The 288,358-nt window shown below is 40.8% G+C and overlaps 1 pseudogene; it reads left to right on the top strand.

The window, feature by feature from the left end:
* The first annotated feature begins 60,141 nt into the window (after positions 1-60,141).
* Positions 60,142-199,064, top strand: LOC148043644 (uncharacterized; annotated as a pseudogene).
* The last annotated feature ends 89,294 nt before the right edge of the window (positions 199,065-288,358 follow it).

The following is a 288,358-nucleotide window of genomic DNA, read 5'->3' as shown; positions in this document are numbered from 1 at the left end:
TCATAGGCCTTTCAGGCCTCTCTAAGCGGTTTACAGAGAGTCAGCATATTGCCCCCAACAATCTGGGTCCTCATTTTACCCACCTCGGAAGGATGGAAGGCTGAGTCAACCCTGAGCCGGTGAGATTTGAACCGCTGAACTGCTGATCTAGCAGTAGCCTGCAGTGCTGCATTTAACCACTGCGCCACCTTGGCACAAAATATATATCATTGCGCTGTTGTCCATTAGCAGCATATTGTCAGCCAGCCTTGGGGAAATACCAAGCTTTATATGGCGGTTGAGCACTGCATTTCCAAAAGTGTGCAATCTGGTTGGAGGTGATACATTAGAATTCTTAAAGAGACAAAAATATATTAATCATTTTCAAGGTAAAGTGAACTAATATTAGTCCTTACTCTCCCTAAGCCTAAGAAAAGAAGCACGGGAGTGGGAGTCCAACCCAGTGGTAGAATTACAATTGTTTTACTACTGGTTCTGTGAGTGTGACATGGCTTGGTAGGTGTGGCTTAGTGGGCATGGCAGGGAAAGGATACTGTAAAATCTCCATTCCCACCCCACTTCCTCCCAATCAGCTGGGACTCGGGAGGCAGAGAATAGATGGGGGCAGGGCCAGTCAGAGGTAGTATTTACTGGATCTCCAAATTACTCAAAATTTCCACTGGAAAGAGAATTCTAATAAGTTGGGGGTTTTGACCCCCTGTTTTAGACAGCTATTACTTAATTGTTTTTTCTTTTGTATTCCTATAAAAGTGCATGATGCCTTTGCTGTGTTTGGAAAATTTCTAGTATACATACTATACACATTTCAACATGTATTCCAAAAGATGTCATATGCTTTGTTTTTTGGGGCATGATTATTCATGTTTACCAGGCAATCACTTGTGTTAAATTAAATGGGGTTTCATTCTCTCTTTATAGTTCTTGTTCACTGGGATTAGATGCAAAAATTAAATCCTTTTAAGACAGATGTTGAGTTAGGAGAACACAAGAAAATACAGTTGACATCTTGTTACTTCTCTCTCCAATTTTGGAATTTTCCATATTTACAATATACTGAACTTTCCATCTCCTTTCCCCTTTCCCCTTGTTCTTGAGAAATTTTAGGGACAGTTCTATAATTACACAGCAGTTGTTGTTTCATGCTATTCATAGTCTCTTGAATATATAATCTCACAGTAATTAATTTCAAAGGGGTAGCCTGTGGGTCAGTTGCAGCAAAACCCACAAGTCCAGTGATAGATTAAGGGCTACTAAGATTAGTAGAGCAGAATGTTTTGTGGAGTAGATGTTGTGAAATAAATGAAGCATCATTTTCAATTGAGAAGTATCCTACGAGATACATGAATATAGAGGAAAAATTGTTAACAAAAGTGCACACATTTTTTCCCATTTTCAGGTTCAGCCACATATAAATGTATATACACCCACATATAACAGACCTGGGCTAGATATGCAATGTATATAGCTAAAAATGGACAAGTACTTTTAGATGAACCACAGTGGTGCAGTGGTTAGAGTGCAGTACTGCAGGCTACTTCTGCTGCCTGCAGGCTGCCTGCAATTTGGCATTTCAAATCTCACCAGGCTCAAGGTTCACTCATCCTTCCAACCTTCTAAGGTGGGTTAAATGAGGACCTAGATTGTTAGGGGCAATACGCTGACTCTGTAAACTGCTTAGAGACCGCAGTAAAGCACTGTAAAGCAGTATATAAGTAAATGCTATTGCTAGATATATAAATGATAATTTTCAATTTTTGCTTTCAATTTTAATCAAATTAATGATTAAATAATTAAATCCTAAAAATAAGTATTAATCATACATTTTTTTTCCTGTGATCTCGTTTAAAAATTTGTTCCTTGAACAAAAACTTTATATAATTTGTCTAGGTTATATAACTGAAATAGTCTCTATAAGTAGCAGTCAAATTGAAATTTGTCTCATCTGCTCAAGCTAGCAGCCATGGATCCAAAGTATTGGGAAATTCAACAAATCAATTAGCTTTCCCCTTCCCTCTTCTATTTTCCCTTGTCTTCAGCATATCAGAAACACATTTTTTTGCCTCTGTTGTGTATCTTTTTTGACCTAGGAGAGTCTTAGCAAGGGAACGTATAAAGGAAGTTGCTGTTTGGAATTACACAGTACTTGTGAGACAAATAGACATAGACAAGAAGACAAATATTCTCATGACCCGCAAGAAAAGTAACAAGTCGGTGTTCCTGCTTGAGGAGTTTTGCAATGGGGTGCTTTGCAATGCTCTTCAACATTGATATAAATGATTCAAACATGAAGGTAGAAGTGATGCTCATTCAATTGCACAAAACTGAAGCAAGGATTTTATTAACACTTTAGAGGACCAGCTTTAAGTTCAAAAAGGTCTAGACTGACTAAAATATTGAGTCTATTCAGCAAAGCTGTTCATGGCAAGACATATACGGTTCTGCATTTACGTAGGAAATACTAGATACTCAGTGCAGAATAGGTAGTCTCTGAATAGGAAGTAATTCTTGGAAGAATCTATGTGTCTTTGTAGAACACAGAATAAATATGAGCCAGCAGGGAGCCATAGAGTGTAAGGAAGATGATTCTGATAGAGGTATTTACACGAAATATTGCCAAGGCAAAGAAGCAAAGCTTGCAGACTAAATTGTATGAAGAATGGTTAAAGAAAATAGGTTATATTTAGCCTAACAAAGAGAAGTTGGAGGAAATACAAACAGGAAGCAGATCAGTTTCAACTTTATTGTAGGCTAATTAGGTTATTTTGAGGTGAGTTGGGTGGCAAACAAATTTAATAAATAAATACATTAACAGAATCTTGAAAATACAAATCTCTCACCATCTCTATTTGCATTCTGATATGTTAGGAAGGATCCTTCCTGAGTTTCTTTCTCTGAATGTTATGCAGCTGTGGGATCCCCATTCTTATCTGATAATTCCTTAGAGATCATCTCTTTTGTGTCTCCCAAGATCACCCCCTCCCCATACTGTTACAGGTCTTGACAATTTGTTCAACAACATTCAAAGTTATAGTGATGCTGAACAAATGGTACTTACGCCCAGTCCCTGATTGCAGTGCTCCTATGGCAATGGTGGGTTTCAAATTTTTTAAGAACCTCTTCTGTAGGTGTGACCTGCTTTGTGGGAGTGGCTTGCTGGCCATGTTACCGGATGGGAGTGACTTGCCATCCATGTGACTGGGTGGGCATGGCCAACTTGTAAAAACTCGCTTAACAACGCTCTTGCATAGCAACCAAAATGTTGGCTCAGAAACTCTGGCATTTGAAGCACGCAAGTCTTAAAGCTGTCAAGTTACAAGACCCTTGCACCCCTAAAGCTTTAGAAAAAAAACCCAGGGGTGTTCAAACCTGACAGCTTTAAGACTTGTGGACTTCAACTCCCAGAATTCCTCCTCTTCATCTTGATGATGTGCAGATGGGCGGGGGGAGGGAGCTGGAACCAGTTCTAAACAGCACTGTAGATTTGTAGAACCTCTTCTATAGAAGAGGTTAGAACTGGCAGGAACCCACCCCTGCCCTATGGTCACATAATCAAAATTTGGGTGCTTGGTGGCCTGCCCACCTTTCTTCCCACCTCTGACTTTTTGGCCACCTGCACTCTGCAGCCCATTTTGTACTTTGCTCCTATTTCTTCAGCTGACCTTTACTGATTTCTTGTTCACACTGGAGTGGTCTTTTGCAAGGCAGCTGCTAGTCATGTGACATTTTCTTCCTGAAGTTACTTGCGATGGCTTCTTCCAAAGACCTGGAAAAGAAGGCCTTATGTAGCCAAAAGCTGTTTTGCAAAGACTGGGTCAGGCATGCGGCAAGCAAATTCAAAATCATGCAATTCTGAGTGTGCTTGCTGCCCAACAAGACAAGATGCAGGGTAGCCAAAGGGCAGAGCAGGGGATCAGGTTGTTGAGGAGAGTGTAAGAGGAGGCAATCCATTATTTTGAAAGAACTAAAACTTGGGGCTGGGAGAAACAAGTCAGGAATAGAAAATGCTTGGATTGCCACCACTGATCAATGCAGACACCAGCTTATGATCACATCACTTAATAATGGAAATTCTAGTTCTAGTTGCTGACATAAACTAAGGACCACTTGTATATGAATGGCTGTTACAGAGAAGATGATTTTTTTTATGCTACCTGAGAATAAGATAATGGGTTGAAGCTTTATTCAGTGAAGTACAAAGCTGAAATAACAATTGTAATTGTGCAAATATTGAATGTTGGACAACCTACATCAGGGAGTCATGTGTGTTTCACCATTGGAGATCTTCAAGCAAAGGTTGGATGGCCACAGGCCTAATCTGAGGATTCCTTCCCTGGGTCATGCCAAAAGATGTCTGTCTCTTCTTACCCTATGATTGACTAATTCTAAAAATGTATGTATTCTTTGCATTATGTAGAGAATAGAGGAAATGGTCCTGAAGCACAAGAGGAAGACTACTTATGAAGGCAATGGTTACATAAAAGACAATTAAGAAAATAATATGAGTAAATGTGTCAGATAAGCCCATCCCAAGTTCACACAAAGATAAAGGGAAAGAGGGGGAAGCACAATAAAAATTACAAGATTTTTTTTTACTGTAGCATTATAATAAAAGTTGCATTGACCCTGATGGCTTTGGTTTCCTAGTTTGGTCCCTTTGAAAGGCTGACCCATTAACTGGTCCTTTGGTATTTATTAGTCTCTGGGTTTTTGTAAACCATAAACTCAACAATGCATGGTGAGCATAGAGTTTTTGCAAAGAAGGCAAAATGTTAATTTCTGAAGAAACATTAAATGTTGATAGGAATATTAATGATTTTAAAAACAAAGCAAACAGAAGCCCAAGCTAAATGAAATTTACCTTTCTGAACTAAGAGATATCAGAAAAAAAATCTCAATTTGCATGGTATCATGGTTCTTGTTAAAAGAAAAGTACTTTATTAGTTTAGTCTATTTGCTTTTAAAAGTGAATACATTATTTAACATAAACAATATGGCAAAGCATCATATTGGGATGAAGCTTTTAAATAAAATCCTTGCTTATAATTTTCTTTAGTATTCTCCACACGTGTGAAAAACCTTTAAAATATTTCTATATTATTTTCCATTTCATCTTTCTCCAGATTGATTTTTCACACAATTTTTCTTCCTTATCTTAATCATGGCGTTACAAATTAGAACTATGAAAAATAAATATCTCCCTTGTTTATAGAACAATTGCCATGTAATACCTGTGGGACTATTTACAATGGCTAAACAAAGTGAAAAGCAAACAATCAAACAAACAAATAATCCAGATTTCATTCCATAATTGGAAGTAGCCAGAGCAACAGTTATGTACATAAATTGTAGTCCAGCAGCAAATATATATAGTAATGAAAACCCTTAACTTATTAAGTTAACTTCATCCTATATTTAGAATTGGTATACAAGCAGAAATCTTTCTGAAAATCTTTTCCATAGGACAGAGAGATTTTACTCTAAAATATAAGTTATCATTTCTCAATAAAATTCTGATGTTTGCAATTTTTTTCTCAGGCTCATCTAAACTTCAGCTGTGCAATCAATTTCTCTTTGGGAAAAAGCTTCAAGATTTCTAGAAATGTCGTAAGAATTTTTCTTTTAAATCATTTAAAAGTTGTTGAACTTCATACTTAGAAAGATTTATCTTGCTAATTCTTTCAGATTGTTGTTTTAATGCTATTATTGTACCAAGCCACAAAGATGGGGTTGCTGAAAAATCTAAAATTCTAAATGGATATTGAGTAAATGCAAATATACACTTACAAAAATTTAACAGCGCAGCATAGGTCATCAAGAAGTAGTAGGTTCTACCAGAACGGTTAATTAGCAATAACAAGGGCTCCATATCTTAAACATTAGATATTAGAGGGTTAATTTCTCTGTAAAATAAGCTATAGGTTAGTCTGAATTTTAGATCACTATCCTAATCCCAAAGTTAAAAGGAATATTATACATTACTGTTTAAAATACTGTCATTTCTCTTTAAAGATCAGCAATCTTTTTACTGTAAATTGCAAATATTCAATTAAACTCCAACATGTTATTCTAATGTATATTAGCTATTCTGATGTGCTATTCTAATGTCACTACTAAGAATCTCAAGATTGTAGCTATTTATTTCTTGGCTACATTCCATTTTGAAAGTTATATTGCTTTAACTTAATACTCGGGATTTAATTATATACAATACAGACAGTCCCTGGGTTAAGAACAACTTCCATTTCTTACCTCTGTCTTTAACACAAATTTGTATGTAAGTCAGTACTTGTACTTGTACTTACAAACAGAATGCCTAGTATAAAATGGTGGATGGTGTTGTCCTTCCTTGAGCTGACGAAACACTGAAGCAATGCTTTCAGGAACTGCTAAAATCTGGCTATATATTAAAAACATGTGGTTTCAGCGGTTCCTGAAAGTATTGTGCCACTTCAGCATTTTGTCCACTTGAGCAAGGACAACATATCCATCATGTTTGGTAATATAGATGTTTTTAACCTGTGGATTGCCTATATTGATCTCAATTTTCTGGGAAAAATTTGCATGGTTATGAATTTATTATGAATTACTTCCTTTATATGGATGCAAAGCAGATACTTTGTATGCATTAGATTCTTGATACTATTAAACATTAAATATTCTGTTTTCTCAATTGGGAGGAACAGTTCAGGAACAATTGTATTTTATATATCTATATCATCAATCTGTCTTATATCTTAATGACTACACTGAGGTTGAGTATAGTGTAAGGCTAGGCGTTAAGATATTGGAATTAGCTCTAGAAAACCAAATTACAATCTCCAGATCTCAACAGGTAACTTCAGAGCTGTCAATTACTTTCTGTTCCACCCTTATCAAAGGTTTGTTGTTAGGGGATAAAATTATGTGGGTACAACCATATATGCCATTTGAGCTTCCAAAGGGAAACACAAGAGAATTAAATGCAATAATTAAAAGAATATGCATTGGGTTTGATATAAACTGTTTCCCCTTTTAAGGTTTAATGAGTAATATTTGAAACCACATTCACCAATCTAGCCTTCTGCTGCCTTCTGAAATGTTGAATGCTAACAATTTTTTTGCTCCTTTTGGAAACATCTCACTTGATTAGAAATTCTTTTGACAATTTCCCAGTTTAATTCAGCATTGATGTATTCAAAGCACATGCCTATTAAAATAACCAAGTATGTGTACTATTCTGTATAAAGATGATTCTGTTTATAACAAATGAAAATAAATACTGAACAACAGCAAAAACCTAGTAGTAAGACAATACTGAAGATCCAGTCTCTTCACTGTGATCAGACTTAAAATAGAATAAAGTTCTTCAAAACAAAATGGGTAAAATGGAGAGAGAAAATAGGTGTTACTTCCTGCAACAATGTTAATTGACTCAAGATTGAAATTAAAATGTGTTTATGGAATTCCAAAGTCCAGTTCAGGTTTTTTCAGTGTTTCAAGGTTTTTAGGATGATCTTCCAAAACCAACTATATAAATTTATATCATCCAACTTACATCATTTCTTACTTAAATCAGAAGTCATTTGTGGAGGTGGAAATTTGGAACAGCTGGGGTAGTCATAAAATAAATGAAACTAAAATTGCTCATTCATATGCAGCTTTTCATCTTGCCCTGTGAAATTACAATTTCTGAAAATCAAATTACTCAGTGATAAATCCCATTAATACTGAAATATTTGGAATGTGTACAATGGCAAAAAATATGACTGAGAGTAAAATAAAAAAGTACATCAGATATACTGTATGTTTAAGATTTAGGGCATAGACATCGACAATAATCCTTCTAAGAATATGCTTTTCAGCACTAGATTTTGGTTATGGTGAGTTGATTCTGACCATATCATTCTTTAAGGTCTTATAGAGGGTGGACATACTGTGTACAGTTGTGTTTCCTAGTCCCACTGCATCTTTACATTAGATCTCTTCTAATGGGAGAGGGGCTGTGGAGAAAGAAATTTTTTTAAGAGAAATCTAACAGTGTAAGAAAAGGAGAAAGGTAAAAGAAATAGAGAAAAATAGAAAAGAAAGATTAAAAAATACTAATCAGTAGTTTCTGATATTCCTTACAGCAACTTTATAGTTATAAATGTACTTTTCTTTAAAATTACAAGTTACTATCTTCTTTTCTGTCTAATAATCAAAACTATAAATCAGGGAACTATAAAGTGAACTATAAGTTCTCCTTTTTCTGTTTTCCACACAAACACACAAAATCCATGAAGTGGTGTCCATTGAGCAATAAATGTAGATATTGTCCTATCTCTAATCAAAGAAATCAGTGTAGTAATCTCTGAAAATTCCATCATAGTCACCATCTCTTCTTCCCTTGTAGGTATTGCCTTATAGGTATCTTTCTACCTTAACTTCAAAAGAAAGATCTCTGGTATCAATTCTTTATTAATCTTTAAAATCCTTAAAATCCTCAAATTAATGTATATACTTGAATTCAATTTTTCAGCTTTTATTTACACCCACCAAGCATGATTAAATGTTCCTTCTTGTTCACATTTTCAGCATAAATTTGAAATCTCTTTATACATTCTAGACAATATCTCTGATGAAATACTGTATACCAACAGTAATTCTCTTTAAGATTATAAATTGTATATATTTAAGTGCTTTCAATCAATTGTTCCATCTCTATATTATAACCAAAAGTTTAGCCCACCTTTTCACAAGTTTATTCAATTTAACATTTTCATCATCATTTCTCTATAAGTCTATTTCAAATAGGTTTCAAATAGACTACACTATAGTATTTCAATATTAAAATATTTAGAACCATAAACTCTCTTCTACCTTAAACCTTTAAACTGTAATAAGAAAACTATTGGCAACTTTATCCCTCTGATATCATTTTTTCTCTTGAATTTATTTTGTACTAGCCGATAACCCAGCGTTGCCCAGGAATTTATAGATGTCGAAGCATTTGTCTGACAGGGAGCCATTGAGAGGGACCTGTCTTCCCCCTATTCCCATGGCCATTATCCCTGCCCTCTCCCTTCTCCCTCCCATGTGCTCCTCTTTCCTGCCCTTTCTATGATCCTATCACATTGCCCCAAATCTATCAGGCGCTTCCCCATTGGTGCACTGGAGGGTGAATGCCATGGCTAGCTTTCCAGAGGAAGCTGCGAAGGAACTGACATCACAAACAATTGCTGCTCTAAGACACTGCACTCTTTCTCCTTAACGGGCCAGGCATTCCAGAGTTATACTGGAACACACACACACACACACACACACACACACACAAACACACACACACACCAGGACTAACTCCCCAGTATTTTTTTCCAGAATGATCCAGTCATCTGTGTACCAAGTTTGGTTGAAATTGCTCGAGGCGCTCCACAGTTATGCTGATACATACATACGTACATACATACATACAGCCCGTGTCTGTGCCTTCATTCTAACAATATAATTTTTGAAATTCAAATTAATCTTGACTTTATCATACCACAGATACTCATGCCATCCAAATCCCAAATCATATTCTTCTAACTCCAAAAGCCTTGTACTTCTCAGTAGCACACCTCTTATTTCCAAACCATACAGTAAGCTGCCAAGTACAATTTCAAATTTTGTAAAGTCAATCCAACTCTTACTTTGCATCTTGAACATCTTATATTTAACCTGTGGTTTTCTTTTCCTGATGCACAAATTTAGATATATCATTTTCTCCTTCTTTAAATGTTACATCAGTTGTCAAAACAGGTATTGTCTGAAACAAAACTTCATTCTAGGCAAGGTCTTCTCAATGGCTGCATCTAAATTGTAATACTCCCTGTATCCTTTTAAATTGTTTTTTTTTCACTTGTAAACCTGATTAGGAGAGTCCTTGCTTTCCTGAGAACATCTATTTTATTGGTGGTTTTATTGGTTGCCACGCTCCATGGTCTGAATTTGTTATGACATCCTTTCCTTTCCCCTGTAATTTTTGTTATAAGCTGTGTTGTTTTAGTTAGAGGTTCTGAATTGTGGGTTATACATGAAAAGGCAACAGAAGCTTTTAAAAGGGTGCATATGAAACATTGCTGAGCAACAATCTTGCTAGAATATTCAAGCAGAAAGATGCTCACTTATTGTTAACCTCAGTTGAAAGATCTACCTTTGAATGTGCATCTCTAATTGTTAGGTTAGAGACTACAGGGGAGTACCTGATTGTCAAGATTTTGAACTTTAGAACAGCAGCATATTTTAGGAGATATATTGTTCAAATATGAGCTCTATTCGGAAAATGTTTAAAGATAGAAAGTCTGTCAAAATAGACTCCAGTTTATTTAAAATTATTGCAAATTGTTATTTATTGCTATTCTATCATGCATTTTCTTTGACAGCTCATGACAGTTACATACAAATCTTCTTCAACTGAACCTTCTCACATCCATTTGTACAGATGACTCTGAATATACAGATAAACCCCCAAGTAGCTTCAACAACTTTCAAAGCTCTAACAACTCACCCTAAGATTGCTAACAACCAAATGACTGCAATGAATTTAAATCCTTCCATTTGCCACCAGTCAATTAGCATTAAAAAACTTCTTGGATGAGAAGCGAAATGTTTTCAAAGGCAAGAAAGGCAAGAAAGGCAAGAAAGGAAAACCAAGAATGTCCAGTGGCCTTTTGGGAAAAAAGCACCTTTCAGACAACCATGACCTGGATGATTGGGAATATCCTTAGACACCTTTCATGGTGTTAATTTAAATATTCCTTAGGGTTAGGATGAGGCAATCAGTCATAAAAAGTTAACAAACAAATAAACTTCTGCTTGTTTTGGTCATGGGGCAACTGAACAATGCAGATATAAACCATGAGAGTACTTGAAATGGAACATCAGGAATCTCAGGTCTGCTTGTAAACTCATATAGAATAGTATGAATTTATTTTAGAATAAACAGGATAAGTCAAATTTTATTTTATCAATTTCCAAAACTCTTTTTCAACACACAGAAACAAGAATCATTTCAGGACCTGAAAAATAATTGTGCCCACTCACTTCTGCCTAATATGTGGGTATATCTAGCATAGAAAATAAAAGAGGAGAGAAAGGATTGTTAGAAGGAAAGGGTAATAGAAAAAGAGAGAAACCAGGGGAACAATCAAAGTCCACCAGTTTTTTATGTGTATCATGTATCATATATATCATGCTAAAAGAGATGGGGCTTAATCAGATTAATTTGTTTTTATTTCCCTTTGTGAATAGTACTAAGAAGGCATGTTTGCTTCTGGCTTCAACCAAGACATGAAGCTTCCTGTAGATTATATATCATTCATAACTTATTAGTTATCAGTTTCCAAACCTCGGATAACTAACCTTCAATAGTTTAATGAACTGGATGTCTTTTAGCTTTTTTATATAAGACATGTCACTGAAAGCAATTGATTAATAAAACTGATAAAGTGAATGCCTTTAATAAAAAAGCCAAATACATGATGCTCAGTAAGGTTGACTGTAACAAAAACAGAAAATAAAACTGACAATAAAAAACCCCAAATCAAAAGTAAAAGTGAGTGGGGGTGAGAAAAGAAAGATTAACAGAGCAGATCAATCAAATCCTCTGAAGAGATTTGGGGTGGTTCAATTTGTTGTTTTTGTTACTTTATCACATAATAATACTGACTGTATTTAAATATTGTGGGTGTGAAGAAGAATAACATAGATGATAGCAAGCAGATAGATCATTTAATTTATTTTCCAATTACGGATGACATGTTGATATAGAAATATGTAAATGATGTATTATTTTTATGATCTGTTTACAGCTGGGTTCATTGTTATAATAAATAAATATATTAACTCATTAGATTGATATGAAAGGCCTGATATGAAACTAACAATATGTCTTTATTTCACACCTTTGTTTCTTCCTACACTTATCAACTTTATGTTCATTTAAAACAAACAAAAATAATTTGGAGGTTTGTAATTTTTGGCAATATCTTAAGTATAAAGGAAAGGAAATATAGAGAACAATCCATAGCTTAATCACTGTAAATTGGTATAACCTTAGTCCAGTCAATTCTAGTCTTAGAATATTATAGAAATGGCTCTCATAGAGGTTACAGCATAATGAGATTGCTTGGTTTTGGAAGGAGCAGAGTGTTTAACCATAGCTTTAGTATGTTGGACCAATATTTTAGTCTGTGCAATTTCTCCTTCTCTATAAAAAAAGAAACAAAAATGGGACTTTGGTATGGTGGCTAAGGCATCATCTGGAAACCAGAAGACTGTGAGGCACAAAGCCAGCTAGGTGACTTTGGGCAAGTCACTCACTCTCAGGCCTATATAGAAGGCAGTGGGAAATCACTTCTGAAAAACCTTGCAATTGAAAGGAAAGTTAAAAAAACTATAAAATTAAATTAAAGGGAAAGTAAGGGGAAGGAGAAAGTTAAATTCAGAAGAGACTGTATCTTTCAATCATTTGATAACCAACATAATCATTTTTCACTTTTTCTTTAGTTACAAGGCAGTAATGAAGGGTTTACTCACTCACTCCTTTTTTTGCTTGCATCTTCAGTTGAAGTGGGAAATAAGATGGGATAACTAAACTCTTAAGTGAACAGATTTCCATATGAGAAATGCAACAAACGAGGGTATAGATACATGACAATTGGACAAATAATCTGAAGTCTCCCAGAGATCTCAGCCACTTTTTCTATTTACTCAGAGTGGAATTTCCATAAAGTTATCAAACACTAACAGTAAGCAGAGGACATTTTGACAATTTTCATTTTCTTTTCATCAGAAATACGCTTCTTTCCACAGGTTCTTAACTCCCTGAAGAAAGAATAGGGTCAAAAGAGAGAATTGATGACATTTGCATTTATTCACTTCTGAATGCTAGATTAGCTTTCTGCAGAGGCTGAAGCCCTTTCATCTACAAGATGCAAATTCTAGCTTCAACCTTTTATGTTTTAATTAAAATATTTAACAAAACTCTTAGTTGAAAAATTTGGACATAAGTCAAATGTTAAAATAATGATGACGATGATGATGATGATGATGATGATGATGATGATGATGTAATAAAATCAAGAATGGAGAGTTGGCAGAACAAAGCACTGCATGGCCAATTTCTGGAAAAAATAAAAGATAAAGTGGACAGTGAACAAACTTGGTTATGGTTAACAACAGGTACATTAAAGAAAGAAACAGAGTCACTAATCCTGGCTGCGCAAGAACAAGCTATCCGCACAAATGCCATTAAGGCCAAAATCGAAAAATCCTCTGATGATGCCAAATGCAGACTTTGCAAAGAAGCTGATGAAACTGTTGATCACATCCTCAGCTGCTGTAAAAAAATTGCGCAGACTGATTATAAATTGCAGCACAATTCAGTAGCACAAATGATCAACTGGAATTTGTGCAAAAATTTTAATATTAAAACAGCAACAAACTGGTGGGAACATCAGCCTGAAAAAGTCACCGAAAATCAGATCACTCACTCACTCACTCGACGCCTCTTCACCCAACGTGGGTATAGGCGACTTCCATGGAAACCTATGGCGATCCATGGAAGCTGTTTCGGCTGGATATACCCAAGGGGACGCCAGTCCCAAGGGTCGAAAATCAGATGCTCAAGATCTTGTGGGATTTCCGTATACAAACAGACAAAATACTGGCACATAATACACCAGACATCACACTGGTTGAGAAAAATAAGGTCACAATCATAGACATCGCAATACCAGGGGATAGCAGGGTCGCCGAGAAGGAACATGAAAAAATAGCAAAATACCAGGACTTAAAAATTGAAATTCAACGACTATGGCACAAACCAGCAGTGGTAATTCCAGTGGTAATTGGCACATTGGGTGCTATTCCAAAAGCACTGGAATTACATTTAAAACAGTTAAAAATTGACAAAATCACCATCAGTCAAATGCAAAAAGCCGCACTGCTTGGATCTGCACGCATATTACAAAAATACGTTATGACGTCCTAGGCCCCTGGGTGCGGCCTGACTAGTAACCAATGCCAAATCCGGCGAAACAACTGGCCGCTGTGATAAATTGTATAATAATAATAATAACAACAACAACAACAACTATAGTCTGCCAATTGACATAATTTGGTAGGTTAAATCGATCTATTTCCTACCTCTGAAATTAACATTGTAACATTTCCTACCTCTTGAACTCAAGAATGTTAAAAAAACATGATAATGAACAGACACATTGCAAAAAGCCACTACTATAAAATTGCATATATAGTTTTTTTTTAAGAGAAAAGGCAATTTGTTTAACACAATGCTATTTTCTATAACTGACAAAAGTTAAACCAGCAGTTTTCCAGAAGAAAGCAGTTCTATTTGTTGTCACTATTGGTTAAATTTAAAATAGGTTTCCTAAAGCGGAAATTATCCAAAGTAATGTATTAATCATGTCCACTTGTCATTTACTAAGACAGGAGCAACTTGCAAGTGCAGTGTTTCCATTAAATACAATAATAGAAGTGATCCTCTATGGTCAATGAAACCAGAGTGTGCAAAACAAGGGTTCTAAACTGCCAAATATGTAAATACTGAATCACTCAGGGATTTGTAATAGCTTATTGTAGTAGCTTAGTTGCCTATGCAAGATGCACTGTGAATTGCAACCTTAATATTAAAGATTTTAAAAAGATGGATTGGCAAGTATAGAAACATATGTTATATGATTACTACATGTGCAGAATTGTCAGAGGCTGTATGACTGGTAGCAGAGGAACGTCTACATTCACAGAAGACTTCAACCTAAAAAAATAAAACCAAAGATGGCACATGTTTATTATATGCCATATCAGCAGATTGTCTGAACAATGTTTTTTTTCACTCCCCTTACCACCTTCACAAATATTTCAGTGGCTGTTTATTGCACAAAGTAATTTTTATGCAAATGTCAGTTTCTATAAGCATTCAAGGGAGGTAACACACAATACACTGTTACATAGTTGTCGTTGTTTCAGAATACAATTCTTGTCAACTCCAAAGTAAATGTTTACTAATTTCAACAAAAAATATTGTTCAATTTAGCATCCCAGGATGTGATTAAGCATTTTTTTAAAGGGTTTGTGGTGTTTTGACAAAATGAAATGCCATCTACTGGAAAGCCAGTCATGAATATTTATGAAAGAAAAATATACTGACAGGCTCATAAAACTTAAAAAATAAACCTTTACACGTGGCAAAACATATTTCTTGCTGGGAAAAATATGACCATACCACCAAAATGCCTTATTTTTTTCTAATTAGTTTTTATTTAATTTATTAAAAAACAATACAAATATCTTTGCATGTTTGAAGCCACTTTCTTTGTTATTTATTGACTGGGATTTGTATGAGGAAATACCATCAGACATCGTATAACAGATATTGTGCAGACATACATAGACATTTTGACTGGTAATTTCCAGACAGGAGGTTCCCTTCTCAACATACTTATTTTCTTTGTGCTGGCACTAGAGTTTGGTGTGAAAGGACCACAATTCTGATTTGCCTTCTTGCTTAATCATCTACATACTTATTAAGAGTGTCCTACACATTGTCCTAATATAACACATTCACATAAACATATACCTTTGAGTCAGGCATGACTCTTGGAAACCAAATGCAATATTTATAGAAGTGCCATTTTTTCCTAGGACTAAGAGGAAATAACTGGGGCAAACAACTTGGCTTCCATACCAAAGGCAGGACTAAAACTCAGTTTCCCTGTCTCTTGTCTAGCACCTTAACTTCTACTTAACGTTTTACTGAAATGTATTCAGTAGTAAACAGCAGCTTTTGCAGTGGCAGGAGGTACTGGTGGTAATAGGCAATAGGCAAAGTAATGAACATCAGTCTTGAACTTTTTGTACGTGCACAATAGGAATATATAAAACAAGTGGAGTTTGCATTATAATGCCAAGTCTGTCATTTTCCATGCAGAGATCTCCAAACTGTTAGCAAGTTTCTTGATAAACCATATTTATTTGTCCAAAATTTAGTTCCATGTATCCTCAGATAACTGATAACCATACAAACAGAGCCAGATGGACATATCTAAATTTGTATGGCAGAGTTAAAAACCCAAAAGTTAAATATTAGGCATTATAAGATATAAAAGAAAGATAAGGATTGACTTTACCTGATATGAAATTGTATTTTGTAGCTTGCTGTTTGTTTGTTTGTTTGAATGCAAGATTGGATGCTGCTGAAAAATAGAAGGCTCTTGAAGTTAGAAGAACAGGACCTGAGATTTGGACAGCATGGATATTTCTGGCATGACAGTTTAGATGTTAAACATCATTAGGTTATAGATCCCATTTTGAAAATGTGGAATAGACACAAACTCTGAAAACACTCTCAAAGTTTTTTTGGAGATGAGAAATATTAGGCGAACACAAGTAGCTTATCATAAGGTACTAGGATTTTGTCAAAGGAAATGCAAAATAAAATCAAGATAACTGGTGACTATAGCTAATGGGTTTCTATGTACAATTATTAAGAAGATTTAAAGTAGACAACTTAGTTTATATTTTTTGAACATTGTAACATTGAGTTTAAAATAGAAGTGTGTACAGATAATGAATATGTAATTGCTAAAATATACATGTTTCTACTGAAATTTAAAACAAAAGAACAAATGAAAGAAATACGATAAAGGCAACTAAAATTTGGTTATTATATATGTGATTGAAAGCATTGAAATTTACACCATGTTATAATCTTCAAGAGATTTTTTCTAACATGATATATTGTTGGTATACATCACCAGAGAAATTGTCTAGACTGTATAAAGCCACTTCAAATTTATTTGAAAATGTGGAACAAGAAGGAACATTTTTATCATACTTGGTGGACATTTCAAAAAGTTAGAAATTTATGGATTCAAATAACACCCTAATTCAGAAAATTTAAAAATTAATATACATCTGAGACTAGAAATGTTTATTTTGGGATTGATGGACAGTTAGAAAGAGTCAAGCAACTTTTGTACATGATAACTGCAATGAAATGTTTGTATGCAAAAAGATGCAAAGGTCTGGCATAAAAGGAATGGTGTGTGTCTGTTTGTGTGTGTGTGTGGGGTGAATATAATGGAACTAAGAGGCATGAAAAAATTAATGTTTTGGTTAGATAAGTATTATATTAATTAGTGACTGGAAATCCCTGATAGAGCTTTTGCTGAAAAAAGAAAAGAAACATGAACTTGTGATTTATGGGTTTAACTATCAGACAGGATTGCTTATGGAAGAAGGAATTTATGATATAACTAGAGAAGGAGGATAAAATCAAAATGCATTTATAACCACTGACAAAACCCCTTCTTTTTCTTTTTTTCTTTTCTCTCTTACTGTTCTTTACTTTTTTTGTTTCACTTCTAATACTTTTATCTTATTAAAATCAATAACAATATATTAAAACAAAATCAAACTAACACATAGTTCGACAGGAATCAGGGTGATTCTCCAATGAAATAGAAAAAAAAATCCCACAGCATTGTGCAACCCACCAAGCCAATTGACAATATTGGCAGATCGTGTGATGCAATTGGAGGAGACATCCACAGCCCCTTTTATGATGCCAGGGAAGATGTCTTTTGCCAGCATGCCACTCAAATAATTGATGCCAGAGGTATTGCATAATCTTGTATTAGGAGCACCCTGTTGAATTGCACAACTCACTGCAGCAACTAATAGGTATTGGATTTGTACAGGGCATTGGGAAGGAGACTCCTGCTACACTATGAAATCCATTATGATTGTACTATGCAATAGGAGTTTTTCTGCCATTATAGCATCCATCCTTCATTTTATTCCATAATGCCCAGTTAAGAATACAATTGACACTTGTGGCGGATTGGGCAGTGTCTGGTGGGGAGTGAGTAGCATGATGCAATGGAATGGAGTCAATTGATACATGAGAAGTGTGCTGCAGGAATTTCAATTTCTTGTACCCCTTTCTCTGTGCTGGTGAGCTGTTAGGCAGGTTCCTTTTAAACATGAGTCTAGTGTTCTCCTGAAAATTTTTATTTTCTCTATTTTTAAGCCATCAAAGTCAATGGTCCAATAAACAGAAGAGGGTAGGGAAGATAAACATACTGAAATAACTCCTGGGATTGCACTTTGATCAATTTTACTGCCTTGAAGGGAAAAATATTGATCTTTCAGAGAATTTTAAATGCCAAAATGTAGCTTAGATTGGGTCCTCATCACATGTGGGATCTAGGCAATTGTAGCTATTATTCTTCATCCCAAAGCTTGTCTCCTGAGGGAATGAAGTACCATTTTAAAAAAAGTCTGCATCTGATATCTCTCAAAGGTAAGACTTAGAGATTCCCACTGCATAATAGTAAATATTCCACTGGAGTTTGCAAAGGCACCCAGACAGTAGAACTAAATCAAAGTAAATGGTTAGTAAAATCTCTGTTTATGCTTATTCTACAACTTTACTTAAACACTGTGTTAAAGTATACACAGACAGTGTAATGGGGCATATTCCTTTGCAATAGCATTATCATTATTATGCTATGAGCTGCATTGTAAAATTTACCCTAGACTCTAAATGAGGCATCACTAAGAACTGAAAAAGATAATGTGTTATAACTGGATCATTAGGTTGTGAACAGGCAAGTGGTGTACCGCATATCAATCAATCTAGTCCCACTATATGTAACAGTAAAGATTTTTGTTAAACAAGGATCATAGAATTGTCAAAGAATCCAAAGAATCTCTAGTTGAATACCCTCCATAGCTTGTAGGTGGCTAAGCAAGCAGCAAAAAAATTAGAGTCTCTCATCAAAAGTATTTTCTATAAATTGTGAGAAAAAAGGAGAACTGTGACAAATATACGTCTAGGGTTAGAAACACATTTATAAAACATCAGGAATGGTTTAAAATGGTGGAGTTTTGAGAGTAATGCAAATGAAGTGCAAAATGAAGAAAAGGTTTCAGTAAAGCTGTTTTAATGGAAAATTCTTTATAATGTAGTTATCGGATTAAGTTAGAATGTTGCTGTATTCTCTTCCACTGTCCTTTTCTTTCCCTAAAATGTAGAGTTTTACAAGATTAGAATGGTGTTTCTTAGATAAAATTATAAGCATTTCTCTGAGCATTTTACAGTCAGAAATATATCTTCCTTCTCTCTACCTTTTTGAAAGTATTTAGAGAAGAAATGATCCCCCTATCCTTTTCACTTCCTTTTTTAAATTATTAAATGATGGTTTCTTGACTGGTATGGGAAAAAGTCTCCTTTCCATTCCCACCATTAATACATACAGCATATATTCAGTAGGAGGAAAAATAAAATGGAGGTTATGTGTGATCTTTAATATACAAATGTATTCCAGATAAAACATTTTCATAATGCAAAAGTCAGCAGGGTTGGAGCCAAGGTGGCGCAGTGGTTAAACGCAGCACTGCAGGCTACTGCTAGATCAGCAGTTCAGCGGTTCAAATCTCACCGGCTCAGGGTTGACTCAGCCTTCCATCCTTCCGAGGTGGGTAAAATGAGGACCCAGATTGTTGGGGGCAATATGCTGACTCTCTGTAAACCGCTTAGAGAGGCCTGAAAGGCCTATGAAGCGGTATATAAGTCTACTGCTATTGCTATTATTGCTATTTAATTTATCCTTAACAAAATAATCTTAACCCTTTTTCCATGTACTTTGAAAACTCTATATGCATGGACACTTATATTCCACATTAGAAGAAAGCATTCCCTAAACTAATTTGCATGCTGATCTCTCTGTTCAGTAGAATACATTTGCAAGAGAAGTTGTTTAATAATGGAATAAGCAGAATACATTGTATGGAGAATAAAAATAACTATGCTTATTTAATTATTAGGAAATCAGAGATGCTTCCAGCTAGGATAACATTATATGGCTATTCCCTTTAAGGCAGGGGTGTCAGCCCGCAGGACACTTATATCTGGTCCATGGGGCTACCCTGGAAACAGCAAAGAACTGGTCTACAGTGCTTCTGCCAGTGGAAACGGGTTCCTGAGCTCCGTTTTTTTGGCTGCCACCATCTCCTGTAACCATCTGCCAGTGAAAATGGAGCTTGGGAGGGCTACCATCCCGAGCTCCGCTTTCACTGGCAGAGGGTTGCAGGAGGCTGTGGTAGCCGAAAACAGAGCTTGGAAGCCTGCTTTTGCTGGCAGAGTGCTCAGGTCATCAAAGGAGCCCCTGACAGGAGTGATTTCAAACTGGCCACGCCCACCCTTGCCACCCCCCCCAGCCCACTGAGGTCAAACACAACCCTGATGCACCCCTCAATGAAATTGAGTTTGAAATCCCTTCTTTAAGGCATGTTCAAATCTCACTTCTTTTTTGGGGGGAGGGAGGGACGGTTACCTTTTCATATCTTCCAATCACTTTATTCTGTTATTTTATGACTGAAAACAGGATAAACAGTTGGAAAAACTACGCTGTTTATTGTTTGGTAGTGCTAGATTGAATTGAATTTAACATAAATCTGGAATCACCCAATGTTTCAAAAAAGCCTGGGGCTTTTTTGAGGCTTGGCAGTTGTGCAAAAGCCATTTGACTATAAGCTAAAGTATCACCATCCTAAACAAAATAAGGATTCAGAACTATATAAATCAGTAGGATTACATACATCACTCTATTTTGCAAATGCTTTATCCATAAATATTTCCCAGAAATCCTGTTTATTTTTCCTCATAGTAATTTTAGCTCTTTTACTAATTTCTAAATTTTAACATAAAAGGATAACATAAATGGACAGAAAAGTAGGATAATACATTTCAACTCTACTCTGGAAGATCTCAAAGTGAGGTATCAGGGTATGTATCTATACATAACAAAGTAAGTTGTATAAGTCTAAGTAGTTTTGACCTTCCACATTAACTATAACTATTGTTTGCCCAAATGAATGCTTAAGGTGAAAATGTGATATGCCAGTGCGTAGACAGTCAAATTATAACTATGTGCTGGCATCAGTGAAAACTATGAAAGTCTTTGGAAAGAACAACCTTTATTCCATAAACATTTCAGGGGGGATGACTGCCAGGTTGTAAAATGATACCTAAGGTACTTTCTTTGATTTCACCATGTGGAGTCTAAACTACAGAAAGTTGAGTTGTTTTGTTCATGAAGTGTTGCTCTGAGAGCTGAGCCTGGTATTAATGTCCCAATAGGCAGCTAGGGCACAACCTTTGGATACAATGAGGGTGGAAAGATTTGCTTCTAAACCAGTGTTAATTTTTTTATTATTACTGGTTCTGTGGGCGTGGCTTGGTGAGTGTGGCAGGGGAAGGATACTGCAAAATCTCCATTTCCACCCCACTCCAGGGGAAGGATACTGCAAAATCTCCATTTCTACCCCACTCCAGGGGAAGGATACTGCAAAATCTCCATTTCCACCCCACTCCAGGGGAAGGATATTGCAAAATTTCCATCCTGTCCCCACTCTGTGGCCAGCCAGAGGCAGTATTTGCCAGTTCTCTGAACTACTCAAACTTTCCGCTACCGGTTCTCCAGAACCTGCCAGAACCTGCTGAATTTCATCCCTGTTCTAAACCCAGTTTAATACACTGATCATAACATATAAACATATAAATCAGTTTCTCATGTGGGTGTTTCAAGGCCATATTCTCTATGCAGAATCTTCTTGGCTAATACAAATTGATGAAGAGACAATGTAATAGATATCCTAAGTCTAAGGTATGAAAAGGCAGGCCTTTGAGGTCATTGCCTAAACACTCTGGAATAGATGAACCTCCAGATGAGGAAGATTCTTTTTGATTGACTATAAACTCCCAATGATTACCTGGGCCAGTCCTGCCATTTTCTTGGCGAAATTCCAGAAGTAGTTTGCTATTACCCTGTTCCTAGGACTGAGGGTGGCCTAAAATTATTCAATTAGCATTGTGCCTAAGGCAGGACTAGAACTCAATGACTTCTGGTTTCAAGCCTGGGACCTTAACTATCTCACTGTACTGGCTCTATTATCTAGGAAGGCTATTACCATGATAAAAGTAAGAAAGTCAGTGCAACAGTTTTCTCTCTCTCTCTTTCCCTCTCCCCCCCCTCTCTCTTTCTTTGTTTTTGACAAACTTTGGGATATATGGTGCTATGAAAATGGGGATATCAGTTCAAATTGTACCAGGTTTTAATAGATTATTGCTATTTGATTCACAAGAAGCTTTTATTTTATTCTGTTGCAATCTTTCTCTTGTAATACTTATCAGTTTGCATAGGATGTAGCATACATCACTGATTGATGTGGGAGTGATATGGGCAATAATATTTTTAATAGAAAAAATATTATTCAAAGAACTTGAACTAACTATGGTGACAGAATTTGTCATTTAATAACTAAAAGGGAAAAACAAATCCCATCATGATTTCCAAATGTATGTTCCACAAACCTATCTAAGATTTTAAGCTGTGAAGTTCAGGTTTTCATTCATCTCAATATGGAAGACAGAAAGAAAGGGGAAAAAGACAGCTACAACTTGCCATCCAACTGTGTTCATACAAATGCCATTCATGTTAATGAGATTTTAAATTACATTTACAGCAATTACAGTAAATCAGTTTAAAACCTCTGGCTGTTTGTGATAAAGTAGCCTACCCAGACCTTTGCTGGAGAATGAATTAGTACACTATAGAAAGGACATTAAGCTCAAGTATGCTATTTTTAAAGAGAAGACAGTGTAATCAGATTATTGCTTTTTCAAAATCCAGGACACCTGAGTTGGAGAAGTATTTGTCCAATCACATGTAAAACAATTCTGAAAGGTTAAATGTCTTTTATACTTAATAACAACCGTTCTTGTTTTCACTTTCAGTAGTTCATCACAAACATTTTCAGCTAACATAAAGAGCATAGATGCTCAAATAACTTTATTTTGATTAGTGGAACAAGATATTTGAACCAGGGAGTTATTGAGGTATAGACAAAAAAAATCCTGACCTTTAAATTAATTGTAAGTGAAATCTAAAACAAGATACTGAGTTTATAGAATAATAAATTAACAGTATTGTAATAAATTATATTTCAAGATATAATTTTTAAAATATTTATGCTAATTTAAAGCTGATGGTTCATTCATGCATGGGCAAGGATAGATTGAACAAATGTAAAGATATTACTCCTCTAGACCAGTTGCTTGTACACATTCATAGATACTGTGCAAAATTATCTCCCATTATGCGGAATAAGACTTTTTTTAACTGATAGGAAGAAATTAAAATAAGACTCCTTAGGCCAGCTTGGAGCATATGGTGTCAATATAAAAATGAGTCATCATTTTTATGAAATATAAATTAAACAAACATGAATGGGATGGTAGTACAACATTTTGTGGACCACAGAGTACCATTTCTGAGACCATTGTAATTCTAGACATCTGTTAAACAAACAGTTGTAAGTCAAGGTGTACCTATAATGGTAAAGGCACCAGGCTAGAAAGAAGGAAATTGAGTTCTACTCCAGCTTTAGGCATGAACTTTGGTAGGTGCTCTTGGAAAAACTATTCTTGCTCATCCCTAGGAAGGAGGCAATCATCTCTGTAATCTTGCCAGGGAAACTGCAGAAACTAATCTGGGTATTTGCCTGAAGTCAATACTTATAAAGCCCTTCATGGTATTGGACCTGGCTACTTGAGAGACCGCCTGCTGCCAATTACCTCCAACAGACCAATTAGATCCCACAGATTAGGGCTCCTCCAAATTCCATCCACTGGCTAATGCCGACTGGTGACCACCCGGAGGAGGGCCTTCTCTGTGGCTGCTCCGGCCCTTTGGAACGAGCTCCCCATGGAGATTCGGACCCTCACCACTCCCCAGGCTTTCCGCAAAGCCCTTAAAACCTGGCTGTTCCAACAGGCCTGGGGCTAATGAGTTCTTGTCCCCGCTCGAATGGTATGGTTGTTGAGTGTTTTAAATTGTGGTATTGCTTTGTCCATGTTCTTTTTCCCCCTATTTGTATCCCCCCCCTTGACTTGGTTGTGAGCCGCCCTGAGTCCCTTCTGGGAATAGGGCGGCATAGAAATATAATAAATTCAATTCATTCAGTATCTCTATAGAAAAAGCAGCAGAACAGAACATGGAGACTAAATGTAATTGAACCATCACTACAAAGCCAAAGTTGACTAAATAGACTATATAAAAGTGTTGACAACAGATTATTGAAAATGGTTATGCAGGGGAAAATGGTTAATATAGAGAAATAGTGAGCTATGGAATATTCTGATTTTCATCTAGGTTGCTTAAACCATAGTCATATAGATTCTGGATTGAGTTGTATTATGTAAAATGTTTGATCAAGATTAAAATGACATTTTTTTATAAATCTCTGGTAACCCTTTTTGCTGATATTTTTTGCTGTTGAAAATTGGAAGTCAATTATTTAAATATTTCTATTTATTCTATTTAATATTTCTATTTTAACAAAAAATCTTTTTAACAAGGTAAAAGCAATACAAATTTTACATTTTAACAGAGTAAAAGCAATATAAACATTAGAAAATAAAGAAATAAAACAAAGAAGTATACTGAATAAGTAAGAAAGAAAATAGAAAAGGAAGGGCCTTTGCATCTTTTTGTCAGTTTACTTTGAAGCCATAAAATATCCAGTTATCTAACAGACTGCTAACAAACTATGAACTTGTTCAGTTGTTATTATCTGCATAAAATGTTTTCAATATAACTTAAAGAGAAGATTTTTTTTCTTGAGCTTACAAGGAAAGGATGTCTGTGGTGCTATATCATCTTGGTAAGTAGAGTCTGTCAACATCACTGTGTGGATGAAGGTTCTCTTGAGTCAATGATGATGATGATGATGATGATGATGATGATGATGATGATAACCCCTCCGAGGAGCTTTACCTTATCATGTATTACACACTCTAATGATCCTAAGGCATATGCTGAACAGATACAACCATATCAGACAGGTCTTAGGTGAAGGGCCAGACAAAATTTGCTCCACAACCCATACAAATATGGTGAATATGGAAAAAAAATGAAATTTATGCTGCCTGAACCTTCACCCGGATTAACAGGGTTCCGTTGGATGCTATGGCTCCTGGCATTCTGCGCAAAATGAGCTACAGGGCTCAGCTCCCTCTGCTAGGCAACCAGGGCATGGAGCTGACAAGCTACTGGAAGAAAAAGTGAAAAAGCAAAAAATCTGGACTAGGGAAGAAAAGATCTCTATTATGGAAGCGTACTATCAGTCTGAGCCAGAAAAATGTGGATTTCAAAAATGAATGTATCAGATTTGGAAGGTGAACCACACAGACCGTGATATCAGTGAACAAAGGCTAATGGACCAATGATGTGTAATTCTAAGCCACAAATTTTTCACTACAGCAGAATTAATAGGAATCAAAGAGAAAGCAACTATTGGTCTTAGTATACCAACAAAGAAGAGTAACATCAAGAATGATTTGAAGACTCAAAAGCAAACTGAGGAAGAAAGGGAGGAAGAGGATGTTGAAATGGATGAAGATAAAGAACAAGGAAGCACTGAAGAACAAACACTAACAGATATTGCTCAATTAGCTGAGAAAATAAAGCATCAAATGGAAGATGCTGAAAGAACACGCTTGCCAAAGCCGAACCAAGTGAACCAGAAAGAATTGAGAAAGGTACTAAAAAAGGTCAATGAGGCTGTGCAAACCATTAAAACCACTACATTAGCTGAAACAAACCAGCCTTCATAACGACCAAAGAATTGGGTTTGAAAATACAAAAGAACCAAAGAGGCAAGAAGAGGAAGCCTAAATGGAAAATTCGGTTGGAATTGAAGATCAAAAAAATTCGTGGAGACTTGAGCAACTTGAAGAACCTAAGGCAAGGTCAGCTAAAGAACAAGCAGATCAAAAGCAGCCTGGAAGCAAAATATGATTTGGAGAATAAAGAGATTGCGATAGTAATTGAAGAGCTGAAGCAGAGGGTTGTTGCTGTTGCTGAAAAGATTAAAAGATATGAAAACCGAGTAACTCAATTCAAGGAAAACTCATAGTTCAGAGCAAATCACCACCAGTTTTATAAGAGCTTAGAAAGTGGAGATGGAGTAACAACAAATGAAAAGTCTGATAAAGAGAAAGCTCTGAAATTCTGGAAGAATTTGTGGGAAAACAACAAGAACTACAACATAAATGCAAAATGGATCAAACAGTTTGAGGATTCTATTAAAGTGCATAAAATGGAAGATATGAAAATAACAAAATAAATGGTGCAAATACAGTCAAGAAAAGTGAAGAACTGGAGTGCACCTGGACCAGATGAGTTACATGGCTTCTGGTTAAAGGCACTTACAAGTGTGCACAAAAGATTGGCAGCCCAAATGAACCAGATCTTAAAAACACCTGAAAATGATGAATGGATGACAACTGGAAGGACGTTTTTGATCCAAAAAGATTTAAAAAAAAGGAAAGGATCCTGGAAACTATAGGCCAATCACCTGTTTGCCAACAACATACAAGCTCCTTACTGGTATCACTGCAAACCAAATTTATGGATACTTGGAAAGAAATAACTTGCTTCCTGTAGAACAGAAAGGATGCTGCAAAAATTCAAGAGGAACAAAGGACCAACTGCTAATTGACAAACTAATCCTAAAAGACAAACCAACCTGTTCATGGCTTGGATAGCCAATAAGAAAGAGTTTGATTCAGTTCTCCATAGCTGGATCAAGAAATGCCTGAAAATCTTTGGCATCAGCAGCAACATACAAAAATTCATGGAAACTTCAATGAACCTCTGGAAAACGAAGCTTATAGTTAATGAAGAAGTACTGGGTGAAATTGAAATTAAACAAGGCATTTTCCAGGGCGATTCCCTTTCACCCCTACTTTTTATACTCTCAATGCTACCACTGACAATCATTTTGAAGAAGATGAACTATGGATACAAACTTGCAAAGAAAGGACTGAAAATTTCGCACTTGGTCTACATGAATGATTTGAAGCTGTTTGATAAAACAAAAGCTGAACTGAATTTATTAATTGAAAGCACAAAAGAATTTAGCCAAGACATTGGTATGCAGTTTGGAATTGACAAATGTGCAACAATGGCAACCAAAGCAGGCAAGGTCATAGAAGATGATGGAATAGAACTTTAGAATGAAGAAATGATAAAGGCTGTAAAACCAGAAGAAGGCTACAAGTACTTGGGGATTTTAGAGGCCTCTGACTTAATGCATAATAAAGTCAAGGAATTAACTTCAGCCAAGTACGTTCGACAAATTCGCAAGATATTAAAGTCCAAATTGAGCAGAGAAACATCATAAAAGCCATAAATACCTGAGCTATATTTGTGATTCAATACTCTGCAGGAATAATTGACTGGACCCAGATGGAGGTGGACAATTTGGACAGAAAAACAAGGAAGCTTATGACAATGAATCATGCTTTGCACCCTAAAAGTGATGTTGACTGATCATATCTACCAAGAGCAGAGGATGGTTGAGGACTCCTACAAGTAAAACAGACTGTGGAAGAAGAAAAACACAGTTTGAATGATTACATCCAGAAAAGTGAAGAACCAATGATTAAGGAAGTAAATAAAGGAAGCCTTTTAAAGACAACTAAGTCAAAAGCTTGCCCCTCACCTCCCTCCAATTGACATTAACCCTCCAGCCACTTCAAACTTTTGGACCTTGCTCCTTTTGCTGGGCTCTGCAGAGGAGAAGATTAAGAACACTAAGACTTCCTCTCTCATATTAGTACAATCTTCATTTTTTATACAAACTTTGTACGAATTTTTGCACAGCTGTGCAATTTTTAACTTGTATGGGGAATGCATGTGATATATATGTGACTGAGTGAATGATCCCACATTTTTATTAACCTTATTATTATTGTATTTTGTGTTTTTTAACTGCTACGTGGGGACTACTTGGGTGAATGGATGAAAGGACTGGGATTACAGCCTGGTGCCTCCTCCACTGAGTGCTATTGTAGAAGGGGTAGGGGGGCCAAGGCCTACCTCCCGTCCTAGAATGATTGATATAAATGGCCTGCTGGAGAGAGCGGAGGCTAAGGGAGGGGGAATGGGGTCTACGGGTGCGGGGTGGGCTGGAGCATTATGGTCATGACTGGGAGGGGCAGGTATGGCGGGAACTTCAGGGCTAGCCATTACCGGGGAAGGAGGGTTCGCTACGTCACAGCAATCCCTCCTTCCGGCCCTGCTAGTTCCACTCCAGGACCAGATGGCTAGAGTTGTCAGAGCCCTGGTCTCAGGCTGTTGTTGCTAAATGCCAGGTCTGTGGTTCACAAAGCTCCCCTCATCCGGGACCTAATATTAGACGAGGGGGCAGACCTGGCATGTATTACTGAAACCTGGCTGGGCCCGGAGGGAGGAGTCCCCCTCACTGAAATGTGCCCAGAAGTGTTTCAGGTGCTTCATCAGCTGCGACCTCAGTGAAGGGGTAGGGGAGTGGCTATCATCATCTGAGGGTCATTAGTTCCTCGTAGGATCCCTGCTCCGGAGCTTGTCAGATGTGAGTCCTTGTTGGTGAAGTTGGACCTTGCAGGTCAAGTGGGTCTGTTGCTAACCTACCTTCCTCCCAACAGCGTTACAACAGCCGTCCCCTCGCTCCTCGAGTCAGTAGCCGAGTTGGCGGTAGAGTTCCCCAGGCTTATGGTGCTGGGGGATTTCAACCTGCCTTCACTCGGTGTACACTCTGATGGGGTGCAGGAGTTCATGGCTTCCATGACAGCCATGGACTTGACCCAAGTAATCCAGGGTCTGACTCACTCAGCGGGGCACACGCTTGATCTCGTATTCCTCTCGGAGCAGTGGAGACGTGATCTAGATTTGAGGGGCATTAAGATTTTGCCCTTGTCATGGTCTGATCACTTCCTACTGAGGCTTGACTTTCGGAGACCAATCCCCCACTGTAGGGAGGAGGAACCGATTAGGTTGTTCCGCCCCAGGCGCCTGATGGGAAAATCCCTATGGGATTTCAGACGGCACTTGGAAAAATACCTGACACTCTCATCCACAATCCGGTAGAGTCCTTAGTCGCTGCTTGGAATACAGCGGTGGCGGGGGCCCTTAACCGGATTACACCTTTACGGCCTCTCCGAGGTAATGGATCCAGGAGAGTTCCTTGGTTCACCGAGGAACTCCGGGAAATGAAGCGCCAAAAGAAACGCCTAGAGCATCGCTGGAGGGCCAGTAACTCCAAGTCAGACTGAGCACCGATGAGAGCCTTTATCAGGACCTATCTCGTGGCAATACAAGCAGCAAAATGTGCGCATTTTGCCACTCTTATTGCATCCACTGAATCGCGCCCAGCTGCCTTGTTTAGAACAGCCCGTTCCCTCTTGAAAGGGAGGGATGCGGACGACCCTTTACAAGGTAGAGCTGAGGAATTTGTTCAGTTTCTAATGGATAAAGTCGCTCAGATTCGGACAGATCTGAGATCAAACTCCAATTGCACGGTACCAACCAAGGTACTGGGGGAAAGTCTTGAACGAATTTTATGGAGTGAGTTTCAACTTGTCACTCCTGAAGAAGTGGACAAGGCCATGGGAGCGGTGAGTGCCTCCACCTGTATACTGGACCTGTGTCCCTCCTGGCTTGTTTCGACCAGCAGGGAAGTGACACGTGGCTGGATCCAGACGATAGTTAACACCTCTCTCCGGGAGGGGTCCTTCCCGCACCTCCTAAAAGATGCAGTAGTGAGACCCCTCCTGAAGAAACCTTCTCTGGATCCAGCCATTTTGAATAACTATCGTCCAGTCTCCAACCTCTCCTTTGTTGGGAAGGTTGTCGAGAAAGTGGTGGCCTTTCAACTCCGACAGTCCTTGGATGAAACCGATTATCTGGATTCCTTTCAGTCTGGTTTCAGGCTTGGTTACAGCATGGAAACTGCTTTGGTTGCGCTGATCTATGATCTCTGGCGAGCCAGGGGTAGGGGTCACTCTTCTATCCTTGTGCTTCTTGACCTCTCAGCAGCCTTTGATACCATCGACCATGGTATCCTACTGCGACAGTTGCGGGAGGTGGGAGTGGGAAGCACCGTCCTTCAGTGGTTCTCCTCCTACCTCTCGGACAGGTCGCAGTCGGTGTTGGTCAGTTGGCAGAGATCGACCCCTAGGCCCCTCAATTATGGGGTGCCGCAGGGTTCGGTCCTGTCCCCGCTCCTATTTAACATCTACATGAAGCCACTAGGTGAGATCATACGCCAGCACGGGATTAAATATCAATATGCGGACGATACACAATTGTATCTGTCCGCCCCGTGCCAACTCAGTGAAGCGGTAGAAGTGATGTGCCAGTGCCTGGAGGCTGTTAGGGTCTGGATGGGAACGAACAAGCTTGCGCTCAATCCCGACAAGACCGAGTGGCTATTGATAGTCCCTCCCAAAGATGGTCCAGCTATTCCATCTCTCAGCCTGGGGGGTGAAATTATACGCCCCTCAGAGAAGGTTCGCAATTTGGGAGTCCTCCTGGATCCACAGCTGACTCTAGAACATCATCTTTCGGCTGTGACCAGGGGAGCCTTTGCCCAGGTTCACCTGGTGCACCAATTGTGACCCTACCTGGACCGGGACGCCTTTCGGATAGTCACTCATGCCTTCGTCACCTCAAGACTGGACTACTGTAACACGCTCTACATGGGGCTGCCCTTGAAGAGTGTTCGAAGACTTCAGCTTGTCCAGAATGCAGCCGCGCGAGCGATTGTGGGTGCACCTCGGTACACCCACGTTACACCTATCCTCCGCGAGCTGCACTGGCTGCCCATTGGTCTCCGGACACACTTCAAGGTGCTAGTCATTACTTTTAAAGCCCTACATAGTATCAGACCTGGTTACTTGAGAGACCGCCTCCTGCCAATCACCTCCCAAAGACCTATTAGATCCCACAGACTAGGCCTCCAAATTCCATCTGCTGGCCAATGTCGGCTGGCAACTCCCCAGGGAGGGCCTTCTCTGTGGCTGCTCTGGCCCTCTGGAACGATCTCCCCGTTGAGATCTGGACCCTTACCACCCTTCTGGCCTTCCGCAAAGAAACTAAGACCTGGCTGTTCCGGCAGGCCTGGGGTTGTTGAATTTTCCAGCCCCATCTGAGATTACGACTGTATTTTAAATTGTTGTCTTTTATTTTTATTTTTGTACCCCTTCCCCTTCTGATTGTTAGCCGCCCTGAGTCTTCCGGGAATAGGGTGGCATACAAACCGAATAAAACCTTAAAAATATAAGAAAGAAGTAATTCGAGAAGTGAGCTGAAAATTGGAAAACAAAGCTATGCATAGCCAATACTTGAAAAGTATTGAAGGGAAAGCTGACCAAAAGCTAATGTCAGGCTGGTAGTTATGTTCCTTTTAGGATCTTTGGCCTGCCACACTTTTTATTATTTCACTATGCTGTTTCATTAGTGTAGTAATTGGGAGGGGGGAATAGAAAGGAGTAGAATGGTGGAATGTGTTGTTGTCATTCCTTTCTAGAAGCCAAGGTCATCTTTTGTCTCTGCACCTCTGCACCTGACAGGAACCAGCTGGGTGGAAATGCCAGCGTGGCTGAAGAAGATGGACCATGTGATGGATTTATGGGTGTGGGGATAAGCTCATGAACTTTCAACTGGGTGGAATCCCAGGAAGTTTCAGATTTGGGATTCCACAACAGTTGTCTGTCTTATTAAATTGTAACTTTAAGGAAAGCTCTGCCTTGGACTCTGATTTAATTCTGCATGATATTTGGAACACTGACAGCTAACTTGGAACTTGTTAAGATCAGGAGCACTGAAAAAAGAAACAAAAGGCTTTATTTTGGCAGCTCAAGAACAAGCCTTAGCCACAAACTGCATGAAGGCAAAAATTCAACATGTTACCACCAATAGCAAATGTCTCCTCTATAATGAGAAAGATGAGATAGTTGACCACTTGATCAGTGAGTGCAGCAAAATTTCACAAACTGACCATCTACAACGCCATGACCGCGTTGCTAAGATCATTCACTGGAAATTGTGCCAAAAATTTGGATTTGAGTATAGCAAAAACCACTGGGAACATCAGGTTCAGAAGGTTTTAGAGAATGAGAAAGTCAAGATCTTGTGGGACTTCAGAATTCAGACTGACAGGCACTTGACCCACAACACACCTGACATAACAATAGTTGAAAAGAAAAAATATAGTTCATTGACATTGCAATACCTGGAGATGCATGAATTGAAGATAAACAGCAAGAAAAAAATCACAAAGTACCAGGACTTGCAAATTGAAGTTGAGCAACTGTGGAAAAAGAAATCATGTGTTGTCCCGATTGTAATTGGAGCCCTTGGAGCAATACCTAAAGGGCTACCTCGCTATTTGGACATTTTAAATTTATCAGATTTGAACATTCTGATTCTACAAAAAAACCACCCTACTTGGAACAGCTTATATCCTCCAACGTTACCTTAACAGTTCCTAGGTCCTTGGTTAGGACTCGAGCTGTTGAGCTACCAAAGAGCCCCAAAGGCTGTGAATCTCACCAAAAATAAACATAATGATAATGATAATGATAATGATAATGATAATGATGATGATGATGATGATGATGATGATGATGATGATGATGATGATAATGATAATAATAATAATAATAATAATAATAATAATAATAATAATAATAATGTTAGACATGAAATGAAACATTTCCCTTCCAGTGGCACCAAAGAAATTTCCCTTCCAATTGGCGATGATCCCACTATCAGTAATCTTAAAAAAAATGAAATTAGGCTACCAAAAGCCAAAGAAGCTGAAAAAATTTCGCATTTATTATATATGGATGATTTGAAACTCTATGGAAAGTCAGAAATAGAAATCCAATAACTGACAAACACAGTCCGAGTATTCAGCACCGATATTTCAATGCAGTTTGGCATGGAAAAATGCACCACTGTATCCATAAAAAGGGGCAAAATCACTGCATGTGAGGGAATTGAAATGCCCAATGGCCAACTAATTAAATGCAATGAAAATGAAGCCTACAAATACTTAGGCATTCTGCAGTTGGATAACATCAAGCATGGAGAAGTAAAAATTATTGTCAGGTGAGAGTACACCAACAGAGTTAGGAAAATTTTGAAATCTAAATTGAATAGTGGAAATACAATCAAGGCCATAAATTGCCCAGGGGCAATACCAGTTATAAGATACACAGCTGGTATAGTTAACTGGACACAAGCTGATTTGGACATTTTGGACCGAAAAACCAGGAAACTAATGACAATGCATTACAGTTTACATCCACGTGGTGATACTGATAGATTGTACCTGCCCCGAAAATCAGGTGGCAGAGGATTATTACAAGTGAAGCAAATAGTTGAAGAAGAAAAACATGCACTGGCTGATTATTTAAAAGAAAGTCAAGAACATCTATTAATCGAAGTAAAGAACAAAAATCTATTGAAGGTCCAACAGACGAAACAAGAATACAGAAAAGATGTGATAAAATCAAGAATGGAGAGTTGGCAGAACAAAGCATTGCATGGCCAATTTCTGGAAAAAATAAAAGATAAAGTGGACAGTGAAAAAACTTGGTTATGGTCAACAGTAGGTACATTAAAGAAAGAAACAGAGTCACTAATCCTGGCTGAGCAAGAACAAGCTATCCACACAAATGCCATTAAGGCCAAAATCGAAAAATCCTCTGATGATGCCAAATGCAGACTTTGCAAAGAAGCTGATGAAACTGTTGATCACATACTCAGCTGCTGTAAAAAAATCGTGCAGACTGATTATAAACTGTGGCACAATTCAGTGGCACAAATGATCCATTGGAATTTGTGCAAAAATTATAATATTAAAACAGCAACAAACTGATGGGAACATAAGCCTGAAAAAGTCACTGAAAATCAGATGGTCAAGATCTTGTGGGATTTTCGCATACAAACGGACAAAATACTGGCACATAATACACCAGACATCACACTGGTTGAGAAAAATAAGGTTACAAGCAGACATTGCAATGCCAGGTGATAGCAGGGTCAACGAGAAGGAATATGAAAAAATCACAAAATACCAGGACTTAAAAATCGAAATTCAACCATTATGGCACAAACCAGCAGTGGTAATTCCAGTGGTAATTGGCACACTGGGTGCTAATCCAAAAGCACTGGAATTACATTTAAAACAGTTAAAAATTGACAAAATCACCATCAGTCAAATGCAAAAAGCCGCACTGCTTTGATCTGCACGCATATTACAAAAATACGTTACAATGTCCTAGGCCCCTGAGTGGGGCCCGACTAGTAATCAATGCCAAATCCGGTGAAACAACTGGCCGCTGTGATATAATTCTGTTTTTGCGAATAATAATGACATGAAATGAAGCATTTCCCTCCCAATGGCACCAAAGAAATTAACCTTCAAAAGATTGAAATATTCCTTACATGTTATCCTTGAAGAATTAAATTTTCTATCTCACACAGTAATATTGTATAAACAGAAAATTTCCTTAAACTCATACAAAATCTTACTAGTTCAAACAAAAAAACCTATCCATTTCAACCAATGTCACAATGCTTTCAGTGTTGTTTGATTTTATAATCATCTTAATCTAACAGTATCTACCACAGTTGCTCTTATCTCTCAACTTTTAGGTGTTTACCACAATGGATTTATAATTTCTTTAAATAATCAAGGCTCTATCTTGTGCTTGAGTGTTTTTAAATAGTATGCATCCAATTGGATCAATTTATAAACTACCATAATAATCAATCTTCATTCATTATTATCCAGTGTCATTCCCTATATTTTTGTAATTTCTTCATTTTTGTAGGATTGAATACCAGGAACTACAAACCACATATAGCAATAGCAATAGCACTACCTATTAGACTTATATACCACTTCACAGTGCTTTACAGCCTTCTCTAAGCAGTTTACAGAATCAGCATATTTCCTCCAACAACCTGGGTCCTCATTTTACCAACCTCAAAGAATAGAAGGCTGAGTCAACCTTGAGCCAGTGAGAATCAAACTGCTGGCAGAATTAGCCTTCAACACTGCATTCTAACCACTGCACCATCACAGCTCTTATATAGAAGATATAATTCTAATATAGAATTAATGAAGCAGGATTTATTCTGATTCTAAATCCATGCATTTGGTAGAAAACATTTTTAGGTTTATAAATGATTTAAAATATATTTCTCCTTCTGGTCTAAATGAATGATAGCTAATCTTTTCGGCACTAAGTGCTGAAACTGGACTGTGCATGTTTACCGGAGTGCCAGAACCCAAAGAGAGCAGCTGGCCGGTATGCATGCATGCAGCATCCAGCTGCTCTTCTGGGTTCCTTTGAGCACATGTGTGCCAGATAGCTGGCCCGGCGTGCATGTGCACCAGCCAGATGGTCTCTTTTGGGTTCTTGCATGCCAGCAAGCTGGTCTTCATGTGAAGACCAGCTGGCTGATTTGCATATGTGTGCCGGAACTCAAAGAGAGCAGTTGGCTGGAGTCAGTGATGTGCGGTGAGGTTTATGGCTGGTGAGGCACTGATGTCATCACAATCAGATTTACAAACATTAAAATCCTACAAATTATCTTATCCAATATTTGATTGGCAGCAGTTAACGGGTTATGTTTAAAATCTCATATCAGCATTCTTTACACATACTCAACTTACAACTGTTCATTTAGTGACTATTCAAAGTTACACCACTGAAAAAAGTGACTTAAGATCATTTTTCACTTATGACCATTGCAGCATTCCCATGGTCACATGATCAAAATTCAGATGCTTAGCAACTGGTTCATATTTATGATGGTTGCAGTGTCCTGGAGTCACGTGATCACTTTGTGCAACCATCTGACATTTTGCAACCTTCTGACAGTAGAAAAGCAAAGTCAATGGAGGAAGCCAGATTCACTTAACAACCATGTTAGTAACTTAACACCTGCAGTGAGTCACTTAACAACTGCAAGAAGAAAAGTCGTAGAGTGGGGCAAATTTCACTTAGCTGTCTTACTGTGCAAAATAAAATTTTAGGTTCAGTTGTGGTCATAGGTTCAGGACTACCTGTCTCCTATTAAAACACGACAAATGATCATCATGAAGTGAGGACTTGACATCTTTGATCTTTTTGCAATTGCATAAAAAATTGGGGAGAATTAATATTCTACTTCAGTTCTACTTGGAAATGAACAGCTATCAGTAATAAAGTTTAGCAGGGAATGGCATCCACTATTGAAAACATGTCATCCCCTACAATCCTGGGTAGAAGCTTTGGAATATATTGAAGGCAAGTTAAATATTAATAATTAATTTAATATATGTTGCCTGCACTGGATGTTTGCATAAGCCATTGAATAAGGAACATTTCTAATACAGACGTATATATGTTGACCTGCAAAAGTTGCTTCAGGTGAAGTTTTCTGCATATTTAGTTCAGAATGGAGGAGGAGGAGGAGAAGAGATGAAAGGCAAGGGGGGAGGAGGAATTCCTACTCTTTTCCCCAGTGTATCCTTCAGCAGTATGCTTAAAGCCCTCAATGGCAGGTAACTGTAATTCATGTCCAGGTCTGCTCAACCATCCTGCTTTGCACCCGAGGTATTATTTAGCTAGGGGTGGGTAGAAAACAATGAAGAATAAATGTGTTCCTCCTGGAGCTTGGGGGCGGGGAGCAGCCATCCCCGTTTGTTACCAAAGAAACCTCAGGTGGTTAAAAGGGAATAAGCCCAGCCTTAGCTCAGCAGAAATGACTGGATTCTATTATTAGCCCACCTCATTATAATAAAGCGTAACTTCCAACAAAATGCAGCAACCGGAGAAAAGCACCTAGGGGCGAAGAAGCTTGTCCGGGGAGAGCCACGTGCTGTTTTCGCCTTAGATTCCTCTCTTCCATGCACGCACCTTTCCTCCCGGGCTCTCTCCCGGCTACCTTGCCAGCTGCTTCTTTTGCCATGCCATTTCCCCGCTTGGCAAAAGACTTTCTTTTCCCTTCACCTTCCAGCCCGCCAAGAAGTGCCAGATCTGAGCCAATCCACCATTGCAGTTTGGCCCGGACTGCAGGGAAACCTCACTAGTGGAAAGCACTTTCTTTCGCCCGCGGTGGAGCTCAGGCATTCTGTCCTCTCCCCCAACACCCCACTGACTAACCCACCTATTTGTCGGAAGCTTTGGTAGGCTCGCATTCCCCCCTCCGTCTTCCTCCTTTTGCAATTCATGCAAGATTAACTCAACAGAGAAGACTCAATCCAAATGACAGCTGGCATTGCATTTATTAAAGAAAAAAAAAGGAAATCTGAAGGAAAAGAGGGAGTGTGGGGTGGGGGTGGGGGGCATCAGAAATGGAAAAAGAGAGGAGGAAGAGCGGGCGCGACGCTGCAGCTTTAAACAGAATGATAGAGTTGGAAGGGAAGGGACCAATGACTGCATTGGACTCATCACTTACTCTGCTGCCGCTGAGTCAAAGGAAGAACCAGCGCCCTCTACAATGAGGCAGGAGAACTGCGTGCCTCACCCACCTCTGGAATTTTTAGGTTTTTAACTCTTGCTTAAGTCTGGTAGAGCGATCATAAAACGCCTAAAAAGTCAGACTAGATGAAGCATGCAGTTCTCCTGCCTCATAGTAGAGGGCACTTTTTTAGAGGGTTTTTTAAAACAGTTAAGCAGAGACATCCACGGTGAGGCAGCAGCTAGCTAGCCTCATCTCAGCACTCACCTTTTTCCTTTTACATTTTTTTTTCACGATGGGAGTGGTGAGGCTGTGCCTCCCCTGCCTCATCTGACTGCACATCACTGGCTGGAGCGCATGCATGCCGTAACACAGAAGAGCAGCTGGCGATGAGGGCAGAGAGGGCTGTGCATGCCACCTCTGTCACAAGTGCCATAGGTTCACCATCATGGGTCTATATGGTATCAGGAAAGGGAGGATTATTAATGTAACATCTGATTATCAGAAACAGACAGCACTATAAAGTACAATGAAGAATGACACAAGTAGCACATATAAGAAAAAGTTCATTAAAAAACAAGGCATTACATTTTGTTATGTCTTTTTTGTTTTATAATACTAGTTTTATTTAGCCACTAGTATTATAATACCAGTTTTATTTATTTTTTTAGAGAAGAATACTGAGGACGGGAGCTTCAGAAGACTATACTCTCTCCAAAAGTGTATTAATGCATTGTACAGAAAACAGAATAATGAGAATCTTATTTAAATCCTCTTTAGATAGAGGAAAACCAAATGCTTATAATGGTACATAAACATGTATAGTGTTCCCATCTAAATTAAATTAATATGGGATTAATATTGGATAGATAGCAAACACAGTTCACACTAGTAATTCACATGTTCCTTAATGGCCTCCATTATTCTTTCTTCTTAATAGAAAAGCTTTATTATGAAATCCTGTGTGTCTGAGGAGAGTAATATGAGTGTAAGTGCACTTATCTTAAGTTATTGTGTGATTACTTAAGAAACATATTTAATGCTTTTTTACCCTAAGTTTACCTTTTTTAGAGAACACTATGAAACCAGTAAACAAGGTAGTCATTTTTTCTCTTTGGTTTTAATTCAATTTCATCCTGCTTAACTCCCTTTATATTAAAACTAGACTGCTCAAATTGTTGTGCCATTGTAAGCTCTAATTCATCACATTAAGAAGTTGTTCTTCCATAGTTGACTAGCATAGCTGAAATGCATGCATAAATTTAGAAGTGAATTTATTAATAAACTTAGCTTGGATCCATTGATGTTTCCTTTTCTTAGTTCTGCAAAAAAGCTAATTAATTTGATCTGACATCATTAAACATACAAATTAGAGTAGAAGAATAAAGACACAGTCCATTGCCTACTGTGACTTCTTGATTCTCAATGATTGCTTATGCAAAAAATAATCTATAATAATCCTTCCCACTATAACTGTATAGTAAGCATCCATCTCATAGAGAAAATGACCTTGATGGTATTAACAGAAAGTTAATACCAAAATGAATCTTGTTACTCTGCTTGGTTTGGGGCACATTGAAACAATGCATGCAGTCCTCCCTTTAATGTTATTAACATTTCAACAATTGTCTGACAAATTTGTTTGCAATACAAAAATTTCTACTGCATAAAAATGTTCAGATTCCTGTTCCTGACTATGACAATGTCAAAATGGTAAAATAAAGAACATAGAAAGAATGGTTGCTCGAACTGGGTATGTCTAGTCTGATGAAAAGAAGGATTAGGGGAAACATAATAGCAGTTTTCCAATATCTCAGGGGCTGCCACAAAGAAGAGGGAGTCAAGCTATTATCCAAAGCACCTGAGGCAGGACAAGAAGCAATGGGTGGAAACTGATCAAGGAGAGAAGCAACTTAGAACTAAGGAGAAATTCCCTGAAAGTTTTAACAATTAAACAGTGGAGAAACTTTTCCCCAGAAGTTGTAAATGCTCCAAAACTGGGAGTTTTTAAGAAGATGTTGGATAACCATTTGTCTGACATGGTGTAGGGTTTCCTGCTTGAGCAGGGGATTGGACTAGAAGACCTCCATGTTCCCTTCCAACTCTTTTATTCTACTCTATTCTAAATGTGTGTTGCGATGTCATGACAGAAGCTATCTGTATCATGGCATTGAATTAAATACGTTAAATACGTTTGCATTCTCACATCATGAACATATTTTATCACTTTCCTTACTCCATAGAAATTAGAAATATTCTCTATTTGATATTTCTGAAAAAATAAAGTTGAGGTACAAAATAATTGTTATATTCAATTTTCCATTTCTCTTTCTTTCAAAACTGCCTTCCATACAAAACCACCTTCCAAGTGTAAAATTCATTTTGACAAAGTGAGATACTTTGTCAGAGAGAAGATTGTGCACTTTGCTTTTATGCTTGATTTATCATTTAAGATGTATTTAACCTTTGTTCCTCTTGCCTAGGAGTCTAAGACATTTCTTCTAAAACTTTATGCTTTCAAGCGTCAATTTAACAAAGCATCTTTATTTTTTTTTTTTTTTTTTTTTTTTTTTTTTTTTTTTTTTTAAAGATTTTATTGGTAAAAAGAAAATACAACATCCATAACTTGTAACAAACAATACAACTACATTTCGAGATATTCCCATACTATCAAATCATTATAAACATCAAAGGTTAGGTATCTTTCCCTCCCTCTTTTCTTCCCTCCCCCCCTTACTTCCTTCTCCCCTGCCTTCCCTCCTTTCTTTTCTCCTTTCCTCCTTTCCTTCCCCGTCCTTTCTCTCCCTCGGTCCCCCCCTCCTTCTCACATACCTTTCCTCCTTCCCTGCCTCTTTCCCTCCTCCTTCCTTTTAATCTCCCTCCTTTCTTCCCTCCTTCCCTCCTTCCTTTCAAATCTCCTTCTCTCTTTCTTTCCCTCCCTCTTTCCCTCTTTACTACCCTCTTCTCTTCCCTCCCTCCCTCCTTCCCCAGTTTTTCCTCTTTCTCCTCCTTCTTTCTTCCCACCTTCTTTCCCTTCTCTTCTTTCTCTTCCTCCTCTTTATCCTTCCCCCCTTCTTCTGCCTTTCCTATTCCTCTCCTTTCTCCTCTCCATCCTGACTTCCCTACTGCCCTCCCTCCCTCCCTTCTAACCTTTATTACATTTGCATATTTTCCTCAGCTGAGGACAACCTGGTTTTCTTTCCCTTTCCTTGCTTGAAGAGGCAAGGATTATAGGTCCTCTCGCCTCATCTAAAATGAAGTTTGATCGCTAATTTCATGCAGGTAATTATAGCGGATTTCCTATCAGCTTTTTAAAGTTTTCCCAACATTGTAGCGTAACAAAATTGCTCGACGGTGGGTTCTCGCCCCTGATACATTTCTCCTTTCGTTTATCTCTCAGTTGTTGTATATTGTTCATTTGAGTTATTAGTTTAATCGTATTAGGTTAGTCAGCTATCTCTTTTTATGTCTAGGTCTTCACTGACTCATCAAGCCATTTGTATAGCTTCTCCCAGACTGTATAAAAGTCTGTGTCTTCTTTGTCATTAATTCGCATCGTCAGTCTGTTCATTTCTGCTAGTTCTAAAATTTTATTCATCACCATAGTGTTGGTGGGGGCATTTTCACTCTTCCAGCACTGTGCGTAAACAATCCTTGACGCTGTCAGAATATGGACTAGGAGGTATTGGTCAGATTTGCAAATTTTTTGATCTATTATTCCTAATAAGAAAGTTGAATGTAAAACACAATTAAGAATATATCTTATTTAGCTCAATGACTTAATTGCATGTAACGATATCATGTGCATGTTTATAAGATCAAGCAATTTTCTTACTGCTCGATTAAGCTGTCAATAATGTGGCATTGAGATTAAAGAGTGGTTTGCGATGAAATGATGTCGATGTAGAGATATTTTCATTGAGCAGGGCAGATATTTGCTAATAAATAGCATCCTTAAGGATCTTTGTGAAAACTTGTGGAACATAAAATTCAGAGTTAAATAAGTGTAAGGACTCAAAAATGTAACATTGCTCAGTTTCTTACTACTAACTAAAGTATATGAATGTCTTCAAGATTAGGGCTCTCTCAGATTATCAACCTATAATTTATCAAGTTATGTTTAGAAATCGAAGATCAGAGGTTTTCTATAGCTTTCCAGATATACAACTTTTTCTCTATATACACAGAAGTGATTCATCTAGCTGTTCTACTTCTGAATTTTCCTCTTAGTTTATAAAAGAAGAAAGAAAAGAAAAATGAACTCTAATAAAATAGTAAGAAAAATGTTAATAAAAGTTGCTGTCTTCTGATGCTTTTCTGTTTCTGGATTCACTCTAGTGTTGTTCAAATCATTCCTTACACTTCAATGATTACTTTCAAACATGGTCAGATCAAAGGTGTATCTACCCTTGCTTTCAATAATGGGCAGTCAGAACCTTACACTGCAGCAGGCACATTAGGTTTATAGCCAAAATCCTCCAAGTGAAAATTTATACAATTTTATTTGCAACAGTATTATCTAATATTATATTATAGTATTAGGTGCCATTAAACTCAGTGACTTCTAAAGAAAGATCTATAGAAATTAACTGCATGTTCTGGAATTAGCTTGAGAAAGAATATTTGGAAATACTTTTGGCGACAAAAATTAGTGGCAGAATTATAGCTTTGTTAAAATCTGCTACTGAAGTGAGAAGGAAGAATCTCTTTCCTTTTTTCCAAATAACATTATTAGGAATTGTACAGGTACTTAATAAACTGCACAGATACAAATTAATAAAAATTACCAAAAAAGAAAAAAGTAAAAAACAAAGTGCACAAAATAAACAATAAATAATAGAATGTCTTTCTTATATAAATTACTTTTATTTGGCTACTATAATGAGATGTATGCAGACATTATATAACTAAAATGATTGTGTGAATATTAATACCTTAATACAGTACTCTAATAACAAACTGATTATAATTAAATAATGCATAGAAGGGTTGTGTGAAGGGAAAGAGAAAAAGATATATAATTTAAGTATGTAAAATGTCATTGAAGAAAAATTTAATAAAATGGCATAAGAATTCATTTTTTAATATTCTTGTCATTATTTTTCAATTGGGTAAAAAGATCAAAGAGATGATATTCTAGATGAATGTCATTTTATCAATAGGAGCTCCTGGTGTTATTTGAAAGAGCTACATGGGCCCTTTTATAAATACTATGAATTAATCATGAATGTTGGTAAGAAGATGTTCCATCAAAGATTTGTGAAGATGGCACAAAATGTACCACAAAATGACTGAAGTGAACAGATGGAATGATATATCATTACAAAAGCACTTGATCTCTTTCTCTTTCATCTTTGAATATTATATATAATGCAACAGAAGATAGAATCACTGACAGATTACATATACTTTGTAATTTCCAAAGTGTAATCATCAGAACAGTTGTTCTGTCCGAATAATGAAACTGACTATTTGAGATGGTAGCACCATAGATTCTAAATTAGACATAGCAAAAGAGTGGGACTTACATGCTTTTCACATGGTTCCAGTCTGATTTCCTGATATAAATATAGGAATGAAATATGTTAAAAGTTTGGATATGTGTATTCACCCTGCTGAACTCATGGAACAATCTTTGTATAAAGTTCTTGAATTTCTAACTAGATATTAAAAAATGACACAGATTATAAATTAAAATTTTACAGTATCACTCATCTATAGGATGTACAGAATTTCACAAAATGAAAGATTAAAGTGTGTTTTGGACAAAAGCAACTACTCTGATGATTCCACATGCTTCATCCTCTATTTTTTGGATGATAAAGTTGTCAACTAGACTTGTCAAGAAACTTTTTGATCTCCATTTGGTGCAGAGTTTGTTTCTCAGCTGATGTAAGGATAGTTAGTCCCCCATTACTACTGTGGTGTGTTTCCTGCTCACCTCAGTTAACTGATTAGCAAAAAGACTATTTCCTCTGCTTGATTTGGTTGGCCTGTAGTGTACACTTATAGCAATATTACTTTTTATATTAACTCAAGTACATTCAATCCATTTCCTCATCGCATTCTGCTACAGCTAGATAGCAGAATGAACAATGAACAAAACTTACGTTCCTGCACAGCCCTCTAGGAATATACACAAACATACATACATGCAAACTTACATACATGCATCACATGTACTTTGGGGCATTTATCTTCCCTTAGCTGTAGACTGGAAGGTTAATAAATATGTTTCAACCAACCCATCAGACAAGATCAATGTGTTAGATTATAATACATAATCTTCAAAGAAAAGTCTTTTATACTGCAGTGGATTAACTCAGGATGCTAATAACAATAACAGAAAAAATATAGTTTTCTTGATTAACTATATTTAACATGACCATGGTTTATTGAAAATAAAACAGCTGAAGCTGAATTAAAGTATTACATCAAGGCAAAAAGAAAAGGGCATCATATTTTGCAAAGAAAATATCCTAGAATTAACATTAAGTAAAACAATAACTATAAAAATGAATCCTTAGCAACCCCTTTAGAATTTTGGAGAAGTAAACAATTATACAGTTAGTATATAAAAGAAATTGAAAATAAGACAAGACCAGAAACTGTCAATGGTTACAAACTGGCAGCATCAAAAAGGAATCAAAAGAATCATTTCTACTGCTCAGGAACATAAATCAGGATTTCAACATGTATCAATATACATACATTCATACATACATACATACATACATACATACATACATACATACATACATACATACAAACATACAAACATATGCTTACATTATCTACACTTTTGTCAATTTTGTTATGCTACAGCCTGACTCTACAGTTATTGACATTACTTTTTTATCTCATTAATCTACATTCAGTAGCCCATAATGACAAACAGAAGTTTAGAAATGCCTGTAAAGTTATGAAAAAGAAAAAAAAACCTGAAATATCACATTTGCATAAGTATTCAGACCCTTTGCAACAACACAGGAAATTTAGCTCTGGTGCTTCACGTTTCTCCTGAACGTTGACAACATGTTTCTACACCTTGAATGGAGTCGATCTATAGTAAATTAAACTGATTGGACATGATTTGGAAAGTCATAGACCTCTCTATAGAAGGTATCACAGCAGACAAAGCTGTAGCAAAGCAAAAGCCATGAAATCAAAGAAACTGCCTGCAGAGCTCAGAGACAGGATAACAAGGCACAGATCTGAAGATGTCTGTAACATTTTTTTTGCTGCACTGAAGGTTCCTAAGAGCACAGTGGTCTCCATAATCTCAAATGGAAGAAGTCTGGTGCAACCAGAACTCTTCCAAGAGTTTGTTGCCCAGTCAAACTCAGCAATTGGGGGGAGAAGAACCTTAGTAAGAAATGTGATCAAGAACCCAATGGTCACATTGTCTGAGCTCCAGAGATCCTGTGTAGAGATAGAACAAAGTTCCAGAAAGACAACCATCACTACAGCTCTCCACTGATCTGGGCTTTATGGCAGATTAGCTAGCTAGAAGCCTCTCCTTAGTGCAAAACACCTAAAAGCCCACTTGGAGCTTGCAAAAAACACCTGAAGACCTCTCAGACTGTAATGAACAAACTTAGGGTTTACATACTATTTAAAAACTATCAAGCACAAGATAGGGTGTCAATATTTAAAGAAATTATAAATCCATTGTGGTAAACATCTAAAAGTTGAGAGATGAGAGCAACTGTGGTAGATACCATTAGATTAAGATGATGTATTATTATAAAATCAAACAACACTGAATGCATTGTGACATTGGTTGAAATGGATATAGTTTTTTTTGTTTGAACTAGTAGGTTTTTGCATGAGTTTAAGGAAATATTTTTTTATACAATATTACTGTGTGAGATAGAGAATTTAATTCTTCAAGGATAACATGCAAGGATTTTTTCAATCTTTTGAATGTTTGTTTCACATTGATGTGGACAGACTCTAGTTATCAAGGTGGTATGGCATCAGAGACAGCCTTTCTTTGTAAGCTCAAGAAGAAATATCTTCTGCTTAAGTTATATTAAAAACATTCTGTAGATAATAACAATTGAACAAGTTCATAATAAGGCAGTATATAAGATAACTGGATCTGTTATGGCTTCAGAGGTCAAAAATCTGAACAGGGAAATAATTTACATGCGCCACACTAATAGTGCTTTCACTAGGTGTAATATGAACCAGTATAGTTATTAACATTTGGTGTTAGAAATAAGAAGACTAGCAATTATTAATTACTGTTTTATACATTGTTCTACATAATTTAATTAATACATACATATAAGATGGTATGGTATAAATTTTAAAAATACTTTACAGTTGATAATGATGACCGTAAAAATGTTGCTGAGCAACCAAACCATGTTTCATAGCATTGTTAATGAGAATCAGTCTGAGAAATTTTCTGGATTGGCAAAAAATCAGCAGATAAAGAATATTTGTAGGGTATTTCAAAAATTTAAAGAGAAATGGATATTCTGTGAATGAAAACTTAATAATAAATCACTATTGCTTTCTTTTCATCCATCAATATGCTTGGGCTCCATTCTTTTCTCTGAGGTTATTTCCTTTTGCTTTGTTCATTTATTTCTTCTCCAAGCTAATAATAAGTCCAATAACAGCAAGAAAGAGATGACAGTGTTTCTCTCTGTCTTTAAATCTTTGCTTCCACAATTACTCAGGCTTGTGGGGATACTGCCCTTAAGTTTAAATTCACAATCAGCAGAAAAACAGCCATTTTCCATTTGCAGCCAGCCAGAAAAAGTGATTGGTATAGGTATAAAAATCACTTTCTGCTTTATGATGTGTGGATTAATGAAAGTATTAAACCATTAAATGATAGATAAGGAAATTATTTCCACTGTAGCTTGAAAGAAATAAAACCTCTCTGTCTTAAATTAAAGAGGTTTAAAACTTCACTGGCTCATCAAATGTACATGGGCCCCAAAAGGAGGAGCACATTTATTACCATTCATGGATTACCTTAATATTTTAACATTCATCATTTTTCTGCTTCATTACAGTTACAGTTGCCATAAGCTTCAAGGAACACACTAATTTCAGAACAGAAGAAGAGTAAATATGAGTCTGGCTAATGCATTTTTATGAGGAGAAAGACAATTTACCTATTTAATTAGCATCTTGCACTATTAATTCTATTTCACTGACATTTTTGTCTTAATTGTGAGTATCATTTTCATCAGAGATTGTAATTTATGACCCTCTATACTAAGACAGAAGATGAATAGGACATATTTGTATATAAATTATTATTCCATCTCTCAGTCTGGGGGGTGAAATTATACGCCCCTCAGAGAGGGTTCGCAATTTGGGAGTCCTCCTGGATCCACAACTGACTTTAGATCACCAGTTATCGGCTGTGACCAGGGGGGTCTTTGCCCAGGTTCGCCTGGTGCACCAATTGCGATCCTATCTGGACCGGGAGGCACTTCAGATAGTCACTCACACCCTCGTGACCTCAAGACTGGACTACTGTAATGCGCTTTACATGGGGCTGCCCTTGAAAAGTGTTTGAAGACTTCAGCTAGTCCAGAATGCAGCCGCGCGAGCGATTGTGGGTGCACCTAGATACACCCACATTACACCTATCCTCCGCGAACTGCACTGGCTGTCCATTGGTCTCCGGACTTGCTTCAAGGTGCTAGTTGTTACTTATAAAGCCCTACATGGCATCGGACCTGGGTACCTGAGAGACCGCCTCCTGCCAATTACCTCCCAAAGACCAATTCGATCGCACAGGCTTGGCCTTCTCCGGGTTCCATCTGCCAGCCAATGCCGGCTGGCGACCCCCCAGGGGAAAGCCTTCTCTTTTGTTGCTTCGGCCCTCTGGAATGAGCTCCCCGTGGAGATCCGGACCCTTACTACCCTCCCAGCCTTCCGTAAAGCTACTAAGTCCTGGCTGTTCCAGCAGGCTGGGGGCTGTTAAAGCACCCAGCCCCATTTTAATTGTGACTGTTGTGGATTTTAAAATTGTTTGTATTGTCTTATTTATTCCCTCCCCTGTTTATTGTGAGCTGCCCGGAGTCCTTCAGGAGTGGGCGGCATACAAAACCAATAAACCTAAACCTAACCTAACCTATAAAGATGGAGAATTAACTGTAGCTTCCTGCACATGTCTATATGATAATTAATATTTCATCTATATTTTTCTACAAATAAAGGATAAACACAAAGATGTTTAGGGAGACAAGAAAAGGAAGCGACAAACAACTTTCAAAAGGTACATCAATGATAATATCTTAGACATCAATGAAAAAGATGATCAGAGTTTAACAAAAAGTTTCTCTCAATTTGCACGTCCATATAAGTAACAAACTTAAATTTATTAACTAATAATTCTAACTGTTGCTATTAATCAGTGTAGCCATATTTGTTATGAAACAATGGAAGTTGATTCTATACTTCAGATGATTTCACAGTTTCTCCTCACAGGACAAAGGCATTTATGAGCCTATATTAAAGAAAAAATATACCCTAAGAAAGTGCTAATGTACATATATTTCTTTTATTACCATAACACAAATAGAGACATATATACAGTATTAAACAGCAGTTTATATCGTTATATTTAGATCCCTATGTAGATAGTTCAGCAAATGGATTGGACAAGTGGCATGGGATTCTGGATACCAACAAGTACTTTGCTAAATCAAGGCATATCCATCCTCAATCTAGTATCATGTCATAGAATAGTGGATGGGGATAGTATAAAGAACTCATTTAGTTCAACCCTCAGCAATGTGAATGAAACAATTATTTGTTTAATTGGAGTGTCCACCTCTTCTTATAAACTCGTGAGATTGAGAAACCCAAAACCTCTCTTGGTAAACTATTTGACTATTATACAGATGTTACCACTAGGAAAATTTCCCTTATAATTAAATGAAATCTAGATTGGTGTATTGTTCATTCTGGTTCTAGTTTCTGTGGCAATGCAAAGTATTTGTTGACAATCTTCCCTATGGCACACTTAAATACCTGAACATTGACACCATGTTCCCCCTCAGTTTTATTTTCTCCAAACCAAGCTTCCCAAATTCCCCAAGCCTATCTTCATTGGGCAGGGCCTCAACCCCCCTGACTTTGTAAGCCTTCCTTGGATCTTGGACCTGCTGTTAGAATCATCACAGTACCTCAGCTGTAGCTTCAGCAATAACATCTCCAGAAGAATAAAGACTTCACACATGTTTTATTACTTTTTTTTTAAAAAAAAATTAAGACTAAAGACCCAAATGACCCAATACTGTTTCTACTATAGAAAATGTCTCCCCCTCCAATGTTTTGTGTCATTTAATGATAGGAACTTTTGAAATTACGTTACTGTTCAAATATTTGATATGAAATATGAAGATTGTGAATTATATTTTTTATAAAAATAATCTTTCAAATGTTGTTTTTCAAGCATGAAATCCTAAAATAAGCCAAGAAGTGGCTGAAGTCCCTCTGGATCCTGCACTGAAGTACCTCAACCCCCTATTTGCTCTAGCATGCTGGTATTTACAAAGCAACTATTGCAATCATGGGAGGCCTCTGTAGAGCTACTTCAAAGCTTTTCTGCTTGTCTCTGCTTGCCTGTATTTCCACAGACAACACTTCTGCTGGGACTGTCAGGGAAGATAAGTAGTTGTATAGGCATTCATATGTAGAGACAACAGTGGAAAGGCTTTGAAGCAGCTGTGCCAGGTATTGCTTTAATGTACTTCGCAATGCACACTTTAAGTTGATTTGCAAGGCCGTGATCTGGGGCAGTGATGATGATATAAAGAACCTTAGGCTTTCTACTATGCCAACAAGTTCTGGATTGTTTCTGAAGGGGCATGTTCAGTTTTTCCAGTTAGCAATAGCAATAGAACGTAGACTTATATACTGCTTTACAGTGCTTTACAGCGCCCTCTAAGTGGTTTACATAGTCAGCATATTGCCCCACAATAATTTGGCTCCTCATTTTATCAACCTCAGAAGGATGGAAGGCTGAGTCAACCTTGAGCCGGTGAGAATCGAGCTGCCAAATTGCTGGCAGCCAGCAGTCAGCAGAAGTAGCTTATAGTACTGCATTCTAACCACTGGCTCTTATTTGGGATTTGAATACAAACAGATGTGGATGGGTAGAGGTGGGAAATGGGACAAAAAATAGCCATGCAGGTAGATTACTATGGAATTTTTTCATCTTTGTCTTTGAACATATTTAAAACATTATAAGTCATGTAACAAAATGTTTGCTAAGCAATAGGGCAAGTTTTTGGACACACAACAACCAAAATAGCTTTCAGAAAAATACATGTGGACATGTTTGTCAGGTGAGAATGTGTAACAATTTAGCGATATGCTACTTATTATGAAACCATGTAAGCTAGTGAGAACTAGTTCAATAAGCACTATGTCCATGCAATTAGTTTTATGATCCATTTTATAATATCTTGTGTTCAGCTTCTGGTTTTTTTCCTTTCCAGTATGCAGATTGGGAGTATTCCCTGAGTTCCTTTTCTTTCTGATTTTTGATTATAGTCATCTTCCACAGTCTATTCAAACATTGCCCTTCAGCCAACATGAGGCCCAAAGTATATGTTTAATATTTAATACTTTTTGACTAAATGGGAGAAAAAAAAGAATGAAAATGTTTATTGTGATGTACTGTATATTGCTGTGCAGGGAAGTTTTATTTGAGGTTTTTTTTTAAGGAAATGTAAAGAGTGGTAACTCTTTTTGCAAAGATGTTTATTTCACTTAAAGCAAATCTCTTTTGCATCAATAAAGGCATTTGATGGGCCATTATTGACTTTTACAAATGCTACTAAAGGCATAATGTTAAGGTGATTTATCTTTTCAAGTTAATTTTTTCTGCCCAAAACACATTCAAGACTTAAGTTGGTTTACATTTTGGAATATGATGAATGCATAGAGTCAAGGAAAATGACTAAAATGTGTCTTAAAATTAATAGACACATTTTAAAGAGACTGAATGGGGAATATCCCATAAACTTATACATCCCAGATTGAAAGAAATGTGATTAAATATTGGAGTTTCATAAATGCTGCTACAGAGTGAACTATTATCTTTGAATCAATCAGAATAGAGCTGGAAAGGTCCTTAGAAGTCTTCTAGTCCAACCCCCTGCTCAAGCAGGAGACCCTATACCAGTTCAGACAAGTGACTTTCAGTCTCTTCTCTAAAACCTTCACTGATGAACAGTGGTGGGTTTCAAAAATTGTTCAAACCTACTCTGTGGGTGTGGCCTCCTTTGTAGGAGTGGCTTGCCACCCATGTGACCGGGTGGGAGTGGCTTGCCGATATGAAGATGCCGATGACACTTGTCAGAACCACCTTACATTACCTCACACACAGCACTGGCATGCATAAGAATATGATGTAAACTTGTTTTTTAAAAGGCACCTTTGGTTTGCGTTAAAACAACTTCAACACACGCAATGTTCTGATTGCACCACAAATGCAGTAGTCATCCTTACCTTTCACAGAGGCACTGAGTTTTTTTTATATATAGACTTATATACCACTTCATAGGGCTTTCAGCACTCTCTAAGCGGTTTACAGAGTCAGCATATCGCCCCCACAGTCTGGGTCTTCATTTCACCCACCTCGGAAGGATGGAAGGCTGAGTCAACCTTGAGCCGGTGAGATTTGAACTGCCGAACTGCAGATAGCAGTCAGCTGAAGTAGCCTGCAGTGCTGCATCCTAACCATGCACCACCTTGGCTCTTTTATAAATATGAGCATGATAGTGTAGAATAATCATATCCAAGGACCAGTGGTGGGTTTCAAAAATTTTTGGAACCTCTCCTGTAGGTGTGGCCTGCTTTCCAGGTCTACTGGTGGAACCTCTTCTAACCGGTCCGGTAGATTTGACGAACCGGTTCTACTGAATAGGTGCGAACTGGTAGGAACCCATCTCTGCTGATGAAGCATCCTCAACTTGATGGCAAGCTGTTTTTCTGATTAATTGCTCTCACTGTTATGAAGTTTCCCTTTAATTCCAGGTTGATTTTCTCCTTGATTAGTTTCCACCCATTGTTTTTTGCCGTCTAGTACTTTTGAAAATAAGTTCACCCCTTCTTTGTGGCAGCCCCCCAAATAACTGGAATATTGTCTCAAAAAATTAACAGCAGCAAGCCATTAATTAAAAATGTTGAGACAGCAGGAACTGGGAGACTGGTCAAGGTTGAGGGAAAACCTGTTTTGCAATGGAGGAAGCTGCTATTGTTCAATATATTTCTCAGTATTCAATTAGGGGGAATAATACATGTTTTTATTTTCTGTCCTTTTAATCCACATTTTTTCTTTGGTTTAATGTTATTGTCTAGTTTTGCTTTTGTTATTGTCTAGTTTAGTTGTTTGTGTTCCTTAATTATTTCTTTTACTTTAGATTTTGTATTTTAACCTTTTGAATAAAGTTAGAAATAAAAAAAGAAAGAAAAGAAGCTTCTTAAAACTTTGAATGAACTGGTTAATGAGAAATTCAACTTCAATCCAAGTTATCAGTAACTCATTATTTAGATTTTTTTCTACTTTGGGATAAATGTTTTCCCTGAAATGGCAAATATAATGTTTGGCTCTATTTTTCATGTCTCTTTAGGATAAGAAAGACTAAACATGTGGTGGTGGATAAGAAAAACCAAAACAAATAGCACATTACAAGAACCAAATAGCTACTGATTCCAATATGCTGACAAGCATGGAGAGAAAGAAAGTCCTCAAAATTGTTCTAGTCCTTTTAATATCAATCCAACTAAACAGCAAGCCTTGTACATTTTTCAAAAAATATATAATTCATTTGCCTTAGACATGAATAAAGTATTTCATCCTGCAAAGATACATGTGATATAGATATAGTTATTTATCAAATTAATGTCTTCTTGCCTACATGATCATTAAATATTACTGATATTTCCATCCTTTCTTCAAAGAATTCATATCAGCATTTGTGTTTTGTTATTCTTTTTTATTCTCATAATGTTGTCAGAAGTATTAGTATGAAAGAGAATTAATTAATTACAATTTTAACTATCTTGTGTAGAGACAACTTGAAAGTGTTTGTCTCTGGATTTATTCCAATAATTAATCTTTATACCTTACCATCTCTTTCAATTTTTTGGGATGAAAATGGTGTTATTAGTTACCAGTGAATAATGTAACTATAGGTTTTTAATCAGTTAGTCTTTTGTTACAACTACCAATTGCTATGACAGATCTAAATCATTCACTTACCTGCCTTATTTAGGCATTTGAAAAGCAATAATATGGAGATGTGCAACAGCATGTGTAGTTTCTTCTGCACTCTCCCAGTAATGCAGTATTAGTGCTTGGATAACTAAATCAATCAATCAGAATTGAGCTGGAAGCAGGGACGTGCACTCACTAGAGGCAGGGGAGGCGGGGCCTCACCAGTCTCCTCAGGAAAAGGAAGGAATTTTAAAGATTTTTTCTAAAATAATTAAAACCAAGCTAGTTGCTACCAGACTTCAACTCACAGTGATTTGAAGTGTACATAGTGTTTAAGTATAGGAGGAGGCTAGAGAACTCGGGGCCTCCTTTGCATAAGGGTTTTTTTGCCTTTTAAGTGTTAACCAAGGGTTGAAACCCACCCCTGGTACAAATACAATCGAGAGGACACTGTGACAAAATTGTCACAAAACACTTTTGACATTTTTAACCTAATTGTACTTAGGACTGAATCATTTTGCCAATAATGTTAATTAAATATTGCAACTTTTCAGTACCACTGTAGCATAGCAATTATACTCATAACAATCACTTCTTCATGAAATTGTGTGACTTTTCCTAGAGCTATATCTGGATTAGATGCACTCTCTATTTGATTTCTTGGAAGTTTTATGACTGTGAAAACTATTTCACTGAAAATATTAATTACAATATGCTTCTTAAAAATATTTGATATTGACATTTTAATTCAGGAATATATTATAACTTTATAATTAGAATTTTATATTCAGCTCCCATACACATACAATATGTGATGTCATAAGATAAGTTGTTTTCAAAGTGTTCCAGTTCATTCAGTAGACTGCAGGGCTGGGTTTCAACCGGTTCGCACCGGTCCCTGCGATCCGGTTGGTCGCCAAACCCGGAAGTAAGTAACTTCCGGGAATGGCGAAGCCCCCCCCCTGCGCCCGTGCGCGCCCGCACACCCGCGCCCACTCCTTACCCGGTTTTTTTGAATTTCGCGCTTTCCACGCATGCGCAGAACGTCTGCGCGATCCTCCAGGAGCACCTGGAGCATCGCGCAGACGCTAATACACATGCGCGCGCTGCGTGCATGCACACGCGAGGACGCCACGTGCGTGCGCGAGGACGCTGTGTGCGTGCGCGTGTGCGGCGCGTGCGTGCGTGAGGACGCCGCTGGCCTCGTTCCAACCAATCCGGTTGGAACGCGGCGAGAAACCCACCCCTGGTAGACTGGTAACAGTTTATTCTACAGTTGGTTAATTTATTGTGAATAGTCTATGGCATTTGTATTTAGAGAAAAACAGCACTTGTAAAACTTCTGATTTTTAATTCCCAGAGGTTAATATGGGCAGTTAAGTAACTAGCAACTTATAGCCTTTGGCCATAAGAACCTGACTTATGTAAGAAAATGTATTTCTCATACACAAGATTTACTCATTTTTGTTGATCCTGAACAGTTCATTTATCTTGCTGCAATGTATGTTACCAATGCAAATTAAGCCTTACAGCTGATTTTGTGCTGTGTACACCAAAGCTATCAAGGTGTCAGTGTTGTAGTTGTGACATTTTCTGCAAGTGCCTTCATGGGACGAGCTTGATCAGATGGACTGATGTATAAGAAAGTGGTAACATATTTAGAGTATATACTGGTATCCATACTTTATTCTCATTTATGGCAGAATAAGAAACTAAAAAATAATGGATTTTATTTAGTTCTGTAAGAAAAGAGGAAAATATTTTATTTCAATAAACACGTTAACCTTTATACAAGACTACAATTATATTTGGCTTAATATGGAATATTGGGTTTAATATGGAAAAATAAAACTCAAACTGCTCCTCAGCTAAGAAGAGAGTAGACTTGTCTGAAATGGTTTACGGTCTCCTAGTATAGAAGACCTTGAAGATCCCTTCCAGCTCTAATCTAATTGATTGATTGATTGATTAATTAATTAATTCAAGGATCAGATTTTGGGAGTAAGCCAGACAGAAGGAAAAGAATAAAGAGCAGATGATAAACCATTTTTTGAGAGTTATCATTTTATAACTGAATCTATGGACTCTTTTCTCTGCCCCTTTGGTTTCTTTTTTTTTGTGTTTATAAACAACTAACATTCTTTTCTTGACATGCCACTTTCTGCATTGTACTAATTAACCAGAAGAAATGAACATGATGACAAAGGAAGCTATATGAACATTTTATGCCATTCTCTCCTGGATGCCTTGTCAGGTCACTTACGCACTAGAGGGGATTAAGGTAATTGCAGTTGGAAGTGATTGTTAAAATCTTGCTTTTGTTATTCAAACTTGTTCCACTTCATTGTTCTTTTCATTTTATGTTTCCCTTATTCTTCCAGCAATGTCTGTTTTGAAAGCTTTGAACAACTGGTGCTTTTAACAAGCAATCTTTCAAAATCTCTATCTTGAAGGAAAATTTGATAGAACACCAAATAAGACAAGCAAGGTGAAATGGTAGCTTAGTGGTTACAAAATGAATGAAAGAAAGAAAATAATATTACACTGTGTTTGAGATGACATATAGGCAAGCTTGAGTCTGACTTTGTACACACACACATATATGTATACATATATTACTGATCACACATGCAACGTTTTATTGCAAAGGGATTAAACTGTTAATCATGTGGCATTTAGGTTCATTGTTACAATGAACTTATTTAGTTATGGAATTAATTGGATTTCAGAAGTTGTTTATATTATTCAATGTATTCATTGCTAATGTATTTAAATGACACCAGTTTCTATTCCATCTGTAGCCACAGAAGCTCATTTGGTGACTTTTAGACCATCTCACAACTGTGATGAAGACTTATAGGAAGATTGAATGCTATGTACATACCCTGAGTTTCTGAAGATGGAATACTGATACATGTGCATGTTTGTATGCTAAAAGAAGGAAATATAAAAATAATCAGATCTGTATTTGTACACCTTAAAGTTATTGTTTCTTTAAGACTCACATGATGAGTCAATTCCTTGCTGCTAGGTGGAAGGGGGAGCAAGGGATTGTAAGACAGGCTGTGATGCTGTCACAGAATGTTGGAAATGAAGATCACATGGTTGCAGCAGCAGCCCAGCCACAAAGCAGCAGCCAGTAGCTCTGAAGTAGCTATAATTTCCCCATACTTCTGGGTTTTGTTATGAACAAGGAGTCAGTATGGAAAAGAAATAGACTACAAAAGCAGAGGATTTCAACTGAGGCATATTTCAGGACAAAACAGCAAAACTTAAATCAGGATTAAAACCTATGACGTATTTGTGTAGTTGAGTTTGACTGCACAATTATTTGTGCAGTTGAGCTTGATTTTATGAAAATGTCCATGTTTCGTTCACTATTTAATTACTGAGATAACGAATCCTTTGGCTCAGGGCCCAGACAACTCACATTCAATAGAATAGCTTGGCAGCAACCCAGATAGTTCAAATGAAGCAACACAGATAATCTAAACGAACAGACACGGCTAGAATACAGACAGATTTTCTTCACTACTAATTCAAATGGTTGTTTCCTGCAAATGTCCCCTCCCAATGCCTCACCTACAAACTCTCTTGGGAAGGGCCCATCCACAACCACCTGTGCGTAATTATCTTCTATGAGTCTGCCTACAGAGTTGCTGCTTGCGTTTCTCAGCCCTTCTAAATGGAGCATCAGAGACAAACTGCCTTTGATCCTCCCCATTGCTCCATGCCTCAGGCGCCTCCTGGTGGCCAACCAACCTCTCTGATCCCTGATCTGAGTCTGAACCCTACCCAGGGTCACATCTTCCATAGCAGACTCATATGGTTCTCGCTATCCAAGTCCACCAGCAGCTCAATCCTGCTGAGCCCCAACACATGTGTATGCAGAATTGCTTTATTAACTGAATCTACCAAATACAGACAAAATTTAGATTAATGCATTTTAGATAGAATTTTCAAAAGGTAAAGTGATGTTATGGTTAATTCCAAAAACAGTTTTGAAATCTGCTCTTCTTGCTTGGAAATATAATTGTCTAAAGTCCTATTGAAAACAAAGTAAACCAAGTTAATCCATAAAAACAGCAATCCAAAATACAGACAATGCATTTATGTAGTTCAGAAAAGGAACGGAACCTGCTTTTTATTTATCAGATTTGTTTGACTTCATATTCAGCTGAAATTGAAGTCATGACACCTCAAAGTGGGAGGGAAACAAGGGAGGGAGGAATTGGGGAGAAAAATAATGATGTGATGATGAAAACATAAAAACTGCAGGTAGAAAGGCTTAAGTGTTTTTCCCAGTAGCAATTACACGAACCTGTGGGAGATGACAAATGCCATTATAAAATTAATACTTTAGTATTCTAGTTCTTCTTTCCTAGCACATCCTGTTTGTGTTACAGCTTTTCAGGTTCCTACATTAACGGCAGGAGTTCCTGCCTTTACTATTTATTTACTTGATTTATATCCACCTTTCTACATTGGCAAGTTGTCAGAGCAACTTAACACAATTTTTATTGCTCTGTAAATTATACAGGGAACTTTCTGTCTTACATCGTTTACTTCTTAATAATGGGTTTGGTAAGTTGTGTTGCAAGATCTAAGAAAAGAACTAAAATTATCTCTTTTCCTTTCCCTGGTATATGTTTTTTCATTACTATTTTTGGAACCAATACAGAAAAAGTAAGTTCTATATCTTTAAAGACTCTTTTATCATTGGAAATATGATGTTGCTGTGAGAAATGAATTAAGTTGTCTAGCTGTTTTGGGATGCATGTCTCCTTGCATGTAAGTTGTTAAGGTTTTTTCCTGGAAGGGTTAGCATTTTTGGCAAATAATACATAGCTTATTTGTGTATTTAATGCACAGATTTATTATTTGTTTTGGTACATCTGCATATATTGCATTTATTTGCTTTTATTATTTAGTTTTCCATTTTATAGTTGCAAAAGCCACATGAGTAATAATCATGGAACAGTTCATTTCATTAACTTTACCGGCAATGCTTCAGCATTAAAAAAAAACATGTGAGTAGATAAAAGTGGTTCTTTAAATACAGGTGAGCCTTATTTAGCAACTGCAATTGGAAGCAGCAACTTAGTTTTTAAGCAAAGTGAATTGCAAGTATGCCTCAATCTTACTTCAACTTACCTTTGCTTTATAAATCCCTAGTGTTTCTAACTGTAAGGAACAGTCACAAAATTATTTTTTCATCACTATTATAACTTCAAATGATTGCTCTCTAAGGTAGTCACTACATAAGAGCTAACTGTAAAGGAACACAAGTACTACTTTCTTCCTTACTGGAAAATGAATTTAGATTCCAAACAAATTTTTCACTATTTATTTTAAAATTTTGGAATATGCTCAATTAAAATTAATGCTAAGGCTTCTTTAAATTGAGGACTGTCATAAGTGTTTTGGATTTTTGCTTCGTCCAACTGTTGTCCATTTTATAATTTTCTGAGATTAGGCAGCCTAGAAGTTTTAAAAATGAAAGAATGAGTGATGTTGCTTAGGGGTGTTTACTGTTGTTGGTATAAATGTAAACAGTTATAACTTTAACATAATTTTAATGACAAAATAGGATTATTTAAAATAGTATCCATTCTCAAGAGATTTTTTTTTAAGTAAATATTTTTTAAATATATTTTTATTATTTACATATAAGTATATGGAACACAGTGTGACCATCCTGGCATTTCAACTGTCATAGAAATCAAAGTGAAAGACAAATAACACATATACTACTTACACAATGCTAGTCTTGTACAATTATGTAATTTTAAATATGTAAATATTGATAAATTGAAGTACACAGATGCATCTCTCAAGCCCTCACCCTTTTTTCTGAAAATTCATCTTGCTGCCTCTATTTTATTTCCAGGCTCTCTACAACTAATACAATTTATGGTGCAGTGTTTATATTTCAGTCTGTTTGCAGAAGGTCATTAGATTTCATAATGAAAAATATCACAGATGAACTAATTTTATGTTCCTAAATAAACACTGTTGGTGTTGGGTTAATGAGTGAACATTAGCTGCATATATACAGAAGATTGTAACCAGAATGGACTTGCAGCAGCCAATTTTACTATTTAAAGGAAAGTTTATAGAAATAACATTAGAAAATTGCGAAGTAGCAAAAATCATTACCATCAGTAAGTAGAATCAGGAGGACAGAGTAGCCTGGACAGATTAATTTGGGTGAAGGTAAAAGCAATTTTGAAGAGAAAAATATACATTCTTTTAAAACAGAACTATGGCAATTTTTTTCAATTTGTAAATGGATAAGAATGGTAAAATGGAGACCAGGTAAATGGATTATGACTAGGGTAAGGACCAGACATCCCAATTTTTGCGGGACAGTCATGATTCTGCACAATTTGTCCTGCGTCCCGCGATGTTCTTAAAAAGTCCCGATTTTTTTTTAAATCTTTACCAATGTAAAGAAGCTGCAAGGCCGTGGCAGATACAGGCTGCCAGTGGGTCTTACTGATTTTCTAGGATACACTACGTCCTCTAGGACCATCATTTCGGAGAGAATTGGGACGTGTGAGATCAACCATCTGTTGCTTTTTTCATTGCCATTATTTGGTTTCTGGCACAACCCCTCCCTCCCTCTTCTATTTCCCCTCTGCTTTCTGGTTCGATCTTAAATTAACAACACGGACATGAGGGCTTCCCCCCTTGCCACTCCGACTGCTGTTGCTGCGACCATGGAGACCTCAGACCTCCGCCTTCGCCGAGAGTCCTGCATGTCACTCTGTGCTTATAATCTCCACAGAAAGAGAAAGTGGGGGACAAAGAGAATGTGGGTAGGGAGCCTGTCCCTCTCCCCTCCGACTGGCGTCAACCCCCATCCACTTCAAACTTTAGCACCTTGTTCCAATGTGGCGCAGTGGTTAAATGCAGCACTGCAGGCTACTGCTAGATCAGCAGGTCAGCGGTTCAAATCTCACCGGCTCAGGGTTGACTCAGCCTTCCATCCTTCCGAGGTGGGTAAAATGAGGACCCAGATTGTTGGGGGCAATATGCTGACTCTCTGTAAACCGCTTAGAGAGGCCTGAAAGGCCTATGAAGCGGTATATAAGTCTACTGCTATTGCTATTGCTATTCTTTCTACTGGACTCCACAGAGGAGAAGACTCAGAGCGCAAAGACTTTGCTCTCTTACATTATTACTAACTTTATTTATTTCAAAACTGCACCAACCGCTTGGCGGTTTAAGAACTGCGTTCATCTAGTTTGCTGAGTGAAGGAGTGAATGTATGGATGGATGGCTGAGAGAATGTTCCTACATGTTTTTAAGTTAAATTTTTTATCTTGTATTATTGTATATTTTAATATTTCATTACTAGTGGGGTATGCATGCAGAGAATGTCTGGCTGGTATGCATGAGGGGATTGAGAGTGCATCCTGGAGCCCCCTCCACTGAGTGCAGAGGCAGAAGTGGATGGGGGCCCGGATCTGCCTCTCATCCCGGAGTGTATGATATGAATGGCCTGCTGGGGAGAATGGGGGCCGTGGGAGGGGAGGGGGGTCTACGGCGATGGGGACGGACTGGAGCATCCTGGTCATGTTTGGGAGAGGCAGGTACGACGGAAGTTTCAGGGCTGGCCATTACCGGGGAAGGAGGGCTCGCTATGTTACAGCGATCCCTCATTCCGGCCCTGAAAACTCAACCCAAGGACCAGGTGGCAAGAGATGTCAGGGCCCTGGTCTCAGGTTGCTGCTGATAAATGCCAGGTCTGTGATTCAGAAAGCTCCCCTCGCCCGGGACTTAATACTAGACGAGGGGGCAGATCTGGCATGTATTACTGAAACCTGGATGGGCCACGAGGGAGGAGTCCCCCTCTCAGAAATGTGCCCAGCAGGGTTTCAGGTGCTGCACCAACCACAACACCAAAGAAGGGGTGGGGGAGTGGCAGTTGTCATCTGGAAATCATTAGCACCTCGTGGGATCCCTGCTCCGGAGACTGTCGGGTGTGAATCCCTTCTGGTGAAGCTGGACCTTGGGGGTCAAGTGGCCTTGTTGTTAACGTACCTACCTCCCAGCTGCATTGCAACAGCCCTGCCTTCGCTCCTGGAGTCAGTAGCCAGACTGGCGGTTGAGTTCCCCAGACTTATAGTACTGGGGGACTTTAACCTGCCATCTCTTGGCGAAGGCTCCAATGGGGCGCAGGAGTTCATGGCTTCCATGACAGCCATGGACTTGACCCAGGTAATTCAGGGTCCGACTCATACAGCAGGACACACTCTTGACTTTGTGTTTCTCTCGGGGCAGTGGAGATGTGATCTGGAACTGAAGGGCACAAAGACATTGCCCTTGTCATGGTCAGATCACTTCCTACTGAGGCTTGATTTTCAGAAACTACTCCCCCACTGTAGGGAGGTGGAACCGATTAAATGGTTCCGCCCCAGATGCCTGATGGATCCCTTGAGATTTCAGATGGAGCTTGGGGAGATACCTGACTCCCTTGCCCACAATCCGACAGAGTCCTTGGTCACTGCTTGGAACAGAGCGGCAGCTGGGGCTCTTGATCGGATTGCACCTTTGCGGCCTCTCCATGGCAGTGGATCCAGGAGGGCCCCTTGGTTTACCGAGGAACTCTGGGAGATGAAGCACCAAAAGAGACACCTAGAGCGACGCTGGAGGGCCAGTAAATCCGAATCTGACTGAACACAATTAAGAGCCTTTATTAGGACTTATCTAGTGGCGATTCGGGCAGCAAAATGTACACATTTCTCCGCTCTCATTGTGTCCTCAGAATCCCACCCGGCCGTCCTGTTTAGGATAACCCGCTCCCTCCTGAAAGGGAGGGATGCAGGTGAACCCTTGCAGGGAAGAGCCGAGAAATTTGTTCAGTTTCTGTCGGACAAAGTTGCTCAGATTCGGACGGACCTGGACTCCACTTGGACAGTACCTGCAGAGATGCCGAGAGTGGGCCTTGATCGGATTTCTTGGAGTGAGTTCCAGCTTGTCAATCTTGAGGAAGTGGACAAGGCCATGGGAGCTGTGAGTACCTCCACCTGTTTACTGGACCTGTGTCCCTCCTGGCTGGTTTCGACCAGCAGGGAGGTTACACGAGGCTGGCTCCAGAGGATTGTTAATACCTCTCTACAGGAGAGATCTTTCCCACTGCCCTTAAAGGACGCGGTGGTAAGACCTCTCCTTAAGAAGCCTTCTCTGGATCCAGCTATTCTTAAAAATTACTGTCCAGTCTCCAACATCCCTTTTGTAGGGAAGGTTGTTGAGAAGGTAGTGGCCTTTCAACTCCAATGGACCTTGGATGAAGCAGATTATCTAGATCCCTTTCAGTCGGGTTTCAGGCCTGGTTACTCCACCGAAACTGCTTTGGTCGCGCTGACAGATGATCTCTGGCGGGCCAGGGATAGAGGACATTCCTCTATCCTGGTGCTTCTTGACCTCTCAGCAGCCTTTGATACCATCGCCCATGGTATCCTTCTGCGATGATTGGGAAAGGTGGGAGTGGGAGGCACTGTGTTACGGTGGTTCTCCTCTTACCTCTCGGATAGGTCACAGTCAGTGTTGGTTGGAGGACAGATGTCGACCCCTAGGCCCCTAAAGTATGGGGTGCCTCAAGGTTCGGTCCTGTCCCCCCTCCTATTTAACATCTACATGAAGCCGCTGGGTGAGATCATTCGTCGGCACGGGATCAAATATCACCAATACACGGACGATACCCAGTTGTATCTGTCCGCCACGTGCCAACTCAGCGAAGCGGTAGAAGTGATGTGCCAGTGCCTGGAGCTGTCAGGGTCTGGATGGGAGTTAACAAGCTGGCACTCAACCCAGACAAGACCGAGTGGCTATTGATGTTGCCCCCCAAGAACAGACCAGATATTCCATTTCTCAGCCTGGGGGGCAAAACTCTTCTTGGGTGTCCTCCTGGATTCTCAGCTGACATTAGAATACCACCTGTCAGCTGTGACCAGGGGGGCTTTTGCCCAGGTTCGCCTTGTGCACCAGTTGCGGCCCTACCTGGACCGGGAGGCACTTCAAATGGTCACTCATGCTCTCGTCACCTCTAGGCTTGATTACTGTAATGTGCTTTACGTGGGGCTGCCCCTGAAGAGTGTTTGGAGACTACAATTGGTCCAGAATACAGCCGCATGAGCAATTATGGGTGTACCTAGGTACACCCATGTTACACCTATCCTCCGCGAACTGCACTGGCTTCCCATCGGTCTCCGAACGCACTTCAAGGTGCTATTCATTACCTTTAAAGCCCTACATGGCTTAGGACCTGGATATCTACGGGACCGCCTCATGCCATATACCTCCCAATGACTCATAAGATCTCACAGGCTGGGCCTCCTTCGGGTACCGTCAACCGGGCAATGCCGGTTGGTGACTACTCGGGGGAGGTCTTTCTCTGTAGCTGCCCCAGCCCTGTGGAATGATCTACCCACAGAGATCCGGACTCTTCCCACTCTCTCGGCCTTCCGGAAAGCCATTAAAACCTGGCTGTTCCGGCAGGACTGGGGCTGTTGACCCCAAATACGGTCCAGCCCCATAGAACAGAGTGCATGGTGTTTCCGGGGTGGGACCTTGCTGATGGCGGCAGCTTAACAAGAGCCAAGGTGGCGCAATGGTTAAATGCAGCACTGCAGGCTACTGCTAGATCAGCAGGTCAGCGGTTCAAATCTCACCGGCTCAGGGTTGACTCAGCCTTCCATCCTTCCGAAGTGTGTAAAATGAGAACCCAGATTGTTGGGGGCAATATGCTGACTCTCTGTAAACCGCTTAGAGAGGGCTGAAAGCCCTATGAAGCGGTATATAAGTCTACTGCTATTGCTATTGCTATTGCCCCCAGGTTTCTGGTGGTGTTATCTGCCTAAATACCTGGTAGATACCTCATTCTTCAGGCAAAGAAGAGTGAGAGAGAGATCCAGCTGGTAAGAGCTTTTCTTTGAAGTTTGCAGCTTTTTTTTGCTGCGAATGGAAGGGGGGGGGCTGACCAAAGGCTGAATCACATCTCCGTGCCAGAACCCCAGGCTGTATTTATTATGGCGCAAAGTAAGGATCCCCCCACTTAGGACAACTTTTGATATATTTATTTGAGATTAATACAAGCAGAGTCCGTACCTGAGAATCTTATCTGCCTTTTTTTAAAAAAAATCCTAGCTTCTTTTTACAAGAGCTTCCTTCGTGCACAGGGGGTTTTTTTCTTAAAAAATAAGCTCCTAAAATGGCGATTGTGTCACATTCCTAACTATCCTGCAAAGAACAGTGAAAAAAAAAGATCAAAGGAACAGCCAGCCAGCAATCTCTTTCTAATTAGTTTCATTTCTCTGAAGAGCTTACAATACTTTTTTCTTATCAACTTTTAAAAGTTTTAAAAGACTCCTTGTTAATATAGAGACATTCCAAACAGAGATGAATATGCTGAACTGTTTCGTTACAATGCTAATCTTTTGAAACCTGCTTTGTTACAATGCTCTTTTCTGAAACCTTTTGAAAAACCTCTAAGAACAAATAAAGGGGGGACTTAATACTTTCTTTCCTCATAAGCTACACAGCGGGCCAGTAGAATTTGAATAATTGTTGAATAATTGTTTGAAGAAAGGATATAATGGCATCAAAATTAAATTCGGGGAGACCTCTTCTTAGGAGTACATCTCACACACTTGGCACAAAGTCGCAGCTTCCACCCTCTATGCCCCCTACTGGAGATCTGCTAATGAAAGAACTTTTTTTTGAAACCTTTAGAGAATTTAAAGAGCAGAACTCAAAAGCTTTCAGAGAGGAGATAAAGAAACTTAAAGCAGACTTATATGATAAGCTTGATACTAAGATTGCCAAAACAAATGATGATATGCTGGGACTTGTAACTGTATTGACAGAATATGTTTCTGGAATGGAAGATAAGCTAGAGGTTCTTGAAGAAGCCAACACTAACTTGACTTCCAAAACTGAAGTGGTGCAACAAAGAGTTGAAAACGCTGAAAAACAAATTGTTATGATACAGTACACACAGATGGAGCTTGCATTAAGAGTCAGGGGGCTGCGCGAAGATAAACAGGAGAACTTGAAGCAGATTTTTTCAGAGGCTTTTAACCGTCTGGTGGAAAGACCGGGGTCCAATTTTGACTGGCAGATCGAAAAAATTTATCGCGCTAACTCTTGGGTGGCAAAACAGAAGCAACTTCCCCAAGATGTAATCATATACTTTGCTACAAGAGAGTTCAGAAACATGATACTACAAGAGTCTTATAATACCAGGCTTCAAATTGGCGGACAGGACTTGATTGTCTTGAAAGAAATACCACCCCAAATGCTAAGAGCCAGGAGAGATTATGCTTTTCTAGTGGTAGAACTCAGAAACCGTCAGATACAGTATAGATGGGATGTGCCATTTGGTATTATAACTACATTTGATAAGCAAAAATATCATCTCAACTCTGTGTGGGAAGCCCGAGATTTCTATCCCAAGATCCTGAAGGTGGGACACCCTGAAACATCTGGATCTGGAGAAAGACCATGAGAAGGACAAGATAAACAGCAAATCACACAACTACCAGACAAAAAGCACCATTTCCTCCTTCCGGAAGGGCAAGGAGTCAGGGAACAAAGATCTAGCCGTATGACTACCAGACGAATGGGAAAACAAGGTACATTGCAACAACCTCAATAACCACCGGCCATTGACCAAGGAGTTGTGGTCTGAACTCTTTACAGAAGAGAAAGAAAATATTTCACTATCTCAATATTTTGTGACCTCTGCTATGGAAAAGAAAAATGGTATAGTTGTATACTTAAGAAAAGACATTAAGGCTGAACTAATTGAAGCAGATCCCTTTGGAAGATATATCACATTACACCTAATTCTAGAAGGGAAAAAGACTTGATGGACGACTTCGAAGTGAGAAATGTTTGGCGAGAAAGAAACGCAGAGGCATATGACTTCACCCTTTTTTCTGATGGACATCAATCCCTTTCAAGGATTGATTTTATACAAATCACTAATGATTTATTTTCTAGGGTGAAGAAGACAAAGATTGCGGCGAGGGTCCTTTCGGACCATAACCCAGTCTGGATGGAATTGGGAAAGGTAGTGCAGGCAAGAAGGTCTTGGAGGTCGAATGAGAGTTTATTTAGATATGAAAAGTATATTAATGATTGTAAAAAATTGCTATCTGAATACTTTGTTCTGAATACGAATAAGGGTACATTCATGGAATTTGTAGGGGATGCAAGTAAAGCTTATATGAGAGGAGTATTGATGAATATAAACAAAATACATAGACATAAACAAGGACAAAAATGAAAAGAATTGGAACAGGAAATTAAAAGAAAAATTTGAAATGTATCCAAATTGTGTTATAGAGGGAAGGAGGTGTCTTAACAGGAGGAGATTTAAAAGGCATTCCGGGAATTTTTTTTACAGAATTGTACAAAGGGGATAAAATTAAGGGTTTAGATATAGACAGATACTTAGATAAAGAGATAATACTCTGGGTTAGAGAAGAGTACAGGCAAAAGTTGAACCAACAAATAACCTCTGGGGAAATCCTGCAGGTAATCAAACAATTAAGATAAGGAATAATGTAAACTGCTTAAAGTTTGTGAAACGGCAAGAAGCTGAGTTCAACGTAGAGACTTTACTGACTTTTTTCTTTTCTTTTTTCTTTTTTAAAATTTTTTTCTTGGTTTTAATATACTTTAGACTGTGTTTGATAAAAAATCTATACCGTGTACAGGCTCTGGGAAGTCGGGGGGGGGAAGGGAGATGGGGTCCTAGGGGGAAGGGGGGAGGGGGGAAATATAGTATGTGCTAGATTTTAAAGTAACATGATTGCACTTGTATACTGTTGCTTTTTTAATTCTAGTGTAAAAATAGGAAGCTGAATATATTGATAGATAGTAGAAATACACCGAAGGGAGGAGCAGAAGGAAAGAAGAAAGAGGGGTAGAGAGGGTGGGAGAGAGGATCGGAGGGAGGGTGAGATGGAAGGGAGGGAGTGTATTGGGAGAGAGGAGTGATAGAGGGGGAGGGGAAGTAGGGTAGAGGGGAATGTTGTAGGGGAGAAAGGAAAGTTGGAGGGGGGTGAAAGAAAGGGTGTATGGAGGGTTGAAGTGGTATATTGGGTTTGTATTTTGGGGAGTATTGTTGACAAGGATGGCTGTGTTTATTGCTCAATGTTATATGGCCCCGGTTATGCACAGTATATATGTGACTGTATGAAATGGAAATGAAAATGAAAATAAAACATTTACATAATAGAACAGAGTGCATGGTGTGTTTTTTAAATCTATCTTTTCTTTCCTTCTATTTTATTTTTTCTTCTTGATTTATTTTGTACTGTAAGCTGGCCAGAGTCCCACTGGATTGGGCAGTATATAAATGCTATTAAACTTATAAACTTAAACTTATAACTCCATATTCGGGGAGAGACACTCGCTCCTGTGCAGCACGATCACACCGCAAGTTTTCAAAGCCACACTTTTGATTGGCTCGCAAACATCATGAGAGACGGCTTCTGAAGGAGGACAAACAGCGCTGTAGCTTCGCCTAAAGAATAGCCGTCTCTGTAGGGACGAGAATGTCACTCATCCCAATCCGTTGAGACAAATATTTAATCTCTCAGTTCGATGCTTTCGGAAAGCAGAAAGCCTAGATATTCAAGGGAAGATTTATCCTACTCACGATAGCATCGGGATTCTGCACTATAGCTCACAACGTCGCTATGCAGTAGTAAATTGAAAAGATACAATATGGAAAAACTGAGTCATTAAGCTGTAAATCCTGAACTAATATATTAAGGAGTAAGTCTTACTGAATTGCACATGGTTTTACATGTATATGCGGGGCCTCCAAAAAGAACAGGCGCGGGCACGACGGCGGGAACTTATGCAGTGCGGCTGGCATCTTTGACATGTTCAGGGACCTTGCAAGGTCCCTGGACTTGCCCAAGATGCCAGGCCTCCAAAAAGAATGGGCGCGGGTGTGAGGGCAGGGGCAGGAACTTACGTGGCGCGCCCGGTGTCTTTGACATGTTCGGGGACCTTGCAAGGCTTTTGCAAGGTCCCTGAACTTGCCCAAGATGCCAGGCCTCCAAAAAGAACGGGCGCGGGCGTGAGGATGGGGGCAGGAACTTACGCGGTGCACTCGGCATCTTTGACATGTTCGGAGACCTGCCATTCTCTGAAGTCCTTGGCCGGAGAAAGGGGGAACCTTAAGAACCCGCCGCCTTTGCTCGGCTGCATGGGGCAGGCCTGAAGTGTCGCTTTGCCCGGGCCTTGCTGCTTTTTGAGCCTCGGTCCAAGTACGGTGGCGGCAGCGGGAAGGGCATGCTGCGGGAGGATGGTGGCAGCCAAGGGAAGTGAGAATGCTGCGAAGCAGGAGTGGAAGGGAGAGAGAAATTCAGGAGAGGGTGACTTGCCAGTTAGCATCGAGCAGGCAAAAAAATCGCCCTTTTGCCCAGCAGAAAACCTGCCGGGATTGCCATGCGAAGTGTGACTTCCCAGCTCTTGCTGCTCCCAATCTGGGGTTTTTGGCTGAAGCCAGGTGTTCCGAAACGAGTTTCTCCTCCTAAAATCACTAATTGGATTGTTAATATGTAGTTAGTTAGTTGCGGCTTCCGATGATCAAGTTTGACAAAGCTCTGCTTGAAGACTCCGCAGGTTCGTTTTTGATTTTGACAGCTGAGGTGCAGTTCACTCAACATGTCAGGGTATAAGGAGTGTTATATATGCAAATGTTCCCTGTTACCAGCTCTCTGATTGGCTGGTCATTTGACAGTTGCTTTGGGTTCGAGTATAAATACCCTGCCAGTTGTAGGGACGTTTTGAATCGCTTGTCATCTCGCAATAAACATCTTACTCTCTGATTCCATGGCTCCTGCGTCTTTCCCTCACACAACACATATGTAACAAACATCATTTCCATAACTCCTTGATGATCCTTTTTGGGGGGTGGGGTGGGGGGTTGTGAATGCTTTATTTTCATGGCACCTCAGTGCAGCTCAGAAAGCAGCAAAGATCCCACTATCCCCCAACTCTTAATAGCCCCTCTTCCCATTCATGTTTCTGCTGTGCCATGGCAGTCACTGGCACAGTCTCCCACACCCTGCAGCTGTCGCCCTCCACTTGGCAATGCTCACACATTTTATGATTTTCAAACATTTTGTACATTTTTCTGTGTACAACAATAATACTTATATATTTGTTTTTTAAAAGGATCAGAAGCGGACCTTCCGTGGGAGGTTTCCTAAGCCTCCCCTGCTATTCTCCGAAGTCCTTGGGCGGAGAAAGGGGGGAACCTTAAGAACCATCACCACCGGGTGGTGTATGGCCTTAAGTTTGACAAAGCTCTGCTCGAAGACTCCGCAGGTTCATTTTTGATTTTGACAGCTGAGGTGCAATTCACTCAACATCATTTCTACAACTCCTTGATGATCCTTTTTGGGGGATGGGGTGGGGGGTTGTGAATGCTTTCTTTTCGTGGCACCTCAGTGTAGCTCAGAAAGCAGCAAGGATTCCATCCCCCACCTCCTCTTTCTCCCTCTCTTTCTCTTTTTGGGGGGAAGGAGGAAAAAGGACAAAAAGGAGAACGAGGGAGAAAGAGGAGGTGGGGGATAGTGGGATATTAAAAATTGTCCAAAAAAACTGACGATTTCCATACTACTGCTAAGAAAATTATGACACATCAATAAAATTATAGGAGCTGAGTTTAACTCAAGAGAAACTTTTCTAAAGGTAGACAGTTATATAACAATTCCACAATTCTGAAAGAACAAGCTTGTTCTATATGAAATTTAATGCTACAGCAGAATGGTGCAGTACTGCAGGCCACTTTAGCTGACTGTGATCTGCAGTTCAGCGGTTCAAATCTCACCGGCTCAAGGTCGACTCAGCCTTCCATCCTTCCGAGGTGGGTGAAATGAGGACCCGGACTGTGGGGGCAAGTTGCTGACTCAATTTGCTAAAAAAAATTGTAAACCGCTTAGAGAGGGCTGAAAGCCCTATGAAGCGGTATATAAGTCTAATAAATAAATAAATAAATAAATAAATAAATAAATAAATAAATAAATAAATAAATAAATAAATAAATAAATAAATAAATAAATAAATAAATAAATAAATAAATAAATAAATAAATAAATAAATAAATAAATAAATATTTATTATGGCATGGTTTTCATCTGCACTATATTTTTGTTGTTTTGTTGGCTGGTCCACTTGTAGCCCACTTGTCGATGGATGTCCAGAGACCCCAACATCCACCGCGGCCCTTGTTAACCCGTGCGACAACTGATGCGGTATGGAATTCTTATTTGTTTTTTTCACCATATTGTATGGGTTGGCGGGTTTTTTTTTATGGGACCAGATGCCAACCTGACCCCAACCCTCCTCCTTTCTCATCCGGGCTTGGGACCGGCAATGGTGGAGTTGTTGTTGTTGTTGTTGTTGTTGTTGTTATTATTATTATTATTATTATTAAAATAATAATTATAGTCAAATGAAAATGGATATATGATGATGGTGATATGTATGAATATTTGAGTTAAAATGCTTGAGTTAACATGAATTATGTTTGTTGACTATGGAAGAGATGCACAAAAGTCTATTTGTAACCAACTGATACATTTTCTATAGCATGTATGTTGTATTTGTTTTAAATTAAAAAATAAAAAATTTTAATTAAAAAAAAAGATACACAGTGCAAACCTGGGAATGGCAATTGTCTAGACCCCACATTCAATCATTGACATATACATTTTCTAAAATCATATATATGTTTGATATTCATTCATTTATCACATAGAAAGAGATAGACAATTATACTCACCATTGCCGTGATTCATAAAGAGATTATTTTCTCTTTATAAAGATCTTCCTGTTATTAATTGCTAGCTATATTTCAAACTCTGTGGATACTATAAAATACTATAAGAATTGAACTGTGTAGAAAATGTATGTTGTATATTGATATTATAAAGGAATACATCAAATGACAACTGTTAGCATCCCTAATCTATTAATAGAAATTTATTTTGAGATATTAGATTCTGGGTGTGTATGTTTCAAATCATTATTCAGCTCCAAATCTCAAATCTTCAGGATCAACATGTTACCAACTGTAACCAGGCTCTGCTCCAGAATTACCCAACTGCCACCAAGTCAAATTAAATAAAATATATTGTTTTCTTAAATAATTAAATTAAATTAAATTAACAGATTGCTTCTTTAAATCAAATTAAATCTAAAAATAAAACTAAAGAAAAATAAATGTGGTAAAAAAGTTGCAAGGTTAATATTTCAAATATTAATATTCATGTGAATGAAAAAAAAAGTAAGTGTTAAAATATATTTTTTTCTATCTTTTATAATTGTACACATTCATCACATCTGCAAACCATCATGAAATGAAAATAGAACTGAAATGAACTCAATGTTATTAAACAATATATTTGATTTCTCTTTGATGTACTTTTATTTTGCTTGCCACTGTATGATCATCACTGCATGTTTTAGGCCAATCTATTGCCTGAAAGAATTATTGTGCAGATGGTTAATGGATTGCTTAAGCAGGCAGCCAACCATGTAAACAAGGATTCCTATTCAGATTATTACCCTATTTCAGTAATAAAACAAAACCCTTGGAAAAATAGCTTACCAATAGTGCCAGTCTTCAAACAAAAACTCAATTTATTATCTAAAATAAATTTCATTGTCTGATATTTTCTTTTATAGTAGGAAAAAGTATTTTAAGCTGGGACTAAGTTAAGGTGACCAGACGTCCCGCTTTTGGCGGGACAACCCTGCTTTTTAATGCATTTTCCCGCGTCCCGCCCGCTTTTTTAAAAAGCACGCTTGCTTGCTGGGCTGGCTCACCGTTCTGTTCTCTATCCTACCTACCTACAAATTTAAGCCAGCCCAGCCTGCCGCTCACTGATTGGATTGGCCTGGACTCCAGCCAATCAGTGAGCTGGCTGGGATAGAAAACGCGGCGTGCTTAAAGTTTTCCATCCCAGCCAGCTCACTGATTGGCTGGAGTCCGCTTAGCATGCCGCATGAGTCCCCCGCCCATCCGTTGCCGCTCGCATGGGTGGGGTAGCATAGCGAGTGAGCAGGGAGCGAGCTCGCCTTTCCAGCTCCACTTCTGGACAAGCTGTGGGAAAACCTCTGCGAAAAGTGCCACCTGGGGCCGCCGCTTCTTCTCCGAACTCAGAGTAAGTGACAAGCGTGGCGAGTGGGGGGGTGGCGGGATCGCTGCCCGCTGCACTGCAGCTGACTCACCCCAGGCCGGGCGGGGTGGGAGGCTCTGGGCGTCCGGGTGGGAAGAGCGCAGAGAAAGGCAGAGCGGTGCTCGACGCGACTCTGCTATTTCTGCTGGAGGAGTCCCTAGATAGGGAAGGCGGGTGGCGAGGCAGAGCAAGGGAGCTCAAACGGCGGATCCCGGGCTCATATGCAGAGGGAGCTCTCCAGGCACAGGAGCGCTGGAAAAGTGCTTCGCTCATGCACCCACCGGGACGGAGCACACTCGCTCGCTCGCTCCAGCCCTGCCTGCCGGCACGACTTTGAAGTATTGGCTTGCCGCTTGCCTTCCACGTCGGCCCACGCGGAAGGCAATCCAGCCCTTTCAAAGTCATGCTGGCAGTTTAGAACTCGCCTGCCATTCAGCGAAACATCTTTCACTGAAAGTGCCGGCATGAGTTTGAAGGGCTGGCTTGCCACTTGCTTTCCACGTCAGCCCGCGCGGAAGGCAATCCAGCCCTTTCAAAGTCATGCCGGCAGTTTAGAACTCGCCCGCCATTCAGCGAAACATCTTTCGCTGAATGGCGGCTGAGGGGCACGCTAAAGTGCCGGCATGAGTTTGAAGGGCTGGCTTGCCTTCCATGTTGGTCCACATGGAAGGCAAGCCGCACTTCAAAGTCATGCCGGCAGTGGGAAGCCTTTGCCGGCCCGATACCAGCTCTGAAGTTGCTTTCCTTTCTACTAAAGCCCCTGCTCAGCAAAGCAAGTCCGGGGAAGTCCTTTGAGCCGGCTAGAAAAGGTCTGCCGTGAACTGGGAAGCTGACGCACCCCCCTCCTCTCTGCCCCCCCTCTGCAACCCTGGATACCCTCTGCCGCCATGCCTGAAGCATGGGAGCGCTCACCAGCTGGCAGAACGCCAGAGTGGAAGAGGTGGATGTCCCGTCCAATTCCCTCTACAGATACCCCCCAAAATCTGGTAAGACGGAGCAAGCGGGGGGGGAATATGCGAGAGGTTTGCGGGGAGTCCCGCATGGCATGGTTTTGTGCGTGCTCTGTACTCTGAGTTGAGGGAATGGTGAGCAGCGGCTGCAACCCCAGAGTTCGGCTAGGCGAGAACTTTAAGGCGAGCGGCGGGACGGACCCTTGCTGTCAATCTCCCCCCCTTGTGCCTTTTCGCAGCCATCCCATCGTTCTCCCACCAGTGGGGCTGCTCCTGTGATGGGGTCCCCCCCGTGGCTGCGAAGGAGTTTCCCGAGAGTTTTAGAGGGTCAGGAGTACGACCCTCATTGCAACATCGCCATTTGCAAGCTCCGGCTGCTTGGGAGGGTGGTTATTTATTTATTTTTTTCTTCTTGCTTCCGCTTTTTTGCCGGCTTGCAAGGATTGTGGTGGCGGCTTGGATGGAAATAGTGACATTCGTGGCATCGCGCTTGGGGTTAAAAACTGCTTTTTGTTCGCGGCAGCAACTGCTCTTTGAGAATTCTTGCTTGAAAAAACAGGACTTCCTCACGCGGTCCTGAATTGAGGTCCATCTCCCTCCACCCCTAATTAAAAAGCCCCTGGTAAATTCTTGCCTGTCCTGTGCCACTTTGCATGCCTGCCTGTTTAGTTGTTACTGCGCTGATTGAATTCTAAAATACCCCATCAATCTTCCGATGTAACATTTAACCATCCCCGCTGCTAATGAGAGTTCGCCCCTTCGCCCGCTGAGTTGGAGTTGGCGATGGGACGCGCGGGGTCGGTCGGTGGCTCTCTCGCTCGCTCCTCCAGCAGCAGTGGGATATGCTTGGGGAAGGGACAGCCAGAACTACCTGCCCGGATTTGTGCTCTAGCCATCGCCACCGCTTCTGCTGCTGCAGCAGCACCCATCAAAGACTCCTTCCCCTCCGCCGCCCGCATGCAGTGGGGAGTGAGCACGCGAAAGGAGAAAAAAGGAAAGGGCGACGGCTCCAGGACACAGAGACCCGTGGGAGCATCGGAGGAACCGGCGAATGTTATAGCTGCTTTTCGCTTCTCCGCCTCTTCCTGGGGATCGTGGAAGAATCTTGGTCTGGCATCATTGAGGAGAACCTGCCGCGCGCCTGTTTCGAGGCTCATCACTAGCAAATACCCACCGCTAGAAGATGGGGAGGGTAGCCTGGGTCTTCTCGGGCCAGGATCGGACCTTCCTGGCTGCCTTTGCCACTGCTGCCGCCGCCACTGCTTGGCAGGTTCTCCTCAATGATGCCAGACCAAGATTCCTCCACAATCCCCAGGAAGAGGTGGAGAAGCAGGGCGGAGAGAGAAAAGGAAGCTGCAGCCGAAGGGAGAGACGCTCGCCCTCGTGTTCAGCAAAGCAAGCCCGCTGGCGGCGCCTGTGCTGTGTTGGGAAGCGAACTGCGGGTCCCCCCCTGCCGCCGCTGCCTTCTTTACCTCTGCCTCTTCCAGAGCCCGGGGTGGCTGTCAGGGCGCTGACGGTGGAGCGGACGTGGCCAGTTTGTTACTGCTTCCAGGGATCAAGACAGACGAGGGAAGCGGCGGTGGCGGACATCGGACGTCGACAGCGACTGTAACGACCGCTCGGGTGAGGTGCAGAGGAAGAACGGAAGGTCCCTCCTGCCCGCGACGACAGCTCCAGCCATGGACGAGCAGGCTGGCCCCAACATCAATTGCAAAACTGCATTCAGCGCTTTGAGGACCTGAGGCATCTTGGGAAATGCAGTTCCCTATCAGATAGCAATAGCAGTAGACTTATATACCGCTTCATAGGCCTTTCAGGCCTCTCTAAGCGGTTTACAGAGAGTCAGCATATTGCCCCCAACAATCTGGGTCCTCATTTTACCCACCTCGGAAGGATGGAAGGCTGAGTCAACCCTGAGCCGGTGAGATTTGAACCGCTGAACTGCTGATCTAGCAGTAGCCTGCAGTGCTGCATTTAACCACTGCGCCACCTTGGCTCCATCAGAAAGAATGGAGTAGCTGCAAATTTGTAAAAACAACAGAAGATAATAACTTGGTGCTTCGCAGGTTACGAAAATCTCAAGTTTGATTTGCACACTGTTTTTTAAAGTTAGATAAAGAAATTATGCTGTGAAAGCGACTAGAAAGCCGCCCCCCTCCCCTTCCTGTATGCGAGAAAGGGAAGGAGAGGAAGGAAGGAGGGAGGGGGGAAGGAAAAGAAGGGAGGGGGTGAGAAGATGGAAGGAGAAAAGATGGATGGAAGGAGAAAGAATGGAAGGAGGAAGATGGAAGAAGAAAGGAAGAAAAAGAAGAAGGGAGGGAGAAAAGAGGGAAGGAGGTAGGAAGAAAAGGGGTAGAGAGGGAAGAGAGGGAAAGAGCAGAAAGACAAAGAGGATGAAGTTGATAGGCAAGAGGAAGGAGGAAGGAAGGAAGGAAGGAAGGAAGAAAAAGGGAGGGAGAGAGGAAAGAAGAAAAGATGGAACTAGAAAGGAAAGAAGGGAGGGAAGGAGGAAAGGGGAAGACAGGGAAAGAGCAGAAAGACAGAGAAGGTGAAGGTAGATAGGCAGAAGGAAGGAAGAAGGAAGAAATAGGAAAGGATGGAAAGAGGAAGGAACAGAAGCGAAGAGGAAGAGAGAAATGGAAAGCAGAAAGACAGAGAAGGTAGATAGGCAAAAGAAATGAAGCTGAAAGAATGGAAGGAGGACGGAAGAGAAAAGGAGGAAGGGAGTGAGTGAGGAAAGAAGAGAGGATGGAAGGAGAAAGGAAGGAAGAGAGGGAAAGAGCAGAAGACGGATAAGGTGAAGGTAGATAAGCAAGAGGAATGAAGGAAGAAGTGTGGTGTCTCGAGGAGGGGGAAAACATTTAGTGACCAAAGTTACAATGGCATTGAAAAAAGTGACTGATGACCATTTTTCACACTTAGCGACCATTGCAACCATTTTTCACACTTAGCGACCGTTGTAGAATCCTCATGGTCACATGATCAAATTTTGTTTAGCAATAGCAATAGCAGTAGACTTATATACCGCTTCATAGGCCTTTCAGGCCTCTCTAAGCGGTTTACAGAGAGTCAGCATATTGCCCCCAACAATCTGGGTCCTCATTTTACCCACCTCGGAAGGATGGAAGGCTGAGTCAACCCTGAGCCGGTGAGATTTGAACCACTGAACTGCTGATCTAGCAGTAGCCTGCAGTGCTGCATTTAACCACTGCGCCACCTTGGCTCATCTGTTTGGCAACAGATTCGTATTTATGCTGGTTTCAGTGTCCTGGGGTGACCTTTTGACAAAAAAAAAATTTTTTAATAACCCCCCCCCCCCCCCCCCGGTCAAGGGCGTCCCTTTTTTCCAATCTGAAAATCTGGTCACCTTAGACTAAGTCCTACTAAACTCAACATAACATTTCCCCCTTTTTCATTTGCCCTCTATTTATTACATCACAAGATTCAAAAGACAAGATCACTTTGTATCTGTCTGTCTGTCTGTCTGTCTCTCTGTCTCTCTCTCTGTCTCTCTCTCTCTCTCTCACACACACACACAAACACACATGCTTCTGAATAATGTTTGACAATTGCTGATAACTGAGACTCCATTCAGAACTTTATCCAAATAGAAATTGTCCAAATATCACCATTATTTACACATGCACACAGTATATATGGATCAAAGCAAAGGTAACCACCTTTTTTTAGTAAACTAAATGTTGTAAGGTCAAATAGTATTTTTCCATCATTTTGACTATTACTTTGTCCTAGCTCATAATCATAGGGAAAATATTTGCCAATTTATTCTATATTCTGTATTTTAGATGGTAGGTCAAAAAATCTTATAGTCTTTCAAGATTCCTTTAAAATACTCTGCTGTTTTTTTATATAAATATTTATCTATAAATAAGAAATGGTTTTCTTCAACTGTTGTGATGTCTAGGATATTGCATTCTAAATATCACTTCATTTGAATTCATCAGTTCCATGATTTTTTTACATGGTCACTGTCAGGGTTCTGACGGATGGCCTAGTTAAATCATGAGCTTCGAACCAAGCTTCTAATGATATCCAGTTATTTATTAGAAGCTTCATGTCGGCAGATTCCCAAATGAAGCCAGCTCTGACCCCAAGTAATTTACGGACCAATCATGACCTTGTTTCCCCCCTCTCCCTGGGATGCGTCATCAATCACATTCGGCCAACGGGACAATTTCACAGGTTGTAGAGGTCACTCCCCTCCAGCTGCTGTAAGTAACTCTGGGATACAGCCTTGAGAAAGATAAGTCTGAAATGTGCATCTGTCCACCTGTCTTTTGCTGTGCCATTTCATCTGTTTTCCATTCCCCCTTTTCCTATGGCAACTCGAGAGCAGGTCAGAGATGCTATGCAAGTTGAGTCACACTAATACTTTAGGTCATATCTATGCTATACAGCATAGTGGTGTTCTCCTCCTACTACTCTTATTCCTCCTCCTCCTGATTCACAACTGATAATAGGGAAATGCTTATTTTGAAAATAAGTAAAAATATACAGCAAGTCTTAACATATAACAGATTGTTGAATTCTTTGCTTTTATTTATGACTTTGTATGAATTATGAACAATTTGACAGAAATGTTTAAGGAGTTTAAAATTCTAATATAATAGAATTGTATTTAGGTAAAGTGCTGGACCTCTTCTTGAAGTGGGTGAAGATAATTCTATTCTGGTAAGCCTGTGTCGCTAAGTTCTGCATTATTTAATAGTTATTTTATCTATCAGTTTTATACCCAAAGTTTTCTAGCTATTCAAATTTGCACTTCAAATAAATTTGGTGCATCTGTGACTACATGAAATAGAAAATGAAATAGAATATATATTTATTCCCCTTACTCCATTTGGTTTTATTCACTTCTAATACTAAAATCAAGAGGAATAAATTAATTTGTGTCATATTTATATCTAGTATAGATTAAAAGCTAGACAGGATTTGCTGAGCTATAGATTGTTTCACCTCACAGTGGGACTCTGGCATTCTCTATCAATGATTTCCCATGAACATTTGTGGGGGGGGGGGGAAGAGACCTTCCTTGCACATAAAACTCAATTAATACCATGCTGATAACATTATTATTGAAGGCTTTCAGATATACTTTACTAAATTTAATAACACAACCATAGTTGAGAAATGGTCATCAAAGCTGAAATCCTCCTTACCAAAGTGATTATATAGTGATTGTTAAATAACCTCCAGAACTTGGCTTTTATTAACTTCAATAGCAATAGCAGTTAGACTTATATACCACTTCATAGGGCTTTCAGCCCTCTCTAAGCGGTTTACAGAGTCAGCATATCGCCCTCACAGTCTGGGTCCTCATTTCACCCACCTCGGAAGGATGGAAGGCTGAGTCAACCTTGAGCCGGTGAGATTTGAACAGCCGAACTGCAGAACTGCTGTCAGCTGAAGTAGCCTGCAGTGCTGCATTTAACCACTGCGCCACCTCGGCTCTTCAAATTGGTTGGTTGGTTGATTTTCATATAACTTGTATTAAAAGTTTTAAAAACAATAGTAAGAACTAAATTGGACTAGAAAAAATGAAGAATAGAGAACATAAAAGGTAAAAGTGCAATAAGAAATAAAAATAGAAGAAAATAGGAAAAGAAAGAGCAAGATATAAAAAAAGATATAAAGACACAAAGCAGTACTTTCCAATAGTCTTCCTAGCAGTTATAAGTACCATTATATTTTAACTTCTCTTTCTAAAATTATATCCTCTTTTTTTGTATTCTGTTTCCTTTTCTAATCATCAAAACATAAATCATAAGTTTATTCTTTCAATGTTCCTTGCCAGGATCCCACAAGAAAACTCGGTGGAAAAATTGGAAGGATAATTTGTTAGAAGTTGCTCTCACTCCCACTGCCATTTGCTCTCCCATGGTCATTCTTTTTCTTTGTCTAGGAAAAGATGTATCTCCGAAATGATAACCCACTGGGGTTGTCTAGTTTGGTATCAAAGCTAAGAATGTGCAAAAACGTGCTACTTTTGTGTAACATTACAGTAGGTCCCTTTCATATGTACTTGTGTTTTTACAACACATGAAAGAGATGGGACTTGCTTTATAATGCCAAGATGTGCTAATGTCATTTATTCCTTAACTGCTGCAAATCCTGCTGATTATAATGTAGCATTATATTTATGTTGTAGAGCCTTCTTTCTATTTATGTTGTAGAGCCTTCTTTCTATTGACTTACACTTTTTTACTACATGATATGTGGCCGCTCACTTATCTACATCATTGTTGCTCCGAAATCAAGATATATATTGCTTATATTTCATATGCACTATGATTATTCATTTTACACTTTAAATGTTTTAGTTTTATAGATTTTATCTATTATGAATTTAACTTGTCAACTTATTTTTAAAACATGGGCTCAGTTATGTGAGCAACAACTTTTTAATATTTGAAATAACATTTACAACGTGTTTCTTATTGCTGAAGGGATAGCCTTCTACTTGATATGCAGTCAATCTATGAATTGCTTGTGAAATTTTATTTTAATAACTTCATTTCTATACATAGTAAGAAAAAACAATCTGAGAAATGAAACAAAGACATTTGTTGTATTTAAATTTAGCATATTTATTTGTAAAAAATGTTAACTTTCAACATAGCCACTTCATTTTGAATTCAAAGCATGGCCTAATTTTGTAATTCACTCAATATGTCCTGCAGTTATGTTTAAGTTTATTTGTTTGCTTAGAATTTTGTCCAATAGTATTTAATTTAAATATTGAACAAATTACTTCTGTTGCATTTTACAAATTATTTCTTATATAGAAATGAGTTTATTAAAAATTAAAACATGCATATGTACACAATATTTTAACCTGTTCATTCTCGACTACTTTTTCAACTCTGATTCCATCAATTTTTCATTACTGGTACATGATAATTTTTACAGATGTTCCAGTGAATTATTTTTGTGATATGTCATTGTTTATAATCAGTTTGTGCAATCTTCTTGCACGAGGATAATTATAATTAATAGAATTATTAATTACTATGTCCATAGTAATAGAAGCAATGGGACATGATGGTTTAACATTTAAAGACACTGAGTTTGCCATCAGGAAAGTTCACAGTCCAAGTTCAAGACCCGAGCATTATGTGAGGTAGTGAGCACTTGTTTCTTGCTTCAGCACTTGCCAATCCAGCAGTTTGAAACCATATAAATGCGAGCAGATAAATAGGTACTATTTCAGTGGGAAGGTAACCACATTCTATACAACTCAGCATATAGTTATGCTGGTCACATGACCATGGAAATGTCTTTGGACAATGTTGGTCAAGAAAGGCTGAAAAATGGAGATGACCAATGGCTTCTAGAGTTGAACACAACTGGACAGGGGGAAACTTTACCCTTACCTTTATTAGCACGGAAAACCTTTACCTTTAAAAGCAAAAGCAACAACAATAGCATATCTCCTTTGTCATTTTCCTTGGGTGCACTGAAGACTGAACAAATGAACAGCTTGCTGCATTCAGGACAAAGTGGATTGATTGAGGATATGGGGGGGCTTATCAAGGTGCATGTGCCCAGGACTCCAAAATCTGGTACTGTTTCTGTATTATATGATTACAGCCCTGTTCTGGAGTGATGTAAAATATATTCTTCTTGATAGCTACAAGTCAAGCTTTACATAGCAATGGCCTGACATACTTTAGAAGCAACCTAGCCAGTGTTACTAAAATTGATCATTTGAGTACAACATAATAAAGCATTGGCTTTTGGCCACCTTCCACTAAGAATGGGCCAGAGGCCACATGGTATCCAAAATATTTTGAGGAATAGTAATGCACTATGTATTTATTGAGCATTGCTTTTCAAACATGCACAGCTGGCCCTCCTGCTTCCAATAAATTAAAATAATACACAATATGATTATTAACAGAGAAGTTTGTAAGGGAAATAATTTTAGATACAAGGACATTCAGAATCATTATATTGTCTACTGAACTACAGGTGGGCTAGGCCATTACTTTCTTAAATGTTAACCAAGGATTCTGAAAAGGTAGCAATGGAGCCATAGTATACCATCTAAACATTGGTACTGGTTATTACTGTTACACTGACTTATATGGTAAACTTATGTTATTCTGCCATTGAATCAGACTAGCCTAATATCACAATTTATAAGCAATCTTTTTAAGGTGGCTGATTCTCCAAAATTAGACCTGTAATGGAATAAATTTGTTACTTCAGCCTTTCTGAGATGATAAAGCCTTAAGGCAGTTTACCATTTTCTTTCTTCAGGTCCCTTATTATTTTAACAATTTATTATTTATTTCTTTATTTGTATGTTTCAAAAAATCTCAATCCCTTTCAGAACTTGCCACAGATCTCTTTCAAAATTTACAAGAGTAGGATTGCATTCTTTTATATTTGTTTCCAAAATGCGTAGGGATATGAACATATCAACTTCATGCTACTTGTATTTCTCAAATCTGGCAACTTTAAGTTTCATGGATTTCAACTCAGAATGAAGTTGAAGCTAGCTGGGAAGTTGTGAGAATTGAAATCCACAAATCTTAAAGTTGACAGGTTTGAGAAATAGAAATAGCAATAGCAGTTAGACTTATATACCGCTTCATAGGGCTTTCAGCCCTCTCTAAGCGGTTTACAGAGTCAACATATTGCCCCCAACAATCCGGGTCCTCATTTTACCCACCTCGGAAGGATGGAAGGCTGAGTCAACCTTGAGCCGGTAAGATTTGAACAGCCGAACTGCAGAACTGCTGTCAGCTGAAGTGGCCTGCAGTACTGCACCCTAACCACTGAGCCACCTCGGCTCTTCCACACGACTTAGAGCATTTTCTAGGTTGCTCTGGCATCTGTACAACTGCAGAAAAAGATGTAACTGCTTTGAAGAGTTTCTGATAGATATGCAATACTAAGTCTCAAAGCACATTTTCCAAATAATTTCTCAAGTGCTGCACTGCCCTATAAAATAAAAATATTCTTAGTAATCTCTGTCACATTTGTATTTTGCCTTTAAAAATCAAACATCACTTCATTTGGTAGAAAGTGTCAGCCTCCGCTTTGCTACTGCTTCGGCTGCCATTGAAACGGGGAGGGGGGACATGGTATTTGGGAAGGGACTCATTGTTGTGCTGGAGGAAGATTCTAGATTTTGAACTGTCCACCTTACTGCGCATGTGGAGGAGGAGTGTTTCCCGCCAAGGCCAACGGACCAGCGTTCCATCCTGGTGATGGCTTTCAAAGTTATCTCACACCTGACATTTGGGAGAATTATGATTGGACTGTACACAGGATGCCAAGGGGAGGGGAATGAATTATACAATATATTATTCGCTTTCGCGCCTAAATAACCAGACTTACTTTAGCTTCGCTTCTATTCATTATTAATTAGTAAAAGTACACTTGATTTCTACCAATGGAATCCTGTGGTCTTCTTTCCTGATTTTTGAATGAAGAATGGCTGACAATTTAAGCTAAGTCTCACCCCACCCGGAGCTACAACCTACCAAGGGGGGTGTCCTCACAAGAAGAAAAAGAATGTCTTTGCATGTGAGTGTTCAAGAGGAACACTTGAGACTCGTACTTGAGAGACCGCCTGCTGCCAATTACCTCCACCAAGCCGATTAGATCCCACAGAGTAGGCCTCCTCCGAATTCCATCTGCCGGCCAGTGTCGACTGGCGACTACTCAGAGGAGGGCCTTCTCTGTGGCTGCTCCGACCCTCTGGAACGAACTCCCCATGGAGATTCGCACCCTCACAACCTTCCAGGCCTTCCGCAAAGCCCTTAAAACCTGGCTGTTCCGACAGGCCTGGGGCTAAACAACCGTTGCCCCTATCTCGAATGGTATGATTGTTGCGCTTTTAAATTATGTATTGTTTTGTGTTTAGGTTTAGGTTTAGGTTTATTTGCATTTGTAGGCCGCCCTTTTCCCTGAGGGGACTCAGGGCGGCTCACAGAAAACCAGGGAAGGGGGAAATACAACATTTAAGATTACAACACATAATAAAATAATGAACAACATGCATACAACATTCGGGCGGGGTAGGAATCCTTATCCCCAGGCCTGGCGGGCGAGCCAGTTCTTCAAGGCTGTGCGGAAGGCTTGGACGGTGGAGAGGGTACGAATCTCTACGGGGAGCTCGTTCCAAAGGGTCGGGGCCACTGCTGAGAAGGCCCTCCTCCTTGTGGTTGCCAGCCGACACTGGCTGGCCGATGGAATGCGGAGGAGGCCTAATCTATGGGATCTTATAGGTCGTAGGGAGGTAATTGGCAGAAGGCGGTCTCTCAAGTATCCAGATCCACTGCCATGTAGGGCTTTATGGGTGATCAGTAGCACCTTGAAGCGCATCCGGAGATCGACAGGTAGCCAGCGCAGCTCGCGGAGGATAGGTGTAATGCGGGTGAATCGGGGTGTACCCGCAATCACTCGCGCGGACACTCGTGTTGGTGTCAAACTGTTTGTATCCCCTTTCCCTTGCTCAACTTGTGGCCGCCCTGAGTCCCCCTCGGGGAAAAGGGTGGCATACAAATGAAATAAATGAAAAAATGAATGAATGAAACTGAAGGGGCAGCGGCAGAACCATCTTTAACTGAAAGGCTGGCTGGTCTAAGGGTGGAAGAGCCTACTGTTCGTCCCCGATGGACTTTGGGTGTGGGACAAAAAGAGGAGTCGGAGGAGTTGGATGCGGGAGTCACAAGAAGTAGACAAAAAAAATCAGCGGAATGGGGTGATGCTGGGGAAGAAGATTACAAATTGTCCCACGCCATGAGGCTCCTCGAGGAAGCTTGGTCCAAACGCAAAAGCTGTGGAAGAGCAGCGGAAAGGGAGCAAGCTGAAGAGTTTGAGCAAAGGTACTCCATGCACAGGTTAAGGGCGTGTAAAGAAGCTGAGGGGGGTTGGGAGCAAGGAAACCCAGAACCAGCCTCCCCCCACTACTAGGGCCGCTCAAAGAGTGGGGGGGGGGCCCAGGCGACGCCAAATGGCAAAAGTCCCTCCCTTAACAGTAAAATATGATGGTGATCCCAAGAGTTTAGGGTTGTTTATCATACAGGTCTGGAACTATATGGAGATTTATGGTCTGGATTTAGAAACTGATGATATGAAAGTGAGGATGGTTTTACTGTCATTGGAGAAAAAAGCGGCCGAATGGATGGTGGGCCTACACCAATGTAATTCCCCTCTCCTGAGGAATTTTAATGACTTTATGGCTGCAATGAAGAGGAGGTTTGATGACCCACTGATTGAGAAACGCGGGAGGGTGAAATTTATGGTCCTGAAGCAGGGAAATAGACCGGTGGCAGATTATATTCAAGAGTTTCAACAGTTGTCAGCCTATATGAGGGGATGGTCAGAAGACGCTTTGTTGGATCTGTTCGCTGGGGGATTAAATGAAAAAATTTACCAGCAGTGCGTCAACAGACACTTTCCCCATCGGGTGACTGCTTGGCATGAACAAGCAGCAGATGTTGAGTTAGACTTGGCCAGACTTCAAGGCATGAAAGAGGGAGAAGCGGAGAAGTCGCCCCATGCCCACCGGATCAAAAATCCCCCTTCCGCGCCAGAAGTGAAGTGAAGGGAAGCTTTGCCGGCAAAGCCAAGCCTTTCACGTGCTTCCGCTGTGGAAAGGAAGGCCATCGCGCCATGAATTGCCGCGTTAAAATGGCTCAGACTGCTCCACCCCCTCCCAGAAGAGAGGAGAGAGCAAGTAAGGCCCTAAGCAAGAAGAGGGAGGCTGTGTGCGCCACTGAAAATGTCCCCCAGCAATTCCGGCCGGAGGAGGAGGGAGACATTAGCTCCAACTCGTCTGATGAATCAGATGACGACCGCATCATTGGGTGAATTCAAACAAAGGCCCCATGCTTATCCCTATTGAACTAAGGGTGCTACCTGCTGGCGAGACTGAAAAGCTTTTAGCTCTGCTGGATTCAGGCTGTTCTCGCTGTATGATAAGTCCAGCAATGGTGGAAAAACTGGGCTTGAAATTGAGGACTTTAAAAACCCCTATTGTTTTTTGCCAAATTGATGGTTCTATTGCAGGAGGGGCCCCTGCTCATTTTTCTACTGAGCCCTTAGAAATAAAGTTGGGGTCCCATCAAGAATTAATCACTTTTATTGTGGCACCTGGAATGGACCAGTCCCTTATTTTAGGACTCCCCTGGTTCGTAAATGGAACCCTCGCATTAACTGGAGGAACGGGTGGTTATGCATTCGCACTAGAGCGCCCCCTGAAAGGGAGGTTGAGACCCCAGACCCTGCTGATTCTAACCCCACTTTGGCAGCCAGAGGACAGGAGAGGATCGAAGGGGAAGAGAAAATTGGGATCTGAGAGGAGTATTTAGTGAGTATTTAGCTTTTTGCTCGGGTGTGAAGAACAAACAACCTAGCTGATAACCCGAGTTCTGTTGTAATTTGATGCCGGAGGAGTTAAGCCTGGAAAGAAGAACTTGAGAGGAGCAGGGAATGGTGATTATTAACGAGAAGCCTTCCCTGACAGCCCCAGACAGAGCAACTGTTTGGAGTAGCAGTGTGTGGCAGTGAGAGACTACGATCGGCTCCCCCCCTCTTCCCCCCCCCCCACGGAGGCACGGAGACAATACAGGCAGCTTGCAACCAAAAGAACTGCTGCGCTTTTTGTGCTTCGTTCTGAGCCCGGGGAGGTGCTGGGGAAGAAGCATACGAACGGCTCCCCCCTCTCTTCCCCTCCACAGAGACTGCGAATGGACTTCCCCTCCCCCCACGGAGGCAATACGGGCGACTTGCAGATTAACCAGGTTTGAAAAATACGGAAGGCACCTGGAGTTCCTGAGCTGACTGAGGAGGGGTTGCCTCACTGAGAGACTGCTTTGCTGAAGGGCTGAGAGGGGAACATTGAGAGCACAGAGAGGAAGATGCTGGCTTTATTGGCACGTTAACAAGCACTTTACCATCATTTACTAAGCATTAAGCACTATAACATCACTTAAGTCAGAGTTGGAAGGCTTAAACTTAATGCTCATCTGCGAGACTAAGATGGCTGTTAGACTTTTTCATCCTGAATTCAGGTGCCCCCATAGCCCTTCCAGACACCCTCCTCCCTCCCTCCTCCTCTCTCTGCAACTCAGCCCTTGTATTAACTTTATCATCATCTTCTTCAGAACCCTGTTTGGGTGGATTTCTCCCTTGATGGACTTGAAGAGTTTTTTCTACTGCCTGTTATTGACAGTGGGGAGCCTCAGTTTATCTCCCCCATTGGCCATTTGGCCCTTTTCCAGCTGGGCCTCTAAACATCTGGGCGTAGGAGGACTCCCGGTTTCACATTACTTTCTTAGACATTTGGGACTTTTTTCAGCTTTACTAGAGAGGTATGTTGAGTAGGTATGTTGAGTGCATGGGATTGCATGGGATGGTATGAATGAACTCACCTTTTACTATTAATATTGCTGTATTTGTGTTTTAACTTTTTAGTGAGGACTGTCTGTGTGAGAGTTTGGGTATGACTGATTTGGAGGACCTGGCGGGGCACGCAGGGGTCACCGGGGTGGGCGGGGGAACTACATCCACGGGAGAGGGTCGGGGCATTGCAGTCATAACAGGGAGAGGCAGATACGGCGGGGACTTTAGGGCAGGCCATTACCGGGGAAGGAGGGCTCGCTATATCACAGAGATCCCTCCTTCCGGCCCTAGGAGTCCCACTCCAAGGTCAGATGGCGTGAGCAATCAGGACCCTGGTCTCAGGCTGGTGTCACTAAATGCCACGTCTGTTGTTCATAAGGCTCCCCTCGTCCAGGACTTAATTTTAGATGAGGGGGCAGACCTGGCATGTATTACTGAGACATGGCTGGGCATGGAGGGAGGAGTCCCCCTCGTAGAGATGTGCCCAGACGGATTTCAGGTGCTTCATCAGCCGAGAGCCCAGGGAAGGGGTGGCTGTGTGGCTATTGTAGTCCAGGAGTCTTTAGTACCTCGTAGGATCCTTGCTCCGGAGCTTGTCGGGTGTGAGACCCTACTGGTGAAGCTGGACCTCAAGGGTCAAGTGGGTCTGCTGCTTACGTACCTGCCTCCCAACTGCGTTGCAGCAGCCCTCCCCTCGCTCCTCGAGTCAGTAGCCGAGCTAGCAGTTGAGTTCCCTAGACTTATAGTTCTGGGGGACTTCAACTTGCCTTCGCTCGGTGAACACTCTGATGGAGCGCAGCAGTTCATGGCTTCCATGACAGCCATGGGCTTGACTCAAGTAATTCGAGGCCCAACTCACTCAGCGGGTCACACGCTCGACCTCGTATTCCTCTCGGAGCAGTGGAGTTACGATCTTGGTCTGAGGGGTAATGAGATCATACCCCTGTCGTGGTCAGACCACTACCTACTGAGGCTAGACTTCCAGAGGCCAAACCACCACCGGAGGGAGGAGGAACCGACCAGCTGGTTCCGCCCCAAGCGACTGATGGATCCTGTTAGGTTCCAGACGGAGCTTGGGGTTATTCCTGATACCCTCACCCACAGTTCGGCGGAGACCCTCATCGCTGCCTGGCACTCAGCAGCTTCAGAGTCTCTAGACCAGATTGCGCCGCTACGGCCCCTCTGGGTCAGCGGCCCCCGGAGACCTCCTTGGTTCACTGAGGAGCTCCGGGAGGTAAAGCACCGGAGGAGACGCCTAGAGCACTCGTGGAGGTCCGATAGGTCTGAGTCGAAACGGGCACTTTTAACAGCATGCACCAAGGAGTATATTCGGACTTTAAGAACAGCAAAAAGAACATATATTGCCTCCTTGGTAGCGTCCGCCGAGTCCCGCCCAGCCGCCCTGTTTAGGATAACCCGCTCCCTCCTAAATAGGAGGGAGACGGGGGACTCCCTACAGGGTAAGGCTGAGGAGTATGTCCAGTTCTTGGCGGACAAAGTTGCCCGGTTTCGAGCGGATCTGGACTCCACCCCAGTAGATCCAGCCGAGACACAAGGAGAAGACTTGGCAAACCATCTCTGGGTTGAGTTTCAGGAAGTTGCCTCTGGGGATGTGGACAAGGCTATGCGAGCTGTGAGTGCCTCCACCTGCATACTGGACCCGTGTCCCTCCTGGCTGGTTGCCAACAGCAGTGAGGTGACACGAGGCTGGATCCAGGCGGTTGTTACCGCCTCTCTTCGGGAGGGGTGCTTCCCCACCGCGCTCAAGACAGCGGTGGTAAGACCCCTCCTGAAGAAACCATCCTTGGATCCAGCTGCTCTTAATAACTATCGTCCAGTCTCCAACCTCCCCTTTGTAGGAAAGGTTGTTGAGAAGGTGGTGGCTCTCCAGCTTCAGCGTACCTTGGAGGAAGCTAACTATCTTGACCCCTTCCAGTCTGGCTTCAGACCCGGTTACAGCACAGAAACCGCTTTGGTCGCATTGACCGATGATCTCTGGAGAGCTAGGGATGGAGGCCATGCTTCCAACCTAGTTCTCCTGGACCTCTCAGCGGCTTTCGATACCATCGACCATGGTATCCTTCTGCGATGACTGCGGGAGATAGGGGTGGGCGACACTGTTTTGCAGTGGTTCTCCTCCTATCTCTCGGACAGGTCGCAGTCAGTGTTGGTGGGGGGGCAGAGATCGTCCCTGAGGCCCCTAACTTATGGGGTGCCGCAGGGGTCGGTCCTATCCCCCCCTACTATTTAACATTTATATGAAACCGCTGGGCGAGATCATCCGAAGGCACGGGATAAAATACCACCAATATGCGGACGATACAAAGTTGTATCTGTCCACCCCGTGCCAACTCAATGAAGCGGTGGACGTGATGAGCCGGGGTCTAGAAGCCGTTAAAGACTGGATGAGAGCAAACAAGCTGATACTCAACCCAGACAAGACCGAGTGGCTGTTGTGTTTTCCTCCCCAAAATTTGACCAACATACCATCACTCAGGCTGGGGGGACAAAACTTATACCCCTCAGAAAGGGCCCGCAACTTGGGAGTCCTCCTGGACCCACAGCTGACTTTTGACCACCATCTCTCAGCTGTGACCAGGGGGGCATTTGCCCAGGTTCGCCTGGTGCGCCAGTTGCGGCCCTACCTGAATCGGGAGGCCCTCACAACAGTCACTCGAGCCCTTGTGATCTCCAGGCTGGAATACTGTAATGTGCTCTACATGGGGCTGCCCTTGAAGAGCATCCGGAGACTTCAGCTAGTCCAGAATGCGGCCGCACGAGTGATCGTGGGCGCACCACGGTTCGCCCACATAACACCGATCCTCCGTGAGCTGCACTGGCTACCTGTCGATCTCCGGGTGCACTTCAAGGTCCTACTCACCACCTATAAAGTGCTCCATGGTAGTGGATTTGAGAGACCGCCTTCTGCCAATTACCTCCCTGCGTCCCATCAGATCGCATAGAGTTGGCCTCCTCCGTATTCCATCCGCCAGTCAGTGCCGACTGGCGACTACTCGGAGGAGAGCCTTCTCTGTTGCGGCTCCAACACTATGGAACAATCTCCCCGTGGAGATTTGTACCCTCACCACCGTCCAGGCCTTCCGCACAGCCCTCAAGAACTGGCTAGCCCGTCAGGCCTGGGGATAAGTCTACTTTCGCCCCTCCCGAATGCTGAGTGAATGTTGAGTTTTACTGTTTAATTTATTTTTGTTCACATTTCTTTTGTATTGTCTTACACTCCCTTTCCTTTTTGATTGTGAGCCGCCCTGAGTCCCCTCAGGGAAAAGGGCGGCCTATAAATGTCCAATAAATGAAAAAAAATGAAAAAAATGAAGGTTGACTACTTGGGCTACCGTATCTCCCACGCAGGTGTGGAGATGGACCCTGGTAAAGTCAAAGCAGTCACCGAGTGGGAGGCCTCTCGTACACGAAGGCAGTTGCAGAAATTTTTGGGATTTGCCAATTTCTATCGCCAGTTCATCCCTTCTTTTGCTAAGATAGCTCTTCCCATTACTAACCTGTTGAAGTCTAAAGATGGGCCGAAACCCAGGCCTAGCAAGCCATTGGATTGGACCATGGAATGTCAAGCTGCCTTTGAGAAGTTAAAATGACTTTTTGCCGAGGAACTGGTCCTCAAGCACCCGGACATGGAAGCGCCATTTGTGGTTCAAGCTGATGCCAGCGACGTGGCGGTGGGGGCCATGTTGCTTCAGGCCAATAATCAACATAACTTGCAACCCTGTGCATACACCTCTCGCAAACTAACTGACACAGAGAGACGTTGGGCTATCTGGGAGAAAGAGGCATTTGCTGTTTGTTGGGCTTTGGCCACATGGCGCCATTTTCTGGAAGGCGCTAAGCACCCGTTCGAGGTGTGGACTGACCATAAGAATTTGGAAGCTTTGAGGACTGCCAGGAAACTTTCTCCTAAGCAGATGCGCTGGGCTCAGCATTTCAATCATTTTAATTTCACCCTGAAATACATTCCGGGAGGGAAGAACTTCATGGCTGATGCTTTATCCTGGCTTCCTCAGTACAACTGTTATAAGCTCAGCATGGTCCAGCCGGTCATTCCCACATCAAACCTCACTGTTCCAGTGGTTACTAGACATCAGGCACATTCTAAAGTAGAGATGTCCCAGGATTTCCTTTCCAATTTCAAGAACGCCCTTGCTCATGATGAATGGTTCCAGCAGCATATAAGCAAATGTACCATGAGGGATGACTTGCCATGGATTGGAGCGAAACTTTACGTTCCTGCATGTCTTCGTCTACTGGTTCTTCAACGAGCTCATGATTCCCGGATGGCGGGGCATTTTGGTTTCGTGAAGATGCTGCATCTCGTGAAAAGGCAGTTTTGGTGGCCTTCTTTGAAAAAGGACATTGAACTTTATGTAGCCAGTTGTCCCGTTTGTGCTGCTGCTAAACGCCCACCAGGGAAGCCATGGGGTTTATTCCAGACTGTAGCTCGCCCTGTCGCCCCATGGAAGGACATCTCTATGGACTTCATTGTCGATCTCCCTGAGAGCCAGGGGCATGCCATTATCTGGGTGGTTACTGACCTGTTCTCCAAGCAAGTCCACTTCATCCCTTGTTCCAAGATTCCATCTGCTAAGACTCTCGCTAAGATGTTCATGTCCCACATTTACCACTTACATGGGGTGCCTGACCGCATCATTTCGTATAGGGGTGTGCAGTTCACCTCCGTGTTCTGGAGGGAGTTTCTTAAGCGGATTGGCTCCGCCCAGGGCTTAAGCTCTGCCCACCACCCTCAGACTAATGGGGCTTGTGAGAGGACTAATTCTGTTCTGGAGCAATATTTACGTTGTTTCATCACTACCAGCAAGATGATTGAGTGGACTTGTTGCCACATGCGGAGGTGGCTTATAATCATTCTGTGCATAGCACCCTTTCCGGGTGGTGTATGGCCAGGATTTTGTACCTATTCCTGAGGTTCCTCGTGAGCAGCCGCAAGTCTCGTCTCTCTCTGAGTGGAGTGATCGCCTTCGGCACGTTTGGCCTTTGGCACTCCAAGCTTTGGATGCTGCGCATCGCGCACATAAGAAACAGGCTGATAAGAAACGGACTAAGCCATCTGATTACAAAGTGGGTGATCAGGTTTATCTGTCCACCAAGTTTCTTCAGACTCCCCAGAAGTCCAAAAAGTTGGCCCATTTCCTATTATCAAGGTCATCAATCCTGTTTCCGTTCGGCTGCAGCTGCCTAAACACCTCAACCGAGTCTATCCTGTTTTTCATATTAACCTCATAAAACCTGTTCGCTTTTCGTCTTTACGTCCACCTGTTCCTTCACCACCCGCCCCGCTGTTGATTGATGGTGAACAACATTTCGAGATTCGCGAAATTTTGGACTCCCGTAGACTGCGGAATCGTATTCAGTACCTGGTGGCTTGGAAGCATTTCCCCCCCTTCTCATACCGAATGGGTGGACAAGTCCCATGTCTGGGCCCCTAAATTGCTCCGTCAGTTCTATTCTGCTTATCCTGACAAACCCTAGTTTGGCCTACTTCCTGACATTTTCTCTCTCCCTCCCCTTTTTTTCCTTTTACGTTTCTTGTTGTTTGTCTGTTTGTTTGTGCTTTGTCGTTTTCCAGGTCTGACTGCCTTTTTCTGGAGGAGGGCCAGATGTCAGCCTCTGCTTTGCTACTGCTTCGGCTGCCATTGAAATGGGGAGGGGGCATGGTATTTGGGAGGGGACTCATTGTTGTGCTGGAGGAAGATTCTAGATTTTGAACTGTCCACCTTACTGCGCATGTGGAGGAGGAGTGTTTCCCACCAAGGCCAACGGACCAGCATTCCATCCAGACTTAGCTTAGCTTTGCTTCTATTCATTATTAATTAGTAAAAGTACACTTGATTTCTACCAATGGAGTCCTGTGGTCTTCTTTTCTGATTTTTGAATGAAGAAGGGCTGACAGAAAGATGAAATTCTGTTTAGCATTTTCATACGAAAGGATAGCAAGTCATGTTACTAAGACTCACATAAAATCATTCATATGTCAAAATTATCTTTGTGATTATGTTTTTTAAGAGTTCAGAGTTTGGACTCAAATAAGTACTGGATCGTGGTCTAAAATGAAAAACTTTCTTTGGAAAGGCAAAATGGGTACCCAGGTATCACACATCAGTTGCACAAGAAGATCAAGGTATGTAAAAAGAGAAGTCACCTTCTGGTTGGTGATTCAATTGTAAGGGATGTAAATTTAGGAAAGGATATGGAGGTTTTAAAAGAGTTCAGGTGTCTGCCAGGTACTACTGCCAGCAGAGACAAGAGGCGTATTCTTAAGATAGTCAAGAATGCAATTAAGCACTGTGACACTGATGCTATTATACATCTTGGCACAAATGATCTGTCCCAAAAAGATGTACATTTTGTGAAGAATGATTTCTAGAGCTTGGGGTATGAACTTAGTAGTGTAGGTTGTAGGCTTATCTTTTCAGAGGTTTTACCAGCATATAAGGAACAAAAAGCGAAGGGCCAGCATGTAGTAGAGTTTAATGTGTAGCTAAAGGAGTGGTGTAAAAGGGAAGGCTTTGGTTTTATTAGTCATGATGCCTGCAGCTGGTCCAATGAAAAACTGTACAAAAGAGAGGGTTTGCACCCTTCCAAGAAAGGGACTGAGTTACTTGGCATTAAATTCACATATTTTCTGGGTGAAACATTTAAACTGAACAGTGGGGACAGATGATTAATTGATACAGAACATTTCTGTACCCAGCAATCTAAAACTCATAGGGTTATCAGTGCATGTAGCATAGATGTTTGTGTGGATAAGATTATCACTCCTGCTGTCAAGCAAAAGCAAGCATTTAATAGTGAGTGTCATGGACTACTGTAATGCGCTCTACATGGGGCTGCCCTTGAAGAGTATTCAGAGACTTCAGCTGGTCCAGAATGCAGCTGCACGAGCGGTAGTGGGTGCACCTCGGTACACCCACATTACACCTATCCTCCGCGAGCTGCACTGGCTGCCAATTACGCTCCGTACACGCTTCAAGGTGCTAGTCATTACTTTTAAAGCCCTACATGGTATTGGACCTGGGTACTTGAGAGACCGCCTCCTGCCAATTACTTCCCTATGACCTATTAGATCCCACAGACTAGGCCTCCTCCGAATTCCATCTACCAGCCAGTGTTGGCTGGCAACTCCTCAGGGGAGGGCCTTCTCTGTGGCTGCTCCAGCCCTCTGGAACGATCTCCCCATTGAGATCAGGACCCTCACCACCCTTCTGGCTTTCCGCAAAGCCACTAAGATCTGGTTGTTCCGGCAGGCCTGGGGCTGAAGAATCTTCTGGCCCCATTCGAATGTTGCGACTGTTGTTATATTTTAATTTGTTTGTCTGTAATTGTTGTTTTTTGTAGCCCTTCCCCCATGGTTGTTCGCCGCCCTGAGTCTCTCGGGAATAGGGCGGCATACAAGTTGAATAAACCTAACCTAAACCCATGCCATGTGCATGAATCATACAAGTGGCAAGAAAATAGGGGCAGTCAGGAATAACACAGGTTATGTAGACAGTAAACACAGGATCAATCAAAATGGACTCAAATCTCTATATACCAATGCTCAGAATATGAGGAATAAACAGGGTGAATTATAAATTCAAGTAAAAGAGGGCAGATACGATATTATTGCTATTACAGAAACTTGGTGGGATGAAACCCACAAATGGAACATACAGCTAGAAGGATTTAAATTATTTAAAAGAAATAGACCAAATAAAAGAGGAGGTGGAGTTGCCCTATATATAAGAAATAACTACATCTCTACAGAAATAGAGCACAAAATGATGAGAACTATCTTGAATGCATTTGGGTCAATATTAAAGGTTGAGTGGGGGAACGACATTGCCATAGGTTTATACTAGAGGCCACCCAACCAAGCAGAGGAAGTAGATGACCTTTTTGCTAGTCAGCTAACTAAGGTATGTAGGAAGCACACCACAATAGTAATGGGAGATTTTAACTACCCTGAGATCAACTGGGAAACAAACTCTGCACCAAGTGGAAGATCCAACAGGTTCCTAACGAACCTAGCAGACAACTTTGTTTCCCAAAAAGTAGAGAAGGGAACAAGGGGATTGGCCATATTAGACTTAATTCTCACTAACAGGGAGGAAATGATAGAAGGTGTTGAAGCCACAGGACCTTGGGGGCAAGTGACCATGCAATATTGGAATTCAACATTATGCAAAAATAAGTAGTAGAACAAAGTCAAACTAGAGTCTTGGATTTTAAGAGAGCTAATTTCAATAAACTTAGAGAGAGCTTGGGAAGAATTCCATGGATGAGAATCCTCAAAGGGAAAACAACTCAAGAAGCTTGGGAAATTTTGAAAAATGAGATTACAAAAGCTCAGCCTAGCACAATACCAATGAAGAAGAAAAATAACAGCTCCCAAAAGAAACCAGCATTGCTGCATAAAGAACTCTCTGACAAATTGAAACACAAAAAAGTTAAGTATAAAAAGTGGAAAGAGGGGGACATAACTAAGGCAGAATATCAGCAAATAGCCCGAGTCTGTAAAGATGAAGTAAGGAAAGCTAAGGCTCACAGTGATGAAAGGCTTGCCACAAAAGTAAAAAAAAAAAAAAGCTTATTCTAACATGTTAAAAACAAGAAAAAGGTTAAGGAAACAATTGATCCATTGCTGGGAGAAAGTGGCAAGAAGGTGACAAGCAACTGGGAGAAAGCAGAACTATTTAACTCATGTTTTGCATCTGTCTTTACACAAAGGGATAAAACAGTACAACCTATCAAAACCAGCACCACAAAAATCAGATTAGGAACACAAATTGAAATATGGAAGAAAATGGTAAGTGAGCACCTGTCTATCCTAGATGAGTTCAAATCACCAGGACTAGACAGATTACACCCCAGGGTTCTGAAGGAACTGGCAAATGAGATCTCAGAACCACTGAACTATATCCTTCAGAGATTCTGGAGCACTGGGGAACTGCCAGAGGAGTGGAAAAGAGCTGATGTGGTTCCCATCTTCAAAAAAAGAAAAAAATAGATCCTGGAAACTATAGATCTATCAGCCTGACCTCAATACCAGGAAAGATTCTGGAAAAGATAATCAAGCAACGAATTAGCTAACACCTAGAAGTAAACAAAGTAATAGCCAAAAGCCAACATGGGTTTCTCAAAAACAGATCATGCCAGACTAATCTTATTGCATTCTTTGACAAAATGACAAAATTAGGGGACCAGAGGAATGCCATCGATATAGTTTACTTGGACTTCAGTAAGGCATTTGATAAGGTAGACCATAACCTACTACTAGATAAAGTAGAAGAATGTGGGTTGGACAGCATCACCACCAGATAGATTCGTAACTGACTGACCAACCGCACTCAAAGTGTAGTCCTCAATGGAACTGCATCTACATGGAGGGAAGTATGCAGTGGAGTACCCCAAGGCTCTGTTTTAGGCCCAGGACTCTTCAACATCTTCATCAATGATTTGGATGACGGAATACATGGGGAACTCATCAAATTTGCAGATGACACCAAGCTGGCAGGAATAGCCAACACTCCAGAAGACAGGCTTAAGATACAGAATGATCTTGACAAACTTGAACATTAGGCACTATCTAATAAAATGAAATTCAATGGTGAAAAGGTTCTACATTTAGGCAAGAAAAACAAAATGCACAGGTACAGTATAGGTGGTACCTTCCTCAATAGTAGTACCTGTGAGAGGGATCTTGGAGTCCTAGTGAACAACCATTTAAATATGAGTCAGCAGTGTGCAGCAGCTGCCAAAAAAGCCAACACAGTTCTAGGTTACATAAACAGAGGGATAGAATCAAGATCACGTGAACTGTTAATACCACTTTATAATGCCTTCGTAAGGCCACACTTAGAATACTGCATTCAGTTCTGGTCGCCACAATGTACAAAAGATGTGGAGACTCTAGAAAGAGTGCAGAGAAGAGCAACAAAGATGATTAGGGGACTGGAGACTAAAACGTATGAATGGTTGCAGGAACTGGGTATGTCTAGTTTAATGAAAAGAAGGACTAGGGGAGACATGATAGCAGTGTTCCAATATCTCAGGGGTTTCCACAAATAAGAGGGAGTCAAACTATTCTCCAAGGCACCTGAAGGTAGAACAAGAAGCAGTGGGTGGAAACTAATGAAAGAGAGAAGCAACTTAGAACTGAGGATAAATTTCCTGACAGTTAGAACAATTAATCAATGGGACAACTTGCCTCCAGAAATTGTGAATGCCCCAATACTGGAAGTCTTTAAGATGATGTTGGATAGCCATTTGTCTGGAATGGTATAGGGTTTCCTGCCTAGACAGGGAGTTGGACTAGAAGACCTCCAAGGTCCCTTCCAACTCTGCTATTGTATTGTATTATATTGTATTATATTGTATTATATTGTATTATTGTATTGTATTAGTGTATTGTATTGTATTATTATTGGACACTGTATCTACAACTGCAAAACTTTCTTCTACTATCAGGCAGCTTAATTCTTGGAATTCACCCAGCTTGTCTTTTAATGTTTTACTCTATTCTGCCTTCTGCACAAGTTTCCTTCCTTCCTTCCTTCCTTCCTTCCTTCCTTCCTTCCTTCCTTCCTTCCTTCCTTCCTTCCTTCCTTCCTTCCTTCCTTCCTTCCTTCCCTCCCTCCCTCCCTCCCTCCCCTCCCCTCCCTCCCTCCCCTCCCTCCCTCCCTCCCTCCCTCCCTTCCTTCCTTCCTTCCTTCCTTCCTTCCTTCCTTCCTTCTTATTCAAGTGGTAATTGTTACATCCCCGAGGACATGCTGCTGCATGGGCATGCACACTGGTTGTCCTCCCATTGGCTGAGCCTTAGACAGTCAGTGGCCGGGAAATTAAAACAAGGGCCATTGGCTAAGCCGTTGACAGCTGTTCTATATAAATAGCAGCCTGACAGAATGTTGTTGTTGCCGGTTCCTACTGTTGATGTTGCCTGCTAGCTGTTACTGATTAAACAGAGTCAACGTTCCTCTGCCTTGCTTCAGTCATTACCTCCCTGGAGTTCTTCAGAATAGAACAGTAATCATGAACTATTACAACAACAACAATAAATAATGTGTGATAGGTCCCTGCTTCTATGGATCTAGTGCTTAGTTCCTGTTTTTGTGCTAGTATGACCAATGTTGTTTTTTAGTCCAGTACTTTCCAGCCAGTATCAGGATTTTCCATTGTCTGCCAAACTACCACAGCTTTCTGTCAATGGTACATCCCATGCAAGGTCTTATCTTTCCATGGCACTTCCTCTGCTTAATCTCCCTTCCATGTTTGCTGCTGCTTCAGCAGTCTCTCAGCAGCCCATTTTTGAGTGACATCTTACTTGATGTATTTCTGGATGCTTTGGCTTTCATCCAGGATAGTAGTTTTGACACACATCAGATCCCACTCACCCTCTTTCTGGCTAGTGTATAGTTTCTGTGTATTTGGCTTGGGATGGAAAACTTTGTACATTGTGAGGAGCTCCTAAGTCTTCACACTGGCATTTTCCACATTCTCCTATTTCACAGGGCATCTGAAGACTGGTAGGGCATATGTGTTGATTGTGTGGATACTATTCTTCTTGTTTAACTGGCTTCTCAGGACCTGTCTTATCCTTTGTACATGGGTGTACAAATTTCCTTGGTACTTGTTTGTTGCTGTCTTCCTTGCCTCCTCTAATGGTTCCCATGTCACTGTGGGAACAAGGGATTTATAACAGGTAGGTAAGTGAACTGTCAGGGGGCTCTTTACCCAAGGACCACCACTGGCAAGGTGTATACCAGCCTGGATTCCTGGATTTTAATTTATAGGTACAAAACTTGGCTTTCTGAATCAAAGATGGAGCTGTATCTCCATGATACCCAGCCAATATTCTTCCTTCCATTTTTCTTGGCAGAAATGTGAGCTTTTGAAAATTGAACATTTTTTTTCTCTTTTTGTCATAATGATTTTTATTTGCAAATACAATTGTGTAAATCTTCATTTTCTTCCTTTGGCTTTAGAATTCCAGTCCCATATTATTTAAATAAATTCCTTGCTTTCATTTCCCCTCTATGATTTTCAATTAATATCAATTTTCTTTTTATTATAAAGTTCTTTGTTTTGGAAGACTTGCACTTATCTCCCTACCATCTGACACTTAAGTTTCTTCTATGGCAGTTTTACTTGTTTAGGTCAGGGCTTTATATTTATATTTTTAGCAGTGATACTGACTGAGCTAGCAAATACTGGAAGTATATTCACTCTTTATTAATATTTTTACATGTGATCAGTTGGAAAACCTTTTCCCAAATGGTGACCTCATTTGATATTACTAAGAATAATATTTGAAGGATATGTTTCATTTTTATACGTGTGAAATTGTATCTCATCAGATAGGCTAATGAAGCTTGTAAGTCCTCCCTGGTGCATTCTGAGGAGTTGACTGGTTTAATTCTTGACAGTCTGCATGATAAATTGTCCTTCTTTCTGATGGATAGGAATAGGAGAAATACAACTATCTCAATACAATTGTTCTAGTCCCAGTTTGAATCCCTGTTTCACTACACAGCCTTTGATTTAGGCTTCAATTGACAAGAATTATATTTTGTTATTGACATTTAACTCCATTTCCAGGATTGGTGGGAAGATGATTGGCACTGGAGCACCACCCATAATTGATGAATAAATACTACTTCTAGGACTCTATATCTAGCAACCAGGCAGGGTAATGATAGCAAGACACATAATGTAGAGCAGTGGTTCCCAAAATGGGTGGTACTGCCCCCTGGGGGTGGGGTGGGATGACAGGGGGGGCGCTAAGAGGCCAGGGGAATGGCAGGAGGTTGCTAAGAGGCAAGGGGTGGCAGGGGGCACTCGCTTGCTCATTCAGGAAGCATACAAGCATGTCAGATGGGGGGCAAAGGGGAGGCAGAGAAAGAAGAGCCTTTTGCCTGCATTTCTCCTCTGATACAACTCTGCATGTGCTGTGCATGGAGAAGAGATGCAGGACTGAACGGGGCTGTCCTTGGGTCTGCATTTCAGGGATTGGAAATTGGCACTGCATTACGCAGCAAGTCCGATGTCACTGCACAAGAGCGCACGCCTGCCTGCCTGCCTGCCTGTCATGCTTTTATAAATGGTTTTACTTCTGACTCCCTTTCCGGGGCTGAGCTACGAGCCGCCTCTGTGAGGATTGCACTGCAGCATGCCTGTGCAATGGAACCCCCCCCCAATCCCTCTTGCACCCGCTCCACAATGATGCGCCACTCTCGCCTATCTCTACCCCTCCCACCTTAGAAATGCAACACAGGTAAACATGCAGCAGGGGGGGAGAGGCTAGCCCCCATCTGCCTCCTTGCTCCATTCGTAGAGGTGGCCTTAAAAAGCGAGGAGTGGGAGGAAGGGCACTTGGGGTGGTTTGTCAAACTTTGAGTTGCAAAGTAATGTCATTGAAGGCTGAAATATAGGGGAGGTTGTGGAAAAGGGATAAGCATTTCCAACATATACTGTTTTTTAAAAAGGTAAATAAAAAAGTGCTCTAATTACTGTCTAAAGTTGGATATTGTCACATACAGGAAAAAGCAAGGCAAAACAAAATTATGATAGAACGCCCCATATTAGAAGAAAATGCAGTCTAAATGTTCCAGTATGTCAAACAAGGTGTTTTATAACCAAATGGAATCAAAACACTGCAGTTTTTAAAATAAAGTGCCCTTCCTATCTTGATATTTATGCACAGTGAGACCTTTACCACAGATAAATCTGGATAATGGCATCACTCTTATGTTGTATGAGTATATATGAGCTGCAAGGCTTGTATTTTGCCATAGTATCATCTACAGCTCCATTATTACTACTAGGGTTTTGACCAGCTGCTGGGCACCAATATATTGAGGAATACGGAAAGACTGATCACGTGGAGCAGTGTAATGAGCATTTCTAAAATGGCAGATACCACAGAGCAAAGTCTTTTTGCTTCTCTACCCCCACCCCACCCTGTTATTTTGGGGGGGAAAGGTAGCAGTGTGTGTGTGAATGATCAAGCATGTACTGTATTACACAGAATTTACTGAACAGTGAAGTAGTTACTAAATTTTACTGTGTTTACTAAGTTACTAGTTACTAAGGTTCTTGATAAATGACTATCAGACTTTGAAAACCTGGTATCACTGGATCATGTTCAACAATTTTGTTGAATTAACATTAACTAAAAATGTTTTAAAATTGGATTTTGAATAAATGTGCAACTGTTACTATCTTCCTTCCATTGTGCAAACTGCCCAGTCACATGACCCCCAGCCATGCTCACCAAGTCATGCCCACAGAACTGGTAGTAAAAAAAAATTAATTCCACCACTGGGTGGGGGTCACTGAGGATCAGTTTGTAGCACCAAGGGGGCGGTGGACTAAAAAGGTTTGGGAACCACCGGTATAGAGTTTCCTGCATGAGCAGGGGCTTGGATTGGAAGAGCCAAATCTGCCATTCTATTATTCTGTATCTAGTTCTTGTTCATCTATTCACTCTGGTGAAGGTGGGTAATGTAGTGGTCTGTTTATAATGCTATTTGCTATACAAACTACTATGAATTTATCTTTAAAGAAAACTTTTTTTATCATATTTCATGTTGAGTGTGAATATTACCAGCACAATACGCATACTGGAATATCATCTCTCATTGATATGTAGTCCATGAAGACTAAATTATTTTTTTTTAAATGAGGTTGTCACTAAGTATCATATTAGATATGAGGAAAAAAGCTGGTCTCTTTTAATTGAAAATATAATTCCTGTCACTGAAAAAGAGTGAGTGTTTTTGTATGGAAAATGCAAATTTAATGAAAAAGTAACCTCATATTTGCACCAAACAAAAATCAAGTTCAGACTTTGAATTCTTGCTCTACATCAAGGTATAAATATGAGGAATACACGTGAGTCCCTATTAGTAACCATTAGAGGGGGATAAAGCATCATTATATTGCATCATCTTAGCTAATAACATCGGCAATATTGAGCTGAATGCCAAAGTATAACCATCATGAGGGCACAAAATCACAAAGGGGATGTTCTTTCAAAATTATCATGCAGGTTCTATAGTGCTTACACCTGGTTTTCAGATTTCTTCACTGTTCTGGTGGGCGATGGAGCAGATGAAGGATATCAAGGTCTGACCATTCAAAGCAAGGTTAGCCTTAATTATAGTAAGTTGAGGGCTAGCTTTGGATATTGCAAGTAGGTCTATTGTGGAACATCCATATCTTCTTAGGCAAATCCAAAGATCTGTCACAAATTATGGTATTTGCAGCCTACGGTATGAGCCAAAAAGGGAAAATTAAGCATGCTGTCAGAAAAAGGGTTAATTAATGGGTATAATATATGTATCCTATGCCTGAGATACTTGTGCAGTAAGGAGATAATTCCTATGAATTATACTTCAAGAAATTCTTAATATGTAATTATACTATGTGAATAACATATGTGCATTTCAAACACTATAGTTTAAGTAAATTCACTTCATTTAAATTTAACCAATATTCATACCCATATGAATATTTTTTTGGCTACTAAAATATGAATTGTAAGTTCTTCAGAAATTAATGCAAACCATTAGGGAAGTACAACTTCATGCGAAGAATAAATATTCAGAAAAAAGGAAAATGGATCTTGCTTCAGATCTTCTGATTTAACTTATATTTTACTAATAGGATTACCCTGGAAATAACTACAGATTTTTTAAACTCATTCATATTGGTCAGGTGTAAATCTGATAAATGAACGGTTCATATTCTAGATCAGGGATGGCGAACCTTTTTGGGACTGAGTGCCAAAGCGCTAGTTGAGACTGCAATGTTGAAGAGGACCTGCCCAGGGGGCATGCACATGCCAGAAAATGAAATTCTGGTTTCCGGCGCACTCATGCATATTGGCCAGCAAGTATTCTGGGTACTGGCACGCATGAACACAAGATAATCAGCTGACTGCAGTGCATGCTCATGCCAGAAAATAGAAGACCAGCTTCTCAGTTTCCGGCACTTCCTCACACATGAAGGCCAGCTAATTGTCAAGTGCACATGCACCCCACAAACCCGGAAGAAGAATGGGTGATGCCGTGCATGTCAGGCAACATGGCTCTGTGTGCCACTTTGGGCACGTGTGCCATAGATTTGTCATCACAGTTCTAGATAATACTTTTTTGATACTTTTTAAAGAAAGAAGAAATACACATTTTTTTATCAACAGGAAAAAAAATTGATTACCAAGTTTTTCCTTTCTTTCATTCCATGTCTTACTATTATGACTGATGCTGTAATTTCTCCATTTCAGATTTATGCCATACTTGTGGGCAAGCAAGTAGCTCCTGTTGCAAAGGAAGAACTCTCAGCTGGACAGCAAATCAATCCTAATTAAGATCACTATGGTGATTAAGAGCTTCCTACCAGAATTTTATTAATAGTTCAGGAGATATATACACCAGAAACATTTTCAGCAAGAGAAGCTGTGGATATGTTACATCTCCTGGGAGGATTAGATGATTTTGTTAGTAATCAGAGTAATGCAGATTTCCTAGTTGGGTAATGAAATGCCTGCAAGCAAACAAGTTCAGAGAGCACCAAGGGCTCCACAGCTCAAACATTATGTGTGTGTGTGTGTGTGTGTGTGTGTGTGTGTGTGTGTGTGTGTGTATGATGTATGTATGTATATAGGCTTTTAATGTTTCCATTGTGGTTGACCATATGGAAGGTCCACATGTAGGACAAGAGGGCAGCAAGCTATTTTCTACAGTTTCTCAGCAGAGCTATCACTTCAGAGGCATGCTTTTAGAGTTAGGATTACAACAGCATTAAAGTAGTTCTGATCAATGTTTTATTATTGTTTCAGAGAGAGTAGCATGACTTCCTTTGAATTGGAGATCCTTTCTACTAACAGAATTATATTAAAATTTGGTACTGTTTGTATTCCAAACACTGTTCCATTCACTCCCAAATGGTCTACACAACATACCAGAAGGTGCCCTTTATGGTAATAGGATGTCAGCTGTTTCAATGTATATCTTGGTGGAGAGAGGGCATTGAGTAGACATTTAATTATAGTTTGACCTTAGGAAGTTAGTTAGGGTCTCCAGATGTGTCTCTATTGCTCTTAAAGCAAGCAAAATAAAACAATAAATGCTTTTGAGCCATGTTCCACAGAGACTTCCTTCATTGCTTATTCCCATCTTCTTCTCAAATGTCGATAAAAAGGTCACTTCATACTACTAGACCATCAAGTTGATTGATGGGGGGGGGGGGTAAAAAAAACCCACTCTGAAAACTTATTTACTGTTCATTAGCAGTGAAAATGCAAAAAAGAAAAGTATTCTTGTGCCATTGTCCATAGGTACTCCTTGCAGGTAATAGCGAAAGAATTATTAAATGCAATCTGGAATGCAGACAAACAATGTAATTCTATGGTTTAGACTTATTTAGAATGAATGAGACTGCCAGTTCTCATTTCTCCAACAATACTTTATGTGGATAGGCTTTTCAGGTTGAACTTGTGCTACAATCAGGATTATAGCTGAGGTGTCATTTAGATTTTGAAGGCAGGAAAGGCAACCCTGAAGGTCAAGATTTTACAGATATGAGGAGACAAGTGAAAAAGCGTTGGCTTCATTCCACACCCTTCTTTTTATTTTCTCTGGATAGCTTCCTAATTTATTTTTATGTTGCATCGTAGACATTCATTATTCTAAAGGAGGAAAACTGTCTCAAGAGTTGTGCCTGAAAAAGCATAGGACTTTTCTTGAAGGGAGTGTGTAAAGATACTTCTGATGTTGCCAGATGAAGAAAGTAGATCTAAAATAAATATTTATTATAAAAGCTAACTATATTTTCCAAACTTACAGCATGGGAATTCTCAGTGTTACTCTACATTCTTTATTTAGACAGGAGGTTATGAATTAGTTCTCATGTTGGTTGTCAGTACTATTATGTTCTTCATCCTACTTGTGTGATATATGTTCTTTGCAATTTACATTTTAATGTCATCTTTAGATATGTTGCTGGTGAAAGAAATTTTATTTTATGTTTTTAAAAAGCATAAACATTATATGCTTCACTTCTTTTTCAAGACCAATATGTAACAGTAACTGAAAAAGGAAATAGAGTCAAACTCAAGCTCTTAAAGTCAATTATTTATAATTACATTTCATAGAAAATTAACATTCACATCTTAGAAATAAATAAGCTTGCTTTGCTTGAAATTGACATTTTACACATAAAGAACACTTTATTGCTCACATACTAAGTCTCTGACTCAATTGTGGGGGGAAAAACACCAAGAAACTTTAAGAATATTAAGAATATTTCCTGAACTCAAGGGTTCCCCAAATATAACTTAGACCAGGGTGTCAAACTCAATTTCATTGAGGGTTATATTTGACCTTGGGGGTCCAGGGGGCATGGCTAGAGGAGGCATGACCAGCTCAACCTCACCGGTAGTGGCCCAAGCGTGCTGCTAGTGAAAACTGGCTCCCAAGCTCTGTTTTTGGCTGTGACGGCCTCCTGCAACCTTCTGTCAGAAAAAATGGAGCTAGAAAGTGCCACCTGTGGCCCTCACCAGTTACATTTTTGGCTGCAATGGCTTCCTGCAACCCTCTGTCACCGAAAACAGAGTTCAGGAGGACTGTGTGAGGTCCATTTCACTGGCAGAGACAGCACGGGAAGGACTTTGCTGTTTCCAGTGTGGCCCTCTGGCCCAGATCTAAGCACTGCATGGGCCAGATACAGCCCCTGGGCCTTGAATTTGACACCTCTGATTCAGACCATACAGTTGATTGATTGATTGATTGATTGATTGATATTGTGCTATAAATACATAAGCAGATAGACAAAAAAAATAAGTTGATAGCTAGCTAGATTTTATCCATGTTATTCCACATAGTCTATATTATTCCTTTTGGTGGAAAGGGGGGGGGGGATCTCTGCATTATTCCATGTTTATTCTTGTCATAGCCATACAATCATTTGTCAGCAATGTCTTGCTGTCCCCTCGTTAATTTGCTTGCCATACTAATCAATTGCCAGTTGTGATTGCCTACAGCTACCATTTTTTCAATGAGCTCTATTTTGAAGATTTAGATTTGGCACTATAGTAATAGACATAGGTTAGAACTTCTATTAAAGCCTATCTTATGGTGTTAAGGTTGGGAAAGTGCCAGTACTTTACCCTTATTGCACCTGTACATAGCCAACTCATGGCCCTGATTTTGGTGACATATGCCTCCTTGGGTAGAGGGAGCTTGGAGAACCTCCTATAGGAAAGTACAGAAGAATTTGTTCAGTATCTGTCAAAGTCACTCAGATTTCCTTGGCCCTGTTGCAGGTTTGGAGGAGATGCCTGGGAACTGTTTAAATCTCTTGGGCTTGAGGAGGTGAACAAGATCCTTAGCATTGTAGTCTCAGCCACCTGAACCTTAGATTTAACTGCCTTGTTATAGAGGTCCAGACTATGTCATGTGAGTGCATTCTGCTAGTGGTGAATTCTTAGATTGAATGGGTTGTTTCTTTATTTCTTATGGAGGCTTTGTTTGAGCCATCTCCTCAAGAAGCCATTGCTCTCCCTTTTCCCTAAAATGTGGTCTCAAAGATGGTTGCACAGCAGTTTCAAAGGACATTGGATGAAATGGATTATCTGGATCCCTTTCAGTCATGATTCAAGACTAGGTTTGGGACTGAAATTATATTGGTTGCACTTTTAGATGATCTATGGTCATAATGGCAAACCTATGGCATGTATGCCAAAAGTAGCACGTGAAACCATGTTGCCCAGCAAGCACGGCCTTGCATGTTGGTCTTCTGAATTTCTGGCCCAAATCCACATTTGACAGTCAGCTGTTCTTTGTGCACACAGAAGTGCTGAAAACTGGCCTGTGCATGCATGCCAGCCAGCTGATTGTTGGGTGCACATGCACACTACAACCCAGTGTTTGGCTTTTCTGGAGTGTGATACTTTTGCACATGTGGCAGTGCCAAAAAACAGCCTACACATGGGCCAGCCAGCTGATTGTCGGGGATGCAGATGCGCTAGAACCTGGAAGTTCAGCTTTTCCGGAGCACAATCCAATGAGTGCATGCGAGTGACATTGCCGCACAACCTTTTTGGCACTTGGTGCTGAAAATATTCACCATCATTGATCTATGACAAGGATGGAATAAAGGATGTGCATACATTCTCATTCTACTTGATCATATTGACCTTACTGATTTTTTTATACCATTAACCATGATGTCCTTCTGGATCAGATCAGAAGATTGGGAGTGGGTGGCACTGTGAGCAGACAACAGTTGTTGCTAGGAAGGCTTTGTATAGTTTCATGTTGTGGGCCAGTTGTGTTTGTTCCTATATCGGAGGGCTGTATTCACAGTCACTCATGTCCTAGTAATCTTCTGATTGGATTACTGTAATGTGCTCAATGTAGGGTTGCCCTTGAGCAGTGTCTGAAAGCTTCATCTAGTGCAAAATGCAGGGGAACAGGCAGTTTTGCATGTTTCTAGAACTGATAATCTTGCATCTCTTCTTCACAAACTGCATTAATTCAGGTCCAATGTTTTTTTTTTACTTTTAAAACCCTTCATAGGGACTGAATTAGTGGGGAAACCACCTATTCCTAATTACATTTGCCTGACCCATTAGATTCAGCAGAGGAGAGGCACTGTAGGTCCTGTTTGTTAAGCAATTATGCTTGCCAGGGTTGGAGGTGAGCCTTCTCTACCAGGGTGCCTCCCCTTATGGAACTTATTAATGTGTTACATAAATAAATGAGCCTTAAAGTCTTTCATATTGCCCTTCATATTGCCCTTCATATTTTATTTTTATCCTATAGTTCTTGCTACCTTATTTTACAATATTTTGATTCTTCTGCTCTTTGCTAGTTATGAATAACTGATGATAATACTGAGAAGACTCTTCTCACAGTTTATATTAACTGGTTTCTGTACGTTAGATTCTAATTTCTCCACTTTGGGGCCCATTTTTGTTAAATTATTTGTAGTATAGTCATGTGCCAAGAATGAATTATAATATAAAAGTTAAGAGATTTGCTCACTTATTTTATTGCCAGAATAGATTAGCGTCAATATTCCAAACTCGATTGTTGCCCAAATTTTCTTCCCAGAATTTCACATCCACTATGCAGATAATCATGCAGACTGACATTCATACTTATGGAAGACACTCACATTAGGGAAGTCTAATCTATAATTCATCAGGTTTTCTCATGGAGCAGAAATTATACAGTTTAAATAGAATACAATAACACTTACTCTGGACTAAATCTGACTGATTTCAATGAAATATATTCCTGATAATCATACTAGGATTATACTCTTGACCAATTAGAAGTCACTTTATATTTGTCATGATTAATACAATTCTACATGACTTTTAACAGTGTTCAGCAACTTGATCAATAATATTTGATAAGATAGACCATAACCTACTACTAGATAAAGTAGAAGAATGTGGGTTGGACAGCATCATCACCAGATGGATTCGTAACTGGCTGACCAACCACACTCAATGTGTAGTCCTCAATGGAACTGCATCTACATGGAGGAAAGTATGCAGTGGAGTACCCCAAGGCTCTGTTTTAGGCCCAGTACTCTTCAACACCTTCATCAATGATTTGGTGAGGGAATGAATGGGGAACTCATCCAATTTGCAGATGACACTAAGCTGGCAGGAACAGCCAACACTCCAGAAGACAGGCTTAAGATACAGAAGGATGAAAGGATGAACTCAGCTGGCCAGCATGTGCATGCATGCTGGCCAGCTGACAGGGCAGCTCCTTGCACGTGCTGACAAATGGCTCCACGTGCCACCTGTGACACGCATGCCATAGGTTCACCATCACTGGTACAGGTGGTGCCTTGCTCAATAGTAGTAACTGTGAAAGGGATCTTGGAGTCCTAGTGGACAACCATTTAAATACGAGCCAGCAGTGTGCAGCGGCTGCCAAAAAAGCCAACACAGTTCTAGGTTACATAAACAGAGGGATAGAATCAAGATCACGTGAACTGTTAATACCACTTTATAATGCCTTGGTAAGGCCACAGTTGGAATGCTACATTCAGTTTTGGTCGCCACAATGTAGAAAAGATGTGGAGACTCTAGAAAGAGTGCAGAGAAGAGCAACAAAGATGATTAGAGGACTGGAGACTAAAACAACTAAAACAGTTGCAGGAACTGGGTATGTCTAGTTTAATGAAAATAAGGACTAGGGGAGACATGATAGCAGTGTTCCAATATCTCAGGGGTTGTCACAAATAAGAGGGAGTCAAAATATTCTCCAAGGCACCTGAGGGTAGAAGCAGTGGGTGGAAACTAATCAAGGAGAAAAGCAACTTAGAACTGAGGAGAAATTTCCTGACAGTTAGAACAATTAATCAGTGGAACATCTTGCCTCCAGAAGTTGTGAATGCCCCAACACTGGAAGTCTTTAAGAAGATGTTGGATAGCCATTTGTCTGGGTTGGACTAGAAGACCTCCAAGGTCTCTTCCAACTCTGCTATTGTATTGTATTGTATAATGATTAATATAAATTTAGAATGCATAGAAAAGTGATAAACTTGGTGAGGACGTTAGGGGCTAAATCTTATGAAGAGCAATTAAAGGAGTTTGGTATGTTTGGCCTAAGGGAAAAAAAGACTTAGAGAAACATGATAGTAGGGTAGTAGAGGGAAGACAAAAATCAATGGACAGAAGCTTTAGAAGTATATTTAAACTTGAAATAAAGAGGAATTTTCTCTCTCTGAGAGAAGAGTCTACCTCCTACATAGTCTGACTGCTGTACCACTGGATGTTTGCTACATTGAGTAAAATGTATCAATAAAAATGTAAACAAAAATAGGAATTCATTTCTATTGGATGCCCTGAGGACTTTAGTCAACACTGAGGGTTGGATTGAAGGACATCCAATGTGTTTTTCAATCTTGTTTGAGATTATTTCAGATACAGATACAGAAAAGAGTGCTAAAAAGATTAATATGCACCCTATCTTCATATCTACTCAGAAGTTTTTATTCAAAAGTCAGTGTATGTAGCATTGTAGTCTTAATTTCCCTTGGAAGTGAAGGGGTAACTTTTAAGGCTTTTTGGAAAATAGTTACACTTGGTGGACAGATATTTTTCCCAAACAAATCATGTTTAACTGAAATTAATATGCAAATAGTTAATCACATCTTATTCTCATTTTCTTCATTACCGATAAATTAACATCCAGTCATTTTTCCTGCTTATTTCAGTGCTTAACCATTCACATCACCCTAGTTCTGACAAAATAGAAAGGCAATGTAATATATTACAAGGTCATAAACAACCTAGACAATCGATCATTGTTGTATACTTCTAAATAGCTATGGCTAAATAGCACCTGTAAATGCATTCCATTGGCTTGACAGAGTAATCCTAAATTATTGATGGTTGGTGGAAAGTATTCTCCTTAAGAAACTGCTGGAGACAATGTAACACTAACCATTTATTAATGAACAACGAACAACGCTGACAACGAATAAAGTAACGAACTTAACTGACAGCCTTTTATATGCGGCTGTCAAACTGTTTAACCAATAGGAAGCTCCCCCAGCTTCCTCGAGCCTGCACACGTGCCAGATTCAACAGCTTCTTTTTTTCCCCATTGATTGACAAGTCTTTCTCGAGACCTCAGAACGTAGCACTCCTTCCCCCCAGATGGAACACACATAGTCTCTGAGATATGCGGGCTTCCTGGATATCCTTTCTGATCTCCGGACTCCGTTCTGTTCCGCTGTAGCGGACGTTTGTTCTTGTCTTTCTGCTGATGTTTCCGCCTCCTCTGCAGGCTCCTCTAATGGGCCCTCCCCTTCTGGCTAGTTCAACAGGTAAGGGCTCACGTGACAAAGATATTGGGAAGGTAGACACATTGAGACTGGATGGGTAGCAGGCTGGATGCACATTGCTTTCTTCTGAAAGCGGTGGCAATGATGCAAAATTCAACGCTGGGGTAATATCATGCAGTATTAACTGTTCATTGCAGCGCCGCAGTTGATCTACGTGTCATCTCCATTGCTGGCCATCCTCTAATTGGATCCTATAAGAACACGGGCCAGTTATTTGACTTACCCGACCCAGTACCCATTTAGGATCCCCTATGCAATTTCTAGCATATACTCTTTCCCCCAATTTAAATTTCCGAGTGTGTTCTGTGAACTCTGGAGCTGCATTTGCATGATAATGTGGGTGTAACCTGTCCAAAATGGTGCGAAGACGCCGTCCCATTAATAACTCCGCTGGACTTTTACCCATTATCGGGCATGGTGTTGAATGTTATGCTAATAAATACTTATTTATTTTCTGTTCCCACGGACCTAATCCCAAACATTGCAAAGTGTCTTTAGCTGCACGGACTGCCTGTTCCGCTCTACCATTACTGGCTGGGTGATAAGGCGCTACCAATACATGTCTTCTACCAGGGGTGGTTTTCAAAAAATTTTCGAACCTACTCGGTGGGCATGGCCTCCTTTGTGGGCGTGGCTTGCCACCCATGTGACCAGATGGGAGTGGCTTGCTAATGCCGCCGCCGCTACCGCCACGGTGGCGGCTGCCACCGCCGCTAACGCTACTGCCGCTAACGCCGCCCCCCCACCCGCCTTCGGCCACGTAGTGCACGCGAGCCCACGGCTTTTGCAAGGGAAGGCCTGGAGGCCTTCCCTCACGAAAGCTAGGCCACCGCCCCCCACTTCAACCGCAATATGCGGCTGTCAAACTGTTTAACCAATAGGAAGCTCCTCCAGCTTCCTCGAGCCTGCACACGGGCCAGATTCAACCGCTTCCTTTTTTCCCCATTGATTGACAAGTCTTTCTCGAGACCTCAGAACGTAGCAGTTGGTGAAGGGCAGTTTTTGCTACCCTGTGAGTGAAACAATTATTATATTTAATTTATCTTCAGTTGGTACTAGGTAGAGGAAATTCATGAGCACAAAACACGAACAAGATTTCTTTATGTTGCTTTTTTTCCCTCCAAGATGGCGGTGCACTTAGAAGCTGCAGCTTTGAGCTCCTGATGCCACAGTAGACTTAGGCAAAAACTAGTCTATACCCGCAGGGAGTTGTTAAAGATTGGATCTTCTAGCCGACTAGATATTACCAGTGACTTCCAGCAGTCTCATAATATACCGAGTGACATAGTAAGACTGCCAGGCTCTCTATGGATCATTGTTTGGCCTAGGAGGCAGCAAAGAGAGCAAAAGCAGAAGTGGAGATGTAGAGCTGGTTTGCTAGTTTGGTTACCGAAGCAGCCTCATGGACCAGCATTACCAAACATTTTTCTAACCAACTCTAGATCCTTTGTCCACAAAACTGATGAACTTGAGCTATGGATGGCAGCGAATAATTCGTGACTGCTGTGTAATGATCATCACAGAGACCTGGCTTCATCCACTTGTACCGGATGCGTCAGTAGAGCTAATTAACTGCACCACACACCGCTTTGACAGAAACAGCAACTCTGGTAAAAGCAAAGGTGGAGGACTTTGTATTTACACACATAATAACTGGTGTACTAACAGTAGAGTTGCTTATACTCACTGTTCTGCAGATGTGGAATTCCTAACTGTCATTTGTCGGCCATTTTATTTACCTAGAGACATTTGTTATAGTTATCACTGCTGTCTATATTCCACCTTATGCAAATGTTAGTGCAGCGCTATCTAAGTTACATGACACCATCAAGAGACAGCAGCAAACTTACCCTGGGGGTGCTTTTATCATGGCTGGGGATTTTAATCAAGCCAGTCTAAAGTCTGTTCTCCCTAAGTTTGTGCAGTATGTGCAGTGTACCACCAGAGGTAAGAATACTCTAGACCTTATGTACTCAAACCTAAGACAGGCATATAGAGCAATCTCCCTTTCCCATCTAGGTACATCTGACCATATCTCTCTGCTCCTGTGCCCAAAGTATACCCTCCTTAGGAAAAGGATATGACCAGTCTTGAAAACTGTCAAAATCTGGCTGGAGGGAGCCAGTTGCAGGACTGCTTTGAGACTGCCGAGTAGAGTATATTTGAACATTTGGAGCTGCAAGAATTCACTAACCCTGTACTCTCATACATAAAAACATGCACAGACAATGTAACAGTGAATGAGCGCATCAGAGTTTACAGTAATCGTAAACCCTGGATGTCAGCAGAGGTACAATCACTTCTGAGAGCCCGAAACTCCACCTTCAAGGCAGGAAATGAAGACAAATACAATGAAGCCAGTGCAAACTTGAGAAGAGGCATTAAGGTGGCTAAACAGAAATACAAACAAAAAGTAGAGAAGTATCTGGAAGATAGGTGTGGCAGGGGCTACAACACCTAACTCAAGATAGGTGTGGCAGGGGCTACAACACCTAACCAACTATAAGGGCAATATGAAAAAAATAGCCAATGCTAATGCCCTGCTAGTAGAGGAACTAAATAGCTTCTTTACCTGCTTTGAGGTCAAAAGATCAGTCTCTGTGGCTCTAGCCCAAAGGCCCTCTGACCTCCAGCCACTCACCCTGGATGAACATCAAGTGAGAGCTGTGCTGAAGGCTGTAAATCCCAACAAAGCTGCAGGTCCAGATGGGGTGTTGGGGAAAGTGGTAAAAACCTGTGCTGACCAATTAACAGTGGTCCTGACAAGGATTTTTAACATCTCCCTGCAACAGGCTAGAGTCCCATCATGCTTGAAAGAAGCCACAATTATCCCAGTTCCAAAGAAAGCAGCCATAAAAAGCTTGAATGACTATAGACCCATTGCACTGACGTCTATAGTGATGAAGTGCTTTGGGAGACTGGTCCTACAACACTTCACGTCCTGTCTTCCACCAAATTTTGATCAACACCAATTTGCTTATAGAAGCAACAGGTTGACAGGGGACGCCATCACCACTGCTCTACATATTGCATTGAGCCACCTTGAGAAATCTGGGAATTATGTCAGAATGCTTTTTATAGACTATAGCTTGGCCTTTAACACCATCTTACCAAAAATTCTCATTGAAAAGTTGATTGACCCGAATTTCCCTCCCCTCACTTGTGAATGGATCAAAGAGTTCCTGATGGATTGTCCACAAACAGTAAGGGTTGGGTCCTTTACATCTTTCACGTTGAAGCTCTCCCCTCAGGGCTATGTGCTCAGCCCATATCTGTACTCGCTGTATACATATGACTGCATATCCTCTGATCCATGTAACATCATAATAAAGTTTTCAGACAACCCAACAATTCTGGGTCTCATAACTGGAGGGGATGAATCAGCATACATGGAAGAAGTCCAGAAGGTATCCACATGGTGCTCAAGAAACAACACATCTAAATACTAATAAGACAAAGGAGATGGTGCTAGATTTCCAGAAGCACAGAGAGGAATCTGCCTACTGTATATCGAGGGGGGCTGTGTGGAAAGGGTTTTCTCTTTAAATTTTTGGGAGTGCTTATTAGTCAAGATCTCACCTGGAAAAACAACACGTCTCTGGTGATTGGAAAGGCCCAACAGAGACTTCATTTCTTTAGAGTCCTGCGAAAAAATCAGGTGGAACAACGGCTGATGACCTCTTTCTATCGGTCCACCATAGAAAGTTGTTTACATATTGTATTACAATATGGTATGCTGGTTTAACAGCTGAGGACAGGAAGGCACTACAGAGAGTGATCAATTCGGCACAAGAAACCATTGGTTGTCTTCTGACACCACTGGATGACATCGCCAGATCTCACTGCTTTAGCAGAGTAAGGAAGATACTCAGAGATGATTCACACCTTGGTCAGTGTCTCTTTGCACTTCTACCATCAGGCAGAAGACATCAAAGTATAGTCAGCTGAACAAACAGGTTTAAAGATAATTTCTATCCTTGGGCTGTGAGACTTTTAAATACAACCACAATCACTCCATGCATATGCTAGTTTTTTTCTTTTTCTTTCTTTCTTAGTTTCTGTTATAATTTTGCATCAGTGAGGTTAAAACCAATTTTGTTGTATTTAAGTACAATGACAATAATTACTTATTTTCTGATTTGTGGTGAGATTGCAATAAGCTTCCAAGGACCTTGAAAAGATTTGTAAAATAGTATTTTACGGTGCTTGATGGTTGACATGTAATGTTATTTGATAGTAGATAGTATCTGAACAGGCTATAGTAATATTTCATATCTGTAAAGACTTCAAAGATATCATGAAATCATGAACATTGGTAACAAACTTGTGAACTTAGGTGAGTTTGTATTGGAAGTTTACTAGCATTGGTAATTTAAATGGTTGGATTTACAAATTTACGAAAAAAAATATATTCAGAAGCAAATATGTTTTTTTAAAAAATTCTACATTTTGATTCATTAAGGCCTTTTGATGAAAGTAAGTACAAAATATGGCTCAACATCCAGTTGCCTGTGAAGCTATTAGATTGGTTATATCTCTGTTATGTCACATAACAGACATAATAGACACACAAATAGAATATATACGATTGATGTGCTATATATGGATCAAAATAATCAAAGACATGTTGGTTTAGGAAGAGTTACAGTTTTGCTTCTTTATATATTTCTATCCTTCCAAATTATGTTTGGAAAATTAAAACATTGTGGAACTATTTAGAAAAAACAGACTGTCAAATAGAAAATTATGTTCATTACGCTAATAAATGGATGATCATGTGACAGCTTACATGTCTTTTCTAATTTGTTTATAAGTCATTTAAGTTATTTAAACATTTTTCTCTGTCTCTATTACTCTCAGATGTTACTGTCAAGAGTTTTGGCCTTTGGGCTGCCCTTATTTATTTATATATGTGCTCATTGAAATCTCTCAGGGCTGTGACAGTATCTTTGCAACTTCACTTAAGTTTTATTGTTGAAAAAAATTGCTCTGCTAAATTAATTCTCTGAGCTGAATAATGTCTGGTACTATAAGCAGATTATCCAGTGATGCAAGGGAGCAGACACTCATTAAATGCTTATTCTTTGGTGTTGTTATAACTAATACATTAAATATTTTACACATCATTGTCACTTTCACAGGTAAAGTTATTTGCTCACTAGTTAAACTTGGAATAGTTGATGGCTAATATCTTTTGCTGCTTGATAATAATGGGGTTGTTATCAAGGGCTAAACCATACCCTTGCACTTAACATGTATATAACATTGATGATTTTAGGATGATGGTAGAAAAGATATCTATCTGTTGTTATTCATTTGGCCTTTCTTAATTAATCTTATTTTTTCCACTATGTTCCTTTACTTTCATTACTACTGCTTGCAGATTACTTTAATTTTTAACTATTAAAGTAGTGTCATCTGTATAGCACAGGTTATTATTATACCTTCTTCCAATTCAAAAATAGAACTGATTTTCTTCCAATCCAGTTTCTTTCAATATATATATTAAGCATATAGTTTGAAGAAATAATAAGAGCATATACAATCTTGTCTCATTCCATTGCCAACATCTCCTTAATCACGTTATTCAAAAAATTGTCCATCATTTCATTTTTCTATCCACAAGGTTTTCTTAGTAACATATAAGAATTGTTGATCATGCCTTCTCCAACATACTATGAAATAATATCTTTGTCATTGCTTCTGAAGTGATCATTTGCCTCCGCCATCTTCCTATATAGGTATAACTTGACATTAGTTTCTGCTTGCTTTATTTAAGGAGATGGGATGATCTTCATGCTTTGAGTGACCTTGCTGACTGAATATTTGCAAATATTTTACAAATAACTCTAGATGGCAAAAATATCTAACACACCTTCCTCCTCCTATTTTCCCCGCAACAACAACCCTGTGAAGTGGGTTTGGCCGAAAGAAAGTGAGTGACCTAAAGTCACCCAGTTGGCTTTCATTCCTAAGGCAATACTTAAACTCATGATCTCACCTTTTCTGGCCTTGTCTAGACCAAACTGGCTTTCTCTACTCTCTTCATAAACTCCCAATATTCTTTATTTGTGTTTCCCAGGAATCTTATATACATGTAAAGGCGTAATAATCCTAATAAGATTTATGTAGAAGCAGCAGTTTTATGCAAAGTAAAAGTATTAATTTATCTAACTCAATATTGCCTATACAGAATGGCAGATTCTCTGTTTCTGTCTCTCTTTTGTCCTGTTTTCTTTTAAATTATGCTTGAAGATTCCAAGAGCTAAACTCAGGTTCACACAATCCTTCTTCAAATAGAGAATATAGATTTCCCCTCCCACTGAATTACAATTGTTCTCCTTTACTTTGTAACATCCAACTTAAATAGCCTTTAGGCTCTATTTTTTTAGCTTTTGGACCAAATACAACAGACCTATAATGAATAACTTTTATATAAATATGAATAAAATCAGGTAGTGCAACTAAAATATTTATTTAAAGTGTGTATGCCATTCCTTTCCTCATATAATTCAAGAGAACATCAATATATATTATTTTAAGTTTATTTTTTAAACTAATGGAGACTATTAGGCTTCAATATGACATGCATACATTCCTCCCTTCCACTCCATTTTTTAGTTATAGCCTGCATTATATGGCATTTATTGTGATTTTATACTGTATATTTATATGTTATAAATTCATCTCCCTCCCTCCCCCCTCTCTCTCTCTCTCTCATCTATCTATCACTTATCTAACTGTACATGTGTACAGGCCCACCCACCCACAGACACACAGACACACACACACACACAGAATTTTATTTTGCCGTTGTAAGCCAACCAGATTTGAAATGGGCAAACAAATTTAATAAACAAACAAATAAACAAGTAAATAAGTAAAATCATTGCAGAATTAGGACTCTTTCACATATGCCAGTAATAAGTAATATATTGTTTAATTTAATACTTTAGGGGCAACTTTACAAAATTCAAAAATAATAAAAATGGGACTGATGGATGCAATCTGTCAAGTTTCAGTTGAAAGTATCCGAATTCGCAATATTTTAGTCTATTGACTAAATGAAAAGTCTAAATGAAAAGACTGACAATTATGTTATGTTAATTTTGACCTGATAAATATTTTAAGACAGATACTAATTAAATCCATTTCATGCTATGGTGACTCACATCATTTTGCTTAAAATGTGGTTAATTTTTTTGACTCCCCAAGGAAAGTGTGAGATGCCTAGCTGCATTTGCAGACAGACTGCTATTGTGTACATTTAACTACTTGCCTTGGTTCTAAGTAAATATTCACACACACACACACACACACACACACACACACACACACACACGCTGGTCTAGTTGTATTTGGGTCTTTTCCTGTGTAAGATTGAGATTGTCTTGGCAATGTATTCACAACATGAATAAACGTGATGATACCTCCTGCCTACCAGACATCTGGAAACCAGTCCTAGTCAACAAATGAGCCCCACCCACCACCCAGGCCATTACAACACAAAACAACAATGGACACACAGCCAGCACCAATCAGCACCAATCTATCAATCATGATACAACTACACAGCCAATCAATCCACTTACTGAAAGCCAGCACTCCACACCCACCCACCAAGATTTATAGAAAGACGACAGCTCCAATCACATCTTACTCATACAAGCATGAAACCGAAAACACCAGCCTGAAGATGGCAAGTGAGACCCCGCCGAGACATTGCCAAGACGATCTCAATCTTACATGGGAAAAGACCTGAATACAACAAGACCAGCATACCTACACCCGTGAAAATCTACATTTTATTTACACACACACACACACACACACACACACACACACACAAACACACACAATCCTTTATATGATATACTTTAGATTTTTTTCATGCACGTTTTTTTCCACAACGTGGCTCTGCATTATCAGAATGTACCTACAGAGACAGAATTAATTCTTACTTGCTCATTCCTCCTTTCTAATAAACTTGTCAATCCTTGAGTAAGTCTTTTATTATTCATATGGACCATAAGGAATAGTTTATTATTATCTAGAGGATATTCTGTTTCTTGGATTTGGCTGAATCTGATAACTGTATAAACACCTAGCCCAATTAGGCAATATTCCTCATCATATCTATATGCAGGAATCATTGACTATTCTTAATAGCATTTTGTTTCAAAGATTTCCAAGGCTACTTATGCAGAGCTTCTCATTTCTTAACTTGCTAATTCAAAACCATGCTGAGATTGTTGTTGGTTCACTTACAACTGTCAATGCAACCTGACAGTTATTGAACTGTCAATGGGCATTGAGTTGCATGTCTAATTGATTCCAGAAAGAAAACTTTCATACCTGACTAAGCATCACAGAGTAAGGAGTAATTGGAATTCTGATGGACATGTTAAATAGGAACACCCAAAAAAAACAAAGGGCAGAATAACTAAAATATTATGTCCTCAGGTTATGACATTTATGAAAACATACATTTTCACATACTAAAACATTCTGGCTATGTTCTTGAAAGGAAATCTATGAATATGATATAATATTGATTTAGATACGTGTAATTAACTTATTTTAAATATATCATATGTATACTATATTATCTATATATACATTCTTTTAAAATTTTCCAGTTTTTGAAACAATTCTATTTTCATTTATCTTTTGTTCCATTACATTTTTGAGCAGATTTTGAGTTCTTTTCAAATATTTAGCTATGGGAATATATGTATTAATTAGGTGAGAAAGAAAATGGGGTTATATTGAAAAGATTTTAAATGAGGCAGAACCATTACAGTCTTGAGAATGAAATATCACAACCCTTGCTTCTTGGTTGAAATACTATGACCTCTGAATATGAAATGCATCTTCTAGAAGATCAAAGGCTAATTTTCTTCTTGAGGGTGACTTTCTATATTTCACCAGCCATATGACTAATACAACCAAGTTACTAATGTTGATCTTTTTCATATGGGGGCTATGTTAATTTCATATTATATTTACCATGCATTATTTAAAATATATGTAGATGTGTTTCCTATAGTTTTGAATTTTACATTTCACTGACTATAAAGTAATTTTTTGAAGCATTGTATTCAACCATTTTTATTGTTCCTAATTTGATACTCACATTAGCTAGCTGGACATAGAAATGAGTTATTTCTTTGTTAAGTTGTGCTGTATTCTCTCTTTTATTGCTCCACTTCAGTGCCATGTTGATGAAATGTGTTCAGTACAATGATATGAGATAAAGTAGGCTCAGAGCCAAAAAAGATGTCCAAGATCATAGGTGAATCAGAATATAAATCCAACCTTAGAGGTATGAAAAACATTTTCCAAGGTTAAATATTTCTAGCACAGAGTCATTGTTTTCAGTGTTTCAGGTCAGAATAAAATGCTTTATTTTGAAATGTATTGATCCATCAAGCAGAACAGTCAAAATCTGGAGGAATACAATTCCTTAAAAATGCAGCAATAAAACTTTCCGATTGGGACTGTTACTGATACAAAGTTGTTGTGACTCAGCAGTTCTGCTGAGAGTCTTTTCGGGATACAAGATTCAGTATGCAGCTGGGGCTTGTGGGAGGCAGATTTGGAGATAAAAGGACGGATGCTGCCACGCCCTAGTTGCAGGAGTCAACATACGTTCCTTCATGAGTGCCTTGGTTTGTACAACATTGCTTGTTACACTTGGATAAGTGCTTTGGTGTTTCATGTAAACCCTAATTCGTGGAGACTTTGGAAAAAGTGCATTGCTTGTAAGAGTTTTTGTTTTGCATTCTTGTCGGAGACTTGTATTTATGTTATTTTTGGGCTCGAAGCCAGTTTGAACTAAGAACTAATAAAGAAAGACTTCCTTTTAAGTTTTGTCTGCCTGCGTTTGTTAAGAGCCGTGAAGGGGGGACAGAACAGATTGACTCCTGCCTGACAAGCCTTAATCTCATTAATTATGGAGCAGCTCATGGCGGAAAATAGATTAATGGCGCAGCAAATAGCAATGTTGTCGGACCAAATTCAACAGTTGCAGAGAGCTGCAACCCCCCCCCCCAGCCAAGGAGGAAATGCCCAGTAGCCATGCCAGATAAATATGATGGGAGTCTGGCTATGTTTGCCGTGTTTCTGGGACAATGCCAGCAGTTCCTGAGCCTGAGAGCGGAGGACTTTCCCACTGACCGGATGAAGGTGGGATTCATTATCAGTTTGCTCTCAGGCATGGCTGCCCATTGGGCCACTCCCTTGTTAGTGCAGCAGAGCCTTTTGTTGGATGACTTCCAGGGCTTCTGCCAGCATTTCAAACGGATGTTTGAAGATCCGATCAAAGGGGAAACAGCTGCCAGAAGTTTGAAATCACTGCAGCAGGGGACTGGGTCATTGCAGGAATATGTGTCTGAATTCAGGCTACATAGCCAGGATTCCACATGGAATGAACCAGCTCTAATGGACACGTTCCAAGATGGATTGTCTGAGGCCTTGCAGGATGAACTGGTGAGGGTGGACAGGCCACTGACGTTGGACATGTTGGTCCACCTGTTCCTCCGGATAGACGCCCGGCTGCAGAGGCGAAAGAATAAAAAACTAGGAATAATTCAAAGCCTCAGTGACATAAAATTTACTTCAGATCACTCATATGTACTATAGGTTACCTTTATTTTTAACGTAATTCTGAGCACTTGTAATACAACCTGATTTATCCAATCATTATTTGGAAATGTATCAGAGATATTACTAATATATAAATATGCATAAAAGATGGTTATTAACATTATTGAGTGGATACTGTTTTGGATTTAGATTTGGATTTATTCGACTTGTATGCTGCCCTATTCCCAAAGGGACTCAGGGTGGCTGAACAAAAGCCAACGGGAGGGGAGAACAAATACAAAAAAGTAAGACAAAACAAGAACAGGACAATACAAACAATTTAAAAAACACAACAAGCACAACCAATTCGAGTAGGGATGGAACTCAACAACCCCAGGCCTGCTGGGCCAGCCAGGTCTTAACGGCTATATGGAAGGCCTGAAGGGTGGCGAGGGTCCGAATCTCCACAGGGAGATCATTCCAGAGGGCCGGAGCAGCCACAGAGAAGGCCCTCCTCCGGGTGGTCGACAGCCGGCACTGGCCGGTAGATGGAATTCGGAGGAGGCCTAATCTGTGGGATCTAATGGGTCTATGGGAGGTAATTGGCAGAAGGCGGTCTCTCAAGTACCCAGGTCCAATACCATGTAGGGCTTTATAACCTAGCACCTTGAAGCATATCCGGAGACCAATAGGCAGCCAGTGCAGCTCACGGAGGATTTAATAAATAGTGTAGCAATTTAGTCTAAAAATAAAGGTCAATTAACTTCAATGAGACCAAAACATAGTAACATCAGATATTATTAACATCTTGATTGTACTTAGAGAAATTGCCATAATAACAGCTTCACAATTTCTCTTCTCTGTTGAATTCCTTGTAAAGATAAGAACAGTATCTTAATCGTAGACTAAAGTTATATATTACCATTTGAACATATACTGTTCTAGAGAAAACTACAGTTCAAATAAATATATACATAATCCATATATGCTACATGCTCAAACATCTTGGTCATGTTCTCAAAATTATGAGTGCTTCTTGATCTCCTTGGTGTTCTGTGAGCTTCATAGTTTGCTTGCAGGCATTTCACTACCTGGATATCATCAGCTGCTGAGTGTGAGGTTTACTCCCTGCTTATATACTGAAGCTTCCCCTACTAGTGTTGTTAGAAGTGTGGTTTTCTCCTTGGCAATTGCTTACTTAGGATATTGTTTTTGGTTTATTTGTCTAGTGTTAATCTTAGATTATCTGGATTAGGCTGCTGGAGAGGATGTGTTCTTGTCTTTTTGTTTTTTCTTCTTCGTCTTTTTACTGTCTCTTTTGAATGGTTTGTAAATGTAATTTATCCCTATGTGTTTATTAGTGGCTGATTTGTCTGATGATACATTTCCAGGAATTCCTTAGCATTTTTGGATTGGTTTGGTCTTGTATTACTTCTTAGAAAAACTTTATAACAATCACTTAACTATCTTAATTTTCTTACAAAACTTAATTAATACTTCAAACTTGACAGATCTGTTGTGTTATTTATGATATTAAGCAACAAATGTTTCATATGAATTTTTATATAAGTAGAAAGTTTATCCCAAAATAGAATTTGTGCTAGGTTCTGAAAATAATATTTACCCAGTTTAAAGAATTAGATTAGAGTTTCACTGTGGAAGAATAAATTGCCCTGTAACAAAGAAATTCTGAAGTGCAAAATACAAGGTTTTTCTCCTTGTTAATCTGACAGTGAGATGCACAACTTAAGCACATATGAGAAGTTGCAAATGAAGAAACAGAAAATCTAAACTTCTTAGAATTGCTTGTAAGCTTGTTTGGAGGCTTCGTAGGAATAAAATGTAAAGAGAAAGCAGAGCAGGCAGTCAAAAAATGAAGGGACAGGATCTTCTAGGCTTGGCAGAAGATAGTGCTGGAGTTAGAGGTGATTAAACATGACATAAAGCAGAGGAGACGGTGCCTGAATGAGCCAGGAACTAAGCAAAGGAAGCTTGAGGCATCTGAAGATCAAAAATATTATTAATCCACTCCACTTGTATACTGGAGCCGTGCCCCTTCTGGCTGGTCTCGACCAGCAGGGAGGTGACATGTGGCTGGATCCAGATAATAGTTAACACCTCTCTCCGAGAGGGAATTTTCCCGCTCCTCCTAAAGGATGCGGTGGTGAGACCCCTCCTGAAGAAACCTTCTCTGGACCCAGCCATTTTGAGCAACTATCGTCCAGTCTCCAACCTGCCCTTTGTAGGGAAGGTTGTTGAGAAAGTGGTGGCCTCTCAACTCCGATGGTCCTTGGATGAAACCGATTATCTGGATTCCTTTCAGTCGGGTTTCAGGCCTAGTTACAACACGGAAACTGCTTTGGTTGCACTGATCGATGATCTCTGGTGAGCCAGATATAGGGCTCACCCCTCTATCCTTGTGCTCCTTGACCTCTCAGCAGCCTTCGATACCATCAACCATGGTATCCTTCTGAGACGGTTGCAGGAGGTGGGAGTGGGAGGCACCGTCCTTCAGTGGTTCTCCTCCTACCTCTTGGACAGGTCGCAGTCGGTGTTGGTTGGAGGGCAGAGGTCGACCCCAAGGCCCCTCAATTATGGGGTGCCGCAGGGTTCGGTCCTGTCCCCCCTCCTATTTAAATCTACATGAAGCCGCTGGGTGAGATCATATGCCGGCACAGGATTAAATACCATCAGTATGCAGATGATACGCAGTTGTATCTGTCCGCCCCGTGCCAACTCAGTGAAGCGGTAGAAGTGATATGCCAGTGCCTGGAGACTGTCAGGGTCTGGATGGGTATGAACAAGCTTGCACTCAATCCCGACAAGACCGAGTGGCTATTGATGTTCCCTCCCAAAGATTGGCCAAGTACTCCATCTCTCAGGCTGGGGGGTAAAATTATACGCCCCTCAGAGAGGGTTCGCAATTTGGGAGTCCTCCTGGATCTGTAGCTGACTTTAGAACACCATTTGTCGGCTGTGACCAGGGGGATCTTTGCCCAGGTTTGCCTGGTGCACCAATTGCGACCCTACCTGGATCGGGAGGCCCTTCAGATAGTCACTCACGCCCTCGTGACCTCAAGACTGGATTACTGTAATGCGCTCTACATGGGGCTGCCCTTGAAGAGTGTCCGAAGACTTCAGTTAGTTCAGAACGCAGCCGCGCGAGCGATCGTGGGTGCACCCAGGTACACCTACATTACACCTATCCTCCGCGAGCTGCACTGGCTACCTATTGGTCTCCAGACTCACTTCAAGGTGCTAGTCGTTACTTATAAAGCCCTACATGGCATCGGACCTGGGTACCTGAGAGATCCCTCCTGCCAATTACCTCCCATAGACCAATCAGATCGCACAGACTAGGCCTTTTCCAGATTCCATCTGCCAGCCAATGTTGGCTGGGGACCCCCCAGGGGAGAGCCTTCTCTGTTGCAGCTCCAGCCCTCTGGAACGAGCTCCCCATGGAGATCCGGACCCTTACTACTCTCCCGGCCTTCCGCAAAGCCACTAAGTTCTGACTGCTCCGGCAGGCCGGGGGGCTATTGAAGTATCCAGCCCCATGGTAACTATGAATGTTGTGTATTTTAAATTGTTGTTTCGTCTATTTATCCCCTTCCCCTGTTTATTGTTAGCCGCCCAGAGTCCTTCGGGAATGGGCGGCATACAAGACCAATAAACTAAACTAAACTAAACTAAAAAGAAATTGACAAAAAGTAGTAGAAAGGAGAAAACAGTCCACATTGTTTATGATAGAAAAATAAAATCAGATGGTGCAGTTACTGGAAAATTAGACAAGTGTGTTAAGAAAGAGACATAATCATAAACTGTAGTACATTAATGGTCATGCCAACAAGAACAGCTGGTAGCACCCCTAAAGTTGAGCTATAGATACAGTAAGTAAATGTGGGAGGAGAGAGGGAGGAAACAGCTAAATGTTTTGAATTATTAAAGAAAATACAGTACCAGAGGTTTGAATCTTTTAATTAAAATCTTGTTAGATTGTTTTTTAATAGAATTCTTTTAAAGGATAATTATATAGATGCTTGGTAACTATATATGCAAACCTCAGTTATTGCAGTGATTGTACATACAGCTTACACTAAACTTGTATAATAATATCATTGTATTTCACTTGTTAGCATGCATGTATGTTCAACTTGTCAGATGATGTGTGAAAGCATTCTTTGACAACTGTGTGAAAGCATTCTTTGACAAAAAATATATTGGGATAGAAAATGGATAGAGAGGTATCCTGTGAATGAAGCAGAGATGTATGTTATAAACATTCCCTTACCCATTCACTCACAAACACAAAGGTTTACAGGTAGGAAAAAAAATGTTGTATTGTTACTACGTAAATATGAATCACAGGCTAAATGGCAACAACTATACATAATAGCTGCCAAAGCAGAACCAGCAGAAATACGTAGAAAAGGATCCAAAACGATACCATGTACGTTTATTAAGTAAGTAGGTGACAGGGATCAAAGGAAAATTGCTTGCAATAACTGGAACACATATCACCATTATTGTGGAGTTCAAACATAGTAATTCTAGACTCAGCTGACAAGTGCCTTCACAATTAAAGAACACCTACAGACACAATTGAGGAAAAATACTAACAAACTTAAAGCAATTATCTGACTTAATAATAAACACATATTTTCATTATTACATATCATAATGACATATTATCCTCCCTATGATGGACAGTTTTTACACGCAAAGAGTATATATTATGACTATATAATTAGTTTTGTAGGAACAAAATATTTATAGGGCTGTGAAAATACTAGTAATGAATAAATGAGTTTTAGCTCACCTTATATTGATTATACAACACTCTTGCTAGCAGATCATCTGACAATTTGTTGCCTTCTGAGAATTTGCTTCTTTCTAATAAGGTATAGACCTTATTAGAAAGGTCTGGCAATTAGAAAGGTGTGGCCCTAGCAATAAACGTGTATTTCCTTTGGGAAGAAAACTTTTAAAGAAATCAATTATCACACAGAAAGCAATATACCTGGGAAACAAGATAAGATTTTCGCTAGGGGAGGCACTACAACTTTCTCTGCAAGATCTCATAAAAACAAAATATTCTCAAAATGGGACTGGATTAGATGGTCTTATTGTATTAAGAGAGCTATAATGACAACAAAGATTAACATTAAGGAATGTTGTGCAAGATCTTGTAAACAGCCTTACTGGCTTGAAAACTGAATTTTCTTGTGCAGGAAAATACAAAAGGGCTATTAATGATAAATTCCCAGATAAAGCTGCACAAAGTTATGAAGAAGTGTACTGGTCCAACAAAACCTTGATCAAATCACTCTTTTGAAGCAAATTTGTGGATTGAAATAGGGACCTGCTTCAGATCAATCAGATGGCTTCAAAGCCCTTAATAATATTTGAAGTGCTTTTTAAATTAGATGGATTCTCCGTTGCTTCTTGGGTTGTACAAACAATATATACTATTGTAATTTCACTTCTAATATAGAAAATGCTGGGACGGTTAAGTGATATGAGTGGCAATTTAAACTTTTTTAGAATGACAAGGACAATATTGCTTTGGGACTGAATCCCTGCTCTATCTCATTCTGTCCCCTGCCCCAAATGAAACACATGCAGATAATTTCATATGAAAACTTCATGAATGAAATCAATTTTATCTCAGATGAAATACTTGAATTATACAGTATATTCTTCAAATCTTAATATTTTTTTAATTAGATAGATAGATAGATAGATAGATAGATAGACAGACAGACAGACAGACAGACAGACAGACAGACAGACAGATAGATTGTTTATTTATATGCCGCCCTTTTCCCTGGGGGGACTCAGGGCGGCTCACAATCAAAAGGGAAGGGGGGACAGACTTTTACATATAAGACAGTACATGATTAAAAACGCAACATTCATACCATTCGGGCGGGTAACAATCTTTAGCCCCAGGCCTGACAGGATAGCCAGATTCTAAGGGCTGTGCGGAAGGACTGGAGGTTGGTGAGGGTACGAAACTCCATGGGGAGATCGTTCCATTGGGTTGGGGCTACCACCGAGAAGGCTCTCCTCCGCGTGGTGGCCAGTCGGCATTGGCCAGCAGATGGAACTCGGAGGAGGCCTAAACGATGAGATCTAATGGGTCGTATGGAGGTGATCGGCAGTAGGCGGTCTCTAAAGTACCCAGATCCACTACCATGAAGGGCTTTATAGGTGGCAAGTAGCACCTTGAAGCGTATCCGGAGATCGACAGGTAGCCAGCGCAGCTCGCGGAGGATAGGTGTTACGTGGGTGAAACGCGGTGCACCCACGATCGCTCGCGCGGCTGCATTCTGGACTAGCTGAAGTCGCCGAATACTCCTCAAGGGCAGCCCCATGTAGAGCACATTGCAGTACTCCAGCCTAGAGGTCACAAGGGCCCGAGTGACTGTTGTGAGAGCCTCCCGGTTCAGGTAGGGGCGCAACTGGTGCACCAGGCGAACCTGGGCAAATGCCCCCCTGGTCACAGCTGACAAATGGTGTTCGAAAGTCAGCTGTGGGTCCAGGAGGACTCCCAAGTTGCGAACCCTGTCTGAGGGGTATAATGTTTGACCCCCCCAGCCTGAGAGATGGAATATTTGCCAAATTGGCGGGAGGGAAACACAACAGCCACTCGGTCTTATCCGGGTTGAGTACAAGTTTGTTAGCCCTCATCCAGTCCCTAGCAGCTTCAAGTCCCTGGTTCATCACGTCCACCGCTTCATTGAGTTGGCACGGGGCGGACAGATACAGCTGGGTATCGTCCGCATATTGATGGTATTTTATCCCATGCAGCCGAATGATCTCTAATTGAATGCGGGATGACCCATATAGGTTTAATATATAGACTTGAGAACTTCACAGTTCAGCCGAGTAATTGAATATTTCAAGAGTAAAATATTCATAGTTCTCACTGAATTACAGTTTTTATTATTTATTAAAAACTTTGCCCAAAGCTTTGATCTGCAGTCATGCAACTTTATTTGTCCCCTGAAAATAGTTAGAGGATAGGCCATTTTCAGAACTGTCATTAGATTGGTACTATAGAGTCTCTGCAGATTGTACTCCACTAGGCAATTCTCATCTCCATTTCAAAAGACGTTGAGTCAACACCATCCAAAGACATTTCTGCAGTTATGTGGCCAGCATAACATTATGGAGCATTGTTACTTTCCTATCAAAGTGGTACCTATTTATCTATTCATATTTGCATGCTTTTGAACTGCTGTGTTTGCAGGACAAATTGCATGACACTCAGATCTTGAATATCCAAGTTCAAAGAGGTGATCAAGTCCAACTGACAAGCCCAGTATTTTAACCACTGAGCCATTGCACTGCCCCAATAGTAGATATGTACTACTTTATCTAAAAAAGAAAGTTTAAATAGGTACTTCCTCCTAATTTTGCTACTTGTTTCAATAATTTTCTATTATCTAGCTTTGTAAGACAAGGCAGGAAACCTGAAGTAGAGATGATGTCAAGGATGGAACCATAGTAGAATTTAGCTGATTAAGATGAGAAACAGAAAATTTAGTGAGAGTTTATTGTTTGAGATTGCTGTTGGTTAGTAGGCTTAGTGATAACTTTACTTTTCCCACTGGTTTGAATCACACTATAATTTTATGGCAGGGAAGTTCTGGAGTTTTTATGCAATTAAGTTCAATTCTATGCATGAATGTATCATCTGAACATGTGAGCAAAGAAGAACAGACCATCTCTTCTGTAAAACTGAAATACCATCTAAGCAGGAGTAATGGCAATATTTTTGGGTTTCTGTCTGTATGGTCTCTTGTGACGAGCCTAATGACAGAGAGTGGAAGTGTGACCTTCCTCCCATACTTGGGCATACCAGGGGTTGTGACTTTAAGTATATACCTCCCACCCTGGCTGGCTGATAAAGGAGTCTCTCTGTAGCTCAAATGGTTAACTCCCTGCCTGGGAGGCAATGGAGCACAGGTTCGATTCCCAAACTTGGGTATGGCTAGCTGATGAGAGCTAAATAGCTTGAAATAGATCTATACTAGTCTTCCTTTATTTATTTATCAGCATATAAATAAATTGGTCATTGCCAACCTCTACATGGAAAACTTTGAAACCCAAGCTCTAGAAAAATCTGATCACAAACCCAAACTCTGGCTCAGATATGTAGATGACACTTTCATAATCTGGCCACATGGGAAAGAACAACTGGACAACTTCCTTACACACCTCAACAGCCTACACCTCAAAATACAGTTCACCATGGAAACAGAAGTAAACAACCAACTTCCCTTCCTGGATGTCTTAGTCTACAGGAAATCTAATGGCTCCCTAGGACACACCATCTACCAGAAGAAAACACACACTAACCGCTATCTGCACGCACTCTCACACCACCACCCAGCCCAGATCAACTCCGTAGCCAAGACACTCATCTCCAGAACAAAACGCTTAGCTGATGAACAACACCTAAAAACCGAACTACACACTCTCACTAATGTATTGACATCCAATGGATTCCACGGAAATAAGATCACCAACCTAATCCAAAAAGAAACCCCCACTAAAATCCAGGACAGAGTACAAGAAAACGGAAAAGCCCTCCTCCCATTCGTAAAAGGCACCACAGACAGAATCAGCAAAATCCTCCACAAACACAACATCAAGACAGCATTCTGCACAAGCCGAAAAATATCCACCATCCTAAGAAACCCCAAAGACAAAATTGAGTTAGAAAATCAAGGAGTATATGAAATCCCATGCCCCACCTGCCCCACCACATACATTGGACAAACCAACAGAAGAATAAGTGCACGCGTTGAAGAACACAAAAACACAATCAGAAAAGAGGAACCAACTTCTTCCCTGGTCCAACACCTTAAAGCCACAGAACATAAAATTGACTTTAAAAAAACCAGAACTATTGCCAAGGCTGAACATTTAACAACAGAATAATCAGAGAAGCCATCAAAATAGAAAAACACCCACACAGCATGAACAGGCGAGACGATACCTCCTGCCTGCCAGCCATTTGGAAGCCTGCCCTTATTGATAAACGAGTCCCTAACATGAGAAATGACTATCCTTACATAAACCCCCAACCAATCAGAACACACCTCCACCCAATCAGAACACAGCCAAGCTCCCACCCAATCAGCTCAAACCCCCACTGGCAGTTAAAAGGAAGAAACAGCCGAGATCTCACATTGCTCCTGGAAGCATGAAGCTTGAAGATGACGAATGAGACTTCGTTGAAATGTTGCCAAGACACTTCTAATTTTATGCAGGACAAAACCCAAATAACCACACACACACACACACACACACACACACACACACACACACACACACACACAGAGTCCTTAGCGCTCTCTGGGCTTGCTTGTTTTCTTGCCAACATTTCATTACCCAAACTAGATAATGCAGTATCATCTGTGCTACTAAGGAGTGCTGTTTATTGTCAGTTTATATTCTAGTGCCTGCCTGTCAGTGTTGCTGGGTAAATAATACCCCAATCAAGAAACTGCCAAAGAAGCCAACAGCAAACAGCACAATCAAAGAATATCTAAGACCACTCCCACCAATACTGACAGGCAAGCCAACTGACAGCAAACAGCATTCCTTATAGCACTGATGATGGTTTGGATAATGAAATGTCTGCAAGAAAACAAGCAAGCTCAAAAACACCAAGGACCCCTCATGTCAACCCTGAGCTGCAAAAATTCTCCTTTTATTAATATACATGTATCATACATACCAGTTCTCAACCTGCACAAATGGGATACATATTTGCATAATGTTTGCATTAGATAATTATATATAGAATTGTAACTTTGCGATACATATGAAACTCTAAACTTCTGTATCAAGAGTGTCAATGGACCTTATATTATGTTTTATACAATGAAAAATCTTTATAATCAGTGGACTCCATTATGCCTGTATAGAAAATGATTGTCCAGGACACCATTTTGTTGGAGATATAAGAAGATAATGTTTCCTTAAAACATGTTTTTACAATGTTCTATATTCATTATGTTTTGGAAGAAAGTAGCAGATTATTTCAATGTGACTGAGAAAAAAGCTATTTCAAAGGATAATATACATTTGAATTACATACCCAGTACATGGAACTTGATATAAGTAAATGGATTCTGTGTGTCCTTACTATGGCCAAAAGACTGATATTCCAACATTGGAAGGATAAATGTATGGCCCTATTAACCTAATGGATTGAAGATTCAATTGCCTATAGATCTAGATTTTGTATGGATAAATATAATGAAATATGGAATTCATTGATACAAAATACAGTAGTTTAAAAAACTCATTTATACAAAATATAGTGGATTGTGCAACATGATAGTTATATAATGGTATTGAAAATGGGTGTGTATTGCATAATGTTTGTATTATAGAAATAATTGCTGGCTGTAATGATGTATTATACTTTATATTTTGTTTTTTTCTGTTGTATTTGTTCACTTATTTTTATGTGATTTTTAAATTATATATGTTATACATTTTGGTTTTTGTACCCTTTTTCTATTATTTAAAAGCAATAAAATGTATTTAAAACTGAAAATGTAATACTATTTTGAAAGACAGTTTGTATTTCCAATTAGAAAATAATATTATCAAGAAATAAGTTTCATCAAATTCATTTATTTTACTTCAAAGTGAACTGGATTGTGTAAAGCAGGGCCCCTCAGCTTCTGGTCCATGGACTGGGACTGGGCTGTGGCATGCCACAAACCAGGCCATGGAAACAAGCACTGTTCCCTCTAAGGTGCGCGGCTGCGCGGCCGCGCACATGGCAAGAAAACACCGCACAAGATTTTTCAACTCCCGCGCAGTGATTTCTACTGCCACAGGCTCCGGAAGTTGGGGAGGAGGTCCTTTGCAGGCGCTGGCCAACTGGCCCTGGACTTGTTTTGATGAGCACGGGGCGACTGATGGTAATTGTGAAGTCCCAAAGCCCCCGCCATCACCGGACTAACTGCTGCTGCCTTCTCCTCCTCTAACAGCACCGCTGGATTTGCTGCCTGGCGCTGTGGATTTGAGGAGCCTTGAGGCTATGGGAGCCAGTAGGAAGGCGGCGGAGGGGCGGGAGCAGGAAAAAAAGCCCCGATGGCTCCTCAAAAGCACGGCAGCACAGGAGGGGGCAGGAGTAACATTTAAAGTTGCATGTGGCAATCTAAGCATAGTGTCTTACATTCTCTTACAGTCCATATCAAATATTTATCCCCATCCAAGATGGATGATGGTCCTCTAGGAATAATGTATAAAATCTGTAGGAGTTGGGAGTATTATCTTAAGATGCCATCCTTTGTTTGATCTATATTGGGACTTTTAGGGTTGACAGGTTTCTACTTGATGATTAGACCCATCATTCCAACTTTGTAAGAGATGCTGGTGTTTATTATGAATGGCTTTAGGAGGTTGTTCTTGTTTTGTGGAATTTGTACCCTAACCTGCAGATCTTTAGCAATTCAAACTATTTTCTAAAAGCAGCCTTACTTGATCATATTTGTACATTGTTGTTGGCTGGTTTCAAAGAAAATACAGGAAATCATCAATTAGATGTTATTTGGTTGAATACAAGGATTTCTGATTAATACTCCAACTTCAGACCGGACTGTTTTAACTGTAACATAAGGCAATGGGTTTCTGAAACACTGCTACAGTATGGGATTCCTTAGGAAGGTAACAGGAGGAAATTATGTTACAGAGAGATTGGTATTAATATGCTCCATGATTTATTACAAAAAAAATGTTGACCTGCAAATTTGCCCAGCTGAAGGAAGAGCTATCCCACAAAGAGCAAAGTCATAGCAGAGAATTGGAAGGAATGAGGCTTGAGGTTATCCAACTAACATGGGAACTGCATCAATGTGAAATCATAATTGCTTCTTCTTTGGGTTCTACTTTAAGCTTAGAGCAACAACTAAAAATAGAGAATGAAAAAGTGGAGCAAAAGACAATAGAGCACACAAGTCAAAGCTGTCAAGTTTGAACACCTCTGGGTTTTTTTTCCTAAAGGGTTAGAGGTGCAAGGATCTTGTAACCTGACAGCTTTAAGACTTGCGCACTTCAATGCCAGAGTTCCTGAGCCAACATTTTGGTTGCTAAGCAGGAGCGTTGTTAAGTGATACTGATATTATATAACACTTTTAATTAAGCGGGTACCTTGAATAAACATAACTTTGAATTTCAAATAATATTGATTTCATTGTTGTCTTAGGTAACATCTGTGAAAAAAATTCAGGTGCTCAGGCATGAAAATGTGCCGCTCAAACACTATACTTTTCTGCTCACACTGAAAAAAAATTAGAGGGAACATTGGAAACAAGCAAAGCCCCATTTGAAGGATGCAGGCAGCACACGAAACCATTTCCTCTCTAGTCCATGGAAAAACCTCTCTCCGTGGTATCGGTTTCTGGTGCCCAAAAGGTTGGGAGATGCTGGTGTAAAGATTATGTTTCAGCTGGCTGAAGGCTGGTTATTACAGTTCCCCGTCCTTTACAATTTTCAACTTATGCAGACAGAAATGTCAAATTCAAAGTAGCTATTATTGTTGAGTGGGACCAATGCTTAATGAGATAATATCTGCTTTGCATTTGTGTAAGTTTTATTTAAATTTAACCCAGGACTGCTAATTTTTATTTGTTTATTTTTTCCCCTTTGGATCAGTCCACTCTCTTTGCTCATCCCCAGATCAGTGATGAGATCTTATCGCTTATCTTCTGGGCACTTGTATTTTTATGTTTAGCTCTTAACAAGATGCATAAGCCAGAACTTGGTCCTTGTTCATAGAAAGACTACCCATTTCTCATTTGGTCTATTCGTCAAGATGCAGCAGCCTTGCTGATAGTGATATGCTATGTATTTTTATAAACAGTTATTGGAGACCTTTCAATCTGCTTATCTGCTGAAGGGCATTAGATTTGTATGTGATGTTGCATTTGTAGTCAGAATTTGACTCAATCTCCTTAATTACACAAATAACATTCTCAGCTTTGTAAGGCTTCAGATATTCAGGATTTAGGAAATGAGTTTGAATTACTTAAATGTTGCAAATTTCTCTTCTTGAGCAGTCATGGTTTTATGCTTTTGCTTAAAGAATTGTTCAGCAAAATGTATTCCATTTCTTAGCAGAACTATAGCAGTCTATAGTTAAATATTTCATTTTCTAATTGCAAAAATATAATCTTTCCCTTGACCTGTGTATCTAACAAAAGAGGGCCACAAAGGTCACTAGAGTGGAAATGCAATTCATTTGTCATCATTTGTTATATGCTATATGAAAAGTCTTGGGAAAATCCTGTATTGCAGCAGAGCATAAACTATTTTAAATGAATAAACATTTATTTATTTACAAAATGTATGTATTTTTTATTGTAGAATATATCAGAACAGTTTACAATTATATATAATAAATATAAAGAAATGCAAACATTTATGGACACATGAATAAATCTAGCAGTGCAGTGCATTTTTTAGTTATGATTATGAGAATAAAATTTCTTTCATAATTGAAAAATGTTTATGTAACTATATTAATGTTACCCTATTTTATATTTTACCAAATGCCACCATGTATACTGAGGGTCTGGTTACAGATGGGTAATTTTACTTGAAGTTCTGTGATTCCTAGGTGGCTGATTTCATAAAGTCAGATAGTATGTAAAACGCAAAAAAAAAAATATCTTTCATATTTGTCACTTAAATAAGGGTAATGTTTTCAACAGTGCTGACTTGCCTCCAGAAGTTATGAATGCTCCAACATTAGAAGTTTTAAAGAAGATATTGGCTAACCATTTGTCTGAAGTGGTGTAGGATTTCCTGCCTAAGCAAGCAGTTGGACTAGAAGACCTCCAAGGTCCCTTCCAACTCTGTTATTCTGTTTTCTGTTTTCTGAATTTGTAAAGTATTTCTAAGTAACTTTTCTATCCAGTTCTTAGAGGATTTTGAAGTTGGATTCCACTATAAAAAAGCCGTTTCATATTCTAATCAAGAGAGAAAGAATTTAGAAAAGCTTGTTGTAAATTAGAGTCTTTTGAAACTGGGTTATCTTTAAAAATCAAATAAATAGATAAATTAGAATAAGTTCATTACGTAGCATTTTATGTTCCAACTCAGGGGTGTCAAACTCAAGGCCGCAGGCCAGATCCAGCCCATGGGGTGCTTAAATCTGGCCTGTGGGACAGGATTCCATTGATGGAAATAGCAAAGGACCAGTTTGCAGTGCCTCTGGCAGACAAAATGGGACGTGGGGGAGTCTGCATCATCCATTTTTATCCTAGACAGCCTCCTGAAGCACTTTGATGGCTAAAACAGGCTGTGCAGGATCCCTCATGCCCTGTTTTGGCTGTCAATGTGCTTTAGGATGCAGTCCAGGCTGAAAACAAACCACAAAAATGAACCCTTCCATCGAAAACAGGCTGCAAGACCCCTCTGCCAACCCATAGAAGAGACATACAATGCTGATCCAGCCCTCGAAGAAATTCAGTTTGACCCCCCTGTTCTAACTATTCAAGCCATGGACGTGCAGTCAGGAGAGGCAGGGGAGGCAGAGCCTCACCACTGTCTTCATTTAAAGAAAAAAATGTAAAAGGAAAAAGGCTGAGGTAGTTGCTGCCAGAGTCACAGTGGATGACTCTGCTTAGTGCTTAACTGTAAAAAAGCCTCTAAAAAAGTGCCGTCTACAGGGAGTGGCAGGAGAACGAGGTGCCTCATTTAATCTGACTTTATGATCACTCAAGCAGAGCTAAGCAAGGGATAAAAGCCGAAAAATTCCTTATGTAGATGAAGCACGTCGTCCTCCTGCCTCCTGTAAAGGGCATTTTTAGAGGCTTTTTAGAGGCTCTGGAAGCAGCTAGCTCAGTCTGACCTCAGAGCTCATGCCTTTTTCCTTTTACATTTTTTTCTTTTCATAATGGCAGGCAAGAGCAGAGTTGAAACCCTCTCTGAAACAGCTGGAAAAGGTGCATGTGTGGGGAGGGGGGAGGGATTCAAAAAGTTTGATTGCATGCAGAGCCACGTTGCCTTTTCAACACACACACACACACACACACACACACACACACACACACACACACACACACCTGGATAAAAGTATATAAGCCCAGCTTCACTGATTACAAGTTTGAAAAGGCAACGTGGCTCCACCTGCAATAAAAGGCTCGGATTGGAAGGCAGCAGGGGAATGGGTGGGGTATGGCAGAGGAGCTGCTTTCAAGCCATTGGAAAATATATCCAATCCAACTTCTGTGTTTGTGTTTGTTTGAGAGTGAGTGAGTGAGAAAGGGATCCAACTTCTCTGTGTGCGTGTGTCTGTTTGAGAGAGGGGGGAGGGAGAGAGGAAGGAAGGAGGGGGAGGGAGAAGAAAAAGAATGAAGGAAAACTTATTTTGCAATGGAGAAAAATGCTGCCGCTTTAAATCAGAACTGGGCATGCCTGGCTGTGGAATTCTGGGAGTTGAAGTCCACAAGTCTAAAAAAATTTGAAACACCTGTGTCAGTGCCTCACCAGTCATAAACCTCACTGCACTTCACTGATTCAAGCATACAAGCTGGAAAGATTGATAGACAAAACTCATTTAGGAGAATTGGGTTTGGTTATTCTGGAAAGTGAAAACTATTTTTTATCCTAGAAATTGAAGGCTGTGGTCCTATAGATGTTCACTTAGATCACAATCTAATCGAATGTCTTCCATTCAACAATGACTGTTCAATTTACCCAAAATATATGTCTCCTTAACTGAGGAAATCTGTTTTTCACATATTAACTCACTTCATACTCTTATTTGGTTAAACACCAAATGCCTCTAGCAAATATACTGTTAAGCCTGAAATTATATTCCTTTTAGAATTTTGGCCTGCCACACTTTCTCTTATTTCATTATGCTGTTTCATTAGTATACTTGATGGGAGGGGGGAATAGACAGGAGTGCGATTGTGGAACGTATTGTTTTCATTCTTTACTAGAAGCCAAGGTCATCCTTTGTCTCCACACCCGTATACCTGACCGGAAGAAGCTGGGTGTGGATGCCAGTGTGGAAGAAGAAGATTGGACCATGTGATGGATTGTGGGTGTGGGGACAAGATCATGAACTTTTAACTGGGTGGAATTCTGATGTCATTTCCAGTATTGGGATTAACACAGATGTGCCTAAGATGTCTGTCTTATTAAATTGGAACAAAAAGGATTGTTTTGCCTTGGACTCTGATTTAATTCTACATGATACTAGGAACGCTGACATATACTTTTTAAGGTATAATATACTGAAGGTTTTCATTTCTCTATGTAACATTTGGATTATTGCTTATGAATAAGCAAGCCTTAAAACTTCCCTTCCTATTTTCTTTAGTCCAATAGTAGAGATCAATTATTCTGTTTATTGTGAAAGTGTAGAAGTAAACCAGATTTCCTCTCAGAGTATAATTAAATTCACCATTCATTAATTCATTTCATTAATTCATTCATTAATTCATTAATTCATTCATCCATCACATTTCTACATTGCCCATCTCACCTAAGTGACTTCTGAGTCTAAGTGATCCTCGGAATTATGAACAGCTATTGAGAAGGAAAGAATGAGCTACTAAGAAAGGACTTAGGGAAGCAGTTACACAGTCCAGAGATCAGAGCAAACGTGATAGCAGAAAGGGGAAAGGAAAAGGAGTGTCCCTCTCAGAAATTTCTCTCAATTGTGACATCAGCCATAACTCTGATACAGGGGTTAAGATGTGGCTGTTATCATTGAGAAATTTCTATGATTTTCTGAGGTGCTGCTCCAGCTACAACTGGATGTGAAATCCTGTTAGTGAACCTGGGATATAAGGATCAAATGGAATTACCATATATACTCAAGTATAAGCCGAGTTTTTCAGCCCACTTTCTGGGCTGAAAAAAGCCGCCTCGGCTTATACTCGAGTCAGTGAAAAATTTGCCCGAAATGGAGGAGAAAAAGGGGCGGGGCCATGCCGCTGGGTGACGCTCGTGAATGGCCCGGCACCCCTGTGAATTTCCCCTCCCTCTGTGTCAGTTTGCCACGCAGCGCGCACCGCACCATCCCCCCTCCTCACGTTCTAATGTAATGCAGGGCTGTCTTACGATTCCCCTTCCTCCCCCTCCTGCCGCTCTGCAACGATGTCCCACCTCCTCCTTGTTATGGCAAGCAGCCACATAGCGATGTCCCACCTCCTCTGTCTGGTACAGTGATCCAATGATAGGAATCACTGTGCCGTGTGTCATAGGAGGCAGGACACCGCTCCCGCGGCTGCACGGGACATCATCATCACAGCGGGACATCAGCATCATGAGGTGTGTGAAGTATTTCATTGAATACACCGGTATCGTGTGATAATAATTTGTTATCCAGAGCAAATTTTTACAATGGCTTTGAAAAACATTATTGGTATCTATTTTTATTTTTGAAATTTACCGGTAGCTGCTGCATTTCCCACCCTAGGTTTATACTCGAGTCAATAACTTTTCCAGTTTTTTGTGGTAAAATTAGGTGCCTCGGCTTATATTTGGGTCGGCCTATACTCGAGTATATACGGTACTTCTCTTGCTGGGTATCTGCTTCCCTTCCCAAGTATCTTGACTGGCAGTGGAGTTCCCTAAATTGATGGTTCCGAGGGATTTTATCCCCATTCCTATTTAACATCTACATGAAACTGCTGAGTGACTTCATCCATCAGCACAGGATGAAATGTCATCAGTAGGTTGATGATACTCAGTTATACATTTCCACTTCTTGTCATACAAATGATACTGTCAAGATAATTCCCCACATATTAGGTCCAGAATATTATTATTCAGAATATAAATGTGCCCAATATGTCTCTGTGTGTTTGTGAATTTGCTTAAGGGTGTTTCAGTCTTTTTGTATTGGATTAACTTTGATAATAAAGTTATTTCTTTCTTTTTCTTGAATATGACTGTTAATTATAGAAGAGTTATGTATTTAATATGAATATCCTTATTCATTTATAAACAAACAAACAAACAAACAAACATGATTTTGTTACTATATCTACAAAATAAAGCATTCTTGGAAACCTTGTGGTGGCTATTTATTGAACTGGTTTCCTTCAAAGGAATGAAGCCTCACTACTTTCTCATCAGAGAGCACTGAACTTTACTTTTAGATCTTCATGAAGATGGGAGATACTTCCATTCACAGAACAAAGTCCCAAGGTATTCTTACAACTTTAACAGCAAATAGTTATATAAATAATGTCTGTATAATGCTACAGAAATATACCAAACAAATTGTGGTAGAGAGGGGAACCTCAAAATCAATTTCTGACTTTCATGACCCAATGTTTCATGGTGTGTTAGTCAGTGGAATCTAATATATGGAATGCCTTTGCTGAAAGAACATACTACCAAATGGACTATGCCCCTCATTGAAGACAATGATCCATTGGTGGATAAATCATCAGAATTTCATAAAAACATTTAGAATTGCATTTGATAATGCAGGCAGAAAAGGAATATAAAATTGGGAGATCTGCAAGCTGAAAAAAAGAAACCACAAAGTATATGGCTACATATTGGATTTCTAGGTATATGCCTGAGATGTGAGGTGGAATGATTTTCCTAATTGGTCAGTTTCAAGAAAAATGGTGAGAAAAGACACTCTGGAGAATTTAGAACAATTGTTCCAACATTAAGTGTTAATTGATGGATAATTTGAGGAGTAGAGACACAATTGAAATAATAAGAGAAAGAGGTTTTATAGCCTCTCTTAGCCTACTTCTATCCTTTAGCTTTCTCAGACTCCAGCTGTTCTGTTCTCCAGAAATATACAAATAGGAGCAGAGCAACTGAACAGAGATCTTAGTTTGTGTTTCTATTGTAGACTTTCAGAATATGTAGCTAATATTTCCATTGTTAATATACAAACCCTAGAGTCAGTTACAATGTGCTACACTTGTGGGACTGGGGGCCATTTGGCAAGCAAGTGCCCAAATTACCGCAGAATGTCATCTGCAGGAAACATTGCGAGCTTCCTTCCCAAGAATTCAGCAGAAGACTTCAGACAATTAAAAGCTTAGACAGCCAGCAGCAGGCAAGTGCATTTTATTATCCCTGAAATATTTCCATCCCCTCAGGAATAGATATACCGTATATACTCGAGTATAGGCCGACCCGATAATAAGCCGAGGCACCTAATTTTACCACAAAAAAACTGGAAAAGTTATTGACTCGAGTATAAGCCTAGGGAGGGAAATGCAGCAGCTACCGATAAATTTCAAAAATAAAAATAGATACCAATAATGCCATTGCCCATTGAATAACATATACAGCCTGCCTGTGCCCATTAAATATACAGTAGCCATTGTAAAAATTTGCTCTGCATAACAAATTATTATCACACAATACCGGTGTATTCAATGAAATACTTCACTCACCTCATGATGCTGATGTCCCGCTGTGATGATGATGTCCCGCCTCCTATGACACATGGCACAGTGATTCCTATCATTGGATCACTGTACCAGAGGAGGTGGGACATCGCTATGTGGCTGCTTGCCATAACAAGGAGGAGGTGGGACATCATTGCAGAGCAGCAGGAGGGGGGGAAGGGGAATCGTAAGATAGCCCTACATTACATTAGAACGTGAGGAGGGGGGATGGTGCGGTGCACGCTGCGCGGCAAACTGACACAGAGGGAGGGGAAACTCAGGGGCGCTGGGCCATTCACGAGCGTCACCCAGCGGCATGGCCCCACCCCTTTTTCTCCTCCATTTCAGGCAAATTTTTCACTGACTCGAGTATAAGCCGAGGCGGCTTTTTTCAGCTCAAAAAGTGGTCTGAAAAACTAGGCTTATACTTGAGTATATACAGTACACTTCTCTTTGGCTCTGATGCAACAGCCAATTTCATAGATGAGACTACATTATGTCAATTTAAATTGCCCACAGAGTATTAGAGAAACCTATGCTTGTAGAAATTATTGATGGGAATTGCTTCATACTGGTTGTATTTTGCATCATACAACTGAGAGTAAATCATCACACATAATTCTCGACACTCTATATCACAGATTTTTTTAATATATCCTTATACTATTGGGTAGCAAATAGATGGCCGACAAATCCATAATTCAGATATCTGTTAGATACAAAGGATTACTTTTTGTCCATCAGAAAGAACCAAGAACATCACTTGCAGGCATCTCATTCTCCCCCCCCCCTCTTTCTCCTGCAAAACTGTATGAATATTCCTCCTTGCCAGAAAAGTGTGCAGATCTTGTTGAAGCTCTGGAGAAAGTGGAAGCAGCTACACTAACTCTACACTGAAGGGGTGACTGTATCATCAATTTATAGTGGAGATCCCAGCTCCGTCAGCTAAGAGACATTCCAAATTTATTCAACTGTTAACCATTTTGAAGTGTTTCTGGATGACAAGAAACACTGGATATTGTTTTTGTAAATATGAATATGCTACATTGTTCTGAGACAATGAAATTTATACAGCATTCATTTAACATTACTGATACTCTATTGTTTAGAAATAAAAAATTAATATTAATATTTTTATGATTGAGAATGACAGTATTAAAAGCATAAGATTATTTGAATTCATCATCCAGAGTATAACATTAGGGGTGGGGAGGAGCCCACCACTGCATCAAGTATTTATTGTACGATAAAGGTAATATTAAAGTGATAACTTAGTGTTAAAGTCTCCATTGTACTGTTGTTAATTTTTTTTCATAAAGAAAAGAATAGATAGCAAAGCAAATTTAACAACAATTTAAATACTGAAAAATAGGAAAAATTGGTTTCGTTGATTTACAGATTTATGTATCCTTAGAAGCCGGAATTGCAAGTGATTATATTGGTCATGCTCCGTGATATATTTTTCAATTCAAACTGCTAATGTTAATCTGAAAATCCCTACATTGTATGCCACTCTCTTTTGGAATATTTTTCTGGCTGTAAATTATCATTTATGATAGGTTTATTATGCAAAAAACTTTTTGATATCTCAAGTTTTATTAGGTAAAGGATCTTAAGGCCACAAAATACTCTCTTTCTCTCCACACACATGTGTGTGCATGTGCACACACACACATAAAAGCAAGTATTTAAAAAAAATATTGAATAAATATATATGGTTCAATATTGACCAGTGGAAACCAAATACTAGGATGTGGTTTGTTTGTTTACTGTATTATGGTTAAGTGTATAAAAATGTTTATGATGACATTAGAACCATGTTGGTTGTAGGAATTTAGTTTTATATTTAATCAATGTTTTATTGCCAGAAAAGTTGAATAATTTGCAGAATAATGAAGGTAGAAGAACGAAAGTAAACAAATCTAAAAATTAATGTATGGGTAGTCCTCGACTTATGATCACAATAGAGCCCAAATTTTAGGGTGTTAAGTGAAATATTTGTTAAGTGAATTTTGCCCATTTTATGATCTTTCTAGCTATAGTTATTAAGTTAGTAACATGAGTGAATCTGGCTTCCTCATTGACTTTGCTTGTCAGAAGTTAGCCCAGGACCCTTAATAATCAGAAGCAATTCCAGCCTCGTGGGGGAGGGGCTATGAGTTACTTGCCAAGCATCCAAATTTTAATCACATGACCATAGGGCGCCTGCAACAGCCATAAGTGTGAAAAACTGTCATAAGTCACTTTTTTCAGTGCTGTTGTAACTTTGAACGGTCACTAAATGAACAGTTATAAGTCTATAGCTACCTAGAACTACTGGAAACAGGTAGCTGCATTTGGTAGAGAAAAATGAAAGAGATGAGAATGGGTGTCTATAAGAATTCACATTCTTTTAGTGGTCTGAAGTTGGATCCTCCAAGAGAAAAATAGAAGTAATTGAATGCAATGGGAATATATTACTTAAGAAGTATGTGTTTTTGTGTGTGAGAACAAGCTGCCTTGATTGAGATTGGTTTGTATTTTATTTCAAGGACACATTTTTGTCTTCCAGTTGGAATAAGAGAATGTCACATAGACAACTAGAAGGTACTTAGTTGAATCAGAATAATGTGAGCAAGGACTCCTAGGACAAGATTTCTAACTGGCAGAATTGTTAAGGTAGGGATTGCTGCCCCCGCCCCACGAAGCTGGAATTGCTTCTGATTATTAAGGGTCCTGGGCAATTCAACTTGTTGAAGAGAAGAAGAGAAGAATTGACGGAGTTGGAAAGAAGATCATCAGTGGACGGAGAGATGTGAAATGGATAACTCCAGCAAGAACATGCAGAATAATATAAATTCTGTAAATGCAGTAACTGGAAAAGGTATGAATACTACTGGTATTTAATGCTTCAATTATGAAGGAGTAAATTTAAATTATTTTAGTTCCAGACAAGATTTTAGAAAGATACTTTTAATTCTTACATTATTTTTTTCAATTTGTTAACAAAGTTGACTGTTTTCTAGAAAGAGGCAATGATTCAAAATGAAAATAAAGAGAAATGAAACAGATTGAAAAAAACAGAAGGCATAAATTTATTCTAACTATGAGCTAATTTAAGGAAGATTATAAGAATGAAACACTGGTAGATCCTCAGAACCTGGCATTTTGTGAATCAATAGCTGCAGGATTTTCTATCATGTTCTGAAATGTTATTGCCTTCCTTCAGATATGGGAACACAGAAACCACAAAAGGAATAAAAAGGGATAATGACAATTGTCAAACCAAACATTAGAAAGCCAACTCAACCCAGCCCAGCCCCAGGAGCACTACAGCCTATAGGTCTTCATAAAAAACAAAAAAAAAACCACCTAATATAAATCATGCCAGTATGATGTTCTCTACAGAAATCAATGAAAATATAAAGGCACCAATAACAATAAAATCAATTTGTGAAATGTTCCAAGGAAGAAATATAAAGTCCTTTAAATTAGGGAGCCAGTTCAGTTATTTTTTATGTATTTCTTATTTATTTCTCTCTATATAATTTTTATTGAAAACTTTATATGAATAAAACAAACATGGAAAAATGCAAAGGAGGAAGCAAATAAAAAAGTTGAAAGAAAAAGTGCAGGAAGTAAAAAATAAAGATATTTTTAAAAAGTGATATCAAAATTGTTTATAGCAGTTCAAAACTCTGGTTGTTATTTTGATCATATTTTGAGAGATCTCTTTTTATTTTTATCTAAATTTGTTTAACTTTATTTGTATTGCAGATTTTTTGCAAAACTTTCAGTCAGATCTTTCTTAACAAATTCAATAACTGAACTTATCACTAACTTTATAATATTCTTTCCCAATTCCGTAAACATATTTTATGATATCTCTGGTATAATCCCCTTTTCTGTTATTTGCTGTGTTAGTAATCCCCTCTTTCCTCATTTTTCTGCTTTCTGAAAATAGCCATTTAAAAAAAAACCCAAGTCCAAAAAAAAAAACCCAAGTCCAAAAAGGGAAAACAACAGCCAAAGGGGGACGCTTGCTTCCTTCCTTCCTTCCTTCCTTCCTTCCTTCCTTCCTTCCTTCCTTCCTTCCTTCCTTCCTTTCTTCCTTCCTTCCTTCCTTCCTTCCTTCCCTCCTTCCCTCCCTCTCTCTGCCTCCCTTTCTCATCATTTTATTTATTTAAATTAATTCATAAATGTTTTAAGCTATATCATAATCCAAATATTTAGCACACTTTTTGCTGCAGAATATTTTAAAATCATCGTACTTATTTCTTTTTATTTCCCTTTAGTAATGACCCAAGTTGTAGGAACACTCATTATGAGATTTTAGCTACTATACTCTTCTGAAAATTCTAAATAGTTACAATCTAAATATGTTTGAGAAAGTGAGATTGGACAGACACATTGTCATTGACAGGCATCTGCAGTCTTGATTTTTCTTTCTCAGCTCCCAGTATTCTACTCATAAATTGTCTGTAGTTTCCTCACGAGAAGCTGTCTTAGGGAAGCAGACAATGGAATCTCTTTGATGTCTCCTTCTCTGGAGAAGCTTCATTGATCTGGGTCGCCCAGTCACAGTTTTCTGCCTCAACATCATCCCCACTTCCTTCCTTCCTGCCTCAGCACAATCCCCACATCACTCCACCATTTTCCTCTACCTGGAAGTTGCCTTTATGTTCATTTCTAACAATTACTGTTAGCTTCTGTTTCAGCAGTTATGGCTATGTTCTATTAAAATTGTTCATGCCTTGATTTTAACCCCTGATGGATTCTTAGTTGAAATTAAACTCAGCAATTAAGTGCCTGATTCCAGCAGAAAGATTGCTCATAATTCAGATTGAGTTCCTAGAATTATTTTTCTGGATGCTCCTAAAAAAGGGAGCTTCAATCCTACAAATTGACTGTAATCTTTCTAAGATATACTGCAATGTTGGAATGATTCTAATCTCATTGAAGTAGCCTGAACTCAGATTGACTGCCAAAAAATCATTTTTAAAACTCATCTGGAACAAATTATATTTCTTCTAATAAGATTCTACTTGGAATGTAGGCTGGTATAATCTTTGCTCTTAAATCAAAGACAAAAATATGATTAAAATCTGAGTTCCTTCCAATGTTCACTTTAAATACCTTCCCAGTTTGGCCATTTTGATTGCTGATGCCAAACATATATAAATATGACAAAGATGAGAATGTATGTAGAGAGATAAAGTGTCAAAAAACTGTCCCAATAAAGTTTTGATTGTGATCTATTTTGTTGATCACTATTACATTCAGGTTAATAGAGGTGAGAATGCAGATGCTTAATTCAAGTTTACCCAACATATTTTAGATGAGTTCAACATAGAAATATAATTGTAGAAATGAAGTTGATATTATTTTAATCACATATTATGAGTAGTTTATTAATTTATGACAGCAGGAAGGGCAAATCACTCATACATATCATACTAACAAAGGGATATGTATAAAGAAGAGCCAGATTTATAAAACAGAGACATGTTTTATAATTGCTATGCTTTCTAAAGGAGAAATAAGGTAGTGAAGCAGGTGTATTATCAGATACTAAGTGTTTCCAGGACTACAAGATTATAGGCCTAGGCTCAGTAGGGGAGAAATATCACAAGCAGCCATTCCTTTTCAAAAAGGGACATTAACTCTTTGGAATCTGAAACTATTGACTAATTTTATCTTTTCAACAAATTCTATCCTTATAGTTGTTTATCGTAACACAGATTGGGAATTCTGGGATTTGCAATCAATTCACTAATCATCTGAAGAACATCTGACGGGGAGGCTTTTGGGGAAAAAACTAATTCCATATGTATCCCTTTTTTATTGTTAGTTTTTTAAAATGTTTACTAAGACAGATCTTTTAGAAAAATGGGATGAATATTACCTCTGCAGTTAACTTTTGTCCTACTTGCAGGCTATTTTTAACACAAAAAGAATATTAAGGAAGCAAAATATTACTTCTTTACAATAGGAGGGTTTTTCAGTAATCAGATTTGATCTGTGTCTTACATTCTAGTAAGAATCCTTCAATTAGGGCTTCTAAAAGAACACTATTTAAGAATATGGATGAGAAATAACATAGAGAAAGACCAGGAGAAAGCAGCCCAAGAATTAGACTTAGGCTGCCAGGACCCAACAATGATTCTGGATTATCCATCAGTATCAGGTTCCAGGAAACTCTAACCCAGACCAGCAGCTTTCTTTCCTCAGCAAAGGAAGGAAGGAAGGAAGGAAGGAAGGAAGGAAGGAAGGAAGGAAGGAAGGAAGGAAAGAAAGAAAGAAAGAAAGAAAGAAAGAAAGAAAGAAAGAAAGAAAGAAAGAAGAGAAGAGAAGAGAAGAAAGAAAGAATAATCTGAAGATAGGCATCAAAAGACTGGAAGTGTTTGGCTACATGAAGACACAACTGTATTTGGCAAGATTATTCAGGAATAAATAGTTTAAAAAGCCACACCTGATTAGGCCTAAGGCTAACTATGGTCTGATGGCTCAGGCACTGCAGGTTTTGGAAGAACCTAGACTAAGTATTGCTAACATGATCGCTAACATCCAATGACGCATATGGCGCAAGAAGAAGAAGGCTAAGTAACAGTTCCTGGAATATTAGTTTCTGACTAAAAGCTTTTGTGATCTCTCATTCCATAACTCTGGATTCCAAAACTTCTGGGGTTGATTTATATGACATTTCTCCTGTCTGCTTGTTTTTGATGTTGTCTTAGTGATCTATTTGCTTGTATGCATATGACACTTAGACTGAATTTATTGCAAGATCAACATGACAAATTTATCACAACTTTAATGTAAAAGTTTCTGATCATGAGTCCAGAACAATCTTTGAAGTTTTACATTCATAGCAGACATTTTGTTGTTTTGTCACTTGAAATGGTGTATTGTGATTCTCAGATTGCAATCATGACAAGCATATCTATCATACATCTCACATTACTATTTCTTTTGTATGCTAATCAATTCGATTTAATTTAATCAATTTTATTTATGTACAAAAGGCCTAAAAGCAAGTTACAAATATAAACTAAAGTTAGTTTTGGATAAAATAGTTTAACATGAAAAATGTTTAGTAAATAATGCATAATAGATTTAAAGCACATTAATTTGCTAATAAAAGCTTTGTTTTAAAGTTTTGCTGTCAGACATGGGAAAACTTTATTCAAGGCATCTAATTAGAAAATTATCTTCTTACTTTAAAAAACATTTTGTTTTAATGTTTTGTTCTGCTTTTAGAAAAGGCAGATCAACAATTGATCTGTTTGTATTAGCCTTCCAAGCAAGAAAATATTCTATTCATTTAAATAGAAAAGTAAATGTTTTGCCACTTTTATAGATTTTAAAGCCACTTTTGATTCTGTTAAAAGAATCAGACTTTGGGTTCCATTAGAGAATTTGGTTCCTGAGAGGTATCTAATACAAGAACTATAACAAAATGGTACATTGCAAGTGAGATATATGCTAAATAGTTCTTCACATGCTAGTCCTTACATAGAGAATATAGCATCTCCAAACAGGGAAAGGTTTAAGTATTGTATATCTTCGTTATATAAGTTTTGTATTTATTCAATAATAACTTTGATCCACCAAATTCCTGCACCAACGTACGATTTTTTAAAAAAAGAATTTCGTTTATATTTGCAATTCTTTTAAAATGTAACTTTATTTATTGTGCAATTTATGAATCTACAGCAAAATTACAAATTTTGGAAAGTTGCATTAACTATCAGGAGGTAGGCACTACGTGGCTAATGTCATATATGGGATTTATCGGATATGGATAGCTAGATGTCATTCTATGGAGTTCAAATCCTGCACCAGGAACTGAATTCATGGACCTTTGAAATTCAAGTGAGTATTCACAATATAGTAACTTTACTACATTCCAGGTTCTTGAACTCAGTACTCAGTGGTTACATGGAAGGATAAAAAGAATCTATCAGAATGATATATGCACTTTGAGGCCACACTTCAATTTTTTTAAGCAGTTAGGTACATTATGTAATATCCCAGTGGCGGGTTTCAAATTTTTTTAGAATCTCTTCTTTAGGTATGGCCTGCTTTGTGGCTTGCGGCAATGTGACCAGGTGAGAATGGCTTGCTGGCCATGTGACTGAGTGAGAGTGGCTTGGCAGTCATGTGACTGGGTGGGAGTGGCCAACGTGTAAAATGTGGTGAAACTCACTTAACAATACTCTTGCTTACCAACCAAAATGTTAGCTCAGAAACTCATTTGAAGCACGCAAGTCTTAAAGCTGTCAAGTTACAAGATCCTTGCACTCCTAACCCTTTAGGAAAAAAACCCAGGGGTGTTCAAACTTGACAGCTTTAAGACTTGTAGACTTCAACTCCCAGAATTACTCCTTTGCTCTTCATCTTGATGATGAAGGAGGGAGCTGTAACTGGTTCTAAATGGCACTGTAGATTTGTGGAACCTTTTCTATAGAAGATGTTAGAACTGGCAGGGACCCACCCCTGTAATATCCCCATCTACATAGTTTTATTTAAGTTTACTTCTTCCACCACCATTTTAGTGGTAGTCATTTCTCTATTTATGGAGAAAAATGAAAAGTGTGTGGAAATAAGGTAAAATATATGTATATGTCTATTTAAATCAGTTTGTTTAAAAATCTAGACCAAATATAATTTCCCCATACCTAATGCTTATTCAAGAGAAATGTATAATCACCCTAAGACAAATCCTGAGATTTGAACCGTGAAAGAGTTTTAGAAAAATAAATTGGGATGGAAGCCTGAAAAATAGAGCAAGAAAAATCCAATGAGCATACACAGTACAGAATGCCAAATTATTCTTGAGATAGATGGATTGATAAATGAATGCAAGCTGGAATAAGTGGATCAAGAAGATCTCCAAGATTCAAGCCTCACTTGTTTTCACAAATATTCAAAATACTTACCCAGGTAAATGAAAATCAATACCATTAAGAAAGAATACATGCAAACTAAATGTAGGCTCAGTTTTCCTCAAATAAAAACAAAATAGACACTATAGGATAGGATTAGGAATATAAGAATATTCCTGAAGAAACAAGGAGCATATCTAATCACTAATCAGTGATACTAAGGTAAAGATAAAGGTTTCACATGTCCAGTGATTTTCAACTCTAGGGATGATGCCCATCTGTTTCTTAGCCAAGAAAGTCAGCATTGTCAGAAGACATTTCTATGGTCCATAGCCAGGATCGTGACCCGACAAAAGCGTGAACGTCATAAGCGCGCCGACAACACCGCGGTGCTAAAACCGCGATGTCAAAAGCGCGCCGACAACAGCGTGCCGACAGAAGCACGATTTAATTTAAGGTAAGATTTACAGTTAGGTTTAGGGTTAGGTTTAGGGTTAGGTTTAGGGTTAGGTTTAGGGTTAGGTTTAGGGTTAGGTTTAGGTTTAGGTTTAGGGTTAGGGTTAGGGTTAGGGTTAGGGTTAGGGTTAGGGTTAGGGTTAGGGTTAGGGTTAGGGTTAGGGTTAGGGTTAGGTTTAGGGTTAGGGTTAGGGTTAGGTTTAGGGTTACGTTACAGCGCGTTTCTGTCGGCGCGCTTTTGTCGGCGCGCTTTAGGGCTAATTAGTCGCTCATTCGTCGCGCGGTTTTGTCACAGCGCTTTAGACACTGCGGTTTAGTCAGGCGCGCTTTTGTTGTGCGCGCATTTGTGGTGGAACCAGCCAGGATGACTATATGCTAAGCTCACAGAACGTGGTTATTTTCCCATCAAAGTGGTACCTATTTATTTACTTGCATTTGCATGTTTTTGACCGGCTAGGTAGGCAGGATCTGGGGCACTTATTAGTAGTGAATAGAATTTTGCTAGAATAGATCTTTGCTATTTACTTCTTCTACAATCTTTCCAGTAGACTGAGAAAAAACATGAGTCAATTTCTGTATATTACTCTGTATATAATGCTGAAGCAGCCAATTACTGTGTTACATATAAGTACCAATATTCAGTGCTTTTCAGAAAATAAATCCATTCAGATAACTATCCATTATGCTCCTTGCCATTGTTACTTCTCATCCTAAGTGTAAGTAGCTTTGCATTGTAGGACAGAACTAATATGCTTAAATAGCACTGAAACATGGTCATTAGCTCTGTATTCTGTTACGATTCTAGTCTGGAAAATAATACCCATTAAGAGTAGTACTAAAAGGGATGAAAGACAGAAACAGAAGGTGATTTTTTTGTATGAACCAGAGGAATGTAATTCTTCTAATGATTTCAATATCATTGGGGGGAAAAGGAGATAGTATTCCTAACCCAGTACACTATTCTCCAAATCAAAATCTTGAAAATTATTTTAAAAAAATATTGAAAATTTATATAAATTGGTTTCTAAAGTGTGGTTTGGATAAATTTATGATTAAATGTATTATAAATCTAGGAGGATTGTTTAGAGGCTGTAATGGTATGTTAGAGAAAAAAGCAAACTCAGTGGAAATTACAATGTGACATTGGAATATTTTAGATAAAGCAATCCATGTGATCTAACTAGCATTTAGTATTTCCTATTCAGTCAACCATACTAGCCATACTATCTGTGAGATAATGCCAGTGGAGAGAAACAATTTGGTTTACTGCGCCAGGCATTTCTGACTGATTCTTCTCCCTGTCACCACTTAAGGTCAATTCTGCTTGTTGCAAATACTGCAAGGGCATTTTCAGTAGATCAAATATGCGGAGGGGCAGCATTTTATAAGCCATGGAGGCTCAATGGTTAGAATGTAGCACTGCAGGCTACTTGTGCTGAATGCCAGCTGTCTGCAATTTGGCAGTCCAAATCTCACCAAACTCAAGGATGACTCAGCTTTCCATCCTTCTGAGGTGGGTGAAATAACTCAGATTGTTGGGGGCAATATGCCGACTTTGTAAACTGCTTAGAGAGGACTGTAAAGCACTGTAAAGCAATATATAAGTCTAAGTGCTATTGCTATGTTAGAGGTTTGTTAGTGAATGCAGCTTACATGTGAATGGGGACCTTTTACCAACACAGTCATCACATCTTTTCCACAGTGCTTTATGTTTTAGTTCAATCTCATTATCTTATGAGACTGTAAGAAAGCTTGTATTTTTATTCTATTTTAATGGGCAGCCGGGATTTTTAAAGAACTTTAGGAATCACCACTAAAGCAAAAGCAGTAATTCTGGAAGGGAATATTTCGTTGATCAGGTTTGAGAGGAGAGGGAGTTAAATCTGTTTCGTATTTGATTTCCACAATAAGGTGATTGTGAAGAAAGTGTTCCTCTCTTTCAGCACCTAGGAGAGCTCAATTTTTCAAGTGAAAATATAGTCTTAATTACATATTAGAAGTGCAGCATTGCACTTTGAAGTCAGAAAAAAAAGATAGTTTGGAAACTGTTCAAACATTTACTAACAGGCTTTCTTTTCTAAGAAAAGGATGCTTTCCCCATCAACCTTTGTTGTTTCTCTCATATCAGGCATAAATCTCCTTAAAAAATAAAAAGCATATTTTTGGGGTACATAGACATACACATGAAAAAGACCAAAATGCTAATCACTAGAAGTCGTAGAAGCAAAAACCTGTAACCTTTTCTGTTACACAATTTTCTGATTTATATACCAAATGTAAAGGGCAAGTTCAGCCAGAGAATGTTATTTAGTGGCATAGTCAACAAAAATATAATCATTAAGTTGGTAGGTTGTTAATAGAAAATATGGCTAGCATTGTTTACATCTGAAGGCATAAACTGGTTACTTTACAAAGAAAACATATATGGAAGATTAACTGAAAGCAGAGAAAATCTTGCTTTGGCTAAGTTAAAAAAAACACCATGCAAATGGTTGTAGTCCTAAAATAAGTTAGTATAAACTTTCCTGTTGAAGTCATGCCACCATCAACAGAACTGTCTCTTGATAGCTGAAATAATGCAGTGAAAATGCAACATAAAACAACATAATAATAGGACTGGTTTTCCCTTTTAGAAGAGTAGCTCTGTACAAGTTGGAGTATTAGACCTCCTTTTGCTTGGGTGAGCAAAGGAGATGATAATGTCTGAAATTTTTAATACAGATTAGCATATAGCAAATTAATTATTTTAAAAAGCAATAAAATCCAGGCTGCACTCCTTTCTTTTGCTTTGATGGGATCTCTACTTCATGTGATTTTAAAAAAGCACAATACTATTCTGAAATATTTATTTGAGTTCTAATGCAAAATTACATTTGACATTTCAGTTGGCTGACAATCTTTTGTAAAAGTTTACTGTGCTACAAGTTTAACCTAAGTAGTCAGAAGTAGGTTTTTAAATGTAATTTATTTCCAAAGAACTCCTCAAGGGGTTGCAGTTATGCCCTAATTGCAATGCTATTTTTATATAAATATACCTTTATAGTGATGTGTGCTTGTTTACAATAATATTTTCAACCACATTTATAACTATTTGGCAATAACTAAGAGAAAGATTGTATTTAAACATATCTCCTGAGGACTTATGACTATGGAATCTCCTATATTCCTTTCCTACGTCCCTATATAACTACAAATTGTCAGTATGATGCTCGTGGTGCCTCAGTGTCTGTCTCTGTGGGTGATAAGTGTGTGATGTAAACCTATCAATAGTTGTTCATCATGATCCTTTTTATTGCCTCCAACTTGCCTCCAACTTCAAAGTAAAGGCTTCTAAGTATAAATTTCCAGCAAATATCAGTAAGAGGATGCTATTAAACTCCTATTCTGTTCTTAGGCTTTTTTTATACATATGGCTAGCCATTCCTTGAGTAGGAAGATTTTTGATTTGATTTCAACAAAACTATTCTTCAGCAAAAGAAAGCATTCCTTGTGTGCACTTGTGTTAAGATGCCCTTTCAGGTTTGTTTGCATATGGAATATAATCTAGTAGAAATTCCAGTGTAATATGGATCATAATTTTGAAGGTCCTTCAAAAACTGTTTAAAAAACTAAAAAGCAAAATATTAATTCATTTACAAAGAGATTGAGTTGAATTTATACATTCAATTAAGCTAGCTAGGCTATCCATCAATGGAACTTTGAAGTTAAAATAGTGAAAACTTTCAATGCTAGTGTCAAACAGTCCTTAACTACATGAAATATATAAAGGAATTGTATGAAATCAGTCTTAAATAACTATGAAGTTAAATAGATTGCAATCAAATTATTGAACAGTCATACATTTTTAACAATATTTTTGTGATCCGAAACAGTTTTTTAAAACTAAAAATTCAAATAACTAAATGACATATTCAATCTGTTTCACTGTTGTTGAATTTTGCAGAACATCAACCCCATGCTGTCTTCTGCAGGATAAAAAAAAAGTCTGTGGAAGGCCAAGCCAATATTATTTGTGTCACATCTTTCTAGTTGCTTTTCATCTGTCTTCATAAACGTATATGCAGAGGTGAGTTAGGTTGTACTGTATATTTCAGCATCTAAGTTTGTGATCTTTTTTGATTAATTGATTGCTTCATTTATACGACTCCCTTTTGGGGGCAGATGTCAGATTGGTGTGAATCATTAAAAACTATAACTAATGTCTTAAAACCATATAATTCAAGGACCTGAAAAAATAGAAACCAAAAGAGCTATATCCATAATGGCGAAGGATCCCATCACAGGTGGCACGCAGAGCCATTTTTTAGAGCACGCCAGGCATTGCCCTTTGAGCTCCAGTGTGCATGCGCATGCTGGCCAGCTGAGTTCAGCCTTCTTTTTTGGCCATTTTTCACCTTCTGGAGGCTTCCCTTAAGACTCCGGAGGGCGAAAAACCACCCAACATACAAACTGAAAGTTTGGTAACAGACTTCCGGTTTGCACATTATACTGTTTTTTGCACTCTGGAGGCTTCAGGGAAGCCTCCTGAATGCTTCGTAGGGCAAAAAACAGCTCTACGGACAAACAGGAAGTCACTTCCGGGTTGCCCATAGGGCCGTTTTTCGCCCTCCAGAAGCTTCAGGGAAGCCTCCTGAAGGCTCCGGAGAGCGAAAAGCGGCCGTATGAGCAACCTGGAAGTTCAAGAATGGTGACTTCCGGTTTGTCCGTAAGGTCATTTTTCGCCCTCCAAAGCCTTCAGGAGGCTTCCCTGAAATCACTTCCAGGTTGCTGGTAGGGCTGTTTTTCATGCTCCAGAGGCTTCAGGAAAGCCTCCTGAAGGCTCCAGAGAGCAAAAAACAGCCCTACGGACAAACCGGAAGTCACAATTCCAAACTTCCAAGTTGCCCATAAGACTGCTTTTCGCCTCGGGAGGCTTCAGGGTAACTCCTGAAGCCTCCAGAGGGCCTCCAGAAGAGCAGGGAGTCTGTTTTCACCTTCCCCAGGATCCTAGAATGCCTCTGGAGCCTGGGGAGGGTGAAAAAGCACACCAAAAGTAGGGGGGAGTGCTGGTCATGCACGCATGTGTGCAGAGGGGTGCATGCATGCATGCTGGGGTCGCACGCATATCATTATGGCATTATAGTATAGCAATATGTGCACGTCCGCTCATGACCCGTCTGCACTCCCCACACTTTTGGCATGCGATCCAAAAAAGGTTAGCCATCACTGAGCTATATAAACACATAAAGTGCTGAGAAAATAACTCAACCAATGAGTCATATCATTCCCACACCCTGTGTCTGGTGGGAAAAAGGCCTTTAATGGCTGTCGAGATCAGGGGCAGCTGGATCTCACAGGGAATGCTGCTTCAAATAGTCAGAACAGCAACAATTAAATATGTGATAAAATATGAAAAATGTGATAAAAATATTAATGTCAGAAGCTGTGTAAAGGAAGAAGAGGATAATTTAATTTTTGAATGGTTGTTAAAAATTCTAGTACATCAGGCATAAGAGCTCTTCAGAAATATATACGGGAATATTATGGCAATCTACAAAATAAAAGCAGAAAAGACCTCAAAAATCACAGAGCATTTTCCAGAAAATATGAAATAACTTCTTTCAGCATATTTTCAAAGAATCATTAAGATTCAGTTTGAATATGTTAGAATTAAATTTAGTGCTCCAAGATTTTGGTTAATGGGTGATAGAAACTAAGGTATGAAGAAAAAAATCTAATTTCTTGACAGATTTTTGACAGACATCCTAAAAAAAAGAAGAATAGTGAAGTGATAGTTGTACTACTTGTCCTGTATCATTAACTGGTTATTTATTAATATATAGAAACACACACAAACACACACACACACACACACACACACATATATACATACATACATATACATATACATGTACATGTACATGTACATGTACATACACATACACATACACATACACATACACATACACATACACATACACATACACATACACATACACATACACATACACATACACATACACATACACATACATTAAGGTGACCAGATTTTCAGATTGGTAAAGAGGGACACCATTGACGGGGGGGGGGGGGGGCTTGATTAAAAAAATTATATTTTGTCAAAAGGTCACCCCAGGACACTGAAACCAGCATAATATGAATCTGTTGCCAAACAAAATTTTGATCACGTGACCATGAGGATGCTGCAACAGTCGCTAAGTGTGAAAAATGGTCACAACGGTCACTAAGTGTGAAAAATGTTCATCAGTCACTTTTTTCAATGCCATTGTAACTTTGGTCACTAAATGTTTTCCCCCTCCTCGAGACACCTCACTTCTTCCTTCATTCCTCTTGCTTATCTACCTTCACCTTATCCGTCTTCTGCTCTTTCCCTCTCTTCCTTCCTTCCTTCTTCCATCCTCTCTTCTTTCCTCACTCACTCACTCCCTTCCTCCTTTTCTCTTCCTTCCTCCTTCCATTCTTTCAGCTTCATTTCTTTTGCCTATCTACCTTCTCTGTCTTTCTGCTCTTTCCATTTCTCTCTTCCTCTTCGCTTCTGTTCCTTCCTCCTTCCATCCTTTCCTATTTCTTCCTTCTTCCTTCCTTCTGCCTATCTACCATCACCTTCTCTGTCTTTCTGCTCTTTCCATCTTCCCCTTTCCTCCCTCCCTCCCTTCTTTCCTTTCTAGTTCCATCTTTTCTTCTTTCCTCTCTCCCTCCCTTTTTCTTCCTTCCTTCCTTCCTTCCTTCCTTCCTTCCTTCCTTCCTTCCTTCCTTCCTCCTTCCTCTTGCCTATCAACTTAATCCTTTGTCTTTCTGCTCTTTCCCTCTCTTCCCTCTATACTCCTTTTCTTCCTACCTCCTTCCCTCTTTTCTCCCTCCCTTCTTCTTTTTCTTCCTTTCTTCTTCCATCTTCCTCCTTCTCCTTCCATTCTTTCTCCTTCCATCCATCTTTTCTCCTTCCATCTTCTCCCCCCTCCCTTCTTCTTTTCCTTCCTCCCTCCCTCCTTCCTTCCTCTCCTTCCCTTTCTCGCCCACAGGAAGGGGAGGGGGGCTCTCTAGTCGCTTTCACAGCATAATTTCTTTATCTAACTTTTAAAAAACAGTGTGCAAATCAAACATGAGATTTTCGTAACCTGCGAAGCAGAAAGTTATTATCTTCCTGTTGTTGTTACAAATTTGCAGCTACTCCATTCTTTCCAATAGGGAACTGCATTTCCCAAGATCCCTCAGGTCCTCAAAGCGCTGAATGCGGTTTTGCAATTGACTCCAGCGAGGCCCGGTAGCCCCCAGCTGGGGTGGCTGTCAGGGCGCTGATGGCGGAGCGGACGCGCACAGTTTGTTACTGCTTCCAGGGATCAAGACGGACGAGGGAAGCGGAGGTGGCAGACGTCGGATGTTGGCAGCGACTGTAACGACCGCACAGGCGAGGTGCGGAGGAAGAACGGAAGGTCCCTCCCACCCGCAACGACGGCTCCAGCCATGGACGAGCAGGCTGGCCCCCAACAACAACAATGTGCTGCTCTTGCCGCCACTTCCAGGTGGGAAGCAACCATGCCTCACAGACTCGCTTCCCACGGCAGCACAGGCGCCGCACAGGCCTGGTTGCTTCCCACCCGGAGGTGGCGGCAAGAGCAGTGCGTTGTTGTTGTTGGGGCCAGCCTGCTCATCCATGGCTGGAGCCATCGTCGCGGGCAGGAGGGACCTTCCATTCTTCCTCCGCACCTCGCCTGAGCGGTCGTTACAGTTGCTGCCGACATCCGACGTCTGCCACCGTGCTTCCCTCGTCCGTCTCAATCCCTGGAAGCAGTACAAACTGGGCATGTCCGCTCCGCCATCAGCGCCCTGACAGCCACCCTGGGCTCTGGAAGAGGCGGAGGTAAAGAAGGCGGCGGTGGCGGGGGACCCGCAGCTCACTTCCCACCACAGCACAGGCGCCGCCAGTGGGCTTGCTTTGCTGAACACGGGGGCGAGCATCTCTCCCTTCGGCTGCAGCTTCCTTTCCTCTCTCCACCCTGCTTCTCCGCCTCTTTCTGGGGATCGTGGAGGAATCTTGGTCTGGCATCATTGAGGAGAACCTGCCAAGCAGCTGCGGTGGCAGCAGCGGCAAAGGCAGCCAGGAAGGTCTGATCCTGGCCCGAGAAGACCCAGGCTACCCTCCCCATCTTCTAGCGGTGGGTATTTGCTAGTGATGAGCCCCGAAACAGGCGCGTGGTGGGTTCTCCTCAATGATGCCAGACCAAGATTCCTCCACGATCCCCAGGAAGAGGCAGAGAAATGAAAAGCAGCTATAGCATCCACCGGTTCCTCCGACGCTCCCACGGGTCAGTGGGTCCTGGAGCCGTCACCCTTTCCTTTTTTTCTCCTTTTGCGTGCTCACTCCCCACCCCATGCGGGCGGCGGAGGGGAAGGAGTCTCTGGTGGCTGCAGTAGCAGCAGCAGCAGCAGCAGCAGAAGCGGTGGCGACGGCTGGAGCACAAATCCAGTCAGGTGGCTCTGGCTCTCCCTTCCCCGAGCGTATCCCATTGCTGCTGGCACCACGGCAGGAGGACCGAGTGAGGGAGCCACCAACTGACCCCGCACGTCCCATCGCCGACTCCAACTCGGCGGGTGAAGGGGCGAACTCTCATTAGCAGCGGGGATGGTTAAATGTTACATCGGAAGATTAATGGGGTATTTTAGAATGCAATCAGTGCAGTAACAACTAAACAGGCAGGCATGCCAAGTGGCACAGGACAGGCAAGAATTTACCAGGGGCTTTTTAATTAGGGGTGGAGGGAGATGGACCTCAATTCAAGACCACGTGAGGGAGTTGTTTTTTCAAGCAAGAATTCTCAAAGAGCAGTTGCTGCCGTGAACAAAAAGCAGCTTTTAACCCCAAGCGCAATGCCACGAATGTCACTATTTCCATCCAAGCCGCCACCGCAATCCTTGCACGCTGGCAAGAAAGCAGAAGCGAGAAGAAAAAAATAAATAAATAACCACCCTCCCAAGCAGCCGGAGCTTGCAAAGGGCAACGTTGCAATGAGGGTCGTACTCCTGAGCCTCTAAAACTCTCGGGAAACTCCTTCGCAGCCACGGGGGGGGGGACCCCATCACAGAAGCAGCCCCACTGGCGGGAGAATGACAGGACGGCTGAGAAAAGGCACAAGGGGGGGAGATTGACAGCAAGGGTCCGTCCCGCCGCTCGCCTTAAAGCTCTCGCCTAGCCGAGCTCTGGGGTTGCAGCCGCTGCTCGCCATTCCCTCAAATCAGAGTACGGAGCACGCGCAAAACCCTGCCATGTGGGACTCCCCGCAAACCTCTCGCATATTCTCCCCACACACACACCCGCTCGCTCCGTCTTACCAGATTTTGGGGGGTATCTGTAGAGGGAATTGGACAGGACATCCACCTCTTCCACTCTGGCGTTCTGCCGGCTGGTGAGCGCTCCCATGCTTCAGGCACGGCGGCAGAGGGTATCCAGGGTTGCAGGGGGGGGCAGAGAGGAGGGGGGTGCATCAGCTTCCCATTTCGCGGCAGACCTTTTCTAGCTGGCACAAAGGACTTCCCTGCACTTGCTTTGCTGAGCAGAGGCTTTAGTAGAAAGGAAAGCAACTTCAGAGCTGGTGTCGGGCCGGCAAAGGCTTCCCACTGCCAGCATGACTTTGAAGTGCGGCTTGCCTTCCACGCGGACCAACGTGGAAGGCAAGCGGCAAGTCAGCCCTTCAAAGTCATGCCGGCACTTTAGCGTGCTGGCAGGCAGGGCTGGAGCGAGCGAGCGTGCTCCGTCCCAGTGGGTGCATGAGCGGAGCACTTTTCCAGCACTCCTGTGCCTGGAGAGCTCCATCTGCATATGAGCCTGGGATCCGCCGCTTGCGCTCCCTTGCTCCGCCCCGCCACCCGCCTTCCCTATCTAGGGGCTCCTCCAGCAGAAGTAGCAGAGTCACGTCGAGTGCTGCTCTGCCTTCCTCCGCGCTCTTCCCGCCCGGACGCCCAAAGCCTCCCAGCCCGCCCAGCCCGGGGCAAGTCAGCTGCAGTGCAGCGGGCGGCGATCCCACACCATCTGCCCGCTCATTCGCCCCGCCAGTCACTTATTCTGAGTTCGGAGAAGAAGCGGCGGCCCCAGGTGGCTCTTTTCGCAGAGGCTTTCCCACGGCTTGCCCAGAAGTGGGGCTGAAAAGGCAAGCTTGCTCCCCCGCCCATCCGCCTGCTCACTCACTACGCTACCCTGCCCATGCAAGCGGCAGCGGATGGGTGGGGGAGCAAGTTGAAGAAGGCGCCAAAATTAAGCGGGATTTTTTGGGAATGGCCCGGGACGCATGAAAAATTATGAAAAGTAGTGCCTGTCCCGCCAAATGCAGGACGTCTGGTCACCCTTATATATATGCTGGATTGCCTTAGCAAGCTGATGGTGCTAACTGCAGGATCGAAATTGAAAAAAGGGGGGAAAATCATTTTGATTTTACTAGAGGTGGTGATAGTTGTAGGCTAAACAGTGACAACATGGCATTAAGTAATTGATACATAATGAATGAATTGTGCAACATAATAAAATAAAAAATTATTGTTATGTAATGAATTAAATAATAACAATAAATAATACAACATAGTCTAATCCGAAGGCATGTTATTTATTTAACTATAAAAAGTACATTAAATTTCAACCCTTGTTAATTGTATTCCCAGGATCAGAGTGCTTGCACATTAATATGAAGAACTAGCAAAAACAGCAATTTTAGGGGACTGTTCAACATTTTTTTTCAAAAATCAAATGTCCTGAGAAAAGAAATTAAAGAGGAGAAAGTTTTCTATTAGGTAAAGAAGTTATAGATTAGAATAGCTTGTCATCCTAAAGCTGGAAAAAGAAAAGCTAATCAAAACTAATAATTACTTCCAAGGTAACTACAGCAAAATGAAATTACTCTATAAAAATAACATGTGTTCCTGAATACAGTAGCATAGTACTACACTGATTGACTGATTAAGTGCCATCAACTCAGTGTCAGTGTCTCTTAGCAACCACATAGATTTTATCCAAGATGAAATGTCCCTAACCTGGTCCTTCAGATCTTCAAATGACACACCATCTGTACTCTAACTGACTGCATTTACCTGTTCACTTGTTTCTTCTCTTCTACCTTTCCCAGTACCAGAAACTTTTCTAGACATATATTCACATAATGTGTCCAAAGTATGTTAATTTGAGGCTGGTCATTTCTGTCTTGAGTGAGAAACTAATAATACATTACAACAGAGTTATGTGAGAAGAGTAATTTTATAACAGTTTAACAAAATTGAAAGTATTCAAAAAGCAGCAATGCAAATTATTCTTGACATTATTTTTAGTTGATCATTTTTAATGCTCCAATAAGTCCTAACAAATCTGTATTCCTCCATGGTCACCCAGAGCTGCTACAAACAAAGTTACATTTCATGGTTTAAATTGATTATTTTAATTATAAGAAACTCATATGTGTTATCCACACATTTCAAACCTTAAGAGTAGCATAGAATATCTAACACTTTATACTATCTTTGTAAGTTATTGACTACCTTTCATGAGTGTAAGTTGTAAGCCACACAGCACATAATTAACCTGTGGAATTAATTTCCATAAGAGGACGTAATGGCACTAATGTACATTTAGATTGGTTCTAAAAGAAAATGTGCTGAATTAATAGATGTCAGGTTTATTTAGAGATGCTAGCCTTATGACTGAATAATACCTATGGGTTAGTGTTTGTATTCTTTCTTCCAAATAAAAGATAAAGCTTTTCACTTACAGCAAAACTATATATATATATATATATATATATATATATATATATATATATATATATGTATATGTATATGTATATGTATATGTATATGTATATGTATATGTATATGTATATGTATATGTATATGTATATGTATATGTATATGTATATGTATATGTATATGTATATGTATATGTATATGTATATGTATATGTATATGTATATGTATATGTATATGTATATGTATATGTATATGTATATGTATATGTATATGTATATGTATATGTATATGTATATGTATATGTATATGTATATGTATATGTATATGTATATGTATATGTATATGTGTATATGTGTATATGTGTATATGTGTATGTATATGCACATGCACATGCACATGCACATGCACATGCACATGCACATGCACATACATATACACATATACATCAGTGACGTTCGGTGAGGCTCAGCTGGGCATCCTTTTGCTAAGCAGCTCAGCAAGGCAGAGGTCGGCCTCGGCGGGGGGGGGGGAATTTGCATCGCAGGAGCAGCCAAGCGCCCGTGTCTGCAGCAAAGGCGCTTGGCAGCTCCCGCAATGCAAAGTGCCCCGATGCCCCCGATGCCGCCGCCCGCCTGCTGCCCCGGCCTGCGGCCGCTGCTTCTCCAGGCTCCGCCACTGGAAGTCCCGGATCGTCTCTGGTGGAAGGCTGGGTGAGAAGTGGAGCGAAGCTTCTCCGCGGCCTCCCGGCGTTGCGCAGAGGCTCTCGCAGGAGCACATGCCAGCGGCCGGCGGCCTGGAGTGGCCCCGGCTGTGAGACAAGCAGCAACGGCTGCTTTAAGCGCTGCCACTTGTCTCGCAGCCGGGGCCGCTCCGGGCCGCCGGCCGCTGGCACGCGCTCCTGCGAGAGCCTCTGCGCAGCGCCGGGAGGCCGCGGAGAAGCTTTGCTCCGCTTCTCACCCAGCCTTCCCCCAGAGGCGATCCGGGACTTCCAGCGGCGGAACCTGGAGAAGCAGACCGGGGCAGCGGGCGAGCAGCAGCGGTGGGGCACTTTGCATCGCGGGAGCTGCCAAGCGCCAGGTCTGCAGCAAAGAGCGAGCCTCGTCCTTCTCCCCCACTCCTCTCTCCTCTGAAGCATGCCCTCCGAAATAACCCGCCGAACGTAAGCGTGCTCAAGAAGACATGATTGGCTGCTTCCAGATCAGGAGGCGGGAGAATTAGTGCCTCTTTTGCATCTGAACTTTTTTGCCTTTCTTAACTTTTAGAAGGTGAAAAATTCCTTATGGAAAAGAGGCCCCGAGTTCTCTCGCCTCCTGCTTTGGTTAACACTAAGCAGACACCAAGCCACTGTGACCTGGAATTTGGTAGCAACTATCTTGGCTTTAATTATTTTAAAAAAATATTTAAATTTCTTTCTTTTTCCTGAGGAGACTGGTGAGGCTCCGCCTCTCTTGCCTCTAGTGACTGCACGTCCCTGATATACATACACATACACATACACATACACATACACATACACATACACATACACATACACATACACATACATACATACATATACATATATATACACATACATACATACATACATACAGACAGACAGACAGACATATATAATATATAAGCATGTTCTAAATTATATTCAAAACTCAAAAGCATTCTTGGAAATAAGATTTGCTTGAGTCTTGCACTTTGTTCTGCATAATGTTTGAATTAAAATAATAAAATATAAACAAGCATCCATGGGAGGTTTATTGGAGATGCAGGGATTTAATATCTATCGTTTATAATTCATGGACAAATGCAGCCTATGCTGCCTGAGTGTTTTTTTCCAGGTTTCAGATCAGAAGGTTCCTTAGAGATGTTGCACTTCTAGTGAGTCAATCATAAATTTTAAGCATGTTTTGTTTGCAATCTTGAATTAGTTAGACTTGTTTTATTTCTGTTTCATTTTTAATGTCTGCTTTCAAAATTCATGTGCATCTTTTATTATCCAATACTATATTAGCATTATATATTGCAATCTATCTTGCAATGGGATCTTCTTAGACTATTATTACTATTATTTAAATTTCTATGTTGCTTAAGTCTCACATATTCTAAGTGTGTACAAATTATTTGAAACATGAAAAAAATGAAACAAGAAAAAAATCAAGAAAATAGAGAATGGCAGAGATGACAGAATAACAAACCATGTAGAAATATAGGAAAACAACCTGGCTTAAAAGGAGGTTAGAGCCATCCTTATCAAAGGCATGAGTGAAATACCAGCAAGTTGGATTATTGCGCTTTTAGGCATAACTTTATTAGAAAGGGCAGGAACTGCAATCAAGAAAGTGTACTCCTGGGCATTGTTTAATTGAAAGGACCTATGGAACGATCTTCCCGTAGAGATCCGGATCCTTACCATTCTTCTGGCCTTCCATAAAGCCACTAAGACCTGGCTGTTCCAGCAGGCCTGGGGCTGTTGATTAGTATCCAGCCCCACTCTAACAGCATGCATGGTATGAAATTTTAATACCTGTATCCTTATTTTAAAATTTTTAATATGTGTTTCTTTTGTCTTGTCTGTAAGCCGCCCAGAGTCCCAAGGGAGTGGGCGGCATACAAATGTTAATAAATCTAAATCTAATCTAAACCTAGGACTTGTAATCCTATCACATTGAATCAACCAGTCAGATACTATGGGAATTAGGCAGTCCCTCAAGTAAGTAAACCATATCCCATGTAGGGCTTTATAGGTAACAACCAGCACCTTGAATTGCACTCAGAAGCAAACTGGCAGAATACAGCTTGCTAAGCACAGGTGTTACATGGGCATATTGATGAATGCCCATTATGATCATGTTACTGCATTCTGATTCAGTTGAAGCATCTGGGTGGTCTTCAGGACAGGCCCATGCAGAGTTGCAGTAGACCAGCTGTAAAGTGCCAAGGGCATTAACAACCCTCTGAATAACTCCCTGATCCTGGAAAGGGTGCACTAGAGGACACTTATATGTAGACTGTGTGCTTATGCAGCTTGTGTATCCAATCACACTTGGCCAATAAAGAATTCTATTCTATTCTATTCTACTCCTACTCCTACTCCTACTCCCACTCCCACTCCTACTCTTTTTTCTATTCTTTGCATAGACCTTCCTGGCCACGGCTACCACCTGCTCATTGAATAGGAGCTGTGAATTCAGGATCTCTAATTTGTGCACCATCAATAGGGAAGTGCCATCTCATCCAAGGTCAGAAATGAAATATTGAGGATTGAGAAGGCCCAAATCTCAGTTTTGGTATGATTGAATCATAGACAGTTCCTCCCATTTAAAACCCTATGGCTCCAAACTGAACAGCTTCCCTTTTCTGTGGAGAAGCAGAAAGATATAATTGGATATCATCACCTTAATAATAATACTCACCCCCAAAGTTGCAAACAGAGAACCTAGGGAAAAACATTTTTAAAAAAAACAGAATAGAAGGGATTCTTGAAAAGCTCAGCAACTGTTTACATAAAAATTTTCAGATTTTCTGTTGAAGTGAAACCAACAACTTTATTCCCTGACTATTTCCAATAGAGGGGTTCTAAGAGCGGATACATTCTAAAATTGCAAGTTGAATTCTCAAGTGAAAACTCACACTGTATTATAATTACTAAGTGGCAGGTATAAATATTCATTGGACATGGATCCTATGAGGCTCAAAAGTTCTTATCAAAAGAACACACTGCATTAACTGCATTCTTATACATAGGCATTCTATACAAAGCTAATATTGATTTAATTGTCTATCTTGAGCCCTACAATTAGAAAGCACTCAGGATTTTAATTCAGCCCTGTTTAGGGGACAATAGAAAAAGTGCATATATTGAAAAAGTATTAATGGGTATCTCTTAATTGAAGTAATAGGTATAAATGTTAATCAAATACATACAGGTGAAACTCAAAAAATTAGCATATCGTGGAAAAGGTCATTTATTTCAGTAATGCAAAGCAAGATAGTTCAAGCTGTGATTTGTCATAATTGTAATGATTATGGCGTACAGCTCATGAAAACCCCAAATCCACCATCTCAGAAAATTAGAATATTACATGCAATCAATAAAACGGAAGGAAGCATGAAGTGCTCCAAAATCTCCTGGTAGATAGCTGTGTTGACCCTGGTCTTAATGAAGCACAGTGGTCCAAAGTCCTGTTGCTCCTTGGTCCAAAGTCCTCTTTTTTGATGAGAGCAACTTTTGCCAAAAGCACCAAAAACTGGTTCAATGACCATGGGATTACTGTGCTTGATTGGCCTCTCCATTCTTCCTCCATACTCTGGGTCCTTGGTTTCCGAATGAGATGCAAAAGTTGCTCTCATCAGAAAAGAGGACTTTGGACCACTGAGCAACAGGACTTTGGACCACTGTGCTTCATTAAGACCAGGGTCAATGCAGCAGTCTACCAGGAGATTTTGGAGCACTTCTTGCTTCCTTCCACAGACGAGATTTATGGGGATGATGCCCACACTGCCAAAAGCACCAAAACCGGGTTCAATGACTGTTGGATTACTGTGCTTGATTGGCCAGCAAACTCACCTGATCTGAACCCCATAGAGAATCTATGGGGCATTGCCAAGAGAAAGATGAGAGACATGAGACTGAACAATGCAGAAGAGCTGAAAGCCACTATTGAAGCATCCTGGTCTTCCATAACACCTCAGCAGTGCCACAGGCTGATAGCTTCCATGCCACGCCGCATTGAGGTAGTAATTGCTTCAAAAGGGGCCCAAACCAAGTACTGAGTACATATGCAGGCTTGTACTTTTCAGAGGTCCGATATTGTTCTGTGTACAATCCTTGTTTTATTGATTGCATGTAATATTCTAATTTTTTGAGATGGTGGATTTGGGGTTTTCATGAGCTGTACCCCATAATCATCACAATTATGACAAATCACGGCTTGAACTATCTTGCTTTGCATGTAATGAGTCTTATCTCATATATTAGTTTCACCTTTTAAGTTGCATTACTGAAATAAATGAACTTTTGCACGATATTCTAATTTTTCGAGTTTCACCTGTACTAAGCTTTTGTGGAAGAAGTTATAGAAATAAACTTAATGATTAACTTTTTAAAAACTTTCAACATTCACTGCTTATTATACACCTTCGCAATGCTAAGCAAGGTTAGATAACTATAAATACATGCTGGCTTATATTTTTGTCAGATTCACAGACAGCAAGCACTAGAACCCCATCTGACAATTAGATCTGGCCCATCTGTTTGTGTTTCAATGTATGTCTATTCTAAGAAAGAGAGCAATAAGCAAGTTTAAAAAGTCCTCAATAATTTTAACTTTTTCTCCTTTAGGGGAAAAAAATCCATAAGAGCTGACCCAAATGAAATTGCAGTTTTTTGTGAGACTTTTTTTTAAACAAACCAATAATTGGCCAGCTGGTAAAGTTCCCTAAAGCTATTCTAAAATACAAATCCTTATCGTAACTAAATGTTTCTTGTCCTATTATCTATTAAAAGAGCAGGATCATCACTTAAAGACCCAATATTGCCTGACAGAAATCTTATAAAACATGCCCCAGAGCAAAGAAAAACACACTTTTCTATATTCATGTGTCTGTACATCATAACTTAATTTTGCATTTTAATAATTACTTTTAGACCCCTATAAACATCTAGAGATTTTTTTAATCTTTTTTCTACTAAACCTGCTCCTGTTCCATTTCTGTTATTTGTTTTACCCAGAGAGACATGGTATAGAATTGCTGAAAGATCGCAACTATTCTACCTAACAAAATTGTGCCTGCTAGCACCAATTCTGGAGAATTTCCAATTTCCTTAATATAATGTTTTTTCTGCTTTTGTGAAAAATCTCAACACTTTTAATGGGTGGTGAATTAAAAACACTGTGATCTGCTCAAAGAGAAAAACAGTGATATTGTCACAATCAGTTTCCAAAGCATAATCAGCAATTTCCATCTAACAAAACTTTAGGATCTGAAGGATCTATTAAAATCTACTGAAGTTACAGCTGAAGTTACAGCTATTTTTCAGGATTTGCTTTGCTCAATGGAGGCAGAGTCTACCTTAAAGCATGGACAGATTAATATTGTAAGACAGCATGCTGACTGGAGAATGCTGGGATTTGAAGTCCACATACCGTATATACTCGAGGCCGACCCGAATATAAGCCGAGGCACCTAATTTTACCACAAAAAAACTGGAAAAGTTATTGACTCGAGTATAAGCCTAGGGTGGGAAATTCAGCAGCTACCGATAAATTTCAAAAATAAAAATAGATACCAATAATGCCATTGCCCATTGAATAACATATACAGCCTGCCTGTGCCCATTAAATATACAGTAGCCATTGTAAAAATTTGCTCTGCATAACAAATTATTATGACACAATACTGGTGTATTCAATGAAATACTTCATTCACCTCATGATGCTGATGTCCCGCTGTGATGATGATGTCCCGCCTCCTATGACACACGGCACAGTGATTCCTATCATTGGATCACTGTACCAGAGGAGGTGGGACATCGCTATGTGGCTGCTTGCCATAACAAGGAGGAGGTGGGACATTGTTGCAGAGCGGCAGGAGGGGGAGGAAGGGGAATCGTAAGATAGCCCTGCATTACATTAGAACGTGAGGAGGGGGGATGGTGCGGTGCATGCTGCGCGGCAAACTGACACAGAGGGAGGGGAAACTCAGGGGCGCTGGGCCATTCACGAGCGTCACCCAGCGCCCCTGAGCGTCGCCCGGCCCCTTTTTCTCCTCCATTTCGGACAAATTTTTCACTGACTCGAGTATAAGCCGAGGCGGCTTTTTTCAGCTCAAAAGTGGGCTGAAAAACTAGGCTTATACTTGAGTATATACAGTATCTCAGTCAATCTTTATATAAAGAAAAAAAGGGCAGTGAAAAACATACACAAATAATGCATAATAAATAATCCCACTGTCACACCACTGGTAGTAAATAGATTATATGTGGTCCCTTGATTGTTTTGAATCAAGAACCCTGTAGATGTTCTGACCTAGGCTTCCTGATACAGTAAAATGCACATGATTAAGTCCCAAAACTCTTTTTATTTCAAAGGCTATGAATTATATTCATTCACAGCCCGTAATGAGTTCCAAATAGTAGTAAAGAGTTCTGTAGCAGGCTGCCAAAGTCTGCCAAAGTTCAGGATAAGGCTGATAAGCACACATCTTTATCTTCTTGGAAAACGTTGCCAAAGACTTTATTAGCAATTAGCTTGGCAAGGTCACATGGAACAAAGTGTCCAAAAGTATTTTCAGAAGGTAAAATGACCAGCATGAACCAAGTTGCTTCCTGCAAAGGCTCATGTGTCTTTAGCCCTCCTTTATGTCCTATGGGAGAGTCCAATCACCTTCAACCCTTACTCCCGAATAGTCTCTTCTGTTTTAACTGTTCTTGCCTTCTGGCAGTTCTGCACATGCATGCAACTGGGAACAGGGAGAGCCTGTTTCTTTGCCTCACTGCTGTTCGACTCTGGAGGCTCTGGAGGCAGCACATAACTCCCAGATGGCCCTGGCCGCTCTCTGCCTCCGATGCATACCCCTCATCTGAGTCTTCCCCAGATTCCAGGACTGGCCCATGTTCTTCCCCAACCTCTTCGCTGTCCAACTTTTCTGCGAGGTCCGCAGACTGCTAGAGGACCACAGCAGTAGAAACTATAGCTCAGAAACAGATAACCCATTGCTCTGAAAAGTGCATATGGAATTGTTGTGACTCAGCAGACATCTCCTGTGAGTATTTTCGGGATGCAAGATTAACAATGCAGCTGGGGCTCGTTAGTGGTGTCTTCTGGTGATAAAAGGACGGATGGTGCCACGCCCTGGTTGCAGGAGTCAACATTCACTCGTTTCGTTCAACATTCATTGATCCTAGGTCGTGGTTTATTTGTGAGAGACACTTGGAGAAGTGATTTGCTTTCTGTAACCCTGATTCAAAGAGACACTTGGAGAAGTGCTTTGCTTTCTTTTTGGACACCTGGTTTTGCCATAAGAGTTTTGTTTTGCATTCTGTCAGAGACTTTGTTTATGTTTATTTTTGGGCTCGCAGCCAGTCTGAGTCGAGGACTGATAAAGTTCTTTCCTTTTAAGTTTGTCTGCTTGTCGTCTGTTAACGAGCAGAGAAGGGGGGACAGAACATGGAATTATAGTGAGTTGGGATTCCACAAGATTGAATACATGAGAAAGTTACCAACAGAAGGGCCAGTCACAAACACTCCCCTATTGAAAGACAGAGCAATGAGATAACTCTGCCTAGTACTTGCTCTTTCTTCTATGAAATATGGCATGGTTCAAAACAAAACACAGGATTACAATTGCACATTTTTATTTTGTAAGCATACCTTTGTGAAGCACAGAGGCATTGTTGTAAATGAGGCCAACACTTCACTTTGCAATTTGCTAGATACGCATCTAATCTTTTTTAATTAGTCAGGGAGCTATTGTGGATGTATTGGTTGTGTTGCTTATCTCTATTATAAGTTAATCAAACTTGGGTATTATTTCCTATCATTTTCTACCATCAACTTGCTGCATCCAAACTATAGAGAACTCATCCTAAAGTAAAGCAAATAATAATTTACATAGTTGCTTCAAATTGTGTTTGAAACAAAAAAGAACAAACCTAAAAAAGGGACAAATCTGGAAGAAGGATTTTTTTTTAAAAAAAACTCTAATTATTATTTATGCATATAACTTTGCTTTACAAAGGAAAATCCCTGAGCAAAACTAAGAAAAAAAACCACAATTACATCTAAAGGACAGCTTTCTGAAAGAGGAGACTATCTTTTATAACAGTGATGGCGAACCTATGACACGCGTGTCAGTGCTGACACGCATAGCCATTTGGGGTGACACGCACAGGATTTCATGTGATTCATCCTCGGCTCCTGCACGGCCGCCGAGGATGAAAGAATCTGTGCTGGAGGAACGGGGGGGCGGGACGTGTGATCTCCCCCGCCCACACTCACTTACTGTATCGCCGCCGCCCCTTTCTGAGCGCAGGGGCTGCTGGTAAGGCGTGCGTGCCGTGCGCACACACGTCATCAGCGCGGCGAGGGAGGACCCGCAGGAGAGGAGCGCGGGAACAGTGCGCGCCTCTCTCCAGTCAGGCCGGCACAGAGAGTCTACTTCTGGGACTGTCGGTTACGACCGCACCACAGCAGGGAAGTAGTTTAAACTATAAATTGCGCAAAATTATGTTTTTGTCGAAGTGACACACAACGCGAGTTATGCTCGATTTTTTGCCGATTTTTGACACACCACGCCAAAAAGGTTGCCCATCACTGTTTTATAATAAGGGATGTAATAAGGGATTGTATTCATAAGTTCAAAAGAGTTTCCCTAAAATTTTAGATTCATGCTAATTATGTTGTTATAGAAATAGTATTACTTAAGAAATATGGTCAGAATAATAGAATACGGCAAGAAGTTATAAAAATATTTTTCACAATTTTTTTAATATTAACCATTTATGAACTTCAAAAATAAATTATCTAGCTTTAATGTAAAAAGAAAAAGTATTAAGTCGCTGTACTCACCAACTTGCCTCATTGTTTACACATTGGCATTCTACATTCCAGTCATATTTAATCTTCTATTTGGACTAATTAAATTAAAAAAGAAACCTATCATCCTTTGTTGTGATACTGCAGAAATGAAACAAACTGATGACATGAAGGAAGGCAGAGGACAGTATCTGATTCCCCATCTCTAGGATCTACTAATCCAGGAGTGTCAAACTCATGGCCCATGGGTCAGACGAGTCACATGCTGGCCATGCCCACCCTCAGTTTAGTGAAGGGGGAAAAGTTGTGATATGTCACGTGATGACAATGTGATGTTGTGAGTTTGACACCCTGTACTAATCTTTGTTCCTCTTACTGGCAGAATCCTTGCTCTTGACTGCATTTTAAAGTTTTTGACCTCCATGAAGATTTCAATAGGACTAACAGGCTAGACCTCCCAAATTAAACCTTTTCCATTGTTATGAGTCTCTCTATGTGATTATTAGTGTGGGAAGACAATGAGTAAAAATGTCATCCTGTTCAATTCTCATTCGAGTTGTGGGGTTTTGCTTTTTTTGAAACTGTTCTTTGAAAACATCCTTCTAAGCACTTCAAAACATTCTGAAATATGTGGCATACTTGTTCCTTTAATTTGTTCATCACTGACACATGGACTGCCTCACAAGCTGCCTTTGATTTACTCTATTTTTACTTAGAAAGCATGAGAAGTTCAATCTCTGTAATGCAATTGATTTGTGCTTTCAGGCATATCTTGTCATATGGTAAGCATGAGACCTAAAAGCAGCCAAAGCATGTGACTTTTTCCATGTCTCTGTTGAAAACCTTTTGAATATTTCCTACATTTTGATTCACATCCATACATAAGTAAAAGCCCAATTTAAAATGCAGCAGTTAGTGCTAGCTGACAAATGTTTTCTCATCTTTAGCACTGTTGGACTCTTACTTATGCCACATGTTCATCTTGGGATCTATATGCTTCTAAGTATGTTCAATCATCTCACAAGGATATATATTATCCTCTACTCTTTTTCAGGAGATTAAAAAATTCCAGCCAGTTATTTCTGATACATAAACAAATAAATTATTTTTACAAATTTTTATTTCCCCCAGAGTTAGATTAAATGTCAACATCAAAGGGAGCAAAAGCAAAAAGCATTTAAAATGTTATTCAGGTATTAAAAAAACAAAAAACAATTTGCCAATGCTTTAGAAATGAAGTTTAAGGAAACGTAAATATTTAGAAATGGAGAATCTTTACTGATGTTCACTAATTTAGTCATATTCATTGAACCCCAAAAGCTTGAGTTTCTCTATTTATCCCAAGGAAGGGAAAAAAAAAGGCTGAGTACAATGTAAAGAGAAGGGAATTCAGTATATACTATCATTATAGTATGTATTATATTTAGTTGGATAATCCTTTGTATATAGGTAGTCCTTGACTTATGTCCATTCATTCAATGACATTCAATTTACAATCTGTGTCTAAAGTTAAAGCCATTGCAGTGACCCCATGATCATGAGTGTTCGGCAGCTCACCATACTTATGACTGCAGGGGCCCTTCAACTTTCCTCAACCACCTATCTTCCCCCATCTATGCCCTTTTGGCCCCCAGAATCCATGTTTTCTGTGAGTCTAGCACACTTTTTCTTTCTTCTTGCTCCAGCTACAGATAAAGAATGCCTGTCTTGGCCCTTTTCAAGGCAACTTCTGGCCATATATGGCTTTCTTTCCAAGGTTTAACATGGTGGTTTTCTCACAAGACATGGGGAAGATGGATTCACATGGCCACGAGCTGCCTCATGAAGGACCACAGCAGGAATATCTTGCCAATAGTAAATGAAAGAAATTGAGGAGGGTCAGCTGAGATAGTGGCTGGCAAAGGACTTCTTGCAGGGCATTAAGGACCTTTCAGAGCAGGGTAGGACAGGTGACTGTGACTGGATGAGAACAGCTGGGGCTTCCCAGATTCTGTGGCTTTGAGTAACACTGTTTTAGATTCCCAGGACTCTATATATTTTTGTCATGTGGTAGACCAGGATTATATAATTAAGGTTTCCTGGAGCATCTGTGGCTTTGCTCTGCACTCCAGCTCAAGGTCTTCCTGCAGCTCCAGAGTCATAGTATGCCCAGAAGCCCTTAGCTGTATGTGGCAAGTAGTTCCAGAGTCGCACAATTCTGGAATTGCTTCCTGCCCTGCAAGGCAGGATGCAACATGGCCAAAAGGGCAGAGATTCCTTACCTTAGAAGAAGCAAGGCTCAGGGCTGGGAGAAACCAAGCCAGGAATGGCTTGGATCAGCGTACGTCCTCAGCTAACAATTAATGAAATTTGATTAACAATGACAGTGGAGACACTGAAATTTCCATGGGATGGGGTCAGGTAACATCACATTTTATGACTGCATTGTTTAGATGTGAATTGTAATCTCAATTGTGGTTGTAAATTGAGGGTTACTTACATTATGCTGCCTATCTCTAATGAGCATTCTATTTTAATTCTCAAATTCTCATTAAAAGGAGTAGTATTCTTTTTCCTGTGCTTTACAGGTTAACCTTTTTGAAATATTTTTTGTAATAGCACCTTCCACACAATAATTGAAGATAAAAACAATTTTTCTAGCCTGATGAATGGTCCCTGAAACTGAAACCCAGTGATCTAGACAGCTCTGCAGCAATGGAGTTGTGTATTATCTGACAGCTTAATTATTATGTTCTATCACATTACTACAGTTTTTTTCTTAAGAATCATTTAATAGTACTTCACAGATATTATTTTTGTCATAAAATATCACTTTGGTGGAGGGAGTTAATAATTTAGAACTTTCACATTAAAAACTAATACATACACCTTTTTTATTATGGGTGGAATTGAAAATCTAAACTTCACAGTGGATATCTTGTTTGCAATAAAATCTTCTGTCAGAACGTCGGTTGTGAAGGTCCAGGCAATTCATGAACGTAAGACTCTGAAAAGTAATATGCCCATGTTATGCTTTCATAAGTGGAATAAAGTTCAGTTATTTTTGTCATGGGTAGTGGAATTGGGGAAGGGCTGGTTTGAATCCAGCTTGAACGTTAGTTAATATATTTATATTCTTCCTTTTAAAACTGCAAAAATACAAAGTCCAATATTTATTTTGATGGAAGCAGAACAATTATTCTATGTGATTCTGTGATTCATAGAGCATCAGAGAATATGGCCAAAAGAAAAGAAATAAAAATCAAGAAATATAGAAAACCAACAAGTGTTGTTCTCCCACTATATTTCATTCCAGGACTTGGCAGTAAATTGCAGATCTACACTTAACATTTAATTCAACTGTTTATTAGACTTGGCAGGTGACTTGTGGGCAAGACTCATTTAGATTAGAATTGTTAGTGCAGAAAAGAATAAAGTCTTTAACACACAAGTTGATTGTCCACTTCAGGGAAAAGTAATTAGAATATTTATATATCTATGCTCCAGAAGTCAAAGTCTAGTTTTCCTCTTCCTCCCCTTCCAAATTAATGAGTAGTTAGTTGGTACTTGATGGGCTTTGGATATGATTATTGAAATTTAAATAATGGTTCTCAAGTGTCTATGGAGATTCTCAATCAATCAGGAAAGTTTTCAAGGGGAAAAAAAAATCAAGAATGGGATGTTAGATCTTGGACTGATGACAATGGAAACCTGTGATTCCTAGCCTAGTGAAAACCATTATACCAAGAGTGGTTTTCCAAAAGGCAACTGGACTTTCTTGATTTTTTCCTTTAAAACATTTCACTTCTCATCATCCCAAAAGCATCTTCAGTTGGATGAGAAGCAAAACATTTCCGGAGAAAAAACAAAGAAGTCCAGTTATCTTTTGGCAAAGTATCTTTGGAATAATAGTCCTCACTAGCCTAGGAAACACTGGTTTCCACATCATAAGTCTAAGACCTAACATCCCTTTTATTTCATGTAAATGACCCAAATTGCTTCAAAGCCACAGTCATCCAATTTACATTAAAACATTTACATTTAAAGGATGAATGAATTCTTCATATTTTTTAAAGAAATATCTACATATCAAGTTGCTCAGTCAAAAGCAAGTTTAAAATATAGGAGGTCCATAAACAGGGAAAATATATCCTTCATGTTACTCATCTATAATACATGTCCGTTATCACATTTTCTCCCCATAAAGCAATGCATTTTATTTTCTCTTTGAATTGTAGTATTTCCATTACATTATTTCCAATATATAACTATCTTATTGTATATGCATATCTATAACATTTTCTAGTGATGCCTCCTCCTCCTCTTCTCCTTCTGAGTTCAAATCACTGGAACTTCACAGATTACATCCCAGGCTTCTGAAGGAACTGACAGATATGACCTCAGAACCATTTAACCATATCTTTGGAAGATCCAGGATCACCAGGAAACTACCAGAGGACTGAAAAAAGAGATTATATGGTTTGCATCCTCAAAAAATGTGTCTGTCATCAATACTTGGAAGATCCTGGAGAAGATAATCAAGCTATAGATCTGCAATACCTAGAAGCCAACAAAGTTATAACCAGAAGCTAACATGGGTTTGTCAAAAACAGTTCATCCTAAACAAATCTAATTTCATTATTTGACAAAGCCACTAAATTAGGTGACAAGCGAAATGAAGTAAATATAATATACTTGGATTTCAGTAAGACATTTGACATAGTAGATCACAACTTCCTTCTTGGTAAGCTAGAAAAATATGGGATAGACAGCATCACCAGATGGATTTATAACTGGCTGACAAATCACACTCAATGTGTAGTCCTCAATGGAACTACATCTACATTGAAGGAAGGAAGCAGTGGGGTACCCTAAGATTCTGTCCACTACTCTACAGCATCTCCTCCTTCTTCTCCTTTTCCTTCTTCTTCAAACAATAGTACTCTGGCTTCATATAACATATGTTACAAGATCTGTTTACACTACAAGATATCTCTGAATCTAAAAACTAACTCCAAAATTCAATAACTGAGAGCCAGATCCTGTTGCTTTTTTACTTACAACAAATTTTGAGTATTAAAGGATTCACTTGTACTTTTAAAAATTCTTTTAACAGCTTTCCGCTCTGCAATATGTTCTTTATATATTTAGCCATGCATTTTTAAAGGTTGTGGCTGATGTGTTAGAGCATGAAAGAAAACTTAGCATATTTATTTTTAAACATTACTTCGGGGAGAAATTCAAATTAAAAACAGCTTGTAAATCCAAACAAATGCAATTCTTGAACTGGAATTTAAAAGTTGTCTTCTTGTCTGAAATAGAGATGTCTCTTTTATTTACTTCATGGATGGAGACATATTTGTTTTGATTAAAAAACCCAAAACCTTGAAGGTTGCAGAATTGAATTTTTTTTAGCTGTTTGAAGGTTTTAAAACTTGTATTTGCCTTTTAAAAAACTAACTGAGACAAACAGTTATTCCAACTAGGATTTCAATGTTTAGTCATAATACTTCCATCAAAATTCTGTTTCAGAGAAATAAGTTCAAAATTAAAAATGAAATGATGTTGCTTTATAAGTTATCAGATGGGTTCTTTATAAAAAATGGGAAGCCTTGGCAGACAGAAGGATGTGTTGGCAGATCACTGATTTTCTCATCTCAGGTGTTCCTAGTTATTTGAAAAATGAAGCAGTCATTTGACCCTCATTAATCTCCTGGAAAAACAGTTCAAGCCAAATGTTCTACATTAAGAGTGGTATGCTGCATCTCTTGGAAAGTTTTAACAAGTAAACACCCATCCATCTGGTTTTTTCCATGAAAGTATGGATGATAGATGTACACAATAATACAAAGGATAGGAGAAAATAGGAATTAAACTCAGAAAGACACTAAGTAATAGCTGAGTTTGCATGACGATTTCTCGACAATGCAGCCAACAACAATTCTTCTGTGTATTTTTTGTTTCTTCCCATCATTTCTTGTTTCTACCTATCATTTTTGTGCATAGAAAGAAATAGCTAACTGGTAACTTTCTTTTATAAGTAGTCTTAGAGTTTAAGGTTTACCATTATATGAAAGTATAATATGAGTTATGTTTACTAGCTTGAAAAGTTAGCTGGATAGACTGTATCAATGTATCATCTCAAACATCTTCTAACCAAGGCATTTAGTACACAACTGACAAGTCTCAAGGACAGAATTATATAGGATGATAATAGTAGTAAACATGATTTTCCATTTTAAAGTATTGTGTGTATTGTTATTGAGAACATTAATAAACTTCTATCCAGAACTAATCTTCTACACCTATTTATTTCATTATGTGATGTTACAGTATTGCACGACTCAGTGATGGTGGTTCACGGCACATTTAGGGTGTATTTATCTGACTTAAATACACCAAAATATCATGTTGGAATACAATATGAACACAAGATGTAACTGCTTTATGAATCTGACTATTCTGTAATGCAAAAATTCAATATGTTTGTTATCTGGATAAGTCAGCAGGTCCATCTAATTTAGTATTATTGCCTCTGTGACAGAAAGGATTTCTAGAAACTTCAAGAATTGGTGTTTCATATCTTATTTGCATAGCAATGTTGTAGATTTACCCTGGATCTATGTGCCTTTTCAGAGAGTTATGTTTTCCAAGGCACAGTCAGAGTCCAATTTTTGCTACTTCAGTTGGAGCTAACTTAGTGGAGTTCCCTGAATCTGGCAAGTGTAATTTTCTATGATATGAATGCCCATATAAATTTGATTAATAAATAACTGAATAATAAATTAGCTTTGTGTGGCATGAATTAATTTGTTGTTTGGCCAGCATATGTTTCCCATCTGGGCTGGAATCAGGACAGACATCCTGCTGCTTTATGATTAAACCATATTGTTTTGTTTAAATAACAAAATCATCATAATAATTCAACCCAGCACTCATTGTTTAGTTGTTTATTTTGAGAAGCATAATAATGATATTACTTGAAAACCAAGACAAAGGGAAATAAAAAGAGATTATGGAAAGCATTTGGGACACACACACACACACACACACACACACACACACACACACACACATATCTTTAGTAATATTTTTTCTTATTTTGAATATGAAAAATGCATTCCAGGAAAGATTAAAGATAATATTATTTGAATTTCATAATAATCTTTTTTTGAAAGCAGATAAAAGGAGTGTTTGGTTTGCAACACAGTCTTGAAACAAAGTTGAAATGCTCATGATCCATAATTATTTATAAGTCTTCCATGGAGATACAAAATACAAGAAAGCAACTGAATGTTAGTATGTAAGTTGGGATCTCAAAGAAAAATGCTGTCCCTTTTTGATATTTCTATAGACAAAACAATCTCTCACAGAAGGACATGAGTATCCATATTACAGATAAGTTGAGTTAAATACATAGTCAATAACTACTTATAGATATATATTGCCAAATTGCCACTGATAGTCCTTCTTTTATCATTGTTCATTTAACAATGATTCAAAGTTACAAAAACCTCAGGAAAAGTGAATTATTACCTATCCTTGAAGTAACAATCACAGTACACCCCACAATCATATGGTCACAATTTGTGGCCTTCCCAGATGGTTTCCAATAAGCAAAGCCAATTGGGGTAACATGATTTGCTTAACAGTTGTGAAATTTGCTTAACAAAGATATGATTCACTTAATAACCATGGTAAGAATACTTGTAAAATTGTGGTAGGAGAAAAACCCACAATGCTTCAATTGTTCCTTATTACTGCTTTTTAAGGCATGGATATAATTTGGCATATGGACAAATGTTGCCTGCGTTGTTTTCTCAGAATTAAAAGTCAATTTTCTAATTCCCATTCATACTTTAATTGTCCTAATTATTGACCCTGGTTTATCATCCCCACACACACACACTGTTGGAACCTGGAACCATGATAGTATTGACACTGTAATCAGACTGACTCTCTATGAAGAACGTAGTACTCACTATAACAAAGAGGCTTGAGGCCATCATGTTATTTGAAATCGTAACCGAAATCTGAAAGGCTAGAATATTATAGATTTTGGGGGGGGGGGGTGGATTTCTTTGTAAAAATACATGTCCACCAAGAAAATGAAGGGATTATTCCTCTTATTTTAAAATGAAGTTGTTATGATAATTTTAATACTATTTCCATTTTCCTTCTTTTTTATTTCTGTCAGGTGCCTATGGCTTCACCAGCATGTAAGGCCCATATTTCATATTCATTATTTGCTAAATACAAATTGACAGTCTTCTGTCTCTTAGAATTTATCAGAAATGCAATCCAATGCTAGTTAGTATTTTTCTCTATTAAAGGATATTTATTAAAAGTAAACCTTTCAATATTTACCTGAAACACATTTAAGCTACTTCCCTCATATTTAAAGAAGCCTCTCAAAGCTTGAGGCATTCTATTAGTCACCAAGTGATGAAGGGATGTTGAAACTTTTTTTTATGTAGTATCCCAAAATATCATTTATTGTATGTACTTAACTGTTTCTCTTTGTTGAGTTTTAATTGTAAGCCACCTTACACTTCTATTCAAATTGGTAGCATTTGAAGAATCATCATCATCATCGTCGTCATCATCAGTGTGAATGGCATTCTCATTTCCTTAATTGCTGCATTGATATATGCATATATGGATGACATGCATGCTAATATTTATTGTTCTTGAGATAAATATTGACTAAAATGACTAATCAGTGATAGATGACTAATGTATATTTGTCGTATACACATAACAAATATTTGTCATATATACATAGCAAAATCATTATACGGTGCTTTCAGGAACTAGCATAAACAAGAGAAGGTGGTCAATGGGAAACCTTGTATTATTTCTTTTTGTATCTCTCATGGTTTGGTTAGGTCACTATTGGCAATTGTTTGTGCCGACTATGAAAAATAATTTGATTTTAACCATTTAATAATTTTTCCCCAGAATTAATATCTTCCCAAATGTTAAACTGACATGTACAATTCAAGCTGTCAAAAGCCTTCTCTGCATCTGAAAGATTAATGTGACTCAAATTGGTTTGTTTTTCATTGTTTATCAAAATATTCTAAATTGATCTATAGAGTTTGAACAATTCTTCAATTGTCTTTTAAATAAAATTCTATATTGATCCTAAAGAATAAATCCCATAAAAATTATTTTCACTTAAGACCATTTATGAATAAATTATAATCATTATGCATTAGTACTGACATTGATCTGTAGTTTTTTCTTTCTTTCTTTCTTTGTTAAAGCCAGATTTCTGGGGATATTAATGCTATATTGCTCTCTTTTTAAGTCTATGGCATCTTTCTTTTCTATAAACTAGAATTCATCATGCTTTGTGAATTTTGTAGAAGTTCATCTTCAGAACACTTCCTCATTGGAAGCTGAAAATCAGCTGGTCTTTACCAACAACCATCCATGTTTGTTTTTTTCCCCAGTGGCATCCTTTTCGCTATTATGTGAATTGTGATTGCAGTGTCGACAACTGTCTTTTGGTGCTATGAATATGAAATATATCACCTCTGAATAATTAAACATTCTTTTTACATGATTTTTTTTTCTTTTATTTGCTTTGGGGAGAAAGTTAGATATATTTTATGTTTCAATTATCATTGATACTTTTATCACAACTAATTACTATTTTATAAAAAGGAAGAACAGTTTAAATTGTATGAAAATGGACACTATTTGATTATTGTTTAATGATAGCAATAGGTATTGATTGTTTTTGTTCTATTAGATGAGTTGGTTCTGTGTTGCTGCAATTTACTAAATGTTATAAACTACGATAAATACCGCACCACATGCTATCATACAACACTGAAAAGAATGAATAAGAATGAACTTTTTAGCTCAAGCCACTCTTTTGATGATTCTGTGCCTTAGTACATAACATTCAGATCACATCTGATTATAAATATATTCTTGCATCTGTTTGTAATATTGATATTACACATGTAATTAAATTATGAGAGTAACTGCATGGAAAAAGAATTGTTAGATATGATTTATATGGAAATGTAATATGCAATTTCATGAACATAACAGTTTCTATTTTCAGCAATCTGTATCTAAAATCTACATAAATATAATATCATTCTGAATCAGTTAGTATTCATTTCTTTGGGCCTAACCTTGATAATTGGTGAGATAGAAAAGATTTCAGGCTGTTGTTTCTAAAACAAGTACTGACAATGTAAAGCTGAAGCACCAGATCTGGGCTGCATCCTAATTGCAAGAGGTCCTCAGACTGATTTTAAAAACCTTATATATATAATCAGTTTTGTCAAGGTGGTTTGCCTTTAATCCAGTAGTTTATTGTATGATATGTCACCAAGAGAGAGAAAAAAAATAAGTAAGTAAAAAAATGAAAACGGACATGTGTCAAAAATAACAAACTATTTTTATTCTGATCAACGTGGCAGTGTCATTGGTAAAATCCAACTCATCTATCTGAAAAAAGGAATGTTTGCCATTATGATGTGAAGCCCGTTTTTTTAAAATGTGTGTTGTAAAATCATTGTCAATCTATAACAAGCAAAGCTTGGAGTGTGATGGCACAACACTGCTTTTGTCATTTTGAAGCTGTAGATGCTGATCACTTATTTCGTTATTGTACTTGGAGAGAAGTCTAGATCATGGACTGGTTATGTTTGGGGATCACCTTAAATTTCTAAGACCTATGGATAACACAGCTTTTTGATATATTATAGATAGTCTTGATCTTTGCTTATCTTAGAACTAACAAAGATAAACTGATGGAATGACTCTATATCTCATTATATTAAGGAATTATTACCTTACTGGAAATAGTAACAGGCACAATCCATCCTAAATAAGGATAGTTTTGGTGTCAGAATTGCCTTGGTTATCTTGACATGATATAGTCTGGAGAAAAGATATAGAAGTGCAACTCAGTTAATTCTCCTGGATTCCTTGGTGGCATCTGAGAACTCTGACTTTGCCTGTTGACTATTTGGGAATACCTACTATGGGATTGTAACTGGTGAGATAGAAATCTGCCATTTTCAGATGAGACAGAATTGTTATGCAAACACATCTCTGAACTGGTTCTTCTGGCGCTGCCATAGGTGCCGCCACTTTGCTTTTCCCTTCTGTGCATGCACAAAGCAATTTTTATTGCACTGGCTGGCCATGCCCTCAAACCAGCCCACTCTGATGCTTGTTCTGTCTCGCCTTCACCATGTGGATCCACAGAACTGCCTCCTCCTGCCTACACACAGGTAAGCAGCATTCGCGCTAGCCTGGCCCCCCTCCCTGCCAGCTGCAACCCGGGCCCCACCTGGTCATTTGGGCAGCCAGTGAGGAAAGTGGTGAGTAAGCAAGCAGGCAGGTGGGTGGGTCTGGCCTGGCCTCCAACACTCTGTCCTGCAGGGACACCAGTGGTGAGGAGTAAGGGAAGTGAGCCTCAGGGTGACTTACCTGCCTCTTTCCTCTGAGTGCCTATTTGGGGGAGGGCCAACCTCCCCTGCTGCACCCTTCCCTCGCTGCCCCTGCCAGATGGAGCGTTGGAGGCCAGGCCAGTCCTGGCCAACTGCCTACTCTCTGTTTTCCTGGCTGCCCACCCAATTGACCAGGCAGGTTCATGTTGCAACTGGTGTGGAGAAGGCATGCATGGTGAGAGATGCCCTGCTGGGAGGGGCTCCACATAGATGGAGAGGGAAGGGTGCAGTAGCAGGGGAGGCTAGCCATCCCCCAAGCCTGTTCTTAGAGGAAGGAGGCAGGGAGGCCGGCCCAGGTTGCTGGAGGGGGAATGTTTGAATGCATGAATGTTTGAATGTTTATTTTATTTATATGTTGCCCTTTTCCCCCCGAAGGGGACTCAGGGCGGCTCACAACTCAACCAAGGGGATGGGGATACAGAGAAAAATTAAAGCGACACGCAACAATACATAATTTAAAACACACAACAGTCATACCATTCGAGATGGGGGCAACAGCTCTTTAGCCCCAGGCCTGTCAGAACAGCCAGGTTTTAAGGGCTATGTGGAAGGCCTGGAGGGTGGTAAGGGTTCGAATCTCCATGGGGAGCTCGTTCCAGAGGGTCGGAGCAGCCACAGAGAAGGCTCTCCTCCGGGTAGTCGCCAGTTGACACTGGCCGGTGGATGGAATTCGGAGGAGGCCTAATCTGTGGGATCTAATCGGTCTAGAGGAGGTAATTGCCAACAGGCGGTCTCTCAAGTACCCAGGTCCAATCCCATGAAGGGCTTTATAAGTGACGACTAGCGCCTTGAAGCGTATCTGGAGACCAATAGGCAGCCAGTGCAGCTCGCGGAGGATAGGTGTTTATGTGGGTGAACCGAGGTGCACCCATGATCGCTCGCGCGGCTGCATTCTGGACAACCTGGAGTCGCCAAATGCTCTTCAAGGGCTGCGCCATGTAAAGCACGTTGCAGTAGTCCAGTCTAGAGGTCACAAGGGCGCAAGTGACTGTAGTGAGGGCCTCCCAGTTCAGGTAGGGACGCAACTGGTGCACCAGGCGAACCTGGGCAAATGCCCCCCTGGTCACAGCCGACAAGTGGTGTTCAAATGTAAGCTGTGGGTCCAGGAGGACTCCCAAATTGTGAACCCTGTCTGAGGGGCGTACTGTTTGACCCCTCAGCCTGAGAGATGGAACACTTGGCCAATTAGAAGGAGGGAAACACGCCAGCCACTCGGTCTTATCTGGATTGAGTACAAGCTTGTTAACCCCCATCCAGTCCCTAACAGCCTCGAGGCCCTGGCACATCACGTCAACCACTTCACTGAGTTGGCATGGGGCGGACAGATACAACTGCGTATCATCCGCATACTGATGGTATTTTATCCATCAAGAGCCAAGGTGGCGCAGTGGTTAAATGCAGCACTGCAGGCTACTGCTAGATCAGCAGTTCAGCGGTTCAAATCTCACCGGCTCAGGGTTGACTCAGCCTTCCATCCTTCCGAGGTGGGTAAAATGAGGACCCAGATTGTTGGGGGCAATATGCTGACTCTCTGTAAACCGCTTAGAGAGGGCTGAAAGCCCTATGAAGCGGTATATAAGTCTACTGCTATTGCTATTGCTATCCAGTGCCGTCAAATGATCTCACCCAGCGGCTTCATGTAGATATTAAACAGGAGGGGGACAGGACCGAACCCTGCGGCACCCCATAATTCAGGGGCCTAGGGGTCGATCTCTGCCCTCCAACCAACACCGACTGTGACCTGTCCGAGAGGTAAGAGGAGAACCACCGTAGGACATTGCCTCCCACCCCCACCTCCCGCAGTCGTCACAGAAGGATACCATGGTCGATGGTATCAAAAGCCACTGAGAGGTCAAGGAGCACTAGGCTCTCCAGAGATCATCGATCAATGCGACCAAAGCGGTTTCCATGCTGTAGCCCGGCCTAAATCCTGACTGGAAGGGATCTAGATAATCGGTTTTCTCCAAGGACCGCCGGAGCTGAAAGGCTACCACCTTCTCAACAACATTCCCCACAAAGGGGAGGTTGGAGACTGGACGATAGTTGTTTAAGACGGCTGGATCCAGAGATGGCTTCTTCAGAAGGGGTCTCACCACCGCCGCCTTTGGAGCGGGGGGAAAGAACCCCTCCCGAAGGGAGGTGGTAACAACCGCTTGGATCCAGCCCCGTGTCACCTCCCTGCTGTTAGCGACCAGCCAGGAGTGGCACGGGTCCAGTACACATGTGGAGGCACTTACAGCTCCCATGGCCTTGTCCATGTCCTCAGGGGTAACAGCTTGAAAATCAATCCAGTGATGTCCAGCCAGATTCTCCCCTGGTGCCTCGGCTGGCTCTGCGCAATTGGAGTCCAGGTCCGTCCGAAGCCGAGCAACTTTATCCGCGAGGAATTGGACGTAATCCTCAGCTCTGCCTTGCAAAGGATCGCTCGTATCCCTCCTATTTAGGAGGGAACGGGTTATCCTGAACAAGGCGGCTGGGCGCGACTCAGCGGAAGCAATCAGAGAGTCAATGTGTGTTCTTTTAGTCATCCTAATTGCCCGGAGGTAGGCTCTGACGCTGGATGTTAAAAGCGCTCGGTCTGACTCAGACTTACTGGATCTCCATTGTTGCTCTAGGCGTCTCTTTCGGCGCTTCATCTCCCGGAGTTCCTCAGTAAACCAAGGAGCCCTCCTGGATCCACTGCCTCGGAGAGGCCATAGTGGCGCAATCCGGTTAAGAGCCTCTATCGCTGCTGAATTCCAGGCAGCAACCAGAGTCTCCGCCGGACTGCGGATGAGGGTATCAGGAATAACTCCAAGCTCCGTCTGAAAGCCCAAAGGGTCCATAAGTCGCCTGGGGTGGAACCACCTAATCGATTCCTTCTCCCTACAGTGGGGGTTTGGTCTCCAAAAGTCAAGCCTCAGTAGGTAGTGGTCCGACCATGACAGGGGTAAGATCTCGCTACCCCTCAAACCAAGATCACAACTCCACTGCTCCGAGAGGAATACGAGGTCGAGCATGTGACCCGCCGAGTGAGTCGGGCCCCGAATTACTTGGGTCAAGCCCATGGCTGTCATGGAAGCCATGAACTCCTGCACTCCATCAGAGTGTTCACCGAGCGAAGGCAAATTGAAATCCCCCAGAACCATAAGCCTGAGGAACTCAATTGCCAGCTCGGCTACTGACTCGAGGAGCGAACGGAGGGCTGCTGCAATGCTGTTGGGACTTTAACAGCAAGCCCACTTGACCCTTGAGGTCCAACTTCACCAGCAGGGACTCACACCCGACAAGCTCCGGAGCAGGGATCCTACGAGGTACTAGAGACTCTTGGATAACGATAGCCACACCCCCACCCCTTCCCTGGGATCGTGGCTGATGAAGCACCTGAAAACCTTCTGGGCACATCTCTACGAGGGGGACTCCTCCCTCCGGGCCCAGCCAGGTTTCAGTAATACATGCCAGGTCTGCCCTCTCGTCTAAAATTAGGTCCCCGATGAGGGGAGCCTTGTGAACTACAGACCTGGCATTTAGCGACAGCAGCCTGAGACCAGGGTCCTGATTACTCGCACCATCTGGCCTTGGAGTGGGACTCATAGGGCCGGAAGGAGGGATCTCTGTAACGTAGCGAGCCCTCCTTCCCCGGTAATGGCCAGCCCTACAGTCCCCGCCATATCTGCCCCTCCCTGTTAAGACCGTAATGCTCCGGCCCACTTCCGTGTCTGTAGTCCCTCCACCCACCCCTATAGCCCCTGCGTTTCCTGACAGGCCCTTCGAATCAGTCATCCTCTCACACAAACATGGCCACTCATCCATGCATTCCCCAGGTCAATTAAAACAGAAAAAGTACAACAATAATGAAGTTTTTAAAAGTGGGTACCATCATCAATCAGACATACCATTCACACTGCATTCCTAAAAAAGTTTGCGCACTGTGCAAGTATAGCTTAATAACTGCGCAAATAGTTCTTAAAAGTTTGAGATAGCTGAGCACCAACGGTGGTATACAGGTGATATACAGGTGGTAAGCAGATGGTATACCTTGTTCTTGGAAGGTATAATAATAAAGGGTCCAGAGTCTAAAGTCCGGGGTGGCCGAGGTGGATCGTGAAGAAGGGAGGGGTACATTAAAAAATTAAGTCCCCTCTTATAGTGATGGTAGTCCAGAGAGGTCCCCAAGGGTTCAGCAAGCCGGGCAAGCCGGGTGGGCGCAGTCAGAAGATGTCGCAAATACCAAAAGATCATAAAAATGCCGCCATCATCCATATGCCGCCTGCAGCGGCGAGCAGAGAGGAGGCTGCGCCAGGGAGAAGGGGGGGCTAGAGGGCTGAGGTAGCCAGAAACCAGCCACCCAGTTTCGGCAACATAGATGGAAAACTCAGCCACTCCTTCCTCAGGGTGAGGTGCAGGTCTAACACAAGCCCCAGATCTTAGTCTCTCCAAATTCGGAAAGAAACACTCGTCCCCAGCTCGTAACACGCTGGGAAGCCACCATCCATGTGAGGGGAGGGGGAGTGCCCGACAACGCCGACAACGCCGAAGGCTGCTTGGGACTGTCCTCCAAAACTCCAGCCAGAGAACCCCGGCAGCAGTGTCTCTAAGCCGAGTTAGTGTCGGCAACTTCCCTCGAGCCGCGTCTGAAGCGTCGGCAGCCTCCACTCCAAACCCAGCGCTTTTTTTTCGGTATCTCCTGCGTTGTCCGTGTCTTCCGTGCCTAGCAGCCCTGGGGAGGCAAGTCTCCTCAATACACTGCTGGCACAGGTATTCTGGGGGGGTTCTCACTCCTTCCAGCTGCGAAACCAGCCAGGGAATCTCGGCAGCAGTGTCTCTAAGCCGCGTTAGTGTCGGTAACTTCCCTCGAGCCGGGTCTAAAGCATCAGCAGCCTCCACCCCAAACCCAGCGCTTTTTTCCGGTATCTCCTGCATCGTCCGCGTCTTCCATGCCTAGCAGCCCTGGGGAGGCAAGTCTCCTCAATACGCTGCTGGCACGGGTATTCTGGGGGGTTCTTACTCCTTCCAGCCACGAAACCAGGCTCCTGGACCAGGGTTCCACCTTCTTCCAAGCTATTTCTCAGCAGCCCAAGCCGGAGCGAAAGAACTCGGCAGCCATCTTCCGGCACATGCGCAGAGTCTGGGGCTTATGTGGGGCAAAATGGGAGGCACCTTGGCAACAGAGCATGAGTAGGCAGCCAGGTAACTGGGACCACTTCTACATTTGAGGTGTGCAAATATTTTTTATGAAGAAATGCATTTTCTATCCAGGCTATTTCTTTCGCTCATTATTTCTGGCCAGCTGGATTTCAGCATGTCAATTCAGGACAAAAGCCAAAGCCATACCAATCAGGAGCAGCTTGACTTCTTTTCTCAGCCAGCTGCCCAGTTGACTTTTTTCTAAGCCGGGGCCTGGTTTGCAGCTGGCGGGGAGGGGGAGCACGCGGGGCAAAATGGGAGGCACCCCACTGGCAGCAGGCAGCAGCTGAACAGGCCTGGCTTCCAATGCTTCCTTCAGCATGGGCAGCAGTGGCAAGCAGTAAGGGAAGAGAGCCCCAGGATGGCATCCCTGCCTTTTTTTGATGAGAGCTGCAGCGGCAGGGAAAGCAAGGCTTCTTTGCCAGTTTCCCAGCTTGCAAAACAATAACTTTCACTGGTTCTGTGGGCGCAGCATGGAGGGAGTGGTGAGGGAAGGGGAAAGCAGCAGGGCTTGCACCCTGACTACATCCAGATTCCCTCAACAGCATGCAGAGGGTTCTGGCGCCCACAACCAACCCTGTGTTCCTCCTATTGTGTTCCTTTTTCATACCTTCAGGTGGAGGGAAGCGAGCCCTGCACGGCATCCTGGTTCTGCCCTCTGCAACCCACTTTGGCCCTGCTTGGCTAGGCACCTCCTATCACCACTGCTGAACTTACCTTCACCAACTCATTTGATGAAGCCAAAGTAGCTCCTCTGTTCCACCCGAAGGCCCAAAAATGGAATGCAGTAGGAGAAACCCAGGGTGGGGCACGCCAGAACCCTCTGTATACTGTTGAGGGCAGATGGTAGCCAGGGCATGAGACCTATTGCTTTCCCCCTCCCTCACTGTGCCTTGCAGTGCCTGCCCATTTGTGACCTCTCAGCCTAGATGCACTGTGGAGAGGAGAATCAAGGCAAAGAAGGCATTTTGGGCCAGTGTTAGAAACAATGAACAGCAGCAAAATTGAGCAAGACTTCAACATGGGCAAGGCAAACTTGCAAGAGGAAGAGGTACCTGCCCGAAAAGGAGAGGTGGTCCTTGAATTGGCTGGAGTATAGTGGAGGCTACCTTGAACTTCTAGAGGAAACATATAAAATAAATCTAACAAACAACATTTAGTACTTCAAAGTTGTTAGGATTGGTGCATGATCTGTTTATACAATCCAGAATTGTCTTTCTATGGCCCTTTGGTTCACAGAATTGTGACTGCGGGGCACAAGGACATGCGTGCAATCTGGGCTTTGCAATTTCCCACAGCCCCTGCTGCACCTGGAGCTTTTGGGTGGTTGCAGCCAATTTCTCCTCCTCCCTTCCTTGTCCTGAGCCAGGATGGGGTGAACTTTCCTCCCTCCTTCCTGCCCTGCTTGCACAGTCCAGTGCCTCCATCTGCATTTTCTCCTATGTCCCACCCTTTCTTTCCCATTGCTCTCTTCCCCCCCCCACACACACTTGTTCTCCGGTTTTATAAACACAGGTGTGGCCTCCAGGCTGCAAAGTTGAATGCTTCAATTCCTTCTAGTAAACTTATGGCTTTTCCATACCCTAAATCCTTCGGCAGTCTTTTTTTTGGAGTTTTTCCCCTTTCCTCCATTGGAGTCCCAAAAATTTTTGCCAACATTTTGGTGGGCACGGCTTGGTGAGGGGGGTCATGTGATTGAGTGCATGAGTGATGTAAAGTTGGCCACGCCCATTCATCACATGCCCCCCACCTAGCCACCCCCACAGAAGTGGTAGTAAAAAAAATTGAAACCCACCCCTGTCTAGATCAAGTATGCAGTTGAAACTCTTCTCTTTCTTATATGCACCCAATGCACACATTTGAGAAAGGGATGTGGTTTCGATTGACTCATCATGTCCACAACATCATTTTTTTAACCTCTTTTCCAGATGCCTCTGTCCACCAGAGTATTCCTCAGTGAACACTTCCTTTGAGTTAAAAAAATGCTAATCATTAGCTGAATCCCTTTTTCATGCTTTGAATCTTATATCATGCTATCAAAATTTAGCCTCAGAATTCCAAAAAATAAATTACAGTGCTCATTGAAAGTTTGTGTATGTGTCTCATTTGAACAAAATTATGTGTGTTAGCTGTATGATAAATTCAAAGTCTAATCCAAATACAATCCAACCAATGAATCAAACCATGAATTCTCCAAAGGCCCAATTTCACCCCCACATGAAATAGGTCACCATATCACTTACCTATTATGGCTCTCAGCTGCCCATGTCATTTCTGTGTCCAGCTCACTTTCAGAAATTTATGTTACAAAAATTGCAATATATTAATGTATGTCCTTTTATGCATATGGCTATGGTCTTGTATTTGATAATTTCTTAGGATCACTTCTTTCATACTTATCTCAATACTATAAAGCCATTCATGGTATTGGACCTGGGTACTTGAGAGACCGCCTGCTGCCAATTACCTCCCAAAGACCCATTAGATCACACAGGGTTGGCCTCCTCCGGGTTCCGTCTACCAGCCAATGCCATCTGGCTACTACCCGGGAGAAGGCCTTCTCTGTGGCAGCGCCGGCCCTTTGGAATGAACTCCACACAGAGATTCGGACCCTCACCTCTCTCCAGGCCTTCCGAAAAGCCATTAAAACCTGGCTGTGTTGGCAGGTTGATGAGTTCCCTTCCCCTCTCGATTGTGTGTCTGTTGGTTATTTTAAATGCTTGTATTTGTAGTTCTTGTGTTTCCCTTCCCCTCTTGGGTTTGTGAGCCGCCCTGAGTCCCACTGGGAATAGGGCAGCATATAAATAAAACGAAACCTAAACCTAAACCTAAACTAGGAAAGAACTTGCACTTTTTAAAATGATTGGGGAGAGCTCAGCTGATATATGTAGCAGCTTCCAAGCAATGAACTTGCAGCAAAAGATACTGCCCTTTATAAATTAGAAATTATGCTCAGAGATGAATCTCTTTGATGCAAAAAGAAATATAGAGGAACTCACAATGGGATTGTCACAATGTGCTAAGCATTTACTCTAAATCAGCTGTTTAGTGATTATATGGGCATATATTAACTCCACCAAATTATCGTCATGGCTCTCTAGATGTCTAATATGTATTAAACTCAGCAGAGATATTATTCTTGCCATTAAACATGGTGACTCAGTTAATGTTGATGGACAATATTCATATCAAGAAGCTTGCAAATACAGTATGTGGTGTCATTGCTCTTAAAAAAAAGAGCTGGCAAGAAATATTTCGCAAAAATTTGACAAAGTACTTAAGTTAGGAAAAATATGTCTGAATATTAAAAAAAATAGTACATTATTCATTCTTCTTGCAGAAAGAATAATGAACTGATTTTAAAGACCCTAGATGAATATTCAGTTTATGCAGTATTCCTAGGAAGTGACTGAGAACAAGGGGGACTTTAATTGACAGCTCTCTACTAAACTACCTGAAATGATAATCAGAAATCTAAGTAGGTAATTATCGCAAAACACTATTCAGGAACTAATCTAAATTTTCTATATTTTCAATAAATGTTGAGAAGCTCTCTGAAAACCTTATCCAATTTACTTATTTTTCTGAGTTAGTACGCACGCTTTCTCAACCACAGTTCTTGTGACCCCCTGAAGCCTTCTTCCAATTCCAAAGCATAATCCCTCTTCTCCCTCATTACTTTATAGCCAAAAGGGGCATTGGGAGAAAAGAAGGCTTATACTTGGATAGCAGCATATACTGTGAGAAGGGTTTTGCTAGATGAGGCAATGGCTCACCTACTCCAGAATTCCCTGTGGAGAATCAAGTGCCAATCAGAGGCACTTAGGAAACTTCAGTTATAGATAGAATTCATAGCTGTCTTTCATTGTACCGTATTTTCACGACCAAAAGCCGCACCGGATTATAAGCCGCAGTATCAATTAACGTTAATTTTTCAAACTTTTTCCACATATAAAGCGCACCGGGTTATAAGCCGCACGTTTCCCGACGCTTCTGGACATCTGTTGCAGTCGCGAGGAGCGGCGCGGGGGTTCTTGGCGCTCCGGGGGCCCCCGGGGGCAGTTGGGAGAGGCGCGCGGTTTGGTTTCTCCTCCCTGGATGTTGCAGTGGCGGCCCCGGGCTCACCGATCTCCGCGTTTTTCGCATCGGGGCATGCTCTTGCAGCACACCCCGATGCGAAAAACACCGAGATCGGTGAGCCCGGGGCCGCCACTGCGACATCCAGGGAGGAGAAACCAAACCGTGCGCCTCTCCCAACTGCCCCCGGGGCCCCCCGGAGCGCCAAGAACCCCCGCGCCGCTCCTCGCGACTGCAACAGATGTCCAGAAGCGGCTCCTGGGGCCAATGGGGACCGGACCTCCAGCTCGACAGCCCCTGTCGCCCCTGGACGTCCACCGCAGTTGTGAGGAGCCGAGGAGAGTGCGGAGAAGAGCGCGCGGTGGCACCCGCGGTGCTGCTCTTGCAGCACACCCCGATGCGAAAAACACAGGGATCGGCACGCCCGGGGCCGCCGCCGCGACGCCCAGGGAGGAGAAACCAAACCGCGCGCCTCTCCCGCCTCCCGGAGCACCAAGAACCGCCGCGCGCTCCCCCCACACTCTCCTCGGCTCCCCACAACCGCAACAGACATCCAGAAGCGACAGGGGCCACCGAGCCGGAAATCCAATCCCCACCAGCCCCAAAAGCCGCCTCTGGACATCTATTGCAGTCGCGAGGAGCAAAGCAGCTGGGAGATCTTTTTCCACATATAAAGCGCACCGGGTTATAAGCCGCACTGCCGATTTTGGATCAAAATTTAGGATTTTTAGTGCGGCTTATAGTCGTGAAAATACGGTAGCTCTTTAGTAGCTGTTATGTCATCTCTGATTCTGGAAATAGCCCATTTTTTAATGAATTAAAATGCTTATAATTGGTGGCCATCTCTACATCTGGTTGCAGCACATTCCACAGTTTATTTGTTGTGAAAGTTCCTTTTATAAGGAATTTCCTTTTATAAATTATAAATTTCTAATCTCTCTTTATTTAGTTTTAACAAAAGACTGTCTTCTAACATTCCACCCCTTTATCCATATATTCCATGTCATGCATGATTTTATATACTTCCAACTTGTCTTCCTTTACTTGTTCTCTAGCCAATAACTCTGGTTATACTTTTCACTACTTTTCCAAGTTCTATATTCTTTTTCAGGTAAACTACATACAGTATGCTAAGCAGATTTGGCTCAAATCTGATAGCGCACTAGTATCAACTCACCAATGAGTCAAGTTTATGGCAGCAGTGAAAAAAGGGGAAAAGATTTTAAAAGGAAGCCATGAATCAGCCATGTACTTGAGCATGACACATTTTTATATATTTTATTTTAATTAATTGTTAATTGATTTTTAATCCAAAAATAGCCTTTTTTCCAAAAATAGCTTTCTATGGCAATCCATACCTGGTAATTTCTCATTTAGATCACCGCAATTTATTATTCAGGAGATTTTTCTTGAAGATGTTTGTAAAGTTCACTTACCACAAAATATGTTGCAAGAGTACTTACTGGAACTAAGCACCTTCCTTTAAGGGATCACAGCATCTGAAGAAATGCTTCATTCTATATGATTCTACAGTACCCAAATATTATCTAATCTGAATATCCTCCCATTCTGCAGTGAGTAGCTACCCCACCAAGATATATGTCAACTTCAAACTGAACCTGGCTGAAGCCATTTTTCAGTTCTTCAGTTACCACACAGAGGGGTAAGGGGGAAGGAGATTGGAAGGCATTACTAAACACAGCAAAGAACTTTCTCCTGAGAACCAAGATGGTCTCTACTGACAACAGATAAGGTTGGGGAAGGAGTGCATAAAGAGCCCGCCAATTAAGCCAATTGGCCAAAGTGACCTGTGATACTTGGGAATGAGGTTATTTCCTAGTTCAGTTATACTGAAACTTTGGGAAAGATTTAGATTTGGTTTTCCATTGAAGCTGTGCCGATATGATGCACTCATTAAAGAAGACCTTTGAAAAGGAGCCAAGTCTCAGAGTTCTGATTTGTTTGTGTTCATTAGTTGGAATCTTGACAGTATACTGGTGTTATTAAATTGTCATTCTTATAAAATTTGTTCATTTTTTTACATTTTTGTAACAATATATTTTTAATCTGCTAGATCTTTTAATAACATTTTATTGCTTCTGTATTGTATACTTTTTAGGGCTGCTGAATTCTATATTATTCTTTTATTGTTTATTACGTTTATTGCTTATTTTATTTTGCAGTTTTCATACACTATGTAACATATGCTCTTCATATTTCTTTGCCTTTTTGCACAAGACAAACATTGGATTAAGATTTTATTTTCTGAACTATGCACCATTGTATAAATATTGCTTTTCTGATGAGGCAATGCCAGGTTACTTTCATTCATGTACAGGTAAACTTTGGATTTTGAGGTCATCATTTTGAAGCCAAACTCATTTAGAACTCTTGGCACTATTTTTTTTTGAGGATACTGTTCTGAATTTCTTAGTATGATGGGCAACAGTGGTTCATTCACTATTCAAATTATTTGTAAGCAAATTAAAAAGAACTGTACTCCTGGAACTCCAACTCAGTTTGAAAATTATCCAGCTATTTCTATTCTTTACTTCCTTTTATTTAGTAAGTTTCCAGACCATAAAAATTTCTGTTCTCTTATCCTATGGATGCTAAATTTTCCTTCCTGATTCATTGTGCTTGTTGAAAAAATCTAGAAGATTAATCTGTCAGGCCTTAGTCTTTTAGAGTACATATTTTCTTCTTCCAGTAAAACTCATTTTCCTATATAGTTGATTATTTCATCTTTAACAATACTTTGTACTGTTTTCTCTCGACAGATGTTAAGGCGAGTGGCATATCATTTCTTTTAACTTTCCTTTGATCCCATTTCAAAACCATATTCAGTTTGGCTATCTTCCAGTCTTCAGGAACAGATGCCAACCTTAAAAAGAAATTGCATAGTTCTATCAGAACAGTAGCAACTTCACATTTCAGTTGTTTAAGAATTCTTGGTTGCATACCATCTGGATCTTGGATTTATTTTTTTAAACCTGTCAATTAAGCTTATAACTTCATTTCTTGTTACCTTTATTTGTCTCAGTTTTTTTATTTCCTTCATGAAAAAGAAAGTTTAGTACAGATTTCAGTCTAGGAAGAAGATTAAAAAAATCCATACAACTAATGCTATTGTTATCCAACAGCCAAATAGTCTCCTGACTTTTGTTTTAAAAATATTTAAAGAGTTTGTTGTGTGAATGTTAAATATGGTCCGCAAAGAAGTTTTAAAAAACATTTTTCATCAATTTATTACATTTCTTTTGTCAATATTATGCTATTTGTTCTTATTGGGAAAGATTTAAGATTTTCTTCATGATGACTATTTGGATTTTGACAATCGTCCCTAGCCTGAAATGTACATTTTAGCTGAGCAGTAATTTTGCAGCTTCGTATTTCTAAATTATTTCCCAGCATTGTAGGAAGTCTTGTTTTTCTTGATTCTCTCTTTTTTTTTACAATCTTTGTATAAATGTTGTTATGTGGGAATGGGTGGATGGGTGGAAAATGTTTTTAAGTCAAATTATGTTTGGTGTTATTTACTTATATAAAAGGACATATTTGTATTTGTATTTGTATTTATTATACTTGTATGCCGCCCTATTCCCTGGGAGACTCAGGGCGGTGAACAAACACATAGGGAAGGGGGCAATACAAAAACAAACGAGACAAACAGGATACAAAGACAAATTAAAAACTACACAACAATCAACAATTCGAGTGGGGCTGGGAACTCATCAGCCCCAGGCCTGCCGGAACAGCCAGGTCTTGACGGCTTTGCAGAAAGCCTGAAGGGTGGTGAGGGTCCGAATCTCCACGGGGAGATTGTTCCAGAGGGCCGGAGCAGCCACAGAAAAGGCCCTCCCCCGGGGGGGGGGTTGACAGTCGACATTGGCTAGCTGATGGTATCCGGAGGAGGCCTAATCTGTGGGATCTGATTGGTCAAAGGGAGGTAATTGGCAGGAGGCGGTCTCTCAAGTACCCAGGTCCGATACCATGTAGGGCTTTAAAAGTAACGACTAGCACCTTGAAACGTGTCCGGAGTCCAATAGGCAGCCAGTGCAGCTCGCGGAGGATAGGTGTAACATGGGTATACCAAGGTGCACCCACAATCGCTTGCGCGGCTGCATTCTGGACAAGCTGTAGTCTCTGAATGCTCTTCAAGGGCTGCCCCATGTAGAGAGCATTACAGTAGTCCAGTCTTGAGGTCACAAGGGCATGAGTGACTGTTCTGAGTGCCTCCCAGTTCAGGTAGGAACGCAATTGGTGCACCAGGCGAACCTGGGCAAATGTCCCCCTGGTCACAGCCGACAAATGATGTTCTAAAGTCAGCTGTGGGTCCAGGAGGACTCCCAAATTGCGAACCCTGTCTGAGGGGCATATAATTTCACCCCCCAACCTGAGATATGGAATACAAGGCCAATCTTTGGGAGGGAAAAACACAAGCCACTCGGTTTTGTTGGGATTGAGTGCAAGCTTGTTCACACCCATCCAGACCCTAACAGCCTCCAGGCACTGACACATCACGTCAACCGCTTCACTGAGTTGGCACGGGGTGGACAGATACAGCTGTGTATCGTCCGCATATTGGTCGCATTTTATCCCGTGCTGCCGAATGATCTCACCCAGTGGCTTCATGTAGATGTTAAACAGGAGGGGGGACAGGAACGAACCCTGCAGCACCCCATACTTAAGGGGCCTAGGGGGTCGACCTCTGCCCTCCAACCAACACCGACTGCGACCTGTCTGAGAGGTAGGAGGAGAACCACCAAAAAACGGTGCCTCCCACTCCCACCTCCCGCAACCGCCACAGAAGGATACCATGGTCGATGGTATTGAAGGCCACTGAGAGGTCAAGGAGCACAAGGACGGAGGCATGACCCCCATCCCTGGCTCTCCAGAGATCATTGATCAGTGCAACCAAAGCAGTTTCCATGCTGTAGCCAGGCCTGAAACCAGACTGGAAGGAATCCAGATAATTGGTTTCATCCAAGGACCGCCGGAGCTGAGAGGCCACCACTTTCTCAACAACCTTCCCAACAAAGGGGAGGTTGGAAACTGGACGGTAGTTACTTAAAATGGCTGGATCCAAAGATGGCTTCTTCAGGAGGGGTCTCACCACCGGCGCCTTTAGGAGGGGTGGGAAGGATCCCTCCTGAAGAGAGGTGGCGATTATCGTCTGTATCCAGCTGCGTGTCACTGCCCTGCTGTTCGCAACCAGCCAGGAGGGGCACGGGTCCAGCACGCAAGTGGAGACACTCACCGCTCCCATAGCCTTGTCCACTTCCTCAGGCGTGACAAGTTGAAAATCAATCCATAAATTCTGCTCAAGACCCTCCCCCAGTACCTCGGCTGGCTCTGAGCAATTGGAGTCCAGGTCTGCCCGAAGCAACTTTGTCCGCTAAGAACTGGGCAAATTCCTCAGCTCTACCTTGTAAAGCGTCACCCGTGTCCCTCCCTTTCAGGAGGGAGCGGGTTATTCTGAACAAGGCGGCTGGGCGCGATTCAGCGGATGCAATCAGAGCGGCAAAATATGAGCTTTTTGATGCCTGTATTGCCAGAAGGTAGGCTCTGATGCAAGCTCTCAACAGTACTCGGTCTGACTCGGACTTACTGGCCCTCCAGCGGCGCTCTAGGCATCTCTTTTGGCGTTTCATCTCCCGGAGTTCCTCAGTAAACCAAGGAGCTCTCCTGGATCTGCTACCTCGGAGAGGCCGTAAAGGCGCAATCCGATTAAAAGCCTCCGCTGCCGCGGAGTTCCAAGCAGCGACCAAGGTCTCCACTGGATTGTGGACGAGAGTATCAGGTATAACACCAAGCGCCGTCTGGAAACTCAGACGGTCCATTAGGTGCCTGGGGTGGAACCCCCTAATTGGTTCCTCCTCCCTACAGTGGGGGATTGGCCTCCGAAAGTCAAGCCTCTGTAGGAAGTGGTCCGACCATGACAGGGGCAGGATCTCAGTACCCCTCAAACCAAGATCACGACTCCACTGCTCTGAGAAAAATATGAGGTCGAGCATGTGACCCGCTGAGTGAGTTGGGCCCCGAATTACTTGGGTCAAGTCCATGGCTGTCATGGAAGCCATGAACTCCTCCGCCCCATCAGAGCGCTCGCTGAAATCCCCCAGCACCATAAGCCTGGGGAACTCAACTGCCAGCTCGGCTACTGACTCGAGGAGCGAGGGGAGGGCTGTTGTAACGCTGTTGGGAGGCAGGTACATTAACAACAAGCCCACTTGACCCCCAAGGTCCAACTTCCCCAGCAAGGACTCACACCCAACAAGCTCCGGAGCAGGGATCCTACGAGGAACTAAAGACCTTCGGATAACGATAGCCACTCCCCCACCCCTTTCCTGGGGTCACGGCTGATGAAGCACCTGAAAACCCTCGGGGTGCATCTCAGTGAGGGGGACTCCTCCCTCTGGGCCCAGCCAGGTTTCATTAATACATGCCAGGTCTGCCCCCTCGTCTAAAATTAGGTCCCGGACGAGGGGAGCCTTGTGAACCACAGACCTGGCATTTAGCAACAGCAGCCTGAGACCAGGGCCCTGACTACTCACACCACCTGGCCTTGGAGTGGAACTAATAGGGCCAGAAGGAAGGATCTCTGAGATGTAGCAAACCATCCTTCCCCGGTAATGGCTAGCCCTAAAGTTCCTGCCATATCTGCTCCTCCCTGTTATGATCATAATGTTCTGGCCCAATCTTGGGTCCTTGGTCCCCCCATTCTTCCCTCTGGCTACCGCATTCTCCGGCAGGCCCTTCGAATCAAACATCCTAGGCTGGGATTAGGCCTAGATCCCCCCTGACACTTCTGCAGAGCACTCAGTGCAGAGGGTACCCAGTTGTGGTCCCAGCCTACTCAGACATACACAATCACACAACCAAACACTCCCCACAAAGCGATTAAAAAACACAAATACAGCAATATAAAATAAAAGTGGGCACAATCAGTCAACCACATTCATACCACATACACTCACCATACCATTTAAAAAGTAGTGCGATAGTGCAATTTGAGATCGTGCAAGAACGTTCTAGAATGAAGGAGGGAAACTAAAGTCCCAATTTTCTCCCATAGGAAGAGCAGAATCCAAGAGTCAGGGGTAAGCAGCACGGTAGCAGCAATTGGAGGGACAGTTCCAAGAGCAGGTGTCTCAAGGCCGGTCATCTCCAATAGTCTCAATGGCCTTGGTGAAACAGGGCTCCCACAGGCAGCTGGGCCATGGCGTCCTGGAATCGCGGCGCTCTCAATAATATCAGCGGTCTCTAGAAGTTGAACTGTGGCACTCCCAAGTGGCCTTGGCATTCCAGGCGGCTCCAAACCCCTTAAACCAGCTGGGCCGCAGCATTGGCCGAATGCAGCAAAGGCGGCAGTGAGGCTGTTACCAGCTGGAACTCCCCTCCACGGAAAATAGCTGTAAAAAGCTTGAAAATAACCATACAAAGTAATACTAATTAACTCAGGAAGTTATATTAATTAATAACTATGTGTCCTGACATTAGAATACTAGCTTTAAATACTCCCATAATACCCAAAAGATTTACAACCAGTACATCAAAGTAGCAAGGAAATAGAGGAAGGAATAGAATGTGTTCTGTATTTCCTTTTCTTCTGTTACAGCTTTCACAGTCCTTTCACTTGGCAGGAATGGGAAAATGTGCTTTGTGGAGAAATAGTGTTTGTTGGTAACAAAATGCAGGGGGAAGTTGTGAATCTAGAATTTGACCTGAGCTAGAGAAAAACCTAAAGGTTTTAGAACCTTGACTTTCAAATTCCTGAATTTTGACCTAAAAACATCTACTCTGAGGAGAAATTTGTCAGTAGTGCTATGATTCAGAGAAATCATGTCCATGTGCACTAGGTATGGTTCAGTCCAATATTGGGAGAATTGTTTAGTTGGATTGATAGGCCCATCAAGACAGTTATTATTATTAAACCGAATAGTATTTAAAGAGGTTCCACATGCCTGTACATATATCTATCAAAAGGATAACATCATTGCTCTTCCCAGCAACATAGCCCCCTCCACCAGTACTGTTTCTTTCATCAACACTGCCTCCTTCTCCAACGCTGCCTTTTCTACCAAAGCTGCCTTTTCTACCAACATTGGTTTCCTGCCACTCTGGACTTTGACTATCTGACTTCCCTCACCCATATATTTAGGGCCTGCGACCCTGTTTTTCTTAGCCCTGACTGTTACCATCATTATTATTTCCTACGGCCGATGGACTGTCAATATTGCCATCGTCATTACTCTCCATTACACCCCTTGGACTGCTACCTGTCCCTGGTATTCCAGGGACATCAGGGACATTATTCAATCTGTTCCTTACTTCTGCAACCGTCATCTATTTCACCGGATTGGACTTTTTTGTACATCTACTTTTTTATACACCCGCCTACGAACTTCGCACGGTTGCGTAATTTTTAACTGGCATGGTGAGTGTTTGGGATTGTATGTGATTGAATGAATGATCCCACTTTTTTATTACCGATTACTGTTGTATTTTCTGTGTTTTAATTATTACGTGGGGACTGCCTGAGTGAACAAATGAGTGTGTTTGATTCGGAGGGCCTGTCGAGGAATGCGGGAGCCATAGGGGTGGCTGAGGGAACCATGGACACAGGAGTGGGCCGGAGCATTACGGTCGTAACAGGGAGGGGCAGATATGGCGGGGACTTTAGGGCTGGCCATTACCGGGGAAGGAGGGCTCGCTACATCACAGAGATCCCTCCTTCCGGCCCTATGAGTCCCACTCCAAGGCCAGATGGCGTGAGTAATCAGGACCCTGATCTCAGGCTGTTGTCGCTAAATGCCAGGTCTGTAGTTCACAAGGCTCCCCTCGTCCGGGACTTAATTTTAGACGAGAGGGCAGACCTGGCATGTAAAAAGAGCCGAGGTGGCGCAGTGGTTAAATGCAGCACTGCAGGCTACTTCAGCTGACTGCAGTTCTGCAGTTCGGCTGTTCAAATCTCACCGGCTCAGGGTTGACTCAGCCTTCCATCCTTCCGAGGTGGGTAAAATGAGGACCTGGATTGTTGTTGGGGGCAATATGCTGACTCTGTAAACCACTTAGAGAGGGCTGAAAGCCCTATGAAGCGGTATATAAGTCTAACTGCTATTGCTATTATTAACTGCTATTACTGAAACCTGGCTGGGCCCGGAGGGAGGAGTCTCCCTTGTAGAGATGTGCCCAGAAGGATTTCAGGTGCTCCATCAGCCGAGAGCCCAGGGAAGGGGTGGAGGTGTGGCTATTGTTATCCGAGAGTCTCTAGTACCTCGTAGGATCCCTGCTCTGGAGGGATCTGCGCATGTGCAGGTTTGGAATGGCGACCGGGCTCTTTCGCTCCACATTAACCTGGCGAAAAAGCACCGGGAAGCCTCCAAACGGACCGCAAAAATTATTGGAAACAGCTCCTGGGAGAGCCCAAGAGCTCCGGATCCCATAGGACCTGCTGAAATCCGGAGGCTCGCATTTTTATTACAACGGCAGCCCGGGCTACCCAGCTGTGCGAGGACGGCGGTGACGGCGGCGCGCGGCGGTGAGAGCGGCGTGCGGGCGTTCGGAGCCTGTTCGGAGCCTCCCCTACCATCTTACCATTTCTGGTCTTCTCTGGTAGCCCTTGGTGCTGCTGGTGAGCCCCCTGGCCAACTACCTGCTGGCCCCTGGTCCTAGCAGTCATCCCAAAGCAGCGGAACAGCGGCTGCTGAGCAGCGGAACAGCGGCTGCTGAGGTTGGAAGGGAAGCGTGGAGGAAAGCATGGAGGAAATGGCGGCGCCAAACAGCTGACTCACAGCATTACACTTTTACATCCTCCTTTCCGGCCAGCTTGCTGACTACGCTGGAGCTGAGTGGTTGTGACTGAGATTGTGAGTCTTGGTGGCTAGTGAGCTGAGAGGGGTGAATTTTTTAACTTAGTTTACTTTAAAGAAGGGGGCTGTCGGAAGTTGTTGGAGGCTGCACTGAATCTACAGACTGAATGGACGTGCCTGCTATTGCCCTAGACGCCCCCCCCCCCCCGGATCCATCCCTGCTCACTGTACTATCTGTTGCCTATTTTACTACTTATCATCTGCTGCTTTGCTGTCTATCGTCGTTGTAGCCCCCTCCGGACCTTGCTCCCTGCTCATTTAATTAGTAGGAGGAGTAGGACTGTGGCCAACTAGCGGGGAGCAATAGAGGATGGCGACTACAGGGATAAGGACTGAGCCCCGAAAATACCAGCATTTTTCCTTCCATCTGCAAGAGCGGTGCAAGTTAGCCTCGAACTCTGGTCTCCTACATTGGGGCCCTTATATATCTTTGGGAAAGAGACTCTCGAATATACAGCCCGCTAACCTCCACCAGTGGGGTAAGACTATACGGATGCCATTTACGAACTTTGGAGCTTTATACTCAATCTTGTTTGCCTACAGCCACCTTATACACTACGTACTTTTGACTTGGTGGCTAAGGACATTTCCCCAGGACATAAGAAGGGAGAGGAGCAGACCATCGCTTCCTCCATTGTTTCCATACTATTATATACTATAACTGCGCAATTTTAAATAGAATGCTGAGTGTATGGGAGTTGGCTGGAATTGAATGAATGGCCCACTTTTAGTAATTGTTACCCTTGTATTTTATATGTTTTAAATTTCTACGTGGGAATTGTTAGAGTGGATAAATGAGAATGCTTGACTCGGAGGACCTGCTGGGGAAGGCGGGAGGAACCGGGGTGGTTGGGGGGACCATGGACATGGGAGTGGGTCGGAGCATAGCGGTCGTGACAGGGAGAGGCAGATACGGCGGGGACCTTAGGGCTGGCCATTACCGGGGAAGGAGGGTTCGCTACATTACAGAGATCCCTCCTTCCGGCCCTAGGAGTCCCACTCCAAGACCAGATGGCGCGAGTAGTCAGGACCCTGGTCTCAGGCTGTTGTCGCTAAATGCCAGGTCTGTTGTTCACAAAGCTCCCCTCGTCCGGGACTTAATTGTTGACGAGAGGGCAGACCTGGCATGTATTACTGAAACCTGGCTGGGCACAGAAGGAGGAGTCCCCCTTGTAGAAATGTGCCCAGAGGGATTTCAGGTGCTTCATCAGCCGAGAGCCCAGGGAAGGGGTGGCGGTGTGGCTATTGTAATCCGGGAGTCTCTGTTACCTCGTAGGGTCCCTGCTCCGGAGCTTGTCGGGTGTGAGTCTCTGCTGATAAAGTTGGACCTCAAGGGTCAAGTGGGTTTGCTGCTAACGTACCTGCCTCCCAACTGCGTTGCAGCATCCCTCCCCTCGCTCCTCGAGTCAGTAGCCGAGCTGGCAGTTGAGTTCCCCAGGCTTATAGTTCTGGGGGATTTCAACTTGCCATCGCTCGGTGAACGCTCTGATGGGGCGCAGGAGTTCATGGCTTCCATGACGGCCATGGGCTTGACCCAAGTAATTCGGGGCCCAACCCATGCAGCGGGTCACATGCTCGACCTCGTATTCCTCTCGGAGCAGTGGATGTGTGATCTTGGTCTGAGGGGTAATGAGATCATACCCCTGTCGTGGTCAGACCATTGCCTACTGAGGCTTGACTTCCGGAGGCCAAACCCCCACCGTAGGGAGGAGGAACCGACCAGGTGGTTCCGCCCCAGGCGACTTATGGACCCTTTGAGGTTCCAGACGGAGCTTGGGGTTATTCCTGATACCCTCGCCCACAGTTCGGCGGAGACTCTGGCTGCCGCCTGGTACTCGGCGGCGTCGGAGTCTCTCGACCGGATTGCGCCACTACGGCCCCTCCGGGTTAGTGGATCCCGGAGAGTTCCCTGGTTCACCGAGGAACTCCGGGAGAAGAAACGCCGGAGGAGATGCCTAGAGCACCAGTGGAGGTCCGATAGGTCCGAGGCAAACCGAGCACTCTTAACTACCTGCACCAAGGACTATGTCCGAGCATTAAGAACTGCAAAAAGATCATATATTTCTTCCTTGGTTGCGTCCGCCGAGTCACGCCCAGCCGCCCTGTTCAGGATAACCCGCTCCCTCCTTAATAGGAGGGATGCGGGAAACCCCTTGCAGGGTAGGGCTGAGGATTATGCTCAATTCTTGGCGGACAAAGTAGCTCGGTTTCGATCGGACCTGGACTCCACCGCAGTAGACCCAGCTGAGACACAGGAGGATCATTCGCCACATCAGCTCTGGGTTGAGTTCCAGGAAGTTGCCTCTGGGGATGTGGACAAGGCCATTCGAGCTGTAAGTGCCTCCACTTGTATTCTGGACCCGTGTCCCTCCTGGCTGGTGGCTAACAGCAGGGAGGTGACACATGGCTGGATCCAGGCGGTTGTCACCGCCTCCCTTCGGGAGGGGCACTTCCCCACCGTACTCAAAACGGCGGTGGTGAGACCCCTCCTGAAGAAACCATCGCTAGATCCAGCCATTTTAAACAACTTTCGTCCTGTCTCCAACCTTCCCTTCATCGGGAAGGTTGTTGAGAAGGTGGTGGCCTTTCAGCTTCAACGGGCCTTGGAGGAAGCTAGCTATCTTGACTCCTTCCAGTCCGGCTTCAGACCTGGTTACAGCACAGAAACCGCTTTGGTCGCATTGACCGATGATCTCTGGAGGGCCAGAGATGGAGGCTATGCGTCCATCCTGGTTCTCCTTGACCTCTCAGCGGCTTTCGATACCATCGACCATGGTATCCATCTGCGACGACTGCGGGAGGTGGGAGTGGGAGGCACTGTTCTGCGGTGGTTCTCCTCCTACCTCTCGGACAGGTCGCAGTCGGTGTTAGTTGGGGGGCAGAGATCGTCCCTGAGGCCCCTAACATGTGGGGTACCCCAGGGTTCGGTCCTATCACCCCTACTATTTAACATATACATGAAACCGCTGGGCGAGATCATTCGGAGGCACGGGATAAAATACCACCAATATGCGGACGATACACAATTGTATCTGTCCGCCCCGTGCCAACTCAATGAAGCGGTGGACGTGATGAACCGGGGTCTGGAGGCCGTTAAGAACTGGATGAGTGTTAACAAACTGGTGCTCAACCCGGATAAGACCGAGTGGCTGTTGTGTTTCCCCCCCAATAATTTGGCTAATATACCAACGCTTAGGCTGGGGGGTCAAATTCTATACCCCTCAGATAGGGTTCGCAACTTAGGAGTCCTCCTGGATCCACAGCTGACTTTTGATCACCAGCTGTCGGCTGTGACCAGGGGGGCATTTGTCCAGGTTCGCCTGGTCCGCCAGTTGCGGCCCTATTTAGATCGGGGGGCTCTCACAGCAGTCACTCGAGCCCTTGTGATCTCTAGACTGGAATACTGCAATGGGCTCTACATGGGGTTGCCCCTGAAGTGCATCAGGCGACTACAGCTAGTCTAAAATGCAGCCGCGCGAGTGATAGTGGGCGCACCGCGGTTCGCCCACGTTACACCTGTCCTCCGCGAGCTGCACTGGCTACCTGTTGGTCTCCGGGTGCGCTTCAGGATACTGATGACCATCTTTAAAGCACTCCATGGTAGTGGATCTGGGTACTTGAGAGACCGCCTTCTGCCGATTACCTCCCTAAATCGACCAATTAGATCGCACAGACTGGGCCTCCTCCGAATTCCATCTGCCAGTCAATGCCGACTGGCGACCACACGGAGGAGAGCCTTTTCTGTTGCTGCCCCGACCCTGTGGAACGAGCTCCCCATGGAGATCCGCACCCTCACCACTATCCAGACCTTCCGCGCAGCCCTCAAGATCTGGCTCTCCCAGCAGGCCTGGGGATAGGCCCCTAATTACCCGCCCGAGTGTTTGATTGCTGAATGAAAGTTGGGTTTTATTACTTTTCTGTTTTTCACATATTGTTCTGTTTTGACCTTGCACCTCCCTTCCCCTGTGGTTGTAAGCCGCCCTGAGTCCCCTCAGGGAAAAGGGCGGCATATAAATCCCAATAAATACCAAAAAATACCAAATACTAACTGCTATTGCTATTATTAACTGCTATTACTGAAACCTGGCTGGGCCCGGAGGGAGGAGTCTCCCTTGTAGAGATGTGCCCAGAAGGATTTCAGGTGCTCCATCAGCCGAGAGCCCAGGGAAGGGGTGGAGGTGTGGCTATTGTTATCCGAGAGTCTCTAGTACCTCGTAGGATCCCTGCTCTGGAGCTTGTCGGGTGTGAGTCCCTACTAGTGAAGTTGGACCTCAAGGGTCAAGTGGGTTTGCTGTTAACGTACCTGCCTCCCAACAGCGTTGCAGCAGCCCTCCCCTCGCTCCTCGAGTCGGTAGCCGAGCTGGCAATTGAGTTCCCCAGGCTTATGATTCTGGGGGATTTCAATTTGCCTTCGCTCGGTGAACACTCTGATGGAGTGCAGGAGTTCATGGCTTCCATGACAACCATGGGCTTGACCCAGGTAATTCGGGGCCCGACCCACTCAGCGGGTCACACGTTCGACCTCGTATTTCTTTCGGAGCAGTGGACTTGTGATCTTGGTCTGAGGGGCAGTGAGATCGTACCCCTGTCGTGGTCAGACCACTGACTACTGAGGCTTGACTTTCGGAGACCAAACCTCCACTGTAGGGAGGAGGAACCAACCAGGTGGTTCCGCCCCAGGTGACTTATGGACCCCTTGAGGTTCCAGACGGAGCTTGGGGTTATTCCTGATACTCTCGCCCACAGTCCGGTGGAGACTCTGGTTGCTGCCTGGAACTCGGCAGCGTCGGAGTCTCTTGACCGGATTGCGCCACTATGGCCTCTCCGAGGCAGTGGATCCAGGAGGCCTCCTTGGTTCACCGAGGAACTCCAGGAGAGGAAGCGCCGGAAGAGACGCCTAGAGCACCTATGGAGGTCCAACAAATCCGAATTGAGCTGAGCACTTCTAACATCGTGCATCAAGGAATACATCAGGGCAATTAGGACGGCGAAAAGAGCTTATATTGCCACCTTGATTGCCTCCGCTGAGTCGTGCCCAGCCGCCCTGTTTAGGATAACCCGTTCCCTCCTAAATAGGAGGGACACGGGGGATCCCCTGCAGGGTAGGGCTGAGGACTACGTCCAGTTTTTAGCGGACAAAGTTGCTCGGTTTCGGTCAGAGTTGGACTCCGATTCTGCAGATCCAGCCGAGGCACAAGGGGATAATCTGGTAGACCACCCGTGGGTTGAGTTTCAGGATGTTGCCCCTGGGGATGTGGACGAGGCCATGAGAGCTGTGAGTGCCTCCACATGTGTACTGGACCCGTGCCCCTCCTGGCTGGTTGCTAACAGCAGGGAGGTGACACGGGGCTGGATCCAGGCGGTTGTTACCTTCGGAAGGGGGTCTTTCCCCCCGCACTTAAAGAGGCGGTGGTGAGACCCCTCCTGAAGAAACCATCCTTGGATCCAGCCGTTCTTAACAACTACCGTCCAGTCTCCAACCTCCCCTTTGTGGGGAAGGTTGTTGGGAAGGTGGTAGCCTTTCAGCTCCAGCGGTCCTTGGAGGAAGCTAGCTATCTCGACCCATTCCAGTCCGGCTTCAGGCCTGGCTACAGCACAGAAACCGCTTTGGTCGCATTAACCAATGACCTCTGGAGAGCCAGGGACGGAGGCTTTGCCTCCATCCTGGTTCTCCTTGACCTCTCAGCGGCTTTCGATACCATCGACCATGGTATCCTTCTGCGATGACTGCGGGAGGTGGGGGTGGGAGGCACTGTTTTGCAGTGGTTCTCCTCTTACTTCTCGGACAGGTCGCAGTCGGTGTTAGTTGGAGGGCAGAGATCGACCCCTAGGCCCCTAACATATGGGGTGCCGCAGGGTTCGGTCTTGTCCCCCCTACTTTTCAACATCTACATGAAACTGCTGGGTGAGATCATTCGGCGGCACGGGATAAAATACCACCAGTATGCAGACGATACGCAGCTGTATCTGTCCGCCCCGTGCCAACTCAATGAAGCGGTGGACGTGATGAACCAGGGACTTGAAGCTGTTAGGGACTGGATGAGGGCTAACAAACTCGTGCTCAACCCAGATAAGACCGAGTGGCTGTTGTGTTTCCCTCCCACCAATTCGGCACATATTCCACCTCTCAGGCTGGGGGGTCAAACATTATACCCCTCAAACAAGGTCCGCAACTTGGGAGTCCTCCTGGATCCACAGCTGACTTTCGAACACCATCTGTCAGCTGTGACCAGGGGGGCATTTGCCCAGGTTCGCCTGGTGCACCAGTTGCGCCCCTACCTGAACCGGGAGGCTCTCACAACAGTCACTCGGGCCCTTGTGACCTCTAGGCTGGAGTACTGCAATGCGCTCTACATGGGGCTGCCCTTGAAGAGTATTCGGCGACTTCAGCTAGTCCAGAATGCGGCCGCGCGAGCGATTGTGGGTGCACCCCGCTTCACCCACATAACACCTATCCTCCGTGAGCTGCACTGGCTACCTGTCGATCTCCGGGTGCGCTTCAAGGTGCTACTTGTCACCCATAAAGCCCTACATGGTAGTGGATCTGGGTACTTGAGAGACCGCCTACTGCCAATTACCTCCACGCGACCTATTAAATCTCATCGATTAGGCCTCCTCCGAGTTCCATCTGCCAGTCAATGCCGACTGGCAACTACGTGGAGGAGAGCCTTCTCGGTGGTAGCTCCGACCCTATGGAACGATCTCCCCATGGAGATTCGTACCCTCACCACCCTCCAGACGTTCCGCACAGCCCTCAGAATCTGGCTATCCTGTCAGGCCTGGGGCTAAGACTGTAACCCGCCCGAATGGTATGAATGTTGTGTTTTTTAATTATGTATTGTCTTATATGTTAAAAGTTTGTCTCCCCCCTCTCCTTTTGGTTGTGAGCCGCCCTGAGTCCCCCCAGGGAAAAGGGCGGCATACAAATCAACTTCAAATCAAATTAAAAAAAATCAATAACTCTGAAAGCTGAACAAAATAAAATGAAATGTGGTATGGTGGAAAAAGTTGGAAAAAGAAATATTCAGCTTGAAAATAGATAAAATCTGTTGAGTAAAATTTCAAAACAAATCCTCCTTGAGAAAAGCAATTCAAGAGTTAATTTTGAATACTGCAATTAAAAAAAACTATTTTTGAATAAAGAAGTACAAACAAATGTAGCCCCAATAGATTAAAAAAAACAGATAACTGATTATACAGTGCAAGCAAAAATCCTAGCTATATTATGATGATTAAACGAATGAAGGAAGAAAGTACTAATTAAGAGGAAAAGGGAAGAGCGAGATCCATATAAAAACAGTTCATAGTATTGCAAAAATTAATTCAATCCTTAAGCTTATTATTAAATGTAGACTATATAGAAACATCTACTTGTTAATAGAACAGACATTTTTCAATATAGATAACTTAGATCTATTCATTAAAATCAGAAGGGTATTTTTTACCATTTACATAAAACAATCCTCTTTGCTGTGCTCCAGGCTATATAGTGTCAAAGCTGTTTATAAAATGATAAATTCCATATGTTAGTAATATAGATCAACATCACATTAAGGTTTTAATGTTCTATTGGATGAAGATACTAGAGTATATTCCAAAGAACAGTGGAAACTCATATTTTCTTAGAATATACTTCATGAATTCAGTCTGAACCATATCAAATATCTTTTCAACATCCAATGAAATTAAAACAGCTGATTCCAATTGTTATTTACTGTATTTTTCAGAGTATAAGATGAACCTTTTTCCTCAAAAAAGAGTCCGAAAATCTGGCTGCATCTTATACATCGAATACAAGGTTTTTTTCCCCTCCCAAAGCCCCACCCCTTCACAAAAATGGCTGTGCATACCCTTATAGAGGCTTTCAGAGAGCTCCTGGGGGCTGAGGAGGGCAGAAATAAGCAAAAAATGGGGCGCTTTTTTGCCCTTCCAGCTCCCAGCAGCACTCTATAAGCCTCCATAAGGCTATACATGCAAAAATTGACAAAAAATGGGGCCGTTTTCATGAAAAATGGATCATTTTTTAATTGTTTTTGCCCCCATCCCCAGGAGCACTCTGCAAGCTCCCCCAAGGCTATTCATGCCTTTTATTTGAAAAAAAATGAGCCCATTTTCACGATAAACGGGCCATTTTTTTTCCTTTCAGAAGGCTTTTTAGTTAGAGTGATTGATGAGAATTACATTGATCAAGTGCTGTGCCAGCAGAAACAAGTCTTAGGTGCTGCAGATAGTCAGTGATTTTCTTCTCCAGCACATGGATAAATACACCTGGAAACATCTACCTACCTACCTACCTCCTCTCTCTCCCTACCTACTTACTGTATCTCTCTCTATCTACCTCCCTCCCTACCTCCCTACCTATTCTGTCTCTCTCCCTACCTATCTACTGTATTTCTCTCTCTCTCTCTTTCTCTCTCTATCCCTTTATCTACCTACCTAACTACTCTCTCTCCCTCCCTCCCTACTGTATTTCTCTCTCTTTCTCTTCCTCTCTATCCCTCTTTCTACCTACCCACTTTTTTTAAAAAAATTGCCTCTTCAAAACCTTGGTGCATCTCATACTGCGGTGCGTCTTATACTCCAAAAAATATGGTAATTCATTATATGGTATGTATCTGGCTATAATATCAACTTCATTACATCTAATTTGGGGTTTCTATAATTCATTCCTACGAAAGGAATATATAAATGCTTAATTAAATAAAAATCTTTAATTGTTTGAATTCCAAATATAAAGTTTCATTGTTTTTGTTCTTTCAAATGATAACCTAATAATTCTTTCTGTCTTGATTCTTAACATTTTTGCTAAATACATTTCAAAGAGTATTCAAATACTTTTAATGCAAAAGCCCCAATATAAACATTGCTGAATAAACAGTTAATAAATTTGTCTGTGAGGTTTCTGATTTATAATAAAACTAAAACTTTAACAATATTTTCCCATTATAAAGATTAGAATCTCTGAGTCTATATTTTGCTGAAATGGAAAATATATCCCTGGATAATGCTTGAAGCATCATTTTGGATTTTAAAAAATGCTAAATAAACTTAAAAACTAAAAGTATCTTTTAGTTTTAAGAAAAAGTAAAATATTGCTTAAGTTCTTCTATCTAACTAAGGATCTTGAATTAAGTTAAAATTTCCAGCACAAATTATTCATTCATGACTTACAGAATATCTTTCAAGAAACAATTATGAAATATTTCAAAAATTATTTTAATAGGGTCACAAAAGTTAATCAGAGCAATAGTGATATTACCTATCTTCACTATTAATTTATAAATAAAGTGTCCTTCTCATATGATGTTTGTATTCCACAACCATTTTAATATTGTTATTAAAAAATTAGCTATTCCATGTGCTTTATTTGAGAATATTCTAATTCCTAGTTAGTATGTAGTCTAATCCACATTTTAGCTCTCCCAAAAAATTTCATTATTAGGTAATGTGTTTCTTGAAACCTAATGATATTTAGTTGTAATTTTTCTAGCTTTTGCCAATGTATTCTTTTAAAAAGATAAAACAACTCTGTTTACATTCTAACGACTATTTATGTATTGTTGCAGACAAAAGATTTTTCAATATTTCCAAGCTTTAGAGCAATTGTGCACTATAGTAAGCATACTAAATAGAAAATTCATAAAGAATAAATATTTAACTGGTAAATATAGTTCTAAGTGGAAATAACTTAAACATAATGCACTGACAGCAATCCATAAAAGAAAGCATCCACTAGAACTGTGCTAATGTTTAAAAATAAAGAAAGAACAACTATTAAATTTTCAGGTTACACACTCTGTACCCATCCTTCCCTGATCCTGGGAATAAGGACATAGTCAATTAGCTTTCAAATTCAGATAATTGCAAAAAAGGGAAAGAAGAATAGGGGATGAAAGAAATGTAAAACTGGTGTCAAATGAAGAGCCTATAAAATTTTCATAGCAGCATTTTTGTGAATCTATACAAATCAAACTTTTTCCATAAATCAGGGCTTTATAAGATACGGATATCAATTTTTATATTATGTCCATTCTGTTTCAATACAATAGGGTAAAGGAAAATTTCTAGTGCTTGGTTTTTTTTTTTAAAAAAAATAAGGATAGAACTTGGTAAATTTCTTTATGTTTTGTTATTAATATGTAAATTCCCACTAGCTCAAGTTTAAATTCAACTGGAAATGAGTTTTCCTGAATGCTTTCTTCTGTTAAATGCTTCCAAAGGAAGATTATTATTATTTAATTATTTCTGGTGAGTTTTCAATTTATTTTAAGGTTAAATTATTTTCAGATTAAATTGCAGATTTGAAATGAATATAATGAGATCAGTCCTTTTTGTTAACTCTCAAAGCTTAAAAATGGTTTTATGTGAAATTTTCTTCAATGGTTCCAAATCTTGGTCAAAGGTTTGAGCTCTCAAGATTTTAAAATCTCCATAGATCCAAGAAATGCCAGTTTTCAAACTTTTGAATGTACTATCTGTTTAGAAATGAATTAGAGTTCTACCCTTAATTCAGAACTTGTCATTTGTTCTTGCTGGGATAGCAATACATCAGAAGTTCATCTAGTCATCTCTTAATTTATCAGAGTTTAGGGAGAGAGACATCATCCTTTCTCTCTATCTGAGATTTCAATAAAGTGTATATGCTTTTCTCCTTTTTCATTTTCTAAAGTTAAGCTATAGGCTTCAGATGACTGAAGAGAAGTTGCTTTATCTATTTTTTGAGATATACAATCAAAATAATATGATATCCAATCATTTAATTAGAAAAAATATAAAAATCTAGTTTCACTGTCAGGTTCTGAATTGAGTCCAGCGATACAAATTAAAGCAACCATGTAGAAGGCTGTGTAGGCTTCATATAAACACATAAAATGAACAGGGTTCACTATCTCTCTGGGTAGTTGGCCCCATTAACATTGTCTCATTTCATTTTTCCCAATATTAAATATGACTCTGCCATCTTGTAAAATAAATCCATTCTGCATCTAGAGCTAATTCAGGTAGTCTTTGAATTATGATAACAATTCAGATCATGATCTTGGTCAATGATTGAAGAGCTCATTAAATGAGATGTCCATATAATAACTTTGCTCAATGACTGCAATTCTGGCACTCCTGGGTTTTTAAATAAAGGACTGAAAGGGCTGCCTGCTAGGAGGCTATCTATCCTAATCCTAATCCTACCCTCCCTCCTTCTCCAGTCAGACAAACCTTTGAAGGCTGAGATTCCCTCTTTGCAGTAAGCCCTGTGGGAGCAAAAGGGCTGCTTACTGGGAGGAAATGTCTGCTCCATGTGAATCTAAAATTCCAATTCTACTCTCCTCCCTGTTGCCCTACTTGGGTCCCTCTCTTCTTTGGATTCTCATTATGCATTGGCTGGCAAATTTCCTATGTTGGCTTAAAGGCATCTCGAGTTCATGTGCTACAACATTTCTCTAATAAGCAACAAAGACATTGTAAAAAAAGAATTTTTAATTTATAAAAAATAAATTAGCATGCATTTATATATTGCTGATTAAATTGCTTCATGTTTATGAAGAATCAGGAAATGTAAATATGAATATAATTGATTTATTGAAAAATACTTTAATTAATTCTTTAAAAAATACATAAAAATAGCTTCACCCACCTACTGTAAAAAGGTCAGCTATGAACAGTAGCAATAATGGTAATAATAATAATAATAATAATAATAATAATAATAATAATAACTCCGCCGTTGCCGGTCCCAAGCCCGGATGAGAAGGGAGGAAGGTTGGGGTCAGGTTGGCATCTGGTCCCGTAAAAAAAAACCCGCCTACCCATACCATATGGTGAAAAAAACAAATAAGAATTCCATACCGCATCGGTCGTCGCGCGGGTTAACAAGGGCCGCGGTGGATGTTGGGGTCCCTGGACATCCGTCGACAAGTGGGCTACAAGTGGACCAGCCAACAAAACGACAAAAATATAGTGCAGATGAAAACCGTGCCATAATGGCCTGTTACTACAACTCAGAGCCAGAAAAAAGAGGCTACTTAAAGAGAATGTATGAATTATGGAAACAACAATATCCACATTCAAATGTTAGTGAACAATGACTAGCAGATCAAAGGCGATTTATTATATGGAATAAAGTATTTAGTGAAGTTGAACTAGAGGAAATTCAGGCAAATTGCAAAACCACAAAAACAATATCACAAGCGGAAATAGCTGATATTCAAGACACAACTAAAGACATTATAGTAGAACTCCCAGAAGAAGCTCACGGGGAGGAAATAACACCACAACCACTAGAACCAGTTATCACTGAACCAACTGATGAACTAACTCAAAAACAAAAAGAATTGAAGGATAAGATCATGGAGCATTTTCTGCTTAATGAGGAAAGGCAACGTTTACCATCACTAAAAACTGTGCCTAAGAAAATTTTGGCCCCTATCATGAAAATGGTTAATGCAGTGTTTTCAACAATTGAACTGGGATCCATCTTGGAAACAAACCAGTTAATGTACAGCGCAGCTGTAATAGTCACTAATGAACTAGGCATTAAAATTAAAGTACCTAGTCACACAACAGAAAAAGCATCAAAGCCAAAGTGGAAAATCCGTCTAGAACAAAAAATCAAAAAATTAAGGGCAGATGCTAGTAACTTAAAGAACATGCATGAGCAATGGCTTAAAAACAACAAAATCATAGATCGGCTAATCAGGAGATATAGATTGGATACAAGAAACATCAATGAAGCTGTAGAGATTGTAAAACAGCAGATAACAGCAACAGCTAGAAAAATTGAAAGATATGAGGCACGAATCATCCAATATAAACAAAATCAGCAATTTCGATCAGACCAACGGCGTTTTTATCAAAGTCTTAATGTAAATGGTGACACCAAAAGTGAAAAACCAGAAAAACAGGCCACAGTTGAATTCTGGAAAGAATTATGGGAAAATGCAAAGGACTACAACAAGGAAGCAAAGTGGATACATGACTTTGAGAAAAGCATTGGCAACAAAGAAATGCAAGTATTAGAAATAACAACTGAGATGGTCAAAAATCGAGTTAAAAAGGTAAAGAATTGGACATCACCTGGAAAGGATGGTTTCTGGCTCAAATATCTGACCAGTTTACATGCAATATTGGCCAAGCAACTGAATGAAATTTTACAAAAGGGCCAAATTGATGAATGGTTGACAACTGGAAAAACATACTTGATTCAGAAAGATGCAACTAAAGGAACAACACCTGAAAACTACAGACCAATAACATGCTTGCCAACAACCTTCAAATTACTCACAGGCATTATTGCAGATAACATGATGGATTATTTGGAAACAAACAACATCTTGCCAGGAGAGCAAAAAGGCAACAAAAGAAGGAGCAGGGGCACAAAAGATCAGCTTCTAATTGATAAAATGATATTAGAAAATTGTAAGAACAGAAAAACAAACTTGAATATGGCTTGGATTGATTACAAAAAGGCATTTGACTCACTGCCACATAGTTGGATCATAAAATGCTTAGAAACAACTGGCATTAGCAAAAATATTACATCCTTTACTGAAAAGGCGATGAAACAATGGAGAACTGAGTTGACAGTAGGGAATGAGAGCTACGGAATGGTTAATATCAAGCGAGGAATTTTCCAGGGTGATTCACTTTCACCTCTTCTCTTCATCATCGCAATGATCCCACTATCAGTAATCTTAAAAAAAAAATGAAATTAGGCTACCAAACAGCCAAAAAAGCTGAAAAAATTTCGCATTTACTATATATGGATGATTTGAAACTCTATGGAAAGTCAGAAATAGAAATCCAATCATTGACAAATACAGTCCGAGTATTCAGCACCGATATTTCAATGCAGTTTGGCATGGAAAAATGCGCCACTGTATCCATAAAAAGGGGCAAAATCACTGCATCTGAGGGAGTTGAAATGCCCAATGGCCAACTAATTAAATGCAAAGAAAATGAAGCCTACAAATACTTAGGCATTCTGCAGTTGGATAACATCAAGCATGGAGAAGTAAAAACTATTGTCAGACGAGAGTACACCAACAGAGTTAGGAAAATTTTGAAATCTAAATTGAATGGTGGAAATACAATCAAAGCCATAAATACCTGGGCAATACCAGTTATAAGATACACAGCTGGCATAGTTAACTGGACACAAGCTGATTTGGACCTTTTGGACCGAAAAACCAGGAAGCTAATGACAATGCACTACAGTTTACATCCACGTGGTGATACTGATAGACTGTATCTGCCCCGAAAATCAGGTGGCAGAGGATTATTACAAGTGAAGCAAACAGTTGAAGAAGAAAAACATGCACTGGCTGATTATTTAAAAGAAAATCAAGAACATCTATTAATCAAAGTAAAGAACAAAAATCTACTGAAGGCCCAACAGACAAAACAAGAATACAGAAAAGATGTGATAAAATCAAGAATGGAGAGTTGGCAGAACAAAGCACTGCATGGTCAATTTCTGGAAAAAATAAAAGATAAAGTGGACAGTGAACAAACTTGGTTATGGTTAAAAACAGGTACATTAAAGAAAGAAACAGAGTCACTAATCCTGGCTGCGGAAGAACAAGCTATCCGCACAAATGCCATTAAGGCCAAAATCGAAAAATCCTCTGATGATGCCAAATGCAGACTTTGCAAAGAAGCTGATGAAACTGTTGATCACATACTCAGCTGCTGTAAAAAAATCGCGCAGACTGATTATAAATTGCGGCACAATTCAGTAGCACAAATGATCCATTGGAATTTGTGCAAAAATTATAATATCAAAACAGCAAAAAACTGGTGGGAACATCAGCCTGAAAAAGTCACTGAAAATCAGATGGTCAAGATCTTGTGGGATTTCCGTATACAAACCGACAAAATACTGGCGCATAATACACCAGACATCACACTGGTTGAGAAAAATAAGGTCACAATCATAGACATCGCAATACCAGGTGATAGCAGGGTCGCCGAGAAGGAACATGAAAAAATCGCAAGATACCAGGACTTAAAAATCGAAATTCAACGACTATGGCACAAACCAGCAGTGGTAATTCCAGTGGTAATTGGCACACTGGGTGCTATTCCAAAAGCACTGGAATTACATTTAAAACAGTTAAAAATTGACAAAATCACCATCAGTCAAATGCAAAAAGCCGCACTGCTTGGATCTGCACGCATATTACGAAAATACGTTACGACGTCCTAGGCCCCTGGGTGGGGCCCGACTAGTAACCAATGCCAAATCCGGCGAAACAACTGGCTGCTGTGATACAATTGTACAATAATAATAATAATAAGCACTGAAAAAAGAAACACAAGGCTTTATTTTGGCAGCTCAAGAACAAGCTTTATCTTATCGGCAAGAACAAGCCACAAACTACATGAAGGCAAAAATTCAACATGTTACCACCAACAGCAAATGTTGCCTCTGTAATGAGAAAGATGAGACAGTCGACCACTTGATCAGTGGGTGCACCAAAATTTCACAAATTGAATACCTACAATGCCATGACCTCGTTGCTAAGATCATTCACTGGAAATTGTGCCAAAAGTTTGGATTTGAGTACAAATGTCAGGCCTGCAATTATATTTCTTTTAGAATTTTGGCCTGCTATACTTTCTCTTATTTCATTATGCTGTTTCTTTAGTATAGTCGATGGGAGGGGGGAATAGAAGGAGTAGGATTGTGGAATGTATTATTTTCATTCTTTACTAGAAGCCAAGGTCATCCTTTGTCTTCGCACTTTTACACCTGACCGGAAACAGCTGGGTGGAGACGCCAGCGTGGAAGAAGAAGATTGGACCATGTGATGGATTGTGGGTGTGGGGACAAGATCACGAACTTTTAACTGGGTAGAATTCTGATGTCATTTCCAGTATTGGGATTAACACAGATGTGCCTAAGATGTCTGTCTTATTAAATTGGAATAAAAAGGACTGTTTTACCTTGGACTCTGATTTAATTCTGCATGATACTTGGAACGCTGACATTATCCCAATACTATCTTCAAAAAAAATCACCAGCACCCCCTCTTTCACGGGGGGCTGGTGAGGGTTGCTGTTTTCCCAACGCGAGCCACAAGGTCAGCGTAAAATATCAGCGAACAATTAGGAGCCAGCCTTTTGAGATAAGAAGCTGAGATGAGACGCAACTCTTCAAATCTTCAAAGGTGTAGCAGTTTCACTTTTAAAATTTATTGCCGCTGGCAGGAAGCCCAGCCTGTGGGGGATAGAAAGTAAAGGAATGAAGGAGCTTAATCTCAACGCATCTAGGAGATGGCCAGAAGATCTGATGAATGGAGATCCCGGACTATTTCGGACAACTAAACGTGAGTGTATGCTCCCCCTCCTTCCCCCCAGGCAAGGCTTTGAAAAAACCCTGGAGTGGAGATTTTGACTCCTTCCAAACAGGGATATTTGAAATGAGCCAATGCGCTGCAACTGAGTTGGACAGAATCCCTAGCAAGATGGGATTTTCAACCCAGCCAGCAAGAAGGGATTTGGCAAGCATCCTTTACTTGCCAGCCACCAGAAATTGGGCTGAAGCTAGTGGATGAAACACCACTAAATTGGGCTTTCTTCCCAGAGTATGGATGGTTAAGATTCCAGTGGCACCTCCTGGACCATCAACATGGGAAAGTCCCCCAAGCCAGCAGAGTGGCCCTTGGCATATAAACCTCCCTAACCAGCCATCATTGGGTGAACTGAAACCTGTGAATCAGGCACCCTTGGGATGGGTCTTAATCCCAGGTCATGGATGGAAGGGATTCCAAATGGTACCTGCCCTTCCTCAGCAGATGGCACCATGGCAGACAACTGGGCAGTGGCCAACCAAGAGATTGACCTCCCCACCGGTTCCAGTCTCCCCTGCAATGCCCCAAAAAGTTCTTGCCCAACCTTCCTACAGAGGAAGGTTCTCAACAATGGAAGAAGAGATTACCAAGGGGCAAGCTACAGAATGGATGGTGGGAAAATGTGATGAGGCAGTTCCTAAGTTTAGAGATGTAACTAGGTCCCTTTCCTCGTGGGGGCAAATAAAATGCCACCTTTGCTGTCAACTTGGCCACAAAGCATCATAGTGCTTGGCTCCAGCCCCATTGCCACAAATGTGCGCACCAACCACCATGGCGGAAAAGAGAAGGCCCCAGATGCCACCACAAAAGAGTCATCTGGCCCAACAACCTCTAGAAGCAGATCCTCAATTTAGGGTGATGAAGAGTCCTACCAAAGGGGGAGGCCTCGGAGGAGGAAAAAAGGAAACACCCTCTGGAAGAGGATCCCCAACTTAAGATGACAAAGAGTCCTACCAAGGGGGAGGCCTCAGAGGAGAAAAATGCTGAAGATGACCCAATGGTGAATGCACCCATCCTCCCCTTCGCCTTCCAAGTCAACCTCCAAGTGCCTAAGATGGGGTTGGAGGGAGAAGTTGTAGCAGTTGTGAGCACCAGTTGCGCTTGATGCTTAATCAGCACGTCGATTGTCAAGCAACTAGGCATAAGCACAAGACCTCTAGCCTGTCCCATTCAGGTTGAGCAGGTAGATGGAATGCTAATTGGAGGGGCCCAACCCACGCTAGTAACTGAACTGGTGAAGTTACAAGTGGGCCACCACTGCGAGCTTCTCAGATTCATTGTTGCTCCAGAGATGCTGGAGAAAATAATCTTGGGGCTTGCTTGGCTTGACAAGTGGAAGCCTACGATAAAGTGGGAAGATGGTGGTAGGAAATTAATGATTGTGGATGAGCCAATACCACCGATGGAGAAAAAGGGCCAGCCAGGGATGATTGAATCCAAGAGCCCAGAACCTGCAGCAGAGACAAAAACCTCAGCTGTCCAACAAGAACCCAAAAACTTGTTGGGGGATGTTTTGTCGAGAAAACTGCAGCATGACAGTAATGGAAGCCAGGATAAGTTGATGACAGCTATGAAATTGGCACTCCCAACATACCAGTCTGGAATGCTACAACGAGTAGCCAGCCCTAACAGACCATGGGAAGAGGTCGCAATGGACTTCATCGTGCAACTCCCAGACAGCAGTGGAAACAGAGTAATCTGGGCAGTTATGGACTTGGTTTCTAATAAAGCACACATCATCACTTGCTCAGAGTCGGCAAAGAAATTAGCGAAAACCTTTGTGAAACACATTTATCGCCTGCATGGATTTCCCAAGAGGATCATTTCAGACCACGGAGTCCAGTTCACAGCTAAGTTCTGGAGCCACGTCCTGAGATCCATTGGGTCCACACAAGAACTGAACTCAGAGGCTCATCCCAGCATGAACTGTGCAGGAGAGAGAGCCAATGCAGTAGTGGAACAATATATCCGGTGTTTTGTAGACTATGAGCAAGACAACTGGTCAGACTTGCTACCCTTCGCCGAAGTGGCATACAACAATGCAGTTCACAGCAGCACTGAATTTACTCCTTTCCAGATTACCAATGGCATGGAATTTGTTCTCATGTCTGTTGTCAAGGCTGCTTCACTTAATAACCAAGAAAGAAAACACTCAACTCCATTTTGCAGAATTAAGAATACTTTTACTGATTATAACTAAATAGAAGCTAAGCAAAGCTGGATCTGAGCAAAAGTGCACGAAGCATTTGATATCAATACATGACCCATTCCCCTCCCCTTGGTAACCCAGGTCCATAGTCCAATCCAATTTCTCCACAGTGTCAGGTGGGAGACATCTTCAAAAATCATCATCAGGTTGGTATGCCGGACAGTTGTCCTTGGCGGGAAACTCCTCTCCTTGCCACATGCACAATAGATGGTGAGAACAACTCCCAATTAACAGTCCTCCTGTACAGATTATTTCCCACTCCCAAATACCATGCCCTCCCTCCCCCTTTCAATGGCAGCCAAAAAGCAAGCAGCAAAACAGAGGCTGACATCCGGCCTTCCTCCAGGAAAAGGGACATCATCCCTGCAGAAATGAAAGAACACAGACAAACAGATGAACAACATAACATAAAAGAAAAAGGGGAGGGAAAAAAGAAAGCAATCGAGGTCAAGGATTGTCGTGGTAGGCAGAGTAGAATTTACGGAGTAGCCAAGGAGCTACACATGGGACTTATTGACCCATTCAGCATGCGAGGGAGGAAAGTGTTTCCATGAAACAAGATACTGAACTCAGTGTCTATGCTTCCTAGAGTCCAAAATTTCTTTAACTTCAAAATGCTGCTCTCCCTCAATCAGAAGAGGGGCAGGTGGGGCTGCCAAAGGGCCATGCAATGGAAGAGTACATTCTGGCTTCAGAAGAATGACATGACATACGGTTGAGATATTTAGGCAACTCCAGACGTACGGAGACAGGGTTTATGACTTTCATTTCATTTATTAGATTTATAGGCCGCCCAATCCTGGAGGACTCCGGGCGACTTACACAGAACAAGAAAGAAAAACAAACAAAATAAAAATAAAAATAAAAAAAATTAAAGATTTTCCAACACGCATATGTTCTGATTGGGACTGGACCCTATATAGTGAGGTCAACAGCCCCAGGCCTGTCGGAACAGCCAGGTCTTAACAGCTTTTCTGAAGACCATGAGGGTGGGTGAGGTCCGGACCTCTGGGAGTAGCTGATTCCACAGGGTCGGAGCAGCCACAGAGAAGGCTCTCCTTCGAGGCTGTCCGGCTGACGACGTCTTAAGGAGGCCCATCCTGTGGGATCTTATCGGCCATTGGGAGGTATGTGGCAGTAGGCGGTCTCGCAAATACACTGGTCCTGAGCCATGTAGGGCTTTAAAGGTAATGACCAACACCTTGAATTGCATTCGGAGACAAATTGGCAGCCAGTGCAGCTTGCGGAGGATAGGTGTAATATGGGTGTATCTCAGTACACCCAATATCGCTCGTGCGGCTGCATTCTGGACTAGCTGTATCTCCGAACGCTTTTCAGGGGTAGCCCCATGTAGAGCGCATTGCAATAATCCAGCCTTGAGGTGACAAGGGTGTGAGTGACTGTTTGAAGTGCGCCCCGATCCAAATAGGGCCACAATTGATGCACCAGGTGAACCTGGGTAAAGCCCCCCCTGGTCACAGCTGACAGGTGGTGTTCCAGTGTCAGCTGTGAATCCAGGAGGACCCCCAAATTGCGGACCCTCTCTGAGGGGTGTAAATTTTCACCCCCAGGATCAAGGATGGACTGTCTGAACTGTCCTTCGGGGGCAGCATCCACAGCCACTCGGTCTTGTTGGGATTGAGCATGAGTTTGTTTACCCTCATCCAGATCCTGACAGCGTCCAGGCATCGGCACATCATGTCCGCCGCTACACTGAACTGGCACGGGGCAGATAGATACAGTTGCGTATCATCTGCGTATTGATGGTACTTTATCCCGTGCCATCGTATGATCTCACCTAGGGGTTTCATGTAGATGTTAAATAGGAGGGGGGATAGGACCAAACCCTAGGGCACCCCACAATTGAGGGGCCTAGGGGTCGACCTCTGTCCCCCGACCAACACCGACTGCGACCTACTGGAGAGGTAGGAGGAGAACCACCATAAAACGGTGCCTCCCACTCCCACCTCCTCCAGTTGTCGCAGAAGGATACCATGGTCGATGGTATCGAAAGCCGCTGAGAGGTCAAGAAGCACCAGGATAGAGGAATGCCTTCTATCCCTCGCCCGCCAGAGATCATCAGTCAGTGCGACCAAAGCGGTTTCTGTGCTGTACCCAGGCCAGAAACCAGACTGAAGGGAATCCAGATAATCCGCTTCATTCAAGGTCCATCGGAGTTGAAGCGCCACCACCTTCTCGACAACCTTCCCCAGAAAAGGGAGGTTGGAGACCGGACGGTAGTTTTTCAGGACGGCTGGATCCAGGGAAGGCTTCTTGAGGAGGGGCCTCACCACCGCTTCCTTTAATGGTTGCGGGAAAGACCCCTCCTGCAAAGAAGCATTGGTGATCACCTGGAGCCAGCCGCATGTCACCTCCCTGCTGGTCGAAACCAGCCAGGAGAGGCATGGCTCCAGTAAACAGGTGGAGGTGCTCATTGCTCCCATGGCCTTGTCCACTTCCTCAGGGGTGACAAAATCAAACTCATCCCAGGAAAACTGACTTAGACTTGCCCTTGGCACCTCGGCTGGTATTGCCCAAGCGGAATCTAGGTCTGTCCGAAACTGAGTGATTTTGTCCAACGGAAACTGAACAAATTCCTCAGCTCTTCCATGCAGGGGTTCCCCCACCCTCTCACCTTTCAGGAGGGAGCGGGTCACCCTGAACAGGGTGGCTGGGCGAGATTCTGCGGACACAATAAGAGTGGAAAAATGAGTGTATTTTGCCACCCGTATCACCATTAAGTAAGTCCTAATAAAGGCTCTTAGTAGTGTTCAATCAGCTTCAGAGTTACTAGTCCTCCAACGTCACTCTAGGCGTCTCTTTTGATGCTTCATCTCCCGGAGTTCCTCGGTGAACCAAGGTGCCCTCCTGGATCCACTGCCACGGAGAGGCCTCAAAGGCACAATCCGAACTAGTGCCTCAGTCGCCGCAGCATTCCAAACAGCGACTAAGGATTCGGTCGGGTTGTGGGCAAGGGAGTCAGGTATCTCTCCAAGGTCCCTCTGAAATCCCATCGGGTCCATCAGGCGCCTGGGGCGGAACCACTTAATTGGCTCCACCTCCCTGCAGTGGGGGAGTAGTGTCCTGAAATCAAGCCTCAGCAAGGAGTGATCTGACCATGACAAGGGCGAGCTCTATTCCCCTTAATTCCAGATCACGTCTCCACTGCCCCGAGAGAAATACAAGGTTGAGTGTGTGTCCCGCTCTATGAGTTGGGCCCTGAACTATTTGGGTCAAGTCCATGGTTATCATGGAGACCATGAACTCCTATGCTCCTTCAGAGTGTTCGCCAAGAGACAGTGGATTAAAGTCCCCCAGCACCATTAGTCTGGGGAACTATACCGCCAACCCGGCTACTGACTCCAGCAGCACAGGCAGGGCTGTTGTGACACAGCTGGGAGGTAAGTACATCAAGAACAAGCCCACTTGAACCCCTAGGTCCAACTTCAAGAGGAGAGACTCTTCGACCCTGTCCTCCCCCTCTGGGAGGCCATAGATCGAAGCGGCCAGTAGTAACGGTGTCCAAAGACAAAGCCACAGTGAAGGAAGAAGAGGAGGGAGGGAGGGGGAGCTGCATCCAGGATGGAATGGCGGTGGCAGAAAGGCCAGCTGCCCAGCCCCAGGTCACACCAACACAGGCTTCTCCAGCTCCATGGCTCCACGGGCAGCAGGGCAGGCACAGCAGCATGACCCAGCCCCCCCGGAAGTGGCAAAGCCAGGCCAGCAGCGATGGGACAGCGGTCGTAGTGGCCGGGTGGGTGAAACAGCGGCAAGTTAGCTGTGCCCCTAAGGCAGCAGGGGCAGTCAATGACTGGAGCGAATGAAATAGCGGTTGGCAGGGCCGGAGGTCCCCTCCAAGCAACAGGCTGAGCCACGGCGGCCCAAACAGATAGAGCGGCGGCCGCAGCAACTGGAGGGGCGACTGGAGCTGGCGGGGCAGCGGCAAGCAATAGCAATAGCAATAGCAGTTAGACTTATATACCACTTCATAGGGCTTTCAGCCCTCTCTAAGCGGTTTACAGAGTCAGCATACTGCCCCCAACAACAATCCGGGTCCTCATTTTACCCACCTCGGAAGGATGGAAGGCTGAGTCAAGATCGGCAGCCGCCCCAACGCAGCAGGGCCAGCTGCGATGACCAAAAACAGACCAGAACAGATGGCACGGCGGCTGGAGACAGATGGAAGCAGCGATGAACCAGTGGTCCCCCAGACACAACAAAGCCAGGTCGGTGTCCAAAACGGCAGTCGCAGCAACTGGAGCCAGTAAGATGGCGACCGGAGCTGGTAGGATAGTTGCAGGATCAGTACCGTTTTCTGAGAACAGCTCTTCCAGAAGCAGAATTTTCCTCCGTGAGCTGCCTCACCGAATCCCACCTATGTTATTCTTGCATTCCAATCATTCCAGTTCAGTCCTCAAACCTCGGCTCCATACCTTTTAAGCGGTTTTTTCCTCAGAAACCTGAGTGATAAAACTCAGGCAGTCATGTTCCTTGCGCATGCAAGGTCCTTTGACAATCGGGAATGGCCCAACATACTTGGGACCCAGTTTCTTAGACTTTTGTGAGGTCTGGACAAACTTGTTGGATAAATATACACGATCACCAACTTTATAATCCCTCGGCTTCATTCTCTTTTTATCCGCTTGTCTCTTATGTGCCCGATTAGCTGCATCCAGCACTTGGTATGCCAAGGGCCACATCTCATGGAGTTGATCACTCCACTCGGAAAGGGACAGCACTTGTGGTTTTTCTCGAGGCATCTCGGGAATAGGCACAAAATCATGTCTGAACACAATACCTCAGCATGAGGCAACAATTCCACCCAATTATCTTGCTGGTAATTAATGAAACATCAGAGGTATTGTTCCAGGACAGTCCTCTCACAGGCCCCATTAGTTTGAGGGTGGTGGGTAGAGCTTAGGCCTTGGGCAGAACCTATCAACTTCAAAAACTCCTTACAAAATAAGGAGGTAAATTGGACCCCCCCTGTCAGAGATTGAGGTTTGGTACTCCATGTAGATGATACACATGTGTAATGAATAACTTAGCCAAGGACCTAGCGGATGGGATCTTGGAACAAGGAATAAAATGAACCTGTTTGGAAAATAAGTCGGTCACAACCCAAATTACCATATTTTCTTGACTTTCTGGCAATTCAACAATGACGTCTATAGATATCTCCTTCCACGGTGCCTCCAGACAGGCCACCCCTTGGAGCAATCCCTTTCATTGGTATGACTGGGTGGACGACGCTAAGCTTCAAGCTGTTATATTGAGGAAGTCTGGACAAGGCATCAGCAATAAGGTTTTTCCCTCCTGGGATGTACTTCAAAGTGAAATTGAATCTATTGAAGTGTTGTGCCCATCTCATTTGTTTGGGAGATAATTTCCGGGGGGGTTTCAATGCCTCTAAATTTTTGTGATCAGTCCACACCTCAAAAGGGTGTTTATCCCCTTCCAAAAAATGACGCCAGGTCATCAAGGCCCACCTGATGGCAAAAGCTTCCTTTTTCCATATAACCCATCGCCTCTCAGTCTCGGTTAGCTTCTGAGAGGTGTAAGCGCAGGGTTGCAACTGTCCATTAGCATTTGCCTGAAGCAACACCACCTCCACTGCCACATCACTAGCATCTGCTTGGACCACAAATGGTGAATCCATATCCGGGTGTTTCAAAATGGGTTCAGCTGCAAAAAGCCGTTTTAATTTTTTGAATGCAGCTTGACATTCCATAGTCCAGTTCAAGGGTTTACCTGGTCTAGGTTTGGCCTCCCCCTTTGACTTTACGAGGTTTGTAATCGGCAGGGCAATTCTGGTAAATGAAGGAATAAATCCTAAGAAACTTTGTAACTGTTTGCGGGTGCGGGGGGCCACCCATTCGGTGACTGCTTGGACCTTCGCTGGGTCCATCACTATCCCTTCATGGGAGATGCAATATTCCAGGTAATTTACATTCTCCTGATGAAATTCGCATTTAGACAATTTAGCATACAGTTCTGCTGCCCGAATATTTTTTAGTACTGTACGTACTAGTTTCATATGTTCCTCACGTGTTTCCGTGTAAATAAGGATATCATCAAGATAGACCTTCATGCCGTTGTAAAGGTAGTCATGCAAAACCTCATTAATTAATTGCATGAAAATGGCTGGCGCCCCCTCTAGTCCAAATGGCATAACGCGGAATTGAAAACAACCAAGAGGGCAGTTGAATGCCATTTTTCATTCATCCCCTTCTTTAATTCTGACTTGGTAATAGGCCTCTCGTAGATCTAACTTTGTGAAAAAATTTCCTTTACCCAGCTGGGCCAACATGTCCTTCATTAACGGTAATGGGTAGACATTTTGGACACACATCGCGTTCAGGTTCTTAAAATTCACACATAAATGAAAGGAACCATCTTTCTTTTCTCTAATAAGACCAGAGCAGTAACTCGGGGTCTAGCGGGTTCAATGAATACCCTCTCCAAATTTTTGTCAATGAAATTTCTCATTTCATCCATTTCTCTAGGGGTCATTGAATAAATCTGAGGTTTAGAGAGTTTCACCCCAGGGAGAATATCAATGCTGCAGTCGGTGGTCCTGTGTGCGGGTAATTTATCAGAAGACTTCTCACTGAAAACATCTTTCAGGTCCCAGTACTCTTTTGGGATTTTTTCCTCCCCCTCAATTTTTTCTTGCCCCCTGGCTGCCAGGTTGGGGTCTGTCTTGTTTCGCTCTGGAACCCCTCCTTCCTTCTCAGGGAGCGTAGCAGATCGGATGCGCAACCAACCCTTCTTCCAATTTATGCACGGGTTCCATTTACGCAGCCAGGGTAATTGCAATATAAGTGGCCGGTCCATTCCTGGGGCTACAATAAAATTTATTGTCTCTTGGTGGGTTCCCATCCACATCTCAATAGGCTCAGTTACAAAATGAGCAGGGCTACCTCCTGCAATGGAACCATCCAGTTGGCAAAAAGCGATTGGAACTTTTAAAGTTTTAAGCTTCAACCCCAGTTTTTCTACTATTTCCGGGCTCATAATGCATTGTGTGTGTCTGGAATCTAAAAGGGTTAGAATTTTCTCTTGTGCACCAGAAGTGGGCACCCTTAGCTCAACTGGAATAATCATGGGTCCCGATCGGGAACTTACCAGGTGTTCATCATCTGATTCAGTTTCAGTCTCTTATGAAGAGCTTGGGGAATCCTCTACCCTCTCACCAGGGCGGAAACGCTGAGAAGGTTCCTCCCCCTTAAGACCAGGTTCTTTTCTCTTGCTGGGAGGTTTTTCCAGCCTTTTCTCTCACCGAGGGGGAAACTTTTGAGTCATTGAGTCATTTTGATATGGCAATTAACGGTGTGATGCCCCTCCTTCAAAGGTTTTTTTTTTGCTTGCAGGCCCACTTTCCCCTGCTTTCGGGGCTCCTGGGGGGGGGTGCAGATGGGGTTTTTTCGCCTTCACTCTCCCCCTGGTAATTCAGCCTGGCCAGGTCAAGTTCCACATCAGCAGCCGCTTCATACCAGGGTTGCAGTCTATGGCTGGGGGGGACTCTGGTTCACACAGTGCTGGTAAATCTCTTTGTTTAACCCATCAGTGAAATGGTCTAACAACGCTTCTTCAGCCCAACCCTTCATAAACGCTGATAGCTCACGAAATTCTTGTATATAATCAGCTACTGGCCATTTCCCCTGCGTAAGAGTTTTAAATTTAATCCTTGCTTTACCCTCTGTGAGGGGATCATCAAAGTGTTTTCTCAAAGTGGCCATAAAATCATTATAGTCTCTCAATAGTTGGAAATAAGCATTATGCAAGCCCACCACCCATGCTGCCGCTTTATTTTCCAAAGCCATCATAATAATTCTTACCTTTGCTTCATCAGTAACCAGTTCATCACCATACATTTGCATATAATTCCATACTTGAACAATGAAAAACCCTAAATCTTTCGGTTCTTCCCCATATTTTACACTTAATGGGGGGACCTTAGCCATCCGGCGTCTGCAGGGAAGGGCCCCTCCTCTTGGAATGTTTCTAGCTGCTGTGATTGGGGTCGGCAGTGGATCATCTTGTTCAGCTCCCCCTTCAGCCCCTCCAGTTTCTCTCGGATCAAACAAGGTTTCTGTATGCTCCCCTTCTGGTTCCTGGATATCGGCTTCTCTCTCCAGACCACTCTCACGGGCTCAGCACCTCTCCCACGCCCCTTCAAGTAGTTTCATCGCTTGGGACATCATAAGGTTCTCCCCCTCAGGTCCCGCCAGTCAGCCACACGTTGTCTGGGTCGTCTCACAGTAATTCCAGTCAAAGGTTCTTCGGGGGTCCTCTTTCCGTCCCACTCCCCAAGTCCATCTGGGTCGAACGAATCATCCTTCCAAGTGCAGGCCAGCCATTCTCCCCTCTCCAAAGGGCATGCAGCTGCTCCCATATCTTCTTCTTGATCACTGCCTTGGTGGGACAGCTTTCAGGTGTTGGGTATACCCCTCTCAGTAGGTGTCAGCTCCGGGATGGGTGCGAGATGAGATCCAGCTTAATGTCAAGGCTGCTTCACTTAATAACCAAGAAAGAAACCACTCAACTCCATTTTGCAGAATTTACTTTTACTGATTATAAGTAAATAGAAGCTAAGCAAAGCTGGATCTGAGCAAAAGCGCACGAAGCATTTGATATCAATATATGACCTATTCCCCTCCCCTTGGTAACCCCAGTCCATAGTCCAATCCAATATCTCCACAGCTGTCAGGTGAGAGACATCTTCAAAAATCATCATCAGGTTGGTATGCCGGACAGTTGGCCTTGGCGGGAAACTCCCCTCCTTGCCACATGTGCAATAGATGGTGAGAACAACTCCCAATTAATAGTCCTCCTGTACAGATTATTTCCCACTCCCAAATACCATGCCCTCCCTCCCGGTTCAATGGCAGCCAAAAAGCAAGCAGCAAAATAGAGGCTGACATCTGAGCTGCCTAGAGAACCTCCCTCCTCCAGTTCTTTGAATGAATGGATGGATATACTAAAGAAAGGTTGGGAGAATATGAAGAAGGCTCTAGCAGATGCAGCAGAAGCCTACCAGAAGCAAGCTGATAAACACTGCTCGCTCCAGAACCCCTTCCTTGTGGGGAACAAAGTTTTTGTGTCTACCAAATACTTAATATTAGGAATGCCTAGTAAGGAATTTGGTCCAAAGTTTCTAGATCCATTCCCTATAGTGAAGATAGTTAACCCATTTACAGTTCAGCTCAGTCTACCCAGAAGTCTAGGGAAATTTGGCCCAGAATTTCATTGTAGCTTGTTGAAACCAGTAAATGGGTCTAGCATAAGAGCATCCACCCAAACTTTCTCTCCTCCAATAGAGATAGAAGAGGAACCACAATCTGAGATGGAAAAGATTGTAGACTCTAGGTTGAATAGGGGTCGCTTGCAGTATTTAATGCAATGGAAGGGTTACCCTTTGTCTGAAGCCACTTGGGTGAAAAGTTGGAACTTAAAAGTGGAAAAGTTAGTAGAACAATTCCACGAGAAATTTCTCGATAAGCCAAAGGGTCCCCTAGGAGGGGGAAGTAGGTGGTTAATTTTTTATATGTTAGCTTTTATGTTATTCTCTTTTCAGGTAACGTTTTTCTTCTGAGGAATGGCCACCTGTCAGGCCTGCAATTATATTCCTTTTAGAATTTTGGCCTGCCACACTTTCTCTTATTTCATTATGCTGTTTCTTTAGTATAATCGATGGGAGGGGGGAATAGAAGGAGTAGGATTGTGGAATGTATTATTTTCATTCTTTACTAGAAGCCAAGATCATCCTTTGTCTTCGAACTTTCACACCTGACCGGAAGCAGCTGGGTGGAGACACCAGCGTGGAAGAAGAAAATTGGACCATGTGATGGATTGTGGGTGTGGGGACAAGATCATGAACTTTTAACTGAGTGGAATTCTGATGTCATTTCCAGTATTGGGATTAACACAGATGTGCCTAAGATGTCTGTCTTATTAAATTGGAACAAAAAGGATCGTTTTGCCTTGGACTCTGATTTAATTCTGCATGATACTTGGAATGCTGACAACAAAATTGTGTGTTGTCCCAATTGTAATTGGAGCCCTTGGAGCAATACCTAAAGGGCTACCTCGCTACTTAGAAAATTTAAATTTATCAGACTTGAACATTCTGATTCTACGAAAAAACACCCTACTTGGAAGCTTATATCCTCCGACGTTACGGTAACAGTTCCTAAGTCCTTGGTTAGGTCTTGAGCTGTGGAGCTAACAACCAGCCCCAAAGGCTGTGAATCTCAGCAAAGATTAAATAATAATAATAATAATAATAATAATAATAATAATAATAATAATAATAATAATGAAATGACCAATGGCCAATTAATTAAATGCAAAGAAAATGAAGCCTAAAAATACTTAGGCATTCTGCAGTTGGATAACATCAAGCATGGAGAAGTAAACTATTGTCAGGCGAGAGTACACCAACAGAGTTAGGAAAATTTTGAAATCTAAATTGAATGGTGGAAATACAATCAAGGCCATAAATACCTGGGCAATACCAGTTTTAAGATACACAGCTGGTATAGTTAACTGGACACAAACTGATTTGGACCTTTTGGACCGAAAACCAGGAAACTAATGACAATGCACTACAGTTTACATCCACGTGGTGATACTGATAGACTGTATCTGCCCCGAAAATCAGGTGGCAGAGGATTATTACAAGTGAAGCAAACAGTTGAAGAAGAAAAACATGCACTGGCTGATTATTTAAAAGAAAATCAAGAACATCTATTAATCAAAGTAAAGAACAAAAATCTACTGAAGGCCCAACAGACAAAACAAGAATACAGAAAAGATGTGATAAAATCAAGAATGGAGAGTTGGCAGAACAAAGCACTGCATGGCCAATTTCTGGAAAAAATAAAAGATAAAGTGGACAGTGAACAAACTTGGTTATGGTTAACAACAGGTACATTAAAGAAAGAAACAGAGTCACTAATCCTGGCTGCGCAAGAACAAGCTATCCGCACAAATGCCATTAAGGCCAAAATAGAAAAATCCTCTGATGATGCCAAATGCAGACTTTGCAAAGAAGCTGACGAAACTGTTGATCACATACTCAGCTGCTGTAAAAAAATTGCGCAGACTGTTTATAAATATCGGCACAATTCAGTAGCACAAATGATCCATTGGAATTTGTGCAAAAATTATAATATTAAAACAGCAACAAACTGGTGGGAACATCAGCCTGAAAAAGTCACCGAAAATCAGATGGTCAAGATCTTGTGGGATTTCCGTATACAAACCGACAAAATACTGGCGCATAATACACCAGACATCACACTGGTTGAGAAAAATAAGGTCACAATCATAGACATTGCAATACCAGGTGATAGCAGGGTCGCCGAGAAGGAACATGAAAAAATCGCAAGATACCAGGACTTAAAAATCGAAATTCAACGACTATGGCACAAACCAGCAGTGGTAATTCCAGTGGTAATTGGCACACTGGGTGCTATTCCAAAAGCACTGGAATTACATTTAAAACAGTTAAAAATTGACAAAATCACCATCAGTCAAATGCAAAAAGCCGCACTGCTTGGATCTGCACGCATATTACGAAAATACGTTATGACGTCCTAGGCCCCTGGGTGGGGCCCGACTAGTAACCAATGCCAAATCTGGCGAAACAACTGGCCGCTGTGATACAATTGTACAATAATAATAATAATAATTTGACAAACACAGTCCAAGTATTCAGCACCGATATTTCAATGCAGTTTGGCATGGAAAAATGCGCCACTGTATCCATAAAAAGGGGCAAAATCACTGCATTTGAGAGAATTGAAATGCCCAATGGCCAATTAATTAAATGCAAAGAAAATGAAGCCTACAAATACTTAGGCATTCTGCAGTTGGATAACATCAAGCATGGAGAAGTAAAAACTGTTGTCAGGCGAGAGTACACCAACAGAGTTAGGAAAATTTTGAAATCTAAATTGAATGGTGGAAATACAATCAAGGCCATAAATACCTGGGCAATACCAGTTATAAGATACACAGCTGGTATAGTTAACTGGACACAAGCTGATTTGGACCTTTTGGACCGAAAACCAGGAAACTAATGACAATGCACTACAGTTTACATCCACGTGGTGATACTGATAGACTGTATCTGCCCCGAAAATCAGGTGGCAGAGGATTATTACAAGTGAAGCAAACAGTTGAAGAAGAAAAACATGCACTGGCTGATTATTTAAAAGAAAGTCAAGAACATCTATTAATCGAAGTAAAGAACAAAAATCTACTGAAGGCCCAACAGACGAAACAAGAATACAGAAAAGATGTGATAAAATCAAGAATGGAGAGTTGGCCGAACAAAGCACTGCATGGCCAATTTCTGGAAAAAATAAAAGATAAAGTGGACCGTGAACAAACTTGGTTATGGTTAACAATAGGTACATTAAAGAAAGAAACAGAGTCACTAATCCTGGCTGCGGAAGAACAAGCTATCCGCACAAATGCCATTAAGGCCAAAATCAAAAAATCCTTTGATGATGCCAAATGCAGACTTTGCAAAGAAGCTGATGAAACTGTTCCTGTTGAAAACTGTTTTATTTCATTTTCATTTTCATTTTATACCATCACTTATATACTGTGCATTTAAAAAAAAAAAGCAATAACACAACTCATCTTCCACCATGGAAAACCAACATAGCGCTTCAATCCTCCATACACCCTTTCTTCTTCCCCTCCAACTTTCATTTCTCCCCTCCAGCATTCCCCTCTTCTACTTCCCTTCCCCCTCAGACATTCCTTTCTCCCCTTCCCTCCATCTCACCCTCCTTACATTCCCCTCTCACTCCCTCTTTACTTCTCCCTCTTCTTTCCCTCTACTCCTCACTTTGGTGTATTTCTACTTTTGATTAATCTATTCAATTTATATTTTACACTAAAATTAAAAAAAAAGGAAAAAAAGGAAAAAAAAGGAAAAGAGAAAAAAAGAAAAAAGAGCAACAGTATATGAGTGCGTTCTTATTGTTCTGAAAATTGAAACTATATTTCCACCCTCCCCCCCTCCCCCCCGTAAACCACCCTCCCTAACCCCCTTCCGACTTCCCAGGTCCCATACCCGGCATAACTCTTTATCAAGCACAGTCTGGAGTATATTGAAACCAAATAGATTAGAAATTAAAAGATAAAAGATAAAGAAAAAAAAAGGGAATTAAAAAAAACAAAAAAAAGAAAAACAGGAAAAATCAATAAGCTCTCTACATTGAGCTCAGCTTCCCATCATTATTAAAACTTAAACAATGTACATCATTCCTAATTTCAGTTAATTTATTGCTTGCAGGATTTCAAACTATGTTGAAACCAAGTAAGTTAATCAAATGGAATTCTCTAACTAGGGGCCTTGTCTCTTTATCTAAATATCCAAACCTTTAATTTGTCCCTTTTACCTCCTTCTCTATAAAGCAATTTAAACACTCAAGTGCTTCTCTCGGTTTCCTTTTCCAACTCCTCTCATCCTGCCTCTACCCGTGTCCATATATATATTTTATTTTCATCCATACTCCTCTCATATTTGCTCCGCCTTCCTGCGGACTCTCTGGGTATATCCTTCCAGACATTATATTCAAATAACAGTTTATACAAAAATCAGCTTACTTTCTGGCTCAAAATAAGCTCTAATTGAACCTTCACTACCCTCCCATCTACCCCACACTTCCCAACTCCATTCATCCTAAACCACAATCCAAGAACATCACGATCTCCGCCCTCCTCACCCTAGAGAATAAATCGTAAACAATTTAAATAAAAATTCAAAGTTATCCATCAAGTCTTTTTTAAGTCCCATACAATATATTTTCCAAGGAAATCAGCATCACTTCTTTCAGCCTTAATGTCTCTTCATCGGTATGCAACTATACCATTTTATACAAGACAGAAATCACAAAGTATTATTCAAGTTAATTAAGCAAATGTTTTGGAAGCATAACTAAATCCTTGTTCTCTGCTCTTCTGCCCTTCCGGAGGGGAAAAGCGATACCTCCCGCCTTGTAGTTGTGTATTTTGTTGTTTCTCTTCTACTTCTCCTTGTCTTTCTCCAAGTCCGGGTGATTCAGGAAGTCCCGCCTTCAGGATCTTGTAATAAAAATCTCGGGCTTCCCAAACAGAGTTGAGGCGATGTTTTTGGTCATCAAATGTAACTGTAATACCAAATGGCACTTCCTATCTATACTGTATCTGAGAATTTCTGAGTTCTTTAGTTAGAAAAGCATAGTCTCTCCTGGCGCTTAACATTTGAGGTGGTATTTCTTTGAAAACAATCAAGTCCTGTTCATCAATTCGCAGCCTGTTATTATAAAACTCTTGTATTATCGCATTTCTGGATTCTCTTGTAGCAAAATATATAATTATATCTCTCGGAAGCTGTCTCTGTTTTGCTACGCACGAATTATGGCGGTAGATTTTTTGGATCTGCCAATCAAAGTTGAGTCCTGGACTTCCCACTGAACGACTAAAAGCCTCAACAAAGGTCTGTTTCAAATTCTCCTGTTCGTTTTCACGCAATCCCCTAACTCTTATTGCAAACGCAGTCTTCTTATAATTTGTCATAACAAGTTGTTTTTGTGCGTTTTCAACTTCCTGTTGTAACATTTCAATTTTAGATGTCAGGTTAGAATTAGCTTCTTCCAAAATCTCAAGTTTATCCTCCATTCCAGCAATATAATCTGTCATCACAGTTATAACTCCGATCATATCCTCCTTTGTTTGAGCAATCTTGGCATCAAGTTTGTCACATAAGTCCGAAATAAGTTGCTTCATTTCCTCCTTAATTCTTTAACGGTTTCAAAAAGAAATTCTTTTGTTAACAAATCTCCAGTAGAGGGCGTAGAAGGCAAGAGCTGCAGCTTTATAGCAATTGCTTGGGATGTATTGTTAAAAAAACGTTTAGATTGCATTGACTTCGGAGCCATTATAAAAAGGAAACAAACAAAGTCTCTGCTCACCTTGATTTAGGATAAGATACTTTCAATAAACTTTTGGCAGTTCGTAAAAAGAAGTCTTCAAGAAAACAAGGCTGGTTAAATATATCATATATCAAATGCGAAAACTATAAAATCGCCATTTTGAAAAGCAGTTAGACAAAGGAGTTTTTTATAAAATTGAAGCTGGTAATTTGAATAATAATAACAAAAAAGGGTTCTCAGGAATGGTCGCTGCTCGGATTGATTTTAAATAGTTTAGTTTTGTCCTGAGGGGGGGGGGCGACCTGCCTTGAGCTGAAAAAAAAAACAGCTGAGAAGATCTGGCTGGAGGAAAAAAAAACCTCAACTTTTGTTGAACCTCTTCTCCATTCACAGCGAAAAACAAAAAGCTGTGAACTACAAAGAGGGTTCTAACGACTGAGTTCCTCCCTGCTCCTTTCTTGCCTGAAAGGAGAGATATCTATAGATCTTTTAGATATACAGACCAGAACTCTGAGGGCAGCTCCGTTGAGCCACCGGCGATGGCAGGCCCCTCCCCCGGAAGTCCGAAGCTGATGAAACTGTTGATCACATACTCAGCTGCTGTAAAAAAAATCGCGCAGACTGATTATAAATTGTGGCACAATTCAGTAGCACAAATGATCCATTGGAATTTGTGCAAAAATTATAATATTAAAACAGCAACAAACTGGTGGGAACATCAGCCTGAAAAAGTCACCGAAAATCAGATGGTCAAGATCTTGTGGGATTTCCGTATACAAACCGACAAAATACTGGCGCATAATACACCAGACATCACACTGGTTGAGAAAAATAAGGTCACAATCATAGACATCGCAATACCAGGTGATAGCAGGGTCGCCGAGAAGGAACATGAAAAAATCGCAAGATACCAGGACTTAAAAATCGAAATTCAACGACTATGGCACAAACCAGCAGTGATAATTCCAGTGGTAATTGGCACACTGGGTGCTATACCAAAAGCACTGGAATTACATTTAAAACAGTTAAAAATTGACAAAATCACCATCAGTCAAATGCAAAAAGCCGCACTGCTTGGAACTGCACGCATATTACTAAAATACGTTACGACGTCCTAGGCCCCTGGGTGGGGCCCGACTAGTAACCAATGCCAAATCTGGTGAAACAACTGGTTGCTGTGATACAATTGTATAATAATAAATTATTTATTTCATTTATTATTATTATCATTATCATTATCATTATCATTATCATTATCATTATCATTATCATTATCATTATCATTATCATTATCATTATCATTATCATTATCATTATCATTATCATTATCATTATCATTATCATTATCATTATCATTATCATTATCATTATCATTATCATTATCATTATTATAGTCTCTCCTGGCGCTTAACATTTGAGGTGGTATTTCTTTGAAAACAATCAAGTCCTGTTCATCAATTCGCAGCCTGTTATTATAAAACTCTTGTATTATCGCATTTCTGGATTCTCTTGTAGCAAAATATATAATTATATCTCTCGGAAGCTGTCTCTGTTTTGCTACGCACGAATTATGGCGGTAGATTTTTTGGATCTGCCAATCAAAGTTGAGTCCTGGACTTCCCACCGAACGACTAAAAGCCTCAACAAAGGTCTGTTTCAAATTCTCCTGTTCGTTTTCACGCAATCCCCTAACTCTTATTGCAAACGCAGTCTTCTTATAATTTGTCATAACAAGTTGTTTTTGTGCGTTTTCAACTTCCTGTTGTAACATTTCAATTTTAGATGTCAGGTTAGAATTAGCTTCTTCCAAAATCTCAAGTTTATCCTCCATTCCAGCAATATAATCTGTCATCACAGTTATAACTCCGATCATATCCTCCTTTGTTTGAGCAATCTTGGCATCAAGTTTGTCACATAAGTCCGAAATAAGTTGCTTCATTTCCTCCTTAATTCTTTAACGGTTTCAAAAAGAAATTCTTTTGTTAACAAATCTCCAGTAGAGGGCGTAGAAGGCAAGAGCTGCAGCTTTATAGCAATTGCTTGGGATGTATTGTTAAAAAAACGTTTAGATTGCATTGACTTCGGAGCCATTATGAAAAGGAAACAAACAAAGTCTCTGCTCACCTTGATTTAGGATAAGATACTTTCAATAAACTTTTGGCAGTTCGTAAAAAGAAGTCTTCAAGAAAACAAGGCTGGTTAAATATATCATATATCAAATGCGAAAACTATAAAATCGCCATTTTGAAAAGCAGTTAGACAAAGGAGTTTTTTATAAAATTGAAGCTGGTAATTTGAATAATAATAACAAAAAAGGGTTCTCAGGAATGGTCGCTGCTCGGATTGATTTTAAATAGTTTAGTTTTGTCCTGAGGGGGGGGGCGACCTGCCTTGAGCTGAAAAAAAAAACAGCTGAGAAGATCTGGCTGGAGGAAAAAAAAACCTCAACTTTTGTTGAACCTCTTCTCCATTCACAGCGAAAAACAAAAAGCTGTGAACTACAAAGAGGGTTCTAACGACTGAGTTCCTCCCTGCTCCTTTCTTGCCTGAAAGGAGAGATATCTATAGATCTTTTAGATATACAGACCAGAACTCTGAGGGCAGCTCCGTTGAGCCACCGGCGATGGCAGGCCCCTCCCCCGGAAGTCCGAAGCTGATGAAACTGTTGATCACATACTCAGCTGCTGTAAAAAAAATCGCGCAGACTGATTATAAATTGCGGCACAATTCAGTAGCACAAATGACCCATTGGAATTTGTGCAAAAATTATAATATTAAAACAGCAACAAACTGGTGGGAACATCAGCCTGAAAAAGTCACCGAAAATCAGATGGTCAAGATCTTGTGGGATTTCCGTATACAAACCGACAAAATACTGGCGCATAATACACCAGACATCACACTGGTTGAGAAAAATAAGGTCACAATCATAGACATCGCAATACCAGGTGATAGCAGGGTCGCCGAGAAGGAACATGGAAAAATCGCAAGATACCAGGACTTAAAAATCGAAATTCAACGACTATGGCACAAACCAGCAGTGATAATTCCAGTGGTAATTGGCACACTGGGTGCTATACCAAAAGCACTGGAATTACATTTAAAACAGTTAAAAATTGACAAAATCACCATCAGTCAAATGCAAAAAGCCGCACTGCTTGGAACTGCACGCATATTACTAAAATACGTTACGACGTCCTAGGCCCCTGGGTGGGGCCCGACTAGTAACCAATGCCAAATCTGGTGAAACAACTGGTTGCTGTGATACAATTGTATAATAATAAATTATTTATTTCATTTATTATCATTATCATTATCATTATCATTATCATTATCATTATCATTATCATTATCATTATCATTATCATTATCATTATCATTATCATTATCATTATCATTATCATTATCATTATCATTATCATTATCATTATCATTATCATTATCATTATCATTATCATTATTATACAATTGTATCACAGCGGCCAGTTGTTTCACCGGATTTGGCATTGGTTACTAGTCGGGCCCCACCCAGGGGCCTAGGACGTCGTAACGTATTTTCGTAATATGCGTGCAGATCCAAGCAGTGCGGCTTTTTGCATTTGACTGATGGTGATTTTGTCAATTTTTAACTGTTTTAAATGTAATTCCAGTGCTTTTGGAATAGCACCCAGTGTGCCAATTACCACTGGAACTACCACTGCTGGTTTGTGCCATAGTCGTTGAATTTCGATTTTTAAGTCCTGGTATCTTGCGATTTTTTCATGTTCCTTCTCGGCGACCCTGCTATCACCTGGTATTGCAATGTCTATGATTGTTACCTTATTTTTCTCAACCAGTGTGATGTCTGGTGTATTATGCGCCAGTATTTTGTCGGTTTGTATACGGAAATCCCACAAGATCTTGACCATCTGATTTTCAGTGACTTTTTCAGGCTGATGTTCCCACCAGTTTGTTGCTGTTTTAATATTATAATTTTTGCACAAATTCCAATGGATCATTTGTGCTACTGAATTGTGCCGCAATTTATAATCAGTCTGCGTGATTTTTTTACAGCAGCTGAGTATGTGATCAACAGTTTCGTCAGCTTCTTTGCAAAGTCTGCATTTGGCATCATCAGAGGATTTTTTGATTTTGGCCTTAATGGCATTTGTGCGGATAGCTTGTTCTTGCGCAGCCAGGATTAGTGACTCTGTTTCTTTCTTTAATGTACCTGTTTTTAACCATAACCAAGTTTGTTCACTGTCCACTTTATCTTTTATTTTTTCCAGAAATTGACCATGCAGTGCTTTGTTCTGCTAACTCTCCATTCTTGATTTTATCACATCTTTTCTGTATTCTTGTTTTGTCTGTTGGGCCTTCAGTAGATTTTTGTTCTTTACTTCGATTAATAGATGTTCTTGACTTTCTTTTAAATAATCAGCCAGTGCATGTTTTTCTTCTTCAACTGTTTGCTTCACTTGTAATAATCCTCTGCCACCTGATTTTCGGGGCAGATAAAGTCTATCAGTATCACCACGTGGATGTAAACTGTAGTGCATTGTCATCAGTTTCCTGGTTTTTCGGTCCAAAAGGTCCAAATCAGCTTGTGTCCAGTTAACTATGCCAGCTGTGTATCTTATAACTGGTATTGCCCAGGTATTTATGGCTTTGATTGTATTTCCACCATTCAATTTAGATTTCAAAATTTTCCTAACTCTGTTGGTGTACTCTCGTCTGACAATAGTTTTTACTTCTCCATGCTTGATGTTATCCAACTGCAGAATGCCTAAGTATTTGTAGGCTTCATTTTCTTTGCATTTAATTAGTTGGCCATTGGGCATTTCAACTCCCTCAGATGCAGTGATTTTGCCCCTTTTTATGGATACAGTGGCGCATTTTTCCATGCCAAACTGCATTGAAATATCGGTGCTGAATACTCGGACTGTATTTGTCAATGATTGGATTTCTATTTCTGACTTTCCATAGAGTTTCAAATCATCCATATATAGTAAATTATTATTATTATTATTACAATAATAATAATAATAATAATTATTATTATTATTTATTATACGGAATAAAGTGTTCAGTGAAGTTGAACTTGAGGAAATTCAGGCAAATTGCAAATCCCAAAAAACAATATCACAAGCGGAAATAACTGATATTCAAGACACAACTAAAGACATTATAGTAGAACGCCCAGAAGAAGCTCTCGGGGAGGAAATAACACCACCACCACTAGAACCAGTTATCACTGAACCAACTGATGAACTAACTCAAAAACAAAAAGAATCGAAGGATAAGATCATGGAGCATTTTCTGCTTAATGAGGAAAGGCAACGTTTACCATCACTAAAAACTGTGCCTAAGAAAATTTTGGTCCCTATCATGAAAATGGTTAATGCAGTGTTTTCAACAATTGAATCGGGATCCATCTTGGAAATGAACCAGTTAATGTACAGTGCAGCTGTAATAGTCACTAATGAACTAGGCATTAAAATCAAAGTACCTAGCTTCAGTGTTAAAAAGTTTCTTTTGTGTATTTATTTTCAAGATGGCGATTCTCCAGCTTTTGTATTTGCAATGATGGTATATTTTGGCAGCCTTTCACGATCTAATTAGCCTCATTCCTTTGAAGACTCTCCCTTATCTAATTAAAAGTTCTCAAAGGCTCTTTGTTGACATAGAGACATTCCATACAGGGTTTTTCTCTGTTTTTTGTTTTGTTTTGCTGAACTGTTTTGGCGTAATGCCAGCCTTTTGAAATCCTCCGTAAAATTCTTGGCAAAAAAGGGAGAATTTTTTTTTCTTTTCTCGTCTTGGCATAGTGGTTTGATTAAGTGCTTGAAGCAAAGATATTATGGCATCCAAATTGAATCCTGCGAAATTACTTCCAAATCTGCCTCTCCCATACCTGGCACAAAGTCGCAGCCCCCACCTTCTATGCCCCCTAGTGGAGATGTATTAACGAAAGAATTTTTGCCGGAAATGTTCAGAGAATCAAGGGAACAGAATTTGGAAGCTCTCAGAGAGTTCAGAGATGAAATAAGGAATGAGATAAGCAATGAGATAAAAGTCTCATATGATAAATTTGATACCAAGATTACCAAAATGAATGATGATATGATGGGAATTGTAAACGTACTGACAGAATATATTTCTGGTATGGAAGATAACTTAGAGATTCTCAATGAAGCTAAAACTAATTTGACATCTAAAACCGAAGAGGTGGAACGAAAAGTTGAAAATGCTGAAAAACAAATGATTATGATACAGTATAACCAGATGGAACTTGCATTAAGAGTTAGGGGGCTGCGCGAAGAGAGACAGGAGAACTTAAAGCAGATGTTTTCTGAGGCCTTTGACTGTCTGGTGGGAAGACCAGGATCCAATTTTGATTGGCAGATTGATAAAAAATTTCGCGTCAATTCTTGGGCAGCAAAACAAAAGCAACTCCCCCGAGACGTGGTAATATATTTTGTTACAAGAGAATCCAGAAATAAGATATTACAAGAGTCCTACAATACCAAGCTTCAAATTGGCGGACAGGATTTGATGGTTTTGAAAGAGATACCACCTCAAATGCTAAGAGCCAGAAGAGATTATGCTTTTTTGGTGGAAGAGCTCAGAAAGCGCCAGATACAGTACAGATGGGATGCCCCGTTTGGCATTATAGTTACATTTGATAAGCAAAGATATCGTCTCAACTCTGTATGGAAAGCTCGAGATTTCTATCATAAGATTTTGAAAGTGGGGCACCCTGAACCATCGGGATATGGAGAAAAACCATGAGCCGGACAAGAGAAACAGCAAATTACACAATCACCAGACAAAACGTATCATCTCCCCCTCCCGGAAGGGCAAGGGGTTAAGGAACAAAGATCTAACCATATGACCACCAGACAAACAGAAAAACAAGCCATAACGCAACAATCTCCACAATCATCGGCCATTGACCAAGGAGCTACAGCAACAAGCTCAGAAGCTGTGGGAGGAGCCAGACCCAAGGTGAGACAGGCCATGCGGGAGGCTCTAAAAAAGCTTCAGGCAACCAAAAATGACAACTAAGATTTTGACATGGAATGTTAATGGACTGAACTCTCCACAGAAGAGAAAGAAAATATTTCATTATCTTAAACAGTCTAAGAACGACATAATTTGTTTGCAGGAAACTCATATCAAAATAACTGATCAAAAATATTTGTTCAATCCCAAACTTGGTCAACATTTTGTGACCTCTGCTACGGAAAAAAAAATGGTATAGTAGTATACTTAAGGAAAGACATTAAAGCCGAGCTAATTGAAGCAGATCCCTTTGGAAGATATATCACATTAGATTTAATCTTAGAAGGGAAAAAGACATTGCTTTTGGGAATTTATGCTCCTAATCAACAAGATGGATTTTATAGAAATCTCCATGCTAAATTAGTACAGTGGGACTTTAAGTCATGCATACTATTGGGTGATTGGAATGGCGTGATTGACACCAAAAGAGATAAGAAGACATCTCGCCCGAATACTAAATTCCGAGCTAAATTACCCAAATCCTTTTTTGACATGATGGACGACTTCGAACTGCAAGACGTTTGGCGTGAAAGGCATGCAGAAGAATATGACTTTACCTTCTTTTCCGACAGACATCAATCTTTTTCAAGGATCGACTTTATATTAATTACTAATGATTTACTTTCTAGGGTGAAGAAGACAAAGATTACGGCCAGAGTCCTTTCGGATCATAACCCAGTTTGGATGGAGCTGGGAAGGGTAGTTCAGGCAAGAAGGTATTGGAGGCTGAATGAAAATTTATTCACATATGAAAAGTATGTTAATGATTGTAAAAAATTGTTATCTGAATACTTTGTTTTTAACATGAATAAGGGTACACCTATGGAATATGTATGGGATGCAAGCAAAGCCTATATGAGAGGAGTATTGATAAATATAAACAAAATACATAGACATAAACAAGGGCAAATCGTAAAGAATTGGAAGAGGAAATTAAAGGGAAAGAGCAGGAATTAATACTGAACCCAGGTGATACAAAGACTAAAGAAGCAATTTCCATATTAAAATCTCAATTTGATATGCTGATCTCTGACCAGGTAGCCACCAGTTTATTATATCCCAAACATAATACTTTCTGCAATGCAAATAAACCCGGTAGGTGGTTGGCTTATCAGATTAGGAAAAAAAGGAAAACTCGAAATGTATCCAAATTGTGTTACAGAGGGAAGGAAGTGTTTCAACAGGAAGAGATCCAAAAGGGATTTCGAGAATTTTTTACAGAGTTGTATAAAGGGGACAAAATTAGGGACTTAGACATAAATAAATACTTAGATAAAGAGAAAATGGTAGTGGATCTGACTATTTGAGAGACCGCCTTCTGCCAATTACCTCCCTCCGTCCCATCAGATCGCATAGAGTAGGCCTCCTCCGAATTCCATCTGCCAGTCAGTGCTGACTGGCGACTATGCGGAGGAGAGCCTTCTCAGTTGCAGCTCCGATGCTTTGGAACGATCTCCCCGTGGAGATTCGCACCCTCACCACCGTCCAGACCTTCCGCACAGCCCTCAAGATCTGGCTATCCCGTCAGGCCTGGGGATAAGACCCTAACCTCGCCCCACCCGAATGCTGAATGAATGTTGTGTTTTACTGGTTTATTTTTTTATTCACATTTTTTTCTTGTGTTTTGTCTTGCACTCCCTTCCTATTAATTGTAAGCCACCCTGAGTCCCCTCAGGGAAAAGGGCGGCCTATAAGATAAAATAAAATAAAATAAAATAAAATAAATAAAAATAAAATCCCCCTAGTTAGCGAAGAACATAGGTATAGGTTGAACCAACCAATAACCTCTGGGGAAATCCTGCAGATAATCAAACAATTAAAGCTAGGGAAAGCACCAGGTACAGATGGCTTAACAGCTGCTTACTATAAAAACTTACAGTTAGAAATGGTAGAACCTCTTAGAGAATTATTTAATAAAATTCAATCGGAAGGTAAAGTGCCCCCTTCATGGAAGACAGCGTTCATATCGTTGATACCCAAAGAAGACCAAGATCTTACTCAGCCGAAAAATTATAGACCTATTTCATTACTTAATGTAGATTATAAAATTTTTACTAAAATATTAGCAAATAGGTTAATGGTGGTTATCCAACAACTGATACATACTGACCAAACAGGTTTTATACAGGGCAGACAGATGAAGAGCAATGTCAGGTTAATTATTAATGCTTTAGAATACTTGGGAAAGAATAATCAAATCCCTGCCGCATTCATATTTTTGGATGCTGAGAAAGCCTTTGATCGAGTCAATTGGCAATTTTTGTTGAAGATACTGCAAAAAATGCAGATAGGAGATGGCTTTTTAAGGTCAATTGGTGCAATATATCAGCAGCAAAAAGCCCAAATTATAGTCAATGGAAGTTTAACAGATTCCTTTCAAATAGAAAAAGGTACAAGACAGGGTTGTCCTTTGTCCCCACTATTGTTTATTATAACTTTGGAAGTATTGTTGAATAAGATACGGGGCTTGGATGCTTTAAAAGGGATCAAGATCAGACAGCAAGAATACAGAGTCCGCGCCTTTGCGGACGACTTGGTTATAATATTGAAACAACCGCAGGAATCCAGTAAGGTCTTAATGAATATGATTAATCAATATGGTCAAGTCTCTGGATTTAAAATTAATTTAGGAAAAACCAAAATATTAGCAATGAATATGAATACCAAACAGAAGGAAGAATTGGGAGCGATGTTAGGATGTGAGGTTGTTAAAAAAGTGAAATATCTTGGAGTTAATATTTTAACTTCAAATGGGAAATTATACAAGCATAATTATGAACCACTCTGGCATAGTATACAAACAGAGATGAAAAGGTGGGAGAAACTGCATTTATCTTTGCTGGGAAGGATAGCGGCAGTGAAAATGAATATTTTACCAAAATTTTTATTTTTGTTTCAAATGTTACCAATACTCAAAAGAGATGTGAATCTTTTAGAATGGCAGAAGGGTATCAACAAATTTGTATGGGCAGGAAAGAAGCCAAGGGTAAAGATGAAAATAATGCAAGATGTACGTGAAAGAGGAGGATTGAAATTACCAAATTTAAAATTATATTATGATGCAGTGGTCTTATCTGCAATTAGTGATTGGATCCATTTAACCAATGACAGAATATTGAATATTGAGGGACATGATTTTGTATATGGTTGGCATGCTTACTTGTTATTTAACAAAAAACTGGATAAGAATTTCAAAAATCATATTTTAAGAAATGCCTTATTGCGGGTTTGGAAAAAATATCAACATAAACTAAATGACAAATTGCCCATGTGGGCAATTCCTAGACATGCAATTGAAAATATGAATATAGAACAAAAACACGATAGAACCACTTATAGACAACTCCTTATTATAGAAAGAGGGGTGTTGCAATTAAAATCCTTAGAGGTACTTAAAAAAGAAAAGGTAGTTCAAACGTGGTTTCAGTATGGCCAATTACAGGCCAGGTGGAAAATAGACCAAAAAACAGGTTTTGTAATAGCTGAGGATAACTTGTTTAAACAAATAAGAGATCAAAGTTTAATGCACATAAAGAGGATATATAATGTATTAGTACAGATGGATTCAGAAACCGAAATGGTTAAAGATTGTATGATAAAATGGGCTCAGAATATTGAAGAACCTATAATGCTGGACACATGGGAAAAAATATGGGTAAGAAATATAAAATTTACACAAGCACAAAATTTGAGAGAAAATTTTTATAAGATGTTTTATAGATGGCACTTAGATCCCAAAAAGCTTGCTTCTATGTATTCAAATGTTCAGCCTAAATGTTGGAGATGTGGTTCTTTTGATGCTACATATTTTCATATAAGGTGGACATGTCGTAATGTTAAGGCATTTTGGATAAAAATTTGGTGGATCCTGCAAAATATCTTCCAAAAAAGGATAAAATTCACTCCCCAGCTGTTTTTACTAGGTATATGTATTGACTTTGTAGCAGTAGAGATTAATTTGGTTCTGTACTTAATAACGGCAGCAAGACTCTTGGTGGCGCAATACTGGAAGAAGAAAGACCTGCCTACAATTCAAGAATGGACCTTGAAGGTTATAAACTTAGCCGAAATGGCAAAAATTTCAGCATATCTTAAAGAACATTCAAACGAGAGATATAAACGAGACTGGAAAAAATGGATTGATTATATACAAAGTAAATACGGGACTAAGAAACTCCAGATAGCTTATGCTTAAAATCAGTAATAACTTAAACTGTTAAAAATTTGGGTAACAGCAAGAAGCTGAGTTCAATGTAGAGATATTTTAGACTGTGATTGTCAAAAAGTTATACCATGTATGGGCTCTGGGAAGTCGGGGGGAGGGAAGGGAGGTGGGGATCTAGGGGGAGGGGGAGGGGGGAAATATAATATGTGTTAAATTTTAAAGCATGATTGCACTTGTATACTGTGGCTTTTTAATGTTAGTGTCAAAACAGAACAAACTGAATATATTGGAAGGTAATAGAAGTATACCGAAGGGAGGAGCTGAGTGAAAGAAGAAGGAGAGTAGAGAGGGTGAGAGAGAGGAGGAGGAGAAGGAAGGGAGGGAATGGATTAAGAGAGGGAGTGATAGGGTTAGGGTTAGATAGAGGGGGAGGGGAAGTAGGTGTAGAGGGGTATGAGAGAAGGAAGAATGAAAGTTGGAGGGGGATGAAAGAGGGTGTATGGTGGGCTAAGGCGGTATATTGGGTTTGTATTGTAGGGGGCATTTTCTATAAAAGTGAGGGCTGTGTTTATTACCCAATGTTATATGCCTCGGTTATGCACAGTAAACATGTGATTGTATAGAATGAAATGGAAATAAAAAAGACTTGTGCAAAAAAAAATCAAAGTACCTAGTCACACAGCAGAAAAAGCATCAAAGCCAAAGTGGAAAATCCGTTTAGAACAAAAAATCAAAAAATCAAAAAATTAAGGGCAGATGGTAGTAACTTAAAGAACATGCATGAGCAACGGCTTAAAAACAACAAAATCATAGATTGGCTAATCAGAAGATATAGATTGGATACAAGAAACATCAATGAAGCTGTAGAGATTGTAAAACAGCAGATAACAGCAACAGCTAGAAAAATTGAAAGATATGAGGCACGAATCATCCAATATAAACAAAATCAGCAATTTCGATCACACAAACGGCATTTTTATCAAAGTCTTAATGTGAATGGTGACACCAAAAGTGAAAAACCAGAAAATCAGGCCACAATTGAATTCTGGAAAGAATTGTGGGAAAATGCAAAGGACTACAATAAGGAAGCAAAGTGACTTTGAGAAAAGCATTGGCAACAAAGAAATGCAAGTATTAGAAATAACAACTGAGATGGTCAAAAATTGAGTTAAAAAGGTAAAGAATTGGACATCACCTGGAAAGGACCAATTACATGGTTTCTGGCTCAAATATCTGACCAGTTTACATGCAATATTGGCCAAGCAACTGAATGAAATTTTACAAAAGGGCCAAATTGATGAATGGTTGACAACTGGAAAAACATACTTGATTCAGAAAGATGCAACTAAAGGAATAACACCTGAAAACTACAGACCAATAACATGCTTGCCAACAACCTTCAAATTACTCACAGGCATTATTGCAGATAACATGATGGATTATTTGGAAACAAACAACATCTTGCCAGTAGAGCAAAAAGGCAACAAAAGAAGGATCAGGGGCACAAAAGATAAGCTCCTAATTGATAAAATGATATTAGAAAATTGTAAGAACAGAAAAACGAACTTGAATATGGTCTGGATTGATTACAAAAAGGCATTTGACTCATTGCCACATAGTTGGATCATAAAATGCTTAGAAACAACTGGCATTAGCAAAAATATTACATCCTTTACTGAAAAGGCGATGAAACAATGGATAACTGAGTTCGCAGTACGGAATGAAAACTACGGAATGGTTAATATCAAGTAAAGAATTTTCCAGGGTGATTCACTTTCACCTCTTCTCTTCATCATCGCAATGATCCCACTATCAGTAATCTTAAAAAAAATGAAATTAGGCTACCAAACAGCCAAAGAAGCTGAAAAATTTTCGCATTTACTATATATGGATGATTTGAAACTCTATGGAAAGTCAGAAATAGAAATCCAATCATTGACAAACACAGTCCGAGTATTCAGCACCGATATTTCAATGCAGTTTGGCATGGAAAAATGTGCCACTGTATCCATAAAAAGGAGCAAAATCACTGCATGTGAGGGAATTGAAATGCCCAATGGCCAATTAATTAAATGCAAAGAAAATGAAGCCTACAAATACTTAGGCATTCTGCAGTTGGATAACATCAAGCATGGAGAAGTAAAAACTATTGTCAGGCGAGAGTACACCAACAGAGTTAGGAAAATTTTGAAATCTAAATTGAATGGTGGAAATACAATCAAGGCCATAAATACCTGGGCAATACCAGTTATAAGATACACAGCTGGTATAGTTAACTGGACACAAGCTGATTTGGACCATTTGGACCGAAAAACCAGGAAACTAATGACAATGCACTACAGTTTACATCCACGTGGTGATACTGATAGACTGTATCTGCCCCGAAAATCAGGTGGCAGAGGATTATTACAAGTGAAGCAAACAGTTGAAGAAGAAAAACATGCACTGGCTGATTATTTAAAAGAAAGTCAAGAACATCTATTAATCGAAGTAAAGAACAAAAATCTACCGAAGGCCCAACAGACGAAACAAGAATACAGAAAAGATGTGATAAAATCAAGAATGGAGAGTTGGCAGAACAAAGCACTGCATGGCCAATTTCTGGAAAAAATAAAAGATAAAGTGGACAGTGAACAAACTTGGTTATGGTTAACAACAGGTACATTAAAGAAAGAAACAGAGTCACTAATCCTGGCTGCGCAAGAACAAGCTATCCGCACAAATGCCATTAAGGCCAAAATAGAAAAATCCTCTGATGATGCCAAATGCAGACTTTGCAAAGAAGCTGATGAAACTGTTGATCACATACTCAGCTGCTGTAAAAACATCGCGCAGACTGATTATAAATTGCGGCACAATTCAGTAGCACAAATGATCCATTGGAATTTGTGCAAAAATTATAATATTAAAACAGCAACAAACTGGTGGAACATCAGCCTGAAAAAGTCACCGAAAATCAGATGGTCAAGATCTTGGTTTGGAAGGCAGCTGAACACTAATCCTTTCATTTGGGAAGTCTGTGGAGTTGTATGAATACTAGCTACACCATCACCTCCAAGCTTTCTACTCCCATTAGAACAGTGGTTCCCAAAATGGGCGGTACTGCCCTCAGGGAGCAGTGGGGGGTGCTAAGAGGCAAGGGGGTGGCAGGGGGGCACGAAGAGGCAGGAGGGCGGCAGGGGGTGCTAAGAGGCAAGTGAGGTGGCAGAGGAGTGTTGGAAGTGGTCCCCTCACAGAGCGCAATTCTGCCTGGGGCTCTGTTGGCGCCAGTCAGCTGACCACTTCTGTCAGGGTTGAAATTCAGTCTAATGTCCCAAAGACTGGAAGGATTTTTTGCTCACTCGCTCACTCATTCAAGAGGCAAACAAGCGGCTAGAAGGCGGGGCTTAGCAGTGAGAAGACAGATTTTCAGGCTATTCCTGAAATTTCCCTATTCCAAAGGAATTGGACGGTTCATTTTTGAACCCAAGCTGTCCCTGAGAGACAGTGAAAGGTAGGAGGAGATCCAGTGACCCCAGAGACGTTCGCAAAGTCCCTGGGGGCTTGGAATTTAACGTCCTTTGCCAGTGACTTCTGGATTAGCCGTAAGCTAACCGAAACTGCAGATAGTCCCAAAGAATGGCGAAAGTGTTTTCCAGCTGGTAAGGTGATTTTATTACTCAGAGAAAGACGGTCCGCATAAAAATTTAAGCTAATTGAAACCAAAGAACAGAAGAATCTAGAGGCGATTTTGATCTCTTTATTGGTTTATGGACGGTGGTTACCCTATTTCTTAAATGTTTTAAATGCTTTTAAATGCTATTTACATGGACAAAGGAAAGATTACGCCAACATCTCCTCTGACCCTCTATAAGTGGGCTGTAAACCAATTTACTACAATTTGGCTCCCTACAACTTGACACTTTTATTGCTTGGCTGGATTGGTCTAAGATCAGATAAGATTGTACAGATCCCAGCTTGTTTTTACTTGCAAATACTTAGAGTTTCCAAAGGGAAAATACTAACTGCGTACAAAGATGGCATCTATTCAAGTTTCAAATGATTCATTTCAAATGATTTTTTCCGCACTACAAAAATTATCTGCCACATACGATAGATTTGAGAGGAAGCTGGATTATTTGCTGTTTCTAGCAACAAAATATGAAGAAAAAAATGAGAATGTTGAATGTTTGAATGTTCTTGAAATACAAACGAAGGATGTCAGAGATGAAGTTTTTCAACTTGCTGATATTCCGGGCAACTGGTTTACCTCTGAGGGAGAAAAAGATGGAATGTCTGAAGGGGGGGAAGCCACACAGAAGATTTACTTCAAAAGACAGAGCGTAGGAGGAGTGAGAAGCATTAAAGAATTTATACTTTATGAAATATCATCTGCAAAACTTTTGATACCACCACTGAGAATTAAAGACAAGCTGAAAAGGGGAATAAACGGAGGACGGCAGCATTATATGAGAGGCACCTTAAGCAAAAAGGTGCAAAGATTTTTTTTTATCGACTTGCTCATAAAGACATTTGGAGAACTTGATCCACGAATGGCAACAGGATTAAGGAGGTTTTGTTACTGGAGAGACACAGGCTGATAGATGGAAGAATACAATTCAAAATTAGCTAAACTTAATTAATTTCATTTGTAATAGACATAGTTGAATAATAATTGATAATGATAGTAATGTATATAATGTGGAATTGATATGATAAATAAATAATAATTGGATATGAGAAGGGAAGGTTAGAAATATTTTGGACCATATATAAAGGTTATTAATCACAATAATTATCACTATTAAAAAATAAAACAAAACTATATACAGTTAAATCTTAATATGGGGGAAATGCTCTGATATATGATATAATTACATAAAGAAAGGAGAATGATAATAAACTATATACACGGAGGATGGAATTTTTGGTATTAAATATTATGGATGTTTAGCTAAAACAGGATATGAGGATTTGATGTTAATAGAGGATTTTATAAACAAGTAAATGAAATGCTAGCACGTGGTTATGGATTAAATCTTTGGCATAGTTAACGATAAAGGATGTTTAAACAACTGTAGTCAACTAAAAGTGGAGGTAATATGTTAATATGGTAAACATTTGAGTTAAGATATTTGAATTAATATGAATTAATGGAAGAGATGCACAAAAACATGTTGTAACCAGCTGGTATACTTTTTTATAACATATACTTGTGGTTTTTTTTTTCCCTCTGCCTTGTTTTTTGTTTTTTGTCTTTTTTGTGTTTTGATTTTTTCCCCCACTGGTGTGGGCATGTGTTGTTTATGTAACAAAAAAATAAAAAAAAATATTATAAAAAAAAAAGAGGCAAACAAGCATGTCAGGCACCCGCTCCACACAGATGCACCACTCTCGCCTATCTCTACCCCTCCCACCTTAGAAATGCAACACAAGTAAATATGCGGTGGGGGAGAGAGAGGCTAGCCCCCCTCTGCCTCCTTGCTCCATTTGTAGAGGTGGCCTTAAAAAGCAGGGAGTGGGAGGAAGGGCACTTGGGGTGGTTTCTCAAACTTTGAGTTGCAAAGTAATCTCATTGATATAGGGGAGGTTTTGGAAAAGGATAAGCATTTCCAACGTATACTGTTTTTAAAAAAGTAAATAAAAAGATGGTCTAATTACTGTCTAAAGTTGGATATTGTCACATAAAGGAAAAAGCAAAGCAAAATAAAATTATGATAACACAACGTCCCATATTAGAAGAAAATGCTGTCTAAATGTTCCAGCATGCCAAACAAGATGTTTTATAACCAAATGGAGTCAAAACACTGCAGTTTTTTTTTAATAAAGTGCCCTTCCTATCTTGATATTTATGCACAGTGAGACCTTTGTCATAGATAAATCTGGATAATGGCATCACTCTTATGTTATATGAGTATACATGAGCTGCAAGGCTAGTATTTTGCCATATCATCCACAGCTCCATAAGTACTACTAGGGTTTTGACCAGCTGCTGGGCACCAATATATTGAGGAATACGGAAAGACTGATCACGTGGGGCAGTCTAATGAGCATTTCTGAAATGGCAGATACCACAGAGCAAAGTCTTTTTGCTTCTCTATCCCCACCCCACCCTGTTATTTTGAAAAAAACAAAAGGCAGCAGTGTGTATGTGAATGATCAAGCATGTACTGTATTACACAGAATTTACTGAACTGTGAAGTAGTTACTAAATTTTACTGAGTTTACTAAGTTACTAGTTACTAAGGTTCTTGATAAATGACTATCAGACTTTGAAAACCTGGTATCACTGGATCATGTTCAATAATTTTGTTGAATTAACATTAACTAAAAATGTTTTAAATTGGATTTTGAATAAATGTGCAATGAATTGTTACAGTTTTGAATTTTACTGTTACTATCTTCCTTCCATCATGCAAACCGTCCAGTCACTTGACACCCCCCAAGCCATGCCCACCAAGCCACCCCCACAGAACTGGTAGTAAAAAAAAAAATTATTCCACCACTGGGTGGGGGACACTGAGGATCAGTTTGTAGCACCAAGGGGGCGGTGGACTGAAAAAGTTTGGGAACCACTGCCTTAGAGTGTATCCATGTCAGTAGAAGGAAAGAGATCAGACCTGACTTATTTAAAAATAGGACAGCCTAAAAGAATCGTTCATATCTATGCTTGTGAGTGGACTAAGTATTCTTCTCTACCTTTATCCTGTTTTAATTTGAGGTCTGAAAAGTGGGAAACAAATCATGATATTTTTTGTTATTTCTTTAGTTAATATTCTTTGTTGAATAGCAATCTTTGCCAGTCTAAATTGTTTTAAATATTGCTCAAGTGAGAGGTAGTCTGATCTACTGATTAAGGCAGCACCAGGCTAGAAAGCAAAAGAGTGTGAGTTCAAGCCCCACTTTAGGCAAAAATGCTGGCTCAGCTCAACCATCTCACAAAGTTTATAAAACTAATAAAATAAAGATACAAATAATAAATAAAAGTGAAGCTGGGAAGTGATTAGGTTCAGGCTGCATTTGTGAACAGACAAGTTTTATCATCTAAAGATGACATTCTCACCTTTGAGAAATTTCTCAATAATACAAACGGTGTGGGGAGATAATGAGGGAAGGAAGATTGTCAAGCCAGATGAAAGCTTTTAATGCTCAGGAGGATCTATTTCCTACCCTACTTAATTTGTCACTCTTTGTAGCCCGTCCCTCTTGATTCTTCTAGTGGCTCTAAAAAGTCAATCAAATTATTTTTAAAAATTAATGACAATCCTTCTTCTCATTTCTATTACCTCTTGGGGGGGAGTCATTAAGAGGTATAAAAATAACTAGAAAACACTGTTTAGAAATGAGATTCAAATTAATGTATGCTTTCTCCACTTCAAGTCTCCCACTTGTACAAAAATATATGACTTGACTTTTACTTTTCTATCACCAGAATTAGCTATAATATCACAAGAGAGGTCTGACTAACTACAAGGACATTTAACATATTAATTTGTTTGGCTTTTTCCCCTTTACTTTCATCCAGGTGATTTCTGGTTAAAAGCCTAATATTAGCTACATTCAACTGTTGCAGTTCAATATTTCAAGAGGATATGTTCTAAGCCATTTTAAGATCAGTACAATTTGGACAGCTTACATTTAGCATTTCTTGAATGGTTTTATTATTTTTTCTTACAGATAGATAATCTGAAATAAAGTAATTGAAACTGGTGAGCAGATTAATTTGATTCAGGCACTCCCAATCTCACTTCCCACTGAACGCTTTATAAATAAGATTAATTTTAAATTCATTTTGTCTATGCTCAAAACTATAAAATATACAATGCAAAGAAAACCAAAACTTTCAGAAGTCCATTATTAATTTTATAACATTTTAAAAATAACCATTAACCTTCTGCTGCTGCAAATATGATGAATAGATTTCAATTTCCTTCTTCTGCCCTTATTTCATATTTTTCAAAAGAAGATTCAGTTCCAATTCTATAAAGCATTTTTTCTAAATCTCTACATATTGATTATTTTATTGAGTAGTGATATCATATCAGTGTTTCCTCTATGTGAGTAGTGTTAAACCTTTTCACTTTTGTGCAAATAGTAATCACACTGAATTTGTGATATATAAAAATAAAGTTCCATGACTTTATTCTAGCTGTCTGTCCATTAATACCAAAAGAAAAGCATTTGTTTTCAATTGTACTTTAGTCTATAAAATCTTGTAAATTAGTGTATACTTTTTAATCCATTTTTTTAGCCTTTTTACGTGTCCACCCTACATGATAAAATATCCTTTCATGATTTACATATTTCTAAGACAAATTTTAAGTACCTTTATACATTCTAGAAATTATATTATGACAAATACCCATAGTATATCATTTTATAAAACTTCTTTAAGACTAGAACATGTTGTAAATTTCAGTTCTTTCAAGCACATATTTTTCCTTTTTGCATATTATAATCAAAATATTAGACATTTGATAATTTTTTTCATTTGTTCTTTTTTTCTCAAATTTCAGTAAACATTTTACATTTTAGCATTAACGTGAGTATCATTTGTACACAATTCAATTTCAAAGTCAGTCTTACATGGTTTAAAACCATACAATATTTTACTTACTTTAAACTTTTCTGATAATTGTACATAGGAAAACATAGACAACCATATCTCTTTGTCATAAAATCTTCTCTTGATTTTATTTCACAATCTCCTTAAGAAAAATCTATACATCACAACATTAATCATGTATGTTTACATATCAATTCTCATCTACATAATGCTCTTTGTGTTGAAAACCACAAAAGGCCACAGCCTAGATTTGTTCTTACTCCATGCAATGGGTGGTCTTCCTGACATAATGATGTTTAAAATTTACATTAACTTTAGCTTTGTCATAGCAAAGCTTCCTGAATCTTAGATCATGTCAGCCTCTGCTTTGCTGTTGCTTCGGCTGCCATGAATCGGGGAGGGAGGGCATGCTATTTGGGAGGGGTTACTCATTGTGCTGGAGGAAGGTTCTGGAGTTCACCGGCTGATCGGACTACGCATGCGTGGGTGGTCCCGCCAGGACTAACGGCACCAACATTCCATCTTCGTGATGCCTTTTGAAGTTATCTCACACCTGACAATTGGAAGAATTATGATTGGACTTGACCTGTGATGCCAAGGGGTGGGGAATGGGCTATTCTATATATCAATCGCTTTCGCGCCTAAATAATCAGACTTCGCTACGCTATGCCTTTAATCATTCTTAATTAGTAAAAGTACACTTGATTTCCACACATGGAGTCTCATGGTCTTTCTTTCCTAATTAATTAATGGAGAGGTGCTGACAGATCATGTCTTTCTAAGACCAATAGCCTACTAATTCTCAGCAACACCCACTGTTTCATCAAAATTAAACATCAAGCATAAAAATATAATTTTAAATCTGGTAGATGCAATTCTCATCTTTCTGTTTCATCTTATATTTTACCTTGCCATAGAAATTTCAATATATCCTTCTGCTGTTGCTTAAAAGGTACATCAGTTGTCAAAGCAGATATTGCCTGCAACAGTGTAACATTCTAGCAGTGACATGCGGTGAGCTTTATGGCTGGTGAGGCAAGTAGGCAAAAGCCACCATATGTCTACCGCCCTATGTCTGCTGGGGCTTCGGTGGGGCTTTCGGAAAGTCCCGCCAAAGCCCTGGCGCTGCTTTCCAAAAGCCCCACTGAAGCCCTGCTGCTGTGTCCGCCATACAGGCAGGATGTGTCTCGCTCTAGGGCAGACACAGCGGCAGGGCTTTAAAGCCCCGGTGCTGTGTCTGCCATACAGGCCGAACGTGTCCCGCTCTATAGTGAACACAGTGCTGGGGCTTCGGTGGGGCTTTCCGAAAGGGCAGCACTCCGAATGCGGCATAAGCCGCAGCCAGGGCAGAGGGGAAAGCGGGGGCAGCAGAGGAAGTGGCAGTGGCAGCCGATGAAGTTCCCGTGACGCAAAGTGCCCCGCCACCACCGAGGCCGACATTCACGCCGCCGCTGATGCTGTGGGTGGGTGGTGGCATCGGCGGCAGCGTGAATGTCGGCCTCGGCAGCAGCAGGGCACTTTGCATCGCAGGAGCTGCCAAGCGCCTTTGCTGCAGACCCAGGTATGGTGCTGGGCTTCAGGTCTGCAGCAAAGGCGCTTGGCGGCTCCCATGATGCAAAGTGCTCCGCCGCCACCGAGGCCGCTGCCCGCCCACTGCCCTGGCCTGCACCCAGCCCAGTAGTTAAGTCTGTGGGCTTTACATCTCAGTAGCCCCATATTCGCTTACCATGTTTGTTGGCTATAAATTCCCAAGTGGCTTCCATATGCAGATTGCTTTAATTTCCCATATCGGGGATGATAATAACAATAATGTCTTAATGCAGACTTAATCATTCTTAAGGGAGAGTTTTTGAAATAAGAGACCTCTAAGTCTTCTGATGGTTCTGCTCTTGGTGGCTCCTGCGATGCAAAGTGGAGAGTTGAACTTGCTCACACAGGTCCGTTTTACAAGCAAGACTCCTGCTGCTAGATTGCACAGTCGCTCAAGTGCAAGGCATGATTTGCTGCTCCCAGATCAGGAGGCAGGAGAATCACGTGCCTCCTTTGCATACGAAATTTTTCACTTTTTAACCCTTGCTTAACTCTTAAAAGGTGAAAAATTACTTATGCACAGGAGGCCCATAGTTCTCTCGCCTCTTCCTATAGTTAACACTAAGCAGACTCCAAGTCACTGTGACTTGGAATCTGGCAGCAACTACCTTGGCTTTAATTATTTTTTAAAAATTCTTTAAAATTCTTTCCTTTTCCTCATGACTGGTGAGGCCACACCTCCCCTGCCTTTAGTGACTGCACGTCCCTAGATAAAAATGTCATCTTAACCACATAAATTCTTCCCAACAATGCCAATTGTACTTTAATCCATCTTAACATATCCTTTTAAGTTTTATCTTCACAAAGTTATGTTGAAATAACATACAATTTATAGCTGACATAGTAATACCCAAGTGTTTTATCTTCTTCTCAATCTTAAAACCTGTTTTATTCATCACTTCAGTTTGATCTTATCTTCATATTTTTGTTAACATCTTTGTCTTCTGTTTGTTAATATTAAAGCTGGCTAATGTACCAAAATCTTTTAATTTAATTAATAATTCAATTCCCTTTAAAGAGTCTTCCACAAACACCACCAAATCAACTGCAAAATCTCTTAACTTACATGTTTTTTGTATTATCTTTTTACCCACAACTGTTTCAACTTAAATGCATAAAAGTTATCACTGTTAAAGAACTACAACTGTCAATATCTAAGAAGCCTTTTCTGTCATTGCCACCTGCCCTATGGAAGTGAGGCAGGCCACCACTCTCCTGGCTTTCTGAAAGAAGTCAAAACATGACTTGGCCTCGTATGGGGAGTATAGATGAGCCTACCACTATGAGACTGGCTGATATTCCAAGAGCCCTCCCTTTGCCTTTTAACTAATTTTTACAGTGTTGAATCATCCATATTTTAATGTTTTATTATACACCACCCAGCATCCCACTCTAAGTTAAATGGGTTGTTCAAAAATGTGAAAAATATATAAATAAGTTTAAATAAATAAGTAAATAAATAAATATTGTATGGCATTCAATATTAATATGGCCCCTTTGCAAAATTAACCCCTTTTCTCTGTTCTTTTAAAGGATGTCTCAGGCAGGGAGCATTTCATTCAAAAAAGAGTCTCATCAATGTTTCTTTTCTGTATTAGTTGTGAATTTGTCCATAGCCATGATGGCGAAACTGTGGTGCATGTGCCACAGGTGGCACGCAGAGCCATTTGTTAGGGCACGTGAGGCATTGCCCAGTCAGCTCCAGCGTTTGGCAGCTGACTTTGGCTTTCATTTTTGGCCATTTTTCACCCTTCAGAGGCTTTGCTGAAGTCTCCAGAGGGCAAAAAAACAACCCAATGCACAAACCAGATGTTCTTGAATGGACCTTGGGTTTGCGCATTGGGCTGTTTTTCTCTCTCTGGAGCTGGGAAAACTGGATGTCCGTTCCTGAACTTCTGGGTTACCCGTAAGGCCATTTTGCTCCGGAGGAACTCCACAGGGGCGGGGAAGCCATTTTCACTCTCCCCAGGCTCCTAGAAAGCCTCTGGAGCCTGGGGAGGGCGAAAAATGGCTCCATCACATGCCCAAAGTGAGGGAGGGCAGGGGGATGGCAGGAGTCACTCACACATGCACGGGGTGGGGATGCATGCACATGTGTGCAGGGGATGGGTAGGCACACATATGCATGACCCTCCTGCACTCCCCCCGCTTTTGGCACTTGATGGGAAAAAGGTTAGCCATCACTGGTCTATAGTATCATCAATATCAGAAAAAGTACTGAGTTGGGAGAGATGGCAAAGCTGCAGTAACTGTTTTAATTAAAGAGAAGAATTTATTCAATTTTGTTACCACTAGGAAACCACTTTTGGATTTTATGCTCAAAGCAGAAAATAAATGAAAATTTGGTTCTAGATTTTGATGAATGGATTATTTAGACATGGCTTGTATATATCAGCAATGTAAAGCAAAAAGTTGAGGCTTTGTATTCTTCTGCACCAAAGTTAGAAATCTCATTGCTTTTTTCTTTTTTCTTTTTATGTTATTTTTTCTTTTCTCTTTTTCTTGCTCATAGTGAGTTCAGAATATGAAAGCTATACTGTACAATAAGCTGGTTGCAGAAAGCATAATGTTCAATCAAACACATCACTAGTAGAAGTCAACTTGAATATACAAGCAGATTTAAATGCCAATCTGACTTCTTAAGCATATTTAACAGAACAGAATGGTAAAGGATGTTGCCTTATAGATGGTTCAACTCAAATTTTAGTTCAGTTCATTTCATATTTTGTTCCAATGTCAAAATAAATTGTTCTCTTTTAAATGTTTATCTAGAAAACACTTTCCAATCCATACTATTTTACTATTTCTGGTATCTGTTTATGTCACTAGGAATGTTTGTGGATGCAGTTGACTGGCATGAATCAGTTAAGAAGCCAAACCCAGAAGTTGTCACTGTTTTGATCTAAAAAATATTGTAGTAACTCAGTGGTTTTTTTTTTCCTAGAAAGAAAGTTTCCTGAGCTCAGTGAAGCTTTTCTCTGGCAGACAGGCATAATATGGCAATAGTACATAGTGTTTGAAAGCTGTGACGGAGTGGAAGTGAAGAGGATATCTTCCAAGTTTTATCTACCACAGAATCTACTAGCTTGGATGGGCATAGGCAGTGAATAGAACTAATCTTGGTAGGAAAAAAACACAACAGATGGAGAAGTGTCTAGCAAGCTGTCTATCAGGCTTGCATTGTAGTGTTGTCCTTGTTCTATTGTATTAGCAAAGATTGTTGTTCCATTCACTGCCTTCCCCAGGACAAAATGGCTGACCTTAAAGAATAGATCAGCACCAACTTTTAATAAAACCTTTGTATCCTTGATTCCTGCAAGAAGCTGAATGTTTAAAAAAATTAAAGGAAAACTAAATAGAGCTTCCCCACTTTATAGGATTTCTGAATCTTCATGTCTGTCCAAGCTTTTTCCAGCTTTATCCAGTCAGAAGTGAGCAAAAGTCTTGAAAGATTATCCTCTCTTATCAAATAAATTTGCCAATACAGCAGATTGACATGCAAAGGCTAGCTGCAATCATCTTTAATAGTTAGATTATACTGCAGCCCCATAGTGACAGCTTGAAGCTAGAGAGGATTATCAATATACAATATGCTTGTAAGGTATGTATTTGTGTGTATGCACATTCATAACTCTTTCTGCCCACACAATTAATCAGTTTGTTTTTAACTGTCAAAGTGGACAAAATGAGGAAAATTGTCAACTATTTGGCTGGTACAGTATAGGCTTCAAGTGCAATGTTTAGGCTGAAAACTTCTCCGTTGCACATGTATCCACCATTTATTTATTCATTTATTCAGAAATAGTTCTCTGTATCTTGCATAGAACATTGGAAATTAAACATTCCATCATTTAGCATGGAATAGAATAGTTTACCTAGAAAAGAAAAACATTCACAGGGAGGGCCGTCCTTAGTGCTCAAAGCTAGGAGAAGTACATTATATAGGGCCATACATTATACAGTAGAAAAGCTTGCCTGCAAAAGTTGTTAGTGCTTCATCACTGGAGATTTTTAAGATGACATTGGACAACCAATCATTTGTCTCCTGTTTGAGCAGGGAATTGGACTAGAAGACCTTCAAGGTCCCTTTCCAACTCTGATATTCTGTTATTCCCTATGGCCACAATAGATGGTTTTGTCCACTGAAAAATTACAGATTGCATTGTCAAATTCCTGGAAGCCAGGTTGGCGCATAATATTGCTGTTTTTGCTGCTTGCTTTTCGGCTGCCATTGAAATGGGGAGGGAGGGCATGGTATTTGGGTGAGGGGAGTAATCTGTACAGGAGGACTGTTAATTGGGAGTTGTTCTCACCATTCGTTTGCGCATGTGGAAGGAGGGGAGTGTCCCGCCAAGACCAACTGTCTGGCATACCAACCTGATGATGCTTTTTGAAGATGTCTCCCACCTGACAGCTGTGGTGATATACGATTGGACTATGGACTGGGGTACCAAGGGGAGGGGGATGAATCCTGTATTGATATCTAATGCTTTTGCCCCTTTTTACTCAGATCCAGCTTTGCTTAGCTTCTCATTACTTATAATCACTTAATTCTGCAAAATGGAGTTGAGTGGTTTCTTTCTTGGTTATTAAGTGAAGGAGCCGTGACATTAAGCTGGATCTCACCTCGCACCCATCCCGGAGCTGACACCTTCCGAGGGGGGTGCACCCAAACGCTGAAGAATGTCCCACCAGGGCAGTGATCAAGATGAAAATATGGGAGCAGCTGCAGGCCCTTCGGTGGCGGAGCAGATAGCTGGCCTGCAGTTGGAAGAACGATCTGTTCGACCCAGGTGGACTTGGGGAGTGGGACAAAAAGAGGATCCTGAAGAACCTTTGCCTGGGATTACTATGAGGAGACCCAGAAAACCAGCGGCTGACTGGTGGGATCCTGAGGAGGAAAATCTTATGATGTCCCAAGCCATGAAACTTCTCGAAGGGGCGTGAGAGAGATGCCGGACTCGTGAGAGTGGAATGGAGAGAGAAATTGAGGCAGAGACAGAGAGAAGATATATCTTGCTTGACCTGAGAGAGACTGGAGGGGCCGAAGGGGGAGTTGAACAAGATGACACAGCACCGAAGCCAATCACCGTGGCTAGAGACATTCCAAGGGGGGGGGCTCGCAGACACCAGATGGCTAAGGTTCCTCCTTTAAGTGTAAAATACGGGGGAGAACCAAAAGAGCTTAGTCTCTTCAAGTTCAAGTTCAAGTTCAAGTTCAAGTGTGGAACTAAATGCAGATGTAAGGCAATGAATTGGGTTCTGATGAAGCCAAGGCAGGAGTTATATTGATGGCTTTGGAGAAAAAAGCGGCAGATTGGATGGTGGGGTTGCACAATGCCGACTCCCCGCTTTTGAGAGACTTTAATGGGTTTATGGCCGCTTTGAGGAAATGCTTTGATGATCCCCTCACAGAGCGAAGAGCCAGAATTAAATTTACAACTCTTATCCAACGGAAACGACCAGTAGCTGATTATGTAGAAGAATTTTTGGAGCTGTCAGTTTATATGAGGGGGTGGTCTGAATAAGCATTGTTAGACCATTTCTTTGATGGGTTAAACAAAGAGATTTACCAGAATTGAGTGAACAGGAGACCTCCCCGTAGATTACAACCCTGGTATGAAGCAGCCGCTGATGTGGAAATTGACCTGGCCAGGCTGAATTACAAAGGGGAAGATGAGGGCAAAGACCCCCCCTGCCAACCCCCCCCCCAAGAGTTCCGAAAGGGGAGGGAAATGGATTTGCAAGCAAGCCCAAACCCTTCATGTGCTTCTGCTGTGGGAAGGAGGGGCATCATGCCATGAATTGCCGGGTCAAGATGAGCCCAAAAAACCCACCCCCTCAGAAAGAGAGGAGACCTGAAGGTGGGACATCCTGAATTATCTGGACCTGGAGAAAGACTACGAGAAGGACAAGATAAACAGCAAATCACACAACTACCAGACAAAAAGCACCATTTCCTCCTTCCGGAAGGGCAAGGGACCAGAGAATAAAGATCTAGCCGTATGACTACCAGACGAATGGGAAAACAAGGCATATTGCAACAACCTCAATAATCATCGGCCATTTATTAAGGAGTTATGGTCTGAACTCTGCACAGAAGAGAAAGAAAATATCTCACTATCTCAAACAGTTTGAGAATGATATAATTTGTCTGCAAGAAATTCATATCAAATCAACTGATCCAAAATATCTGTTCAACCCTGAACTTGGTCAATATTTTGTGACCTCTGCTACGGAAAAGAAAAATGGTATAGTTGTATACTTAAGAAAACATATTAAGGCTGAGTTAATTGAAGCAGATCCCTTTGGAAGATATATCGCATTAGACCTAATTCTAGAAGGGAAAAAGACTTGATGGACAACTTCGAACTGAGAAATGTTTGGCGAGAAAGAAACGCAGAGGCATATGAATTCACCCCCTTTTTCTGATGGACATCAATTTCTTTCAAGGATTGATTTTATACAAAACACTAATGATTTATTTTCTAGAGTGAAGAAGACAAAGATTGCGGCGAGGGTCCTCTTGGATCATAACCCAGTCTGGACGGAATTGGGAAGGGTAGTGCAGGCGAGAAGGTCTTGGAGGTCGAATGAGAGTTTATTTAGATATGAAAAGTATATTAATGATAGTAAAAAATTGCCATCTGAATACTTTGTTCTGAATACGAATAAGGGTATATTTATGGAATTTGTAAGAGATGTAAGTATAGCATATATGAGAGGAGTACTGATGAATATAAACAAAATACATAGACATAAAGAAGGGCAAAAACGAAAAGAATTGGAAGAGGAAATCAAAAGAAAAATTTGAAATGTATCCAAATTGTGTTATAGAGGGAAGGAGGTACAAAGGGGACAAAATTAAGGGTTTAGATATAGACAGATACTTAGATAAAGAGATAATGCCCCCGGTTAAAGAAGAGTACAGGCAAAAGTTGAATCAACAAATAACTTCTGGGGAAATCCTGCAGGTAATCAAACAACTAAGATTAAGAACAATGTAAACTGCTTAAAGTTTGTGTAATGGTGAGAAGCTGAGTTCAACGCAGAGATTTTACTGATTTTATTTTTAATTTCCTTGGTTTTAATATATCTTAGACTGTGCTTGATAAAAATCTATACCGTGTACGGGCTCTGGGAAGTCGGGGGGGGGATGGGAGGTGGGGTCATAGGGGGGAGGGGGGAGGGGGGAAATATAGTATGTGCCAGATTTTAAAGTAACATGATTGCACTTGTATACTGTTGCCTTTTTAATTCTAGTGTAAAAATAAGAAACTGAATATATTGATAGATAGCAGAAATACACCGAAGGGAGGAGCAGAGGGAAAGAAGAAAGGGGGGTAGAGAGGGTGGGAGAGAGAATCGGAAGGAGGGTATGGAAGGGAGGGAGTGTAAAGGAGTGATAGAGGGGGAAGGGAAATAGGAGAGGGGAATGTTGGAGGGGAGAAAGGAAAGTTGGAGGGGGGTGAAAGAAAGGGTGTATGGAGTGTTGAAGTGGTATATTGGGTTTGTATTTTGGGGAGTATTTTTGATAAGGATGGTTGTGTTTATTGTTCAATGTTATATGGCCCCAGTCATGCACAGTATATATATGACTGTATGAAATGAAAATGAAAATGAAAATAAAACATATATACAAAAAAAAAGAAAGAGAAGAGGCTGGAGAAACCTCCCAGCAAGAGGAAAGAACCTGCCTTGAAAGAGGAGGAACCTTCTCAGCGTTTCAACCCTGTGGAAGGAGGAAATGAAACACCCAGCTCTTTGGAAGAAAGTGACTCTGATGATGAGGAACTCTGGCCATGACTATTCCAGTTGACCTTAGAGTGCCCTCTTCTGGCACACGGGAGAAAATTCTAGCTCTTTTAGATTCTGGTTGTAGAAGATGCATTATAAGCCCAGAAATAGTAGAGAAATTGGGATTGAAGCTAAAAACTTTAAAAATCCCAATTGCATTTTGCCAATTGGATGTCTCTATTGTAGGAGGGAGTCCTGCTCATTTTGTTACTGAGCCTGTTGAGATATGGATGGGAACCCACCAAGAAACAATAAGGTTTATTGTAGCTCCAGGAATGGACTGACCCCTTATATTGGAATTGCCCTGGCTGCGTAAGTGGAACCCACACATAAATTGGAGGAAAGGATGGTTACGCATCTGGTCTGCTATGCCCCCTGAAAGGGAAGAAGGGTTTCCTGAACTGAATAAGCCAGACCCCAACCTGGCAGCCAGGGGACAAGAAAAAATTGAAGGGGAGGAAAAAATCCCAAAAGAATACTGGGACCTGAGAGATGTTTTCAGTGAAAAATCTTCAGATAAATTACCCTCACACAGGGCCACCGATTGCAGCATTGACATTCTCCCTGGTGTAAAACTCCCTAAGCCTCAAATTTACTCAATTACCCGTAGGGAAATGGATGAATTAAGAAAATCCATTGACAAAAATTTGGAAAGGGGTTTCATTGAACCAGCTAGACCCCGAGTAGCTGCTCCGGTCTTATTCAGAGAAAGGAAAGTTGGCTCCTTTCATCTATGTGTGAATTTTAAAAACCTGAACGGGGTATGTGTCCAAAATCTCTACTCTTTGCCATTAATGAAGGACATGCTGGACCAGCTGGGTAAAGGGAGGATTTTTGCAAAGTTAGATCTATGAGAGGCCTACTACCAGGTCAGAATTAAGGAGGGGGATGAGTGGAAAACTGCCCTCTTGGTTGTTTTCAATTTTGAGTTATGCCATTTGGACTGCAGGGGGCGCCAGCTGTTTTCATGCGATTAATTAATGAGGTTTTAAATGACCACCTTTACAATGGCATGACGGTTTATCTGGATGATATCCTTATTTACACGGAAACACGTGAAGAACACGTGAAGCTTGTTCGCACAGTACTCAAAAAGCTTCTTGCAGCGGAACTGTATGCTAAATTATCTAAATGCGAATTTCATCAGGAGAAGGTGGGTTACCTGGGGTATCGCATCTCCCACGAGGGAATAGAAATGGACCCAGCAAAGGTCTAAACAGTCACCAAATGGGCGGCCCCCCGAACACGCAAACAATTGCAAGTTTCTTAGGTTTTGCTAATTTCTATCGTCAATTTATTCCTTCTTTTGCCAAGATTGCCTTGCCAATTACAAACCTCCTAAAGTCAAAGTGGGAGGCAAAACCCGGGCCAGGTAAACCCTTGAACTGGACTATGGAATGCCAAGCTGCGTTTGAGAAATTAAAACGGCTTTTTGCAGCTGAACCGGTTCTGAAACACCCGGACATGGATTCACCTTTTGTGGTCCAGGCAGATGCTAGTGATGTTGCAGTAGGGGGGTTCCTCTTCAGAAGAATGCACATGGGAAGTTGCAACCCTGCGCTTATACCTCTCGCAAGCTAACAGAGACTGAGAGACGATGGGCCATTTGGGGAAAGAAAGCTTTTGCTGTCCGATGGGCTTTGATGACCTGGCATCATTTTTTGGAGGGGGCAAAACACCCTTTTGAGGTATGGACTGATCACAAAAACTTAGAGGCATTAAAAAAACACAGAAACTATCCCCCAAACAAATGAGATGGGCACAACATTTCAATAGATTCAATTTCACTTTGAAATATATCCTGGGAGGGAAAAATTTTTATGGCTGATACTTTGTCCAGACTTCTTCAGTATAACAGTTCAAAACTTAGTGTTGTCCAACCTGTCATGCCAACGAGAAGCCTCGCTGCTCTGGTTGTCACCAGAAGCTAGACCACTTCCAATTTGGAGGTCACACAAGACCTTGTTACAAAACTCAAGGAAGCCCTTGAGGTTGATGAGTGGTTTCGCCAACATAAAGATGAATGCACCATGAAGGATGGCCTGGCTTGGATTGGAGCGAAGTTGTATGTTCCCGCAACTATTAGACCCATGATCCTTCAACGTGCTCATGACTCACGCATGGCTGGACATTTTGGTTTTGTGAAAACCCTGCATCCAATGAAGAGACAATTTTGGTGGCCCTCATTGAAAAAAGACATTGAATCTTATGTTGCAAGTTGCCCCACTTGTGCTGTGGCAAAACGACCACCAGGAAAGCCTCAGGGATTGCTCCAGGCAGTGGCCGTCCTGAGGCACCATGGAAGGAGATCTCTATGGATTTCATTTTTGAATTACCAGAACATCAAGGACATGATATGGGTTGTTACCGACTTGTTCTCCAAGCAGGTTCATTTTATTCCTTGTTCCAAAATCCCTTCCGCTAAATCCCTGGCTAAGTTGTTCATTACACGTCTATCATCTACATGGGGTGCCAGATTGCATCATCTCAGATAGGGGGGTCCAATTTACCTCCTTGTTTTGGAAAGAGTTTTTGAAATTGATAGGCTCCGCCCAGGGATTAAGCTCCGCCCACCACACTCAAACTAATGGGGCCTGGGAGAGGACTAATTCGGTACTGGAACAGTATCTCTGATGCTTCATCAATTACCAACAGGATAATTGGGTGGAATTGTTGCCTCATGCTGAGGTGGCGTATAACAACTTGGTACACAGCAGCACAGGATTTACGCCTTTTAAAGTGGTGTACGGACATGATTTTGTGCCTATCCCTGAAGTACCTCGTGAAAAACCACAAGTGCTGTCCCTTTCCGAGTGGAGTGACCAGCTTCGAGAAATGTGGCCTTTGGCTTACCAAGCGCTGGATGCAGCACATCAAGCACATAAGAAGCAAGCGAATAAAAAGAGGGCAAGGGCAAGGGAATATAAAGTTGGTGATCGTGTGTATTTATCTACGAAATTTCTCCAAACCTCTCAAAAGTCTAAGAAATTAGGCCCAAAGTATGTTGGCCCATTCCTGATTATCAAGGTCATCAACCCTGTGTCTGTACGTCTGGAACTACCTAAATATCTCAACCCAGTGTTTACCCGGTGTTTCATGTCAATCTCTTGAAGCCAGAATGCACTTCTCCATTGCGGGCTCCTTTGGCAGCTCCACCTGCCCCGCTCCTGATTGAGGGTGAACAGCATTTTGAGATTAAGGAAATTTTGGACTCTAGGAAACTTAGAAACCGTGTTCAATATCTTGTGGCCTGGAAGCATTTCCCTCCCTCTCATGCTGAATGGGTCGATAAGTCCCATGTGCGGGCTCCTCGACTTCTCCGTAAATTCTACTCTGCCTATCCACACAAGCCTTGACCTCGAATGATTTTTCTTTTCTTTCCCCGCCCCTTTTTCTTCTATATTATGTGGTTTGTCTGTTTTTCTGTGTTCTTTCATTTCTACAGGACTGATCGTCCTTTTTCTGGAGGAGGGCCAGATGTCAGCTTCTGTTTTTGCTGCTTGCTTTTCGGCTGCCATTGAAACAGGGGGGAAGGGCATGGTATTTGGGTGAGGGGAATAATCTGTACAGCAGGATTGTTAATTGGGAGTTGTTCTCACCATTCATTTGCGCATGTGGAAGGAGGGGAATTTCCCGCCAAGGCCAACTGTCTGGCATACCAACCTGATGATGCTTTTTGAAGATGTCTCCCACCTGACAGCTGTGGTGATATACGATTGGACTATGGATTGGGGTACCAAGGGGACGGGGATAAATCCTGTATTGATATCTAATGCTTTTGTGCCTTTTTACTCAGATCCAGCTTTGCTTAGCTTCTCATTACTCATAATCAGTAAAAGTACACTTAATTCTGCAAAATGGAGTTGAATGGTTTCTTTCTTGGTTATTAAGTGAAGGAGCCGTGACAGTTGCCTTTTGGGAACAAGCTAAGAACTTGCCTCTTTCTCTTGCATTTTGGACTTGAAAACCCCAGCTTAGACATATCATTTATTCTCTTGTAAAAATCTTTACTTCTTATTATGGTATTAACGTTAGTGCAATACAGGTTTTATTTTTCTTAAATTTTTGTATTTGTATTTGCATTTATATTTATTTTAGACAATTGTATAACCTCCATTTGAAACCAAACTTAGGAAGGCTTATGCTGAAGAAGAGCTTTATATCACATTATTGTATACTTCATGTCTTGTCTAAATGGTAACCAACCCAGGAATCTTAAGGTAATCTTTGTAACACAATGATAAAACATATGTTCAGAATGTAGAAGTTTTCAGTCATTGCATTTACAAGCTGCGGACCAGCCTGCCACATATATTTCAACTGTGTCCTGGGTAATGAATAAGCCAGACAGAACAATTTTCCATTTCATGGTGTGGGAGCTTCATATATTCTGTTGGGATCTCAAAGAAGCATTAGAAACTTCTCATTTTCTTTTGGCTTCTAGATTTAGATTTAGATTTAGATTTTATTGGAAATTTATATGCCGCCCTTTTCCCTGAGGGGACTCAGGGCGGCTCACAACAGTGAAGGGCAGGGAGTGCAAGACAAAACTTAAAAAGAAAAGAATCGTGATTAAAGAAAATTGATCATAAAAACACAACATTCACTCAACATTCGGGCGGGGTGAGAGTAATCCTATCCCCAGGCCTGACGGGATAGCCAGTTCTTAAGGGCTGTGCGGAAGGCCTGGACTGTGGTGAGGGTACGGATCTCCACGGGGAGGTTGTTCCATAATGTCGGAGCTGCAACTGAGAAGGCTCTCCTCCGCGTAGTCGCCAGTCGGCACTGACTGGCGGATGGAATTCGGAGGAGGCCTACTCTGTGCGATCTGATGGGACGCAGGGAGGTAATTGGCAGGAGGCGGTCTCTCAAATAGTCAGATCCACTACCATGGAGCGCTTTATAGGTGGTAAGTAAGACCTTGAAGTGCACCCGACGATCAACAGGTAGCCAGCGCAGCTCACGGAGGATTGGTGTTATATGGGTGAACCGTGGTGCGCCCATGATCACTCGCGCGGCCGCGTTCTGGACTAGCTGAAGTCGCCGGATGCTCTTCAAGGGCAGCCCCATGTAGAGCACATTGCAGTATTCCAGCCTAGAGATCACAAGGGCTCGAGTGACTGTTGTGAGAGCCTCCCGTTTCAGGTAGGGCCGCAACTGGCGCACCAGGCGAACCTGGGCAAATGCCCCCCTGGTCACAGCCGACAAATGGTGGTCAAAACTCAGCTGTGGATCCAGGAGGACTCCCAAGTTGCGGACCCTATCTGAGGGGGATAAATTTTGCCCCCCCAGCCTGATTGATGGAACGTTAGCCAAATTTTTGGGAGGAAAACACAACAGCCATTCGGTCTTTTCCGGGTTGAGTACCAGTTTGTTAGCTCTCATCCAGTCTTTAACAGCCTCAAGGCCCCGGTTCATCACGTCCACCGCTTCATTGAGTTGGCACGGGGCGGACAGATACAACTGCGTATCGTCCGCATATTGATGGTACTTAATCCCGTGCCTCCGAATGATCTCGCCCAGCGGTTTCATGTATATGTTAAATAGCAGGGGGGACAGAACCGAGCCCTGCGGCACCCCATAGGTTAGGGGCCTCGGGGACGATCTCTCCCTCCCCACCAACACCGACTGCGACCTGTCCGAGAGGTAGGAGGAGAACCACTGTAAAACAGTGCCGCCCACCCCCACCTCCCGCAGTCGTCGCAGAAGGATACCATGGTCGATGGTATCGAAAGCCGCTGAGAGGTCGAGGAGAACCAGGATGGACGCATAGCCTCCATCTCTGGCTCTCCAGAGATCATCGGTCAATGCGACCAAAGCGGTTTCAGTGCTGTAACCGGGCCTGAAGCCAGACTGGAAGGGGTCAAGGTAGTTAGCTTCCTCCAAGGTACGCTGAAGCTGTAAGGCCACCACCTTCTCAACAACCTTCCCCAGAAAGGGGAGGTTGGAGACTGGACGATAGTTGTTAAGAACTGCTGGATCCAAGGACGGTTTCTTCAGGAGGGGCCTCACCACCGCCGCCTTAAGCGCGGTGGGGAGGTGTCCCTCCCGAAGAGAGGCATTAACAACCGCCTGGATCCAGCCTCGTGTCACCTCTCTGCTGTTGGCAGTCAGCCAAGAGGGACACGGGTCCAGTATGCAGGTGGAGGAACTCACAGCTCGCATAGCCTTGTCCACATCCCCAGAGGCAACATCCTGAAACTCAACCCAGAGATGGTCTACCAAGTTATTCCCCTGTGTCCCGGCTGGATCTGCAGGGGTGGAGTCCAGTTCCGATCGAAACCCAGAAATCTAGCCCAGAATAGATGCTGTGATGACAGACATAAAGATCTGTGAATTCCCACAATTCTCTGAATGGGGTGTGCTTACAAGACATTGATATCTACTTCTCTCTTTCTCTCATGGAATGCGTATGATGGTAGTGTCTCCCACATTTCATTAGATATTTAAATCTGTTCATATGTATTAAGTTGGGTAAGTATGGCATTGCTGTGTCCATTCCAGGCCGCTTCTTATATTGTTGCTGAAATTTGGCAGCAACAAATTGGCAATTTCAGTAGCATGTTTCTTAGAAATAGTACTTCATACATCTCAGAGATTTGATACATCTACACCTACTTTTATATCTGAACATGCCACACAAGACCAAATACTGAATACTCTTAGGACTACAATATACCAGAATATAGCTTTGGGTCACGAAAGTCAGTCAATCCTATAGATAACTTAAGGCTATGGCATAACAATGCCAAAATATTTTTATAAACCTCAGCTCAGTGCACTTCATTTTAGTCTTCCTAATAACAAACTTAAATGTACATGCTAATGTAGGCAAGAAAACTTCAAATTGCTCTATTTTCCCAAAGAAGATCTTGGTAACTTGGAAACAGCTTTAAAAATTATTGTTTTCAGTTCTTTTTTCTTTGAAAAAGTACAGTGTTGTAGTCTAATGAAGTGCTTTAAGACATATTTTTCATACATTAAAATATTTTTAGAGCATGTACAACACGTTAGGAAGATCAAGACCTCCATTGGGATAGTAACAACATCTGTGAAGAATTGTTGGAATCCACTTATGCTATAGGATAAATTCTCCAAGCAACAATTTACTTCCTGTACAAAGGTACACCTGAAAGGCAAGTGCCATAAGATACTTGTACACACTGAGGCTTTGTACCTAAGCTAGTTTCAGAGACATATTTCAAATGAAAGCTTTTATGCCATCTGAAATGCACTGTGCTATCTAGCAAGTAGAACTCATTGAGGAAAATTGCTTCCTGAAATGATATATGATTCATTCACTCACATCTCTAAGCTACTTAAGGGAAATTATCCATGGCATTGTATCATTAGTTTAAAAGCTGCTACAATTGTTTTTTTTCTTCCAGTCAGGATGATCTTGAACCATACAAGTGTATTCATTGGAAAAACATTAGAAAAAGTTTTTGACCCTCTTTATGTAAAGGAAGAGGGCAATGCCATTGTCCTGTTCTGTGTCTCGGGGGGTATCTCCTTTTAGATTAGGTTGGTAATTGTTTTTCTTTGGAATCCGTTGGAGATTAATAAGTTTGTGAGAGTGTGTAATTCAGTTTTCAGGTGGTCTTTGTCGGCTAGGCGTTTGGTTCTGGAGATGAGGGTCTTGGCTACAGAGTTGAACTGTGCAGGATGGTGATGGGATTGTGTGTTTAGGTAGCGGTTGGTTTATGTTTTTTTCTGGTAGAAGGTGTGTCCTAGAGAGCCATTGGTTTTTTTGTAGATTAGGACGTCAAGAAAGGGAAGTTGGCGAGGAATTTGGCAGGATTCTGTAGAGGTGTGCCTATGGAGCTGACTATGGGTCTGAGTGGTGTTCCTTCTTTATGTATCTTGGGGAGGCCATAGAGTTTGGGGCATCTGGAAGATTTCTCTCTGGGGATGATTCTTTGCTGGATCTCTTCACTCATGGGAGAGGCTTTTATTTTGGATTTGGTGGTTTTTTTCCAGGTAGGTGGTGGGGTCTGTGTTTAGAGGTTTGTAAGTGGGATCTTGAAGTAGGTTAGATAGTTTGGCTTGGTAGTCAGACGTGTTCATCACCACTGTGGCGTTACCTTTGTCTGCTGGGAGAATGATTATGTTGTTGTCTTTCCTCAGGTTGGTGAGTCCTTTTTGTTCTTCTTGCTATAAGTTGCTTCTGGGTGGATTGCTGGAGCAAAGGACATTGGTGACTACAAGTCTGATTTTATTGGCTTCGTCTGGGTTGATTTTGGTGAGTGTAGCTTCAACTCCGCATATGATGTCTTCAGTGGGGATGCGTTTAGGGGTGACTGCAAAGTTGAATCCACTGGAAAGGACATTGGTTTCAGCTGTGGTGAGGGTTCTGTCTGATACGTTGTGTACTGTCTGTTTCATGAGTTGCTGCTTCTTAATGTTATTGTTGTCTTTATTTCTACTCTGATTTGATTTTTTTGCACTTATGCTTTTGGTATATCCTTTTCTAGGAACTCCCACTGGTCTTGAATTCTTTTTCTCACTCATTTTTCCTACCAGAAATATAATAATGATCGAGCTTCTGGATTTTTTTTATTTCAATTACATCCAGCTTTACTCTTTTACTTAAATATAGAAATTTCAGCATAACATGTTTGATTTCCTGCAAAGTCCTTATTTTAAACTCCTTGACTAAATCATGCCTCCTGATTAACATGAAGTCAAGAATAACTGACCTTTTGCTGCTTTCCTCTGCTCCACATGGGAAACTATTAGCTAGAATTCTTGGCAGGACCATCTTTGCAGAATATGTTTCCCAACAGGAATTAGACAAAGACCCACATCCCTATTAATTTATGATTGTTTGAAATATCTGTGGTTTGCCTTGAAAAAGCATCATACGTGTCTGGTTAGATATCTTAGTCGCCACTAAAATATTATTTTTATTAGTTATTCTATTTAATTTAATTCAGATGCTCTTTAAAGTGTTGCCAAGATTATTTGTTTCAATATCGAGCATATGATGCAAGTCTTCCTCTCTTTTTATTGCTTCTGCTCCTTTTGCACAAATTTTATCTTTCAGTTTGGTCATCAGGAAACCAGATGCACCTTACTATACTAAGAGTTCAAACTGAACTAATTTATTTCTCATACTCTGGGCTATTGTACATAGGAAACAAAAGCCACAAATTGTACAGACCAATGTTATTGCTGATTTTTTTAATCGAGTGACTTAACAAGCCCTATTGCAGTAGTAACTTTATTTCCTTTTACAGTAACACCACTTTTTCTCTGGAGTCTTCAATATTTTCAACCTTCATAGGATAGAGGCAAAAATATGAATACAGTGTTTATGAAAAATAGCCCATCTTGTGCCAAAAGTTCATTATTAATGTACATTAAGTCAGACTGTTATCTTGCTCATTGTCAATGTAGATTCATCCAGGTCATGGTCATCCCAAAGGTGCTTTTTCAAGAGGCAACTGAATTTTCTGGTTTTTCTTTGAAGACGACATTGTACCTCTCATCCAAGAAGCTTCTTCAGCTCTGATTGGATGTTGGGGAATGGAAGGATTCAACAGTCCATCTGCATTTAAAAGACAAAGGTCACTCTTTTGAAGACAACAAAGTCCACATTTTGGACAGAGAGGACCACTCATTTCAAAGAGGGATCAAAGAGGCCATGAATGTCAAAATTGAACAGCTCTCTCTCTCTCTCTCTCAACAGAGGGAAGGGATATGACATTATCTATTTCAGGCCTACAACGCAGTCCTTTCTGCAGTTGCAAGAAGGTTCCATGCTCATTTGCACTACTCAGGTGATTCTGAGGACACAGATAAACCTCCAAATGGTTTCAATGAGTCTCTAAAAGAATGAAAATGACTAGCTATCTGCAAGGAATATAAATATTTCCATTCCTTACCATCCAGTCTGAGCTGAAGAAGCTTTTTGGATGAGAAGTGAAACATCTTCAAAGAAAAAGAAGGAAGTCTAGTTGCCTCTTGAAAAAGGACCTTTGGGATTATCTTGCTCATTTCTGCAAACCTTGTTTGCCTATCAAATCATTTGCCTATCAAATCATTGACTTGCATCCCATCTGGACAGGTCTATCATTCCCTCCCCCCCATTAACATTGAAAGTCTATTTCTTGATAAAGTTGATGACTAAGTTTCAGAAATACTGACCATCTTCCATATTGATTGTTTCCAGTTGCTATTCTTGCTTTCTTCTTTGTTTCAGTCTTTTTATTATCCTATATAAAGCTGTTCCCTCCATCATTTTCTGCCTCTTTTGTTTGATCTAATAAAATATCACTCTTTCTCACCAGAGGAAATAGGACTAGTCATTGCAAAAATCCTTTGACTTTTTATTTTGGCCCTCAACAAGCTTGCAATTGTGTAAACCTGTTAGTTGCTTTCAGGCAGAAACATGCCTGAATATGCCTGCTTGAATATAAAATCAAATCTTGCCTTGGGGTTGCAATTGGCCATTAGAAGGGTGCAAGAAGTAGTTTTGTCTATCCTTTTATTGACACATAGGAGGATCTAGAATTTTTCAGCCCAGATCTGATCACACTAAACATGGCATAACTATTTGAGTTACAACCTTCATTTTTATTTCTTATGGAAACACCAACAAAAAAACCCCAACAACTGTTTCTTCTTGTTCACTTTTCAGGCTAGTATAATCGCTTGAATTAAAGACAATATTGTTATAGATTTCTTTATATTCAACTGTCAAATTGCCCTTCCAAATTTCATTAGTTATCTCTATTTGCTGTATTATAGTGATGCGTTCATTAATTGATTTTGATTATTGATTATTAATCCTTAATAAAATGAGCTCGTATGAGATGTTTGCTGAGGTAAGATGTAATATAACAAAATTCCAAATGGATGCCTTTTGTATTAAGCATATCCCCCTCCCAATAAAGCATAGTACAACAAGAGTAAGTTATGCCTAAGATTTCATGTGTACATCTTTTAAAAGATGCTCTTTTGAATGTTTGAATATTTTGAGTTCCTGCCAGCATACAAAGAAGAGAATATGTTCATATAAACAGGAGACAGTGAAGTCTAAAGAAGACATCTAAAGAAAAGGAAGCTTCATATAAAAAGGATTTTGGTACATTGGAACTGAAAACTTCGCAGTAATGAGTTCCAATAAATTTAGGCAAGGAAATGTCATCAGTAAATATGCTGGTATCCTTGACCTTTATAAAGCATGTTGCTGTTAAAACAGGAAGATGGGCAATTGCTTTTTGGCAGTATTTACTTATGCTGTATGCCTTTATTGTTAAAATGCTATTTAACAAGGGAAAGTTTTCTTATCAAATAAGCATGGCACATTGGTGGGCAATATGTATACTTTTGTAAACAGTGTGTCCCTTCCAACCCTGAATTGCTATGCTGTTTCAAAGCATCCTCTGAAACTGTGTCTAGTGCCAGGTTTGTGGTCCATCCTTCATCTCCTTTTTTTCTCTCTTTCTCCCTCCCTCTCTCTATCCATCCATATCACATTCACTTTCCCTTCTCATTTTCACCCTTCCCTTCCTCCCTCTCCCTCCCTCTCCCTCCCTCCCTCCCTCTCCCTCTCTATTGATTAGCTTAGCCTGAGCAAGGATAGCTAGCCGCACTTTCAATAAACTCTCAATTCCATGCCAGAGGTCTTCAAACTTGGCAATTTTAACACTTGTGGACTTCAACTTCCAGAATTCTCCAGCCAGCAGAGCTGAATTCGGAACTTGAAGTCCACAAGTCTTAAAGTTGTCAAGTTTGCAGACCTCTGCTCCATGCACTTGGGGATCCCCAAATGGTGAGGATTTCTTTCTTTCTCTCTTGAAGCCCCCCTCCACGTTTGCTCAACGGGGCTGCAAGGAGGCTTGCTAGAGGCCCCCCACACTCTATTTTGGGACTAGCAGGCCTCCCTAAAGCCTGCTGGGAGCCAAAATGGGGCTGGTGGGGATCCTGGAAGGGGCAGGCAAGGGAAGGTTGCAAGCCCAGTGGGGATGGGGGGAGCTCAGCAAGCTCTTTGGGGACGGAGGGCTAGAGAGGCTTACCTGTAGGCAGGAGGAGGCAGTTCAGTTGGGCACAGGGCAGGCACTATTTGGCAGCTTAGGTGGTGGAGCCGCGCAGTAACTGAGGAGTGACTGGGTGGGGCGGGGGGAGGGCCATTTGCACTTAAAACAGTCTGCACATGCACACAACAGTAAAAAGGGGGAAATTACATTTTTCAATGAAGATTGTTCTGCACATGTGCAGAACAGAAAACTAAGATGGTGCCGACCCTGAGGATAGTACCGGTAGAGTCATGAGTCTACTGGAGTTACTACCTATTCGCCTGAACCAGACCAAATAGGTAGGAACCCACCTCTGATGCAGACAGACTGGGGCACTAGGTGGCCTTCCAAGTAATTTGACTAATCACTCAGGTTCTCCCCATCTTTCCCTGTATGTAGATGGTGATCCACTACAGTGGAGAGCATCTAGAAGAAATCCTTTTATGTAAGTGAAGTTTCAGCAGCCAGTTTAGCAGAATCCCTGCCTAGTGGTATTGTTATTATTGGGAAGGCATTATTGCCGAGAATAGTGCAGCGTCAACACACATTAAAGTGGCTGGTTAATAACCGATGTGATTATTTTGATGTGAAAATATACAAATTCTGAAACCCCCATTGGAAACCTCTATTACAAATGTATCTGAATTTAGATATGTTGATTGTCTTTTAAACAATCTATTTCTCCTTGAACAATATTATTTTGTAAGGACCTCATAAACACCACAGGAAGAAAACATTACTCTTATCAAAGAAATAGCCTGAAACTGGGCAGGCTATGAACACAAGAGAACCATCATGATAAAATGTCCTTATTTGACTCCATGTACACCAGGATTTTTGCAGATCCAGAGAATATAAACAAATCTAATATAAACCTTTCTGATATAGAAAGAACGAAAGGAAGGAAGGAAGGAAGAAAGGAAGGAAGGAAGGAAGGAAGGAAGGAAGAAAGAAAGAAAGAAAGAAAGAAAGAAAGAAAGAAAGAAAGAAAGAAAGAAAGAAAGAAAGAAAGAAAGAAAGAAAAGAGCCAAAGCAAAAGTAATAGAATTGGGTCATCATATACATACATTCATACATATGTATGTAGGTAGAACAGTAGGTAAAAAACAACGAATGAAGCAGAAAAATAGTTTGTAATTATACAGCTATTGAGTGGTCTAAATTCACGACAACTTCAGTAAACAACATGGGAGAAAATGTCAAATGTCGATGTTAGTCAGTTGCTAATAACGTTTTGTTATCCAGGTCCCAGACATTTCTTATTATTATTCTTGTGTTGCTAGTGTCATTGGTAGACAAAGGCTGTAGAGGATGTGGTGGCCTATTGAAAGGGAAAAAGAATGAGTTTAGCTTGAACCCTTGCTTGCCTCATGTATATAGCTAGGGTTGTACCACAAACCCAATAAAACAAATACAATTTTCTTTATTTTTTTCTTATTGTTTTCTTTTTTATACTCAACAAAAATAAATGGTATATTATTCTGCATTTTGCTACTGAATAATATAGGCAATCTTTAGGAAATCTGAGATCCATGTAAAAGTGGTTCATTGATAGCAATAGCAATAGCAGTGGACTTATATACCGCTTCATAGGCCTTTCAGGCCTCTCTAAGCGGTTTACAGAGAGTCAGCATATTGCCCCCAACAATCTGGGTCCTCATTTTACCCACCTCGGAAGGATGGAAGGCTGAGTCAACCCTGAGCCGGTGAGATTTGAACCGCTGACCTGCTGATCTAGCAGTAGCCTGCAGTGCTGCATTTTAACCACTGCGCCACCTTGGCTCATTGACCCTGGACTACCAAGTCCTGACCTTGTTGAAGTAATTGTTTTATTCAGAATGTTATTTTAGTCTGTTGGTATACATAAAGTGCTGTCTAGACCCAAGTTTTGACTAAAAATTGTTAAAGCCAAACACAGCCTTGGGGTGCTTAGGGTGCTCAGTCCCAATACATTTGTGACAGAATGCTTCTAGGAGGTCACAGTTTTTCTTTTAAGCACATACGCATGTCTGACCCTTGAATTATTATAGATTTATGGGTGTACAGATTCTCAAGCTCTGCTCCTGTGCAAGCTTTATTGGTTTTTTTTAATTAAACATGCATCAGAACATCACTTTGTAGACTTCTACCATGCCCTGCATTATTATAAATTATAGCGATTAGTGGAGACTATATCAATAAATGAATCTCAAGGACAATTCATATTGTCATAGTCACTGACCTTTGCTGTACATTAGCACATCTTTAAGCATATAAGACTTGGCTTGTATTATCCTATCTCTCCCTTCTTAATAATAAAACAGGAAGCAGATGAAAATAGCCAGTTATGTATTCTTGGTTCAGATAGGCTAAGTTCTAGTAAATTTCATTTTCATGCTAAGTATTCTGTAATTAATGATAAACTGCTCTGAATGTTCCTGAAAAATGAGACCTTGCAGCCTATTGTTGCTACATCAATTCACTGTAATTAAAGATGCCGAGATATGTAAAAATACAAAATGGAATATGAACTATGAGGCTATTTAAAAAAAAATCGAGAACATTGAATAATAAATTAACTTACGTTTATTTATCCTAAAGGCCAACATTTGTGTTAATAAAACATTGTTTAGCGATGGGTTGCATTATCAAATAAAATCACTTAGCTGATCAATCTTTGTTTTAACTGAGGAATTTCTAATCTTTCACTGGGTATGATGTCCCATGAACTTAAAACATTAAAAATGAAAAAATAGAACAGACAATCTTTTTATCTGTTTTTTGGAGAGTAGGGGAGAGGGAAGATTTGGTGTCTAGCAGTAATAAAAGGATATTAGGAGAGAGCAGAGGAATGGGCTGCTAAGCGGTTTCTCAGTCTGTGGAGTTGGAAATGTATCTCACATAATTGGTGCATTAAACATATTGAAAGCTTAACACACCTGAATCACAATCTCTTCTTGGAAATTGTTGGCAAGTCATGCTGCTGTTATTTGGTACCTGGCTACAAAATTTTGGTACCCAGATCTTCGGACTCTACAAAAAACAAAGAGTCTTCTGGCCATATGTGGTTAAAGATATTAAAGATGAGTTGGTCATCACTGATTTCAGGTCATTTCCACAGACTGCAGGACAACAGATAAACTAGTACAGAAGAATGCAAGAACTTATACAAGCATATTCATTGTAGAAAAAGTTAATCAGCCATTATGAAAGAATTCCAGCAACAACTATTTATCAAATGTGGTTGTTATTTGTAGTGATTTTTTGGAAATATTTTTCCTAATGGAGCTATACAATAGAGTAAATACTTTTTTAAAATTTTAGAGCAGGAGGCCTAGTTTCTTTTCCCCCTTTGTTTCAGTAATGATGACATCTGATATACAGTAAGACTGTTTTTCTGTAATTTAATGATCATAGTTGATATGGATAATCTGCTTCCCTGGAGGAAGACCAAGTAAGGAATGCAAATAAATAACAAAGTCTGCAAGGTTGTCTGTTTGGCAACATGTTTCATTTATTTGTTTTTAAAAATCACCAGAATTATCCTAACACAGTTATCCTAGCAAACCTAACATGATAAAAAAAATATGTCTTGGACAATGAAATTTGTTTATTTTCAATTTGTTTAAAAGTTGCTTATGCTGTGCTTTTTATATACACATTTATTATATTGAAGAAAAAAGGATATGTCAGGTTAAAATATGAATTTTGGAACTCAGGTTTGAGATATGGCACAATTCCATGTATAAAATTGTAGTGAAGAAATGATTTCCAAATAAGTTTGAACTGTACTGAACAATGGCATATCTTTCTAGGTTGGGCAATTTTGTGATATCATATCAGTCCTACCTACATTTGAAATTTAGCATACATTTTAGTGATTGTCATTGCTGTTTGTACTACTGTTATTGAAATGTGTTTTATGTAATTTTATTGCATTTTTAACATTTTATTAATAATTACAGGTGTTCGTTATTTTATTCTTGTGCTTTATGCTGTAATAATAGGCTGTAATAAATATGATGATTTGATACATCAGATTTATTTTTATATGCAAAATTGTTTTTCAAAGGCAGAGTTTCTCATTTACATAATGTATTATTATATCAAATTATCAGTGACAACATATCCCCCTCATTAGGACTATTAAATATAGGGGAACAGGCTTAAAAAATATACCTTGAAAAATTCTGCTGCTTTAGGAAAACTTTTAAGGAATTTAAAGCTTCATATCCTACATCCTTTTTGAGATCCATTTTGTATATTTTCCTTTCATATCTAGAATTTTTCAGTTTTAAAATTCCTTCTATTTGTCTTGGCTTGGTAAAGTTCATTCAAGCTATGAATATAATAGGGATTCTGCAAAGAATTACCTTTCATTCAAACCAATTTCTGTATCATTTACTGCTCTGAGCAACAACACTATCCATAAAGAGGTTATAATAGCAATAGTACTTAGACATATACTGCTTCATAATGCTTTACAGCACCCTCTAAGAGGTTTACAGAATAAGCATATTGCCTCCAAAATCTGAGGCCTCATTTTACTGACCTCAGAAGGATGGAAGGCTGAATCAACCTTGAGCCAGTCAGAATTGAACTCTGGGAGTGAGCAACCCTACAATACTGCATTCTAACCATTGTGCCACCATGGCTAATAGAAAATAGTAGCAAGGTTTGGAGTTCCCCCCCCCCCCCACACACATACTTATACTTTTGTTTCAAATATTCAGACTTTCCAAATTTCTGCCTATTGTTAGATAGCTTTTTGTGGTTACTTAGAACTTGGATTTTCAGTTCTTTTCTTTTCTTTTATTGCAATTTTCCTGTGCCTCTAGGCCCTTCAATGCACACTTGAGTCTCAGGCAGATATTCCAAAGGGATGCTTTTTTCATCATTACACCTGCATCCAGAGAAAGAGGGTGGATAGCGGAGAGACAAAATTTGTGGATTTCTTCCTCTCTGAGAAGAAATAAAAGTGGGGGAGTCCACAAACTATTTCATAACACTCTGTAGAAGAGAGAAGAACTTTTCTGCAGGTATTTGCTTGACATTCTTGTTTCTTGAATGATATTCCATTTTTGAAGCTATAATTTTTCCTTCCTGTCATATATAGGAAAGGGCAGACCCATATTTCTTAGGCAATACTATTTATGTCTATAAAATGACCAAGATGTTGATCTACTATTTAACAGCTTCTCAGTAAATCAATGGTCATTGCTATATTTATTGAGTAAGTGTCTATTTTCTGAGAAACATTGTGTTATGTATTAAATGAATCTTTGAAGTTCGTGCTCACTTCTCCTTGAAACAAAGGAACTGGTAAATATAATATGATTGAAAAGTTGCTGCAAAACTATGGCCAATAGGAAACACTGGTTTATTTCTCAGACCAATGAAAATAATGTTTTAAATTATTAGCTGACTGAAATTTTGGGAGTTCCACTTCAATGCAACTAAAATGGAATAGTTAAAGAAAAATAACTGTACTCTTGATACAGCACCAGAGATGGGTTCCTACCAGTTCGCACCTATTCGGTAGAACCGGTTCATCAAATCTACCGAACCGGTTAGAAGAGGTTCCACCAGTGGACCCGGAAAGCAGGCCACACCTACAGAAGAGGTTCCAAAATTTTTGAAACCCACCACTGGTCCTTGGATATGATTATTCTACACTATCATGCTCATATTTATAAAACTCAGTGCCTCTGTGAAAGGTAAGGATGACTACTGCATTTGTGGTGCAATCAGAACATTGCGTGTGTTGAAGTTGTTTTAACGCAAACCAAAGATGCCTTTTAAAAAACAAGTTAACATCATATCCTTATGCATGCCAGTGCAGTGTGTGAGGTAATTTAAGGCAGTTCTGACAAGCGTCGTCGGCATCTTCATATCCAGTCACATGGGCGGCAAGCCACTCCCATCTGGTCACATGGCTGTCAAGCCACTCCCACAAAGGAGGCCACACCCACAGAGTAGGTTTGAACAATTTTTGAAACCCACCACTGTACAGCACCATAGTGTTCACACCCTTTCGGAAGGCCAAAGGGATCTATGTAGCTCTTATCTTGGAAGGCACAATGTTTCAGAGGACAGGAACCATGGCAAAAAAGGGTCTTCTGTACTCACCAGCTGGAGTTCCTTGATTGAGGGGGTACACAACATGTTTTTCTGGCAGCATGTATGGGGAAAGCTAACCCCATTGGAATGAGATGGTCCCTCAGATAATTGAATTGAATTGAATTGAATTTATTAAAATTTATAGGCCGCCCTTTTCCCTGAGGGGACTCAGGGCGGCTTACAATCACAAGGGAGGGAAGTGCAACATCAAAAACAAAACAAAATGTGAACAAAGAAAAAAATAGTAAAACACAACTTTCGTTCAACAATCAAACACTCGGGCGGGTGAATTAGGAACCTATCCCCAGGCCTGCTGGGAGAGCCAGATCTTGAGGGCTGCGCGGAAGGTCTGGACGGTGGTGAGGGTACGGATCTCAGCGGGGAGATCGTTCCACAGGGTCGGAGCTGCAACAGAAAAGGCTCTCCTCCGTGTGGTCGCCAGTCGGCATTGACTGGCAGATGGGATTCGGAGGAGGCCCAGTCTGTGCGATCGAATTGGTCGAAGGGAGGTAATCGGCAGGAGGCGGTCTCTCAAGTACCCAGATCCACTACCATGGAGTGGAGTATCCTGGGGTCCAGGATAACCTGGACCCATACAATGAAGTACTTTAAAGATGACAACCAACACCTTGAATTCAACCTGGAAGAAAGCTCATGGAACAGTGATATAATATGGGCAACCCTAAGAACTCCAAGAGAGGGACGTGGTGGCTCAGTAGCTAAGACACTGAACTTGTCAATCAGAAAGGTCGGCAGTTTGGATGTTCAAATTCTTAGCGCTGCATAATGGAGTAAACTGCTGTTACTTGTCCCCACTTCTTCCAACCTAGCAGTTCAAAGGCATGTAAAAATGCAAGTAGAAAAATAGGGACCACCTTTGGTGGGAAGCTAACAACGTTCCATGCGCCTTGGTCGTTTAGTCATGCCGGCCATGAAGATGCCTTTGGACAGTGCTAGATCTTCAGCTTTGAAATGGAGCCTTTTCTGTTGCAGCTCCGACCCTGTGGAACGATTTCCCCGTCGAGATACACACCCTCACCACCGTCCAGGCCTTCCGCGCAGCCCTCAAGACCTGGCTCTCCCAACAGGCCTGGGGATAAGTCTCTAATTTGCCCCACCCGAGTGTTGAATGTTGAATGCAAGTTGTGTTTTTATTACTTTATTTGTTTGTATATTGTTTATTTTGATTTGCACCCCCTCCCTGGTGATTGTAAGCCGCCCTGAGTCCCCTCAGGGAAAAGGGCGGCCTATAAACCCTAATAAAATGATTAAAAAAATGAAATGATCATCTGAAGGATAACAAGGCTCAGGCCATGCAGACAACAGAAGGAATATTATTCCATACGTAGAAGTGACCACAGAGAAGGCATGTTGCCAATGTTTAGGAAGATAATAATGTTTTGTTCATGGGACCCAAAGCATATTGACCCTTCCAAAGCTTCCTGGATTGGCAGAAACAACCCAGTAGGTATCAACAGCCCAAATCAGTTTGAATGTGGCTACTCAAACAGATAAATGTTTTAACCTTAAGTTCCTTACTTTTCTTTGTTCAGGGTAAATAAAACTTACTCAAGAAATTATATCAAACTTATTTGTAAACATGCATTTTAAATTTATTTTAACTTTATTGTTAGGAATAAATACAATGGATAATCAAATGTTTTATGAGCTAATGTATTATTCACTTTAAGCAACATTACATTCCTTTGCTTGCCTTAATTTTCGTCTCTAATTAATGAATGTAGGCAATAAGCAAGCAAACCTTGTCAGGGATTCAGCTGTAACCATCACTGCAGAATAAGTACTTATACTTTTTAAAACTAATTTAAGTATATAAAAAATAACATTGTAAAGTAATATGCCTTGTTCACCAAAAAATCTCTAAGATGATATATGACTATTTGCATAATTTAAATAGAAAAAACAGGGAACAAGAAACTTATACAATAGATACACACATCAAATGAATGAACTGAATACTTTTAAATGGATTTTTCAAGGAATGTTGTACATGTCATTTGTTCACCCTACATTTTTGTTTGACTTCCAAAGCTTTATTATGCTGGGACTGGTCTTTCAGTTTTTCTCTTCCATTGAAAATTATATCTGTTGTTATATTCCTTGTTAACAGATGTTTCTCAGTTCTTGTATATGTGCCTGGAGTGAGTCTGTGTGTTTGTGCAAGATGCATTATCAATTACATGAAAAATAAATACAGAAACATCTTGAAGAGTACATTTGCAGCCTCAGTGCAGAAATGATAGTGGACTAAATAAAACCTGGCGTTGGTTCTTCGGGGATTTCCTGACATTCCATCTTGAGGATTACACCACAGAAGAATCTATCCTTCTTCCAAAAGAACAGATGTTAAGTGCCTTGGAGAAAATGTTTGCTGTTTCCTCTGGCTGAATTTTACTTTTATTATAGCTGTATGGACAGAAATAAAAAGACAAAGAATCCTGCAAGGCCTGATAGATGCTGGATATGGTGATCTGTAGTAAATTGTTTGATCTCTGTTTTAGAAGATATTATATCAATTTCTTTTGAGGTTTTTGAAGAATCTTATAAAAATAAGATTATTAAAAAGTATATTTATGCATTTGTTTATGTATTTATTTCTAAAACCACCTAGACTCAAAATCTAATAGCAGTGTACAGAGTCATATTAAAAACAACACATTCTAGAATAAAATACTAGTTTTTATTTAAGATATTTTTCCTCTTCTTAAATTGTGTCTGATTATCAGAAATTGTCTGGAGAAGTCCCTGCAGTTTTCTCAATAAGTATTTTCAGAAGTGGTTTGCCCTTGCCTCTTTCCTTGGACTAAGAGAGAGTAACTAGCCTATAGTCACTCTTGCTGGCTTTGGTCAACTGGCTGATTTTGTGCATAAGGTCAGACTAGGCTTCTAGCGTGATTCATTAAATGTTGCACCAGATAAGCTCACTATTTAATATTTAAGCAATCACAAAACATTTTAATAAAATATGCAATTAGGTGTTGTTAGAAGCAAACAGAAAATAATGATTTTTAAAGACCTCATTGTGAAGCAAGTTCCACATGTGCATTCCCATCATTAAGAAAAACCAGTTCTACAGACCACCTTTCCCAGATAATCTAAAAAGATAAGATGGATCTTGGGAAGTATATTCCTTAAGGAATCTTGAGCCCAAACCACTCATGGTTTAGAAATAATAAGCAATCCCTTATTGTATTATGTATTTTACTTGAAAATAAATTTAAAATCTATGTGGCTATTTCAACATTAATGCAATATGCTATATAGGGGATACATTTTAGCCCAGCTGCCTGCAGTAATTTTATCAGATTAAGCTTTTGAATCACACAAAGGAGTTTATTACAAAATGTTAATTCTCAGAGTGCATTACAAAAGTCAGGTTTGAAGATTAGCAGTAGATGTATTACTATAGGCAATTATTATTTAGGAATAAACACAACTACTAGATTCATTTAAAAATGATATGATACAAGAGACCGCCTTCTGCCGATTACATCCCTGCGACCAATAAGATCTCATAGGTTAGGCCTCCTCCGCATTCCATCGGCCAGCCAGTGTCGGCTGGCAACTACAAGGAGGAGGGCCTTCTCAGCAGTAGCCCCGGCCCTTTGGAACGAGCTCCCTGTAGAGATCCGCACCCTCTCCACCGTCCAAGCCTTCCGCACAGCCCTGAAGAACTGGCTCGCCCGCCAGGCCTGGGGATAAGGATAGTGACCCCTCCCGAATGATGAATGTATGTTGCTTACCATTTTAGTATTTGTCTCTATTTTGTTGTCTGTATCCCCCCCCTTCCTAGTTTATGTGAGCCGCCCTGAGTCCCCTCAGGGAAAAGGGCGGCCTACAAATTCCAATAAACTATAAACTATAAACAACTATAAACTACACTTCTAACCATTGATTCCACTTCAGAAATCAGGTCCCATATATCCAGGCTGCATACTTGCTGTTTTTTTGCCAGAGAAAAGTGGATATGAGCATCATCAGCATATTGATAATACTTTGGTCTAAATATCCTGAAGTCCCTTCATAGGAACCTCTCCTTTTGTCTCCTTTTGTCTCTTCCCCTCTCTGTCTCTGTATCTATCTCTCTCAGTCATCTCAACATACACAAACACAAAGAGAGATACATATATACATTCATGCACATACAGTATATACAGTACATGTACACATAATATACACTCAATGCTTCAGTGCTGAGTAATCATCCATCTACCATGTTTCTTCTCATAATCTGCCCTAAAACAGGTTGTAGTTGACCACTTAAGTATCTTTTCTTTTATCTGAGATGACAATTTGTCTACATTTACCTTGCCCAAGGCTGGAAATTTCCCTGTAGCTATTCTAATTAGAGATATCTAAAGAATGTTCCTTAACTAATGATCATGTAAGTGGCTCTTATAACAAGGGTCTAGCTACTCCTGTTTAGAGAAGCATTATTAAAATTTACCATGCAAACATCAAGAGTCGTCCATAAATAATTTATAAGTCACGTTGAACTAGGACAAATGGATAGATAGTAGATCTCACTATCCCGGGCAATCTATCCACATTATACACAACCATCAATTGATTAATTCAGTTTAACTACATTAAAGGAAGACCTGAATGCTCTACTCGTGATTTTAGCTTGACCTTATGGTAGTTTGAAATGGAAAATTTCATTTCCAGGGCTGTGATGCCTTCAGCAAAAAACTGAAGGCATCACAGTGAGCTAAAGGAAATTCTAATTATGAATTCAGAAGCTAAGGAAGAAATGCTAAATTTTTTGCAAATTTGAACAGCTCAACAGGATGAGACTCTGTTGATGACATATGCTGTATCTTTTCTGTACACACCACTTCAGCCTGAGCTGTAAGATAAACTCTGTATTATGTTTGGTCATTATTGATGTCTTGCACTCTAGATATCTTCTTTGCCATTAAACTCCATAAAGTGGGGGTGAGCTTTGATGTGCCTCAGAAATCAGACTCGGGGGCAATTGTTTCTACTAACTTGAAAGTTTTCGAGCAGTGAGAAGACGGACTTTCAGGCACTTCCTGAATGACCATCTATACCGGAGTCTTTTTTGGAGGATTCTTTTGAATCTAAGCTGTCCCGAAGAGACAGTGACGTGGGAGGAACTCCATGGTCCCAGAGGTGTCCGCAAAATCTCTGGGAACCTAAGGAAAGCCTTCCTAATCCAGTGGCTTCCGGATCGGCTAAACAATGCCGACTGCAACTGCAAAGACCCAGAGAGAGAGCAGAATATGAGCAGGTCGTTTGATGTGAGTTTTAAATCCTTTTTTTGTTGGAAAGAGAACACCCTAAATTTGGAAACTTAGTTTAAAATAAGGCTGAGAAGTGAGAAAAGCGGCGGAGATAAATGTTTGCCATTTGGAAGTTTATTTTTCTGTTCCTTTTTTCTAATTCCTAAGCCGGGCTGGACTTTCCTGTAATTTGAATCGGCTTTTTGCATCCCTTCTCTTTGTTGTCGACACCTTTAACTTTGAATTTATTGGGGCACTAAATCTTAAACTTAAAGTGCTTTGAAGATTGGGGGTTTTTTTTTGGTTTGCTTTTCTTCGTTGCCTTTTAGCCCTTTTGAGGTTTGTCTTTTTTTTTTTTTAACAATTAGTAATTAACAAACGGAATGGACTAAAACAAGCTGTAAATTACAAACTACAAGCCAACACTGCCATCTTGTGGACTTGAACTTTGTTATTAAAATCCCCCCTGTAATGCACTTGATTTACGTGTTTACGCAGCTGGCAAACTGTGAGATAAAACAGCAAAGCTGACCGTGACCTTGAAGAGACTCTTATCTTAGGGGGGGGGGGGGAAAGAGTCCGGGAAAAATCATTTGTTTTAGCTTGTTGGCATCCTTTCATCTCCCAACACCATTCTCATATTACCGGCTGTGGAGATATCGACACCAAGTTTTTCTTTTTTGATCATCATCATCGACCTTTTGATCTTTTACATATATTTTTTTCTTCTCTGTTTTGATTTTTTTTTTTAACCTCTGGATCACCTCTTGACTATTTACATTTTTTCTGCTTCTTTCTTTTCTCACTTGTAACTGAAGCACCCCTTCTCCCCTTTTTGGAGGGGGGGTATCTTCCTTTTTTTTATTACTATTTCATACTCTCTTACTTATATATATATATTTTATTGCACTCTACTGCATTTCATCCTTGAAACAAAAAAAAAGCTTCCTCTTCTTTCCTTCCTTTTCTTTCCCTTCTCTCTTTTCCTTCCCTTTTTCCCTCCCCCTTTTCTTATCTCCCCTCCCCCTCCTCTGTGTACTTTACGTACTTAATCCACTATACTTATAACCCTCTACCCTCTAATACTAATTGGCTATGAGTAGAAAAGCAGCTGCCTCTGGCTTTACATCA

The sequence above is a fragment of the Thamnophis sirtalis genome, unplaced genomic scaffold, assembly GCF_051295495.1.
Source record: "Thamnophis sirtalis isolate CommonGarterSnake01/CBP01778 unplaced genomic scaffold, rThaSir2_p1.2 scaffold_11, whole genome shotgun sequence".
Classification (NCBI taxonomy): domain Eukaryota; kingdom Metazoa; phylum Chordata; class Lepidosauria; order Squamata; family Natricidae; genus Thamnophis; species Thamnophis sirtalis.
Note: the sequence above shows the minus strand (reverse complement) of the source record. Positions and strands in the feature narration are given on the sequence as shown.